Source organism: Gouania willdenowi, chromosome 5, assembly GCF_900634775.1.
Source record: "Gouania willdenowi chromosome 5, fGouWil2.1, whole genome shotgun sequence".
NCBI classification, from domain to species: Eukaryota; Metazoa; Chordata; class Actinopteri; order Blenniiformes; family Gobiesocidae; genus Gouania; species Gouania willdenowi.
The window spans coordinates 24613602-24901959 of NC_041048.1; the positions used below are offsets into that span (position 1 = coordinate 24613602).

Consider the following 288358-nt stretch of genomic DNA (forward strand, 5'->3'; position numbering starts at 1 on the left):
TTACAGACAACGTCCAAGATTGGTATGTTAAATTCTTAATGCTAAGTGACTGGAAAATGTAACTAGAGTTTGTGCGTCATGACTGTGATGCACAACATAGTGCAAAGTGTCATGTAAAGCTGTGCTTTGATGTTCAAACTGACAATAAACCAGAGAGAACAACAGCAATGTTTCCTGTGCCCATTTAAACAGTGCATTCCAAGCTAAGTATTAACTTAAACACTTTACCACCACGCAGCAAAAAGCTTTGTGTGATAACAGGAAAAAGCATCAATTAAGTTCTTCAAAGTCCTAAGGTTACCAAGCAGCAGATGCATGTGCACAAGCCAAAATTACTAGCAGGTCATAAATGTCCCATTGTTTCAGATAATAACTTGGATCAAAAGATTTACGGCTTACCCCATGAACACATTTCCTCCTAGATCAACTGTCATTTGATATTTACCTCAGGGTTTTATTTATATATATATATTTTTTATTTCAAAGGGACAAATGCATTAGATGATAAACGCACCCAAAGAGCACAAACCTCTGTCAAATATCCTCTTTTCTAGATAATGGCAATTATCTGATCAGCGATCTTGATCATGGTTCCTTGATCATTCACAAGAAGAAATGTCCATCCCCATAGACTAAAGGCATGGGCACCTCCATCTTTTCAAAAATTGCAATGAAATGCACACGTACTGTAACTACTAATCTGGATGAACCTGAGTGGGGTCATTGGGGAACAAAGCCAACATGACTTGTTCAAATTTCATAAAAATTAGGAAACTGCAATATTCATTTTTTTGAAATTCAGCCGATCATGAGAGAGGGATTTTTTTCATTTTTGTGACTGATAAAGGATGAATATATTGATCCAGAACCCCTTTAAAATGATATGGAATCTTTCATTGCGAACAAACAAATAAATATACTCTCGTGAAATTATTATATTGCCTTATTGGCAGAAGTAATAAATTCAAAACAGATGTGTTAAAGTTATTTTGATACCCCAAATTAGCCTTTAGGAAAGGTACAAAAGAGATTAAACTCAAAGCGTGTCAGAAAGAGGAAATATACAACCTCATTTTTTTTAAAGATGGAAATGAACAGATTTTGTCGATTTTGGAATGACACTTTTCAGCATTACTGCTTGTTCCACCGAGAACCAAGTTCTGATTCCACTGGAGCCAAGTTGTTGACATATTTGAAGATAGTTTTATGAGCTACTACTTTTGCCTTACCAAGAACAAATATTCAAAAATTTGACTTTTGCCCGCTCTGATATTGATGCAACATTTGTAAGAAGTAAAAGGGCTCTGATCAGTTTGAGTGCCCATTTGTAAATGACCAAATGAACGCAATTTTTTTTGTTTGAATTGACTCCAAACAGTTATGCAGCGTGAGAGAGAACGCTATGGTGTGCACAAAATTCTGTCCTGCCTTAAGAGGTGTAAAAACTATTTATATTTCAAACACAATCTTCAGGATACAGTGCAACAATGAACGTATTTGGATGATTTTCCTCAAACTGAATTGTGTTTGTCACCCTTTTTCAAAAATGTTTACCTGTATGGAGCACGCAGAGTTGAAATTAGCGTAACATAAAGGTTAGATTCCTGAGTGATGTCTGTGTTTCCAGGAGCATGAAAGTGAGGGCCTGAAGTAGCAGCGGATGTGAGGAAGGACAGTAAAAAGCTCAGAGCTTGATATAAAGGCTGAAAGGGACAAGCTGACACTCACAACCGTGGAGCTCTCCTCACCTCAAAGCACACTTCTCCTAAGCAACCGACTCAGACGTTCGCGACACGTGAGTAACATTTGGCTGTTAGGACTGTGTTAGGCATTTCCTCGTACCCTGTTTCTTCAGTCTCCTCTTCTTCACACCTCGTCGTCTTCACTAACACTTGCGCTTCTGGCTCCTGAACTTTATGGGCTTATGTCTTTTATCTGTGAAGCACTTTATAGTTCTGCCCCACTGAACCCTTCTCACATGCACACACTAGTTCCTGCCTGTCATCCTACCTTTTACATAAGCATTACATCTGTTGTGCCTTTCTTTCTGCACTCGTGTAAAGTGCTGACATATTTCTACTGTTGCTACGTTCCATTGCTGATTGGTGACTTATCAACATCTGATAGAAGTCCTGGCCAGTGGCCTTTGTATACAAGCTGTTTGTACAAGTGTGCAGGATATGTGTATGTGTTTGCAGAATGAGCATGCGCGGAGCAGTAAGTGGCTGTGTGGTGCTGATGTGCCTGGTGGCGCTGCTGGTGGAGAAGACGGATGGACACATCACGTTCTTCAGCCCAAAGGAGATGATGGAGATGAAGGTATGCTGCTTGTAGGCGCTAACTGTATTTGAATGAAAAAATAACTGATGAATCCTGGAATAAAGCATGATTCAGCAATATGCATATTAGTTTTTATCTAAATTTATGAAAATACGTCATATTCATGCTGAAAGAAGCAACCCAAAACAGAAAAAATGTTAACCTGTTCACAACTAGAAAGTCTATCTGCACAATAAAAAAATCCCCCTTAAACACTTTTTATTAGTCATGTGACGTTTCCAGCCACGGGACTGCTAGAATTCATCTCTCGTTTATTAGTCAAATCAAATAAGAATAGATTACAATACATTTTCCTGGCTCAAAAATATTGATTTTTTTCTTCTTACAATAGTCCCAACATGAGATTATATATTCAAATAAAAAGATACAACAGAGAATTTGATCTCTTATGTTGCAGTGAACTCATCTTGAGGTTTGAACAGTGTTACGTAAGGTCGTCTTGTGGTTAAAATGGGTAGAACATAAACTGTAAACAGTTTGTTTCTCAGTTTGCCGTCACAGCTGTATTCACTGTTTCAGGAGCGAGAAGGAAAAAAAGACATGGAGCCTCGATCAGAGGATGGCCACTTTGAAGAAGTCACTGTTCAGGAGCTGCCTGAGGCCGAGCATGGTAGAAATAATGTGAGTACACACGCAGAGACATTACTTGAGTTTTCAGTCAACATCGTAAAGCATCTGTATTTCTTAAGTAAAAGGGATCAATGCGTTTTTTTTTGTGTAAATGTGTTTTCAGGAGAAAACAGTGGAGATTGCCATTCGTTTGACTCCCACACAGCTTGATCATGTGACCCCTGTGCTTGAGGAGATCATTCACGAAATAGTAGAGGGGCATCAAAAAGGTATTTGATTGGGTGCAAAATGTCATTTAATCATCAGAAAATTTGAAATGTTCTTCATGTTATTCACATAAACCTTCCTACTTTGCCTAATCCTATGCTTATCTTTTCTCCATAGCCAAATAACAACTTTGATGACACTGGATGAGAAATGCTGTATAAATCTTAATTGCTCCAAAGTTTTATTGATTTGAAATAATCTCTGAATAAAGGGAAGTGATTGCGCCACTCATTGCAGCTCCTTGTCTATTCTTTTCAAGCATGTTAGTTTTGTGATGTCAACATCTTTCAAGGAGAGTGTTTTCATTGTTCTCATTTACACACATTCACTGTTGTCTCTGGGAAAAATTAAATGTTTATTTCTTGACAAAGACAGCATTTACTGATGGAATTAAAAATGATCCATGTCAATAGTTGATCTATAAAAGGATAAAACACCCCACCCGTCTGCAAATGAAACCTGTCAATTCTAAGTGTAATGCAATCGTGAAATTTAAATAAAAATATTTAAAAAAAATCAACTATTTATTTATTTAAGGTTCATTGTTAGGGACATATACAACATACATAGGCAGCTAAAAATAGGCAGCCCATGCAAGTATCATAGAGTTTATAGCAAATGATAGTTTGCAACACCCGTCCCTAGAAGGGCTTTTGTAAGAATAAGACTAAAACAGTTGATTAAAAAAGGAAACGAGTGAAATGGGTGTAACCAGGACAATAATGCTCTTTGGTCTCCTTTTATATATGGGGGAGGAGCAAGTTTGTTTAAACATTTAAACACAAACTTTACATTATGGACATTAATAAAATTACCAAAGCTTATAATCTTGCATTTGTTGAAAACATGGCAGTGATAGTGTCTAATTTCTTTTTTTTAATCCAGGTTTAGCCTAGTAATAAAGACACTCTAAGGATTTAACCACTGACTGGTTTGTTCGAGACCAGACCTGTTAAACCATAAGAGAAGTGTAAAAGTAACTAGTAAAGTTATCTAGTTCACAAAAATAAAAGCACAAGCATTGTCTTATCATCCTAAAACAAAAGAGATTAGCTCTAATTGTTTGGAAAATCTTTTTAACATTTAGCTGAGAGTAAAAAAATAATCCCCAGATACGTCACCTCTGTTCTTTGATTTCAACTTTCATTCTGTGTCACGTAACTTTTTGATAGAAAAACAGATATTTTTCATTTTAAAGTCAAGATTTATGGCATATGTCTCAAACTGCAAGAATCAAAAGCTTCTTGGCTTCATGAAGAGAATTATCAAAATGTAATACAGTGAGGAAAAACCGTTTTCAGCTGCACATCATTAGCCTTGCAGAGTGCAGTAAACTGAGGTTTTTGACATTTTTATTTCCTGTTATCAGCTTCTCCTTAGAGTCATTTCAAAGCTTTGATGTCAGTCTCTCACAGATCTCAAAATCCTTGACTGCCAGGGCAGAATCTCGAGCTAACGGAGCAGGAAGAGTAAGGGAACAGTCACTGTCAAAATATTTTCCAGTTATTCCCTCCAGTTCTTCTGCCACTGCACAATAGATGGAGCTGACCGCACCTTCGTCTGGAGTCTGAGAATGAGACCAACACAGAACATGTAAATGTTTATATTTTGATATTTCTACATGCTGTATTCTGGGCTTGTACTGTGAAAGTGAACTATCTCTTATCGCACTAACTTATGGAATTTATTCTACGTGTGCTGTACTACGAAGCTGGTTAACTTCTTACCGGGGAAAATCACCATGGTAACTTATGCTGAATGGCCAACATGGTCAGGACCAGGTTATGTGCTAGGATAAGATCTTAGCGAGTGTAAAAGCCCCGCCTCCTGACCAATCAGTTCTCTTGGAAAACGACCTGCCCAGTAATGGGCGGGTCATTCTCTGTACACGTTGCTGCGTGGATCAGATCTGACAGCTGACAGGAGAGAAACAATAGATTGATGCAATCCTTTCATTTACCTGATGACATCCTATAGGGGAGGTATAGATTTTTATCTGATGGACTGACCAACATTTGTCAGCTGATGAAGCCTGCTTGTGTCGGGCACTCTCTGACCAATGCATTGAAATAGTGTCCACCTTATGATGTAGGCTGAGCTGTATGAATACAGCATCAACAGGTCTGTGTGTCTGAATAGAGTTAAACCAATCAGAGTGCGTGTATTCTCAGATGATTTTATATTGTACAATCTCTGGAATTATCGCATTGACACATTTACAGTCATCAATTATCTGCCTGCATTCCTTCCTTTTATCTTTTGCTGCGGCAAGTGTTGTTTCTGGACTGAATTTGATTTTTTTAAAAGAATTATTCCTCAATTGTGACATACGTTGCTCTGCACGGTTTCTCCATGTTTTTGACTGAACAAAGGCAGCGATCTCGTCCAAGTGCCAAATATCATCTTTGCCAGATATTCACAGTTATCTGATCAGTGATCTTGATTGGTGCCATGATCATTCATACTTTAAAGCAGAGGTGACCAACATGGTAGCCTGTATGAACCATGAACCTCTGGCCTGTTCTAACAGCAGCAGTAGTCACCAATGAGCTCCGTCAAAAATTAGATTTACTTGCCAGGCTTCAAACTTCTAAAAAAAAAAAAACAGATGAAAGATGTAGTCCAGAGTCTTAGTAAGGTTGCTTCTTGCTGCATTAAATACGTTGTTGTAATAAACTAACCATCTCTTAATGGTAATTGTCACTTTGTGACTTTCACTCGTCTCCTACTGATCATATTACCACAATCCATTAAAATTATGAAACAATATTTTTTGTCAAACCAAGAGTGGTACTATATGATCAGCAGGAGACAAGAAGGCTGCAGTGATAAGCCTTTTCACACTCTCAGAAATCTTGCTCTCGTTCAGTTCTCGCGCAGGAGGTCAAAGGTTACGAGAGATAAATTCACCTTGGCTGACATGGAGTCTGACAAAGATTTTGATTATTTTTCCGTTGTAGCGTTGATTACTTGAAATATTTTTTTGCAGAAACGTGGTATCGGTTTCCGCGGCAGAAATGCCGAGTTAGCTGCTAGAGCTAATACTGCACACGAGCTGAACATTTTAAAACAGCGATCAATCAGCTGATCAGTGCGGTTTTACTTGTCGGCCTGTCCGTCTCGTGCACGTCCTTCAAATTTGGAAATTGGATTAAAATAATAGTTTAATAAAGATAATCATGGAATTGGTTAGTGAATGGTTTACCTCGTAAATTTACCTTTTCAAAGTGAGAACTCATACTGTCCTTTTCACACTCGGAAATCTTGCTTGTCCCATCAATAATAATAATCTATTATATTTATAAGCGCTTTTCAAAAACTCGAAGACACTTTACAGTTGTTAAAACAACTACACATGTCAAAAAAAGGAAACTAACAATAATAAAGGTAAATATAGAAAATGCATAACAATCACAAGTTTAAAAGCTTGAGAGAGGAGTGTGGAAGCAAGCAGAGTAGGTCTGTCGCTTTGATACTGTTTTCTTCCATCAGTTTTACAAAAGTGCTCAGATACAGTATGTGCAGCATCATTCCCGGGTAGAATAGTAGTAATATAAACACTAATAAAATGCGAAAGATCTCCGTTAGGTTGGAAATATCAACAGAGCGAACGTGCTTGTTGACGTTTATATCCCTTTCGACCTATGACCCCGCAGGTCACGTGACACTGCAGTAAATACGGTGACATTATATATTCTTCTAGCTTGTTTCAGTAAATGAATTCATCTTCATTAAAGACTTCAACACTGCCCCCTAGTGGAGGGGTGGTCCTTTCCACACATACGTACTGTATGGATCAAGACCTTTGTGTGTGTGAATCTGAGCGTAGCTACGTTATACGTTTGTCTCAAAAATAAATTCACACGCCGGCCGATCCAGAAACGCACTTTACACAATCCACAAGCACAGCTGAAGATTAACACATGATAATTCATGATAAATACACACACACAAATGATAAAACACGTGAAAATTGTGGACAAGTTGTGGATCTGAAAAACATGTGAAAATCTGAAAAAAACACTTGTAAATCTGAAAAGTACATGTAAAAATTGTGGATCTATTTGTGAAATTTTTTAGACACATTTCTCTCCATACTCTTGAGAATGCTTAACAATTTGGAATTTGGAAAATTATGGTTTAAAGTTTGTTAACCTTAAGAAGGAGCATTATTTAATGATCAAATTGTAATCCTGTATGGAGGTATATTAATGTCTTTATTATTCAATTAAATGGACTAAATGGTAAATGGACTTGATTTTATATAGCGCTTTATCACCACACTGAAGCAGTCTCAAAGCGCTTTACATATCAGCTCATTCACCCAATCACTCTCACATTCACACACCAGTGGGACAGAACTGCCATGCAAGGCGCTAGTCAACCACTGGGAGCAACTTAGGGTTCAGTGTCTTGTCCAAGGACACTTCGACACATAGTCAGGTACTGGGATAGAACCCCCAACCTCTCGATCAGAAGACGACCCACTACTACTTTTTATAAAATTAAATAAAAAGTCAATCAAAAAAAAGTTTACTTCATTCAAAAATAAATATTTTCAATCAAACAAAAAAGTGTTCAAATGCAAAGAAATATTTCAGACCCAAATAATTGCATCTGAACACTTTTTTTTCTTTGATTGAAAATATTTATTTTTGATTGAAGTAAACTTTTTTATTTAAAAGGTTTTTTTTTTATTGAAGTCATAATTTTTTGTATTTGGGCCATATTATTATGTGCTATATAAATAAAGTTGACAATGACATTGACATATTATGGGTAGTAGATTTGTGTCTTTATTATTCATTCAAAAAAAATAAATCACATATAAGGAAAAATATTTTCAATCAAAGAAAAAAAGAGATTGAATGCAAAACCTTTTGAGCCCCAAAAAATTGCATTTGAAAGCTTCTTTTCTTTGATTGCAAATTCGTATGTTTTTCAGATTTTTACCTTGTAGATCCTGGTTAAGCTTTGCGAGCCACAAGTGCCTCCTTTCCTCTGATCATTTTTAACATTGTTCTCTCTGATTTGTTCTAAACTTTTGGAAGTCTATAAAACTCCAAATGTTTTTCACGGTTGGACCGATTGGCAGAGCAAAAAACACGGCAATATTTCATTATTTCCTCAAAATTCGAGATTTGCTTGTGTGCGTGTGCTTTGTTCACCTGTTGAGTATCTCTAATATGGTGACTTCCGGGTTGATGACGCGCCGTGAAAACCCTCTATTGAATCATTTTGACACAAACGTTCCACGGTGGGCGGAGTGACAAGCTTCTTCGCCAGTGGCATTAGACATAATATTCTCTCTCTACAACAAGCAACACCCAAAGCGGAGTCCGCGCAGACTCCTTGCGGAGTCCGAGAAAATGCAAAGCTCAGATTTTACTGCCGCGCTGACTTCTCCGCGTAGTTGGTGTCACACAAAACACTGCTCGGCTTTGGATCGACCTGCATTAAATGTAACAGCGACCTGCATTTCACCCTCCTGGTGGAAACAGAGCAGGAGAAAAGAACACCAGCTTAGAGGAGAGACTGGCAGACGAGCTACGACAGTAGCAACACCTTTAAAACACATCCCAGGAGTACAAGGACTACAGAGAAGCGCTAAGAATCATGGGACATGTTGAATTTTAAAGGAAACTACTACGCAGTGGTGCACCCAAGTATGTAAGCTCTGAGGAGAGCGGACAGTCCGTGCTGAGTCAGCTGTGAGCGGGGTCCGCCCGAGTTTGTTTGAGCCTTTAACCACTATTCCTCCATCGCAGAGTTGATCAACAGTGGATTATTTTCTGATATGAAGCTGTACGGACACAAATGACCCAAAAAAATAATACATTCTTTAATTTCATTCTTAATTTCCAGTAACGCATTACTTTTTAGTGTAAGTAATTAAAAAAGTAACTGAGTTACTTTGTGAATGAAGTACCTAGTACCGGTAACTAGTTAGCTTTTTTCAGTAACTAGCACAACATTGTAAATGAGGCTCCTGGTCAGTTTGACACTGACTGTGTCCCATTTTGATAGCTCAGTTGAGTCAGTTCCCATGTCTATCTTCTTAGAAGGCTCCTGTATTATCCATTCTTACGTGAGATGTTTATCTGTTTACATTCCATGTTGTGTGGACACTGTAACAAAATAAAACCTTAAAGACAAACCTGTTTTGACTCAAGTCTTGAGTCAAGACCTTTGTTTTCTACAATGCTGAGCATTTTTTCAGCCACAGCCGTCACATATGTAGAGATCGGCTCTCTGAGCTATGTGCGTTATATGCTTTACAGCTGAAGTAATCCGCTACATAGCGTGTAGCGGCACATGAAGCTACTTGTCATGTTTATAGTAGTATGTTGAATGAGTGGCTAGTAAATAAAGCTGAGTTATTAAAGGGCCTATGTTAAGCTAAATCAACTTTTCTGTGCTTTAAACATCATAAAGTGCTATATGGGCTTCATACACATACCCAAAGTGTTTTTTTCATTGATTCCCTCAGTCGTTAGTTAGAGGGTGATTTGCTCCTTTCTTACTGCAGGGTGAGCCCAAACACCTCGCTCCAATTTGATGATGCGTTCCCATTTTGATGACGAATTTGACGCGGCACTGAGCTGGAGAAGCCACACCTCCAGGAAGCTCTCTGTATGAGCATGAACTCGGCTACGGAGTGGGCGGGTGGAGGGCGGGCCGTCCTCTGGCCCTACGTTACCGTGCGGGGAGGAGGAAGTCAGTGTCCAGTCTATAGACACGCCCACTCATGAATATGCATAAGTAGGCTGCAAATCAGCCTGTTTGTGTAGAGTTGCTCAGAAAGTGACTTTTCAGAGGCTAAAACTCTGGAAAACAGGCGAGTTTGGGAAGCTAAACCTCAAATACTATGTTTTTGGGGTTCTTAGAACAAATGGAGATGGGTGACATGGGACATTTAAAGAAACGTGCCTTGAATAATTGTACATGTGCACACTGCGCACGGATTTGAATAGTGTCAGGATCGGCTTTATTCGGGTTCGGGGCTGGGTCGGTTTGTAGGACCAATTGAAGCTCTAGTCACTTGTGTTCAGAGGAAGTATCTCTGCGCATTATTTTTGTTCATTGCAAAATCATACCAGCATCTATTAGCCCGGCATGTATACTACATAGATTTTTATGTTTCCCTCAGTCCTATGTAAACAAAGATAGTTTTGATTACATTGCTGTGTGAATGCAGAACTTTTTGGAAACAAAAACAGAAACAGAATCAAAACATTAAACAGTGAACTATGGAAACTACATCAAATCCATTAAGTTTTGTTTGCTGGAGAGCTCGTGAAATTTAGTGCAAGCAGCTGGGAAATGTGGTTTTACTTCAGTGTACTTTCCTTCATGAAAGGTCAGTGAATGGCAGCCATGATTCATTGTTAATGTGATCAAAGCTTTGGATCAGTGGTTAAACTCTCAGCTCTTCAACTGTGTGCTTTTGAGTTGAGCAATATTGTTGGTTTTCCTCCTAAATAGCGTACTGTGTACAGAAGAAGACTACAGGACATCCCTTTATGAGGTTACATTCTTTTAATACTGCGTATTGCTTATGAAGTAGTTCTGACCTTCCTGAATTTTGCCTCTTTTGCCTCAAAGGAATACTGCTTTTGTCTCACGCTCGGATATGTAATAGAATGAAATGTAACCAAAATGAATGCGTACAGATTTGCTTACACCAATTCCTAGGTTTACAGGACAATAGTGCAATGAGGAGGATTTTTACAGAACACAGTAACTTTTACTTCATGAAAATAAAGACAATGCATTAATAGGATTCTGTATTTACCTTGAAGAAGAAAAATCCAATGCTGTTAAAAATACAACGCAGCCAAAGCGGATAATATCTCAGCACTTCTGTCATGACAACACCAGGGTGGACAGAGTTTGCAGTGACACCTGGATTTACATAAAATAGAAACACACATAAAAAATAAACAAGATGATTCCTTAACAGACCAAATTGACATTTAGACCATGCATGCTTAAGAATTTGCAGTCAGAGGTGACAGTAACAAACAGTAACATCTCTTCGCCCTGTATTTTCATTGGTTTCAATTAGTGAAGTGCAAAGCGGTTTTTAGCAATTAAAGGGCCTTAAGTCAACATGTTTGGCCCACATTGTGCCCTGCTTCGAATTATGATGTTGCACGATACATGTGAACAACCGTTTGTATTGTACACGTTTCCCGCTGAAAGTCCTGATCCTGAAAAACATCAGCTGTGAACGAAAATAGTAATTACATATACAACATGTTATTATAGATAAATGCAAGTCGGTTTGATGTTGAACAATCTACAGATATTTAACTAGCAATGCTCAATTTTTCAAACCAGTTTAGGGTTGGCTTGGCAGTGGGATTTAACATTTAAAAAAATTATATGAACCACTTTTATAAAAAATAAAAAATAGGGTAACTACTGAGCATTTTTAACCAAATCTATCAAATATCCTGTAGCTACCGTCAGAGATTCTCTCATAAAACGCAATTCATAGTTTTCATACTCAGTTAAAAGATAATAATGCATTTCATATTTACACGTTAATATTTCAGATAGATATTCAACGAATAAATCAGTAATAATTCAGCTAATTCATGTGGATGTGATTCATTTATTTGGTTAAAGTTACAGAGACACACAAGGGGATAACTTGTTATTGCGTTGATGGGGTGAATAATTAGCTGTAGCACTCCAGAGCAGCACAAGGTGATGGAGAGCTTACCTGGTGTTCAAGAGAAGCTGATAAAAGGACATTTAAAGTTGTCATTTACAGACCTCAGCTTTATTCCCTTGGAGTTAATGCGGCCGATGACGTATTTTATTTGTGAAACGTGTAATGTGTGTGTCTTTTCGAGAGTTAATTGAAGTTTTGAATTTTATTTTCATAGTTCTGACAGCATATAATTTGACATAAAGGCATGTTAATAAATGGCTGTTTAATACCAAAGAACAAAGTTGAGCCTTGAGTGAACTTGGAGGGAGTAACAAACCCAATATCAAACAAACTCTACATGGGTTTGGTTTCCGTATCGGTACATTCCTTTCAGATAAACGCCATTCTGTGTTAATATATACTGAACAAAAATACAAACGCAATACTTTTGTTTTTGCTCCCATTTTTCATAAGCTGAACTCAAAGATCTAAAACATTTTCTATTTACACAAAAGACCAGATTTCACAAATCTGTTTAAATCAGTGTTAGTGAGCACTTCTCCTTGGCAGAGATAATCCATCCCACCTGAGGCACACCTGTGCAATATTCCTGCTGTCACAATAAAAGGCCACCCTGAAATGTTTTGCTTTATTGGGGGTCAGAAAACCAGTCAGTATCTGGTGTGACCACCATTGGCCTCACATAGTGCAACACATCTCCTTCACATAGAGTTGATCAGGATGTTGATTGTGGCCTGTGGAATGTTGGTCCACTCCTCTTCAATGGTTGTGCCAAGTTGCTGGATATTGGCAGGAAGTGGAACATGCTGTCTTATACGCAGAACCAGAGCATCCCAAACATGCTCAATGAGTGACATGTCCGGTGAGTATGCTGGCCTTTTAAGAACTGGGATGTTTTCAGCTTCCAGGAATTGTGTACAGATCCTTGCAACATGGGGCCATGCATTCTTATGCTGCAACATGAGGTGATGGTCACAGATGAATGGCTCAACGATGGGCCTCAGAATTTCATCATGGTATCCCTGTGCATTCAAAATACCATCAATAAAATGCACCTGTGTTCATTGTCAATAACATATGCCTGCCCATACCATAACCCCATCGCCACCATGGGCCACTCGATCCACGGCAATGACATCAGCAAACAGATCACCCACATGACGACACACGCTGTCTGCCATCTGCCCTAAACAGTGAAAACTGGGATTCATCCATGAAGAGAACACCTCTCCTGCCAGAAGCCATCGAATGTGAGCATTTGCCCCCTCAAGTCATTTACGATGACGAACTGCAGTTAGGTCGAGACCCCAGTGAGTAAGTAAGTAAGTAGTAAGTAATATTTATTTTTATAGCATCTTTTACAGACAAATAGCGACAAAGTGCTTCACAACACAGTTTAAAAGCAAAAAAGTATAAACACAGTATTAAAGGCCAAGACAACATAAAATCATAGCAGCCCAAGAGTAGCTAATTAAAAGCTTGAACAAATAAATAGGTCTTAAGTTGGCTTTTGAAGGTGTCGACAGAGTCAATAGAATGCACAGAGAGCGGAAGCTTGTTCCAAAGACTAGGAGCAACAGCCTGGAAGGATCTGTTTCCGAAAACGAGTGCAAGAAACCATCAGCAGATTCTGATCCACAGACCTCAGAGCTTGAGCAGGGGTGTAAGGCTGGATCAGATCACTGATGTAAGAGGGAGCCTGACCCTGCAAGGCTCTGAAGACTAGAACCAGAATTTTTAAATTTGTCCTAAAAGATACTGGCAGTTCATGGAGTTCTTTTAGAATTGGGGATATGTGAGTCCTCCTATCTGTACGGGTCAGAAGTCTTGCTGCAGAGTTTTGCACTAGTTGCAGTCGAGACAGCTCCTTCTTGTTCAGACAAGAAAACAAACTATTACAACAGTCTATACGTGAAGACACAAAAGCATGTATGATGAGCCCCAAATCATTCTGATACCATTTTCCTGAGTTTAGATATTTTCCATAGTTGTAAGAAGCAGTTCCTCATCAGCTACTTACAGTGCTGCACAAATAACATGTCTTTGTCAAAGATAACGCCCAAGTTTCTCAGGCTTGACTTTGCAGACTAGTTTAAGTCACCCAAGTACTGTTTAATCACTGGAATTGAGTCATTAGGGGCAACAATCAGTGTTTCTGTTTTGTCTCCATTGAGCAGCAGAGTAATGGCTTAGCTATTTTATTCTTACTTAACAATGGAGTAGGGAGTTAAGCTTCTGCACCTCAGATGGCTTAAAAGAGCAGTAAAGCTGGATATCATCAGCGAATAGGTGGAAAGAAACATCCCTGAACCTTCGGACAATCTGTACCAAGGGGGTTAAATATAACAAAAATAAGACAAGACCCAAAACGGAGCCTTGAGGGACGTTATTTGGTTACCTGTCACACTAAAGCTAGGTCCAGATAAATAAGAGGAGAACCACTGTAGAACTGACCGTGACAGTCCTACTTGGTCCCTCAATCTTCTGTGTCGAAAGCTGAGGACAGATCTGGGAGAAAAAGAACAGTGCAGTTTCCAGAATCAGCAGGCATCATGATGTCACTGGACACTTTCAGTAAGGTCGTTTCCGTAGAGTGTTTTTTACGGAAACCGGACTGAAATGAGGACCACATGCTGGAGACAGGCTCAAAGACAGCGGAGGAACCACATGGAAGGGGCAGGATTTTATCGTTAATCACCTAAATTTTATCAGTAAAAGATCTCACAAAGGCAATGCTGTCAGCTTCACAAAAGACAGGGGTAACTGGAGCAGTAGGACATGCAAGAGAATAGATTGTGTCAAACAATACTTTGGGATTTTTCTTGTTCAGTGTTACCAGTTGACGATTATAGACAGATCTGGCATTCCCAATCATTTCATTGTATGATGACACAAGATCCCTGAGATAAAGCCTATGCACCTCAAGGTTTGTGGATTTCCACAGGTATTCAGTCTTTCGACACAGTCTTTAAAGATGTCTTAATGTGTCTAAGGGCATGCTTTTTTCTGTGTAGACAAGTTGGATTTAACAGGAGCCACCTGATTCAAAACAGTTACACAATGATTGTTAAAACAGTGAACAATGAAATCATGCACATCAAAACAGTACATGAACAAAAGAGGGTCAAACATATCAGATAACCTCTCTGTTGTGTTAGCAGCGAAAACACACCTCTGAGACCTGACTTCTGAAGGTTTGGGCTCAGGACTAAAGTGCAGATCACACAAAATAAGACTATGCTCACTCAAATGGACATTATTTACAGACATGTTTAAAATGTCTAGGCCAAGCGTAAAAATTAAGTCTAAAATATGTCCTTTTTGGTGAGTGGGCTCAGAAACATGTTGTTCAAAATTAAAAGCTTCCGTCAATGTTAAAAGTTCCATTGAGAAGCAAGATGAGCTGTCGCCACCTTGAAGGTTAAAATCCCCAAGGATTTAAACAGAATCCAACTTTATCATATCCCAGAAGTCACTAAAATCCTTTAAAAAGACAGCATCAGGGCCAGGAGGACGGTAGATCAACACGCAGTAGAAAGGAGTTGAAGAACCCACCATGACCATCTGTGATTCAAAAGAAGCAAAGTCTTGGAACTGGATCACTTTGCATGCGTAGTCGTCCCTGTGCGCAATAGCCAAACCACCACCACGGCGGCAGAGCAGCCAGCTGGGCAGATTTCATTTCAAGTGAATAAACTCTTCCTCTCTCTACCAAGTCTCAAAAAGGCACATATTATCCAGCTCTTCTCTTAGGAAAAGGTCATTCAAAGAAAGAGTTATTCACTACTGAACAAGCATTCAACAAGCCAATGAGGATTGTGGATGACGTCACGGAGGCAGTGTTCGTGGTGCGCAGTGGGATTAGTCAAAGGCAGATCCAGTGGTCATGTAGGCTTCAACTGTTCGTTGCATGTAAAGCTGGTGTAAACACAAAAGCGGAAGACGGCAACGAAGGTCCGTGACCACCACTCCAGCGCTGTGAAGGTTCCAGGACACCCGTTGTAGTTCGAGCAGGCAGCAGCATGGACACGCTGTCGCACGTGACTCTCTGATGCTAAACAGAGAGTCTCGATCTTAAGTCCGTAAAGCCAAGACACATCGATTTGTTATTCGGGCTGATATGATCACATATGATGAAACAATGACCATTAAAAATCTACACAGCAGGAGATGAGCCGTGGCACTCCCAGTCACAGGCAAGGCAAGGCAAGGCAAGGCAAATTTATTTGTATAGCGCATTTCATACTCAAGGCAACTCAATGTGCTTTACATGATAAAACATTCAATTGTTTAAAATCAATAAGAACATTTAAAATCATCAGTAAAATCAATTAAAATCATCAGTAAAATCAATTAAAATCATCAGTAAAATCAATTAAAATCATCAGTAAAATCATCATTACATCAACAACATGACAAAAAATCTCTCTCTCAATCATATGCAGTAGAGAAAAAAAGTTCCTTTAACTTTGATTTAAAAATGTTCACATTGGATGCTGACTTCAGCTCTGCTGGCAGTTTGTTCCACTTCTTTGCAGCATAACAACTAAAAGCAGCATCACCATGTTTACTGTGAGCTCTGGGCTCCACTATCTGACCTGTGTCCATAGATCTGAGAGACCTGCTGGGTTCATACCTGACTAACATGTCACTGATGTATTCTGGACCAAACCCATTCACAGATTTATACACCAGCAGCAGAACTTTAAAGTCTATTCTGAGGCTGACTGGGAGCCAGTGTAAAGACTTTAAAACTGGAGTAATGTGCTCTGACCTCTTTGTTCTGGTTAAGACCCGAGCTGCAGCGTTCTGAACCAGCTGTAGCTGTTTGATGCTCTTTTGGGGGATTCCTGTCAGAAGACCATTACAATAGTCCAGTCTGCTGGATATAAAAGCATGGACCAGTTTCTCCTGATCTTTCTGAGTCATTAAACCTTTCACTCTGGAGATGTTCTTTAGGTGGTAGAAGGCTATTTTTGTGATAGATTTGATCTGACTGCTGAATGTAAGATCTGAGTCAATCAGAACACCAAGGTTTTTGACTTGGTCTTTAGCTTTTAAAGATCGAGACTCAAGATAATTGCTGACAGCAGTCCTCTTTTCCTTGTTACCAAAGACAATCACCTCCATCTTGTCATGGTTTAGTTGAAGGAAGTTTTCACTCATCCAGCAGTTTACTTTTTCTAAACAGTCACACAACACCTCAATGGGACCATGGTCATCTGGGTTCAGTGATAGATATAGTTGTGTGTCATCTGCGTAGCTCTGATAATCAACCTTACAGTTCTGTAAAATTTGTCCTAAAGGAAGCATATAAAGGCTAAACAGAAGAGGTCCAAGAACAGATCCCTGAGGAACACCACAGGACATTGGTAATCTGTCAGATTCAAAGTTTCCAATGCTTACAAAATAGCTTCGCTCCTCCAAGTATGACTTAAACCATTGCATTACTTTTCCATTTAGTCCAACCCATGTTTGCAATCTGTGCAACAAAATTGTATGATCTACAGTGTCAAATGCAGCACTTAGATCCAACAGAATCAGAACAGATACTTTTCCTGAATCAGTGTTCAACCTTATGTCATTGATCACTTTGATAAGAGCAGTTTCAGTGCTGTGATGAGAACGAAAACCTGACTGAAATTTATCAAATATTTTGTTGAATGTTAAGAATTGACTCAGTTGGTTGAAGACCACCTTCTCAATGATCTTGACCATGAATGGAAGGTTGCTGATTGGTCTATAGTTAGCCAGTATAGAGGCATCCAGTGTTCTCTTTTTAACAGAGGTTTCACAGCAGCTACTTTCAGGGATTTTGGTACGGTACCTGATTGGAATGAGCAGTTAATTATCTGACACAAATCAGTGACAATTGACTTTACAACAGTTTTAAAGAAGTTTGAGGCTATTGTGTCAAGGCAACACGTTGATGGATTCAGCTGCTGAACAGTTTTCTCTATTGTTTTTGGGTTCACTGTAATAAACTCTAACATTGTAGTTAACTCATCCCTCAGTGGTTGAAGCTGTTCAAGCTTTTTGTGATTTTGCTGGTTTGTTCTGATGTTTGACCTTATTGATTGTATTTTTTCATTGAAATATACAGCAAATTCATTGCATTTTCCAGCTGACAGTAATTCAGGGTCTATCTGATCTGGGGGGGTTGTGAGCTTTTCAATTACAGAAAACAACGTGCGAGAGTTGTTGACATTTTTGGCAATAATTTCAGAAAAGTATTGCTGCCTTGCTTTGAACAAGCCATCATTGAATTTTCGCAGACTTATTTTGCACAGTTCTTGATGAATTTGGAGTTTTGTTGATCTCCATTTACGCTCAGCTCTTCTACAGTCAGATTTCAAATTCTGCATTATCTCAGTCCTCCTCCAAGGTGTTTTCTGTGTCTTTGGTTTTCTCTTAGTTTTGATTGGAGCCACCACATCTATGACATTACAGACTTTTCTATTATACTCATCCAGAAAATCATCAACTGTCTCAGCACTCAATGTTGGTGTCATTGCTATGGCTTCCATAAACTGTGCACTTGTGTTCTCATTTATGTACCTTTTCTTTAAACACACATAACTAGGGGGAACAGATGTTACAGTCTCTAGGTCAAAAAAGACACAGAAATGATCAGATAGAGCTCAGTCTCTTACATCAACAGCAGAGATATCTACACCTTTAGAGATAACCAGATCCAAAGTGTGACCTTGAGTGTGTGTCGGACCAGTCACATGTTGTGTAAGACCAAAAGTATCCATTAAAGCATACAGTTCTTTGGCAGTATTGTCCATGTTATTGTCTACATGAATATTTAAGTCACCTGTTATTATTAAAAAGTTGCATTCAGTTCTCCAGAATATTTTGGGGGTCTATAAATGACTAAAAACAGAACTCTTGAATCACCCTTCAGTAAGAATGACATATATTCAAAGGAGATAAAATCCCCAAATATTATTTCTTTGCACTGAAATATTGATTTAAAAATGGCAGCAACTCCACCACCTTTCCTGCAAGTACGACACTTATTTAAATAAATAAAGTCTTGTGGTGCACTTTCATTGAGAATAGTATTACTGATACCATCATTCAACCACGTTTCATTAAGAAATAAAAAGTCCAAGTGATGTGTCAAAATAATATCATTAATTATTAGTGACTTGTTAACAAGAGATCGAACATTAAGAAGAGCTAATTTTAAAAACTTTACTGGAGACACTGGTGGACTTTTTGGATGACATGTTATAGGAGTCAAATTTTTATCTCTATAAAGCTTTTTGCTTTTCTTTAATTTCACAATTTTACCTGTGTTACCTGTCACCACAGGAATTAAAGAAGCTGCATTAACTCCATAAGGCCCTGACTTTTTCTGGTTGTTCCTAAAAATAGAGCTATTGCAATCTGGACCCAGCACATATCAGACCTGTGTCGCTCTAAGATGAACACAGCTGGCCTGAGGAGAAGAGTGATCCTGGGCCTGGTATCGTCGAGGAGGGATGGGTGGTGCAGATTGGTTCTTTAGAGGAGATAAGACGGGACCATGGTGGGGTAAAGGGTGGGGTGTCAGTCTTGTGCCAGCCAGAACCAGCTCGTTCATCTGGGCAGTTAAATCCAAGAAGGAAAGGGTAGGAAAGAAGCTGGATGAGGTGGAAGTAGGTGAATTTTGAGGTGAAGCAGGTGGGTCCTGAGATGTGGGGGTTGGGTTGACCTCTTCATTTTGGCGATTTTTATTTCTTGCTGGAAGCTCATGGACTCCATGTTCTTTCCTTGTTGTTTTGTTCTCCGATGGTACATGTTGTCCTCTGTCTTTATCAGAACTGATAGCAGTGTGACTGGTGAAGTAAAACAAGTTGGATGTGAAGAGTTTTACTCCAGCCTTGTTTAGACACAGTCCATCTGCTCTAAAAAGATGACGACGTTCCCAAAAAATAGGAACATTTTCTCTAAAATTTAGTGAAAGGGCAGCACAAGCCGAAGACAGAAATGTATTCAAAGAGTAAATCCTTGAGAATTTCAGATCTCCTTTGCGGACTGGAGGTATCGGGCCACTGATAAACACTTTAGGCTGTAAACAGCTCACAGTTTTTAGCAGATGGGTGAAATCCTGCTTTAACACCTCAGACTCCTCCTTGGCTAAATCATTTAACCCAAAATGAATCACAACATTTTTCAAATGTGGGTAATCTGCAACGATATGCAAGATTTTGTCAGCTAGGTCTGATACTGTGTCATTAGGTAAGCAGATCACTTTCACGTTGCTGCTAAACATCTTCTGAGCATCTTTAACAGAAACGTCTCCCACTATCAGTGTGTGAGGTTGTTGCTTTGGCCTACCATGTCGCTTTTGTTTTCCTGAAGCACTTTCAGTCTTCGCAGTTCCAGAAGGTTGTGTGTTGACCTCATTAGAGCCAGATCCTAGGTCATTCAGCAGTGGGGCGAATCGATTACCCAGTTCTACATGAAACTGGGTTTGTGACTTGGTGATACTCCTGCCTTTAGCAGATGTCCACTTTTGTGCCTGGGCAGACAAGGGAGTTGATGTTGAGGCTGCAGTCTGCGAAGGCAGTGCAGGCCAGTCCGTCTCATTATTGATATCAGGGCGCTTTGCTCGGCCCGTTAGCCTTTGAAGTGGATATGACTTTTTCTTAGGCTTAGCTCCCAGGGTATTTCAAGGAGGACTCGCACCTGTTGGCTTATCAACGGGAACAGGATCCTCCCTAGGCCTGATAGCTTTGTTAGCACGGGCTGGTAGCGAGTTAGCTTTATCCACTCCGCTATTTTGAAACAGCGGCACAGTCGTATCATTATCATATCCACAGTGCCCATTAACCTCAATGTTTACTTGTATTCCTCGCACTGTAGTCTCCAGTTCAGTAATCTTTTGGAGAAGACTGCTGTATTCTGTTGTGGAAAGAGCCATTTTTCTGCTAGTTAGCTTGCTACTTGTAGCTAGCTAGCTTGCTACTTAGCTTTCCAGTTGAGCCAGCAAATAAAAAAGCAGTAGATGATTACCTCAGAGCCAGAGTCAGATGGTAAATGATAAGAGTTTGATGTTGAGGTATCGTATCATTTCTCAGAAGAAAAAGTTCATGTTTAGTAAATAAATTCCTCTGTGAGCTCTGCTCTGCTCTTTTTCTGCTGTCAGCTCAGCTGCCGGAAGTCCGGAGCTCCATCTTGCCCAAACTGACTTACGTCACGATGAGAATGACGAGCATGCATATGAGCTTCCCTGAGACGGTTTGTGCAGAAATATGTTGGTTATGCAAACCGATTGTTGCAGCAGCTGTTCGGGTGGCTGGATGGATGTAAACATGCTGGATGTGGAGGTCCTGGGCTGGTGTGGTTACATGTGGTTTGCGGTTGTGAGGCCAGTTCGATGTACTGGCAAATTCTCTGAAACGCCTTTGGAGACAGCTTATGGTCGAGAAATTAACAATCATTTCATGGGCAACAGCTCTGGTGGACATTCCTGCAGTCAGCATGCCAATTGCATGCTCCCTCAGAACTTATGACATCTGTGGCATTGTGCTGTGTAATGAACCTGAACATTTTTAGAGTGGCCTTTTATGGTGGTCAGCCTATAGCACACCTGTGCAATAATCATGTTGTCTAATCAGCATCTTGCTATGCCACAACTGTGAGGTGGATTATCTCTGCAAAGGAGAAGTGCAAACCAACACAGATTTAGACAAATTTGTGAACAATATTTGTGAAAAATAGGTATTTTGAGTTTATAGAAGATGTTTTAGATCTTTGAGTTGGGGTCTTGTTCATGAGTGAGGGACGAATGGAGTGAGAGATTGACAGGCGGATTGGTGCGGCATCTCCAGTGCTGCGGAGTCTGCGATGCTTCAGAGTCTGCACCGATCTGTCGTGGTAAAGAGGGAGCTGAGCCGAAAGCCCAAGTTCTCGATTTATCGGTCGATCTACATTCCTTCCCTCGCCTATGGTCATGAGCTAAATGCTAACACAGGGTACAAAAGCAGACGATACCGCACTGACATGCTTATGTATCTCCTCTTTCAACAACTCCACAAACCCCCCGTCTTGTAGATGTCAAACAGTTGCTCCAGCTGCTACAAGATTGACTGACAAGGTATGACAGTTAATCAGCTGTTCCATGTGAGCAGGTGTTTTAAATCTAGTTTTATATGGAGTGCGTGAAAAATGTGTGGCAAATTTTAGTAGGCAAGACAACAGTAATTAGATGTATTTTTTAACATAATGCATATGTGTTTGTTTCCATGCAGGTTGGTAATCATTGTACCATGTGCATCTGGTGACCAGGTAATAACGACAGGGAATATACTTTGCCCTTCAAGAATGTGTTAAGAAATATGCCTGACAAAAAATTAATTTTGCTTGCAGTGCATTTGCTAGTTTGATGATGTGGGCATGCAGAAGATTTTGTAACCATAATATGGCAAATGATTGATTTGTTGGGGGTCTTTTTGTGTTTTTTGATTCGTACCTGTCTCCTTTAGTCTGCGTGCCAACTCGTTGGTGCAGATGATATTATGCAGTTTGGTGTGGTTGTAGACCCGATCCATGCGGTGAACAAGGTTCTCACCATGAAAGTGAGAAAAGTCCACCTTACCATTTTTGTGGTTTGCTGAGCTCACAGTGACAATACGTGCTGGAGCTGATTGCTTGATCAGGTCTGGAAAGAAACATGGAGGAGAAAAGAAAAAGAGAAAAATAAAGAAAAAGACAAATGTTTATGATTAATTGCTGATTATTATTTGACGTGAATAAACACCTGCTGTACAAAACACAGGGAGGCATACCAAGCAGCAAGTTAGTGAGCAGAAAAGGTCCCAGATGGTTGGTAACAAAAGAAATCTCAAGGCCCTCGTTGGTGATCTTTTTGGGTAAACCTGAGAATAGAATTTATAAAATTGATTGTCAACTGTTTCATTTTAAAAAAAAATGTGGACATTTTACCCTTATCTCCTCTAACATTTAAATGAAATGAAACATTATCACAAGAATCCACTCCACAGTTGATGTCCTAATCTATTCCATTGAAGAAAATCCAACTATATTTTTCAAATGTTTCAGTTTCAACATCTGATATATTGTCTTTCCTCTTTCTAATAATAATTTTGAATATTTGTAAATCTTTCTGTTTTAGGGACAATTTCCAATAACAATCCAACAAAAAACAACAACAACAAAACAAAGAAAAAAACAAAAGCTGAGTGAAGTGTAGTCAGAGTTTAAAGTCTACAAAACAAATATTTGCACAAGTCGGCCACAGCCGAAAAAAAGTAAATATGTAAAAACTTGCCCTATATACTACTTTTATCTAACTATGATTAGATGAAAGATTCATTTTCTTAAGGTGAAATTCTGTTTTAAGACTATTGTTCTTATTGGTTGGTGTTTTTAAAGTGCAACCCCTAAACATGTAAATCAATATTTGTCTTTTTTTTTTTCTCAAAATATTTTCCAAAATTGTAAGCATAGTGTACCTGATACAGCTGCATTGTTGACAAGGATATGAATTGCTTTCTCCTCTTCAATAATCTTTTTAGCAAAGGCTCTGACAGAGTCCAGAGAGGAAAGGTCGACGAGACGCAGGTGGACATCAGAGTTCCCCGTTTCTTTCTTGATTTCATCCACCGCTGCTGCTCCTCTGGACTCACTTCTGCAAGCCAAGATAACACGGGCCCCACGACGAGCAAAGTCCAAGGCGATTTGTTTTCCTATCCCTGGTTGAGCACAAGTCAGTTACTTAATGACCAAATGAACATCATTGTGCTGGCTCTGTAAACTTCAATATCATCAGCCAAAAGAAGACTATTGTCAAATGTCTACATAGTTAAAACAGGCATTTGCATTCCACAGTTTACAACAAAATATATTTACAATACAATTTACACTGGTTTGTTGAGTGGGAAGGTTGAGATTTAACTCCTTCAGAATCAGAATCAGAATCATTTTTATTAGCCAGGTACAGTTTAGAACATTACAAGGAATTTGACTTGGTAGTTGCAGCAAAAGAACACACATCAACACACCGGAGCACCCTCATACTTTTTATTAAGTATAACCAAATTTTCCAATGAAACATTGACAATACAACCAAGCGGCCATCTAGCATTTTCACTGGCATTCAACAAGCAAAATATCTATCGTCTGCAGAATCACAAGTGAAACTAATAAATTAACTATTTCCTAAGGTGCATGCCGTACAAATATCATAAATTCTCTGAAATGTTCAACATGTTCTAATGGATTTTGTATGGAAAATTAGGCTGGAGTATGGTTGACCATACATAATTTATCGCTACATGCCTGACAACATGATTTCCTCACTATTTTCATGCTGCTAGGACAGGAGCAAATTTTTTTTCCTGCTGCTTGGAAGGAATTTTAAACTGCATGATGTATTCAATTTCAAGTTTTATTTCTCCAACTCCCTATACGCTTACCATTTCCCCAGCTCTAATCCTAAACAAGGTCCTAATATAACCTATATCACATCATTTCATGACTTGAGTTGTCAAGGCCTCCAGCTTTTACAGGGGCAGCAGGGGTTTGATTCCTGCTCAGTTTTTTTCCCATATGAAGGATACATTTTTGTTGCAAACAGCATGAAAAACAGTTGCACATTAGTAGCTATTTATGTACACAACTAATAAAAAAGCAAGCATAGACCTGAGAAAATAAGGTATTCTGATGGAAATACTTTCTAGCAGAGTTTTATTTGTCCAAAACATAAAATAAATGAAGTGTAAAAAATAAATAAAAGAGACAGTTCAGAAATGTCAATAGAAATTCTAGTGGTTGATCCAGCAAGACTTCAAATGAATCAAAAACAATTTGGCCATGACTTTTATGGAACTGTTGAAAATTTTCAGCCACAGCTAGCTAAGTCAATCACTGTGAAAAATAATCAATGCTGTCTTTGAAAAAATATGAATCAAAGTTTTTGAAAGGACTGGCAATACAATCAAAGTATCCAAGTTACATAAAGCCTAAATTTAAGGGTCCTTAAAAATCCGCGCTTCGTTGTAACTAACAGTTAGGTAAAGTTAGAAAGATATTCACAGATTCAGCTTTCCTGGACCAATAACTCATCAACGGAACATTGCTTTTACAAAACCGATATCTCGTTGCAATCACAGCAAGGTGGACTGCAAGCTACAAGCAGACTTTCCTCAATTTTCCTCAAAACGAGCCGTCCTCCGCGCTTGGGAATTTGTATTGGCCTCTAATGAAAAAAAATCACAAAGATTTTATAAAAGCACATTTATTAAAACTAAGTGTTGTAGTATAATGATGAAGAGTTAATCGATGTGTGCTGTGAGTTTGATGACACTACAACAGGTTATAGTACAGTTATTGCATATTTTAGTACTTATTTAATGAAAAAAAATCACAAAAATGTTATTAAAGCACATTTATTAAAACTAAGTGTTGTAGTATAATGATGAAGAGTTAATCTATGTGTGTTGTGAGTTTGATGACACTACAACAGGTTATAGTACAGTTATTGCATATTTTAGTACTTATTTAATGAAAAAAAAATCACAAAAATTTTATAAAAGCACATTTATTAAAACTAAGTGTTGTAGTATAATGATGGAGAGTTAATCTATCTGTGCTGTGAGTTTGATGACACTACCACTTTCCTATAGGAAGTTATTGGTTTTTATTTTTTGTATCTTTTTCCGGTGTTGCAATTTGCAGACGGTCCCTGCGCATTCCAGCCACAGTCGGCTCCGCGTAGAGGCCAATAGCGCGGAGGAGCGCTCGTTTTGAGGAAAATTGAGGAAAGTCTGCTTGTAGCTTGCAGTCCAACTTGCTGTGATTGCAACTAGATATCGGTTTTGTAAAAGCAATGTTGCGTTGATGAGTTATTGGTCCGGGAAAGATGAATCTGTGAATATCTTTCTAACCTTACCTCACTGTAACTACCACACTGACGTACACGTGGAAACCGCTGTCTTATCTATAAATGTAAAGATATTCTTGATCAACAGAGAAACCATATTTTATACTTGCCATTGAGTATACTTTTGCTTTTTAATTTGCCTTATGTGGATATTAAACAGCACTATTTAGGCTTTCACTTTATGATGACATACTTTGGAAATGGGTCAATACATTTTGAATTTGTTACAAATGAAAAGCCAACAGAGAACAAAGTGCAAATACTGTGCCACTGTCCTGAATACAATGCATCATATATTATACAGTATGTGATCCTACCTGTATTTGCTCCTGTCACAATGGCAACCTTCCCAGTCAGGCGCAAGTCCCAGGTTCGTGGATCCCAGCGAGCTCTCCGTTGTAAGCGCACCACCACAGCCAGCAGGACGGTGGAAACAGCCCATATTGGGTGAGAAAGTAAATCCAAGAGCTCCATTTCACTAACACAGCTCTGAAAGTCTCAAATGTGACTGACAGAGGCTCTGGAGGGACGCAATGATACAGACAGGAGCTACTGAGCAGTCACCGTGCGCCACCGTGCGCACTTTGAGCTCTTCACGTTATCTTCCCCTGGGTTTTGCTTGACTGTGGAGGGAAAATGAAAATACCTTATAAACTTTAATGTATCATATTCTTGTGAACATCACTGTTTGAGACATGTTTTGGAAACCAATCCAAATGTTTTCAAGATCACATTGTACTTGTTTTTCTTCTGGTGTAATGATTAGCGAGTTTCAAGCTGTGAGTGTTTTTTTCTATTTATTTTCTATGGAAGCCCGTTTCAGCCACTAAAAAAAAAATAAAATAAAAATCACCAAGGAAAGTCATAATTATGAGTTAGTGAAGTCATAATTATGAGATAGAAAGTCAGAATTATGAGAAAGAAAGTCATAATTATGAGTTAGTGAAGTCATAATTATGAGATAGAAAGTCATAATTATGAGAAAGAAAGTCAGAATTATGAGTTAGTGAAGTCAGAATTATGAGAAAGAAAGTCATAATTATGAGTTAGTGAAGTCAGAATTATGAGATAGAAAGTCATAATTATGAGATAGAAAGTCATAATTATGAGAAAGAAAGTCATAATTATGAGTTAGTGAAGTCAGAATTATGAGAAAGAAAGTCATAATTATGAGTTAGTGAAGTCAGAATTATGAGATAGAAAGTCATAATTATGAGTTAGTAAAGTCATAATTATGAGACACTTAAACACATTTACAGCAGCTTGTTCATATAGTGAGTAGCTGACACTGAGAGATGCTGATAAGACTATCAAAGACTACTTTAGACGGGGTTTTACAAATGATGAAATATTTTTGCTTGAATTTGCTTGCAAATTCACATAGAAATATGCTGAGTAAGCGCACCCTTGAAAAGATACTAAGCAAAAAGAGGCTCTGGTGTCCAAAGGATAAAACTGATGTGGCTGAAGTAGCGCGGTTTATTGAAAAAACAAATGGAGATTTCTGGTCAGTGCCATGGGTACAGATGGATGTACCAAAAATGTTTCTCATAATTATGACTTTACTAACTCATAATTATTACTTTCTTTCTCATAATTATGACTTTTTAACTCATAATTATGACTTTCCTTGGTGATTTTTTATTTTTTTTTAGTGGCGGTAACGGGCTTCCATACATATATATCACTTTGGACTCTTGGTTAAAAGTTAAAATTCAGGCAGGTCCGTTTTTGCAGGTGTGGCATGGTAAAGAGGACTTGTGGGCTACAGGGTGACCAATTCAACTATAAAACCAATGACTCACTATGATCTTGAAACCTCCTCAATCCTCCCTGAAATGATTACACAAGCCTGACAATGTATCAGGAAAAAGAGTTGTGCATTGATAGGTAAATATACTGTTCACCATGACTCATATTAGGCCCAACATCACTAGAAATACTTGTTTACCACAAGGTAATCATGGTAAAAAACAAACTATTATTTAAAATTGTTTAGGTTACCACTAAATATGAGTTTTTGCTGGATAATATTTAACCCTCTTATTGTCCTTGGGGTCAATTTGACCCCATTTAATGTTTATCATTCAAAAATAGTTGAATTTCATTTCTTTGCTTGATATTTAATGAATTTTCCTAATTTGATGGGTAAAATTGATTACGCATTAAAACTATCATGATAGTATTTGTTCAATGTGCTGAACATGCATATATATATGTAGAATTGGTGTTCCTCTTGGGTCAATTTGTTTCAGCTGTGTAAAACTTGTCTGTCTGTATGTGACCCATGTGTGACCTTACATCCCCATTGACCTGAAGGAAAGGTCATGTCATCACCACAACCAATAGGGCTCATGCTCTTGTGGTCATTAATGTTGTCAGTAAATTTGATAAGATTTGGATAAAAAACTATTCAAGATAAATTAATTGTAATTTAAAAGTTTGGCCTGGTGGTGACGCTAGAGAACAGGTCAAGGTTTCTTTATTAAGGGGTATGTATTCAACAAATCAACAAAGTGCCGAACACAAAAAGTTGGTCAACAATTATCTGTAAATCATTTTCAGGAGGCAAATATCTCTGGGGCCAGACTGACCCCATAGGGTAAAATGTGTTATTTGAGGACAATAGGTTAAATAATTCAATCCCAGATAGACATAATAGACCTACAACACGTTAGGTTTCATTTATATGTGCGGCGTCCCCAAATAAGTAGGCTATTGCGTAACTACATGAACGTTAAGGGACAGTTTTCTAGCTGACACATTTTAGATGGAGTGACACAACTTTTCATTTATTTATTTGAATGACTCAGAATTTAGAAGTTTTCATTTCTTTATGCTGCAGTTTTATTGTGTCACGGCAAATTTGCGGTTGACCTCATTTGGAGACATGATTTATTGCTCTGGTTGAATGATGGAGTCCAGTCGAAGCATGATGATTTTATAAAAAAGATTTATTATAAAATTAAATAAAAAAGGAGTAAAAAAAGAAGCTTCCATCCTGTAGAATGAAAAGCAGGCCCCAACAAGGATGGTCAAAAGGCTCCTGGCAGAGCAAAAAGCAAGACCCACTCTAACTAACAGTTTCACAGCTTAAGCTTTTATACAGATAACAGAAAAAGTTCCACCCTGAGGTGAGGAGAAGGAGGGAGTCAGATGCCCAACAGTGGAAACGTTTGAGGATGATGAAGACGTGTATATTATGAGGAAGATTTGGCGCCGCTCTTGTCTGTCCTTGATAGTGTGTGTGCGTGTATGTGTGCATGTGAGTTTGAGTTTGGCCTTCAGCAGAGACTCTGTGTTGCACTGAGTACAATACGATCTGTACTGTTTAATCTAACATGACTCAGCTGTTCAAAAGTGCAAAGAGTAATGCAGTCATCATGTATTAAAACATGACAAATTGTACACATGAACACACATTAGACGATATGATGATGAATATAATAATTGCCATAACAATTGCATTATTAAATAGAGTGAGGAAACAAAAGCGTGGTGTGGGGAGGGCCGCAGAGTCTCTGACGGGGCTAGTTTGGGCCTCCTTGGGGTTTTGGGAAAGCCCTAAGTGGGACATAACATAGATATGTTGGATTGCAACAAATTGCTCGACAATACGTGTAAGCACTCCTTCTTTTCACAATCACCATCTTTGTTGAGCAGTGAGAAGTTTCACTCTCTTTAGTCTCGCTACATATGTCACTACACTGGAACAGTAGATTACTCTACAATAGAAACATTATAGAGTGAAGCCACAGTCAAAATGCCTTCACTCTAATCCTTCCTTTTAACAACTAAGTAAAAAAAAACAAATGCATTATTTTATTTTTGCAAGAATAAAACATGCAGAACTTTGTCAAAAACGTTGCACTATATGTAATGTTAACCTCTGATAATATAAGCAGACAAAAGAAAAATGTTCGTGAGGCCATGTCTTTGGACGGAGCACTGATAGGAGGGAGTGAAGCTTCGAGGAGGTGCAACTCTCCCATATTGCAGACTATACTCTGTAGTAATGCGATTTAATTAATTTGGCCTGGATAGAATCTGCATCCTCATCCATCACTCCACATCACACCCTCACATTTGTCTCTCAAATTAATTAAGACTTAATAGATGGCTCTGGTAGAAATGTGCCCAAATATATGGCAGCTGTGATGGATGAAAGATCTCTATATAATATTGCATATGTCAATAATTTTATGAATTATGGATATAATAGTATAAAACATCATTTTCCATCACGATTTGTTCATTTTAAACTCTGGAGCATTTTAATATATCACATTGCGAACAGAAAATATTCCCTCCTGAGTAAAACAATTTTCAAAGTCATCATCAACAGTATAAGCTGAGTCAGTTTACCAGTAATATGTATTCATTGTCATTACGTAACATTGGTATACTTAAATTAATAAAATAAGTTGCATTCAATACAGCTATTGTTATTACCATAGTAATATAAAAGGTATGAATGATATCCTAGTATTTAAATGTCAGTGTTTACTTTAAATACAAGAACACAACTAACAAAAAACAAGGAAATTTAATATTAACCAACCTCCTAATTATAAGCAGTCTTACTTCAGTATTCCAGTGGTCATACTGGTCATTGTGATATCGCTTATTGATTACTTTTTTTGGAGGAGGGGCAACCCACATGTCGCAATTACACAATTTTTATTGGTCTCCATGTGATACATTCAGAAGAAATCAACCATAAACAGAAACTAAATACTATATCAACACAAATGGGAAAGAAAGTGAGGGGAAAATTACAGTATACATAATTTTACCATTCAAGCATTTTAAAAATGCTGTACTGGGTATTATTGCCATGCCATTTTACTTAAAGAGGAGGTATGATGAAATAATCACTTTATAATGGTTTTGGTAGAGTGATATACATCCATTTAGCTTCATTCAGAGAGCCAAAGTTGAAAATGTTTTGTTTCCTTCCTCCCTTGTTATTCCACATTTTGCAAAAAGTCTGCTCCAAAAGTGCGAGTTGGATTTTCCCCGTATTTGATGTCACCTACAGGAAATTCCTCCTCCTGACAATCCTCTCTACTCCTACCATGGACATAGTACACGCCTACCCTACCCTATCAGAATGTGAGCTCCTCCCTCTCAAACTATATTATAACTAAAACAAACACTGCGGTTTAATATATAATGTTTATTATACTATTATATTATCCAGGAGGCGAGCCTGCTGATGTTTACGGAGTCATATCTTGCAGCGCTAACACCGGACTCGGTTGTGGAATTGGACGGCTTCCAACTTTTACGCGGCGACGAGAGCGGTAAGCAGAAAGGAGGGGGTCTGGCTGTGTTTGTGAATGTTACAAGGTGTAATACGGGGCACATCACTATCAAGGTTTTACTGTAATGTGCAGTTTTTTGGCCGAAAACAATAACATGTGTGTGCATAGCAAAAGAAAATCGCTAGTGATCAACTGTTGGGTAGAGCGTCAGCATCTACAGACACGCCTACTCATGAATATGCAAAACTAGGCCCAAATCCTCCCGTTTTTAGAATTGCTCAGAAAGTCAGTTTTCAAAGGCCTAAAACTCCAGAAAACAGGTGAGTTTGGGAAAATAAACCTGAAATACTATGTTGTTGGGGTTCTTAGAACAAATGGAGATGGGTGAAAAATAGCATAATATTGGACCTTTAATGAAAATAGTATTCGATTCAAGCTGGCATTTGGGTGTGTGTTGCTCATTCAGAGTGTATATTAGTTAATCTGTGTAATTTACATAGAATACTATTAACTACTGAAAGTACTTAACAAGGGATGAAACTAGTTTGAGAACAGCAAGGGCCAACCTGTCCTGTGGCATCAGAGAAGCCAAGCAAAGGTACACGAAAAAGATAACAGGCCACTTAAAAGACACCAGAGACACACAGAATCTGTGGCAGGGCATCAAGACCATTACAGACTACAAACCTTTGCCACAGACCTGCAACAGTGATGTCCCCCTGCTCAATGACCGCAAGGCTGTGGGCCCAGACAACATCCCTGGTCGTGTGTTAAAGGATTGTGCAGAAGAGCTCAAAAATGTCTTTACTGACATCTTCAAAACTTCTCTCAAACAGGCTGTTGTTCCTGTGTGTTTCAAGACCACCAACATCATACCCGTGCCAAAGAAGTCCTCTCCATCCTGGTTCAATGACTGTCGACCTGTTTCATTAACCCCCATCCTCATGAAATGCTTTGAAAGGCTAGTCATGCCACACATTAAGTCCATCCTTCCCACATAACTAGACCCGTTCCAGTTTGCATACCGAGCCAACCACTCCACTGGGGATGGAATCTGTTCTGCTCTCCACCTGGCTCTTACCCACCCAGACACCAAGAACTCTTATGTCAGAATGCAGTTCATAAACTTTAGCTCAGCATTCAATACCATCGTACCACAACAGCTGATCAAGAAACTGGACCAACTGGTCCTCAACTCATCCCTCTGTAATTGGTCTCTCATTGAGAGACCACAAGCAGTACCGGTCAGCAACAACATCTCGAGGACCATCACACTAAGCACAGAGGCCCCCCCCCCCCCCCCCCCCCCAAGGATGTGTGCTCAGGCTCCGGCTCTTTACCCTTCTGACCCATGACTGCACACCAACATTCAGCATCAATCACACTGCAAAGTTTGCGGACGATACAACTGTTATGGGTTTCATTTCTAACAATGATGAGTCAAACTACAGAAAGGAAGCCAGCCATCTAACCACGTGGTGCCGTGACAACAATCTCCTTCTAAACGTGGGCCAGACCAAGGAGATTGTTGTTGACTCCCGGAGAGGCCACACACAGCACCCACCACTCACCATCAACAACTCTGCTGTGAAGAGAGTGAGCAGCACTACATTTCTGGGGGTGCACATTAGCGAGGACCTCTCCTGGTCAAAAAACACTGCAGCATTGGCCAAGAAAGGACAGAAGCGACTCTACTTCCTCTGCAAGCTGAAGAAGGCGAGAGCCCCCCACCCATCATGTACACCTTCTACAGGGGCACCATCGAGAGTGTCCTGACCAGCTACATCACTATGTGGTGCGGGAACTGCATCGCTCACAACTGGTAGACCCTTGCAATGTATAGTGAACACAGCAGGGAAAATCATTGGCATCTCACCCCCCTCCCTCATGGACATCTACAATACACGCCTCACCCGCAAAGCATCCAGCATTGTGTGTGACCTCACTCACCCATCACACGGACTCTTCAGCCTCCTGCCTTCTGGGAGACGGTACCAGAGCCTCCACGAGACTAACAAACAGTTCCATCCCCCAGGCCATCAGGAATCTGAACTCCTCTCTCTCTCTCTCCCCCTGGCCACCCCAGCTCTGGACATTGAACCTCACCACCCATCCTGGACACTTTTACAGGAATGCCACTTTATAAAGCAAAACCAATTCATAAAACAAAAAACAAAAATACTCTTAAAATAGAAAACAAATAATTTCTATTTCACTAGCTAAGTTAGTGCCTTATATTCATTTACCTGTGGTTAATACAAGGGTTACCCCGCACCCCCCATATTCAAACTTAACTAATTTAACCCCCTCAATGTTTTTCTCCAAACATAAATTACAAAACATGTAATTTTATTTTTTTTATTTTACTTTGTATTTTACAACCATTTAATGATAAAATACGTAACACATTTATATGACGTACCCCTTTCCAGCTGCACACTTGGTAGCTTCCATCCCCACACCATACCCGTCAAGTAACTTGTTTTATTCCGGGAAACTCCCGTTTTTCTTTACCCGTCTTTCCCGCCATCATCCTGTATGAGTATTTTCCCATAAATATCCTCTATTTTAATGTAATAATAATAATTAAAAAAAAAATATTCCTCTGCCTCTCCAAACTGAACGCTGTCACTAGCCTCGCGAGAACTGCCGCCTGAAGTGGCCTGGCTGGCAGTTCTTGCGAGATTAGTGCTGACAGCAGGAACAAACCCAGAAACAACTCAGAAGAGAGATAGATGGAATGTAGGAAGACATTCCGAGTCGAGTTTTCTTTTTTGGTGATATACAAAACTACAATATCACATATAGCGATACATATATTTTATAGCTTATTTTGTATCAAAATACTCTATTTTAGGAGTCGCTGCTTTTACTTCTCAGAACAGCACATAAAACTCAGTTAGATGGATTGCTGAGCGCATTCTAACCCAGACCTTCCCCATAACAAGTCACACTACAGAACTCACTCACACGTGCTGTCCCTTACAGGTGAAAAAGCCAAAAGTGGCACATATTGTGGAGCTGTTTGTTAATAAATGTGCAACAAACATTGACTTAATGTTAATAAGTTTACATCGACTAATGTAAATAAGTTCTTTGCTCTACATCCTATATCAATGTTTTGACTATAAATTGGTCTATTTTAATCCACTGTTCAAGGTAGTGACAGTGCTCCACTATGGTGAGTTAAGTGCTTCAACAGCTGTTCTTTAATAAAGGTGGACTTTACCAGTTACCTTCATGAAACCGTCTGAAAATACAGCTAAGGCTTCATATTACAGACCTCTGAAGATTGGAAGAGTACAGTCAATGTACAGGCCAAGAAAGCTGTTGCTCTAGGAGGTTTGAAGAACTCCAATTTGTCAACTGAAAATAATAAATTTGTAAATTTGAAACTATTTTTTGTTGGGTTTAAGAGCATAAAAGACTCATGCTTTTCAGGTCTGAGAGTTCTACTTAGAGATGGGAGACAAAATTCCATTGAAATCTAATCTCTCTAGTTTATTATCTAAACTCTTGTCATTGGGCAATTACTCCAATACATAAGTAAAGGGGATCTGAGTTGTGTCGCTGAGTGAGTGTGTCAGGGATTCAGCATACTAGGGAAGAGGGGGAGTCAAAAGGCTGCAAAAACAGTGGACAAATGCCTATTTGGGCTCGTGTGTGTGGGTGTGCGTGTGTGTGGGTGTGTGTGTGTGTGTGTGAGAGAGAGAGAGAGAGAGAGAGAGAGAGAGAGAGAGAGGGAGAGGGGGGCAGAGGAACAGAAAGTGAGAGAGTCAACAGAATGCTAGTTTGTGGAACACTACACATTGTATGAGTTCACAAGTGAAGCTTAGTTTTGATTGAAACTATTTATTTTTTTTCTAAGAGGATTTGAGACAAGGGTAAGAGATAATAAGATAGAAATGAAGGACTCGATGAAACCAGTACAACAGGGGGTTTCAGAGCGGAGGGGAGTCCATGTGACTCGAACCAAAAATTGGCTGAAGAATCAACTTGTTCGAGTTGGACTGGCAGAAACTCTTTGTACTTATGTCATGATGGTAAGAATACCTCCACATACAGCATGAAGATACTTTTGCAATGCTGTGTTTCTACTTAAAACTGTTGTTGTTTTGAAGGCTTTTGCTGGCCTATCTGTGACAACTATTAATCATTAATGCCATGCTCTTCACCCAGATAACCTTGCTTCTCTTTCTTATACACATAAACAGACAAAAGAAAAAGCTCTGCACACAGTCACATGGTGGGGTCGGTGGCTCGGGATTGGTGTTTTGTAGAGGGTGAACCAGGAAATCTAGGGTTACTGGAGGAATGGTCAGGCAGAGAGCCACATGGAGTGGGTGACCAAAGTCACATGTTGTCTATCAGCTGTTACAATAAACTGACACTGACATTCCTGGAACAAGCACATATACATGTCTGTAAACTCATGGTTGAGGATAAATGAAAACGTTTTATATAATAGTGATATACTAATACCACATTGATTTAAATTTGCTTTGCTCCTCATGAGTTAGAAGAGTAAATGGCACAATGGTGTTAATAGAGGCAGAAGATCTGGGTGTGCAAAGGGGCAGGTCAATAGAAAAAAGTCAAAGAATTATAAATGAATAAGTTTGTGATTGACTTTATAGGAAAGACATATAATATTATTTATTTAATGGAACTAGTAATAATGATGAGTGAAAAAAGCAGAAGCATGGGAGGGTTTTCTTGGGGAGTGTGATGCTAATAGCTGTAGTAGATCGCATAGATCAAGTAGGATAGGAATGGTTAGTTAGCTGTAGTTTCCTAAAAAAATCAAGTTTGATTGAAAGATTTGATTGATGTTGGAAAGATAGGCATTGCGCTGATGAGTGACTTTTTTGTGTGCAACTTTTTAGAGATAATGAAGGTTAGTGATGTTTTTGTTTGCATTTCATTCAGGTCAACACCTTCATGCAGATTAGTGTCAGTAGTGTGTGAAAAGTGGATTACATGCATAATAGGAGCCAAATATATTACAGTGGCTTTAACAATAACTGTTGGGAGTGGGTTTGATTGAGAAGATGATGTTTTAGTTAGATCCGGGTGATATGAACACTGAAGGGAGTGGCTGGAAAAGCTAACGTTAACAGCTGCTGGATATTTGCAATTTAACTTGGACAAAGAATGTTGCAGAAAGCAGCGCAATACATGTGTTAAAAAGTAAGTTTTTTTAATAGGTGCACAAAACTTTCTCTGTGCTCATATTCAAGCATAGATATGACTGTCTTTAATTGTTGCGTTTCCATCTATCTGTTTTCAGGCATTTGGTCTTGGCTCTGTAGCCCAAGTAGTGACTGGACAGGGTGTGTTTGGGCAGTACCTCAGCATCAACATTGGTTTTGCACTTGGCGTTGCTATGGGAGTTCATGTTGGAGGAAATGTGTCAGGTACAAGCACACATTACCATCAAAAATCCTTCGAGAAGCTCAATAATAGTTGGATAGGTGACATGGTCTCTTGTTTTCTAATTGTTTTTCAATAAGGGGCCCACATGAATGGAGCAGTTTCTGTAGCTATGTGTGTGTTTGGCCGCCTTGCCTGGAGGATGCTGCCCTTGTACATCTTTGCACAGTTCATAGGGTCATTTCTTGCAGCTGGCACAATTTATGGCATCTATTACGGTAAGAATATAATTTGGCACATTCAGTCTTACATGAGTAAATGTGTCATTGTTAATTTTGATTTATTTAATCTGCAGAGGCTATTCATGACTACTGTGGGGGAAACCTGACTGTAAGTGGTGCAAGAGCCACAGCTGGCATCTTTGCCACGTATCCTGCACCGTACCTTTCCTTGATGGCTGGATTTGCCGATCAGGTATCAAAGAAACCAGATTGAAGACCTACAGATAATAAATCACTGATCATTTCACTGCATTTGTATGCATTAGGTGTTTGGCACCGCAATGCTGCTGCTCTGTCTGATGGCTCTTTCCGATCAGAGGAACAAACCAGCCCCCGTGGGCAATGAGCCAGTCTTAGTGGGTCTCCTGGTTTTACTCATTGGCATCTCTTTTGGAAGTAATAGTGGCTATGCCATCAATCCCACTAGAGACATTGGACCCAGAGTGTTTACTGCTGTAGCAGGCTGGGGTCTGGATGTGTTCAGGTATGTTAGACAAATGCATTGACAATATCAGTTTAACAACAGTGCATAAGTAACTTTCTGCATTTTTAGGGCTGGAAACGGATGGTGGTGGGTACCACTAATCGCTCCGACCCTAGGAGGAGTTCTAGGAGCTGGAGTGTACAAATTCTTTGTGGAGATGCACCACCCATCTGACAATGAACAAGGCAAGAGTCTGGTGGGGGAGGAGTCTGTACCACTGGAGAAAAAGCAAAATGTATGCGTTTGATATGCCCAACATGAAAACTGAAGCATACAAAGGGTTAAAAGGTTCAGATGACCAAAAAAGATATACATCGATCAAGGTCTGAACTTGTCTTTAGAACATGCACCTTAATTGTACTCTACATTCATCCACTAATTGAAGGAGACCAAAGACTGAACTGCAAAAACTGTTCAGTTCATATGAAGAAAAAAAAATATGGGGTGGCTAATGCAAGACCAGACCAAGAACTTAAACCAGAATGTTGTAAAGAAAGAGTGGAAGATCTCAACATCACAAAAACAAAATTTAATGACTGAAAAGGGCACCAAGACAGGGGACCTGTCAACATAGTACACCATTATTACAATCAATCAAAACTCATATGTATGCACCCTTTAAAAGTTCATGAAAGCACAAGGGAATGTATAGTCAGGTACAGAAGTCTTACAAGAATCATTCAGAGGTAATACTAAACTCAGAAAAATCATTTTCTTCACATTCTGAAAGGGTCCCTGAGCAATGAAAACCAATGGACTCATTTGATTTTTCAGAGCAGACCTAAACCTTTTAAACCTTAGTATGACATCCTCTTGGATACACATATTGAATACATCAACTGTGTTACATAAAAACAAAAAAAACAATTACCAGTATTAAAGGTATTGTGGAAGATGTTTTTTTGGGTTCCAATTCCGGGTGGATTATCTAGACTGTTGGTCCTCCTAAATGTCAATCATTCTGACGTAAGGCCGTCGTACGTGCTTGTTCCCGGCTAGTTTTTGCTTGCTGCGCATGTGCACGCAACTGGAGTGAGTGAAGTGACTAGATTACATTCAAATTAATATAAATGACGTGACCTCAAGTTATCTCCCCTCAAGCGACATGACTTGCGTTATATGAGTGACTAATCAAGCACGACCTCCCACCTGCTACAGTGAGATGGCTGCAGCGGAGGTCTGCAGCCAGGACTTCTTAAATTTACTGATGCAAAATTAAAACGGTTAACTTCTTGAATAAGCCTACATTCTGCGTGAACTAATTTTTTAGTCAGCCCTTAAGTTGATCATATAAATCGTAAAAGCGGTGCTGTCTATGATACGGCCGGAGAAGAAGTGATCAACCCTCTCTCTCCCCTGTCAGCGGCAGACACACATACACGCACACATTGTTCCCTGGTCATCACGTCACCGAAGTGATGGAGTGACCAAAAAGCGCCACTATGTTCAAGAGTCTCATCACGGGCGATTGAAGTGACTGCAGTCGCGTTCGGTGTGAACGCACCTTTACGAGTGTTTGTGTCTCGTGAGCTACGGTTTCAGCCATTTATTGAAGCTTGCCATTTTCACCGGGTAAGTAAGCTTGTATGAGCGCTGCCAACACCAACTTGTAAACAGAGCTGTGCACGAGCCCAGTTTTCCTCGCACTTGTTTAATAGGCGTTCCCTCTTGGGAGCAAGTGTTGCACATGTGCATTTTTTCAAAAAGTGGAGAGGGCGTTTCTTTTCTAAACTTCGGGAAAATCCTCCCCTATAGCTTTAAGTTAAATTGACTTATTTGTAGATATACAGGTTGTTTTTTTTTTTTTTTTTTTAATTATAGTTCACTGTGGTTTATAAATGTATCCAGCTGTATGGTAAATAAATGAGAAGCCTTTATTGCTACTCATTAGATGTACAGCACATGGTGAGTTAAAAAAAAAAAAAATCACACGTACAGTACATTAGGTAACTCAAAATTGTTGACATCCTTGAATGCTTTTGATAACGTAACATCTATATAAGCAAATGAGGGCCATTTGTTACTATACAAACGCAAGATTTGCACATTTAGGGCTCTACTCTCCCATGTGCTCAAGTCCAAAAAGCCTTTGGCTGTGTGCTATTCTCCCCCTGTATTTAAGTCAGTCGCTGCACGTCTTCATCCCAGTTACGCACTGTGGGTGGAGCAGCCCTAAAATGTGGGTGTTCCCATTCAAATCTGCCCTTGCGCACATTCTCTGGTGTGCGTAAGTCCTTTTCCTCTTGGAGTAACCCTGGAATAAGTGCATTGCCCCGATAAGGTGAAATATTACATTGCACTATAAATATGGACAGTTACATTTAAAGCCACACAGACTCGGGCGTCACGCAGCAGCAGCTGTAATCACTCAGCCGCTGCTGTGCGATTAATTAAAACCTTGACAGACGCAGAATTCTGTCCATGTTGGTCAATGTGATTCAACTATTTTCATACTATGTCCAACGTAAAGTCAGTTTGATCCACTACAGAGTGAAACATGCTGTCATATGCAGATGAGGATGGACCACAAACTGTTCCAACACATATTTTAATGACTCAGCTCAGATCCCTTTAAACAATTTATATTTAAAACTGCGTATTATGGAAGCCAATAGTTCTGTTTCACTGCAAACATCCCTCTGTATTAAAGCAGGATGCTCTGTGACCAGGTTATTTCCTCATATCTCCAGCACATCTAACTCAGTCACGCTTTACAGCGATGATGATGAAGGTGATGATCAAGGAAAGAGATTTTAACTGACTCAGTCACACTGCAATAATCTGATCAATGATTAAATTAAACTCGGCTTTGAGCCTTTATTCATCATGTATATATGTTGTTACACATATATATTAAAAATTGTCTTCTGCAATTTAACCCATCCCCTGGGGGGCAGTCGGCAGCCATTTTGCAGCGCCTGGGGAGCTGATCAAATCAACCTGTTATATTGTTTATCAATGAAGGAGTTTCAAATCAAAAGTGAACTTTATCATTTTAACGTATTTCAATGACATTTACAAGCGTTGGAAAAACTCCAGGTTCTGCGATTTTTAGACATCCCAAAACAATGACATCACAGCCTCCTTTTCTTCAGCCCGCCTTCATTCACACACGCGCTTTTGGTCTACATTGCGCACGGTGTCAGCAGCCTGGACCGGAGAATACACATAGGAGAGAAGCGGGTAACTGCAGGCGTGCAAAAAAGTGCTTAAGTCCAGATGGGAGAATAGACTCCATAATGATTTTGTTTTAGTTTCAAACATATATCCAAACTTTGATTTGAAATGAATTGGAATCTAAAGATTTAACTTTTTGTTTCATGTTTTACATTCACTTCCAAGACAATATAACAAAAAGCGGTGGGAAAACTGCAGCAAATCATCAACTGCTGTTTTTGTTCACAATTAAAATCAGTATTATTTGTAGAATAAGTCTTTGCTATGAATTGTTTTTACCTGTATTAAATGGTTTCTTTTGTTACTGTAGCTCTTGCTATTGATGCACATTTTTGTTGTTTCTTTAGAAATGTAGTGCTCAACACATGATGAAAAGCAGTAATCATCAAACAGTGCATCCAATGAACAGGCAGTGGACAGACATGGACAAATCCATGCTATTCTGACATTATGAAAAAATGTCCACTTGGATTTCAATGTTTGACCCCACTGTATCTTGTTGTGCTGCTCGGACCCTTGACCACCCCTCCTGTGCTGCACTGGGGTAACTGCTTCTTCTTGGGTGCTGGTATTTTGGCTTTTCCTTTGAAGGCCTTGGTAGGATCCAACTTGTTTACATGGGAATCTCCAGCAGGATCTGCCATGCTGAGGTCACAGCTCAAGGTCAGGGGCTGGTAGAGGAATGCCCACTGCTGCAGAATAAAACAGTTAATACATTCATTTGTCATGTATTTGGCTTCATTTATTTAAAAGACTTGGGAATCATCCTTATTTTCTCTGCGAGTAAAAAGACCGTACCGGCACATGCCTGACAGCTCCAATGCAACGATGTTGGGTCCTTAGGCATCCAAAGCTCACAGTCTTCTAATATTCAGTTTTAAGGTTAAAAGATGCTTCCCACTACATAATATCACATTTATGTCAAGGTATTGTATCATTAAATTACATTATCAGCTTAATTAAAACTAACAAATAGGAATTAATGTTAACTTTCAAAGACCACTTGTCAAAAATGGCAAGCAAGGCATCTAATCTACTGGCAAGTTATGTACTAGTATACGTGACTGTAAATACTCAGGAAATGGCTGACCATTCAGTTATAAGGAAGTATACTGTAAAGCAGAGGTGCCTAATTTTTGTCATTGAAGGGCCAAAAATGAATTGCAGTGGAGGGCCGCGGGCCAAAACTACAGTAAACATTCATGTTCCAGTGCATGAAATTAAATATGCAAATAACATCACTGTGCAAAATAAACACCTAAAGTAGTTTTTAAATTGAAGAACACTTCTTTATTGTGTTTCATGGCTGAAAATTATCAAATGTTTAAATGTCTTCAAAGACATTTAGTGCAATACAAATTCATCAAAATGGGACACAACATACTGTACCCCCCCCCCCCCCCCCCCCCATGCAATCAAAACCCTACATTTCCCCTGCCTTGAAAAATCCTTTTAAACTCGAGAAAAATAATGTAATTAGACCTCAGCTTTAATAATAATAATAATAATAATAATAATAACAATAATCACTATAAAGTTTTATATAGCACTTTAAAAAAAAAACTTAGACACTTAATAGGAAGCTTTAGATTTTTTCTTATAAACCACTGTACAGTATTACATCATTTTGTATATTTTAACAAATATCAAAAAACAAAAAATACTATTTCAAATATGGGCAGAGGGCCCAAACTAATCGCTTGCAGGCCAACTTTTGCCCGCGGCCCCAAATTGGATAGCCATGCTGTAAAGCATGTACATGTATACAGCACTCATGCCTTGAAATCAAGAAGATGCTGGTATGCAAAGTATGTTATATGTTTGTTTTATTCAGTTTATATGTTCAGTTCCACTCCTTCCTGTGTCCACAGCAACTAAGAATTTATTCAATTTATTAGAGTTTTCCTGGCATTTTGACTTCGGATGTAAAGATGATTGAACGTTTACTTACAAGTTCTTGTGTTCCCATAAGCCTTATTTTAAAAAAGATTACATAAGAATGAGGAAAGTTGACTTATTAATTAGAAATTGATTGATAATAGAACCAAATAACACAATAATATAATCTATTTACTATTTTTGGTCCTGACATGTTGGCCAATAATGTAACTGTATGTCGACAGAGAAAATATTTACTTGTTATTAAATATGATTCATAAATATATTCAAGAACCCCTGAGTGGGAATCGCTGCTTTACATCAATGTTTATGTTGTTAAAGTATCCTCTCTTTAAAATAGCTTTTGTTGATTATTTTTATTGTACAGATCTTTGGTCAACAATTGTTGTTTTTAATGTGCTCTATAACTGACTTGACCTCACACCGTCTGACCCTTTGGTCCGGAGCAGCGTGACTCTACCAACCAGCGGTTACCTTCTGAAGGACTTCCAACCCAGGTGAAAAAGCCACACGAGCCAGTGGTCTCGGTTAGTGAACCAAACTAGTCCCACGTGGACTTGCTGGAGAAAATGTTAACTTACAACACTAACATTTTAACTTGAAAGTGATGTTTTGTTTATTTATTGCTTGGTGATTGTCCTTGTAAACTGTGAACTCGGGATGTCCCGATACAACTTTTTCATTTCCGATATGATACCAATATTGCAGCCTTGCATATCGGCCGATACCAATATTGATCCGATATCAGCATGAATCATACATGCTTTTTTTTTTCTCTCCTTCTCATCTTTAATAAAAAAAAAAACAATATTTACTTATTTTGTAGTGTGGAATGTTAGAAAAGCCTTGATCAAGTGAAGTTATTCAAACAGAGAACAATAGTCAGCAACAGCAGCAACATATCTACGATATTCTACAAATGAATAATTTTTTATTTTATTTATTTTTTTTTTATTTTTTTTTAAATCGGAAAATCCGGAAATTTTAATCCAATATCCGATATTCGTTCAGGCTACTATCGGACCGATATTGGATCAGGACACCCTTATTGTGAACTGTGCATAATGTGCCTGCCTTTAACCATCCCAAAATACTTTTAAAACATCTTGCTAGTGGTACTTTACAAACAGTTGCTAGATAGTCACATGTTTGGTACCTTAGCCTGTGGGCTTGGGCCATATGGTGTGAAGACATACTGCCACTCGGGTAGACCCAAGTTGGTTATCATCAGCCTGTAGTAGGAGGTGAAGGTTTCAGTCAGAAAATGCCAGCACAGTGAACGATCTAAGAACCAGATTTCACTCTGCTGGGCAACCACACCTAAAGAACACCAACAATGAAAATGTAAATGATGCATCAAATAAAACCATAGATTATGTGTAATGTTAATATAAGTTGAGCCAGTTAGCTATTGACAGAAGACCTGGAGTGCATTTTTTGTAGACCAGGCATACTTTTCCATTCCCACCACAGGAATCAAGCTCAAAGATGCGGCTCCGGGAATCAAAGTGGGGTGCAGGATGCAAATTCTGACCTGACAGATAGCAACAATACACAGTTACTAATAATGTTTTTGAAGAAGAAAGACAATTGAAATTGATGAGGTGGCATTCTTTTTGGGCTAAGCTTGCCAAAGGATCTGACTGTATGGTTTTGTGGTAATAAGTTACCCTTTTCTGTGCTGTCCTCCTCCCAGTCCAGGTCAGCCAGAGAGGGAGCATTAGGGAGGGAGAAGAGGGACACTGGTTGGAGCAGTGGGCACAGCGTTGCCACGCTGTGTATCACCATACAGCCGAGGGGAACACACTCACCTGGAACACAGCAGATTTACAGCCATGTGGCAGTCTCTGAAAAGGTTTTGACATCACTTAAATATCAAAAGTGAATATTTTAGTTAGACATACTGTCTAGTTTAACACTCCAGGTCAGTGTAAACCCATCAGTTGTCAGGTAGAAATCTCGCAGGTCCTCAGGTAAAATACATGTATTTTTCTGGGGAAACAAAATAAAGAGCTTAAACAATATAGTTTCGATGAGGGTGTATACAGCTTATTCACAATTTCTAAAACATCTCAACATTGGCGTTAAATGTCAGCCTTCGGTTGTACCCGGACCGCAGACAAACTGGACTTTAATTCCGGCACTTCCTGTTTACATGTGCAGTAAGCACTACCAGTACCCTGGTAAATAGGGTTAAGGTTAAGGTTAGGGCTAAAATAAAACTGACGGAACTAAAGCTAGGAGGATACGGGTCCGGCAGTGACGGAACTACCGGCATTCGGCCTACTGCGCACACGCACAGGAAGTGCTGGTGTAATGTAGAATAACCCTACCGTGAAAGTTTCCTACGGTAGACAATGGGCATGCGCACCCGGCGAACTGCAGATGTGCGTCCGTCATGTTGAAAAAAGGTATGAATCTTTCCTTTAATGTTTAGTGTTAGAATTAGGGTTTATCATAGTAGGGAAATTTAAGGTTGCAAAATATTGTAAGTATACGTGTAAATATTTACTACGCTATTAGCGGGCATGCGCCTGTAGGAAGCTTTCACGTGGAGGATTAGTTTTCACTACACCGGAGGCGGAACAATAGTCAGGTTTGTTTGGGGTCCAGGTCCGGTTTTATGGGGAACCAAACCTGCCAAAAGTATAAATAAATAAATGTAGAAATAAGTAAATAAATGTGGAAACAAAAAATGTAGAAATAAATAAATGTATGCATAAATAAATGTGTAAATAAGTAAATGTGTAAATAAGTAAATGTGTAAATAAATAAATAAATGTGTAAATAAGTAAATGTAGAAATAAATATAAGACATTTAATTATTTATGTCCCATTTATTTACCAGTTTTTATCAATTTCTTTACGCATTTGTTTGTCTGTTTAATTATTTATTTATTTATACTTTTGGCAGGTTTGGTCCTCCATAGGGTTTGACCCGCGGACCATAAGTTTAATACCACCGCTCCACTATCTTCGTACCTGTTCCCATGACAGCAGGCTCCTCTTTTCTGCAGGTTCCCTCTCTGCGAAACGCACGTCAACCACACCAGGCATGTTCTCTGGACCAACATAAAACAAATGACATCCACTCATACATTCGGAATATAAGATGACTATGTGTTTACAATGCTAGCTAAATTAAACTACTCGAAAAATAACTCACCCAGTATCTTGATTATACTGAGTGTCAGCCTTTCGGCAACACCTCTGAAAGCTGCGCTGTCTTCTGACTGTTCCATCGGTAATGTTTGTGTTTACTAATATGAAAAACACTGCTGCATTGCAGAAGCATTCATGTACACATCAGCTGAGCTCAAACGTGCACAGGAAGCTACAGTTCACGAAAAATGACACACATTTGGGCCAATGGGAGGCAGTCTTTCCACGTCGCTGACCAATCGATTGTCGAGCTGTGTGAGTAGGCGGGGCTACATGTCCTTAGCAACGCTTGGCTCCAAGGGAGTGGCGGGTGATTCAACATGGCGGCAGCAGCGGAGGGAAGTGGACACTCCGGGATTGTTTGGATGAAAAACGGTACGCCTGGTTTCACAGAAACACAACATCTTAACTGGACAGTTTACATCAACGTACATTATTTAATGAAATTGAAACATTTCTATTATAATCTCTGATTATCGCTTATATCACGCTTGAGGAAGTGAAAGTGCTTTGTTTTCATCTGTTTGTAAAGTTAAATTGTAATTTAGCATCCGATGTCTCAACGTTGGTTATTAACAACACGTTTAAAACAAAAGTGACAATAGCTTGTTTTAGGTCTAATGTTCATGGTCTACCATGAAATTCCCTAAGGTTTTAACAACAACACAGAAGTGCAAAATATTGTCATTGTTGTGACCTCATATGTATTACACTGTTTAAAATCATTTTGCCTTATGAATTTAGGTTCTAGCGTCTTTTTTTTGTGTTAATCGTGTCAAATCAGGACCACGTTCCCCTGTTAATATGAACAATTTTGTCATAACTTGAACTGTTTTTTTCAAATGATGTTCTGAAGCTAAAATGTACTGGTGTTTTATGTGTGTTTCTAATCTGGGACAGGAGTGGATCGAGGAGGGAAGATCCAAACTCCTTTCATTTCAGGGCGAGCCTGCTCCAGCTCATCTAACAGAAGAGACACCAAAAAGCCTATAAAGCCTGTGTGTAGGAGCAGGAATCTATCCAAGCCAACGACCATTGGCGAGGACCATGCGTCCCTTCACAGTGACCGCTCTGAGGTTTTTACACAGAAAGAATCTGCACCTCTAGATAACGATGGCATGATCCTTCAGCCTCGGAACGCTTTTGTACCTTTGTCTCAGGTAAGTCACCTTTGTTCCTTTGTAATATTTTTTTTAAATTGTAGAACACACAGGCCACTTCACTTCATAATATAAAAACTGCTAGCCTTATTTTCCTCATCCAAAAACAAAAGTTGAATCATACACTTTATACAAATTGCTACACATAATTGTGCACTACATTGCATGTAGTGTTAACCTATGGCAATTTGGCAACATATATAAACATGGTTTAAAAAAAGTTTCTGTGAGTAAATATTGATTTTTCAAATCGTCGTCAAAAAAATCGTGATACATCATGAATCAGTATTTTTTCCCCATCTCTAATATTCAGCATAATGTAGATATGAGGAGCTTTCATCTACAACTAATTTAGCCATTGGTCTCTGAACTTAGGCATTAAAAAGGCTATGTACTTTGAGGATTGTAGTAGAGATTTTTACTTTCACCAGCCTTTCTTTGTAAACCCTAGATATGTTTGTGGGTGAAAAAGCCTATCAGATCATTAAAGCAGAACTAAGTAACTTTTTCACCTTAATAAATCCTTCTCATAGTCCCTATGAGGGTAATACAAGTGTTTATAGGGTGATTGGGGGGTCTTTCATCTACCCCTGCTTTCTCTGGCCAGAAAATAGCACTTGGAACTTTCCCTGTCTCCGACCCGGTGGCAAGATGTACTGCTTTACTGCAGCCCAATACAAACTAATGCTAGATTATGCACACGGTTGTCTACAAATTCACTTTTCTCAAACTTATGTCATGGCGGAGCCAGCAAAATAAAGGCAGAGAAGACCTTTGTCTGAGGAACGGAGCAACTCAATGCAGTGACAGCTCAGCAGCAACACACAGCAATCACAAACACTGTCGTCATGACAACAGGCACGCAAGCACACTCGCAACCCAGCGCTCCATCAGGCAGCACACACACAAATATCCATCCATCCATCCACCCATTTTCAGACTCACACTTTTCCACACTCCCTTCCGTATTACTCCCACATCATTCATTTATTTTACTTGTCTCTCTTCCTCATACTGTTCACATGGTCACACGGGACTATATGTGTGAAAGCACCCTTAGTGTCACTGTTGTATTAGGATTTTTCAGTGATCGGTTGCTACCGTCTTGGGAGAGCAAAGGTGCCGTTGTTGCTGTGGGGTGAGGCAGGTGGTGGGGGTTCAGAGTGTTTATGACAGTGACATAACCAAATGGGACCTTTAGGGTTACTTAGTTCTGCTTTAATTTCTAAAATCATACAACCAGGCTTTGTGGCACTAATAATCAGTGAATGTATTCTCTGTGTTTTAGAGTTTGCTGCATTCTAATATATGACATTTGTAATGGTTGTTTGCACAGGTCATGTCAAGGAATTCCAAAATGCAACAAGATGTCTCATTAAAGGACCTCTGTTCTGAAGATAAGCGCCGCATTGCAAACCTTGTTGAAGAACTAGCCAGGTAGCTCACAATGTGGGATATTTAATAATTTTTTTTTTTGTTGTGTGTGTTGAAATTTAGTTTTTTTGGTGCAGAGTGAGCGAGGAGAAAGAAGAATTTTTTCAGCGTTTGAAGGATGAACAAGGGAATTTTGAACGCCAGATGAAGCAGCTAGAACAACAGAACCTGGTTATTGCACATGAGAGAGAGAGTATCCTTTACATAATTAACGTGTTTTGGCTAAGAATTGACTTTTCTTTTTAAGCCACGTCATTTTGTCCCTGTGTGCTTTTAACAGCTATAACTAATTATTTAAAAACAGAATTTCTGAAAACTCTGTCTGAAAAAAATACTCACAGTGGTACTTGTTTTTTTTTATTTAAAAATGTTATGTTATCTTTTAGAGAGAAATTGTAATTTTTTTTTTTACTTTTAACATTTTATGGCATGGTGCAGTATATTAGAATGGTTAATAATGCCACTTTGTCCTTAAATAAATGCGCATAAAATCTTCTGGAGGCCATATAACCTGAAAATCTAACACCAGAAATTATCTGTTATTATCTCTTCATTTTTTATTTATTTATTTTAATTTCTGTATTTATTTTGGGGAAGATGTATTTTTTTTAATCAATATAGGAACCAAACGTGCTGAATAAAATACTAAAAGCTAAACTGAAATCCTACTGTAGACATTCCACAATTCATTTTAAAGCAACTACCCTCAGTAAAGTAGTTCATTTTTGTGTTTATGCTGACAATAATCCAGCAGGGGGCAGTGTTGTCTTGGCTAAAATTTTATTTCGGCCTGTGGCCTAGACATTTATTCTGATAGAAACTGCATCAAAATTGCCTTTGATTTTGTTTCCATTGTTGTATACAGAATCAATTTTATTGTATAAACCACCGTTTTCATTCGTTGATTTCATCCTCAAATGCATTTTGATATTTGTTGATAAATCTACAATAATGGCACCTGACACCCCCCCCCCCCCCCCCCACACACACACACACACACACACACACACACGCCAACCGTCATTTGCTTAAATTTTTGTAAATGTTTGTTTTAAAAAAGCTTTTTAAACCTTTCACAGTCCTATTATTAATTCTGCTCAGATCAAGCCAGCCAATGGCCAGCAGTCAATTTATGTTAAAAACTTTGCAAAAATATTAAGCGTAATTGACCTGGCTAGTAAATTGCACAATTGGCAACGGTAGTGGAGAAAATTATGAAAGCACAAGTCAATTAAAAACACTTTGGCTTGGAGACTTGGCATTTACACCAAACTTCTAAACTCTATTAAAAAGGTATTTGAGGGGAAAAAGTGTTGGGATCCGAGCACCTCAGGGGGCGGATAACGCAGTCTTTTAAAGTTTGTTCAAAAGTCACGGAGGCTCTTCTCAGGCAGAAGTAACCAGCACTTCCCCGAAAGGTTAAGGAGACACCAAAGGCAAATATATTGAATGAGAGTCTCGTCAAATCTAATTCCATTAGTTTCAGCTTATCTTATCTAACCAAGATTGAGGGTTGTCAGCAATGTAAAGACAGTACAGCTATACTTTAGCCCCAAGCCACCCAGGATAAGAGGAAGAAGCACTCTTGATATTTTGGGTGTTCAGCTGACATTTGGAACCGACGGACACAAGGCTGAATTGGTATTGCAGATAAAAAGGAGACCTTTTGTGCTTTAAAGCATGTTGGAAGGGGTAACAGGCAAGGTGGCGTTACTAACACAATGCAATTGATCTATTCAGCAAATGGCACAGTGGGTGATTCACCTAATAACATTTATTGAGTTGAAACGATATGAAGCCCATAGACGGACATGATCACAGAGACAAAACAGCCATTTTTACACCCCAGTAGAGTGCTTAGCTTACGTGGTTAAGGAATGACGGAGTTTAATTTGTTTTCACAGATTTGAACATTAGACATTTTCATTTCAGAAATCTGTCAGTGTCAAGTATACTATATACAATAAGCACACAGTAACAAAAACCCCTAAGTTAAACCATATAATCTGTTTTATGTGATGAAATCACAACACAGAACACATCGGCGTCTTAGTCTTTTTTGTTATTGTTTGCGGCAATTATTTTATAGTGAAGGTCTGACTATTTATTCGTCAAAATTTTGTTCAGATATGGTAGACAAGTTACACTTTTTTTTTTTTTTTTTTTTTTAATAAAGATGTGTGTTAGTGTATATGATCAAATGTGTCCTACATTTACTTTTGGATCAACTGAGAAGTTCTTTTTTTTATCGTAGCTTTTTGTACTTTCTAATAATTAAAATACATTTGTGTCAGCATTAATGTTTCCTGACATTTTTTTTAGTTCTCTGACATTCAGTCCTTATCTCTTCCCACCATTTTTGTTGAAATTGCTTTGAAAGTATTTCTATTCACTCCGCACCATGCTTTCTTCTTTGGACTCGTTGATACTATCATAGCCATGTGTTCACATAGTAGTTTAATCTCTCATACACTTACATTCTTACTTCACCTCAATACGTTTGGCACATTCTACCAAACAGGTGCTTTAAAATATTCTGCCCTCCTCCTGTGCCAATTTGTTCCACCTTGAAGTGGATTTTGTTATTTGATTAGAAGCTCAGCTTGACAGGGAAGGAAATCGTTTTGATGGGGCCCGTCAAAATCCTCCTCAGCACTTGATTTGAAGTGGTTTGTAACAAGTCTTTGTTGGCACTTTTCAGCCTTGATGCAAACTGGGGGCATGCCTGATGCTTGGCCCCTATTGGTTGAAATCCACGGTTGAGGTGGGAGTGTGTATCATGTGTAGACCCACTTAAAGGTGGATTCTTATCAATGTTGCTCCTCTGGATTCAGATAACTTGGTAGGTTTCTGGGGACTGTGTCAACCTGTCAGCACATATCCAGACCTTTAACATCCTCAAGGGATACTACAGATAAACTGTGTGGTCTACTACTATATCCAATTACTGCTGGAACCTCATAGCTATGCTGTTCTGTACACACGTACTTATCCTTTGTTTTAGGCGTGAGAAGCCATAAATCAGTGTTCTCTATTTGAGGTAAGCTGCAGCAGTGTGAGGATATTCTGAATGATCTTAAAAGCTGCATAAACAGACCTCCCACATTATGTTTACGTGATGTGATGTCCTTGTAATGTCCTCATGTTTTGAATGTAGATCTTCTTCAGTAAACATCAGTGGACAATATAGGGAACTTGTTAAAGGACGGGTTGAATGAAGCTGCTTCCTGACAACCTTGTTGTGTTTATAGCAGCTGGTGCTCTCTGGTCATCGATTCAAAGTCGTCCTCATTCACTTCACTTTCAGCGTTTCATTTTCCCAGCTTGATTGAAGTCTTCTCGGCAGCCAAATTGTTTTCTTATGGAGTCATCTACCAACTATTCTCTCAATAAGATGGTACTTTGAACTTTGATTTTCTCTTAAAACGGGAGCCTTTTTTCAAAATGAATGCTAAAAAACTCATCAGCCGTGGAAGCGGAGCCACCATCATAAAAAGATATGGTCTGAAGGAACACGCTTTATGGTCGACTTGGGCGGGAGTGTGTACTACTTGTTTTATTGAAGTGCTTGCATGTGGGCACAGTGCAGGTGGGGGAATTTAGACTCTAATGTCTTGCTGTTTTGTGTGCATTCGAAAGTTAGACTGAGGTTGATTATTTGTACAACTGAGTTTGTGCGCACTTGCTCTATTCACATACTCATTATCTTTGTGTGTGCTGCTGTGGTGTGGTGTGGTGCTGCCACTGTCATTAGTGGGCTCCTGAGGCACAGCGTTAGCCCGGCTCCAGATTAGTTTTCTTGCAGCTGCCAGGTCTCCATTTGGCAGATCGCCTGGCGTGGCACTGCCGGCTCGGCTCTACACAGCTTGGCCCAACCCAGATGGTGAAAGCTCGGTGCTATGTTTTTCCTGGACTATTCTGCCTTTCTGTTTGTACTCTTCATTCTGGTCCAGTATGTAACTAATTATAGAATCTAGCTTTTCATAATGATGCTTCCCAAATGTGGTTATAATTTTTTCCATTCATAATGACAAACCTTTCCTTTCCAAAATTGCCGTGAATTAACTAATTTACTTCTTTTTTTTTTTTTTAACAGATCACACATTAGGACCTTCCTTATTCAGACTGTATCTTGTTTCCTCAGATAAAATGTTCCATCTGCCTGTGTTATTTACCCTTGTTTCCTTTCGGACCAACATAGTTTAGTGGTACCTACAGCTTGTTGTTTCCCAGCTGAATTTCAGAAGGAAGTTAACTAGTTTTTGTGTTGTCATTTTAGCAGTTAAATTGCTACTTAACTACGAATTCTCCAGGCCTGCGACAGCAGTACAGAGAATGCCAGGAGCTGCTCGGTCTCTATCAGCAGTACCTTTCTCAGCAACAGGCCCAGCTCAACCAGTCCATCGCTCAGCTCAGCCATCCAGGAACTCACAGTATGGTAAGACATGGGATGGAGTTGGATATGTCATTGTTTGAAAAATCGCACCAGGATTAATCTGTCAGAAGTGCTAAATATATCAGCATTATCTGTGTTGTGTTCTTTGTACTGTAGTTTTGTGTGTTTAAGGAGTAGTTGGGGTGTTATGTATTTTACTGTTGTATAACTTCCAACCACGCGCTATTTTTTAGAATGAAAAAATATTTTTTTGTTAATCTACATACCCCATATGATTATCTGCTGTTTATCTGTATTGTACACAATAGAAAAACTATAGTAAAAAGGGAAACTTTTCCTTTGTAAAAGCTAGAAAATGTGTATATTGTAAGAGAAGTCCTCGTGCTCAAAAACAGCCAGGGATAGTGATGAAACAGATTATGGTCACATGACTTATCAGGTCACACTAACTAATGAGGCTACCACTGTAAACTACTTCCATCAGGTTTGTTTAACTTTTACACAGTGAATACTCTTTCTCAAGGTGACATTTAAGGAATAAAAATGACTCTTTGACTTCCATCTTTAAGAATGGATGCTTCTGCTAACCTCATTGTCCCACAGTGGCTCTGAATAATGTGTGTTTGCCTGCCATTTGACCCCTCAGTAAATTAGTCACAGCCTCATCCCCCGGCTAACCATGGGACAGGCTTCCTCCGTATGTTTATCTCATTATGTTCCTGACCTTGGCTTACCTGGCGCTGAAGTTCAGTTGAATATTGTCCTCTTCATCCTGAGGCTAGTGTGTGGTTTACAGTTTAGGACCTGCTGCTCTAACAGCATGCTTGAACTAGCTTCATGTTGGAAGCTTCACATTATCATAGTGGTAGCAGCAGTTTTACTCCTGCATCATTGTCTACACTGGAGGCAGTCATGCAGCCAGATGCTACTGTTTATAACTTTATGTACTATGGAATCAGTCTGGAAGCTTAGCACAAAATCACTGTAGTTTATGTAAACAAAATGGACGAAGCGAGCTTGTCACCGGAGGGTCATCGGTTCAAATCCAGCGCGGGCCATCATCACTGTGGAACCTTGACCAAGTCCCTTAAATGCTTCCAGGTCGTTATTGCAAATGTTCTCAATAACTGACCTGGTGAAATAGATAAAACAATAAATGATTTCCTGTGTATATATTAATACATACACATAACACATGATAAGGTATAACACTTTAGTAGTCTTACTCCTTCGTAAATATGTTATCAAACAGAAGTAGTCATTAATAACACTCCAGTGTGTATACCCAGCTGTTAATAAAAGTTTCATCGCAGACTCCAATTTTTTTGATGAAAATTAAATGAGCTTTTTCTAATTTTCCTGGAATGACTGAAATGTACGAGCCCCAGACATGACATGGTAAAAAAAATACTAATTCATGCGCACAAAATACTAAATTGTGGCCACCAAATAAGTATAACTTGCACACGAAATACTGATTCATGGCCACGAAGTAGTAATTTGTTGCCACAAAATAATACCGCGGCTGTTGTAAACAGGAAGTTACGTGTTTTTGCCTGTTGTCAACCCTGTTTTTATTGTATCTTAAACATTTCTACAACCACCCATTGAATGAGTGGTTAATGTAGTGGCTGTTGCTTCATTTTCTTTCTCAATCGCCGAGGATGGATTGGTACCGTGTCCCGACCAGGTTAAACAGACAGTGTAGGACCCAGACACAGGAACTCAGGCAGATACAGAAGGTTTGATGCAGGTTTTATTCAAACAATAGGTTGACTGGTATGAAGAGGGTTCCCAGATAAAGCTTCCCTAGCGCACTAACATGGGATACGACCCGCCCGTATAAGCTGGAGGAAGAACTCCTGCTCCTGCTCCTCTTCTGGACACAGCAACGAACAAACACATTGTGTAGGTTTCTAACTGCGGTCCGACCAACAATAGACTGACTGAACCCACTGTAGTGAAGTTCACCCATACTTAATATTTAACCCCCAAATTAAATCGTACAAGGAAGCGGTGCACACAACAGAAACTGCCCTCCGTCCTGGTCCCCCAGGAAAACGAGCTCTCCTCCCGCCACACCAAGAGGTCCTCCCTTTTCTACTGGTGATGGACTAAAACATCCATACAACGCACGATCACTCTCTGATCTACCAATCACTCACACCCATATGACCCATAAAGAACACGAGACGCACACAGACCAGCAGGTTGGAGACAGACTAAACACCTTAGTACAACTGTCACACAAGCACTAACACTAAACTACATAAAGGGGCTGAGACACTGTCAACTAGCTGGTGGAGGGTAGCACCCTGTCGCCCTGTTGAAGCTATTAAAAGTGTTTTTTATAAGACATATTGTACACGTGTTCATTGTTTCATCAAATTATAGTACAGATTGTAAATTATAAAATATGAACAAGCAACACAAACTTGCAAAAACACGTAATTTCGTGTTTACAACAGCCGCGGTGAGTTTGTCGTTGCTACAGCAACATGTCACCAACCACCAGGAACTTAGTATTTCGTGGCCACGAATTAGTATTTTGTGTGCACGAATTAGCATTTATTTTTACCATGTCATGTCTGGGGCTCCGTAGAAATGCATTGTGGCTGTTTTTTGTGTTTCCAGGATTTGTGTAGTGAAGAAGCCCCCAGCAGGGCAGTGGCAGGCCAAGCTAATGGCTCGCTGTTTGACGGCTCATACCTTAGCCTTCCTGCTTGTGGGGGACAACAAACTCTGGTGCACAAAAATGGTGATGGACAAAGAGAAGCAGTACAAACTGATAGAAATCCCTCAGTTTCTTCTTGTGTTTTTGAGCCAAGTCCATTTGATGGGGTGATCAAACAACACAAGTGTGAGAAAAAAGTGTGCAGAGAGTGCCACAGATGTGAGCAAATTCAAGACGGTGTGGAAAACACTAAGGTGCACATGTGTTACGGAGGACAGCAAAGGAAAAGCGAGATTCTGAGTCTTCCACTGAACGACCAAGAAGAGTGTAAAAGGTAACGCTGCATTCAAACACTTATTCCACATAGGCTACTTCATCTTAACAGTTGATGAGGGCACAAACATGACTTATTTTATGTATCAATGCACAGGAGAGGAAACACCCGGCGCTCAGAAGCTAAGGAAGCCCTTGCCTGTCCTATGCTGGGACAGGTGGACTGGGAGGAAAAAAAGCACCATCTTCTACTGCAGAAGACGCAGTTGGAGATGGAGAGAGAGCGGCTACAGGCACGGCTGGCTGAGCAGGAGGAGAGAATCAGCAGACAGAATGAGCAGCTTCAACAGTCACGCCTCCATCACAGCAGGTATGTACAGATGCTGTGGAGAAATGTACCAAATCTGGTGACATTTATGAGTTACATTTGGGTGATTGATAACTACTTCTACAAAAAAAAAAAAAGAAAAAACCAACACAGCCCAAAGGAAAACTGTTTTTATTTATTTATTTATTGATCTAGCTTGTGACTTTGCAGAGTAAACAAACTTAGCTCCTCTGTTTTAACTTTCTACTTTCTACTAATTTCTGTTTTGTTGGCTCCAGTGCTCCTTTCGAAACCGAGATCAAAAGTTCAAAAACAAGAATTGAAGCTTCAGAACAAGACACTCCATCACAAGAAGATTTACATTCCAGGTAGACCAAACAGGACTTTTTAACATTATGGCAGCACTCGCTCACATCTTTATTTCTTTACCATTTCTTTGGATTGCAGTCGGTATGGAGAGGCAGCAGTTCATGTTGCAGGACATGGCAAGTGTGAAAACTATACTCAAACTGGACCTGCTACTCCAAACGACACCAATGGTAAGGTTGCTTAGGACATTTTAGTTTTCATGTGAACTTAAAACGCTGTTCTCACTACAAGAATAATGTTTAACTGTTAAATTTCTTAAACAGTTTACCCAAAATTGTCCAAAAGGGATTTTGCCACATCTCAAGCAAAGCCTTCTGACAGCCAGAGTAAACCTACTTCACTTTCTGTACCTCAGAAGACTTCAGAGCCCAGGTAAAACATTCTCAGTGATCATCAGCAAAACACATAAAATACCTGAAACATTTTGTTTTCATGACACTTTAGAGTCCCATTTAAGCTCTGCAGAACTCATTATGGCAGATAAATGGCAAACATAGGCACCTTTATTCTTTTAAGCTATTCTGTCCCAAACGCAGCTCGTGAGAGGAAGTGTGTCCATCCATTTCCCTCTTTGGGTTGCCGAGTGCCTGAGCTTATCCCACCTGTTTCACGGCACGAGGCCGCCTACTGTAAAATACATCACCAATAAAAATGGAACCTGTTTATATTTTAGATTTCTGTGCTTGCAGCTGCTCCTGAATTAGTGGCCGAATGATAGCTTTTCTTTGCCTAACTAACTTTTCGAGCTGCACAAAGCTAAATTAAGCTTTTTAACGGACTAGCTGGTGCTTTGGCCAGCCTGTCAGGAGACACGCTGCGTTCCATTAGTCGGCCTAGCAGGGATTCTGCAGCAGGTGTAATTGAACAGACTTCTGGATGCGCATGCTGCCCTCCATTCTCACACTCTCTGCCTCAGCACAGAGACCGAAAGCAAGCGTGAGGCTGCAATCCACAAAAAAGTTTTTGTGCACAAGTTTAAGTAAAATAAAAAATTTTTAAAAAGTGATCTTCTAGCATGCACTGATGATAAATGTTATACATACATGCACTTTCTAGTACTGTGAGACATTATTTTGAATGCCTCAAGGTAAGAGATTGTTGGTTCAAATCCCAAGACCATCAGGAGATTTGGGTGTGATCTGTGAAGAGACCCACACCCACCCACTGTGTATAAACTCCACATGCTTCTTATGGCTCCTCAGGAGCTTAATGCAGAGAAAGAAAGGATCATGATATATGTGACATGGGTGGTTTGCAACTGAAGTCACATATCCCATGATCCTCTCCGATTCGCCATCTCTGATGTATACAGCTGCATAACAACACATCTTCAATGGCGGATTCATGTGATTTTTTTTTTCCCCAAATTTATCAAGGATTAAATATCCCAGATAAAGCTAGGTATCACGGTATGATAGAGGAGTGCGGTGGGGTTGACCCCTACAGCAATTTGTTAAAATTTGAGGACGATGCAGGAATGTGGCAGAGTGTAAATTACACAGACATTGTGAACTACTTGGTACTCACTACAAGTTTTTTAACAGGGAGACAGATGCAGGCCTACAAAAGCCTCTCCTACAACTTTTTTGCGTCGGGATGGGTGAGGAATATTGTTGTAAAAAAACAATGCAAAGGCAGAAACAAATGTACACACACACATACATGCAGACATGCCTGGTAGTATAAGGTGGAAGATTCTGTTGTTTTAGAAACACATAAGTCAGGGTAGTAATGGATAAAATACTTCACAAAATGCTCGTCTCATACTCGTGTGTATTTGTAGCTTATTAGGTTTGATGATCTGTGCAGATTTGTGAGCCACTGTCTTTGACGTCTGCGAGTTAATCCTTCGATTTCTGGCCCGTCACGCTGTTTAACAGTAGGTGAACTAAAAAAACCAAACATTGTTGCGACCAGAATTGTTGGAAAGCCCGACAACTGCGCACCTAACTCCCATTTTGCACTTTTCTCAACGGTTTCCGCCGTGTTGTAAATAAAAGTTGTCATAAAACATGGTGGAAACTAGTGAATCAGAGAGGATCATGGGGAATTTGTGACATCAGTGTAAAAGATCCATTGAATAAGCTTTTGTCTCTTAATGATGATGCACATTGATTTTATGTGCATGTCAAGTAACTGCTGAACTTCTTTATGGTTAACGGAAAAGTGAAAATCTAAAATAATTGCACATTGATGATTACTTTGTAGACGTTTTCATTAACAGGGACACATGAGCTGTGTGAAAACATCCCATATTTGTAATATTTAAATCTTAAACATAATGTGTATCACATGGTAAGCCAACCTCTGGCAGATGTTTCCATATTTCAGCAGGAGACCAAAAGCTCAGATCTTATTACCAATTTTCACCTTCAAAGTCCATGAAATAAATGGACCCCGGTCCCCAGAACACAGTAGAGTTAATCTGCCTGTGATCAGGAGGTTTGTTCATGTGCACCACTTCAGTTGTTTTTGATGTGTTGGTATACTGCATTCATTTTTAATTGGCCAATGGTTCTGTGCTTTCCAGTCCATTAGATTCCCCATGGCCCTTTAATGTTAAACCACAGTATGAGAACCAATTGAAAAGCTCACTTGAGAAAACCATTCCATTCTTCTGCAGGGCTTTGTCCGTTACCTTTTCCACTTGGTAACAGCTCGTCCCTCGTGGTTTTCCAATCTTAACCAATTCAATCTTGATGTGCAAATAGCAAAAACCAGGCAGGGGTTAACGTCAGTCGACCTTCTTAATCCTTTCATGAATCCAGTGCTAGTTAGTAATGAGACAGTTCCAGTGCTGCCCGCCCATCTCATCTCCATCCCTCCCTGCTTCTTCTCGCCTGCTATCGATTGGTTGGAGAATTGACATACGGGATATAGGCAGTGGCTATTATAGGTTTTTCATCTTACGGTTTGGAATGCAAATAAAGCAGTGCTGGGGTGAGATGGCTATCTTTAATGAAACGGAGGAACGAAGCCCAAGAAGCAGGGAAAAGGTATGATTGTGTGATGATTGGTAGGTTGTGCACAGGAGTTGAGTTGCCTTTGTTTTTCGTAAACTTATTGAGCCCCACAATGCTTTGTAACCACAGTGAATGAATCCCAACACTCAAAGCATACTATATATATATGCTTAAATGTAGTGCAACATTTTCTTAGGGGATAGTGCTAATGCTAACTGGGACAGTGATAGTTTATTGCTTAATGTTGGGGAAACAACGTTTGTGTAAACGCCGTCTCAACATGACGTGTTTCTAAAATCATCCCTCATCCATCAGGTGCTTCCTTCTGTTATATAAATAAGATTCTATTTTATAATTATACATATTCTAGTATTAGTCCTCCTGCCTTTGTTTGCATTTAGTCTCGTTGTGAGGAAATGAGAAGCATGACAAAAAGTATTATTGTTCCAATTTTTGTTACAAAACTTTTTTAAATTCATGCTTTTTGCCATTATTCAATCCTTTTTTTTCAAATCACACATTTAAAGGAACAATTAATTCATAATTAAAAATATTAGATTGCTGCGCACTAATTATCTCCCTATCCTCTGGACAGACGTGTTGATCCCAGTGCAGCAGATTATTGGTCTGTTGCCTACATGGTGCTGTCCAACCTGACCTGCCGTTTAAGGACCAGATATTTTAGAAGCACATTGCTGTCAATGTATCATCGCTGCATAAATATAGTGGTGAAATAGATTAGCCTGGTTTCCCTGAGGAGATATTAATATCTCACAGCAAATTGACAATTTTAACTTTATGCAAACCAGATGAATAAAAATGAAGTTCTTTGTCCCACTGTGTAACACTGACGCTCTATTTGCATTCCTCACTCTAACCTCTCATTGCTCTCTCTGTGCCACCCCCCCATCCCTGCCCAAACTGTACCCCAACCCCCCCTCCCCCACTGCACCACCACACTACCCTTGATGTAGATTGTGACCGCCAGTAAGGGATGCATTATTCATCACCAACATGTCGTTTGTTGATGGATGGCTGTTTGAGAGCCCTGTCTGTTAAATAAATCAACAAATAAAAATGCAAATTCTCACATTTCGAGTGAAGCCGCCCAGCTGAAGTCCCTCCCCCTCATTTCTCCTGCCTCTCTGTCTGTCTACACAGCAGCACTCCTTTCCAGTCTCTCCCTCTCGCTGCTGTTGATGGACAGGACACCAAATGAGGAACCTAGATATACTTTCCAAAGCTCGATTTGCTTATTTTTTTTTAATCCATTATCATCTCTCGGTTGACTTAACCTTTCCCCACTTTATCTCTGTATGTATTAATTCAGCCAAAGTCCTTCAAAGCATTCCCACTCCTGCCATGCGCTGCATCCAACTTATTTTGAATCATGAGATACCAAGGTTCACAGCTACTGTACGTGTGGAGCAGTGCAAAGAAATCCTGATTGGAGGATCCACTGTATGTTTGCAGACCACACGCATGAATATCAACAAGTTCATGCTAAAGATGGCCCTTACCTGAGGGGTGGCGGCATGCAAATCGATACAGCTTTAAACGAGCTGAGAATTATGTTAGCACATCAGTGGAGCACGCTTTAAAGAATTCATGTTTTGTATCTGGATTGGCCGTCGTTCGACTGTGTATACACTGAATAATTTATCAAGCCCGCCAGACTGAGGGATTGAATCTCTATTAGCTTAATCTTCCTTTTTTGGTTTATTTATTTAACTACACACATTCCCTCATTTCTATTCTAGGGGTGAGCACTCGGCCGTCTCCTCTACCTCCCTTTCACCCCCACACCTGCAGAGGACTGTGTCTTTCTGTGGGGGTGCCCCAGCGGTGTGCAGTTGTTAGAGCTGCTTGTTAGGGTTCAGTATTCACTCCACCAACAAACGTTTATTTCTAACAGTTGGAGCAGAGTTTTGTTTCACATCCTCTGTGTTAACAAATATTCCCGAGTTGAAACTTTAGCTTTGTGTAAGTCGGGACACAGTCCTTTGGCTTTTACCCTCCATGTTTTACTTTAAGCATAAGAATGCTTATTCACAGCTGAGCTTCTCTTGATTGTAAGTGTGGCGAGTGTTTAAAACCAGATGTAAACCTGATTTATAAATGACATTGTCTTTTTTATTTCAGCGTGAATTATTCTATGGTTGAATTACTGGATATCATCAGTCCCGTCTCTGCAGCCAATCGAAGGCCCCAAACATCACAGCTTAAACCCGCCCTCGCCGCCCCCACATCAGTGAGCCGAGGCCTGCTGACTCCTGGTGGGCGTTTTCCCCCAAGCACTCAGCAGGACCTGGAAGAAAGCCAAATCCTTGAGGATATTTTCTTCATATGCTGATTTAGAAAGAAATCCAGAAACATCAATGCACTACAATCCAATCACTTAATATTCCTTGCTATGACATTTTTAGGTCAATTTACTTTTGACATTTTGAAATGTTTCTAATTTTTTTTAATGTTTTTAAGGATTGTTATTTGAAATAAAATATCACTTATAAGAATGATTATCTCATGATTTGCTTTGTACTGTTGAATATGTTAAACTACAAATCTGTGACGTTTTAAAGCCCCCAGCATCACCTCTATGGTGGACTAATGACGCGTTCACACCAAACAGCAGGTTTACATTCACAATACATGGACGTGCTTCTAGGCAGCGTCGGAGGCACGATTTTGAAGTCCGAAACGCGTTTGGTGTGAACGCGTACCCTAATGGTACGCGTTCACACCAAACGCGTTTCTGGATTCACCAGAGCTGCGCTCGGACGAGAGTCACTTTCAACGCTACTTCCGTCTCTCCCATGGCCAGTTTGACGACTTGCTGACCCGCATCGGCGCTCGCATCTCCTACCATGACTCCAACAACAGGTGCTCTATGCCTGTCCACCTTGTCTCCGCCTCCGGTTAGTGTTTTTTTCTTCTTCTCATTATTCTGAATACGTCGTGATATCTCCCAAAAATTCAACAATCCCGACTCCAGCGTTGGCCGCACGTCAAAAGCAGCCACCGCACAAAAAGCTTCAAAAACGCAACGCACAGGATGCGCAGGTCGCACAGCGGGACCTCTGACGCTCCCCAGAAGCACGTCCACCATATTTTGTTAATGTAAACCTGCTGCTTTTGTTGTGAACGCGCCATTAGTTAACAGGCAAATGCATGGATGTTTAGGGAGAACATGCAAACTGAGACTCAAGTAACTGCTAGTTGATCCATGGCTTTCTGGGTGGAACCTTGCACCCACAAATACCCTTTTTTTTAATTAATAAATTCAGTTTCAGGCTTAACTTTTGAATATGAAAGACAAACCATTGTGATGCTAATCAGACACGACACAGGATGTGTTATTCTAGACTGTGCTTTATTATTGGGCTAAGCTGAGACGCATCATTCATTTAATATTACAAAAGAAGAGTCCAGGGGACCAGAGAATGATGCAGTCTGAAGAGATGGGGGTGGGAGCTTAAAAGCGGACTGCCCAATCAGAAGCTTAGCTCAACCTGGCAAAGCTAAATATGCAACATTCATTTCCCCTTCCTCCACGTGTGCTGAAATTGAGAAATGGGTTTTCAGAATACTTTGAAAACCGCCTGAAGGTAAATGTGAGTCTTGCAACACTACAGAGCATTAGGGAAAACAAATGGTACTAATAATGGCAGTAGTAATTATAGATAAAAACAAATAAATTTCTGTTTCAGGAAATAGTGCAGATTTCATGTAACTGGTTCAATGCTCCGGTTGAACAAGATCAGAGCTCGCACAAAGCAGTGTGGAAAAACAGGAGGATTGCAATCATTTAAACACCAAACTGGTTTTATGCCGGCAATTAATCAGAGATAAACAATACCTCTGACATCAGCAATGTATAGTGACCTCAAGGCATGTACTCTGCTGTGAACATTAAAAACAGTGTGTAGAGAATTAAACGTTAAGGTTCCAAATGGAGTCTCGTCTACTACCCATTCTGCATGTTGCAGTCAAACAACACTGTGTTAAAAACCTAGTTTTGTTGAGCGAGGTATGAATCATTACAAATATACATAAGGCTTTAGGTTTGCACTGCATTGTTGTGAATATTTTGCCAGCCACAGGAAAAATGTCTTGAAATTCAATTTTCCAATGCTTCAACTGGAGATGATGCAAAGCAGCACTCAGAGCCAGACAGATGAGCGGCAATAACAGAGCTCAGATCTCGAATCAAATGGCAAAAATAAATAAATATACAACAATAAATAAATGAATACATAAAAGTTTAAATTCTGTCTTTGACATCACTTGGTCAACAGGAGCTTTTTTTTCCCCATCATCAAAGAAGTGCTAAAAAGGCAGAAGTCCAGCAGATCAGGAAACCACAGCAGTGGTCCATGCATGTCAATATAAAAACTATTTGGTCACATACCAACTGATAGAAAAATAATGCCATGAAAGCATGCATAACATCTCAGACATGACCTGAAAATAAATATCTAACAATGAAATAAGAATGAATAAAACCCAGTACAGAGTGTCATTTTTTAATTGTTATAAAACGGATGGATGTGTGTCTACGCTCTAACTGAGGTCAATGCTCTCCCTGACTGTTCTGGATAAATACCTTGGTCAGGTCCTACACTTTGTACCGTTTCCTAGCAACTATTTTTGTACCTGGTTTTAATGAGCATTATCATGTTTTCATTCATATATATATATTTTTTTAAAGTATTTAAAGTACTTTATTCAGTCCTTGTAGATAGAAGTAAAAGTCCTATAAAATATGCAAACCTATTTACAGAGGAAAACAGAGCAAAAAAGAACCAATTTACAGTATATTCATCGCTTTATGTATATATTTATATGTATTTATATATTTATACTCAAACTTCTGCCGTTACTTATTTTTGAACCACTCGCTTTGCTTTTCTTTTCTCGTGTAAACTTGTAGCTTAAAGTTGAAGCAAATAAGAATGAGGAGCATCTATATTAAAGGCTTTGCAGTGTTTGCTGTTGTTTAACGCCACATAGAAACGTGTGGAAGCTACTGCCCAGACGCAGCATTAGAAAACTGCAGGACACGTTTTAAATTCCTCAGAGCAAAAAGCAGATCTGGATTATCGCACAGTTTGGTGATATGAAATGATCATTTAGCTGAAAATGTCTGACATTAGAGCTGTTTCTCGCTGTATTGCAAGTTTTTTTTTTGTTCCTTTTGAACGACAACATAACTATACGTGATGCTGGTTTCTTGTGTTCTCTTTCGATGGGATAGCTATTGTTAGTTTCTGCCTAACACAAAAGTGAAGGTGGATATAAGGAGATTTGTAAACAGGATAAAGAATCTCTTCGGTCATCTTTACACTGTTCCTCAAGCTGTGGAGGGTGTGTCAACAGAGGGCATCCTGGGATGTGTAGTGCTCCCTTTTTACCTTGGCTGATTTGGAAGGTAAATGTTAAATTATTCAAGCTTTTACAAAGGTTAGACGGAGATACTGAGGGAAATTAAATAACGGTAGTTTTATGGGAAAACTAGTAACAGCACCCAACAGGAAGCGTAGTCTTTCAAATTTTATATAGCCTAATAAATATTCAAATAAATATTCATTATGTAATCCCCACCAGTTGAATGCGATAAACCCAAGTGTGTTGACCTTTTGCAGGTGTTACAGACAATGTTCCGACTATATTTGTAGACTATTAGAATCAGTGGACCAAGGAAATAAAAAAGTAATGGGTAAATGGCTTTTCGCACTTATTTCCACATTTTACTGTTTCATTATAATTTTATATTAATATTTAATTGCACAAGTACGTATACCATAAGACAATATTGCATCTTTGAGAGAATCTGCTCCATGTCAAGTATTACCAGCAGAGAGCGGCACATTAACTGGTAAAAGGGAACAAACCTTTCTCCCCTGCGAGCTCTTTTAATTTATACATCAATATTACTTTACCTCTCCAACCATTAAATTATGAAGCTGCATCCTGGAAACTCACTCACATCATATCAAGCCACTCTGTGCCACTGGAAACACTTATCTCCCCCCCCCCACCCCCCCCGCACAACCTTTTTTTTTTTTTTTTTTTTTTAAACTCTAACCAGTGGAACAAAGTCACAGGTGTGCGCTCACGGCTTGGATAATTACTACATGTGTTTTTTTTTTAAGGCCTGTGTTTGTTTGGTGTGTAATCGCATGAGTTTGTATTGCCCCAAGTGCTTTTTCTGCTTAAAGAGCTCATGATGTACCAACTACAGCTGAACAATTCCACATGCATTGAAGCTCTATAAAGAATGATATGGATCTGAATATAGTTTGACATCATATTAGGACATCGGCTGCTTGCAGAAGTGTGTGTTAATCTGCTTTTTTTTTTTTCCTTCTCCTCCTTTGTTTTCTGAGACCACAGTGCTTGATGGCAATTTCTGCAGACAACAAGGCACACCTTGAGGTGGTGACGGCCTGTAAGCTACATGCACTATACTGAATGCAAAGGAGTGGACAATGTATGAGACATCTCCATTTTGGTTCAAGTTTCAAAGAGAAGTTTGTGTGTCTGTGTACGTGTAGGCTGAAAAGATGTTTGGAATAGAGTCGAAGATAACTTTCCATCTTCTCTAAAGCCATTCAGCCTGATTTTCTAAACGCCTGCTACTAAGAGGTGGCTTTTTGCATTTTCGGACACTATTTACACTGTTTTTTTTTCACTTGTATATCTTTTCCTCATGAATTCAGTGTGTCAGCATACATGTAACCACAGTTAGGAATGCCTGCAGTTTAAGGAGCTGCCAGATTTACTATTCTTCCCAAGCAGAGCGATGCTTCAAACTCCAGCTAAAATCTACAAAAACAAGAATTACAGCTCATTGTCCTCAGTAGCCGTTCTATTTACAGACGCACATATATAAAAAAGAAATGTGCATATAAATACATATATTTGTGATTAATATCTATTTATCCATATATACTGTATATATGAATACATTTGTTTGAATGCTTGTTACACATATGTTTGTACTGCAAATATAAACAAGATCCTATATTTCAAACGTTTCCGATGTTCTTCTATGAGGTTAGGATGTCAAGTTAAAAAAGATAAGGCTGAGATACGGAGCAGCCCCTTCCATGCACTCACCATCCTTTGGAAAAAATTAGAAGAGGGGGAAAAAAAAATAAACATTTTGAGTAATTGTAAACTAGCGAAGTGAGAGACCCCATTTGGTCATCTGAAATACTTTTGCTTGTATTCAAAAAGCATATCAGCAATATATTTGTATATATACATGTGTTGTTGATATTGGAAATGTACACTTATTTTAAGTGCGACTCCCCAACTAGTCAATGCTGGCTGCAGGAGATGCAGTGCTCCAAGTATATTAGAGCTACAAGTCCTCTGCAATAAAAACGTTTGGTCTTTTTGGTCCCTAAAACAACTAAGGAATGACAGATAAGACTCCTTGGAGACTGAAGCTATGGCTCTCCTCTGCATCGGTGTCCCCTGGAAATGGACAGGCACTCCAAGCTAAAGACAGCAATCCCAAATCGAAGCCAATTCGTGTCCTGAAAATACCACATTCCCTACGCCAGTATTTGTCCGTTCTTGTTCATGTCATAGAAATTGGTCCTTAACTCAAACCATCCTAAAGAAAGATCTTCTACAGCAGTCCAATGTTCAGGATTTAAAAAGTTTTTGTTCTTGTTGGACTTATTAAATCAATAGTCCCTTCAACATTTGAGAGGAGTTGTCATTGTGAGTGGATTTAGTTCTCTCTACTTATTTGTCCTCATTGTTCAAGTTGTTGTGGTCCAGAAAGGGAAGCTGTCATTCAAGCAGGACTTTGTTGGAGAAGAGGTGTGTATATGTGTGCGGAAGAAAAAATATGCCCTAGGGCTAACTAGGCAGGTGCAGGTTCTCTCTGAGCTCCAAAGTTTGAGTACATCCAAAACGGGTGTCCTTGACTCCATCATCACTTTCTCTTGTTCTCTCCTTGGTTTCAGAAGCAGCCTCAGTGGTCCAGATATTGAGTTTGCACTCAGTAGTGGGCAGCAAGTAGTCAGCATATGATTCATCTCATCTACACCTAAGACACACAGGACACAGGATATAATATACAATAAAATAAGAAAAGAAGAACTATTCTTCTTCAAATCTCATAAAAATAACATCGTTTTCTATTTGCTCAAGGTTCAGCAAAGCCCCCACCCCCCCAAAAAAAACAAAACTAATTTTGAGCAATTGAAAATTTAGTTTGCACACCATTTATGAAGCAACACAACATTAAACGCTCAATCATTTTTGTGCAAAGTTATTCTAAGGGTGTGTGGATCGTCACTGTATGCCAACACAAAAGTTTCCCAATAACTTTCATTTTCTGTCAGGTCAAGTATGTGCACATATTCAAATCTGTATCTGGTCTTACAACTTAGTTTGTCTAAAAAGGAGAAAGAATGGTAGGCGTGAATAAATCACGTTAAAACGTGTAACCCAAATATTTAGAAGGAACTGCTATTCAACTGTCATATTTTGCCAGTGTGTGTGGTTGGTTCAACATGTCTTTTGTGCTTTATGGGTTTTCGCTCATGCTTGGCGATGTGTGGATTGCGGGCCAACACCTTATAAACCCTGCTGTGCACATGGGTTAATTCACTACAGCAGTGTTTGAGTTCTAACCAAGCCATCACAGTTTGACTCTTGTCAATCTGTTCAAGAAACACCTTTTTCCTGCCTCGAATATATTAAAGGGCCCATGTTAAGCTAAATCAACTTTTCTGAGCTTTAAACATCATAAAAGTGTTATTTGGGCTATGTGTGTATTTTCTACAGTCTGTGTATGTATCGGTGAACGCCCCGCCCCCACGCTCTGTCTCGTGTTTATAAAGCAGCATGAGCTCGGCTACGAAGTGGGTGGGAGGAAGTCAGTGTCCCGTCTATAGACACGCCCACTCATGAATATGCATAAGTAGGCCACAAATCAGCCCGTTTGTGGTAGAGTTGCTCAGAAGAGACTAAAACTCTGGAAAACAGGCAAGTTTGGGAAAATAAACCTCAAATACTATGTTTTTGGGGTTCTTAGAACAAATGGAGATGACCATTTTTCAGCTCATTATAAAATATATGCCTAAACTACGAGGTAGCACTATAAATAGGTAATCTAGAGTCTTATTCTCATCTACCACATACTGTATCTCTTTGGTGACCTGAATGAGTTTCTGCTTCTGCTGTATCAAAGATTCGCACAAGAGAAAAAAGAGACAACAAAAAGTCAGCCCCAGCGTCTGACCTGTCTTTCCCTGTGTTCGAAGACTGCCCCAACCACCAGCGTGGTGCCGGCTGGCCGGGGCGGGGCTAGTAGGGGCGGTTAGCGTCCTTCGGCCTCTTCAGCTGCACTTTAAGTCTTTTCATGCCGATCTGGAAGCCGTTCATCGACTGGATGGCAGCTTGGGCACTACCTGGGTTGTCGAAGCTCACAAATCCTGGGGGAGAGGCCCATATAAGGAGAGGAGAGATGGAGGGGGGGGGGTGTTAGATAAAAGTGAGGAAAGTGTGTGGTGATTGAAAAACAAAACAAAGATGAGGTCAGGACGATGACGTAGTCGAATATCACTGAAAAAAGTCTTTGAACCACGTAATTCACACATAAAAATGTATTATAAGTACACAAGCACAACTCTGAGCACAAACAAATAAAGGGCTTTGGAAACATCCATACTCTTGTACTACACTGTCTGGACAAATGAAGACCTTTAAACAGCATAACGAATAAAACATGATTGTTGTGATAAATTCGTGAAGAAAGGCTAATTCACAAATGAATTACACACAATTGGCTCTTCATCAAAACACTTTATACAATCCTTGAATTTGATTGGTTTGATATTTATAAGTGTTGTCAGCTCTCTGTCTCTTTTTAACGGTTGCTTCTTGGCTTTATTCTTATCATGCATCGTTTTTGCTTACAGTAAGTAATAGACAGGGGTAAAGAAGCAGAGTCAGCATCTATTATACAGTATGTTATGAGAAGAAGAGTAGCTGCTAACAATAAAGCAGATAAAATTCTCCAATATGACAAAATAATAACTAGTGTTTTAAAACTGAGGCTCCAGCTTTCCTCTGAATAATAATGTGTTACACAGCTGCAAAGACATTTGTTAAAAAGGAGAGATGTGAGGTTAGTAGGGAGTAGGGAAAAAGAGGTGTTGACTGCGGTACAACAGGAGATTCAAAAAATACAAAGATTCAGAATAAATAACCAATAGCTTTTTGGTTTTGTTTGTTTTTACCCACCAAAGCATTTACTTTGGTTTGTCGCCCGATCCACAAACACTTTGGAGGAGATGACATTACCGAAAGGCAGGAACATCTGCATCAGCTCTCCATCTCCAAACTCCTGAGGGAGGTGGTAGATGAACAGGTTGCAGCCTTCTGGTCCTGCACCACAACAAGCAGAGGGGAGGAGAGAAGAGAAGAGAGAGGAGGCACACAAAGGAGAGAGAGAGGGTGTCAAAGAAGGAAAAAGTCACTCTAATGCACCAATTAGTAGCATGTTGGTTTTTTCTCACTGGAGTGATTTAGTATTTCCCAAATGGGGGGTGTGGGAGTGGGTAGGCCTGGGGCTGGCACACCCTTATTATATTCACATTTATTTTCAAGTGAAAACCTGAGACTATGAAGAGGAACAGCGCTGACTTTGATGTAGATGGTCACGGAAGCAGAAAACCACATCAGGTTCCACTCTGGTAAACTGAACACTGAAGGCCGCACATGCTCACCAACATCACAATATGTGCTTATCTCAAGAGTCTCAGTTTATGCTGCCACATCATAATACTTGATTATTGATCATCATTGATTCATTGTCCCACAGAATTGGCATAAAACTGGGAATTATGGAAAGTACTCATCAACACAAAATAGAAAAATATATCCTAAGATGAATCAAACAGGGTAGATGAATTGTTTATTAGCTAGGCAAGCTCTGTAAAGTGTACAGGTCTCTCAGATGCTCCATTTGCAATAATCCTTGACCACATAAATGTTATAATAGGCATCGCTAATTTTTTCAGTAGAGGCAGGACAGACCCCAACAGGGGTGTATCAACAAGGGGCCTTATTGCTTTACTGTCTGGGCTGCTGAAAAGTTTCAGGTGGAATGGATAACTTTCTCCTTCCAAACAGCTGCTAAATGCTTCATCTGTAACCATTGGGTTGTCGGAGCATTTAAAATAGTTTGTACAGGTTTGTTTATCTCCCACAAGAGGGCAGTAAGGACCAGGATATGTGTCCCAAGCCTTGGGTCATGAAGTTCATAAGTGGCTTTGAAGTTAAGTTACAAACACTGAGTTGCATCCATCGTCTGTATTTGATTCATTTTGAAGCACGAATCTCTTCTCTTCACAAAAGATGAAGAATTGTTAACGTGTTTCAGTCTAAAGCATCTTTGTGTGGTTTACTTTGGATCACTTCTGCTTTAAAATGCTAAAGTCACTCCCACCAAAACAAAAAGAAGAAAAAGAGACTATAATCACTTTGAGTGATGGCTGTTTGTTCCTGGATGGGACAAAGTCAATGTTTGTGACTATATTTGAATGGATAGAGTGTGTCGTGACTGGTAAGGTGTGGAATTGTTACCTTCCCGTTGCTGCTGAGGAATGATGGGTGGAGGGTGGGGGAAGGCTTGGCTGATCTGACCATATGCAGCGGGGTAGGCTGCTGAGACACACACACACACACACACACACAAGCGCACACACAAACACACACACACACACTGAGGATCAGATAACGACCATGAAGAGAGCACAATCGCTCAGATACATACAAACAATGTGATGTATGCAGGGACACAGCGAGCAATTGATCAGATAACAGACAATGGAGTCGGCATGCTGCACCTCAAACACGCACGCACGCGCACACACACACGCACACACACAGAGTGACGGACAGACCTGCATATTGCTGGACTCCTGTGTAAGCCTGCTGGAGAGGATCAGCTGCAGTGGGACTTTGAGCTGCTTCATCGGAGATACAGAGAGGAGGAGGACGTGATGGCAGAAGAAAGCACAGATGAATGGTTGGGGTGGGGGGGGCAGAAACACAGAGTGAGAATGTAGATGAATGTACACGGAGATGAGGAATGGTGAGAGTAATATATAACACGGGTGAGAGGAGAGGAGAGCAGAAAGGTTAGAGAGCCACAAAATCCAAAACCAGGAGCAACGGTTACAACAAGACACCACTTCAAAATCACCTCAATAAGTAAAAAAAAAAACAGACACAACCCTCGACACACCTGTTGCTATCGCTAACATCTGCATTCTCCATTTGAACAAACTTGTAACTACAACAGATGCTGCACGCTGCACTTTATAGCTGGCCATCTGTACGTATAGCCCATGTAACATAAGTGCATCACGAAAAACACATTTACACACACACACAGGCCCTTATAGGCATAATGGCAGACAGGAGGCTTTGTACACTATGAACACACAGTAAGCAGGTAAACCCTGGACCTGAAGCCAGGAAAGTCATATTCAGAAGTAATTTGAAATACAGTGGCTGCATCTTTCATGGTAAGCCTATGATGACATTTTATGCCAGAGGAAGTTTTAGAATGTACAACCAGGGGCGAAGGTTTATCCCAGTAACCCTTCTTGGATTTACATTTGCTGGTTTACTACAAAAAGAATCTTTTCATGAGCATATGACTAGACATTAAAATACCACCGGAATAACAATGTGCTATTTCTCTATCCTGAAGTTATCTATTCCTACATTTACTGTATGTCAGTTTTTGTAGTCTGTATAATGGTAAAAGTCAGTGTTTCATCTGCAAATATGCAACATTTTTCTCAGCAAATACTAATTTTCTGTCACATTCTGAAAAGTGGGTTTGAATTATTATCAAAATACACTTTTTTGAAAAAGAAGAATCAGATCTTTTGTTGCTTTTATGCTCATGGGTAAACAGTGCGAGTGTGTGTGTGTGTGTGTGCGTGTGTGTGTGTGTGTGTGTGTGTGTGTGTGTGTGTGTGTGTGGCGGAAAAAAAGCTACCTTCAGAGAGTGAGGAGAGGAAGCAGCCGCCTTGAACCCCAAAACAACTTCTTGGAGCCACACCCAAGCTGTTTTTCTCAGAGTCCTCCCTAAAAACCACCTCCTGCAACACTGCAGAGACAGAATGGGAAAAAAAACATACACATTTCTCTTCCAGCCTTTCATAAACAGGACCAATGAGGTGCTCGCTATGGCTCACAACACCAGCGCAAACAGGAGCTCCATCAGCACATACGCACCTTTGGCAAACCCTCATCTGCTTGAGGGGCTTCCCATAAGAGGCAATGCATAAGTACGCTTTTCTTCTGAAAGATACTTCCCCATTAGATTCTCAAACTCACCGGGGTAATGGTGTATCCCATTGGTGAAGACAGCTTCAGCAGGGGGCTGCCCATTGGCCTGTGGGGGCGGCATTCCAGTAAAACCATTGACACTAATGGGAGATGGGATGCTGGTCACAGTGGGGGCGTTGATGCCTGGGGGAGTGCTCCCTCCTGCAGCCAGCAGGCAGACGAGTAAAAACAGAGAGAAACAGTCAGCAGACCCCCGAGACATTCAGGAGAAGTTTTACTCCGACTGGACACATTGTAGCTCAGGAAAATGTCAGAGGTGCTGGTCTGGTGAAGACACTAAATGTCAGGACTGATTTCTTGTCCCACTTAAGTCCTTATTCTGATGCCACAGCTATTAGATTCACATCTCAGACATATTGTTTCAGAAGAATGAGCACTGACTACAGCCATATCCCCAAACACAATCCACTCTCTTTTTACAGTGAACACAGAGAGATATACTGATGTTTATATTAAAATCTTATAATTGCTATATAATTAATTTTTTAAAATTTATTATCTCAGTTCAAGGACGTTGGTAGGTTTGATTTTGACATTGGTGGGGACACAGCCCCCCCCACCCCCATCACTACCACGCACAGCTGCCCAGGGGAGAAAAACTGTATACGTTGTTAAGCGGTGTAATGACAATAATTTAATAGTGCAAACCACTGCATTAAACTTTGCATTATACATAGCATTCACATTGATAACAAAACACAAGAATGTAGATTGCTATTATACAGAAACATATTGTCTGTCTGCTCAAATTTCACAGATCTACCAATTAATTAATTGTTTATGATTTCTTTCTGCTTTGTGTACATCAATCCAAATATACACTCCTGTCCACTGCTATCACACCTTCAATCCAAATGGCCCAACATCTACTGCTTTTCTCTTATGCAGGCAGGCAACATCACATTTATAAAATGCATAATTATGATCATTACACATTTTGTAACATGATGCCAGCCAGCCTGACATGAACTTTTCACTATGCATTACCTACTGTACAAAAGCAGTCAGACATATGCAGCAAAACATTTAGTATAGCACCATGTCAAGTATACCTGTAGCCCTGAAAATGCTCTAGATGAGCTACAACCTGTTACCTGATAAATAAAATATTGATGCTATGAGCAGTGACACTGCAAAACTCAAGTAGTATTCACTAGGCCTACTTTTATTTAATATTACAACTAGCTAACACTTAAAATGTTATTCTTGGTTATTTGTGTGTTGCAACCAACTTGAATAGGTGCATATCACCAGCTACTGTACATGTTTTATTTCATTACTTTCAAGCTCTTCTTGTTGCAGCACTTTTATGTGCTCTTAAAATGAAATTAACCACCATGTCCTTATTTAAGTTCACCTGGTGCTGACCCTACCACTCCACCACTGTCTGATAATGAGGACGGCTGTGCCTGTGTTGCTTTTTCTCTCACAAAGTAACAAATCAATTGCCATTAAGAAAAAGAGAAAATGGTTGGAAACAATGCTTTGCATTCATTGGCGGTAGCCTATGATGGAGAATATTTTCCTGAGAAGACTTACACTTTCTTTCATGAAAAATCTTCTGACATCTTCTTTCACCTTTCTTTTCTTGCCCGACCGACAATCAGACGTGTGTCGCACCTCACAATACTAACACCTCTATCATGTTACTTAGCTTCCTAAATTACACGAGGGCGATCGAGCATAGGCCGGGCACAGAAACTGAAATCGAGGGCGTAAAAACAGCACATCGCGCGTAATAAACAGTATCGTGGCTGGCTTTTGAAACTGCTCTGCACACGCGTCGAACAATATTTCTCCACGCTCTCAGATTTGATCTGAGCGCTCAATCGTATTTCTAAGCACGCATTGTGTTTTCTCAGAGGCAGATACGTCATGGACAGGCTTCTTTCCCCGTCAACCTTAATAGTGATGGGGACATTTCAGCCATCATTTGAGATTGGTATGAACATGTTCATACGGTCCATACACAACTCTATGCTTATGTCTCAGTTCAATGCTTAACTGAAGTTGTGTTGTTTAATATCTTCATTTGACAAATCAACACACATGCTATACTTTAAACAGAATGATTAGTAATGCAAACTTCAAATAAGTACAATTTGCATGTTTTGTCATGGAGGTATTTCATACAACCCAGCTCAGGGTTATTTCCAGGTTTAACCTGAGAGACCGGCTCAGTTAAGCCGGGATCTACCTGGAAAGGCCGTTTAATCAAAGAAAATACACTTACGTTGCCATGGAAACACAGTTTGTAGTGCAAACCTACTTCCGACCAAGTTTACCTGCTTAGGCTATAAATGCACTCATATAAAACGAGGTCATCATTTTGAAAGATTTGTGATGCTTTAAAACACTGTAAATAATAATAATAAATAAAACAATAATAATACCCTATTGTTAAAGTTGTTTGAGGTCAGTTATGTCTTTTTACAGGTCACATTGTACAGCTAGCACATTGGTTGCCTGCATTTTGTTTGCAAAACAAGTGGGTTAACTGCAATACATCCCATTTGAGGGAGGAAAACCTTCAACAGATCCCAAATGTGTCATTTTCCCAAAAAGCTAGAACCACCCACCTGATGTTGGAGTAAGCGGCGCTCCTGGGAGGCCATTTATGGTTGCCATGTGCTGCATCTGTGCAGCAGCAAAAGCAGCCATTGGACTGAGGTAGCCTCCCTGGCCTACAGATGCCATCAATGCTGCCTGTTGCTGCACCTGCAGTTGGATTAGAGGCACATTGAAAAAGAAATTCAAAGAGATGTAAAAAAAAACAGTACATGATGAGGTAATGTGGGAAACTCCTTCAGCTTCATAAAAGCTGTAGACAGCACATCACTGACACACTGCTGCCACTGTATTGTGTGCAGGGTACATTGTCTTACAGATGTGTTAGGGCGAGGGTAACAAAGGCACAATGACTGTTCTACACTTCAGGCGGTCCATGAATGTTTTTATCTGCTACTCATTTTTATTATGATATACTAACTATTAACTAAACTTTACTTTGGCTTTTGATGAATTAGATTAAATACAACTAAATAAGTCAGCTGACTCAAAAATGTTTACCGCTACAATTAAGTACTACTCACAAAGAACACTAATTTCAACTTCTTCTTCTTTTAATTTGGATATACAGTGGGGCAAAAAAGTATTTAGTCAGCCACCAATTGTGCAAGTTCTCCCACTTAAAAAGATGAGCGAGGCATACCTTAACTATGAGAGACAAAACGAGAAAAAAAAATCCAGAAAATCACATTTTTAATGAATTTATTTCCAAATTATTGTCGAAAATAAGTATTTGGTCAATAACAAAAGTTAATCTCAATACTTTGTAATGTACCTTTTGTTGGCAATGACAGAGGTCAAACGTTTCCTGTAAGTCTTCACAAGGTTTTCACGCACTGTTGCTGGTATTTTGGCCCATTCCTTCATGCAGATCTAATCTAGAGCAGTGATGTTTTGAGGCTGTCGCTGGGCAACACGGACTTTCAACTCCCTCCAAAGATTTTCTATGGGGATTGAGATCTGGAGACTGGCAAGGCCACTCCAGGACCTTGAAATGCTTCTTACAAAGCCACTCCTTTGTTGCCAGGGAGGTGTGTTTGGGATTATTGTTGTGCTGAAACATCCCGCCACGTTTCATCTTCAATGCCCTTGCTGATGGAAGGAGGTTTTCACTCAAAATCTCATGATACATGGCCCCATTCATTCCTCCCTTTACACGTATCAGTTGTCCTGGTCCCTTTGCAGAGAAACAGCCCTAAAACATGATGTTACCACCCCCATGCTTTACAGTTAGGTATGGTGTTCTTTCTTCTCCAAACACGACGAGTAGAGTTTTTACCAAAAAGTTCTATTTTGGTTTCATCTGACCATATGACATTCGCCCACTCCTCTTCTGCAGGATTTAAGTCCCTGGCGGCGTAGTGTGTTACTGATGGTAGCTTTGTTACTTTGATCCCAGCTCTCTGCAGGTCATTGACTAGGTCCCCCGTGTGGTTCTGGGATTTTTGCTCACTGGTCTTGTGATCATTTTGACCCCATGGAGTGAGATCTTGCGTGGAGCCCGAGATCGAGGGAGATAATCAGTGGTCTTGTATGTCTTCCATTTTCTAATAATTGCTCCCACAGTTGATTTATTCACACCAAGCTGCTTACCTATTGCAGAGTCTGGTGCAGGTCTACAATTTTGTTTCTGGTGTCCTTTGACGGCTCTTTGGTCTTGGCCATAGTGGAGTTTGGAGTGTGACTGTTTGAGGTTGTGGACTGGTGACTTTTGTTCAAACAGGTGCCATTAATAAAGGTAACGAGTGGAGGACAGAGGAGCCATTTAAAGAAGAAGTTACAGGTCTGTGAGAGCCAGACATCTTGCTTGTTTGTAGGTGACCAAATACTTATTTTACTGAGGGATTTATCAAATAATTCATAAAAAAATCCTCCAATGTGATTTTCTGGAATTTTTTTTCTCATTTTGTCTCTCATAGAATGCGCCGCACAGGAGACGTGGGACACGCAGCAGGACCTCTGACGCTCTCTAGAAGCGCGTCCATATATTGTGAATGTACACCTGCCGCTTTTTACGCTTTAGACGCGTTTGGTGTGAACGCGCTATTGTGTGCTTCATTCCCTGATTAGCCTCCTCAGAATCTAGCCTGGACACTGTGGGCCTGTACTATGAAGCTGGATAAATATATCCGGGATATCACTCCGTTAGCGGGCTTAACCCAACCCAACATTAGCAGTCACAGAACAGCTGGACTACGAGGCAGGTTATGAACATGTTAACTTAAGGAAGATGATTCCAACCTGGCCGTGTGTGCGCTCGCATAAAAAGGGGTGGAGATAGTAGCATCTGACCAATCAAAAATGCGGAGAAATAGTGTAGAGCAACTTATAGTGTGTCATAATGAGGAACAATTCTTAAGCATATAAAGAATTAAAATCCATAATTCAAATAAAAAATTACACTATAGCTGCAGTTAAATCAGGAAATAATTAATGCTGGCAGGAGCATTGCAGGCTGTTAATGCGTAAAATATTATACAATAATAATTAATTGGAGAATTCTTATTCTCCAATGAACAAAATGAAACACTGATCAGTTTCATTTTATTATGGCACAGATGTGTTTCTATTCACGTTTCAGCATAATTTTAGGTGCAGTCTGTGGCTTTGACGCTGCATTCAGTATCGAGCTGAGTAAGCCTACATCATAACGTGTAGATTATTTATAATATTATACAGCCTGGCTGTATCATCTAACAGGACTGAGGCTTTCAGTATTGCAAACCATGCAAATGAATAAATGAGGCTCCATCAGCTGACAAAAGTCAGTAAATAGAAAGGATTTATCCATAGTCTTTCTCTCTTGTCACCTGTCAGATCAAATCCACGGAGCAATGTGTGCAGAGAATGACCTGCCAATTCTTGGCCATGTCATTTTCCAAGAGAACTGATAGGTCAGGCAGTGGTACTTTTATACGAGCTGATCTGTTAGCCTGAACAAAACCTACTCCTACTCCTAAACTACTACTGTTACCATGGTGATTTACCCCAGTAAGAAGTTACAAAGCGCACACGGAATAAATCCCAGAAGTTAGCGAATAAGAGGAAATCCAGCTTTTTAGTACAGGCCCTGTGAGCTTGCCTTTGTCCACTTATTCTCCCGCCCTCTGGTGTCTTTCCTCGTCAAGTTCAGTTTCTCTTGAATGGTCCTCAATTGCTCTTTGCTTCTTTGAGTTTTTGAAACATAAATGAACAGGTACTTCAAATGTTTTGCCTGCCTGCTGCCTCACTCTGCATCTGGGTCCTTGAACACTTCAACAATATGTGACCATCCTGTATACTTTAAACATGTAACCAGTGATATCATTGGTTACATGCCCTGTTGCAGGGCTGGAAAGTAACATATTACATTTACTCTCATTACTGTAATTGCGTAGCTTTTTTGTGTACTTCTTTTTTTTGAGTACTTTCTAAAATCTGTCATTTTGCCTTTACTTAAGTAAATTTTGTTCCAAGTAATGGTACTTCGCTGCATTAGAAATAGATTTCGTTGCAGAGTAAAATAAATCCCGCACATTACAATATTTAATCTCAAGTAAAACTATATTTTTCATCAGTCCCAGGGTGTTTACTGATGAGTGCAGGCCGGGGGCTCCGCACCACCTCATCCTCCCTCCCACCGCAGCCTCTTCCGTCCCCCCGCAGCACTGCGTCCTCCTGGGACGATCCTGTCTATAGGTGTTGCTGGTCTCTGTGGATCCTCTCCCTCTAGAGTCCCTCGTGCACCTTGTCCTCCAGCAGTGCCTGATAAGCCACTGTGCGTCTTTACGCATTGTGAGTGCGTTCCTTTTCATATCAGCTACGGGTGTTGCGGCCAATTGATCGGCAGTTTTGCGCAATGATCATATGATTTTAATAACTTATTATAATCAATATAAAACTGTATTTGTAGGCGTGCACACATCACACATAATTATTTCTTTCTTTGTTTTTGCAAATACATTCTTCATATATGATATGTGTTGTGAAATGTGCAATGTTTGATTATTTCACACAAATGTATCAATTTCAGAGCTGTCTTTAATTTCATCCTTCTCCTGTTGGAGGCGGAGTTTCCCGTTTCTCATGATTTTGTGCGTACGGCAGGGTCAGAGCTGCCATGGAGGTGCACACATTGTCTCGCCAGAGACAAGTCCCAAACGGTGCTTATAAGTGACGTATAGCTTTCTTTTGCATATACGCATCGTTTATAAATGAGGATCCTGAAGAATGGTTCTGTTACTTGAAAATGTCTGCACTGACACAAGCACTATTACCTCTCATAATTTCATAAAGCATTTTTTGAAGGTTTTGTTTGATGTTTATGCACAATTTATGCAGACTCAATGTAATCTGTTCATTAGACAGTTTGTTTTAAATGCATAGATGAATACAAAGTTTTTGACATTCCACCTAGAATGTTTTATAGACTTTATAAAACATACTGTATGCATTTCTTACTTTCAGAGACTGAAAAGGCTTGATATACTGTGTGATTTAAAAATGAAAAGAAATGAGAATAATCACTCTCCAAACTATTTCAGAAAAAAATGCTTCAATGCTCTACTGAATCAGTGGCTATCAAGATGGGTCTCTGACAAAAAATAACATTATGTGTGGTGTCTTGCCTGAGCGTAGGCTCCATAGGCTCCAAACTGCAGGGCCATAGGGTTGAAGATGCCCATCTGACCAGCCATCTGCTGCATGCGGCGAATGGTGCGCTCCTTATCTGTGTCGGCGAACTTTACCACCAGGCTGGATGAGGCCCCCTGTGTAACACACACATGCACGCAAATAAACACACGCACACACACACACTGTTCAGGAGTCACTCGGTATAAGCTTGCATGCGTCTCCATACAAGTAGAACTTGCTCCCACAGCCTTGAAAAGTCTGAGCGAGTCACACTGGGATTAATAAAGTGTCGCTTAACTTAACCTTAAGAAGATAATTAGGCGCTATTTCACTCATTCCTCAGTTTGACTTTCATATACATACACACACTTCCATGCTTGCACACAATTACTCACAGGCATTGTCTGGCTGCCGTGTAGTGCACTGATGGCTGCCTGAGCTTCAGCATGAGAGGAGTATTTTACGAATGCACAACCTAAGAAGGAGAGAGGGAATGAGGTGATCAAACAGTTATGAAAACAAAGGAGAGAGACGTTCTGTAATGTCCGTCACAAAGCGTTACAGTGTAACAGTAACCTAGAGAAAATACAAGGAGTGGCTTTTTGAGGGGCAGGTTTCCCATAGGATTACAGAAACAAACATTTAACTTTTCATTAACGCTTAATAAGCAGGCCACTCTGACACCATTACCAACTTTGGGATCCTGATGGGGCTTAAAATGCTGCAGTGTTCTGGTGCTGTCTAATATTGACAAGTGCCTTTGATTAGTTTGAATGATCAAGTTCCCAGTAATTATTGAGCAAAAGCCCACTTAGCCGAGTGAGCTGGCTGATGAAGCCCTGTTAATGAAGCTTCGTCGAGAGGACTGCAGATGATCAGGCCCACTGTAATCATCAGGCTTAGTTATCATCAGACGTCATTGATTAGCTGCTAAGCCTACTGATGAACTTTGTAAAGTTGTATCGTGCTCTGACATTTTTGAAAGACATGAAGCACGATGGCTAATAAGGAGGTTGACGTATTTTCTTGCATCTTCATCAGAGATGCGAAGGTTCACTAAAAGGGTTAATTGGGTTCATCTGTAAAGAGCTGGTCGTTTCTATCGTTCATCCTCCGATGAAAAGCTCAGAATGTATGAAGTCTATTCTTCTGTAAAGACCCGTCTGATGATTGTGAAACATTGCACTTTGACATATCTCAGCGTGGAGTGTTTAAGGAGGACTTTGCAAAGTCACCATCTTCTAAAGTGCAACTCATGCCTGCAGAGCAGCCCGTCTCGCTTTTCTTCAAAAACAGACTTGAACTCACCTTTGCTATTTCCGTCAGGGCCTCTGAGGATGGTGCACTCCTCGATGCTGCCAAAGGACTCAAAAAGGCGCCGCACATCGTCTTCTGATTGTTGCTTGTTGAGCATGCCCACAAAGAGCTTTCTGTCTTCTAAAAAGAAAGAGAAATAGGTCACTATCGCAGGATCAGGGATGCCTTTTGATCTGCTTCATTTACACACTCTTTGGACTGCGTCAAAAGCCTTTTAGCTCATCCAATGATATGCATGCAAAGACTACAAGAGAGAAGTCTTCTGATGCCATTAAAAGCATCAGTTTCCCAATACTGAAGGTGATGCACAACAATTTACTAAACTTATCGGCCCATTTGCTGACTGTGACAGAGACAATTTCTGCAGTCATTGAGGTGTAAAAGCTTTTGGCTCGAAGCTATAAAATGTTCATAGATGATCGAGCCTGTTTGACAAACACAAACTATGCACCCACAGATGATTGAATCCCAAAGGCTCATAGAATCCCATGGGCAGATGTTGATCATTTAACAAAATTAAGCCACGATGTGTAGAGTTCCCCTGGTAGTAAAAATGCAGGCACTGAACAATGGGAGCTGTTTATAGACACACACACACACAGGACGTTACACAGAGAAAAAAGAGAAAAAATTGCACTTTAACTTTAGCCATACTCTGGGCTAGGGAAGCGTACACCAAGTTAGGCAATTGTGAGAAACACACAAGAGTGTAGAAAGATTAAAAAATAGGTGACATTCTAATGTGAATAAGTAACATTTCGGATGAATCAAAAATCTGTGTAGACAGTGTAGGACATTCTGAAGACGTGCTGTAGAAAGTTTCGAGTCAATTGAGCAAAAATTGTGGGAGGGGAGAGGTTTAATAAGTTTTACAGTTCTTGAAGAACAAAATAGGTATGGACTTCCTCATTTTTAATAGTATGTAGAATCTATGAGAGTGGAATGGAAAACAACCATTCTCACCCCTCCCCTCTCTGTTTCGAATCCAATCGTCGTTCACTGGTATCCGTGTGAACGTGCACGACTGTGGAGCTATTTTGATGTCGGACACTTACAGGTATAGGAATATACATGACCTGTCTTTCATAGACAAAATGAACTTGTGCATAGATTGTTAATCATTGTAGTAGTAGTAGTTTTCCTGGGAGCTTCACCCCCCCTATTATTGTATACATGCTGACCAATACGTCATTATACTGTAAGCAAATATCTATTCTATAGAGTTATCATTCCACTTTCTCTACTGATACAACAGGGACGCGCATCAACTTTTGTTGAGCAGCTAACGTTTTTGGTTTTTTTTACCACTAGTGTTGTGGCTGTAGGATGTATGTATTGTGTTTGAAGGTGGGACGTCAGGGACATTTAGGTTTGTTGTGAAATGTGTAGAGTGATAGCTACTATGTTTTCATGTATTTAAAGGAATAAATTGGGAAAAAGCAACCCACCAGCATGAAGTTATGCCTGGAGAAACACTTTGAGACACTCACGTGTACATGGGAGCTTTAATTCCTCTTTAATTCAGAATAAAAGTGAAATCCTCTTTAAAATGATCTTGTAAACACTTAATTCCTAATGCAAACACACACACGCACACACACACACTCCTTGATTTATTTTTGTGACACCTATGCATGTTTTGTTCTTGCAAAAAAATTAAGTAGTAATAATTTCATTATTATGATCAATTTTGACTGTCACCAGCCCTCCATAGGAAAGGGTAAACCAGACTTTATTCAGAGGAAAACATATAAAAAGACAAGACAGTGTTACACCCGAGTGAAGGGAGTAATTATTTATAGTATTAAAGTATTATTTGGTTGCACCGTTGCTATAGAGTGCTAATAGTGGAAACTACTGTGCCAGTGTAGTACATTTTGGTAGATTACCATTTTGGTGAAAGTTACAAATTTGTAGTACTTATATATAATTGGAAGTACAGTAGTTAATGTGCATCTAGACCCATCTGTTTAATCTCTATGTAACAAAAAATGTGTAATTTTAAGCCTATAACAAAGCTCACAATCTGTCTTTACTTTAGATAAAAAGCCTCATCACATGGTAGTGTGTTTTTCAACCTTTTTGGAGTTAAGGAACATATTTTTATTGAAAGAAATCCCAGGCACACAACCAATAGAAAATGTTAAAAAATGATTAAACTTTCTAGCCTATATTAACAATATACAGTCATTCTGGTTTGGTTTGGTTTATTGGTCAATCAGAGCATACACAGTCTACACTCTGGTCAGACCAAGGGGAAAGGGGAAGAAGCCCCCCTCCCCCATTCTAATCAAAGTGTCTTGGATACAAATTACACAAAAAAAAAAACATTCATATTTTGCAAACTTGATAAAAGTACGTTTACCATTACAATACAATTTTTTCTGTTAAATATTATTTTGTTTTATGTAATATATTTTTTTACAACAATAATAATAATAATAATAATAATAATAATAATAATAATAATAATAATAATAATAATAATAATAATCATCATCATCATCTACCTATAAAAGCAAGGGAGGTCTGTGTGGATGTGTGTGTGTGGAGCAAATATCTCACTGATATCCCAGTTCGACCTGAAACTCGGTCGATGGGTTCCAAATACCCCGAGTGTGTGTATCTGTTATTTTGGAGTAATTTGGTCATTTCCAAATGTTTATTTTAATTTTATTTAACTTCTGAACGGCCCAGAAATGAAACCTATTCAACTTTTGACCTCAGGGTGTGAGGGTGCGCTAGCGCACCATCTTCACTGCACAACTCAAGACTAAGAGCAAGAGTCACGTGTGCGGCCAGAGCCAATCGCTGCGCACACAGCTAAGCAGCTGTAAACACACGAGCGATAAAGAAGAAGATAGTTTAGACCGAGACACGGAGCTCTCTGAACAGATTGTTTGAAACCCTCAGCCACTGGTGAGTCTTTTAGAGACACGTTTCCCAACCCGTTCAATTCTCCATCTGGAAAACTGCAGATTCTCTGTGGTGCCGTGCATGGAAGCTAAGCTCTGACCACTCGGTTCAAAGGTAAAAAATGATTTTTGTTTTTTTTTAAAAAGACAGCTGAGTTGTAGATAATAATTTAATTTACTTACTCACTCATGCAGTTTCAAAAACACACACAATTACTCCAAAATACATACATTACAGAAAAATACACCAAACAACAAAAAACATATGAAAATTACTCAAAATACACAAAACTAAACACTAAACAATATTTATACAAAAAGTACACAAATGACAACAGAAATGCATTAAAATATACAAAAAAGCTCCAAAAACACACAAAATGACTCCAAAAAACACACATTACAGAAAAATACACCAAACGACAAAAAACATATGAAAATGACTCAAAATACACAAAACTAAATAATTATACAAAATAACAACAGAAATGCACGAAACTACACAAAAAGAGATACAAAAATACACCAAAATATTCCAGAATCACTCTGCAATGCCAACAAAAAACAATAATTATACAAAAAAATGCACAAAAAGACAACAGAAAGATACAAAAATACACATAATGACTCCAAAAACATACATTACAGAAAAATTCAACAAACAAAAAGAATATAAAAATGAGTAACAAAAACAATGATTATACAAAAAATGCACAAAAACACAAAAGAAAGATACAAAAATACGCAATTATACCCCTTATGCTCCCATATGAATGCAGACAGGTACTGTACTAGTAATAATACATTTTATGATTCAATTTTGTTCTGTATTGTTAAATGTCATGAGTGTCAGAGTTGAGCCAAAGGTTGTTATTGGGGGATGTGATGTTGAAGAATGACCCGAATCTACTTCTTTATTAACATGAGCAATGAGAACTGAGTGGCAGTTGTGTGCCATTCTTTTTAATTATTTACTTTTTATTTTTTATCACAATGGCATATTTGTAGACAATAAAAATGTGTTTTTGAAAATATTTTTTATAACAATTAGGTGAAATTTAATAATTTCCCACGGCACACCTGGCAATCTCTCACATCCCGTTTAATGTGCCGCGGCACAGTGGTTGAAAAACCCTGGTCTAATCTACTTTAGTGTAAGATGAATAATTCTTGTGCTTCCTGAGTTATTTCAGGACCTCATCTGCTTTTTTTTCTCTAACTTAAAACTGCTTTGCCACGACTAAAACCGCCAGTGCCAAAACCCCCTTTTTAATCTGAGGTCCCAATTTATTGTTGTATATCACCAAATCACTGTTTGTGACAAATTCTCGACAAAGACCAGAAATTGAAATGAGACTTGGGTTTTCAATTCAATTCAACTTTATATGTATAGCGCAATTTACAACAAAGTCATCTCAATGTGCTTATCAAAATATAAAATTTATAATAAGAAAAAAACCCAACAAGATCCACATGAACAAGCATTTAGAGACAGTGGAAAGAAACAACTCCCTTTTAACAGGAAGAAATCTCCAGCAGAACCAGGTTCAGCGGTGGCAGCCATCTGCCTCGACTGGTTGGGGTTAGTGGACAGAAGGACCAACAGAACAGGATAAAGAGACTAGTTGAGCCGTGAACCACAGATCAGGAACTGCCATCATCAGCTTCATGACACCTGAAACAGAGCAGAGAGAGAAGGGCGCGGAGAAGGCACTGACTGCAGAAAAACATGATACAGTAATATCAAGTCAGTCTGCCTTGGCCTTGGGCCTCACTCCCAGTGGCCTAGTCAACACTTATAATAAAGGTGACGAGTCTCTTCCCGTCTGTAAATGCGGCCGTTCACAGATGAGCCCATGTCAGCTCTAGCAGTTAGGTTATGTTATGATTCAGTCACGTTTATGCGGACTGTAAATCATAATTAGCTACATCAGAATTTGAATCTCTTCCTGTTTATTGAACCAGTGAATGCGACCGTTCACATATGAGCCCATGTCCGCTTTAGCGTTTAAGTTATGTTATGATTCAGTCCTGTTTATGCAGGTTTCTGCTCATTTATTCATGGTCAGCAGACGCAGCTAATATTTCACCACACTAATAGTAGTTTCGTCTCCTTTGGAAGGTGATGGGATGCCATAAAAGATGTGATCGCACTTATGAGTTATATCATCAAGTCAAAATTTTGTAAAATAAGATATATTCTCTATTGTGCCCCTGGGGGATGGAGAAAATGGGTGTTACAGCAGCTAAAGGCAGTATAAATAAAACCACATGGACTGGTAGAAGGACTTGAGGAGTCTGTTGTACACACCAAAAGACATCAGTCTCTTTTGAAAGAACATCCTGCTCTAGCTCTTCTTGTAGAGAGCATCAGTGTTGTGATTCTAGTCCAATTTACAGTTAATATGGGCCCAAAGGTACTTGTAAGAATTCTCAATCTCCACCTCTCACCAGGGAGTCTGTCTCCATTTCCTCCTGTAGTCCACCACCACCTCCTTACACCAGATTTCCACTGTATGTAACGGTTGTGGGACAGCTCCGCTGCGGAGCATCTCCGTGCTCCGTTGTCCGTCAATACCCACCGGATGCCTCTGAAATGGACATGGTTGCGGCTCCGCGGGACAGAGGAACTAACGAAGACTAAGGAGATCTCCCATATAAACAGTTCCTCGTGTCCTTCAAGAGGAGAGGAAGGAAATCAACTCAGTCCTGCCCTGTAGATATTCAGCTTTTGTGGAGATTATTGTGATTCAACCATGGGTATTTTTATGTAAAATATGATCCACTGCCGCCCTGTTCAGGGTGTATGCCAGGCACCCGAAGAAAGCTGGAGATAGGCACTAGAAGAAAACCGGGATCCGGAAAAGTAGCAAGCAGGTTGGAAAATGGAAAATATGATCCACATTTTATTTAACAAATACAATGGATGTTTTCATTTGGTATCTGTGCATGACGTGTCCCAGACAAGCTGATCTTTGCTGAATTTATGCGCCATGCTCCTGTGTCCGGCAAACGTATCAGTTCCACCGCCATGCCGTCGAAGAACTGCAGCTGTTTCGCATCCAGTGTAAATTGTGGGTAAGTCTTACTGGTGTTGCGATTTAGTTCATTGTGACTGCTCTAATGCTCCACGCAACAAAGTTCTCCATCAGCCCTCGGTAACCCTTCTTGTCATCATTGCTGATGCATCCGTGACAATAGAGGAAACAGTGGAAAACTTTTGGACGTGGCAGCCTCCAGAATTGGACCAGAAGTCTGGCGTAAATAGTATGAAAAGGAAGGGAGATAAAACAGTACCTTGGTGCACTCTAATGCTGTTTGACAATTTGTCAGATATATAGCCTGCCACACTGATGTACTTGCGAGGTAATCCGAGATCCAGGCATCGATTTACCGGTGTAGCTGCATATCCAACAGCTTGTCAGTCAGGAGGCTGGGTTGAATGTTGTAGAAAGCGGTGGAAAAGTAAAAGAAAATGTCCCTCGCAGTGCTTCCTGCACTCTCCAGTTGTGAGACAAATGATGGCATCTTTCACACCAAAGTGCTGGCAGGACACAAACTGCAGGGGGTCCAATAAACAACAGTGTCCACAGGTGATGAACAATTAGCATCTCAAAGCACTTCATAACATGTGACTGGTGCCACTGACTTGCAGTCCTTGAGGGAGTTTAGCAATCTTTTCTTTAGTACCGGGACAAGGAAGGAAGTCTTCCACAGGTCCACCTACTTCAATCTCAGGTACCCATTTTCCACCATGAGCACAGAGTTTTTGCTTGGAGCTATTGTTGGAGCTGGAGCTAAGTTAGAGCTACTCTGGTTTAGCTGAAGAACCGGTTTGTTATCATTTTCCACAACAAAAGCAACAAGTTGGAGCCATCTCCTCACGTCACTGTAAAACATCAGTACATCACAGATTACGTAGCAATTACCCATAAGGACTTGCGCCATAATGAAGTTTTGATGTCTTGTTGACATATTATGAATACTAGTCTATCCTACATAAATATTCAGCCAAACAACTCTACCCATCTTCATCAGAGTCACAGGAATCTCCAACAACGTTTGGGAACACAGGTAATTATCAAAGACGTTTTATTTCTTAACAATGACATTGTTAGGGTTAGCCTTTGCTAAGCTACTTAGCTTTGACTACGCTTGCACAAGCACAGCAGATAAAGGCAATAGGTTGATTTCATAATGTTAGCATTATAAATGCTCTTAAAGCTGACTGTCTGTGCACGTCCGTGATGGCGCATGTTGGTGGGACAGCTGCACAGCCCTCTCTTAAATGAACAAATTTAATTTGTTGCATAATTGGGACCATCACCAGCCCTCCTTAAGGAAGGGTAAGATGAACTTCACTATAGGGAGGATATAAAAAGAGAGGGCAGTGTTACACCTAGGTGATGGGGAAGGGAACAGGGAAGAGGGAGTCAGGGTAGGAAATGTAGCGCACCCCACCACTGACCCCAACCACAAGCCCACTCACCAACCCCCCATTCACAACCCCAAGGGGAGGGCCCAGAGAGCCCCCCGCCCGAGACCCCGGCGGATGAGCAAAGACCCACGTCCAGGAGACGGCCAGAACCGCGCCAGACGGGCGGCCAGTGGCCGCCTGCCGGCAGGCCCAGGAGCAACAGGGATTAGACCCCAGGCCAGTAGGGGCCAGGAACAGAAGCAGCACCAGCAGCTGCCCGCCTAAGGACAACGGCTGCACCCCTAGCCGCCAGAGTGCCAAGGGGAACGCTGCAAGTCACCCCACCGGCCCATAAGCGCACTGGCCGAGCCCCTCAGATCACCCCCCTCCGATGTTGCCAGCGCGATGAGCCTTAGTTATTGTCAAAGTCAGGTTCCCCCCAAGGGCCCCCGCAAGACCATCATACAGGTATGTGGCGCGCACAGCCCCGAGGTGGTAGAATCGCAGAAAACACACACCACGTCGCACCCGCAGGCATGCAAGGGCACGTCCCACGCCGCGTGCCCCAGAAAACCCTCGCCAAGAGCAACCTAGCCAGCAGGCCAAGCTCGCCAGATCTCAAGGGCGCCCCCCCATGGCCAATGTGTTCTTCTACAAACAAGCTCACATGGTGTTTAAGTGATTATCAGTGTTATCACCAGCTGTAAATCCATCAGGTACAGGATTTGTTTAAATTTGGAATCACTGTGGGAGTGTTTGTGGGAAAACGTAAACAGACAATGAAAGTGTGTAAAGGCCCAAAAGCAGCAGATGTGTCAGTTTTCACAGCACTCGTCTTCTCTTACTTCACAAAGAAATTCAGGCTTTGTGGGGAGTGCATGTGTACGTTTCAAAATTAATGAGCCTCAGCGCAATTGTCTCAGGATGTGCTCTGCAAATTAATGTTTGAGTGTGCGCGTGAGTGCTTGAGCTTGTATGCATGCTTAGGGTCTGCTCCCCCGCTGCTTGTGCATAACAGGGTGTCCTTGCCAAGTCAACAAGACGAATCTGTGCTCCGGCCTTGCACGGGCAGTGTGTTGGGTAGAATGGGGTGCAGTGTCAAGTGTTTACAAGAGTGTAACGTACATCAGAGTTGGAGGCCATGCACACACACACACACACACACACACACACGAACATGCACAAATATTAGGATTTGTACACGCACAGGTAGTCTCTTACAGACACATACACTCAGAGAAAACACATCCACACTTTACTAAAGGCCAAAGCCCACCAAAAACCAACACTAAATATTATATTTTATTGTGAAACCGCTATAACTCATTTTAAAATTTTTACTCTTACTTCTATTTGGTGAGAGTTACACTGAAGTGCATAAAGAATTTCTCGTTTTAGTATGGATTTCTGTTGCAGGCTTTTCATCTCACCATAGGATTAATGTTTACAAATCCCTTGAGTCACTGATACTTTTCAGTAAGTGCTGATGAACAAAACACTCATTTACTCAAGTAATCTTCTTTTCAGCTGCTTTTTTAAACTTAGGCTCATCTGAGGGATAAAACAAGACACCTTCAGCATAATGGAAACACATCATGCACCGTACTTTTAACTTCTAAAATGCAGGAGCTGCAGAAGTGCAATCCAAACACACTTTTTCTTGCCTACGTAAAGGCCATTCCTTTTGAAAAAGAAAAAGGAGAAAGGACACACCTGACAAAAAAGGGTAAAATTTTTCTCATGGGCTCTGCTGTGAGTCTTTGGACTGTAACACAACAAAGCTGTTAACGACATTTGGACAGTATATTCGTACCAAAATTCCATGAAAGTCTTTAAATATCTAATGTGTATATTACGTAAAGCGATACACAACCCCTCACATCAATGCACTTTAGATGATATCGCTAAAGCTGAATAATAAAACTTTGTTACTAATTCATGTAATAAAAGTCTTTGGAGTCATTTATTTGTTAAAGGGGACATATTATGCTATTTTTTTTATCTATCTCCATTTGTTCCAAGAACCTCAGCAACATAGTATTTGAGGTTTACTTTCCCAAACTCGCCTGTTTTCCAGAGTTTTAGCCCTTTGAAAAGTGACTTTCTGAGCAGTTTCGGGCTGTTTAGGAGCCTACTTAGGCATATTCATGAGTGGGCCTGTCTATAGACGCAGACTTATTGCCTCGCTCTTTTACTAGGGGGATCAGTGATCACCAAAGCATTTTTATTTTGCTATCACACACTGTTGTTATTGTTTTCAGCCAAAAAACTGTACATTACAGTAAAACACATGGCTATTTAAGCGGCTATTGTTATTGTGAGTCCTTCTCAGCGCTTCAGGGTCCATGTTTACCTCTAAGTCTCTTTCTTCTCCTCCATTGCTCTTCTAACTACAGGAATAGTGCATTTAAGGTGATAATCATTTCTTTTCTCCAACCACATTGTGTCACAAACACATTGGATCAGCAATACAAGGCGATATAACAGGTACTAAAAATGTGTCTGCTCCTTGGTGATACACTGTTTCTGCCCACTGTTCCTCAGGGAGGGATTAAATGCAGACAACACATTTTGTGAATGTAGTTTTACATATATGACAATAAAGTATAAAATATATTCCTTTTTACTAGAATGGCAGGTTACACAGAAGTGCCTGAACACATATCACTGCGCCAATGCACCAAACCACAAGATGCGTTGGAAACCACAAGAGCGGAGTACCCCTCCGCATGAACAAATAGTGCATACACTACAATGTATGTTCATTGTGGAGGCGCGGTACCAGCAGCAGGCAAGTTCTGCATTTAGTTTTACGGGTAGCCATCACTCCTTCGCTAGAAAGAAAAACAATGGCAGACATTCACAAAAGTTTTCATCAGGTTGGAGGTGGAGTCCATGTGTGGAGTTACCAGCAGAGGGGAGGGTATTTTCTTTCACGATTGCGCTTGTGATGTCACAAACTTAGAAAATTTGAAACGGAGCAATTTTTTCTGTGTTGTAAAACTTATACAGTCCACAGACAAAGGACTGGATGGATTTATTTCACATTTTGTGTGCCGGTGGACACTCAAGTTACCTCATATGTGATCAAAAAGACTGCAAAAGTGCAATATGTCCCCTTTAAGTGGAGTATTATTGCTTTATTTATAGGCATCGCCATTTTAGTATCATGTCAAGACCTCTCTTCGTATTTCCGGTCTCATAGAGCAGTGGTGGATGGGTACCTGGTCCATAGTCCAAAAGAAAAAAAATAATTTGATCTGCCACTTGCAGCCATCCACACATGCCTTCCATGCAGTTAAAAAGATGTGCTAAAGGTATATAGTCTGCATTCCTGTTCAGAAACACTTATTGTTATACTGGGTTTTGGTCCAGCAGGGGAACGGGTATTGAAATTTTTTTTTAGTCTTTGTCACTCACAAAAGACTGGATGTAGTTTAAGTTTTGTTTAGTTTTGTTTTAGTTCAAATTTAGTTGGTGGAAATCAGTTTTAGTTTTAGTCCCACTTTTAATATTTGTTAAAACATTTGACAGTTTTATTTTACTGTAATATATTTTGCAAAACGATGCTTTCCATTAGAGTAAAAACTACATTGTAAGCATACCTTTAACTGTGTTTTGTCATTTGACCTAAGAATGGGCCATGCAACTCTTACAGCTTGCAAGAATAAAGCCCATCTGAAATAAGGTTACAACCATTAACTTTAATAGTTTTGCTGGGGAAGCTGAAATATTTTAGCAGATGCCAAAAGTAAAGTAAACAAATAAAAATCTGGTAGGCTACAATGTAATAAATACACGTATGAAACCATCCAGCCATCAATCCAACAACTAAACTTACTTTCCACACTCTCTCTTCTACCTCTTCTTCACCCCTCATGCTCCTTCTGCTTATCAACCTATAACTCTACACACTTCTAAACACACCTTCAGCCCTTAATGAGAAGAAACAGTATACATTTTTACATTCTTAACGGTGATTTATTTTTTAGTCATAAACTGCAAAAAGTGTTGTATATGACACTCTGCTCCCAAAGTATATCTCTTTCATAATAAAAGCTTTTGTTTTACAAACTAATGTCTAGTAACCACTGTAAACATCTCACCTTGGAATGTCTACCTTACTTAGGGTAACAGCCCATGAGTTGAAAAAAATGGTTTCGATTTTACGGTGGCTAAAAAAATGCTCTGGTACCAATCCTACTGACGACTGTAAAGTTGAAACACTTCAGAAGAATGGTCAAACTCTATCAATCTTCCTCAGACCATTCCATTGATTGATGTCAGGAGCAGGTCACAATATGTCTAGACACTGAAAATGTGATTTTAGCTGCACAGTGAGGGCAAATTATAAGCTGAGGCATCCATGCTCTTCTATGAGGTACTTAAATTTACCTCTAAAGTTAGTAGGGCTGGGACGATACCGTTTTGTCCCGATTTGATTGAATGAATCCCTATTCTTGGGTGTCGATTCGATTTAAATTGCCAAAAGTGCCAAAAACAACGCACATCACATCACATTCAGTCATTCACTGATTTATCATTATTCAGTGATTTATAATTATTTAGACTGAAATAAACAACAAAATAAAACCTCCATCAGAAAGGAGGTAAACACACACAAAATATAAAATTTGTACAGGACCTTTTGAAGTTAGTCAACTGAAACTTTTAATGTTCATCAAGCTAGTGCTTCGGAGTGTATAGGTTTTTGTGTAGAAACAGGAGCTAGTCAACATGCTGGGTAGTAAGGCTGCCCCAAAAGAGAAGTCACAATGTAGTGCAGTGTGAAGATCGGCCTCATTTTTCTGTCCGAGCCACAGTTAAAATCTCTCTTTTTTCCCATTATACTAACGACAGATTAACGTTTGTTTGTGTGGAAAGCCTGATTTTATTAACTTTTTACATTCAGATATGATCAGCGCACATTAGTCGTCATCATCATCATCATCATCATCGTCATCATCTGTCATCAATGTTTCACTTGTTGTTTACTCTGTAGTGGACTGTGGCTTTAGGTTGACACAGTGTTAAAATAGTTGACCAGCGTGGACAGATCTCTGTAACAAGCTGCAGCTGACGTGCTCACCTCAGGTGCACACACACACACAGCTGATCAGCTCCACGACGCAGCACACACCGCCCTCCCAGGAAAAGGAGTGGAAAGCAAGGATAAAATATAATTAAATGTAACAGATTTTGTCCCATCTAAAACTGGTGAATTGGAACTTATTAGAAATGCTGAAGGTCAATCTTTTGGCGTGCTTGTGTAGCTTGGAGTAGGTGTGCATGTAGCAGCAGGGATGAGATGGCCTACTACTCTCTTTCTGGCCGCCTTCTACTCTTTTTTAATATATACTGTATATATATATATATATATATATATATATATATATATATATATTTAATTTTTTTTCCTCTCGCCTTCTACTCTTGAACATTATTCCGTAACCCTTTCGCACCAAAAGAATTGATAAAATCCATGAAAGCCTTAAGTTTTCCACACTTTGAGCAACTTATGCAACGCTGAAGTCTCGTGAGAGTTAACTCACTCAGTGCCATTGACAAGATAACTCGTCATTTGCGTTTTTTCACGGAGATTACTAGAAAACACCCTGGCGGATGTCCCTCATCAATATCCAAGCTGTAATGTGATGTAGTAACCAACTGGTGCTCTGAAGGTGGCAGAAGTGCACCTTTAGATGCGAGGTTAGCCACCGATGAGTGAGATTATGGCGCTACGGAGTGATATTATAAAGTATCCAGCAGCTCACAGCACCACATACTAACACAGAATATGTATGGACCTGAGTGGATTATTCATAATATTGCGATCGTGAGATGAAACCATCAACTAACCGAGCCAAAACAGTCATCGCTGCGTGTCGAGAGGAAGAGGAAGTAACGTCTGTGTGATCGACACGGGGAGGGTGGGCCTCAACTGTGAGCCAGATAGCAAAATAATAGGTGACATGTAGGTGGTAGCAGCGCACCTTTGGATGCAGAGCTCAGAGGGAGAGGAAAGGAGTTTACGAGACAGAAAATGGCGCGAGATGATGTCGATGTTCCCACCAGCGCACAGCAGCTCACAGCCAACCAGAGCATGTGTGGAACTTCAGCAGATTATTGGAGTGTGCCAATAGTGAGATAAAATGATAAACGGGGCAAGCAGTGAGAAGTTGCGTGTGTGCAGACTGACGGGAGAGAAACTAGGAGGAACGCCAAAATACAGTAAGAAATCCATTCAACTCTGACCTAGATAGCAAAATAATAACTTTCTCATCAAAAGCCCTGTCTCAGTGTTCTGTTTCTTTTGTTTTATATAAGGAAACAATGTTCAGATATTAGAGTTGTCACTAAAGCAAAAAATAGCTTTAAAGTCACTGACAGGGTTTTTTTTAAGAAAAAGGCTGTTTTCTCAGCTTTTTGCTCTGAAACTGAAGATTTGTGTCAAACTTGCTCTATTGAACGGCTGATTACAAAAGAACAAAATGAACCAGTGTAGAATAGTCCAGCCAAAGTGTCAAGGTCGGTGATAGGGAAACAACATCAGAAGTCCTCTTTCCCTTTTTAGTGCTTTTATTTACAGTGTTTCTTTAAAAGCAACACATGTTCTCCAAACTGACATGTCAAAGCACAATCATCTTTCCTTGGCAGACACATGTTTGTAGCATCAAGGCCTCCCCTCTGCCTTCATCCAAACTCTCCTGGCTTTTAAAGCATGCCTCATTAGATGAGTAGCTGCACCTATTAGTGGATCACCTCAACTCAAGGGACAAACCCACACTTCCTTTAACTACAAAACAAAGGAACCAAACTCTGAAATTTACATTAAATCATTTACACAACTAAATGACTTAAATAAAAAAATTATGTCAATATACTTGATAAATAATCCTTACAAGTTACCAAAGAAAATAACAATCAAAGAAGAAAAATCCCCTCAGTTGGTATGGCCCAGAGATGTCTCTGGTGACATCACCAACTCTGACCATGCAGGGAATGATGATCCTGCTCACTAAACACAAAAACACATTTGGTTATACATGAAAAAACAAACGAATAGTTAATAAACAAAGACTAAATAAAGATGTTTAAATAAACTGTGTGTTGCTTTGAATTACTATGCTTTGATGTAAACTATAACTAAATGCTGACACAAACAAACCCGGGATAGTAAGTGTTTGCAAATGTTATAAAACCAAAAGTAAGTTACAGCTAAATTAATAAAAATACAAAATAATATACTGTATGAGAATAACTGACAATGGTGTGAATCCCTTCATCCACTTTGTCACAACCAGAAACAATTTTTCTGATGAAAGTAGAGGCATCAATCTTTTAGAATCTGGTGTCAGATTTCAGATTGTCACCAAGCAGTATCAAAACAAACATGGCGGCAGACACGGAGAAGGCGTTCGAAACTGCGCTCTGGTCTGTTTTACAAGACCTGGATATATTGGTGAAACCACAACACGAAGAGGCTTATTCATATGTTAAATGCTGTTGTTGCATCTGTTTTTTAAATGAATGAAATAAACAATAAAATAAAATGATTCCAGGCTATCAAGCAGCGGCTTTACATGCCTCTCCCATCAGCCCGCATTAGCATAAACCCAACCCTGCTGCTGAAGCACACCAAACTTCCGCAGCCTCCAGCTTGCGCAATTCAGCCCTGAGCCAAAAACAAACCACATATTTGGACTCGGGGGAATAAAACGCGTCCGTTGGTGCTACATTTTCCATGAAATGAGCACTTTTTTGGCACCGTGATTGTGTGTTTCGCCTCTACCAGTCACAGTTCTGACTCTACCCGGGAGAGATACACATATTCGGACTTGGGAAAAGCAGACCTTTCCACTGACACCTCAAACTCATAACACAAATTTATTTCTGCATTACATGGACTTTAAACATCCATGATCAACCTTTGTGCTTCATTAAAATATGCTTGTGTTAGATATATTAATATGAATATTAATGTGCTTGTCTTAGATATATTATGAATATTAATGTGCATTAATACAACTAAATATATTACCAAAACCAACTACAAGCAAACCACACAAAATTTATGTTAATCATGCAGATATGTTACAGTGCCAGACAGCATTCTACAGAGGACTAATAAGAGACAAAGTGCCTTTCAACTGGAAAGAGATAAACTGATAATGATGCTCAATTCTTTGTCATCATGGATACCAGATTTCAACTTGTAAATGCATCATACAAACAAAAACTAGGTGATAAAATTCATCATGCTAAGAAAATTGCTAAAAAAACAGACAGAAGAAAAGCCACAATTACAGAAATATAACGCACCAAAAGGCACCATATAGCATAATTTTAGCAACATTTTCCAGGGGGTGGGGGGGTGGGGTGGGTGGCCACTGGCTTTCTAATTTTTTTTTTTAACCTACTACTTTTTTTTTTTGGGACATCACTGAGCGGAGCTATGATGGACAGGGTTGGATCCGCCTCATCTGACATAATGCACGTAGCCACCTTGACTGGCTTTATTACCTGGATAATTGTATTCAACATCCCATTCCCCATCCAGGGTCCAGTGTTGGTCTGCTGCTGGGTGTCTTATCTTGCTTACTTTAGCTTCATGTCCAAATTGTGACAAACAAGACGAGCAGTAATGCTTGTTGTGTTACACAATACGCTACTTGTCCGGAGCAGAGTTTAATACAGCTTTGGTCATGTCTAAATCCGTTCGCCATGGAATCGATCAAAAATATATAGATCTATATTCTTGATTGAAATTGTACAAGTGCACGTTTAATCACGGTTGTTAGTTTGTCCGCCAAAGGGAAATCCCAGCTGCTGCCAGTATTTCTCGTGTTTGCACTCACTTGTTATTACATTACCGCCACCCAGTGGTCGCCCACAAAAATGTGAAAAATACAATAAAAAAAAAAAATTTGATACTGGGAAGCAGAATAGATTGTTAAAATTGGAACCCAAAAAATCGCAATAAATTGTAAAATCAATTTTTTTTCCCACCCTTAAAAAAATACAAACCTTTAACATTAGTACCAAGCTGTTTACTTTGTTGCAAGTGAGCTCTAAAAGGTGTTTGTGAAAGGCAGTGACCTGTTTTTGCCTGCAGCGTGACAAGACACGCCTGTTTTGGTGTAAAGTGCGTGTCTGCACATGCATCAGTGCATATGATGAAACTCCAAGAAAGAAGCTGGAGGCTGTGCTGCCTAGGAAGATTGCTGTTTACATAATGTTCTGAATAGTGGACAGTCCGTCCAGGCCGGGCTGTCAGCCTGTGTTGAGGTGCAGGCTGTTGTCTAATAGGACATATGATGGTGAGGCTGATACGCATGGGCAGCATGTTTGTAGGAGATGAAACAAAGAGAGGAAGGGAATGGGGCAGTGGATAGGGGAGAAAAAGCAACAAAGCAGGGCATACAGTACCTCCTCGACTCTCACTGTCTGCTGGCTTCACCTGGATTGGTCTGTTCATCTGCGACAGAGGACGAGAAGCAGAGGAAGGACAAAAGAAAGAGAGAAAGTAGAAAAGCAGACCAGTTAGCTTCATGTAATGACACATGCTTTTACAATCCTCCTCCTCCTCTAAAAAACTTTTAGAATCACTCAGCCAAATTGCAAACAAAGTGTATTGAAACTCTCCAAAGCTGTAGCACTTATAGCCATTGGGGAAATAGATGGTTGGGAATATGAGTTGGAAGTATTTGATCTGAGATGAAAGGATAGAGCAGGCAGAGAGAAGAGTGGGGGATGAAGGAAGCGATAGAATAAGGGATGGTAGAGAGGTAATGTGACGATAGAGCTGCTATGACAGGGCACCATCTATTTGTCTGCTCCTAGTTGTTTGTGCTCCCTCAGTATGTGGACTTTTGTCCACACCAGCGTGCACCGCTTCTACACAAACACACACTCAGGTTTCTCTCTCTGCCACTAAGACCTTTTCACACTGTCTGCTGGGGCCCTTCTTTCATTTCACTCCTGCCTGTCAAAATTTCCCTCACCGCCTCAGCACCCTGCTAAACGCTTGCCGCCAATCAATTTTTAATAATGCCAATCGCCACACTGCCAGGAGGAACAGGAGAGAAGATGAAGGAGAAGAGGAGCGAGGAGTAGAGAGATGAGGAAAATGAAAGGGAATATGGAAAGGTCAAGGTTTTGTGTGATACAGAATCAGTGTTTGGCAAAATGTCATCAAACCTTTTATTTTGAAATTGCTAATAGCTACAGTCGACATCTTTATGAATCTGCAAAACGTTTGTACGGTTCACTAAAGGCAAGAAGCTTTGAAAACCAGGACACGGGGAGGCAATTCAAACAAATTACTGCTCCGTTATTCACCCCTCTCCGCTTCACGTTTTTCTGCTGCTAATAATAAATCACATCCTTCTCCACAACAATTATTAAAAATGGAGTTACCCGTTCCTTCCTCTGCCTTGTCTCCTCCCTCTCTTTGACAGCCAAGAGAACCCTACTAATGTTTTTAATGTGATGTGATGCATTATTTATTAGACTTTCTGTTGGTATATTCAAAAAAGTATGAGAAAAAAAATTAAGAAATTATAAATGGAACAAGGGGAGGGAAAATGAGTTAAAAGAGCATAAAAATTTGAATCTCGAGGTGAGTAAAACTAAATAGGGGGAGACTTAAAAACTTTAGAACATTTTCGTAAAGTAAGGAGGCTCAAGGAAAAAGAGGCGGGGTTGAGAAGAGATATGAGAGACAGCATGAGGAGAAGAGGGGAGATGAGGACATAGATCAGAGTATGGGACAAGGTCAGCCCAGTGCTCCCAGTGGGGCTCCAAGCCTGCATACATATTAGGACTTTTACCATGACCTATACAAATGGTCTGGTCTCCCTCTGACCTAATTGCGTCCGATCTCCACGGGTTAGGTGACACTGACCTAATAAAGTTTTCTGATTTTAGGGCTACTCTCCACCTAAATTTTAGTGACTGTACAGATTCTGAGGCGAGTTTTCTCTGCAGTTAAGTGACATGGGGGTCTATTTTCATGACCAAGGGTCCAATTGGAAAAGTGCAATGCATAGACTTTACGCTTTTTATGATGTTAAGCAAGCACTGCACAAAGAAATGCAACCTGACCACATTATCCTTTTGCTGCTCACCCTATGAGTTTTCTCATTTGATAGATCATAAGATCAAAAAGTAGTTTTGCTGTTAAAAAGTGCCCCTAGAGAATAGATGTAGATGTCCAGAGTGAACAAAGTACTCTTCAACATTGCTTTTACTCTGTACTTAGTAAAATATAGCAATGTCAAATCTATTGCAAATTTGTTAGTAATTAAACATTAGCATGTTTAACTTGTAAATCTCTGTTTTTGTAAATTAACAGTTAAGATTATGAATTATAAACAAAAACAGTTGATCAGCTCTAAGGTAGCTCCAATGTACAGGTACGTTAATCTAACGAATGATGACTAATGATCTAATGATCTAATGATCTGATCTATATTGCTGATAGTTTTTTATGCAACAAGCCTTGGTAGTATCAACATGTCCTACTAATTGAAAGCACATACACAGTGGCATTGCTGAATTCAGTGACTGAAACCAACAAAATCCTGTGCTACGATAATTTATTTTTGCCACTGAGAACTGAGTGCACGTTCAATGGCTTTCTAATGACAATTTCTATTATTACAGGCCCATAAACTGCTTCAAGGTCAGTTTTATCATTCTGCTCATAATAGGGCGAGTAAGCACAAGCCCACTAGACAACTGATCCCAAACCAATAGTTAAAACCCGACACTGACTCACACAGATAGCTCCCATGGGAGGTCTGTAGTCACAGCCAGATGGCAGCATTGAGCAGGATACGATCCTGCCAGAGTGGGGCAGTGCTATCTGTACAAATGGCTCTGACACACATACACAAATACATACATACATGCATGCACACATTCACAAGCACATGTGGACTCGTGAACAAGCACAAGTGGATAAGCTTATATCTGACATGCATGCTTATAAACATGAGTTTGGCTCATGTGCAGAGCATGCAACGACACAAAGAAGCCTAAGCATTCAAGCGTGCATGGGAGACCACATTTGGATACAAATAGATGCACACAATAGATATGTAAATGTTGCTTTGTGAAGTATCTAAATTGGCTGATCTCACAGAAACTAATACTTCTCTCACACCAGGCTTTGTCGTTCTTCAGCCTTGTTAATGCAACCAACTATTGACCCAAGCATGTGCCATGAAAGCGATTCACACACACACACACACACACACACACACACACACACACACACACACACACACACACACACACACACACACACACACACACACACACACACACACACACACACACAGCTAAGCTCCATTGTTGCTGAAAGTCCACCTCAGCAGCAGTGCGTACGAGTGGCCTTGGTGCACCACATGATCGACAGCCCTAGAACTGTGGCTACACGAATGCACGGGAGCATGCACGTTCTCTTGCACACACTCCTGCTACACTTGATTACGTAACTCAGTGACAGCTCCCTGACTCAGTGCTGCCATAGATTCCCTGTTAACTAGAAGCTGAGGGAATACAGGGTCTGCAGGCAGTCATGCTGGACCACGCTAGTCACTCTTCTGAATCAGTCCTGGTGCAGCCTGGATGTCTAGCGAGCCCATCAGATTAGCCCCAAACAGTGTGGGACTTCAGTTTGCATTATTGGATTGTAACTCGAAATGCTCCAAAACCAAAGTCCTTGATCTGAGTTTGACTTCGTACAGTATTGATTTCCCTCTGTGCAAACTGCAAAAACAAAGTTAGAAAAAACAACTCTATGGGATTTCTATTCATTGATGTTCTGTGTGTTGCCTGGTTATGTCAAATGTTCTTCAAATACAGTTTATTACGAGTTGTTTAAGGCAGTACCAGCATATACAGGCTAAACGCACACACTCAATAAGACACGTGCCCTCTGCTGAAGTGATACACCACGCTGACGAGGATACAAAAGTCCACAGTCCTTCACGCTACCTTCATTTTCTGTGAGGAAGAATATTGAAAGTATGCTTTACGAAAACTCGGGAGAGGAGGTAGGATTTTCTCATTTTCATCCTCGTCTAGCAGATGTGTTTTTGACGGAGAGTGGAGCAGTGCAGGCCAGGTCATTTCATTATCACAGTGAGAAAGCACTCCATAAAATTCTCCCGGGGAAGCAAGAAGGGCGGCTCATAATATTCATCCTCCACTATTGTCAAAACCTGCTCTCTTTTACATTCTACAGCTGAGAACCTTCAGCTTTTAGATTCCAGAATCTCTAATTCAACCTCATTCTCATTTGATATTTGACATGATTCCTTCTCTGCTGTCTGTTTACATGCTTTACTCTTCTTTTGTTGCACTGTGAGTGAATGGAAACTTACAAAGAAAAGAGCAGCTCTAACTTTGTATTGAGCGTCCAGGTGTAGCCTAACACTCGTATTCATTTCAGAGAAACTACTGACACTCAAGTTAAGCCCTTTTCCAAAGTATGTCACTATCCTGGGATGGAAAATCACCAGTAGAAATATTAGCTGAACAAATATGAATAAAAGCCTAAAATGTTTTTTAAATTTCTGCTCTTTTTGGGATGGAAATCAAAATCCCTTAGTCATAGTAGACGCTAAAAACGTATTTACCAGGTACGTACCGGTAATGGTTTTGCACTAGTGGTCACAAAAATGACAAATAATTAATTGATTGATTCATTGATTAACAGTTTTTTTTTTTACAGTTTGTTGTAAACCCATTAAAAACGGTACCAAAGCTCATACAGTACAGGAGAAATGTCCATTTATTGACTTTTGAAAACACTTGAGTTACATAAGAATTCCACAACATTAGTGGAAAAAGAGCTGCTTACAGTGTCTCCCAACAACATTACAAAGAGAACTTGGAGGACAGGTTTTTTTTTAAACTTTCTGTTATTAGGCAAAATGTGTTATTTTGGAGCAAAATGCAATCCTATGATGCTTACTGAATGTGGTAATATAGAGACTAAAACACTGAAAAGCCAATAACAGTCAGCAGATTATGCTGCATTTGCAATTTCTAGTGCATACTATGTGATTAGGGTAGAGAAAGCACTAAATTCCTTCACTATGAACAAAATGCTAGCACATATGAGCTAGCAAGCGCCTCATGTCCTATTCAGTGGTGCTGAATAGGACATGAAGTGCAGATACAGACGTGTTTTGGTAGCTGTGCTTCCCAATGAATATTTTTCTTCTTAAATCTATGGGAACTAAACTCTTCTGGTGAGGTGAAACAGGCTTTTTTCTGTGTCTTTTGAAAACTATGCAGGGATGAGTCTCAAAAGCAGGATAAAAAGCAGATTAGGGAAGTTAATAAGTTCCGTCTGACAAAGACTGTATTATAGAAGTTTGATTGTAATGCACTCTATCAGAGCTAAAGGCAGAAAAGTCATTTTGCATACATTTTTAAAACACAGCAGTAAGTCAGGCATGAATAAAAATAAAGTGCTTCCTTCTTTGTAAAATACAAATAAAGAGTTTGATTGGGTGTCACACTGACTCACAGTTAATTTCACATGTTCTATTTCAGCATTGGTGGGTTTTTTCCAGTTATTCTGGTTTCCAATCCAGTCCAAAATAGAACTAATGTGTACTTCCCTGAAATAATATCAGTCTGTGCTCAAGCTTGACTCCTGTGCCCAGATCCTTTGGTGCTGTCTTCAGACTAGCCTGCGCTCACATTAGTTAAAGATTGAGTTTGCCATCCTGTTAAAAAATGCTTTTAGTTATACTGGGAGAAATGGTCCTTCCATTCTTAGTGTAGTGTAGAGTCAGACCTCTGTAAAAACTCTGGCCAATCCCTGGCATTCGGCTTGAATGCCAAGTACCAATCAAAAGCCTTCATATCTCATCTTGTCCATGCCCACCTCTGTCTCTCCCTTCCCCTGCACGCCTACTCATCATGTGACACCATTCCTGTAAATATCAAGCACAAATGAGGAATCTGAAGGGCACAAAAAGTGATGCAAAAGTTGTCATCTTTCTGTTGGACAGCTCATTATTTGTTTTACTTCGGGGGGATTTGTTAGTTTTATATCAGAGGCGCATTTAAGTTTGTGGGGGTGTGGCTTTGGTTGGAGTCCCAACAGGAACCTATGGGAGAGGGAGGGAGGGGGTGGAGCTTAGAGGAGGTCTTGTTAGCTCAAATCATGCTGGCTTTCCAGCATTAAAGAGTGCACCTTTAAAGAAAAACCTCGGTGGGAGGACATTACTTTTGCTGCAGTTACTGTGACAGTTGTAAAGTATTTAGAATATAATAAAGAGTAATTAAATCCCAAACCGATATTTTCCTGATGAATACCGATGTATTTGGGTATTAAGGAGTGCTGTTTTTTAATCCTAGTCCCACTCTTCACATTTTAGTAATATTATTTTAATTTTGCGTATTTAGTTGTAAAATGTCAGAGTTACTGCCCTCTAAGGGTTGAAGGCTGGCTATTACAATTGAATTTTGCTATTGGCTGAAACGGATTCTTTAAATTCCCCTGCGTCATCCCTTTCACTGTTGGCCCCACCCCTCCTATAAAAGCTGAGAGGAGGGAGGAGGGTTTCCTCCAATCACAGCCCTCAGTGAGCCTTGATTGACAGCGGTGATGTTTTTGCCTCTGTGCTTCTATAAGAACATATACTCCGAGGGTTCATCAAGCTATGTGTGCTATGCTCATACCTATATCCCGTTTTGGCTGGGAAACTCCTGTGTTGTCCCGTGTTTTACCCCTTTTTCCCACCATCGTCCCGTATTAGTATTTTCCCGCAAATATCCCGTATTTTAATGTAATAATAATTAAAAGATAAATAAATAAAAAACATTCCTCTGCCTTACTAAACTGAATGCTGTCACTGGCCTCGTAAGAACTCCCACCTGAAATGGCCTGAGTGGCAGTTCTCGCGAGACTAGCGCCAACAGCGGCAACAAACCTGGAAACAACTCAGAAGAGAGATACAGTAGACGAATGTAAGAAGACATTCCGGCTGCCTGAGTGGGAGTGTCTTACTGCTACAGCAGTAACACCCATAATCATGCAATTTTTTTGAATTTCTCTCCTGGTGGTAGGTCAGCAGAAAGCAGGGGTTTAGTTACTCTTTAAACAAAATAAGCAGTATGACACAGAATACACATGGATATTTTTGGGCCATTATTAAAAATGTACATGCTGTTTTTCCTCCGTAATAGGGGGGTTATGCATAGCAGAGACCAAAATGTGAAATCTTGTGAAAAAATTTACAGCGAAATCTCACGACACAAAACTAAACATAACAGCCATCTAACGAAACAGCAGTGTGAACTGTGTGAGGTTTAATGAAAAATGAAATAGCCAGCGCTATTTCTTTCTGTTAGTCAAGTGCTTTCAGTTTTCTTAGGCTACGTGCACTTGCAGCCGTGTGCTTTTCTTTTCCTGCTCCCTCTCCACTTCCCACTCAAAATCCAAAGTAATAAAGCATGCAAGAACTGTTGCATACTTTAATTGTAAACTGAGTAAATCATCCCGTAAGTGCCGCCAATTGCGCCAAAAGCATAAATTGCTGTAGAAACGTCTGTATGCCACCTCTGGAGAACACGTGAGGCACCCTACATTTCAAAGCTAATTTCAATCTTGATACATCTGAACTCTACGTGTTTATAGAGATGGATGGATGGATCCAAGCAGCCATTACTCTTTAAATACATTATAATCAAATCTCTGTACTAATGTTGTTATCTTCCCCATCCAACGACTGCCACTCTGTGCTACCAGCTTCCAAAATACCCAGAATGCAGTGCGGTTTTATGTTGTCCTAACATCAATTTGACAAGCACGTTCAGTTTAGTTTATAGCGGTGTTGATAAGAGCTTATAAATTGATGAGTGGATAAATCTTACTCAGAACCCAGTCAAGTTTGATCCCCGCTAATGTGCAGACATGTCACAGAGTATTTTCCCTCCTTCATTCTCCTATAGTTCTTCATCCTGACATATGGCCAAACATTAAACCTCTCTTTTGAAGTGAAACATATTGCAGGGAGATCAGTGTTGGTGGGTGAGGGTAAAGTGGGTTGTAAAGCAAAACATTCTTTTTGTTGCCTTTTTTTCTTTTATCCCTTCACATCTTTACAGACAGACTGAGACGGACAATCGGATTTGTGTCAGATCAGGGATGAGGAGTATTTTCAGAGTAGGAATTGGTTTGGCCCAGTTGTTTGTTGCTGGGATTGAGTAACATGCTGCATTCTGCCTGAGCGCACAGGAACAAAATAAATACAAAGGAGAAAAAAAGTTATTCAAATGAATTATGAATTGGCACAGACTGTGCTCTCCTTCACCGTTACGCTGCAGCACCAGGGTGGCGAGCGGAACAGCCATGTGCCGTAAGTGTGCATTATAGCAAACGAGGCACTGCCCCTCATTTATCAACATTTCATAATATTCAAAATGATGCAAGATGATGAAGCACTGCACCAAACTTTCTTTTAAGATTAACGTGCATGCAGAGAGTTTTTAACGACTTGTTACACTTTCATTTGCTGAGTTAATGGCTGTGATGTTTGGCCTGGAAAGCTTTAAGTGTATCAGCTACAAAACTGACTAATCTCGAAGTTGCACGATTGCCTCAAGGGCTGCCTCTCTCTAAATCAGAGTTTCTAAAAGTTCTCTGGACCACTTTTTGTTCAGGAGGTAACATGGAAACCATGAAAGTCAACAGTACAAGAAGTGCAATCTTTTTAAAGACAGCAATGCGTGTTTTGTTATTGCAATTAAATAAATGAATTTATTTTATTGCATAATTGTGACCATAATGTCACAATAAGTTCTAATTACAGCAGGGTTGAAGTATTAGGATATTCAGCATTTAGTGGTCTGTTAGTGTTGGTTTAATAGATTAAGTGGTCCCCAGGCTTAAAAAGTTTGAGCAACACACCTCTACTTCAATGCACCACTACTTCTACCCTAACCATGAACTCCTTACCTCAAAAATGACATATACCTGTAAATAAGAAATGCATTCGCCATCTTTTCTATATGCTGCTGCCTTCTTGGTGCTGCTGTCCCAGTAGTGTCTACTGAGATTACTCTCGTCTCTACAAAGGCAGATGAAAGGGAAACAAACAGAGATCACAAAGGGAGGAAAGCCTCTCAGTCCGACCCTCTGATCATTCCTGATTCCCTCATCAACATGGCTTTTTGCTAGCGAAAGCTGAACATGAAAGAGGAGGATAGACACACACTCGCCTGACAAACCCACACATTCTTGAGCATTAAACATCATTTTTTACTTGGCATGAGAATGAGCAGTGCAATATTCCCCCCAAGCAGTCACTGTATTTTTTTTGTGACCAATTCACCTGGTGTTTCTACTCGATACGTCTCCGCTGCGTTACGGCTCCGATACGTTTTTTTCTGAGTGCGCTTCGGTGAAGTCTGGTGTCGGGTGCTGAGTTCACATCGTACTGAAATTGTATATGTGCATAATAATGCACATGCGTGCACTTGGGCACTACCGAAAAATTAATTTTTGCTAAAAAAATAATTCATTTTTGTTTATTTTTGCTTTCAAAGTGAACGGACACATGTTTTATTTGTTTATTGGATTATGTTAGGGTTAGGGTTATAATCTCAGTATGGAGGTAAACAAAATCGCACGAGAATGCAGTATTATAAACGCAACAACAAACAGATAAACAGGTCACTGTTCCTAACGAAGGAGTACAAGAAGAATTATGACGTTTTGGTGATGTAGTTACTTGAAATATGAAATAGAAGTCCTGCGTATCTCTGTCGGCGGGAAGGAGCAGATACGCAGCGCAGCAGACCAGGTGGAAATTAACACACAGACTGAAGTGAAACCTATCAGCTCCGCTGGTGTGGCGGAGACGTAACGCAGCGAACCCGTATCCAGTGGAAATTGGGGGTTACTTATCTTCCAGAGGACTTGTTGTCGAGTTACAAAGTGGTTAAAGAACACAATAGTTATCACACACCTCCGCTCTTCCCCATGCTCGCATCCATTGTTTGATTTATTTCACTCCAGCCCACCTCTTTTTTCATCTCCTCCTGTTTTTCCTTCACTGAGAAAAAGTCTAAATGCTGGCAGTAGTAAAGTAGTTTTTGAATGAGAGGTCAAAATGAAAATATAGTGCGCTCTCTGTTTTACTTCCATTCTGTTTGACGCATCGCATTAGTGTGCTTTTTCATTCTCGACTATATAGGATAAAATAACGAGTGTGTTTGTTTTATGGCACAAAACTGTGTTCCTTTCGTGTCCTCTGTCTTTTTAGAGCACTGCCTTGATAAGAATTGATTGTAGGATCAGAGGCGACAGGGTTTACGCTTCCTGTGAACACGTTAATAGGAATCGACAGTTTAGAAATCTGTTGTCACAGTGAGACTGCTGAGAAAAAGAACATCATCCACACCCTCAAATGATTTTTACCCTGTCACAACCTGTTATAGCTCTCTACTCAGACAAAACGTGTACCTTTACTGACAGCTGCACTCCATAGTAAAAAAGTTGTCCACACACATGCTTGGATGATAAAAAATGCACCGTGGTACATGTTAACATTACATTTTAACAATGGACAAATGCTTTATTTGCTTTTTCACAAAAAGATAACGACTTGCTATGAATAGCAGGTCATGCTATAGCTTGTTCCATCACAAAAAGAAGCCCGGCTAATTGAAGACTGCGCCTAGCTGAGAAACAAATAGGCCGCGGAGCCCCCATAGATACACACGCAGATATATTTTGCGATAGTTACATAATTAGACACACAGCACCTTGGCAATCAACATCTCTGATGTTGCCATAGGGACTTATAGCTTTGACTATAAAAAGAAAAGATCCTTATGTGGAGGCGGTTGAGGGCGGAGGTGCAGAGCGAGGCGGTGAGAGAAAGGAAAGAGAAGGCAGAGAGAAGGAGAAGGTGTGAGAAAATTGGTGCGAGAGAAGTGAGGGTGTTGCTGAGGGGCTGTGTGTGTGTGTGTGTGTGTGTGTGTGCGTGTGCATGTGTGTGTGTGTGCATGGTGCACCTGCCTGTGTCTGATTAGAGGTGTTCAAACATTACTTGGGCCCCTAAAGCACGTGAGTATGTAGAAAAAAGACAAGGACAAAATGTGATAGAGTTGGTTAGTAGAGTAAGTCAGAGAAAGAAGAAAGAAACAAGCAAAGTAGAGAAAGTGGAGAGGACCATTTTCAGCCTGTCTCTCCCTCTCACTGTAAGCTCACTGCAATGCCCGAGCTTTGCAGCCCATAGTGGAGATTAGGCCAGATGAGAAAGCCATAAATTCCACTTTTCTCTTTCCAGAGGTGAACATAAATCATGGCTGGTGCCGGCATGCCATCACTGGGATTTTGCTTTTCACTTATCTAATGAATAAAAAAAGAAAAACAGGCGTATATAAGCTGTCAGATTCTGAACCGAGCGCACTGCGTTCACTTGCATCCCGCGCAACTTTTGTCCTCTTCCTCAGCCATCATCACCGAATAACAGAAACGATCAGCAGGTTTTCTGAAAGGACTGCATCGGCACTTATGAGCCACATACTCCTGGACTATGTGTATCATTGCGTGTGCGCGTTAATGTGTGTTAGTGTTAAGGAGAGAGCGAGAGATGAATTGAAAGGCCCGTTTCTGCGAAAAATTCCTTCCAGCATATGCAAATGTAAATATAAATACAAATGGCAGTGGCATGGGCAAACACACCGCGGAGGCACACAGAGAGGAAACACGCAGACACAAACACACTGTCAAGGCTGTCTCATGAGGTTAGGGGGTTAGGAGATGGTGTTGTAATGAGCTGTCACTCACAATAGCCGGCTCTTTTGTTTTGGAAAGAGCCACAGGGGAGGCAGACAAAAATAAAGAGTTACATAAAAGAAAGAGAAACAAATGTGTAATTGAGAAACTCGACACCACATTTAAGTGAAAACAAAAGAGATGTCCACATACTTTCACACATAAAAATACTTTCAAACCAAATAATCGAAGTTAAAGAAATTCTTTTAATGATCTTAAAATGCTGAGTCAGACTTCGACAAAGCAATTCATTTATTGTTATTATATAGTGGAAACATGGTTTCTTTTTTTAACATATTATAATTAAATGTCAGATAGCTCCTTTTTACTCATAATAAAATATATTCAGGTCAACTTTCTCAAAGACTATTTTTTGGAACAAAAAGTTTTAGAACATCTGATTTTAACTTAATCTAAATCTAACAATAACACAAGCAATGAGACAAATCAGATATACATAACTGGGACACAGTGTAAGTGAGCAAAATGCACAAAATCTAAGTTGGTAACAAATAATAGGAATGCGCAATATTTTATTGTTTATGATTTATAGCCAAAAACATTCTCACCAGTAAGAATATGTCATCCCACGATATAAACAATAAATTCCATTGATTAAAACCAGAAAACCATCCAACAAAGTGAACCAATCCAAGTTCCTCCGTCATGTCCTCCCAAAGTTCCACAAACACGGGGACAGAGATGAACCTGTAGCAACGATTATGAACTGGAAACTCAACTAAAGCTAACTATGCTAAGCTAACCCACCGACACACAGACTGGGCTAAGAGCTAATGCTAACCTCTCTATATAAGGAATAATAGACCAAGTAAAAAGAACACGTCTTACTGTTATAAAGCCACAGAGAGCCATGGATGTGTTTATGTTCAGATTTAACACTAATATGAAAGATAAAAGCTAAACATGTCACACGTTGTGTGAAATAAATGTTAGCATAAATAATATTGTCACTATTCATCCATCCAAACTTGTGAAACACAATTTTTTTAAATTATATTTCACATGTTCACAAAACAAGGCTAAAGTTATTTGTGCTTTTTTTTTTTTTTAGAAAATAATTTCATTTCAAGTGAGGAAAGAAATAAATGAATTACATACAATAACACTAATAGAGTGACCCACATGCACTAATATATTCCATAAAATATCAGCTCATGAACTCTTTGAGTCAGCAGCTATTGTAGCCTTTTTTCAATGTGTCTCGTGTTGATGTATTCACATATATTTGTGTTTGTAAGGAACCTGTTTACACTAACTTGTGAATTTCTTTATTATTATTTTTTTATTTATAGTTTTTATATGTCGGGATTTTTATCGTTATCATGATAATACCAAAAATTATAGTGATCATTTTTTTAGTCAATATCACCCATCCCTAGCAAATAAGAATAATTCTATTTTAAATGCTAAACTTAATACACATAAAACGCATTGGATTTTATATAGTGCTTTATCAAAGACACTCAAAGCGCATAAAACAACTCATATACATATACCTAATACGTCAAATAAAGCAGACACAATAGACCCCAAATAATAAATAATAATAATGAATAAATCAATAATCTTGAACATCATTTGTATTGATTTACATCAGCTACAATAAAAACTGATTGTTTGATTTGTAAATGTAAAACATCTTCTAATTAAAATAATACTGTTAGATATAAACCTTTGAAAAGTGTGCTTTGACCTATATAATTTGTGTATGTCAATCATAAATGTTGTACGTAACATAACAAAAGAACACACATGCTACAGCCATGTGCAGCCAAGAGAGGAGAAACACTAACAAATAGAATAAAAATGCTGAGAAAACTACGTTCGAGGCCCAGGACTGAGTCCACCCTGAGGCCCACAGCTGTGTTTTAGCTGAGTGTTTGTAATATCCTATTGACTTGATATTGCTGTTGATTCATTTTCTGTTCATCTGTAATAAATTCATTGATTGATTCAGCAAAGCAAAACCTCTGACTGTCTGTGTATGCAATCTCAGGTACTGAATACGAGAGGATCTCAAAACTCTAACAATAGCTGCATGTGCTTCAGTGTCTTTCCCCTACACCATCCATCCATCCATCCATCCATCCATCCATCCATCCATCCATCCATCCAGTGTGTTAATACAAGGCATAATGTTGTCATCAGTTCTGAATGGATCTGCAGTATACAATCAAATTATTTTTCATAATCTTTAAAACAAATGATCTGAGATTTGTAAATCAACCAAATTGACTTATAGAAAGCTGCTGTTAAATGAGTGGTGAGGATGAAAAGAGGACAATTAGAATCCAGCAGCCGTGCTATGAAGACTCTACCAGAGGGACATGGACAGAAACACTTTAGAGTTAGAGTAGTGAGAGTCTCGCCCTAACAATGCTTTTTAAACTCTGTGAGGGGTCAGCCGGCTCCACACTTCTGCAGCAACAGTTGATGAGGGAACATAAACAGTGTTACCAAGTTAACACATTAGCACACTAAGATGTGCTTTAACTGTATTTATGACAGTTTCCTCTTTAATAGTGTGTGTATTACTGAAACACTTCCTTAACAAGCAGCGAACACAGCTGAATGTATGCCAGCCAGTAGTCTCTTAATAGAAAACCTCCCCTGTCGGCTGTGTGTGCGGGCAGGGGCGTAGCACCACATGTTGGGCCCTGGGTACAAACCATTTTGTTGGGCCCCTACTGTAAGTATTTTATAAATCTGTTCAACTATATTTTAGTGGTTTATTGAATATTGTGTTTGTGACATATTTTTGCTACAAATTAGGGGCAGCTATTTTGGAGGGGGAGGGGGGTATGACTAACACACACACAAAGCAAATGTGTACAAAGGTTAATAAAAAGGTAAAGATAGAATGATTAGAATCATGGGGATACTCTGGCCACATACTTAATAATTGGTGGCAGCAACATTTACTCTTCAAAATAATAATATATTTATATAATATATATCTATATATATATATATACTGTATATATCAATATTATATATTAATAAATGTATTTCCAATTAAGATTTGACATGCAAAAGGAATGTTCCAGCATTTAAATACGCAACAGTGCAATTCAAACAAAAATACTATATTGCCTAAAACAAGATGTGAGTTTTTAAGCTCACCTCTGAAAAATTGAGTAAGCAGCAGATTTCCCTGATTTCAACTTCTCTCCCTCTCCTTTCTTTCTTTCTTTCTTTCTTTCTTTTTTTTTTTGCGTTTTTGACCTGACTTTTCTCTTTTGAGGAAAACCATGCTGCTGTCTATCTGTGCATCTCCCGCTCCTCGTCACATCCACAGCTCAGCAGCAGCACATGTGGGTCGTACTATTTGCACTTAAAGGGGGTGGTAGTTAAGGCCAGATGCAGCATGAATAATTGTTTTAGTGCAAAACTGTGCTTAACAACCAGCTTATTTTCTCACAGGGCCATTTTCATTCCAATACAAATAATCTAATAATGTTTAAAATATATTTTCGTACATATATATGAAATAGACTCCCCCCCCTTGCCTTCGGCTCTGGGTACTCTGTGCCTTTTACCCCCCCCCCAGTCTGTGGACAGGGTTGTGTAAAGGTTTTTGGGGAAGGGTGATGGGGTTGTGATTAATAGGTGGCTTTTACATTCTTTATAAGTATTGGATTACTACCAGATTTGGGGAAGCAAATAAAGCCCAAAAATTGAATATACAGTAAGTCACATATCATCACTAATTCCATGCCCTGTGGCTGATTGGTTATAGAAAATCCAGTGAGACTTAAAGAAAGGAAGAGGATGAACTGATAAAGTCTTACTTGCTCGTTCTACTCAGCCAAAGAAACAACAGGGACTTTGTCAGTAATACAGCTCTGTGGGCTTCTTGCTAAGCCGAGGTGGGTAATGTGAACGTTTTCTCAATCCTACATACTAAAAAGTCCAAAATATGCACCGGACATGACACACTGTATGGGACAGATATTTAGGTTTGCATTTACTTATAGATTGTTGGCAAACACATGTAGAAAAAAAATCTGTAATGTTATTTTTGTGTCTATATTTGCCTTCATTTAAATCCTTCTGCCCTGGTTTCATTTATAGCTCAAAATAAGCAGGGTTTCCATTGAGGTTGAGGGGAGAGAGAAAGAAAGACAGAAAGTTTGTTGAGAAACTGAGCTTATAAGAGAGTTCTAAGAAGCAGAGATAGAGCAACACAAAATTCACTGCAGAAGTCAAGGAGAAAGAGGGGAGCATATGCAGTTTCAATATTATTATAAGAAAAACTCCTTTAAATTGAAACTGTAAAAACTGTTTCTCCCCCTACCTCAACTAAAAATCACTCATCTGCAAGTGAGGAACAAAAACAAAGCTGAAACTCTTGCCTTCCTCCAACCTTCCATTTATTCGTATTCATTATCTGGGGCAACAGGGCTCAGGTAATGAAGGGGTTGTCATCTGATCAAGGGATTAGGGGTTCAACCCCAGTGAAATATTTTGAAGTGTCCTTGGGCAAATCACTGAACCCAGTGTGGCTCACAATTGAGGATTAGCACTTTGCATGGCAGCCCTGTCGCTATTACTGTGCGGGTGTGAATGGATGAATATGGCTGACTAGGTAAAGCGCTTTAGGATTACTTAAGTGATGATGAAAGTCAAGTCGATTTAACCTTTTATGAAACACTGATGAAATGCATACATTTTTTTTGGGTCTATTTTTGAATTCTGTTGCCAGTTAATTTTAGGACTAACTCCCAATAACATTTTAGGACCCATACTAATCTACATTGAATGTGTTTAACATTCAGCTTCAAGGAGAAACAAGTAAAGAACATGTATTTAGGCTGTTAACATCTTGCTTCTGGTGTCAATGATACATCAGTACTGTAGTCTAACTATCTCCTTTATTGTTTTACAAAACAATTTGGGAACAAAAACAAATCTAATATTGTCTACAATGAAAGCAAACAAAACTAAACAGGCTAATTTTAAAAAGAAAAGAAACTATTTTTTTTTTATGTGTCTGCTTCTCGCTATTAACTAAATATTAGCTCACCTTATGTAAGTATTAATTGTATTTGTTAGCATAAGCTAGTATCATATAGATTTAGAGCCCATAAAAATGTTCATATATTATTTCAGACATTAAAACGCACAATTTAGCACTCTATGAGAAACAACTTTGGAAATGTATCACTGCATCGGGAGAGAACAGAACAGTTTAGGGCACATCACTGAGATGCATTTGAATGAAATGTAGAAGAATGCATTACCAAAACCACAATGGAGTAGCCTTTGCATTCTGTGGTTATGCTAAAATAAAGATTTTTAACTGAAAGGAGGTTGGATGAGGACCTCCAAATTCAAAAATGAAATGTTTTTTGTATTTAACCAATCCCTGAGTAGCAGTGGGTAGCTATAGTTAAGCACCAAGGGAACAGTTGGGGTTAAGGCCCTTGCTCATGGGCCTACAGTGATGACCCACAGCCGATCTTAACCAGCGACTCTCTGCTTCTGCACACCACCGCCGCCATATGTCAGCCATAATATTTTATGTTGTATGGGAAAAAGTTAAGGCTGTTATGCAACTCTGCAGTGGAGAAGTCTTTATTTTCATTACCTGTCAGAATTGGTATTATGTCATTCTTATGACAGCCCTAGCCAATATGTCAGCCTCTTTAGGCTGAGTGCATCCATCTGGGTTACTATATATCTGACTCTAATATCTTTCTGGCTATTGGCCAACTGAATCTTGCTCTGCCAAAACTGCTACTGTATCTCACAGTATCTCTTCTGCTCTCTCCTCTTCTCTCACTCCCCTCCCATGGACTAGAAATATTGGATAATGTGATAGGAAAGCAAATACTCCTGCAAACTTTATACATGCTCAAAAATCTATAAAGAGAGCAGATTGTTTGTACACCTCAAAGTCTTTCCGTGAGGACCGGGATTTAAATTCATGATTAATTGTCCAAATTTGTACTTCCAGTGGTTACAAAGACACATAGCAAGAATGAAAATCTATACATAATCTAGTTAATACTCCAATGAAACACTGCTTGGGAATGCCGAGGCAGGATGATGGATTTCATGCGATAGTTCCTCCCCTGCAGAGTTAAGAGGGTCCACTTGCCCTTGGGAACAGCCTGTCACAACTGGAGAAACTCCTGCTGGGGCCACTCTGTTGAGGTTTTCAGCTGTTTCCCAGGGGGTCCCCACCACCACTTACCCGCTGAAATAAAAATCAATAGCTTAATGATCCAGAACAGAAAATAGAAGGAGAAGAAGGAGAAAGTCCCGAAAACAACAAAATGTCTCTTGGCAAAGGACATTTTGTCCAGGGCCTTCATTTGTTTGTTTGTGTTGGAAGAAATTTTCCGGCATGGTAAGTGAGTGTATATGTGTGTCAGTGCACATGCACGTTCAGCTTTGAGAGAGAGTGAGCTTACCCAAGCTTAGTGGCGCTAAACATATTGATTTATTGAATGCCCATTTCACCCCTCTGCCATCCCTCCCTCTCCTCTCTCTCTCTCTGACTCTTTTTCTCCTTCTCTTTTCAGACTACAGACTGAGGAGACTTGGCACAGTACTGAGGATTAAAAAAGGGACACAAGGCGGTGATATAAGAGAAAGACAATGGAAGTCAGCTAGGGATGTCCCTTCTGAGAGTTGATCCAGCAAGCCTTTTAACCAAGGCCTCTACGTCATTCAGATTTATGAACAGAGGTCATGGCCAAATCAAAACCTTGACCTATCTGTGAGGATGCCGATTTATAAGCATCTTGTAGTAGAGAGGGGTGGGGACTTGGCAGGAGCTAGGTTTCTCCTTGGCCCAGCTTTCCTCTGAAGGCAGCTGGATTAGGACCGGAAAAGAGGCAGTAATTTGTGATTAGTAGAAGTTAAGTCGAAACGAATTCCTTATACTGAAAGCCTTGTCATCATCCTAAATCAGACTTAGTTGGAGGTCTAACCTTAACCCCAACCCTGTGCAGTCAGGCTGCTTCGAGTTAACTGCTAACTCACACTGGCTGTGGAGTGCAGTCACGTCAAACACGTCTACTACTACGTAATTGGCTGAAGACACAAAAACAAAGGAAGACAGAGAACATGTGTCAGGGTTGATTTGTACTGTACCCCTAATATGTGAGAGTAATACAAAACAAAAAGAACAAAAACAAAACAGCAATTGAAAACACTTAAAACAATTGAAACAATATCACTACTTATCTGCTGTTTATCAACACATAAAAGGGTCGTTGTTTGCAGCGTTTAACCAATCGCAAACATGGAGAAAGTCGTCAGAGCTTCTCACGTTACATTCTATGGAGGAATAGACAATTATTCAGTAACACTTTACTTGAAGTTTTATACATAAGACTGACATTAGGCTGTCATTAATATTAAATGACACCTGTCATTAGCATGAATAATGTGTCCTGACCCTAACCCAGGGGTCTGCAACCCGCGGCTCTGGAGCCTTTGACTCTTTTGCAATGAAATAAATATATATTTTATATATATATATATATATATATATATATATATATATATATATATATATATATATATATATATATATATACTGTATATAGAGGCTATTAATGATTAATGACAAATAAAATCAAGATGTTGACCTAAAATAAATCACGTTGTGCAATGACTCAGCACCTTCCTACTTCACCTCCTGCAACATCTACAGACCATCAACTTTCCTGCACCTGTGACTAACCTTAAATTTTAAATCCCTGGTAAGATAACTAAACCAACAAAAACACTATTCTGGAAGAAAATAGAGATTTTAATTGTGTGGGAACAGATTCATTTAACCACCAATGTGCAGGTTAAATATGCATGTTTTATGTGTGGCAAGAAATGAGCAATTAGCATGTGTTGATCACATGATCATGTGTTATGAAATTCAAGTTTCTTTTTGTAGCCTTTCAAATACATTAACTAAAAAAAAAAATTCTTTATGTAACAGTGTGTTCATGTAAAGTGAGATGCGTAAGAATTTTAAGATACTGTTTTTTTGTTATTTCTTGATGTTAATTTATTTAACTTAATTTTAAATAGTTATAGTTTCCATTTACATGAACAATAAAAATCAAAACAAATTAAATCAAACAATTTTCTATGTAATTTTAACCGTATAGAATGTAATACACTGTATTGTCTTCATTGAGAAGGTATTTTTTCGGCTCCGGACGGACTTTAATCCAGGTGAGATGAAGCAAAATGGCTCCTATGAGAGTAAAGGATGCAGACCCCTGTCCTAAGCCTACCTAACACAACTATCACATTACTATAGCAAAGACATGTTTCTATTCGCATAGTCCGCCTCAATTTCCTACTTACTCCCACAGATGGGGATGAGGGTGCAAAGATTGCTCTGATGGCTTTAATGAACCATTATTTTTATTTTATATAGCCTATATAATGTCACAGCACACACTTTGTGTATAGCAGCACACATGCTGCATGTTCTAGTGTGCATGAATGAATGAATGAATTCATTGGTCTCTGGATACAAAGAGTGCCTGACACAGGTTTCATCAGCTGACAGTAGGTCAGTCCATCAGATGAACATCTATATCTTTCCTATATGATGTCATTGGGTAAATGGAGAGTATTGCTTCTATCCATTCTTTCATTGCTAAGCGTAGCTGTTATAACTGTGCACCAACCGTCTAACCATCTTACAATGGACAGGTCATTTTCCTGTGTATTACTGATTCCTAAACATGGTTAGCAAGCATCGGTGCATGTGCAAACAATAAAAAATAAAACAAAATGGATAAATAATAAATGTGTAATACCATTAGTGTTCATCATACCCTTCTTCTTAACTGCACCTCGTGAACCCCATATGGTTGTACCGCTGTTTGAACTTGTTCATGTTTGAACATTGCTTCTGCACCCCATCAGTCTGTTCCACAGTTTTACACCACATATAAAAACATAAAAAGTTTTTAAATTCTGCGAGCACAAAAATCTTTTAAACCTTTTTCTCTCTAAAATTAAATCCCCCTCTCTTTGAAAAAATAATATTTCCTGGGAGTAAATTGTTCCTCTGTAAATGATTTGTGCTGTTTTAAAATGACCCAGATCAGTGAATATCAGTGTTTTTGATTTTAAGAATTTATGAAATAATGTGTGTGCTCTCTGTAGCCAGTGATATAAATTATCCTTATTGCTCTTTTCTGCAGTATAGCCAGTGGTTGTAATGTGCATCAAATCTCTGCACAGTCATTTAAATATGGTAGTACCATTGAACTGTAAAGGATGTGTCGTGCTTAGTAGTCCAGAAGGTGTTTTAGTGTTGAGATGCTTTCCATGTCTTATATGAGATTTCCTAACATAATAAAACTCATTTAAGGAATGAAAACAAAGGCAAAGAAATCAAACATGAGTCAGAATAAAACACAAAGAAAAGAATCAAACAAATATGCAACAGTTAAAGTGGTGGCAGTATTACTATTTAAGGTCTTTCTATTTTCTCCTAAGCACTTGCCTCAAGGTTGTCATGACAGCATCTTACCCTAGGGCTGGTACTGGTCTGCTTCCAAAGCCCCAGGAGGATGCAGGGAAATAATATAGGGGAGGGCCATGGAGACAGAGGCTGTTATATTCTTAAATACACAGCATCAGGCAAATGTAATTATAAACCTGAGGAGGGCCAAAGTATAATCTGATAAAGGCGGCCCATGTGGTGAAAGCCTGCCACTTGCACAGGATGACACAGCCAGACTCAGACCTCTGTAGGCCCCCTGCGGCATATGCTGACACCCTGCTATGAGAAGTGCTGGAAGAGAGTCGAGGCTGTTGCTGAGCACACACTGAGAACACTTGTGTTATCTTGAATTTCAAGGCCACTGGCATGATTCTGTCAGGTTTTGTAGATTAAATGAAAAGTTATGGATCAACTGGGAAGTGACACAATGTAGTGACGCACTAGATAAAACACTGCTCCAGTGCCTTAAATGGACAAAGAAATACCCTATACGTTTAGTCAGTGCGTTTCAGAGACACAAAAGCATTTTAGTCGCCTCTAAAATGTCAAGATACGTTCTTTTCTGTGTTGTTTTGCTCCTGCCATCACACAGGTACCCTATTTTATTGTGTACGAGTGCGTGTGTTGTGTGTGTGTGACTCAAAATACTTCTGCCTACTTAAAGGGGTTAAAGAGACCAATCAGATCTTGGACAGCATCAGCTCCTCAACTCGGGCCAACAATCTCAAATTACATTTGAGATGATCTAATGGTGTTGACCGCAGCCAAATTCTTCTAATCAAAATCACAATGGTTGAAAAAACACTGCGATTTCGGCCGGACTCAGATGAGGAACGCCCACTTTGGCTTCAACAACACCAAACCTGAGAGCTCAACTGTGTTGCATGCACTGATAGTTCTGCATATAATACTATCATTGTTATACATTTCACAGAGAGCAGTTTTTCCAAATATTCATATTATGTATGAAATTTTTGCGCACAAAAACAAACAAAAACACCAAAGCCTCAAAAACCACATAAAAGCACATAGTTGATGTAAACAGTAACCAACTATACATAATGAATAAGCCAGTAGTTTTTTTTTGAAAAAACAATAATTCTGAGATGTAAATAGCTTTCAAAGCACATGCCAAAGTGCATCCTCCTAGAATTACTATTCAGTGGATTTCGACCATCGTTTTATGTAATCCAAGCTGACTTCATGATGCTATGACAGGGCTTTAGGCCTGAGGACCGGTGAGTAACATCTAATTCAAGAGTTATCTATCTTCAGCTTAACATTCCAAAAAGATGAAGAGCACTATGCTCACAGTGTACCTCATTGGGCAGACAAAGATGCATTTTTTTCAACAAAGTAATGTTTTGCACTTCAACATTTATATATTGTAAAAGCACCTTCCTGAATAGTGCTAATACTTTCGTCCAAGAGAAAACAAAAAACACTTTTGGTGGGTTCAAAAAAGACCTTAAAAACTGTATGTCCCAATCTTTCTCTCTCACATGCTGTGTTTACAGAGGAAGAGGGCTGGCAGTCTCAAGATTGCAGAAAATAAACAGATCAGCCAAAGTTTTTGGATAAACTTACATAGGAACGTCTATTTACGGCCACATTCAACTTGTTTGTCCATCCCATCACATTCCACAGATGCTTGATTAAGTTAAGAAGAATTTGGAAGCAAAGTCAGCCCTTCAAGACTGTTGTTGTGTTCCTTGAATGATTTCTGAAACTTTAGGGGCCATTACCCCACTGAAAGGGCTCCACTGCCATCAGAGAAAGCGTCTACCTTCTCTGCACTAAAGAGAGAGGTTTAAGTTTTTTTTGTGGAATCTCAATAGTGTGCTGTTTTCATTGCATTTCAAATTTCCACTCTAATACAAAAAGTCACATATTTTGCCTGTCACAGCAGCCAAGCTTTAAATACGAGTGCATGTTTTGATTAAGGGAAACAATGGTAGTGGGATCAGATGAGAGCGAAAAACAAATCAGCAGCATGTAAGTGGGAGTTTTTTTCCAAAGATAGGAGAGCGATGGGACAGGAGTCCAAATATACCTCCATGTCGCCCCCTACTCATTACTATACACAGACAGCACTTTTGGAAATGTTCTGACCTACCAATGGTTGTCTTGCCATCACAATTTGAGCCTTGTCAATATGAACCAGCTTCCTATGCCTACCCATTTCTCTGCCAATAATACATACTTTTTGAGTTCAATATGTTTACTTTATTTTTTCCAACTATCAACTATCACAACAAAGAAAATATTGTGGCCAATTATGTAATTAATTGTTGATTTGTAGTTTTATGCTTGTTTCTGAATTTAATGCAGTCAACATGCATCTGATGCATTTAGCACTGACTGCTAACCAGTACAAATATAGGCAGGATTGTTGCAGTATTTTTTTTAAATTTGTTACTTCTGCCTAGGTGGTAATATTTTCACCAGTGTTTGTCTCTCCATCATCCATCCATCTGTCTGTTAATCAGAATCAGAAATCAGAAATGTTTTTAATGGCCATGTACAGTTTAAGGACAGTACAAGGAATTTGTCTTGGTAGTTGGTGCACAAAACAAACAACAAAAAAAACAAAGAATTATATTCAGTTCATTTCCGACATGGTCGCATTCACAGAAATTCATTTGACATTCAGAGCAAAATCACATCATTGTTTTTTTGGTTTTTTTTGTCCTTTTTTTGTCCTTTTTCATGCCGGAAAGGGCGACGGAAAAAAGCATTATGCTTATCCAGATGCTTATCCAGATCCGTCCCATAACACGCACGCACGCACGCACACACACACACACACACACACACACACACACACACACACACACACACACACACACACACACACACACACACACACATACAAACCTGGTCATCCCGTCACAGGAGCGATGAAGTGATGAAGTGACCAAAAAGCACCACTATGTTCAAGCGACTCATCACGGGCGATTAAAGTGACTGCAGTCAATACAGATGCATTCGGTGTGAAAGCACCATCACTCCTTCGCTAGCAAGAAAAACAATGGCAGACTTTTGCAAAAGTTTTCATCAGGTTGGGGGTGGAGTCCATGAGCGGAGTTATCCGCGGAGGGGAGGGGATTTTCTTTCCCGATTCAACTTGTGACATCACAAACTTTTAAACGGTTTTTCATTTTGTGTGCCGGTTGACACTGAAGTTATCTCAAAAGACAGCAAAAGGGGATTTTTCACAATATTTTTAAACAACAGCCTCCAATTTAACTTCTTCAAATGTCATTTTGTGCTTCTCTGCACTCACCTCTCCACGTTGAACGAGCAAAATGTTCGTTTAACTTTATTTCAGATCTTAGTGAATTTGCCCCTCTGAGTGATTTTGTTTCATAAATTATTCCTTTATTCTTCATGGATAGCATTTAAGCTATAGTTTTGTTGACCGGATCACCTGCGTAACAGTGTCTGATGTTAATGATTTGATGCCTAAATGTTCTTTTTGATAATCACACTCCACACAATGCATCTGATTTGATCGTTTTCTGTATTATTTCTCCCTAAACATGATCAAAACACGAAGTTTACATAAAAAGACTGAGGATATTTTACTGCAGTAACACACTCATTTGAGAACCACTGCCCTGGAGCAATACAAAGTATACAGGCCCACTCAGATGGCTGTACTCTCTGTATTGGTATTCAATAAAGATCAGTTTTGTTTCTGACTATGTGCTCATAGATCGAACTTGTGTCACAAGTGAACCGTTTTATTGCATCAACTGCAGTTACATTGGTATACTTGTCCAATCACACATTTTGAGTTTCTGAAAACACAAAATGATTACGTCAGCAATTCTTTGCTTTTTTGGCCGTTTTAACAACTGGACATTACGAGTTTAAGGAGTGAGTCACAGTAGAGTAACTTCTGGCAATGAGACAGAAAAAATATTGTTGTTTTATAAGATAAAAATGTCTTTGAAAGCAAACCAGCTCCTTGAAGCACTGCTTCACATCAAAGAGTTCGACTAAAGTGTAGCTTACAGGAGAAAAAGTATTCAGCACAACTGGAGGAATAAAATCCAATCTGTTTTGCCTCTGCAGAGAATTGAAAACTGACAAGAGCTGAGAGTTATTTTACTTGCCATTATTATGAGACTCATTTTATCCAGAGTGCTTTAATAAAGGCTGCACATGACAAAAACGGCATCGAGTAGAACAAGGAGGTAGTTGGAAAGTGGCGTTAAGGACTCAGAAGAAAAAGTAGATAGCAGAGAGAGGTGTGGCGGACAGGAGGTGATCCATGTATGGCACTAAATGAAAAATCAAAAGAAAAAGGGTAGAGAGAAGAAAAGGGGAACAGAGATCTTCCACCAGATAAACGAAAGGCACATGAAAAAACTGAGTGAGGCTATCTTCAGCTCCATTTGAAAAGGAGTTGATGTTGGAGTTAGAATTGAACTTTTTTACCTGTCACAGTTCATGAATGACACAACAGAGAAAACTGATCTGTAAGAGTCTGAATGACGAGAAACTCCTGGATCTTCTCTTAGCCAAAGAGCTCTCAACACATTGGCCAAGTGAACCTGCTCTCTTGGAGCTTTGCCTGGACAAACAGGAGAGTGGCCATGTAAGGTCTATGCATCACACAGCAGACATCAGGCAGGGTTGCTCTGTAGCACAATGTAGATTTTGGCAATGCCCTTAAATAATGAGAAAGGTGACCACTTCCTCCAAAGCTAAGATTCAAACCTGTGTTTTTAAACCTTTTGTGAGCCATGTCACACAATGCTTTGGAAAAAGGACAGTGGCACGTGGTCAAACAAATCAAAATTCAAACATTGCCGATATAATTTGAAATCTACTGCCACCAACAGGCACAAAGGAAAATCTAATTTTCAGGCACTAAAGGTCTTGAGGTCAAAGAGTAGTGGTCACAATGACACATGTACTGTATGTAAGTTGATGCAATTGAAAAGGACAGCATTAAACATATGTTTATAACGTACTTTCAGTCACAACATTTATTAAATCTTAATGTAAACTCAGTTACATTTTGTATGGTCCTGCTGGAATATATATCAGCTAAAAATAGTGCAAGTAGGACTGAAGCTAACGCTGTTTGTGCACTGTAGGAGGAGGTCTGAACAGAGAAAACATGCAAACTCCACACAGTGAAATACAGAAATTCAAATACAGTAAAGATCAAAACGTTATCAGTGGACCATCATGCTCTTACACAGTGAAACAAAATGCTTTCTCCCTCAGGGTGTATTCACACTGACCGATCCTAGAGAGGTTAAAACACTTTAGGATTCATTTGCCCAGATAGTCCACCACGTTTTGGCGGTGTGAACACGCAAACGAAGTCTATAGCGGATCAAAGATGCAAATTCTAAAGCAATACTTTCTGCCTGTCTCAGAGCATTTCCAATCAAAGCTTAGACCGATTACGTGCGCTGAGAACACAAGTGCGCTCGGAGCGGACTAAAAATAGGAAGTATGGGAGATGATGTGAAGCGCACGGCATTGTGGGTGATCAACTTGTAGCTCCTCCATTGTTGAATGTTTTAAAAGAACTCGATCAAGCCTCTTCTTTGGGTTTCTGTTTTTCTGCCTAGAGAGAAGTCTCAATTTCCATTAACTTCAAGTGGTTAGCTTGAGGGCACCAGAGACTACTTGGTGCAGATCAGAAATTGTGCTCTGAAAGCAAACCGAGCCAAACCAGGGCGATAAAATGATCAGCTGCCCGGAACTAAATCAGTGTGAAAGCACCCTGAGTTTTATAATTTTTTGTTCCAGTGGGATGAACAGATATTTTAAGGGCCCATGATTGGTCCTCTGGCCGTTTGTTTGTAGCCATGGTTACCATTCCGACACACACCTGTGTGTGAGTGCACACCTCTCAAATATCTCAAACTTTAACTTTAGAGGAGCTTTAAGTGGTTCAACATGTGCACAGAAACACATTGCTGAATGTTTATGCAATACGTGATGTGACAGTGCATTGAAAGCTTCCTATCATGCAAAATGAGTCAAGAAGACACTGTGTTATTTAACTTCTGTGATATTCTGATTTCAAGATTTTCTACATGCAAAACCCAGAAGTACCACCTAAGGTGTTGTACCTGCCTTCTCACCTGTCCTCCCCTGCTCCTTAGCTTCCCTACTGGCAGCCCCTCTCTCCCAACCTCTTCCCTTTGCTAATGAGCAGGGTAATTATGGCTGGCCCGGGCCAAAGGGAGAGGAGGAGGAGACAAAAAAAGGAGAGGAGGAGATGAGGAGACTCTGCTTAGTCTAGCCCTGTACTCTTGATAGCAATAGTCTCTCCCTCTTTCTCTGACACATAGCCCTACGCTTAATTAAACATGCCTCAGAGGAACATGGAGAGAGGGAGAGAGAGAGAGAGAGAGAGAGAGAGAGAGAGCAGGAGTTTAGAGCATAAGGAGTGAGAGTGCTCATTGGCAACGAGTTAGAGGAGGCAGCAAAAGTGAGGGTGAAAAAAATGCAGCGAGAGATGATAATAAAACTGAGGGGGGAGGAAGGGATGCTCGGGTAAAGGTGGGGAGATATGGAAAAGAAGGGAGATAGATGTAGACAGGGAACGGAGCAGGAGGGGGTTCGAAGTGAAATAAGAGATCTGACAAGAAGATGAGAACATTTTCAGCAGACAAAAACAAGTGAAGACTGAGACAAAAAAGAATTAAAGACTGCTGAAGAGCACGGGGAATGGGAATACTATAATGTAGGGAAATACTGAAGCAATGGTTCCCATGGTACAGTGGTGTGCCAGCTGCTGAAAAACTAGTGGTGAAAATGTTGGCAGGAAAAAATGGATCTGGATGGAGGAGGACCGGGGTAACGCACAAACATTGGGGCCGTTAAACAATAAAAATTTGCTTTTGTGCGATATCGTTTTCATTCAATTACAAATCATGAATCTGTTCCTCCATTAACATGGAGGAACTGATTGATTACTCAAAATCACAAACACACTCTAACATGAAATTGTGAAAAAAAACCACAAAGTATTCTTCAAATTAACTCTGATGTCAGAGTACTTAGGGTCTCAAATGTTCAGTTCACATTCTGTACTGTTGTAACTGAGGCTGAGGCAAAGGAGAATCAGTTTCATCTTTCTACAGCATGCTTTCAAACATAAGACCTGGGGATCAAATACATTTTTTGTAAATAACGCAACAAATGTATTCTCATCGGTTATCATCAAAACCCAATGAAGTTTTTATACAAAAATCAAGAAGAATAAATTAAATAAAAGCAAGGCTAAAGAACATGAAAAAATACCTTAACAAAAGAAGAATGACCTTCACGGTGCATCTTATAATGGTCATGCTTCAAAAAGCTTTTTTTCATTTAAAAATTTCAACCATTACAGAGAACCCTAAAACCAAAGAAATGCCACAAAGACCACATAAAAAAAAAATAAAGCTAAGCTGCAACTTTAATTGTGAAAAATACTACATGTATGCTGTGGACCAACATAATGCCAATTGATGGGCTTTACTATTGTGAATATTACTAGTCTAATAACAGGAACATTATGAGTGTGTAATCACATTAAGGGGACATGGAGACTGGAGTTGGCTGGTAATGATGACATGCAATTAGAGCGCAACTGTTATCTCCAGGATCCCATCAATAATTCATCACCATACACATTTTGTGTTGTACAAAGATGACATCTAATGATTTACAACTAGATACGTGTCTGTCTGCTCCCCAAACACTGGCAGTTGATTCCATATAATTGGACGGAAGAAGAATCAGAAGGAGAAAATTAATAAATATATAAAATCATATAGGTCAAACGCTTTTGGAAATTAATTAGATGAGCATTGGTTGACAAGCATTTGTTAATACTAATTAAGACTTGCACATTCTTGTGACAGTTATGACCTATGGGCCCAACAAAAAGGGAAAGAGCACAACGTGGAAATAATTAAAATTGAGAACTCGGAGTAGGTTTTCAGAAAAGTGTGTCATTGTTTCTAATTTCTTGCAAAAACAATGATTGTGCTGTAAGTTATGAGGAACCTAAAAGAGCAGAGGACACTGAAACAACACTAGGGTAGTGACTGCACAAAGCCAGCCACTCTGTCAGCCTCCTTTTACAGAGATTTATTTGCAATCGTTTTGCTCCGAGCGCCGCGTTGTGTAAGGCTGCCTTTAAAACACAACCCTGTTGATGAGTCAGGTTATGTCGTTCCAGTGGTGAAAGGGGATTTTCTATTTCACAAACCTTAGCAAAACAATCAAGATAACCCTTTTTCCACTCACATGCAGAACAAACAATGCCAGTTCAGGTTATGCAGAAGAGAAGGAAAACAACTCTACCAAAGTTTAATCAAAGAACAAAGCAGCGTTTCTGTCGAGACTCAAGTGCCAGTATCAACATCTGGACTTCCATCAGCGTCAGCGTCTTTTCCTTTACGCTGCTACACAGGAAAATTTAAAGGCATAAAGGAGTGAAGTCAGCGAGGACAGAGTGAGCCCCCAGACAAAGAAACAAGGTCTGGGCTATTCACAGCAAGTAACTTTGGATTGCACTGTACTGTTAAACTTTAATGAATGCAGCCCTAAGTCATGATGTAATGAGATCAAGGGAAGAAAAATTACATAGAAATCCCAAAGAGGGAGAGAGGGGGAGATGGTTTGGGGGAGCACAAGAAGGAAAAGAAATGCTGTGTCATTATTGTTGACTCAGCAGTCATTGAGTAAACACACCAGACTCCTACTGTATTCACACAGTCCAGTGTGTGCATATATCCTGCCTATAACTCCCTGTTAAATTGCTATTGATTCACCAGCGCCACTGCCTGTGCCTGGCTCACAACAAAAGAAATTGTATATCGCTGTCCTGGAAACCCTAAAGACAATTATGGACACGAACAAACCATGAAAAGCACGAGGCGGAGTAGTGCTCAGCCGTCCATCTACTAGAGGTGAGGGATTATGGGGAATAAGGAGTGGAGAATCAATTAGGAAAACATTTAGCCATTATTATTTGTCTCCCTTTTTGCTTATGGGGTGCATTTGGGCAGATACAGCTATAGAAAAAAAATCTGTTAACAATCTATGTTATATGTCTCTTTGTCCCAGTAGCTCATAATCAGGGTGTGTTAAGTACACTGGGAAGTTGAAAACCCACAAGACAGCCTTGAGAATGAAGTCGTATCCCTAAACGATGACATAAATACAGCCACCTTTGTGCAGAAACAGTCACTCAAGCTGTGAAGGTTAGCATTTGATCGGAGCATTGGTTAGCTAGTAAATTGTCAGGTAAAAAGTTTTTTCCATGGGTTAAAACTCCAGAGTGAGCACTACTTTCTTCATGGCGCTAAATTAGGTGATATCGATATTTATGTCCAAACCCAGAGTGAGTCTAATTATACTCTCTCTATGTTCTTTTTAGCTCACACATTGATTTCATGCGCTAGTCTCTGTTTTCTTTTTTAATAGGTCCCTATTTTGGGCAGCGCAGTATAGCACACTATACTGCAGAGTTATCTAATTATTCAAGGTGTGGACATAAGGGGTGTTCTCTCAAAAAGAGAGGCAGGGCACTTTTGCACTCAGGACTGCGGCCACTTCCTTCAGCTGGATCAAACTCATTATTTAGGGCCGTGGCTTATTAACTCACTCAGTGCCATTGACGAGATAACTCGTCATTTCAAATCCAAACGCTCAGTGCCATTGACAAGATAACTCGTCATTTGCATTTTTTCACAGGGATTATTAGAAAACACCCTGGCGGAGGTCCCTCATCAATATCTAAGCTGTGGAGTGTTGTAGTGACCAACTGTGCCCTGAAGATGGCAGCAGTACACCTTCAGATGAGAGATTAGCCACTGATGCTACTCAGCAAAGGAGGAAGAAACAGGAATGAGTGAGATTATGGCCCTATGAAGTGATATTGTGACATATCCAGCAGTTCACAGCACCACATACTAACACAGAACATGTGTGGACATGAGTAGATTATTGATAATGTTGCGATGGTGAGATGAAACCATCAACTAACAGGGCCAAACGGGTCATCGCAGCATGTCGGGAGGATGGGGGGGTGGTCCAAAATACCCCCAGCCTGTGAGCCAGATAGCAAAATAATAGGTGACATGAAAGAGGGAGCAGCACCTTTTAATGAGAGATCATCCGTGCTCAGCAGAGCTAAGAGGGAGAGGAGGAAAGGCGTTTACAAGACAGAAAATGGCGCTACGCACGAGAGTTGACGTTCCCAGCAGCATACTCGACCAGAGCATGTGCGGAACTCATGGAGAGTGTGGCAATGGTGAGATAAAACGATATAAAAAAAACTTGGAGGAACGCCAAAATACCGTAAGAAATCCATTCAGCTCTGACCTAGATAGCAAAATAACAATAATTTTGCCATCAAAACCCTGGTCTCAGTGTATTTTTTTTTGTTTTGTTTTATATAAGGAAACAATATTCAGAAGTTAGAGTTGTCACTAAAGCAAAAAAAAAAAAATAGCTTTAAAGTCACTGACAGGGTTTTTTAGAAAAAGGCTGTTTTCTCAGCTTTTTGCTCCGAAACTGAAGATTTGTGATTTGTGTAAAACTTTCTCTACTCAACGGCTGATTACAAAAGAACGAAACGATGAAAGTAGAGGCTTAAATCTTTCAGAATCTGGTGTCAGATTTCTGATAGTCATAGTAGAAAATATTCTGTGGGTCTTTAAAATCAGTCAAATAGCTCAAAAACGGCTGGCACTGAGGGGGGTAGAAAATCTGAAAATGGCTGGTACTGATGAGTTAAGATGAACCTGCATGTCTGACGGGAGAGGTGAATGGTAACTGGCTATGATCCACAGTAACAGTGTTTTAAGCCATCTCGTATTTTCACCACTGTAATTCATGAGGAAAAACAAAAATCATTCCTTTTATTAGTTTCTATATTTGGAAACATGTAAATACTGAAAATAATAATTAAAGAGTAACTAAACCCCTGCTTTCTGCTGACCTACCACAAAGGAGGAAATTCAAAAAAATGCCTTAATTAGGGGCGTTTCTCCTGGAGCAGTAAGACACCCAGTCAGGCTGCTGGTCAGAGGTGCACAGTGAGTTCACAGCTGAGATGTATCACAGGCCCACACAATCACGACGTGAAGCTCACACACAGCTTTACAGACACTATAGAACTCAGCGGCTGTTTACCCCTGAGTTCTATAGTGTATATAGCACACACATAAACCAAAAAGATACACTCAGCGACAAAAAGTACATGCACTTTGACGCACACACAGAGACAGATGGGGATACACACATGGCTTGATGAACCCTCTGATTGGCACATAATCTGCTCTTTATAGAAGCACAGAGTCAAAAACATCACCGCTGCGGAGCACAGCTGAACAACGGAGAAAGGAGTTCCGCATTGGGGCTGTGAATCAACGCTCACAGAGGTCTGTGATTGGAGGAAACCCTCCTCCCTTCTCCCAGCTTTTATAGGAGGGCCGTGGCCAACCGTGAAAGTTAGTGACACACGATGGTAACAATAATCTGTCACAGCCAAAAGTTAAATTCAATTCTAATAGCCGGCATTCAACCCTTAGAGGGCAGTCACTCTGACATTTTACAACTAAATATGTAAATTTAATATACTTTTACTGAAATGTGAAGAGTGGGACTAGGATCAATCAAATACAAATGTATTCAGCAGGTTTGGGGTTTAGTTACACTTTAATAACTATTGTGACTTACAATTACTTAAATAATTCAGTGTTTATTAGGTATCTTTAAAATCCTATGTCACCATTTTTCACATCTTATGATTATAACACCATTTCAGTCTAATGCTGCGTTCACACCACACATAATTTTTTGTGAAGCGTCCGCGCGAAACCTTACGCTGGATCAAAAAAAGTTTTCCGTGGGCCAATCAGACCCAGCAGGTTGTGTAGTTGGGCACTGGTCATCCGCAGGTACTGCTGAAAGCGGTCATCATCCAGGCGCGGCTCCTGAAGCAGGCAGTGAAACTAACCGAGTTGGATGTGTCGCTGGTTAACTTGGTGAATTCAGGAACGCCAGCGTCAAACGTTTTGACGGCTCTTCCCCTTCCAAAGAAGGTAAACAGCATACATTTTACTGGGGTCCTCCATAGTTGATGGTGAAAAGAAAGGGAGTCTGGTGGGCGGCGGTCTTATATTTGCTTCAGACGCGCATAGGAAGTGAATATGGAGAAATTTTTTTTAGATCCTAAGGAAGGTTTTGCACACCGGTGTAAACGCAGCATAAGAAAAAAAATCCTGCTGCTATCCGGTAATGAAATTGCCAAATGTTATTAGTTTGTCAGGTAATCAGTGATTCTTGCTAATCTATAATTCTTTCACATAGCATGCAGTTTTGGGTTTGCTGATATCCCAGCACTATGTCTGTGATGCCAGTGGTGGTTGTCGCTCTCTCGGCGTGTTTCAGCTCAAAAGCCACATGACCGACATAAAAGTTTGATTCCTGGAAAAGTGGTTACACTTTGAAAATGTTTATCTTTTATACTCGGATGCAAGTGAATCCAAGCATGTATTGCAGATAGACATTCTGCATTAAAGGAGTCATTCAGCCTTATCAATATGTACCCTATGTGAGTGATGAGAAAGTAGTCAGCCTGCTGTCAATGCAGCAAATCAAGCTGTGCTCACACTGTAGAAAAAAAAATGAAAAACACTGAAGAGTAGAATTATAGTTTATATTAAAGCTCAATAGTTTAAAAAAGTCAAAACAAACTTATGCTTTGTTACAGACAACTCAGAAGACAGGACTTGGCTCCAATTTGTTAAAGTCAAGATTAAATAAGTACCCCAACTTCTTTGAGAATCAGTTGCCTGAAGTCACACAACAATGATGACACCCATGCAGAACCATGTCAGTGGCAAACCATTGATTAAAAGCATTTTTAAATCCAACATTGGCAAATAGTATACATTATTCACTGCAATTACAGTTAACTTATTACTATTGTGGAACACAGTAGTGAAGACTGTATTTTTATTATTATTATTATTATTATCAATATTGTTTATTTTGTGCCCTGTGTCATGTTTGAAGGCCTTACAAGATTCCCTTTGAATGCCTTGTTGCTGAAATGCGCTACATAATGTTGCCTTTTTTGGGCTAATAGAAACATTTTATTATGAATAATCACAGTTTTAATCACACAAACAATATTGCCTTTATTGTAAATACTATTCCAGTCAGTCAGCCATGTTTTTGAGTTATATTTTAACTTGCTGCTTCTGGAATGCTTTGAATTTGGAGATTGGAATTTTGAATGTGGAAATGTAGTTTCGAGTTGACTGGAATGCAGAATTAGGTCACTGGAGTCATCATTTCGTCATCATTTTGTCAGGCCACAGAATTTGTCACAATAACTGTTCATAACTACCATCATAAATAGGTGTTCTTACGAATTCTGTCATTACAGTCTCCCTGAACGTGCAACCGAAGCCCTTTCAAAATCGCTCAAATGCCCATTAAACAAAGTACCTAAAACAAAGATCATCATCCCATGCTCTGTTACTACAATGATGTTAATCATCATTTTGAAAATTGCCTCTTTTAATTGCTTGGGTAAAATCTATGCATGTTTTTTCAGTTTTAGTTGATCGAGCACCATATGAATTTGGTTTTAATTGTAACTGTAGCAGTTCTGCAACATAACAGATCACTTTAATAAATGTTTCCACCGTCACTTTTACTTTCACTTTCTCACGGTTGGAGCCAACTTTGGACCCACTTTATAGATCTAGTTTAGCACCTCATGTTTAGGTCAGACCATCTGCTGAAACTCCAAACACTAGTTTGCTATTTTCAAAGGAAATGCTGGAAATACTGTTTAAATGCATGTTATTATTGCAAGTGTCTATGCGTTTAAAGACAAGAATGATTGTAACTTGAAATGTTCTAAGGTAAAGAAGCAGACAGGCTAATTTTTACTATGCGTGATGAAAACTATTCATGGAGGTTGTTAGGGAGTAAGAAGTGTATGTGAAATAGCCACCAAAGTGATCCTGCAGAGCTCTGTCAAACTAAGTACTTTACTATGTAGGAAGATGTGGTGCATTATTGGCTAGCCTGGATCTTTGCCAAAGACAATCTTTCAGAAGAACTGGATTATTAATTAGGTTTAAGATGTGATTAAGGGCTAACAAATGTGCACAAGTACCACCTCTCTAACATGCAAGCCATTATTACACAGTTACTATAGCCTTATATTTGCTTTTTTTTTTTTACAATCTCAGCAGGCCCAGACCTCTAACTACATTAAAATGTGCTGCCCTTTGGCATTTACATCAGTAATACATGCACTGGTTTAGCCATATTTCATGCTATGCTAATATTCTATTTTGCAGCCAGTAGGGAATTCATTTGTCTGTTTAATTTCACAGGTGCCCTTAACGCTCCGATCAACAACAGCACAACTGGTTGTGAACAGGCAGCACCATCTGTGTTTGGGGAACGCTAAGGGCCCTGAAGTATTCGCTCTTTGCCACAAAGCACTAAGACTCCATTAAAGATCCTGGGTCCATGCATCTTTGGCCATCATTTATTTGGCAAAGGCAATTAAAAAGCTCCCCCATGCAAAGACAGCATGCGTGGAAGAAGCCACGTCTCCTCTTTTAATCACTGGTAGTAATTAGTTCCTGCAAGCGGTATCATTAGATATCACCGCCGGCTCAGTTGTCGCAGCCAGTGCACGTCTGGGATGACAAAAAGAGATTGAAGAAAAAAGAAAATTACCAACCAATGTAACAGAGAATCTGGGTGAGCAAGTCTCCTGTCCTAAAGCATTACAAGGTTGTCCCAAGAGGGGCATAATCCATCAAAGTGATTTTTCTTTTCTTTCTATCTCCCACCCTCGCCTGTTCAGCCCATCTTCTTTGCAATGTAATCATTTTCCTCTCAGAGAGTGACATTCATAAAGGATGCTGGTGCAGGTGCAAAGTCTTGCCAAAGTTCGGGATGAGTTTTGAGACGTCCTTACAACGTGGGGATTGCTTCTTGGCAGACATGGCTCTTATTGTCCTTTTTGCTCAGATGCTCTTTCACTGTACTTTTTTGTAGTCATTCTAATTTTGTTCAATCTTTAAAATAGTTGTCAGTACACAAGAACTTTTAAAAGCTCTACTTTTCTACCCTTCTACTGCAGTTATATTATCATTTAAGGAATTTTTGTGCATCAAAAAATAATTCATATTTATTAAGGCAGCAATGATTTGTCGACAATAATTGATGGCAAAGTTCATCGGCGACAAATTTGATTGTGGACAATTGTTGTGTTTTCACCGTCCATGTGGTGAAGTTGCCGTGTTGTGGAGTAGATTTGCTGAGGAGTGAGCCATCTTGCAACGTTACTTTTATCTCTGCTTTTAGCTGCACATGAAAGCCAGATTATGACCTGAAAGCGTTAGTAAACAGCTGCAGCAACAGCATGGCTACACTGCAACAATTTTTGATGTAGGTGAAATTAACAAACTATTGGTTTGTATGATAAAATTCAGTTATGAATAAATTAATCACTGTATTTATCAATCGCTAAGCCCTCATTAGCGTCTTTGAAATAGGTTTCTGGGTGTAGTACTCAGTGTTGGGCAAGTTACTTACAAAATGTAATACATTACATATTAGTAGTAGTTACTGTCATTTAAAAGTAATTAGTTACATTACAATATTACTGTCTCTGAATTGTAATGAGTTACTTTCACCAAAATAACCGCAGAAGTATGACTAGCATTCTAAAATACTAAAATATAGTTTATTGCAGCTGATTATATATCCAGTGGAGGGTGATGTGGTATAACATAATGACTGTGTAGGCTACTAACAACTTAATATAATAGGCACAGTGATGGCTCATGGCATAATAAGTAACAAAGACTGTCAGAATCACAAAAGCAAGCAAAGTTCAAATCTGATCAGTTATGATAAAGATATCGTAAATATTTAAACATATTTAAAGTCTCGGCCTATTCATATGAAACACAATAGTGCTAGAAACAATGACATGACAAGACGCACAATCTTTCTTTTTGTTTCTATTCTTTCATTCTCTTTTTTTAGTGTGCTGCTTTTTACTGCTGCTGACATGACGACCAGTAAAATTGTGACGCTATCTTATATGAGCGCTCAATACAAACCAGTCACGAGATAACATGACCACCAGTCAAAGTAATGGCGGTGGCTTCGGTCAGCTCTGCTGTTGTTTTTAGCTGCAAGCTAGCTGCATTTCTACTGTGAATGTCTCTACAAGAATCACTTCTAAACCAAAAACTTCTACACCGCACATTTAAGAGCAGGAATCTGATCTGTATGAGCCTCAGTCTCAGCCATACGCCCTGCGCAGCTCACCAGGTGCGCATGCCAATTGTCGACCGTAGGAAACTTTCACGGTATGGTTATTTTACACTACACCAGCGATTCCACTGTTGACAGAGGCTGCATATCCTCCACCACATATTCTGCCAGCAGTCTCCTCATTATTTTTGGTTCAAGTAGCACGGCAGACCGAGAGAAACTTAATTTCTGCTGCTTCATCTGACTCTTTCCCGCACCGGACGCGTCCTCCGCGGCACACGCAAACCAGATTACATGCAAAGTCAATGGGATGAGATGCACTTGGAGGCAAATCCTTACCCTGTTGGGCGGGGCAGTCTGATCCGTGCGTTAGCATGGCGCTGGTTCAGGTGTTTCTTCAAGTTACTGGTGCTGTTTTTCACATCTCAGGTAAAATGCAGTATAACACACGTTACTGATATTTGTAACGGGTATAATACTACCGAAATGTTTTAAGTAATGCATTAAATTACTGCGTTACAGCAAAAAATAATACATTACTGTAATTGCGTTACTTTTGTAACGTGGTACTTCCAACACTGGTAGTACTTGACCACAATATATCATGAAAGATATCCTGAACTAAAGAGCACTGTGTGCTTTTTAAATTCCTTTTTTGGAAAGGAAAGATGGATTTGTCAATTTTGTCAAAATTTTAGTTAAAACAACGTTGTGTTGAAACTATATTGCATTTATTTTTTGGGGGGTGAATATGTGGACAAAATAAGATGAAAATCTCTTGTTAGAAAGTAGAAACAAGTATGATTATTTCTTTGTTGTTTGGAATTGCTGATACATGACTTCATTCATATGTGATATTCTGGGTGCATGGTGGTGTAGTAGTTAGTACATCTGCCTCACAGCAAGAAGGTTCTGGATTCAATCCTTGGGATGGACACGAGTCCTTTCTCTGTGGTTTTATGCTTGCGTGGGTTGTGTCCAGTTTCCTCCCAAAAACAACGATGCCTGTAGGAGCGAATGGGAATGTGAGTGGTTTTTTGTGTGGATGTTGCTTTGCAATGGATTGGCGCCTTATCCATGGTGTACCTCCGTCTGGCACCTGATAACAGCCGGGATAGGCTGAAAAGGGGGATGGAGGATGAATTTTAAAACCGAATGCCTCAAATTACAAAGATGTAAATAAAAATATCAAAGAAACACTTTCACAATCGTCGTCAGTTGTTTGGTTATTTTTAATTGTTAGACTAAATAATGGAATCCAACCACTTTTCAACATATTAATTTGAAATAAAATGGTTAATGGACTTGATTTCCACCAAATCAGTCACAAACCACTTTTCAATATCGGCTCATTTATCCAAACCAATGTGACAGAGCTGCCATACAAGGCGCTGGTCAACCTTTGAGAGCAACTTGGGATTTGGGGACTTGCCCAAGGACACTTTGAACACTTTGAACCCCCAACCTTTTGGTCACCCCAATAAAGTGAATAGTGTGTGTGTGTGTGTGTGTGTGTGTGTGTGTGTGTGTGTGTGTGTGTGTGTGTGTGTTGGACAATCGGGTGAACTGTCAGAGAGAATACAAGTCAAATTCATGAAAATGTGGGAGCAGCTGCTACAGCTTAGTGTGAGGTGGGGGGTAGAGATGTTTGATGTCTGGGAGTGTGCTGGCAGTGCAGTGCAGGTAACACCTTAAGTAAGTGATGGCCAAACAAAGTTTTGGATCCTGTGTGCAATTTGAAAACTTTATCTTAATAACAAGTCTAATCTGTTTTTTAGAGAGTATAATCTCACATACCATTATTTTTATTAGCAGGCATATATTATCCTCAGGGAAATAAATCCAGATTGCTTTATTTTCTTGGGTAGAAAGGTTGTTATTTCTGCCAGGACTGCAGCTGTTCATTGCCTTAAACCTCTTTGTAGTTCAGCAAAAGACTCTTTATGTAAAGTTTTGAAAAACCTCAGTGGAGAAATTGTTTACTTTAGTCCTCACAAACATGCCAACAAGCCATCTGAATAAACAAACCTTATTACAAGAAAAACCTTTTCACTCAATCTGGTTTTAGTTTAACATTTACCATGATGTGAAATCCCCCCTGCCCTCTACGGATTCTTATTTCATTAATGACGCAGCAAATTTCCCGTCTGTTGATGTGCAAGTGCAGTGCTTGTCACTGCACTTTGTCAAATATGTAGACAGCATTAAAACACACATACAGGATAAAAAAGAGGCAGTGGAAGCAGCGAGGAAAACAAACATCATCTGACAAGTTTGTGGCACATTTGGTGCAGACAGTGTGATTCCCACTGGATCTGAGAGTGGTAGAAAAGAGAGGGAGGGTGGGACAACAAGGCAAAGAAAGAGAAAGAGAAAGAACTCTGAACAATTGCTCTTTCATGTGGAAAGGTGACAAAAGAAAAGTGCGAAGGGGCTCGCAAGAAGGACAATATTATTGAAGAGAAAGATAGAGGGAGAGGGGGAGGAAAAGAAAAAGGTACCAAGGAGATGTGGGAGAGGATGTCAATAGAAGGATGTGAACATTTTTGTAGTGGGTTAGCTGGAAGTTTAAGGTAGGGCTGGGTAAATGTAATTAATACACATTACTAAACAGATTTCTTATAATGCTCCTGATTCAAATATAACATGTTTTGTCAAAATTGATATTGTGCTTCTCTGAATAAACAAAGTATAAAAACAAGTTAAAAAAAAAACTTCAAAGCTATTGGCAGGAATTTTTGAGCAACAAATATAAATTGTCCCAGATTAGCATTCATTTTCTTTTTGTATCTGTTAAACTCAACTTCTGTCCCTATTTTTATCAAATCAATTAGGGCCCAAAGATAATTTAAACAAGTTCAGTTCAAATTTGATCTTTTAAAATTGAATTTTGCTATTGGCTGAAATGGATTCTTTAGATTCTCCTGCATCATTAACTTTTACTGTTGGCCCCACCCCACCTATAAAAGCTGAGAGGAGGGAGGAGGGTTTCCTCCAATCAAGGCTCTCAGTGAGCATCAGTTGACAGTTTAATGAGTTTAATGTTCCATGTGAAACAGCCCCCAGTTGTGGTGATGTTTTTGTCTCTGTGCTTCTATAAAGGTCAGATTCTGGTCTAATCAGAAGGTTCATCAAGGTATGTGTGTATTTACAGACACATCTATGCTATGTGTGTATTCCCATCTGTCTCTGCATGGGTGCAGATGTGAGTGTACTTCTCATCGCTGTGTGCGTGAGGTGGTGGGAGAGCAGGACTGTTTGCCCCTGAGTGGTGTCTGTAAGGCTGTGTGAGCTTTATGTCGTGATTGTGTGTGCCTGTGGTTGTAGTGACAAATCTCAGCTTATGAACTCGCTATTTGTGTGTGTGTCTACAGACACATCATTGTGTGTATTACCGTCTGTCTGCACACAGCGCAGTACTGCCTGAGTGGCAGGCAAGGCATTTTTTAAATTCCCTTCCTAGTGGCAGGTCAGCAGAAAGCAGGGGTTTAGTTACTCTTTAAAATAAGGTACACAAAGACTTTAACGTAAAGGTTTACAAAATTGCTGTGTCAATATATGAGAACTGCAGAATAGATTTGGACCTTAAACACTAAAATCTGTTCAGAAAATGATTCAGCCAGCTGAATGTAAGTTGCTGAAACACAGCAGTTTGTCCACATTATTGAAGGAGAAAGTAGCTCTCTTTTTCTGAACAATTACTCTTATTATTATCAAGTACAAAATTGTAAAAATATTCATGTTATCAATCACAGTCTGGAAGTGTTGCACACAGGCTTCTGCATCACGACTATTGACCCAAGAGTGCGGTCAATAGTAGAACCTCAGATTGAAGGGGAATAATTGCAAGGGTGCTGGAGGGGGCACAGGACTTTGCCCAACCAGCCTCAATGTGTTTTGTGGATTTGGAAAAGACTTACAACTATGTCCCCCGAGGCATTCAGTCAGAGGTAGAGGGTCAGTTAATAAGGGCTGTTCAGTCCCTGAACCAAAAGAGTGGGAGTCAAGTCCACATAGCCTGTTGTAAGTCAAGCCTTTTCCCAGTGAGGGTTAGACTCTGCCAAGACTGGCCTTTGTCACAGATTTTGTTCATAACTTTAATGGACAGAATATCTTGAGGCAGCTGGGAGTGGAGGAGATAAAGTTTGGGGGTTAGAGAATTGCACCTCTGCTGTTTGGAAATTATGTTATTCTATTGGCTTAGTCAAACAATGACCTCCAGCTCTTGCTGGGACAGTTTGAAGCACAGTGTGAAGTGGCTGGGATGAAGATCAGCACCTAGGCCATTGTTCTTAGTATAGGAAAAAAAGTGAATTGCGAGCTCCAGCTCAAGGGAGAGGTCTTATGCCAAGTGGAGGACTTAAACGATTTCAGGAACTTGTGCATGAGTGAGGGGAGGATGAAGCAAGAGATTGAGCGGCGGATCTGTGCGGCATCTGGAGTGATGCAGATGCTCAACTGGTCAGCTGTGGTGAAGAGAGAGCTAAGCCAGAAGGTGAAGCTTTGTGTTTATCGGTCGACAAACATTCCAACCGCCACCTACATTCATAAGCTATAGGTAATAACAGAAAGAACCAGATCACGAGTGCAAGTAGCAAATTAGTTTTCTGGTCTGGGCTCAGCGTTAGAAATAGGATGGGGAGCTCGTTTAATCCAGGAGAGTCAGAGTACAGCCCCTGCTCTTCCATGTCAAAAAGAGCACGTTGAGATAGTTCAGGTATCTATCAAGGATCCCTGCCCGGGGAGATGTGCTGTGCTTGGCCAGCTGGCAGGCGAACTCCGGCGATGTCCTAGGAGATGCTAGAGGGATTATATCTCTCGGTTGGCCTGGGAACACCCTGGTATCCCCAAAGAAGAGCTGGTGGAAGTAGCTGGGGAGCTGACCATCTGGGTTTCTTTGCAAAAGATCTTGCTACCGCGATCCGGACTCAGATAAGCAGGGGACTACAGAACTGAACCGAGCTGAGTCATGCAAAACCTCTGTAGATATCAGCTATAAAAAGTTCCTTTCTTATATACAGTATTGCATAAAAATATGCAGAATACTGTGGAAACCTCGCTATTGCTCACGCACACACGTAAGCACGCGCGCACACACATACACTAGTCTAAACATACAACATGTTGTGTTTGCTGGTTGAAGTTGAAGCTCTCAATAGTGACATATCAGGTTTTAATAAAAGGTTATTGACCTTATTCTGACACTGCACAGACAAACTCTCTGTTTCTCCTCTTATTCATTCACAAACATTGAACTACAAACACATATGAAGAAACTCCTAAGTGGGTGAGTCAGGCCAGCGCTTTTCCTGCACGTCACACACATAAACACTTGCCCAGCAGTAGAAAGACGTGCAGCAGAGCCCCTGCCCGCTTATATGGAGGGACAGAATGTTCTGAGTTACTGCACAGTGCAGCCACTCTCCACAGCAGCACCATACAGAGTCCATAAAGCATGATGGATGGCCTATCATCATTTACCTCTTTGGTGACTTCTCAATGCTGTCACACAACGGCAAGCACATGCACAAGAGGTGAGCCACACCAACATGGACAGGCAAGGAAAGCCACCACATAACGGGTGAAATACGAAAAGATGGCAATGCGGACAAAATAATGTTAAAATAAAGACAATGACAAAGGAGGGGAGGGTCAGAGATATATGAGGGGGCATCTTTGATGCTTGTGAGAATTAATGCATACTTATTTAAACATTTAAACATAAACAGCTGCACACATACACGCAAACCCCACGGTATTACAAAAAAAGTAAACCATCCTTGGTCTCTGCTTTCCTTTGATGACAGCACCCCACACACGTAGAGGCTGTATTTAGAGCATGCAAAATCTACTGTCTCCTCCACTCCACTCCGCTCCACCTCCCTGTGCCAAAGCAGGGGGACCAGGGGGAGGAAAAAGACAAGGGGGAGGGAGAAAAAACACTAAAGAATCAACACAAGATGTAGTGAAATGACAAAGTGATAGTTTACATGTCAAAGTAGGTGAGACATCAACAACGGGAGTAAGAGAGAATGAAAAAAAGTCAGAAACAGTAAATAACTGCCATGAGACTGATGGCAGCTAAAGAGCCAAAAGGGCTCAGAGCCTTCAATAAAGTGGCAAGTAAAGCACTCTGCGACTTGTGCATTGGGATAATGCTTTATTGTGCTATTTTAACTTTAGAAACCTGAGGCTCTTTGTTTTTTTTTCATTTATGTTTTAGCCATCCAAGTCATGTTTCTTTTTTTGTGGGCAGTTTAGACAAGTTAAAGAACGTCCATGAAACAAACCAAAACACAAACAAACTAATGAAACTGTAATTGCATAGGGCAATAATGATGTCAGTACTATAGTAAAAAAAACAACTTTCAATTTCAAGCTAGTTTAAGATGTGTGCCACTGCTATTTGCTAAGTTTTAGTATAGAGTGTTTATCACTTTTATCACACCTAAGGGACACAATTCAAGCTATTTTGCAGCCTTATCACGCTACTTACTGCCACCTACTGGCATGGAGGGGTATTTCATTATTCTGCATTTAAAAGTCCTGATGTCATTCAATAGAGTGACAGATTCAATAGCACAACAGTCTAGATTTGGGCAGTTTTACAGGACATACCTGTAAATCTAACAGGGGTGGAATTGCTTGGTACAAAACGATACACGGTTCACAATATTTTGGAAAATCACAAAACGATACATTGCAATATGTATCGCTAACTTTTAAGGCCATTCACCACATTGCCCCCCCTTACCTGACTGATCTCATTCACGTCCACACTCCATCTTGCTCCCTCAAATCATCTTCCTCCATTCGTCTGTCTACTCCCCCAGACCGCCTTACCACCATGGCTCTGGAACTCACTAGCTCTGGATCTCCGGAACATGAACTCATTCTCACGATTCAAAGTCGGACTCAAAACCCACTTGACCAAAACATGCAGGTACAACACAGTCAACAAAGTCAAAGTTTAGTACAAATTAGTAGTCAAACAAACCAGAAGGGTCTTCTGCTTTGTATAACTGAATAAATTGTTCTGTCCTTCCTAAACCCTTTACCCTTTTATTTCCCTACTCACCTTTTTCCAGAAAAACATGCATAGTTGTTGCAAAAAGATTGCACTACATGTAGTGCAGACATGAGACAAAAATGTAAAGTATGTATTAAGCCCATGATATATTATTGTCAAAAAAGAAAAGAAAAGCAAAAAGATGACTTGGATAAAAGGCCATAGTGGGGAACATTACGTGCCAAGACTGTTCAGGATAAACACACTTATTGTAATTGAGCACAAACATAATGCTAAAATGTTCTAATCATATTTATTACTACCAACTAGGGCTGCACAATTATAGAATAAATGATAATCACGATTATTTTAGTCATAATTGAAATCACGATTATTCAAACAATTATTTGTCAACCAAAAAGTTATTTATTTTATGGCCAAAAATGCATTAAATATATTCTTTAAAAAAAACTAATAGAAGAGAATTTGACTTGCCACTTGTTTACCAAGTGTTTTGTTGCGTTTCTCCTGCCATGTTTCAAGACCACTAGCAACAACTTTCCTCTTGTTGGCCTGCAGGCTAGCTTTGGCAATGAGAGGGGCGGGGCAAAGGGGAGGAGCTTGCATGTGTGTGAATTAAACAACTCATAGTTAGTATTAATAACATGTGTGTGCCAAGCTTTATTATTTGTAGATGTCCAAAATAGTGGGTTTGTTTTATTTAGCGAATAAAACATATGTAAAAAAAAAAAAAAAATTAAATTAAAAAAACATTTATATATATATATATATATATATATATATATATATATATATATATATATATATATATATATATATATATTTTTTTTTTTTTTCAATAATAATTTTTCTCGATTATGTTACTTCTGTATTTGTTGGGTGTAATAATCAAATTTTGAATATTTAAGCAGCCCTACTACCAACATGTATTTTCAAGTGCCAAAAATGTTACAGGAATATACAGGAGTATAACAACTGGAAAATAATAATGTTCAGTTTAGTGTCTTTCATCTTTTACCTGACAATGTAAACATGTATTTCAACAAGAATAAAAACAATCATTTTGAGTTTAGTGTCTTTCAAATTGTAATCCAATGTCGTCCCCGTCTAGAGAGTCTATGTCACGTGCACTGTCTTACTTCATCACTTAGTAGGGCTGGAGCGACTACCTGTTGCTCCAGGTTGCACTCAAGTATATCGTGCGAGCTATTCCCTGTCAATTATCCGTTTGTGTACAGGAAAGTTTGACATTTGCTGCTTTACACCCAGCACTGCTGTGGCAGTTGAGTATGAATGGGTAATCAAGGGGCTTCTTATATTACTTGTAGCCCCTGACTTGCAGACGATAGCGGTCTGGCACTGTCTGCGCACAGATCTTTGCATGTCTGTCATGTTTTCTTGTCAATCGTGTTTGTTCACCGCAAAACCAAGAGGCATCCACATTTCTGATTTAAACTTTGCAAAATGTACCACTAATCTATTGAGAGATGTAGTTTGCTATTCACTAAGCACCAGAAAAAAAACTTACATTGGCAGGAGTACTCTGAGTTCTCGTTTCTTATCGTCACATGTCACAGCATTATTGCGAGAATTTTTAAACTGAGATACCGCAGTATTTACAAAACTGTTACATCCTTAGTAAATAGAGTATATTATGGGTGGGACGATAGGCTGAGTTCACGATATGATAAAATAGATGATAATGGGTTCACAATAACGATATGACAGGATATTTTGGAAAGGGAAAAAAAGACAATAAAACTGTAGTTGAAACATCTTGCTCTGGATATGATCTTTCAAACTCAATAGGAATATTATTTAAATAATTATTAAATATATTGTTATTAAATATCATTTGAAACAGAAAATGGTCAAACCGCCTGTCATTGCCGGATCTCGTTAGATCTGTGAAGCTAAGCAGGTCTGCGCCTGGTTAGTAGTTGGATGGGAGACCACTGAGAATTCCAAGTGCCACCACAAAGTGTAGAGTGATAAAATAATGCCATGTAAAGCGCTTTGAGTCACCAAAATAAGGCGCTATATAAATCCAATGCACTATTATTAAGGGTGTAACAATACATGTATTTGTATTGAACCGTTTCGGTACAGGACGTCCGGTTCGGGTACAGGGTTGTGCACGGGTGAGTTTCCGGAAAGGAACGGAAATTGCGTGTGTTTACTTCCGCCTGCAGCCCGTGTACGTCATGGCTCACGCTAGCAAGAAACCAGAGCTGGAGGACCCTCCCCTGTCGCTAAAGTCTCCTGCTTGGTTAGCGGCTTCCAGGTGAAATACTGTAATGGAGAAAAACGATACGATAAAACGAAGGCAGTGCGTCGACAATGTTCAGCTGAGATCGGGTATGTTTCCGGGAACACGACGAACATGCTAACTCAGTTGAAACGACACCACCCGAGTGCGAATATCAGCCTAAGCTATAACAACTGCCATCAGAGTCTTTATAGCAGCGGATAAAAGCTATTAAGCTGTGAGGAGCTTATTTTTAAAAAATAATATTTTATGTATCTTTTGTTTGTGAATATTATTATTACCAGGCAGCACTTTACAACAGTATATTATTGTTTTTAAAATTGATTTTGATATTCTGTATAATGTTAAATACATTGTTGGTTTACTAAAGTTACATTTAGTATAAAGCACATTTATGTTTTGCATTGGATTGATGATTTTGACCAGTTAATGGAATAGTCTGATAGTTTAGAGAAGCTGTTTATTAGTTTAAATAATTCTTATGTTTTGCATTTGTAACTGCCACAGATCTGCACTTACTGCAGACAATGTGGACAAGTACATTTTTCTGAAGGTCTAAACCAAGGGCTACATGCTGGAACTGTGCTCTACTTTTTGTTTGTTAAAAGCTGTTAGGCTGTGAGCTTATTTCTATAATATTTCACGTATTTTTTGTTTGAGAATATTATTACCAGGCAGCACTTTGAAAGTATCGTATTTTTTAACTTTATTTTCATATTCTGTATGATGTTAAATACATTGTTGGTTTACTAAAGTTTCGAATAAACAAGCATTTTGTTCCATACTGTACCGAAAATTAACCGAACCGTGACCTCAAAACCAAGGTACGTATTGAACCGTGATTTATGTGTATCGTTACACCCCTAATTATTATTATTATTATTATTATTATCAATAATAATAATCAAATCAGAGGTTCTACATATAGTAAAATTTCTCAACATGTTTGGACAAATAAGCCAATTGGAAAAACAAATACATACCATTAGATATTAAGGCCAAACACTGGCCACTGAAGTAACAAAAGCCTGCTCATTCTGTTGATTAATTTCTGCTGCAGCACTCCTCAGCTAAAGGTAAAATAAATATATTGTTTTAGTTTAAATTCACCTGTATTGTGCACTATAAAACATGGTGCTGCCTACGACACTGACAAAAAAATAATAATCTTCAAGCAGAAACAGTGCCTTTACAGTCAGAAAACATCAGAGAGGGCGGAGGAGTGCATTGTTGGAGTGGCCGCTCTGGACAGTGCCTATCGATTGCCACCCGGCACACATCACCGCAACTTTCACAAATTGCTATTGAGAAGTGACCTGTAATGCAATTACTGGCCAATCCGGAGCCTTGGCTGCCATCAATTATTAAAAGCTGCCTGAGCTGTGGCCCGCTATCCAGCCTTAGCTAGTATGTTGAGTCATTATCGCATCTGTAGGCCACCAGCTCACCAGCGGCCTCGGCAGAGTTGGGAATAAGGTTTCCGAATGTTACTTCTCACTCTATCGAACACTTTAGATGATTTGGCACGAACGACACTGAAATTGTTGTATTTTACATTTGTGCTGCTCCACAGACAGTGAGGTGGTTAAGGTCAGCGAATAAAATACAGTTTTTCTTTTTCTTTGCAATACCACTAGGAATGCGAATGGTATTTACAGAGGACAAAAACTTTCTTTGTATAAACTGTGTTTGTTTGTGATTTATCAGAACATCTATGAGCAGAAAAACAATATTAATATTGCAGCACGGCTCACCGCTGGGTCTCACATTTAAAAATACTCAGTATTATAGTAAATGCCAGAAACAAATCAATATCTACTTTTTCTACACTAAACTAGCTTCATCTGTTCATCTATTCCCACTTCTCTGTGTTGTTAACTCCTCTGTACACACTGCATGTATTGGTCACTTTGGTAAGTACACCTTTTGAACTGCTTGTTAGAGCAATAAGCTAATCAAATGACAGTAACTCAATTTATACTCCCTCCATTGCTCCAAAGATGTTTTTCTGTGGGGGCAATTAAAGCTATTTAAAAGTTATACTATATTGGAGCCATTACAATGCAAAATAAATCTCATGTAAGGCAAGGCATATTTATTTGTATAGCGCATTTCATACACAAGGCAACTCAATGTGCTTTACATGACAAAACATTCAACGGCTTAAAATCAATAAGAATATTTAAAATCATAAGGAAAATCCCTCTCAATCATACGCAGTCGAGAAAAAGATTTCCATTAAAGGGGACATACAGTATCATGGTTTTAAATCCTTCCTTTTTACATATAAATCATACAGTTATGGTCTATATAAAGCGAAATTGCAATGCTTGGCTCTGAATTCCTCATTATTATAGCTCCACAGGCCCCTTTTCTACCCCTTTTCTGATGTGCTTCTGAGAGCAACTCGTTTTGGTGCGGTCTCTTTAAATGCAAATGAGACACTTCATACCCCGCCCCCTCTTCAGGTGACACTTGGTTCAACTCCACCCTGCTCGGCCATTTTTGTAGTTTGATAGAAGAGATACGGCTATGTAGCAGTGCATAAACTTTTTATTCAGAGGTTATTTACAAAATGTCAACAACAGAAGACTTGTCCATCCAGCCTTACATGTTCGAGCCAGAGTCTGACCCAGCGGAGCGAGATGAAAATGAAGATGATGAACCTGCAGAACCCTAACAAGTGAGCTAACACAAGCACCGAGCTAACGCTAGCGCCTAGCTAACGTCACAAAATGCATTTTAATACAGTCTTTTCAAAGACAAAAACGGCAAAATGAAATGACTAATGAAAACTTTAAACTTAAATTAAATCACGTAGGCCATATCATCAAGGATCTAAAACGAGCACACAGCGCTAACATATAAAGACGGTGCAACTGCTAATGCTAACAAAACAATGACAGGGACGTCTTATCATCACACTTTTTAGCGTTATTTACAGCTTACCGAAGTGCTCTGTTCGTCGTCTCCAATGATAGAAGGAATTGAACCCTCAATCAGACAAAGTCTTTCTTCAAATCCTTCTTTATACTGGCGGAGGTTGCTGAAGCAGTCATCCTTGAAGTGCTTCGCGCACACAAAAATGACCTTACCCACAGATGTGGGTACATTTTCGTGAAAAATAAAACTCAACCAGGCACTTCGAAAAGGTTCTGATGCTGGGAGACGTTGTAATGAAGCGTGTGGGTTACTACATCCAACAACCGAACATTTTGACTTACCCTCTCATAACTTCGGCATCCTTGAGCTTGGACTACAAAATAAAAGCGAGAAATAAAAATGGCGGATTGCTCGAAGTGTTGGACCTGGAGTTGATGTACTAATTTGGCAGTTCAGCTGCTAATACTGTGATGTAATAGTTCAAAAAACGTAATAGAGAATAGAAAAATTGAAACAGATTGAAAAATATGAGCAAAACAGAATATAAAGATATCAACGGAGCACCTGAAGAGACTAATTTGATTTTCTCTGTACTTCTAAGCACTCTAAATATACAAAAAAATGCATTTAAGGGCTAAAAAAGTGGATTTAGCATGATATGTCCCCTTTAACTTTGATATTCAGTATTCGGTATTCACTATTCTTAAAAAGTTACATAGTGCAATGTATTTGTGTATGTTTAATACACTTGCATTATTAAAAAGCAATACATATATTAATCTGCAAATATTGTCATAATATAAATAAATAAAACAATGACTTGAGATGTAAATAATTACAATGCTGCTCTGAACATGTAAACACGGTCTGGATTATCTACTAGTGTTTAAACCAAGCATCATAGTGGATAAGCATGGTAATTAGTACCAGAAGAGATTTCTAAAGCGTATGACAGAAACAAAGGTAAATAACCAGGTAGTAGCAGCTTTCTTTCCAGCAATGTATTGTTAATAATAAGGCTTAAAGGAGAATCACCACAATGATTTTCCATTAAATAAAGCCAAGAATAACTGTATTCTATTGCACATAAGGTATGCAGAAATGCTTCTTGATAGAAAACCATTCTGAACCTTTAAGCAAATGAATCAAGCTACAAAATATCAAAAATGCTTCATTTCAAGTGAGCTAAAAGAAGATATAATTTGCTTAGGCTCCAAAACCCTTGCTTGTTTTGATTTATCTTGATTTCCATTAGGGATGCACCGAAATGAAAATTTGTGGGCGAAGCCGAATAAAATGTAAACGCTTGGCCGAATACCAAAAATCGTTTTTCACTATTTTTTTAATAGTGCATAAATAGCCTTGAATACATTTTTAGACATGTTTTTTAAATAAAGTAAATTTTTACTGAATATTCTGACATTTTTTAAATATTCCAGTAGCCTTTGCATTTCAAAAAAAGCACAACAAAGTTTTTTTTAATTTATATTAGGCCTTCAAATAAAACAAAACATGCATTCCAAAAAAAAAAAACTAAAGTACATTAAAGGGGAGGTATGATGAAAAAATCACTTTATAATTGTTTTGCTACAATGATATACATCCCTTTAGCCTCATTCAGAGGGAAAAAGTTGAAAAAGTTCTGTTTCCTCCCGAGGTTGTTATTCCACATTTTGTAAAAAGTCAGCTTTAAACGGGTGTGTTGGATTTTGCCCACATTGGCAGGTGACGTCACCTAACACGCCTCCTAGAATGTGAACTCCTCCCTCTCCAACTATTTAACAGCTAAAACAACACCACTGTTTAATATAGAATATATATTATACTTATTGTCATATATGTAAATGCAAACTGCACTACTGGCTGCCCAAACTGCACTACTTTTTCTGCTGCCGATTGTGTTGGGAGTCACTGCTTGGAGCGACGGCCATTGTTCACACATCAGCTGTTAGCCCTCCGTGCTAATGCTACACCAGCCTATGCAGCGAGACCTGGTGTAGTGTAAGAAGGAAACGATAGTATGTTAATGGATTCGTGGCTCACAGCGCTAACAACGGACTCTGTTTTGGAATTGGACAGCTTCCAACTCTTACGCAGTGACGGACGACAGAGAGCGGTAAGCGGAAAGGAGAGAGTCTGGCTGTGTTTGTGTGTGGAAAGGAAGAGTTGCTGCTGCTGGTTCTATTTGGCCTTCCTTTTAACTCACTAAACCGAAGGCCGAATGTGGCTTTTTTTTGCAATATTTGGCCCAATATATTTGGCCACCAAATATTCGGTGCATCCCAAATTTCCATTGGAATATTCCAGTTATAGAACTTTAGTGCATTAGTACAAAAAACAATAAAAAATGCCCTACCTATCAGAGCGTTTTAACTGTCCATGTCATCCCTGGTTGATCACACAGTAAAATAAAGATTCCTGCCACCAACTCAAACCAGTTTACATGTTTTTACCATTATAAAAAAATAAATCTTAGTAGTGCCGTTATAAGTAGCAGCGTTACTAGAGTCGCTCTTTTCAACATCAAACAGCTTTACAGTGGTTAAGCTACTTTCCTGGCAAAATAACACCAAAGCGTCCACAGAAGTTACATTTTCTGAGGCATCTCACCATAAATGCATCTCTCCAATGTAACGTCACATATAAATCTCTCCTGCTGATGTCCACCTTAAACTGCAGCCAGAATGGAAAGCAGCTAGAGGCGACAGCATAGGAGTGGGCAGAGTTAGAAATTCATTGTTCACCTTGTAAGACTCCATGGCCATATAGCTCAAGACCTCACAGAACAGTTACACATTCCAATGTTTACAGTGCAACCCCAAAAGGAAGGCCCTTTCACTGTCCAAGACACTGAGCACAAATTTAAGGACACATTTTCCAGCACACACATTTTCAAGGTCACATTTTCCTGCAATTAATAAAATTAATAATTCAGTAGACAATTTGAATGATTTGTGTAAAGGTTATAAAAGACAACCTGAAAAGAATACTTGAAATGGACGTGCCATGGTTTATCGGGCATGATTGGGGGATTTAGAGAAGTGTATGCTACCTGTATTCAAAAAATATTGCTGATCTGTTCAGAGAGAATCAGCAGGTAGGTACTGCTTCCCCAAAAATATACTTAATGACTGATGCCATGATTTGAAACCCTTGTTGGCGCAAAAGACTAAACACATTTAAGCCCTCCCAGTGCACTTCCAGCTCCCGTCTAGCCTGGGATTTTTGGCCACCGAGCAATTTCAGCCTGAGATTGGAGACATGCGGCATTTTACAGCCGGCATGAAGCAGAATCACGCAGTGTTAGATGAAATTATTTCTCTGGCCCCAACTTACATCCAGCTCCCATACAGTCATCACCAACAAGCTAAAATTAAACAATGATTTCAAGCTATTGCTGGGTTCCAAAATTGGAGCAATAGATTGTACCTAAATGAAAGCATCATCACACAATGAAATCATCTATGTGAACAAAAAAGAATTTCATTTTCTGGGATTTGTACAGTTTATTATAAGATCTCTATAGACGATCTGGGATATACCCCTGTAGAAATCCAGAGGACCCTCCAACCGGGCCCAAGCGTCATTTAATGCACAAAAGACTGATGGCTGTCCAGGACAGGCAGGGCACTTCATTCAGTATGAGCCTGAAAAAGTGTGCCACATCATCTTGGCTTGTTTTACAAACTAACCATCAGACACAATGTCTAATGCAAGCCTGTCCCACTCAAGTCAGGGGATCATCCAGTGATTTTAGGCAAGTCTGCCTGTTAGCTATCTTATAAAATTGAGACAATTCAGACTTAATTATTAAACATTTTTGATGCGCATGTAGTAATCTGTGCCAGTGATCATTGATTTGCAAAGTTTGTCAGTTGATCCTTTATTTTGTTTATGGATTTTGCACTGCCACCGTCAGCACTCCTCGCCCCACCCTTGGATGCACCAAAAGGGTTTCGGAAGGCCTCAGAGTTTTTGAAAGAACATCACATTATAGTCACGTTTATTTTGATTTTCAGAAATTAAACTGTCTAAATAAATGTATTTAAAACACCTTGGCCAAGCTTTTTATTTTACCTACAGTGAGACTTGTTGATGGTACAGTTGGTTCTGTTTGCAAGTGTCTGTGTCTCAGAAATAATCCCACGTACTGCTGTGTTTCCTATATGATTGTGACAATACTGGTATCCATAAGTAAAAGCTGCACCATTGCTTGTCCTCAAGTAGTTACAATTTGTGTCCATGCATGTGTGACATTTTTATGCACAGGCTTTGACGTCAAACCATTTTTTTTTTCTTTCTTTTAATTTCTGAGACTGCTTTTTCCTCTGATCCAACACAATTACCTGCAGTCATTACTTTCTCCCAAGCCATTTTTTTTCTTTTGTTGGTCACACCTGCATTTAGTGTTCCAGACAGTATTTTCTGGTTTCTTTGTACTTCTCGTACAAGTACCTTAATCTTGGTGTGAAACTCCTTTTCTTTGCCCTGATTTTGGATAAGGAATAGTCCATTCACGCTTTCCTAAACTGATTTCTTCAACCATATATGGTCAATTGGGGACATTTCTCATTGCAAATAAACCCTAACATGCATGAGCATTAAAGTTGTACATTTTTGCCCAAACCCGGTAGAACCAGGTCTTAATTTTTATCATTTTACACATAGGCTTGGTGCGCACTCCGTCATTCTTGAAGCAGGTCGCTGAGTTGTGTGTGTTACAGCAATGTTACAACATGCTTTATAGCAGAAGTAAACCGGTATAAACGGTGTAATAGTAATTAAAGCTTGTAAGCTGTAAGTAGAACAAGTAGCTACTGTATAAATAAAGCTGAGAAACTTGCCTCGGATGATTTCACATGTGCAACGTGCGTCCACTGATTTTTATAGTTGTGGGTTGTAACGGGTTCGAGCTTAAAGTGAGATCGGCTTCCATTGGGTTCGGACCGTATTCTGTTGGGCTCGGGCCACGTCAGGCCTAATGTTTTCGGCCCAATTACAGCTCTAATGAACATGGTATTTTAGAACAGTTGGTATTTATTAACACAAGATTACTTACTGGTGTGCGTACAATTGGTGTCTGGACATTTCGAGAAACATTTTTTTGTTTCAGTACTACATAGGGCTGGGCAACAAATCGATTTAATCGATTAATCGAATTTGTAGATAAAAAAGATTTTTATTTTGCAAATTCGAGTTTAATTATTATTATTATTATTATTTTTTTTTTTTTCGCACCACAGTTTTTTCGGACTTTTTCACGTTCCAATGTGAGCCAGCCACCTCTTTGTTTATGTTTGTTAACCCTTTGAATAGGCTATATGTGTGCCACAGGCATGTTTAATTTTTTATTCACACTATGCTGAGACGCTAAGGGAAGAGTTTATTATTTTTTCTTATTGTAATGTTATATGTTATAACATATGTAGTTATCTGATTTCTTAATCAGAAAATTTAAGCTACTGTGTAGTTGCTGTTGCACTTTTGCTTAAACCTGGTTTAAAGCTTGAAGTTGTTGAATGACAGAGCCTCATTTACTTTTTATTTTGGGATTGTTCTATGAATTTTTACTCTTGAGGGCAATCACAGTAATAAAGTTGCTCTTTTGACAATATATCTGATGTCTGCAGTCATTTTTAGATGCATAAAAAAAAAGAAAAATCGAAAATCAAATCGAAACTCGAATTTTTCGCCCAGCCCTAGTACTACAGAAGATTTTAGCATCTCTTCTACATGCAGGTTGATAAATGAGGCCTATGGTCTATGGAACTGACTGACACATACTGTAACTATGCGCTAAAGCGAAGGACTGAAATGCTATTTCACCGTAGACTTTCTATTGGCGATGAGTATAGCGGAGATGCGTATGACTGACGTATCGCTAATGCTAATCTTCAAAATGGCCGTATATATAGAAAATCAGGGGCCCCTATTAAGAAAAAAGCAATGGTTAGTTTCTTGCTTTTCATGTTTCTTAACGGTCTTGGAATCACAATAGAGAGACAGCTGTAGTTGTACAAACATTCACATATGTAAGCGAATTTTATTATTGCGCACCCTTCTACCTTTAGCAGCTTGAAACTTACACAAATGAAATACATTATCATACAGATGGTGCAACACATGTAATACTTTCTTCTCTTGTTGCAAAATCCCCTAAGAAAGTAAGACAATAAGATATAGCTATCTTCTGAAATAAATCATTGTAATTGTGAAATCCTGTAGTAGGAGGTAGAATTACGACAGTTGTAGAATTACTACCACAACCAGAGGAATAGAGGAATGCAATTTAAAGCTCACACAACCAAGTCCACACCACACACATTATGCTCTTTAGCTGTTTTCTTTTCCTTTTTTTTTATAGCTTCAACTGTATCAGAGAAGGTTTCAATCTTCTCTCCAGTGAACGTCATACCTACTGCCAGTTAGGACGTTCAGTGCTTTCTCTAGTTATGCAGGAACTTAATGGCTGAAGTCATGATGAAATATTTCTCAAGCTTTCCTTTTGTAAAACCAAAAGTATACTTACATTGACCTTTTTCACTTGAATGATATATTTTTCAACACTTAAGTGTTTTGAGTGCAAGACACCTTTCCAACCTGCCAGAGGTTACATTACTAATTTTAAATGCTCAATGGAGCAGTCTGTTAAAGATGAGGACTGGTGAGGTCTAGCACTTTGCTATTTCCAATCAATACAGACGCAGGCAGAAGGCAAGTTGACTTCAGACTATGTGCCAATACCTTCAACAGGCAGTAGAGTAAAATGCTGATAAAAGCTATGGCACCTTTGAAATTTCTAAAGTGAGAACAGGCTTTTAGTGCACATAATGAAAACATTGGATCGCCCAGTATTGGCACTTTGCAGGGGTGTTTTGCATTGTTCCGACAGCTCAATCTATTACTTCAGAGCATATCACACTGAGCCTGAGAATGTGCCTTTCTCAACATTTCAACAAATAGGCCTATTTCTCTTTTTGAGGTAGTTATACTATACTTGTAATTTTAATGATAAAGATACTGTCCTTAACTTTGATTTTGAATTAGTTACAACTGGATCTGTCACCGAGGACCCAACCTTTGCATTTTAATTGAGAAAACCATATAAATAGCGTAACTGCTAAAACACTGTGGACACTGCAGTGTGACTCGGTCGTAAAAAGATGGGTAATTTCACATATGGATCTATCAATTCCTTGACCCAGCGGGTAACATGCACCACTCCTGAAATTAGTCTGCTGATTGGACGATGGTGAACTACTGCCTTGAGAGAAATTAATTCTGATCCTTTCTACAATCTGCTCAAACTTCACTCAGCAATGGGATGTTGCAACATCAGGCCTAGAGCTCAACGACAATGGGAACATTTTTATGACAAAAGATGGTGTGTAGCTTTGTAATGATCTCTGTTAAAGTTGGAGCACCAGTCATGTTTTACTCCTTATAAGTTGTTTAGCTAAATAAGTAACAGCTAACCATTGCTAAATGGCTAGGTTTGAACATACTAATATTGGGAAATGTTTAGCAATGCCATTCCTATGTTAGACATTTTGGACTCAAGCGCTTTTTTTTGTGCACTTGCAGTTACGCACTTCTCTTCTACGAGTATTCTCCGGTCCAGGCTGCTGACACACCCAATGCGCATAAGGAACCAAAAAGCGCGTATGTGTGAATGAAGGCGGGCTGAAGGTGATGGAATTTTTTTTGGTTGGCTAAAATTCACGGAACATGGAGTTTTCCCAATGCTTGTAAATGTCATTGAAATCTGTGAAAATGATAAAGTACACTTTTAATTTGAAACGCCTTCATTGATAAACAATATAACAGGTTGATTTGATCAGATCATTGATCAGATTATTGCAGTGTGTCTGAGGATCGGCCGCATTCTGTCCGAGTCACAGTTAAAATCTCTCTCCTTGATCATCGTCATCATTATTGCTGTAAAGCGTGACTTAGTTAGTTGCTGGAGATATGAGGAAATAACCTGGTCGCAGAGCGTCCTGCTTTAATACAGAGGGATGTTTGCAGTGAAACAGAACTATTAGCTTCCATAATACGCAGTTTTAAATATAAATTGTTTAAACCGACCTGAGCTGAGCCTCATTAAAATGTGTGTGGGAACAGTTTGTGGTCCATCCGCATCTGCATATGACAGCTTGTTTCACTCTGTAGTGGATCAAACTGTGACTTTACATTGGACATAGTATGAAAATAGTTGAGTCACTGTGACCAACATGGACAGAAGTCTGCATCTGTCAGAGTTTTAATTAATCGAGGCAGCAGCAGCTGAGTGATCACAGCTCCTGCTGCATGACGCATGAGTCCGTGTGGCTTCAAATGTAACTAAGTCCATATTTCTAGTGCAATATAATGTTTTACCTTATCGGGGCGTTTCACTTATTCCAGGGTTAGAAGCGCGTAAGAGGAAAAGGATTTACGCACACCGGAGAATACGCGCAAGGGCAGATTTGAATGGGAACACCCACATTTCAGGGCTGCTTCACCCACAGTGCATAACTGGGATGAAGACGCACAGTGACTAACTTAAATACAGGGGGAGAATAGCACACAGCCAAAAACAGCACCGCTGTGCAGCTTTTTGGACTTACGCACATGGGAGAATAGAGCCCTTTATTTTCTTCAGTTGGTCAAAAGCTAAAGTTCATGATGTAGTTCTATAAGTTTTAATGTTTTCATCCAATGGCAAATTATATTGATTTACGGTATATAGTGCTTTGATGCTGATTTACATCTATTTTACTCGTTTAGTATGTAATTGTAAATGGCGCTAAATCTTTCAAAAAGATATTTTGCCTGGCTTTCTCTTGTGCCAATTACCAGTGTGGGGAATCTTATAATATACAGTACATTCCTTTATATGCATATGAGTCTGATCACATCCCATTTTTAATGTAGGCTCACCCTTTGAAGCTCAAACCTTTTAAAGGAGGCTTTTAGAAGTGTGTTCACAAATACTGGAATTTAGATCACAAAGCAATTAAATAATCAATTGGAAAAAAATGTGTGTTCTGATTTGAGGCTATCAAATTTAGGGTTGTATTTGATTTGCTTCTTGTTTCACTGTCCCATGTAGTCTGTGCTGTTGAGGTTTTTGCTCTCTATGTTTTTCTTTACCAGTCTTCATTTGAGCCAAGCCTTCTCCATGTAGCTCCCTTTTCATATCACATTATAGTTTTTTCTAGAAAGGTTGTTGCTTATTTTTTTGCTCATTCCACTTGCCTCAACTTTGAAACAGATAATAAACTCAAGGAACCAGCTAACCGAGTTAAAAGCATGGACAATCTACTGCATTAGATACGTATACTAAATCACAACCACTTATTCAGTAAAAAATAATAAAAAGACGTAAACTCAGATGCTTTGTACATAATTTATTTAACTCTCTTTAATCATTAGAATAATTATTTGAATTGTTATTCCTGAATTAATTATTATTAATTAAAATTTGGACCTCTGATATGCTGAACAATATTGCTTTCCTTGAGAGATGTCAAAAGTTTTGGCTTTTTTAGTTATTTATTTATTTTATTAATCAATTCATGTAAAACATCAAAGGTGTAAAGATGCATTACTTTGACAGGAAAAAATGTGTAGACTATGTGAAGCATGAATGCTTATTGATTGTGTGCAAGGAGTAGTTTTACCTCAAACCTGCTTCTGTATTACTCCAACATTTTGTAGAAGACTGTGAATTCATTAAGTGATGTGTGTTATGTGGCGAGTGGTTTTCTTTTTGGATAAGGGTGATTAGGGATGGTTGATGAGGTGATGGCAAGGAAAGAAAGATGGGATGTTTTAGCTTCAGGGTCTGTAGCATTATTCATGAAGACTAGCAGTTTTTCCAGCTATACCACTAATTCAAATCTACAAGTGGGAGTGAATGACTTTTCTTCTGCACACTTTGGAGACAAAGAAATCATAACTAAGCAGCATCCACACCCCTCACAAGCTATCCTCCTCTTACTCCTCTTCCAAACACCTCTTCACACTCTTCACCTGGGGAGCCTGGCAGTTATCGACCAGTGAGGGGCGACTTATTGAGAAAAAGCTGCCATGAAACTGGGTCGCAGGAGCCAATCAATGCCATGGATTTTTTGCCTTGGCATTATCTCAACCAAGAGGGGAGAAAAAAGAAACAGGCACACATCAGTCAGTATGGAGGCACCTCGGCTCCTCTCTTCCCACTCCTTCAATCTACCAACTCTCGTCAACTTGATTTCCTCCTCTCCTTCCTCCTGCTTTTCTTTTCATTTGCTTTCCTGCTTTTCCTTGTTTTTGTTTTTTTGTTGGTTGTCCCTCATGTGCCTGTGTGTGTGTGCCTGTGTGTGTGTAAAAGCAGCCTGAAATGATGCATTGATTCAGTGTTCTATATTTTCTCCTCTTGCTTACTATTACAGTCAGAGTACAACGACGCTGCATTTCTCTCTCTCTTTTACTCTCTACCCTTTTCACTCCCTCATTTTCAGTATTAGAGTATCATATTGTTCAGTTGAAGTGTTTACGAGGAGTGTTCTATTGCAGTTACAAGTGTAGGATTTGGAGTATCAGTGCATGTGCTGAGGGTGTCATATCAGTGCTTTGTAACCATTTGTGTGTATTGGTTTGCATTATTTTGTAATTTGAAATACATTGAACTGATCAATGTATTTGAAGCCAGTTACTGGTAATACTAATCTTACAATATCAGCTATAATATAAGGACCACCTGATAAACAAATGGTGCCAGATTTGTTAGCAACAGGAGCGTGTTGAACAGGTTAAGCCGTTGCTACCTTTTGACCTTTGCTTTGCTTTCTTTGGACAATATTTGGCTGATGACATCAACCGATATCACGAACAAGTCGCAATTTTCAATTACTATAATCAGATTATTAAACCATCAATAAACCATAGGGTTAACATGTGCTATGCTGAAGAGACAATCTATGTTAATTAATAAAGTCATACTATTATGGCTGGTTGTGTATGAGTGCAAAAAGACTTTTCTGGAGGGAGATTTAGAATGTAATGTCTGTGCAACTGCTGCACAACCTCTAACTCTGCAACTCAACCCAGAGACCCAAGCGTAAAACACAAAACCAAATAAATGTGCGTACACAACACCGCACATCTTCCCATTTGTAAGGACATGTTCCAGAATCAATAACTGAGCTTTTTAATGCCTCTTGCAGTACATAGTATGAATCTAAAACCGGAGATCAGGATCACAAGTTAGGTCACAGCAATTAGGAGAAGCTTGAGTTTAGGCTTGTCCCACAACAGTGACTTTGGAAGAAACCACAACAAAATAGTACAGAATGGATACATACATCAATACAATAATAATAATAATAATAATAATAATATCTGTTTTTTGCATTTTATTTCCAGACTAGCACAGTGTCCGTCGGATGTATGTATTCATATAGTGGGGGCTTAAGTAGAGTTGTCAATTATGGCCAAATGAGTATGTGTTACTATTTGAAACTTCCGAGAACTCTTCCGTGTGTCGCAACTCTCTCTCTAAACGGCTCTGTGTGCGTTCAGCATCTACAACTAAGGTGTGCATTTGGTTATATAGCACGTGGTGAAAATATCAGCGTTTTTAATGCTGTATCCACAGAAAAATGTGCGTTTTTTGATGTTCGCTTTCAACACAGCCTCGGCTATTGGCCGCTAAAAACTTCCGGGTCCCGTCATAACTTCCAAGTCCCGTTCGTCCGGTCTAAATAGCGAGCTGTCAAACAAACATGAAAATAATTGTTTTGAAATCACCAAATAAGTCCAAAATGACGCATGCACACACTTGGGTTATGTGCAAGCTGTTCATAAAGTTTCAGTGCCTGTCGGAAGTATGTAACCATGTGGGATCTTAAGTAGAGTTGTCAATTATGACCAAATGAGTATGTGTTTCAAGGTTGGATGTACAAAAAAGGTGTACATACTCTGTACTCTGCAGTGTTTTAAAGGGGTATACAGTATGTGCTGGTGCAAAGTAAAATATGCGATTTCCCTGGTTTAATTCTATGGGACATGCACATGATAAATTGTTAGTTTGCACCAATGCCGCAGTTTAGTTACAATCTGATGAAAGACATAAATTCATACAAACAAAATTATTTGCAATTTCAGCACCAGGCTGATCCAATCACAGTGCTCTACTGTGGAGATCAAACTGCATAATGCATCACTGTAACCACACAGCTTGATTGTTGTAAATATGTCATGTCATATTTGTATACAAATTTGTACATTTGTATTATTATTATTATCATTATTATTATTATTATTATTATTATTATTATTATTATTATTATTATTATTATTATCTATCTTACTTTATTTTTTACTACTGTACTGTGTGTGTATCTAATCCTTATTTTCAACAGTCTTTTACTTAATTATACACGTATTTAACATTTATTCTTTCTTTCTTTAACGTTTATTCTTTTATTTGTGATATTTTCTTGAGCGGCTGTAACAAAAGCAATTTTCCCTTGGGATAAATAAAGGAGACAATAATTCTGATTAGTTATTTAGCATTTAACATTTCTTAGTGCAGGGGTGCTTATCATCCAAGGTTAGTAATTAATATACAAACAGATGTAACTTAGCGAGCAGACTGACAATAGCTTATCTATAAATCATGTGTGTGGCTCACACTTCCAGAGGAAACATGGTGTGTGTATGTGTGCGTGTCTGCAACTTGCTATTCCTCCGTGGCTCGCACACACGGCAAGTGCTTCAGCCGCGCACATTCACCACATCAGTGAGTCACATCAGGCACAATAAGTGAGACTTGAGAGCTTTGCTAGTATATCAGTGTGAGCGCGGCTGCTCAGACGGCCCTCCCCCTCTCTGGTCTAACCCACATTGATTTCAAAATAAAACAAAAATAAACGTAATCACCAAATAAGGAACAGTCAAAAAGTATGATTCCTCAAAAGAGAAATCCACAGGAGCTCAAAACTTGTGAAAGAGCCTTAAACTATCTTCCTCTCTCTCACTCGTGTGCCTGTAGTACGTGGCTGCTTGGCTGTGTGTGCAGCAATTGGCTCTGGCCGCACATGTGACTCTAGCTTGCCACTGTGAACACGCACTGGAGCTGAGCTGTGCATTGAAATAGATATAGATGGTGCGGTAGCGCCCCCTCACACAGCTGAATTGGTTTCACTTCTTGGCAAACATAAAATAGTGCCGTCCAGGGAAATAAAATTAAAATAAACATTTTTGAAATCACCAAATAAGTCCAAAATAAGAGAAGTACACACTTGGGGTATGTGAAAGCCGTTGACAAAGTTTCAGGTCGAACACATACCGTGTCGGGGAGATATTAGCTCCACAAACACGCACACGCAAGCGCACACGCATACAGAACTTTCTTCATTTATTATTAGATAAAGGATAGAAATTATGCATGACATCTACTTTGTATATCTATCTATAAAGCAAATAAGGTCTGCGTGCGTGTGTGTGTGTGGAGCGAATATCTCCCTGACGCTCTAACACGAGTTAGACCTGAAACTTTGTCAAAGGCTTCCAAATAAGTGTGTGCATCTGTTATTTTGGAGTAATTTGGTCATTTCCAAATGTTTATTTTAATTTTATTTCGGGTTGACAGCACATTCAAGTTCACCCAGAAGTAAAACCTATTCAGCTTTCGACCTCAGTGTGTGAGCGGGCACTAGCGCACCATCTATATCTATTTCACTAAACAGGCTCCAAAAATATACAAAATTACTCTAGAATCAAACTACAATAGCAACAAAAAAACATTAATTATACAAAAAATGCACAAAAAGACATCAGAAAGATACAAAAATACACATAATGACTCCAAAAAACGTACTCATTTGGCCATAATTGACAACTCTACTTAAGCCCCCACTATATGAATACATACTTCCGACGGGCACTGTACTGGTCTTATGAAGCAAAGTAACATGCATTTGTCCCTGTCAAATAAACAAATATATAAATGAAATAAATTAAGCGAGTTTATTAAAGTAGTAACCAAATTATGACAGAAAATCATCTGTACTGTTTACCTGTGTATCGGAATCAAACTGGTGGTAGCTCCTGTGCTTTAAAGCAAACTTGAAGATTAAAGGTTACCCAAAGGAGACACTGATGCACTGGAATACTTCTTAAGGATCTTTGCTCCCACCATACGCAGCATCCTATCAATAAGAGTGCAATATAAATCCAATCTGTAAAATTCACTACTATCATACATAGGCCTACACCAGAAAACCACTATCTTACAATAAACTTAAACAAATGTTGCCTTTTGATTAGTTTTTTACTAAATAATTATTCAATCAACATACATCTTACAAGAGTTCAGATCCATACAAACAAGTAGATTTGTATGTGGGAGTTTGCCGACAATAGATTAACAGGAATGTTAATTTAAAAAACAAAAGTATTAAGGTAAACTTTTTACATTCTCGGCAAAATAGATTGGGACCGCCTTGGGAACAGTTAATGGTATAAGAGAGTTTGGTTTTAAGATTCATCATTTCACAGGCATTGTATTTTTAGCCTTGGCATTGCAGTAGACCTTTTAATTGGGACCATGCTGCTTAAAGGCACAGCTGCAAACAAGGTAACGTCATAAGCTAGTCATTGACCATGGATCCTTTGTAAAGTGGTAACATACTTGACTGCATGGGATCGGCAGAGACTTACAGGATGATTGCCCAAGTCAATATTTAGTCCATCTGGCTTCCAGATCAAGGGATCCTAGCAGTACGCTCCACCCAGAGTGCATAACTGGGATCAAGGCGCGCAGTGACTGAATTAGGTGCAGGGGAAGAATAGCGCGTGGCCAAAAACAGCGCAACTGCCCGGCTTTTCTGACTTACACGTGTGGGAGAATATGGCCATGTAAGGTACAATGCCACGATGGAAGACCTGAGGTACCAGAACCACATTTTACCTGCATGTACAATTGTAGTGTAAAAAGTAAAAGACTGTGCTTTTGTGTCACAAAAAAACAAGCTATAGATTGGGAAAATTAGAAATCTAAAAAAATAATAACAGGGTAAATATTTGGTGTTGTTTTTTTAAGTGTTTGGTAGTGAAAACAATGTCACATCACAAAAACTGAGCAATATGTAGGCATCACATGTCAATATTCATCAACATAAACCTGAGTATCTGCTGCGTTATTGTTTTGTTATTGTTTTGTGACACTTTGTCATCTATCATAGGAAACTCAGTGTTAGTGTCACGTACACATCAACGGTTCATCTTAAAAGTTGTTTACCCGAGTCTCCCCTGACATTACTCCTACTCACACATACCTATGCGTACACATTTGTACACACATTCACGCAAGGCGGCCCTCAGTACTATTTCTGAGCTACACCAACAGCCTAAAGCAATGCTTAAAGGGCGTTTTCACTTGGAAGCCAAATCCCACTTCTTCATGTTCACCTGGAAGTGAAAAAAAAAGACAGGAAAAAAGTTTTGCAATGAAAAGGTTGGGACAACTTTGATGATTAAGTTTCATCAAGACAAAGGGTTGGGGGGAGATGCTTTAACAAGGACTTGATGTCAAGGTTTTGGTTGTTGTGGATGGCAAAAGAGGAGTTTAATGAGCAAAACAAAAATAGAGGTAAAATAGAGCAACAGTCTGAATGAGCACCATATAATTCATTTATTAGTTAATTTGACAGGAGCCATGCAAAAAACAACAACCTGTCAAGCCAGAGTTAGCTATAGAAGAGAAAAGAATAGACCTTTATTGATCCCCATAGGGGAATTTCACATGTTGCAGCAAAACAATATAATAGCACACAGTAAGAACAAAATTAAATACAATCATAGGATAATAGTGCAAATATTACTGTGGGATGAATATGAATTAGAAAATAGAAAATACATTTAAATTAAATTTAAAACAAAAACATAACAACAACGGCATAAAAAAACAACAGTCTGATGGCAGTGGGAACAAAGGAAAGCCTGAAACTTTTATAAAGCTTTAAAGTACCTGTGCCAACATCAGGATTGAGTCCTCAGTTTGTTTCTAATGAACTAGTTTATTCAGGTCTGCTGGATTTTCCCTCATCAGCAACAATAGATAGTCCTGCTTCGCCTCACTGACTGCACTGCTTCAGGGTTTGTTGAGCTTCTAGGTCTGTCTTGTGTCTTTACCTTTGTTTATACAGCTATTGCCATTGATCATATATAAGCCTGCAGGCTGTCCAATGCTGCTAAAGGTAATGTAAATTAATGTCTCCTTCAATAATAACTTTGATTGCAAGTGACTGATTCACTATCTTTGCTAATGATGCATTGCTATTTCATCAAAAGCTATTAAATCTATATTGCTGCTGGAAGATCATCTCAGCTAATAGAGGTGCACTACTGGTTATGACCTCTTGTTCTCAGAACAGGCACACAATTATTTATTCTATTTACTTTTTACAAAAGACACTTCTCGTGTCTGTGAACTCTGAGGTTGCATTTTTAACCTTAGTGGCTGAAAGTGCCCCATTAATGCTTTTCCTCTAACAAGGAGTATATTTCCCAAAGATGCACATTTCTTCCATGTTAAACAAAGGCAAAACCGTCAATCGGCAGCACACTCTGTGCAGACATAAAACTATATTATGTTTTAGGTCAAATATTTAATACTTCCCCTCCCCCTTCTCTCTCTCTCTCTATCTACGTTTTCCTTTCACTCACTATTTTTTTCCTTTCTGTATAATATGCCATTGGGACGGGAGGAAAAAAGTGAGAGCATGGATCCCCACTCCTCCGCTCTTCTCGACTGCACGTCTGTGATGTCATAATCACTCACATCAAAGGCTGTGCGCTCAACACGGCGACTGTCAGCTTCCCTGGAGGCGTCATTAAAAACGAACGGAGCAAACTGAGCCAGGCCTGACAAAAATGCATCAAAACTTCCTCACACACGCCACCACATACATGGATGTGCGGAAGAGACACGTGCACCATGCCTGCGTGCACGCTTATACACAGTCATCCAGGTAAATGCTGCCACAAATCCAAGTGTATTAGAGTCAAACCAAAAAAAGCATGCACTGAAGACAGTTTTGTGTATCATTTCAGCTGAGTGCCTCACTTCTATGTGACAGCGTCAAAACTCCATGTGTCCATCATGAGAGTGCTGAGCATTCAAACAAGCAGGCATCCAGCTGCATTGTACATGTGAGCAGCAGTAATCCCAGGATGTGAACATCTGTCTCAAAGATGTCTTGTTGTGATATACATTCAAGATGCATGCTTGTGTTGCAGCTGTGTGAAAGTGTGTACACAAATGAAGAAAAAAAAAACAAACAAAAAAAACAGCCTACATCCATCTTCCCACCCGCTTCTCATCCCTCTGTCTATATCTCACACACTTGACCACACACATGGCTGCATGCACAGGCACACACTCATTTACACAAACTGGAGGAAAGACTATAAATAGTATGCGTATGATGTGATGCTGTGTGGTTTCTCCCTATGGGTTTGTGTATGTGTGACTGTCAAAGTGAAGAGAGCAAGAGGCAGTGAGATGCGGTGGGGGTGGGCTGCAAAAGAAAAGGATTCTTCAAGAGAAAGAATGTCTAGTGTTTATAGTGGTTGATCAATAGCAAATGACAAGCATAGTGAAAATGGAAAGTCCTGTTTGATTGGAAATGAACAAAAAATCTAATTTGAATCTGTATGTGCTTGTGTGTGTGTGTGTGTGTGTTGTGTTTATGTAAGATTTAGCTTGTGGGTCAGCACAGTACTTCTTATAGGACTTACTCCTGGCAGGGTCTTCTGTTCGTGCAATGCATTCTGGGCTTTCAGGGCTGACTCTCTGGCACAGTAGGTGAGGAAGGCACAGCCTGAAATACAGCAGGAGGGGCAGACAGAGAGAGAGAGAGAAGAAATTGCGTTATGTGGTCGTGGGACAGAGAGAGAAAGAAAGCTTTCAGAGGGTGTCACTGCTATCATTAGCAAATAGCCAAAAACAACACTCACACAAGCACACCGTATAGTTCTATGACCATTTGAGATTCTTGATCCATTTCATTTTTGAGTGTATTATTGTAACCCCTACCCTTAACATCATAGTTTATATTGCTTGACTTTTTTTGAGTCCTCATTATACGCATCTGTAATCCAAATTAATCGACAGATTTAGCTCGTGACTCTCAGCTTGGCAGTCTGAAATAGCAGTTATCCATTCTCCAATCGTGCTCTCCTCGCTGCTGTGACGGGGATGGACAGTCTGACAGCTTCTCTCTTTCACTTCGAGCCACTCCCCCCTCTACACCCTCCACCTTTAGATTCTCCATTTCCCTGCTCCATATGTTCCAAGATTACCCACAATCCTCTGTTTTGTTAGCACCTGGGCTGACATGTGTGGGTGTAAAGAAGACGGAGAAGCGGAAGGCAGGGAAGAAGAGGCCGTGGGGAACGTGTAAGCCTTTCCCTTCCACTTCTTGAGGTACACACCACTGTCAGAGACCTGACAAACTGTCAATCTGTGGATCAAGGCTAATGATTCATACACTTGACAATTTCATAAAACTTAAAGACAATTGCGTAACGCAGCCGTAAAACAGTTTGAGCGAATGCTGCACAAGTTGCTTTCCAAAGCATTGCTTTAAGAATTCAGCGATAAGATCACAAAATCAAATGACTCAAAACCAAATAAATAAAATGTCAAAAAAGGAAAAACAGTTGCCGAGAGACAATAACTCTAGAGGCATTCTATAAGAGAGGTAGCAAACAGGATATCAGACCCCAGAAAACAAATATCACATCTCAAAGTTTTAAAGTTTGTAAGTAAATGCTATATTTCTGAGTGGATCATACTACGTGCACGTTGACACCTGTCTAAAATGCATTAAAACTTAATAGTGTATTGAAAATGATTCTTGTGTATTTGGTAGCTCGCAGCTCTATAGAGCAATTTTCAGGGTTGCTGCCAAATAACCCAAAGAGTCCATATTTAAGCAACCTGGTTTTTTGTAGTTCTTTCTCAAACAAGCACGAGCATGAAAACAATAATAAAGTGCTAAATATAAATGCAAAGCTTATCCAGTTCAGACAAAAATAAAAATTGGCAGGTGAACTCTTTTTAAGCACCAGTTTGCTTTGAGAGCTGTTATTATAGACCCCTGTTTTACTGCTTAATAAACCCTACATATAGCTCTCATCATTGGTAGTTCTCTAGGAATTCTGGGGGCTATTTATTGTTCAGGGCAGCACTGTGTTCTGAACATGAAAGCAGCATGCCTCCTTCCATGATGCTCTATGTCTTTAACCCTAGGTCGTCGTGGTAGTGGGACACTGGGGAGCTTTGCCTGTTGGTGTTTTTAATTAACGGTCCTCTCTCTCATTAGGTGGAATGGGAGTTTTCCGTTGACAGCTTGGCTACCTCCCTGTACTCTTCGGGCCTGTCGTTTTAACTCTACACGCTGACGCCTTCCCATAGGAAAGACTGATTCATGCGCCTAATACTTACTTATATGATTAGAGCACAGGCACACAATTTCTATATGTTATGCTCACTGAGAACACTGAATTACAGAAAGTCTTCATGTTTTTAGTTTTATGCAAAAACACAACACCCCTGTGTACATATATTGTACTGTATATAAATATTTAGAAAACCATTTTCAATGAATACTAGCGGGTTTCAGTTTTCTGCAGAACAGTAACATCAAAGGTTTACTAGACCAAATTACAAAGACAGCTCAACTGAAATACCATTATATGTAAAATGTAGTAGTTAGAATGAGGGGCAATATAGAAGCTGCATATGCAATAATAAGCACTTTACATGCTCGGGAAGGATGACATGTTTGACAAACTGTGACATAGTGAATACTAAAGGAAGTGCAACTTTTATTAACACTGAACTGGATATATGAGGTTAGAGACACAATATCATTCCAATCATATGAAGTTTGTTTGTAAAGAATGCCGTGCTGCTAAAACTTACACAAACTGAGGGGCTCACTCGTATCGATAAGGCCGTCGCTGCTCCCCCTAACTCAGATTCCTCCGAGACAAGAGAGCGCCAGCAAAACTGGTGAGAAAAGTATCAGGAACTACTTTGTCCAAGGCGGGACTCTGGTAGCACTCTCTATCTGTGATAAAGACATAACTGACCTTTTTTCAAAAGTGTATTTTATTCAATTCTTTGTCTTATGGACGTTGAATATGACTCAGTGAAGGTCTGTTTACAGCATCTGTGACTAGTGACAGATAATAGTTTTCAACTGTCGTTGCACAAGCAGTTGTGAAAGACCTAATAGTGAAAGGTTATTATTATTTGTATTATTCATATTAGAATTGTTAATGCTTTCTGCTTCTCACTACTGTATTAGTCTAATACCTGCTGAAGAGTTCATATTAGTATGTGTGTGGCAGACAGGAATATGGACATTGTACTATTGAAAGTGTTACTTTAAGTCACTCATTGAGAGTGATGTTGTCTTAATGTTTACTGTTTTAAGTTCTGACAATATGATAAATAGGTTCCAAATGTGAGGAACCCATTTCTGTTCCTTATGGTAAATCTGGTTCCAAATCCCAACGCTACTTGTGATAAGACCTGTTTTTCTGTTGTGCTTTTTGAGAGGCCGAAGATCCATCCATCCATCCACAATTTGCACTTTTTTGTTAAATTGGAATGCAAAAAATCCTCTGCCTCTAGTAACAAACTGAATTGCAGCTCTTATTTCCTATTTACATTTTTTTGGTATATTTTCTTTGCACCATTTTGAATTGCATCGTATCACACTGTGTAGGATTGAATGGCCATCAAATCAAATCAGACTGTGAACAGGGGTGAATCGTATCGTCAGGGGCTTCGATGTACCGCTAATGTACCGTATCACTGGTAGTGTATCCAGGTGCACATCAAATCGTTGTCAGTGATGAAGATTCATGGGCGATTCTGAGATTCTGGGCGACCGTGGCTCAGGTGGTAGTGGGTCGTCTTCTGATCGAGAGGTTGGGTGTCCGATCCCAGTACCTGACTATGTGTCGAAGTGTCCTTGGGCAAGACATTGAACCCTAAGTTGCTCCCAGTGGTCGACTAGCGCCTTGCATGGCAGTCCTGTCCCACTGGTGTGTGAATGTGAGAGTGATTGGGTGAATGAGCTGATATGTAAAGCGCTTTGAGACTGCTTCAGTGTGGTGATAAAGCGCTATATAAATCAAGTCCATTGAGTCCATTTTTCATGTTTACGCCAGAGGAAACCATAATGTAGTAAGATTTTGGGTGCCGTTTCCCATTCTAAGGTGTCTTTTTTTATAACTGGAAGGCATGCTTGGATCTGTAGTAAGATGGCTGATAGTAGCATCCAAATGTTTTCATCACCTGCACGTAACTATGCGCTAAACTGTCAGGTTGAAATGTTATATCAACATTGAGTAATATGGGGCCGGGAAACATGAAGAGTTAGCCTGACGTGACAGCAACATGATATGCAAACTCTGATTTGCTGAAATCTTCAAAATGGTGATGCCCACATATAAAATGATATTATGTGTACTTTAAGGCTAAAGGTTGATGTAAATCACTACAAAGAGATTTTTTGACAATAATTGGTAACAAAGTTTTATTATTCAGTTTTAGGCCTATCATCTAAACTGCATTTATGTGATGGGTTGTGCATAGCTTTAAATTTTATTAAGTTTTGCATTGACAATGTAAAACTTTGTTTACCCTGTAGCCACATACTGCTTAAGTTGATCTTCAAATCAAACATATTAACATAATTGTATCATTGTTTTTAAAGAAAATGAACATATTTTTAAAATTTCTAGATGATGAATTTTTTGAAAGATTTACATGTAAATGTCAGTGATGCTCGTAATAACTAGTGTATCTACCGAGGCATCATGTTGTAAAGAATCACTGTATAAATAAAAATGTACTTCACTTACACTGAATAATGTTGTTTAAGAAATTTTAACAAAGTAATTCCATTGAACCAAATTGACTTTGCTTGATAATCATAAGTACTTTAGTATATTTGTGTGAGCTCTCACTTATACTACTGCTCTGAGCAGCAGTCCGATCCTGCAACCGGAGCTCTTCTTCTCTTCTTAATATTGTCTACGAAACAACAGAGTTGGAGCTGTCGCCCCCCTGCAGTCACAGATTTTTTTGGCTCACAGATTTTATCAAATTTCGGTAAACAAAAAAGGTTTATATCAACTTTTTTTTTTTTACTTTTACTGATCTTTAGAGCAACCCAAAGCAGCACAAGTTGTCATTTTGACTGAGAAAGCTGCTAAATGATCCTGAATGCTTCACTGCTATAGAACCCAATGGACTAAAAGGGGCGATTGGCGTCACCAGTGACGTCATTTCAACATGGCGGTGCACAGACTCAAAAATGTTAAAATAGTCCCACTTTAAAAAGTTAATAAAACAAATATGGTGCAAAAAATGCATTTTATTAGGCATAACTCTTCTAATGAGCATATTTCAATGGTTTTAGGCCACATTTTTAAAAACAGTGGAGGATCCCTTTAAAGAAGGTAAATCATCACGGAATGCTGAAAAAGATGTTGTTCACAGTCAGCTGTGTCTAAAATCTGGAACAAGTACAAACAACATGGGAAGGTTGTAAAAGGCAAGCATACAAGTAGATCAAGGAAGACATTAAAGCGTTAAGACAGAAAACTTAAAGCAATATGTCTTGAAAACAGAAAATGCACAGCAAAACAAATGGATGGAAACTGGCTTCAACGTCTGTGCCCGTACTGTAAGAACCCGCCTAAAGGGAATGGGATTCACATACAGAAAAGCTAAACAAAAGCCATCATTAACACCTAAACAGAAATAAACAATGTTACAATGGGCTAAGGAAAAGCAATGTTGGACTGTGGATGACTGGATGAAAGTCATATTCAGTGATGAATCGCAAATTTGCATTGGGCAAGGTGATGCTGCAGGAATTTTTGTTTGGTGCCGTTCCAATGAGATTTATGAAGATGACTGCACAAAGAAAACATGTCAATTTCCACATTCATTGATGATATGGGGCTGCATGTCAAGTAAAGGCACTGGGGAGATGGCAGTCATTACATCTTCAATAAATGCACAAATTTGTTGACATTTTGGACACTTTTCTTATTCCCTCAATTGAAAGGATGTTTGGAGATGATGACAGAATTTATCAAGATGATAATGCATTTTGCCATAAAGCAAAAACTGTGAAAACTTTACTTGAAGAAAGACACATAGGGTCAGTCATGGCCTGCAAATAGTCCGGATCTCAATCCAACTGAAAATCTGTGGTGGAAATTGAAGAAAATGGTCCATGACAAGGCTCCATCCTGCAAAGCTGATCTGGCAACAGCAATCAGAGAAAGTTGAAGCCGGATTGATGAAGAGTACTGTTTGTCACTTGTTAGGTCCATGCCTCAGAGACTGCAAGCTGTTATAAAAGCCAGAGGTGGTACAACAAAGTACTAGTGGTGCGTTGAAACCAATGTGTTGTCATAAAGCTCTGCAGAAGCATGATAACGAGCCATTTATTTAATTCAGGTGTGTTGGAGCAGCGACACATCTAAAAGTCTCGGGAATCCGGCCCTCGAGGACTGGAGATGCCCACCCCTGGTCTAGGGCATTGTACTCTCTGTAAATATGTTAATACATCTCCTTGCCCTGCCTCTAAATATGTATATATCTTTATCCTTTATATATTCTTTTTTCTATTTCTGTTTCTATTTATATATAGCCTATTACTGTATTGTTTATTTTATTTTATCTTTATTGCACTATTTTTTGGGTGTCTTTCGGGTTTTTCTGTGTGTTGCTATCTGTTGTCTTTTTTATTGCACTTTTTTATTGAGCTGTCATGACAGTAAATTACCCCACTGTGGGAAGAATAAAGAATACTGTACTCTACTCTAAAATTGTAGAATAGAGTTATCAGTGTTATAGAAAGGGTTATTATTTTTACGATCAATTCATGATACTACTTTTTAATGAAGTATCGGTTCTATTAACAAGTTTAATACAAGGTGCTCAAAATTCAATTTCAAACGTATAAATTTCAAGTAGTTTAGTTACTCCACAGACTCAATTTGCTTTAAAAAATAAATTGCACGCACAATGCTGAAAATATTCATTGACACTCTTTTCCATATAAGTTTCCATACTTGCGAAAAATAACGTGTGATGTGTAAAGGTAATACAAGAGAATATGTGATTATGCTGGTATAAAAAGTAGCATCAACAAGAAATTATTAAATTTCTTGGCTTACTGTGTCCACAGACATATGGCTGAAGTTTATATGCTTAAACATATCCACTAAAAGTGGCAGTCAACGAATGCTCAATTTATCATCATTGTCACAAGTCAGATGCTGGCAGTGGCTCTAGTATCTGACTAGGGCCCATACTGGGCCACGAGAGAGAGATAAGCTGTTTGTTTCTGCTGTCAATGCTGCCAATTTGGTTTGCCATCACTTCAAATTCAAATCAACAGCAGCGCAGAGGGGATCTGAGAGAATGTGCATGAGAGAAGAGAGGGGAGAGCGAGAGGGAAGAGAGAAAGAAGGGCAAGGGCACAAAAAGAAAGAAGGGGCGGGGGGCAGCAAAAAGGAAAAGCAAAACAGTATGAGATGCTCGGAAAGAGAGGGAGAGGGAGTAGATAAGATCACCTAGCTTCTGTGAACACCATCCCCCTGTGTCCTACACTGGCTTCTTATCTCAACTGCAGCAGACACCCTAAAGGGACACACACCCACGGAGAGAAAAAGAAGGAAATGGGAAGTGATAGAGAGAGAGAGAGAGAGAGAGAGAGAGAGAGAGAGAGAGAGAGAAACCACAGAAGTAGAAAAAGCCTGCGAATAGCAAAGACTAAATTAATTCTAGAGGGAGAGTATTTTTGTATTTATTTGTTACTGTCCACTGTCTTCTCTCACTAATCGATGGACAGCTATGGACAACAACATACATTTATAAAATCCATCTCTGAATCACTTTATTGACGAATGTTGTATTTAATAATTTTCAACTTTGAAGCTACGAGGTTTTTGACAAAATATGACATTCTGATCAGCTGTAACCTGTGGGTTTATGCTTATGTAGATTATTATGATCAAAACCAACATATTTCTTATTGGATTCAAACCAGATTTAGTATTTTTAAATGAATTAGATCAGAATTAAGAAGAAAATCCGCTTTGGAAAAGGAACAGTGTTTTGTGACTATAGAGAGATCTTTATTCATAACCCTGCAGGCTAGCAGACTTTGCCTTTAGCCGTAAACATAACTTTATGCTTTAGTTGACTGCTTTGTACCACTTCTTGGCACAGTGGAACGTTTTGAAATATAATAGCAACTACTTGGTTTTGGATGTTTTCCAGCTCTGGATCACATTTAAAGAAATTGGGACCCTAAGAGTGTTGGGTTAAACGTAAAAATAAGAAATAAGGGCCCCAGATTGGCAGTTCTTTCTCTTAAAATCTTCATGACAGCCAAAATACCTTCATCACTGTTGATGCAGATTCTCCTCTAAAGTAACACATTCTAAATTGAATTTACTATGCATGATCTATTTTGCAGAGCTATGCACATTTGACTAACACACATTCTTTTTGACCAGCATGCAACACTGACACCACCCAAGATAAGAAAACTTTAGGGACAATGTTATTGCTTAGTATTCTTTAATTGTCTTGTGCCTATTAATTCAATGATTGCAAAAGGCTGACATAAAAATTTCCTCACTTTCCCTTCCTGCTCTCTCACTCCCTCTCGCTCCACTTTTATTCCCTGCCACAGATGGAGAGAAACTCCCAGTGATCATTTGAATATTTCAGAACATCTTGGTAAGAGCCTAAATGAGTCAATAGTGTTAAAAAGCTTTATCCACAGCTCAGCTGAAACTCAGCTCTGGATATGTGCCTCGAAAAACTTTGTCATGAAACTTTGTTTGAGGCTGCCCAATTTCACTCAGTCAATAGAAATCTTCACATCTCTCCCTACCTCAGTTTTGTTAGCACTTATCTCCGATGGAGAGGCTTGACCAAGGACAGCCTTACTCAATAAACAGGGGAAGGTTTTTTCTCTCCTTTTTAAGAGATTGACCTTAGAAGAAGAATGTTGTGACTGGATTTTTGTGATTGCTAAAGCTTAGATAACATTCTTCAATTCACTTTTCAAATGGGTCGGATGAGAGAGAGAGAAAAAAAAAATTCAGTTATTCTGTTCAAAGAAATAATGTCCAAAGCCTGGGTTGTTTAGTCGTATGGAGAGAAAAAAAACAGTACCACTGAGTGCAAAGGAAAAACTACAAAAACAGGAGGATCTGCTTCTGATTCCCAAATGATACTTCTGTCCTTGTGCTGCTATAACTGGGTTAATGTAATAGTACTGCTGCAATTAAAAGCTGATCTGATTCTTGATACCAAACAATTAAAAAAAAAAAAAGATAGAAGAACACAAATTCAACTTTCCTTAAGAGATCAAGTTAGTGATGCTGCTGGTTCTAAACTAGAAAATTCTAGTCAAGATCTGGTGCTTTGTGCGTTGTAGTAAAAATGGAAAATATCATTGTATAGACCTCGATTCTTTTGTGTCTAATCAATCTCATGAATAACTCTCCCCAAAGTTCTAGTGGTTGGAGATATTGAAACTTTTTTCTCGGCCAAATTTAAAGAGTACCTTTAGTAAATTCTAATGTTAAGCTCAAGTAAAGAACATATATGAAGTCATGGTTTAGTCCGGAAACGTTCTTCAAAATTCGTTGTAGAGCAGACAGGAGGGGAAAACAATCGTGCTTGTTAGGGAAACACAGTTAGAAATACTTAACCTTCCTCAGATGCTCACAGTGACCTCATGGCATTGTTTTGTCATATATGAATAATGCTGTTGCTCCGATGAACAACAATAGCTAGCAATAACAGATTCGTACACGTCAAAAGTAGTTTAGATGTTTTTGTTTTTTTTAATAAATGTGAATATTTTCCATTATTGGTAATATATAAAACACATTTGATGCTGTAAACATATCTAGCAGAGACAACCTTTAAATGTGCCTTCGTATATCTGTTATCAAACATGCACACGCACGCGCACACACACTACGGGGGTGGATCCATTCTGAATTAATGCGCAACAGTCTATCACGTGTGTACCTACCTGCCTAACTTGCACTAAACTTACCTAATTAAAGTAGTCAAGTGTAGTGGCAGGTGTGGCGTGAGTGAAGCTACAGTGGTCGAGCGCACTTCACTATCGAGCACCGTCTGCGTGACATGTAAAAAAAATTGCTAGGCGCTTAGGAGTACAGGAATGTACGTGCGTGCATGTCCGTAAGCTTGTGTGAGTGTTATGGGGGGCTGGACTCAACGCTCACACGCCATGCACGCATAGCATTTTTTTGTGCTTACATGTCACGCAGACGGTGCTCGATAGTGAAGCGCACCCGACCACTGTAGCTTCACTCACGCTACACCTGCTTCTACGTGTGACTAATATATTTATTTTGTTAGGTGTCATCCAGGTGTGGCGTATGTGTGCATACACTTTAAAGTGTGGTGTAGGTGTGGTGTCTGCAAACGTGTTAACGCGTTAACTAGTTAAAGGTTGGGATACGCTGTGCGATTTTTTCAATCGTTACACTCAGCTCCAGCTCAAACTGTGCGACTCAGACACAGAGCCCAAATGTGCGCAGCTCACGATGCATATTCTCACACTATACGGACCGACACTGACACGATCTGACTGCTCACATTGTACGTTCATACACGACACGTCGGAGTCTTGTTTCTGGAAATGCAACGTACAAATTAGAAGAAGAAGAAGAACACTGAAGCGTCGCCATTAAAACAGACGAAGAAGAAAAACCCGAAAGTGGAGAGACGCTCGCAGATCTCAGCAAAAAGAGCTTTAAAAGAGAAAATACGGCGATGTGATGGACCAGGAGCTGGCTGGACAGACGTGGGCACGACAGTCTGTCAATTTTCCAGCGGTCCTACGGTGTTCACGCACGCGCAGTGTGAGCGTTTACGGTAAGCTGGTCCGTGGCACTGCTTCAACTGTGAGATACCCTCAGAGGAGCGACTGGATTTCAAACATGTTTGAAATCCTTACGACCTATGATTGCTGTTTGGGAGCTGGTCGTGAGGTGTTAATCGCTTCTCATGACCCCATGTATACTACACAATGCACGACACGCAATCTAGCAGAGACTCGCACGATCCCACAAAATAGTCACACGAGTCAAAAGTCGGCTCAAAATGGGCCAAAAATTGCACAGTGTATGCCAGCCTTAAGGTATTGGGGACGGATCCAATCGAACGCATCCCTGCGCCTGCACGTCTGACACTACATCTACATTTTCACAATTCACATCTGCATGTGTGTTTGATGTGCCTTAACACGTTCACGCGTCAACATGTTTGCAGAAGCCACACCTACGCCATTCTATTCTATGGATCCACTTCCCATACTCAACACTCACACAAGCTAACTGACCTGCACGCATGTACACGCCGAGAAATTTTTTCGAACTGTTTACATATCATGCAGACGGTGCTCGATAGTGAAGCGCGCCTGACCACTGTAGCTTCACTCACACCACACCTGCCGCTACACCTAACTACTTTAATTAGGTAAGTTTAGTGCAAGTTAGGCAGGCAGGTACTTGTGCGATGGACTGCTGCACATGAGTTTAGAATGGATCCACCCCCCATATTAAGGCACATCAAACACACATGCAGGCATGACATGCATTGTGCCCGTGTACCCATTCTGCGTCTATGGAAAATGTAGATGTAGTGTCAGATGTTGGTTAGATCACGGAGGTCTTTGCAGGCACAGGGTACGCGTTTGAGTGACTGGTGTGCCTTGAATTTAGAATGGATCCACCCAGTCCTCCTACATGTACACTTCACCTCACTCCCAGCTGGTCTGGCCCATTCACAATATGCACCACACACCCATACCCAACCCTTGGGGGGCTGGATGGTGGGACTGGGGGTGGAGGGGGCCGCCACCTGTGTCACTATGTAGTGGCGTGGGGGCGGCACTCCCACCTCTAGTTACCCTACTAATCCCTCCAATTTTAATCACACCTCAACATGCCACCCCCCGGAGGGTGTACCCTCACTTACACCCTCCGGCCTATTACACCACATACACGTATATCCACAGAGGTAGGATGGGGAGCACCGCTCCCCTCCATCCCCCTTCTTTTAATTACACCCCATACATTCACTGAACACACACACTCACACAGGGGATAGGGAAGTGCCTCTCCATTGGGGAATGGAGAGGCACCATAACAGGGTGGTGGGTTGGCTCACATATTTGGGCCTCTCCGGTGGGGGCCTGGCCCCTCTGTTGGTGGCTGGGCCACTACATAGAGTGAAAATACATCAGGATGGTGTGGTCGGGCGTGGCGGTGGGTCTCGGGGGGGCTTTGCTGGGGTCTCTCCTTGCGGGGTCTTTCCGGGCGGTGTCGGCCTGGTGGAGCGCGGGGACGCTTCCTCCCCTTGGGTGAGGCTTGGTGCTTGTTTCGTCGGCTGGTGGCCTTGGGGGCGGGCCCCGCGGTGTGCGGGCCTGGGGCGGCCTGCCTCGCCGGTTTGGGGGGTGGGTGTGCTGGGGGTGTGCTGGTGTCCTCACCGGGGTTGGGGCGGGGTTGCTAGGTGCCTCGGAGCGATGCTGTTTACTGGGGGGCGGCGCTAGCTGTTCCGGTGGTGGAGGTTGCTGTCGGCCGCCTGGTGGGTCTGTCCTGCCATCTGCGGACTGGTGGGTGGGTCCGGGGCATCTTTGGCTCGGGGCTGCGGTTCCGCACTTGATGTGTGCCTTTGGGGTGCCTCCGTCCCCGCGGTGGGGATCGCCGGTTGCTCGCGGGCCGGTGGGTGGCGCTGCTCCGTGGCTGGCGCTGCCCGGGGGGCGGCGGGCCCTGGGCTGCTGGCCTTGGGCTGTCCGGGGCTGTGCGGTCCTGCTGGGCTGTGGCCGGGTCCTGGGCGGGGGTGGGGGGTGCGTCCCGGGGGGCTTGGCCCGGGGACTTGCCCTTGGGGGGTCCTGGTCCCGGGGGGTGCTCCTGGGGCCCGGGGTGATTGGCTGGCTGGCCGGGCCGGTCCTGGCGGGGGTCTTTCGGGGCGGGTGCCGCGTGCCGCGCCCTTGCATACCTAATGGTACGGCCCCTGCTTGGGCAGTGCCCCGTGAGGCAGGGTGCTGGGGATGCACAAGGCGGTCTGGCTTGGCCCTTGGAGGGGGCCCTGGCTTTTAAAAAAAAAATAAAAAATAAAAAAACTAAAGCCCGTGGCGCGGGCGACATCAACAATAGGTGATTTGGGGCGCCATGGGGGGCTAGGTTGGGGTGCCTGGGGGCCGGCGGGGAGACTCCCGGCGGCCCCCTGGTGCCTTATGCGGCTTGGGGTGTGGTCGTCCTCCCTGGGCGGGCTGCTCCTGGTGCTGCGTTCATTCCGGGTCCCTCTGGCCTGGGGTCGGGTCCCTGCTGGCTCTGGGCCCGGCGGCGGGTGCCCGCCGGCTGCCCGTTCGGCGTGGCTCTGGTCGTCTGCTGGGCGTGGGCTTCGGCTCCTCCGCTGGGGTCTCGGGCGGGGAGCTCTCTGGGCCCTCCCCTCGGGGGTTTGGGCGCGGGGGTGTGGGGGGGGTGGGGGGGGGGTGGGGTGGGGGGTCTGGGGGTTGGGGGTTGGATTGGTGGCGTGGTGCGCTGGGTCCTTGGCTCCTTGGGGCTTTCTCGGGTGTGTATGGGGGGGGCGATGGTTGCCTCTCGGTTTGGGATCTTGGGGGCGTTCGGGGGGCTGCCTGGCCGTGTGGTGGTCGCCGGGGGCCCCCGGGTTGCCCGCTCTTGCTGCTGGCCTGGCTGCTTCCGGGGCCCGGGGGCGGCTCGTGGGTTTTGCAGTGGCGGTTCTTGGAAATACATTTGTCATGGATGCACTGGCCTTGGGCTGTGGGATAACACTCATACTGGGCTCAACCACAGACACGTTGTTCCCAAATACCTGTTTTATGGAATTTCCACTCACTTCTTCCTCTGCTCACAGCCACCACCATTATTCCTAAACCACACACTGGTCACCAAACTGGCTTGATAACTCAACAATAAGCACAATATACACAACCACAATTTCACATCGCATCACTTGAAATCTATCGACTACTCCCCACCCATTCCATTTCCTATCTTGTATTCCTCTTCCCTGTTAACTTCCCCACCCCTCTCCAACCCCTCACCTTGGTGTAACACTGCCCTCTCTTTTTTTACATCCTCCCTTTAATAAAGTATTTCTTACCCTTCCCTAGGGAGGGCTGGTGATGGTCACAATTATGCAATGAAATAAATAAATTTATTTAATTGCAATAACAAAATATGCATTGCTGTTAAAAGATTGCACTTCTTGTAGTGTTAACCTTCGACAGAATGTGCAGACAAGAGAAAAAAAAAAAAAAAAAAAAAAAAAAGAATGGATCCACCCACCCACGCACGCACACACACACACTTCATAGTCTGTGAGTGATCAATGTAAGAACCCCCCTCATCTTTAGTGTGGCAAGGTTTAGCAACACTGCCTCACAGCTAAGAGGTCATAACTTTGTGGGTCTCAAGAAGGAGCATACACTCCCTCTGACGATTGAAAAATATGCATTAGGTAGAAGTATTTCAGTTTATAAATCAAATTCAGAGAATATTTACAGGCCTGTAATTATATATGTATTATTTTTTCTCTGTGCGCTGCCATGCAATGCACTGAAAACCTGTCCAGGTTATATTCTGCAGTGTGTCCAAGGTTAACGGTGATGGGCTTCACTGCCCTCCAACCTTGATCAAGATAAGTCGACGCAGAAGATGAATGGATAGACTTGAAAACTTTTCGAGCTGATTTAGGGACTGCTCCTACTGGTGATATTGAGTGCAATACCAATTCAGTAGAGAGTGAAAAAACTAGAAGGCATTGCTTTAAAGGGGAGAGGAAAAAGACTGTGATGATACTAACTGATATAGTTCTTATATAGGGGATTAGATGCTCTTCTTATGAGGAGGAACAAAATATTTTTCTGAACACACACAATGCATGCACTATGATCATTTAGTTTTCGACAGTAGAAATTTGAATACAAATGACCAGGTAACAGGTAAAAAACACTGCTGTTAAGTACAGAATGTGGTCATTATAAAACAATAAAGGCACATCAGAAAAAAATAATAGATTACTTTCAAGGGGAGAGGAAATGAAAACTATGCTTTGTATTAAATTGTATTTTAGTTCAACACAGTGATCTGATTGACTAGACTAGCATAGACAAAAACTGCCAGAAAGCATTTAATGACGAATGAAAACATTGCGAAATGCACAATTTTGTGCAGGAAAATAGTGATAAAAATATGACTTGATTTCTGATAACAAGAAACCTCTGCATTGAATCTAGGTGTCACATGTGATTACGTTGAAGATTCTTAAATCAACACAAAGTGGTTAAAAAAAAGGAAAATAATATATTTGTGCATTTCAGTTTTCCTCTAAAGAACTAAAACAACACCACTCTCGCATAGAGTCACATGCATATATTTATGGCATTTGAGCAGCTCTTTGCGTGCGGCCAAATGTGTATGAGAAGTTCCTAATGATAACCAGTGTTGGGAACGTTACTTTAAAAAAGTAAATGGTAAATGGACTAATTAATTTTGAGTTGCTCACATACACGTTCTTGCCTTTGACCACAATTAATTTAAAGTAGTGTTTGTATCGTCACCTTAAAAATGTCAACTTTTCATCAGACTGCTCCATGCTCACCATCTCTGCTGCTTCATCCAATCTGCTCTGTGTGTGTGTGTGTGTGTGTGTGTCGCGTGTGCTGGCACGTCGCCTTAGCCAATCGTAATCGCTGACCTTGTTTTTAACCCGCCTCCTCTTGCTGGCACATGTGTAAAAACACTGGCTCTGATTGGCTACCATGAAACATGACGCCGCCTAAGCCAATCATAATCGCTCACCTTGTTTTTAACCCACCTCCTCACAACAGTTGAGTCAGAAGCCAGGGATGCTTTCGGATAACATTTTATTCAATCAATGCATGTAACGCACCGCATTTAACGTTCAGTAACGGTAACGGCGTTGTAACGGCGTAAAAAGTAATCAGTTAGATTACCCCGTTACTGAAAAACAAACGCCGTTATTTTAAACGCCGTTATTCCAAACACTGACGATAACGACTCCAATCTCTGGCCTTCTTTTCCTCTGTGGCCATCTCTCAGCTAGGCTAATCGATTGGTGGCAAAGGAAAAAGGCCTCGCTTTAATGTGTTGCATGTGAAGGATTTACTAGATAGAAAAGCCACTGAATCAATGGGGTAGAAAATGCATGATTAGAGCAGTGTGACACCCCCACAACTAAACTACCTCCCAACAGCAGTGCTTTTCGAGTCTGGGGTAATCACATACAAAATTTGCTACATTTGTGTACATCTTTACATGCGGGGCTCACATGCAATGCTTGAGCTGAGACAGTTACCCTTTTGGATGGCTGTCATATTTGTGTCAAACATGCCTCAACTTGCTCAAATCTGATGGAAAAGTATCTCAATCTGTTATTAGTTATCAACCCACCTCAGCCACTCAGTCGTGATTCATTTGGGAGACTCAGATTCAGCCCTCCTTCATATTCATTATTAAAAGTGGAATGACTCCAAAGTCTGCACCATTCTGTACCAGGCTGGTCACACTGGGAGACCTATTGATGCTGACTGATAGCAATATAAAAATGACAGATGGGCCATTTTCTGTTCGAATGACAACAGTTTGCCATATCATTAGGGAAAAGAAAGTTGGCAGGGTAAAGCCGAAGCTCTAAAATATTGTTTAGAATATCACAAGACACTAAAATATCCCATGAAAAGCAAACCACTCAACATTCAGGACTCGAGAATCTCCAGAGCCATTCATGTTGATCTTCTTTATATCTGGAGTTCACATGATTGTTCTAATTCACTCACATTTGATTCTGGAATAATACATGTTAAGAATCAGTTCAAACATTTAAATAGAATTCAAAATGTGGTGTTCATTCTAAAAAGCTAAAATATATTTCTGTTGTCCTAAATTTCCATTAAATATCTGCAAATTTGTCAATCACCAATTGCCCTTGTGACGCTTTCTGCCGAGTTGCTTAACAACACATTGGTTAGACATTCTGGATTGAGAATCTTCAGGGCCAAAAAATGAACTTGCCATACAAAGATAGATTTATTTATGTCAATGTACTATATTATAAGCCATATTACACCATCATACATTATGGTATTGTGGGCTTCAAATTCTGGGTGGATCATCAAGACTATTGGTCCACCTAATTGTCAATCATTGTGACGTAATGCCGTCGTACATGCTTGTCCCTAGCCAGTTTTTGCTTTCTGCGCATGCAGAGTGCAAGTGTTTAAAAGAGGGCGAATCACTAACTGGAAACTCAGAAGAGGATCGTAGTGGTATGCTTTTGATTCAGATTTGACAATAATCAACCTAGTAGTTATTAGCAGAGAAGTTTATCCTAAAGTAAGCTATGAGTAGCGATGCGAGCCCTGGCACAAGTCACGCACCGGGCTTGTGCACACGTTTAACTCATTGAGTGCCATTCATGTCTATAGACATGAATTGTGTTTTTCAGCTGGGGTTGCTAAGAAACAGTGTGACAAAGCTCTCCTGTGAATATCTAACTTGTACAATGATGTAGTGAGCAAATGGTGACATGTAGGTGGTAGCAGCACACCTTTGAATGAGAGATCACCCGTGATGGGCAGAGCTCAGAGGGAGAGGAAAAGAGTTTATGAAACAGAAAATGGCACTACGAGAGTTGATGCTAAAGTTCCCAGCAGCTCACAGCAGCACACACTGTGTGGAACTAAGTGGACTATTAAGAGTGTCGCAATGGTGAAAGAACACGATCAAAAAACGGGAAAAGCGGTGAGACTCGGCATGTCCGAGATGAGGAGGAAGTTGCGTGTGTGGAGAACGACGGGGGAGAGACTTGGAGGATGGCCAATATACAGTAAGAAATCCATTCAACTCTATAATGTTGCCATCAAAAGCCCAGTCTCAGTGTTGCTTTTGTAGTTTTATAGTAGTAAACCAATGTTGAGGTGTCCCTAAAGCAAAAAATAAATAAATAAAAAATATATAGCTTCAAAGTCATTAATAGGTTTTTTAGAAAAAAATGTTTTTCTCAGCTTTTTGTCACAAACTGGCGATTTGTGTGAAACTTGCCTCTATTCAACTGTTGATTATGGAAGAACGAAACAAGCTAGAAACAAAATTATTTTTTCTGATGAAAGTAGAAAGTCTAATCTTTCAGATGTCAGATTGTCATAGTACACAATATTCTGTGGGTCTTTAAAAATCAGTCAAAATTCTCCAAAGCGGCTGGCACTGAGTGGGTAGAAATTTTGAAAATGTCTGGCATTGAATGACTTAATAGGCATTCCCTCTTGGGAGCAGGTAAAGTGTTGCACATGTGCATTTAAAAAAAAAAAATGGAGAGGGTGTTTCCTTTCTAAACGTTGGGAAAATCCTGCTCTATACCTTTAAGTGGGCTTCAAAATAGTAAATATCGAAACCCTGTAATAAATTTACATCTGTTTGTCCAATTTTTCTCACATTCTGGGACAAACAGTGGAGTTTATACACTTTCCACTGGTGACACGAGGTAGATTTCATTTTCTGACCTCAGGATTTTTAGAGAGCTTGTGATAAGTTTTTTTTTCCCTATTGCGACAGTGTTGAAACTGACAATAAGCTGGTTCTCTGCAATTACTTCTAATTTATTCAAATGCCAAAATGTAACAACTATGGTTGGCTGGAAAATCCTGTATTCAAGAAAATACGCATACAGATGACCTGTGCATCAAGAAGACAAAGAGCTTTAATTCTGACATGGAAGAGCTCCCATGTCTCACCCCCTGGTAAAACACTTACAGGGTAAATGTTTCTATTAATATTCTTCTGAGCTCCTCTCTTCCAGTCTCTACTTTATTCCTCTCTCTTCTCCTTTCCTCTCCCTGTCCTAATATCCTGCCTCGGCGGACATCCTGTCCTGTCCCGTCTGCATTGCCAACCTGCAAGATAGAGAGATGAGCGGACTATCCAAATGCAAAAGGGAGAACATGAATCATTGCACTTCCTGTTGTTGCACACAATCCCTGGAAGGAAAAGAGAGGACGTACCCAGGGCTTCGATTGATTCCGGAGACTTAATTGGGTTTATTAGCCAAGATGTTGGGCCCTGTGAGGAGGTTCCCAAAGGCCACAGATCCCCCCCACCCCCATTCCACACTCTGAAGGAGAAAGCCTGCGTAATTGTTTTTCCTCCATCTTCTGTGTCATTGTCAGATGGGGCCTGCGGGATTATTAGCAACCCCAGGTCCCTCAATAATTCATCCAGAGCTATTTATACACAGATGGAGAGTCCTCTATAGTCTCCCCCAGTGAGATTATCTGACGCTTAAGACAGACAGACAGACAGACAGACAGACAGACAGACAGACAGACAGACAGAGCGATGAAGGGAAACAGAGCTTCAAAGCAAGCATCACCAAAGAGGGAAACCAAGGGAAAATGAAAAAGTGCAGCCAGAGTACCAAAGAGGGAGGAGAAAAACACAAAATGAAAAGCATAGACAAGCAAAGAAAGTTTGACAGAATGTACAGAAAATAAGAAAACAGGACACAAGACTTTATTGGTAGACACAATGACATTGTAAATGTGTGTTGAGTTTCAAGGTGAAACTCCTCTGCTTTGCCATTGTGAACAAAAGCACTGTCACGGGAATTACATACGCTCACCAACACACATTTAAGGCATTTTAATCTGCCTCTCCATTTAACACTATTAGGATGTTTGCAAAGCAAACATGGAGCGGTAGTTGCCATAGGAAGGACAGATGAAAGACTTTCAGGCATTTCTCTATGCAAAGTAAACATTGTTATCCTTCCTTTCTAACGTATCAAGGCGTAAAACCAACAACATAGCAGTAAGCCATTTCTCAAACCGCTTTATTAATTTGCTAACATAACATTATTAGCACATTACATAGTTTCTAATCCAAAACAGTGATTGGCTGTGCTACACAATATGTAATGCTTTTAATAGCTTGTACTGATAACTTTCCTCAACAACTTGCAAGGATATTAAAGAAGCCTTATATATAATATTTATTTTTCGAATATGTATCATGACATTAAAAGATGTAAAAGAAATACAAATGTAATTATTTTAGATATTTTTCTCTAACTCATTTAAGAGTGCACACATACACACACACCATCTCTATCTACTAACCCAGTGGTTTCCAACCTTTCTTGTCTTGTGTACCCCTTGAGCCTTTTTGTCATACCATGAGTACCCCCTCACTCATACGTGTTCATGATTCTCCTAAAGTAGAACATGACACAACTGAATATTCATTGCAAGTAATATTATTTCATCTTCATAAATTGAACAATTAATATTCAGGCGTTATCTTCTTATTTCACTCAAATTAAACATAAAATTATGTTGCCTTCAAGGCAATAAAAATGATAAATATAAGAAATAATATTGTAATAAACGTTTGTATTATTAATACTAATATATTATGATTATATTTAGGCATGTAACAACTCACTCAACTCCCGATACGATTCGATTGACGATACTGGGTTCACGATACGATTCTCTCATAATTAATTTTACAAAATGAGACTGTAGACAAATGATGATTGAAAAATATTCCTTTATTTTTTTGGGGAAAGAAACTAGAAAATACTGTACTATTTTCCTTTTATTTTTCATTGTCAAAAGAATCCCTTGATAAACTATTCAAAACAATGCAATTTAACTAAAAATAAATCTTGAATGAAATAAATTAAGGAATAATGCAAATGAAGAAGAAACCTATTCATTTAAATTCTGGTTCTATAGTAAACAATGCACAACTGCATAATAGTTATTTTTATTTTTAAAAGTGCAACTAAAAATGTATTTTGTGCCTTAACAATTAGACTTTAAGAAAAAAAAAAAAAGTCATTGCATTGCATTTACGTCAGATATTTGTTTGGACCAGCAGAGGGTGCTGGTAACCCAGTGGTCGGTTGGCGTGCAGATATTCTGTGCAGTGAATAAGAGAAGCTATGCTAGCAGACAGAGGTAATAGAAAAACTTTTACAGATATTCATGCAATATTACAGATTTTCTTTCGGTGCTAAAGGGGTAAGGAATCATTTATGAACATATTTAAGATTAGAAGGTGGCCAGAAAGAAAGTAGTGGCAGATTCCGCCCGCTGTCTCAGCATTTGGACAAGAGAAGGATAAATATTAAAAAAGTACTGCGATTCAATTTTCAGAAAATCGATATCAACCGTGATACCTATGAATCGATTTTTAACTGCCTTACGATTAATCGTTACATCCCTAATTATAATGTTATTAAAGAAAAATAATAGTTGAAATTAGAAAAAAATAAGAATAAATAAAAATTATAAGTAATATAAATAAATAAGGACAAAACAAATAATTAACCTGCCAGTGTTATAATATATAACTTTTATGACATTTACCACAAAAGGAGCTTCTTTGAATATGTCCCATTTAAACAGGCATTTACATTTTTAAAACAAGTCATAGCACACACGTACCATTTTATTGACGGACTTATGAAATGACTGAGAATAATTTTTTATTATCTTGCAAATAAATTCTTAATCTTTCCACGTACCCCCTGCAATGTGCTTACGTACCCCTAGTTGGGAAAGACCGTACGAACCCACTAAAATAATTCCATACTTGAAGCAGAGTATGTGTAGGTTTGTCCATGATTCCCATCTCCTGCTCAGTGATTAAAGGACCAAACTAATAGGCTCTTACTCTTTGGGAACCTGTGCAGGGCTGAGAGAGTCCTCTGAAGCCATTAAATTGTAAATCTGTAATAATTTGCTGAGGGTTTTCTGTCCAAATCCGTCCCAGCGCTATTTTGCACGTGGATTTAGTTATCTGAAAAGCTACGTATATAGTGAGTCCACCAGTCATTTAAAAAATAATGTCTTCACAACACTTGAAACTCACTGAGATACAGTTAAACTCACTACCCCTTAATTAAACTCACTATTTATCCTTCTGATGGAAAAAAAATCCATAAAGTAATAGTAAAAAGAAACAGAATCAGTTTTCCTGGAAGCACCACAAATCAGTTTGATTAATTCTGCATTAAATTTCCTTTCAGTCTTGCTCAAAGAATATCCTACACGACCAGTTGAGTATAAAATGAAAATGTGACCTTCTAAGCTACAAAATGAAAAAAAAATATTAGGATACATTTTCTATTCATTTTAGGTAGCTGTAAGTTACCAGGTTGGAGGTAGAATAGTAGTTTACTCTGGCTAAACTAAATTTTAAATTTTGCAGATGTTTAGACACTCCAAAAACTCATATGCTGACAAAAAGAACAGATGCTTTAATGAGATAAAAGATGAGTTGCTATTTTCTACAGTAATCCCACAATAACGTTAAAAACATGGTAATAATACATTTGTTAATAAAGTACTTTGCCTAATATTAAGACCTTTCACTGCCATTCTATAGATATTTTTGCAAAGAGCAAACAAATAACACATGATTCTAACATTAACACAAGGACATACTGTGCTGAGAGCTGTCTAATAAAGCTTAGACGCAGGTGACAAGTATATAAGTTTACATGGCTTTAATTTCCCTTTAATTCAGAATAAAATTTAAATCCTCATAATTCCGAATGCAAATGTTATTACGATATAAACTTAAATCCAAATTAGGTGGCTTTTTATTCCAATTTCAATTCCACCTTAAATAATTCCTCTTTCTTGTAAACGTTTTATACAGCTTTAAGTTCATTCTGGTCATTCCGTGCATGCTCAGCATGATATAATGAAAAGAGTGGATGCACAGAAGCATAAACATAAGGACATTCACACAGACTTATTACACACACATGGACATCGGCAAACGGGTGATACTAAAACCCGGAGACGGAGTTCTGCATTCACAGGGTGTAATAACACCAAGTTTATCATTGTAGCGCTTGTTAGAGCTACTATCTTTACCAGGGAGCCAATATTTATCGTTGGATATGGTTTTCCGGAGTTTTACTGGTCTTTATTTACCGGTAGGGATGTAACAATTCACTCAACTCCCGATACGATTCGATTCACGATACTGGGTTCACGATACGATTCTCTCACGATTTTTTCATTTACAAAATGGGACTGTAGACAAATACTGTATTATTTTCCTTTTATTTTTCATTGTCAAAAGAATTCCTTGATAAACTATTCAAAACAATGCAATTTAACTAAAAATAAATCTTGAATTAAATAAATAAAGGAATAATACAAATGAAAATGAAGCCTATTAATTGAAATTCTGGTTCTATAATAAACAATGCAAAACTGCATAATAGTTCTTTTTCTTTTAAAAGTGCAACTGAAAATGTATTTTGTGCCTTAACAATTGGACTTTAAAAAAAACAAAAAAAAACCGTGATTGCACTGATTTACGTCATATTTGTTTGGACCAACAGAGGGCGCTGGTAACACAGTGGTCGGTTGGCATGCAGATATCTTGCAGTGAAGAAGAGAAGCTATGCTAGCAGACAGAGCTAATAGAAAAACGTGACTTTTACAGATTTTCAAGTAATATTACAGATATTCTTTCGGTGCTAAAGGGGTAAGGAATCATTTATTAACATATTTAAGAGTAGAAGGCGGCCAGAAAGAAAGTATTAGCAGACTCCGCCCGCCGCCAACACTTCCGGATAAAAAAAGTACTGCGATTCAATTGTCAGAAAATCGATATCAACCGTGATACCTATGAATCGATTTTTAACTGCCTTACGATTAATCGTTACATCCCTATTTACCGGCAATTAGTTCCTATCTCCTTCTCCTTCCCAGGTGACTAAAGTGAAACAGCGTGTTATTGTTGAGCGGCTGCCTTAAAACTACAATCAAAATAAAAGTGAAAACAGTTCTCATGTGGTGTTCTATGTTGTTGCCGACAATAAAAGGTTTGTTGTGCGTTTTTACTCGATAGACGTGATATGTCCCCTGTCCAATCATGACCCTTTCCAACCCCCAGACCTAAAGCGGAATTGAATAAAGCCGAATAAACCTGTTTTCCATGTAAACCTCCATTCGGAATTACTATTTTCATGTAATCACGAAGCAGAACACTTTAATTCTGAAAAATGAAATTCAGAATAACTAATTCCGAATTAAAAAACATCATGTAACCATGACCAGTAACATGTTGTTACAGATCATGGTATTAAAAAGAGTAGTTTCTGGTTTTGCCCCTAAGGCAGTGAGGGGGTCTACATTCAGCACCTTTCTTAAGAAGGTCATTCTTCCTTCTCGCGCCATGATGGCCACAGAGTAGTACTCAAACCTGGTAAAACGGAGCCTATAAATTACAGCAGAGGACAGAGGGGTCAGAGCCTGGCATGGAACTGGGCCAGAAGCTATCAATCTGCTGGGGTCAGAAAGGGTGACAACTGTCTCTGGGACTCCCTCACTCTTTCTACTTCTACCTATGTGTTTCCTTTCAAGCTTTCTTTTCAGCTCCTTCCATCATCCCTTGGTCCCTTTTTGTTCAATGTTTGGATGTCGTTGAACAATCTTTTAGTGCTTCTTTTTTTAGTCTGTGCCTCACTTTCCTGTCTCTGCTCACTTTCTTTTATGCCACTCTGCCTCTTGATATTCTCTCTCAATGTGCAGCCCCCACCCAAACCCCCCTTTACGGATCTCTTTTGCCTCTTTTCATGCTTTCCCTTACATCATCCCTGTTTCAACATCTCTGTAAGTCTCCTTCCCTCTCCTCTGCTTTGCTTTCTTTCTCTGTCTTGCGCTCAATGTCTTTTTACGCGCTCTTGCACCATCTCCCTCTGCAGTGATGTGTTTTGGTCTGCTCTCCAACCAGCAGGACTGGGCAATGCCTTGATCTATTTCCTCTCAATATAATGCCAATGTGATTTGAAAGGTATAGCAAAAACATGTTAAATCTGTGAAGTTTTATAGCAGTGGTTCGTAAGGCTTCCTCAAATCTGGATTGTCATTGCTTTGTGCCACATCATTTTCTCAGCAGGGTATACATGTTTTCTTGTACAAAAATATGGTAGGGTTCAAACACTGTATTATATGCAGTGATGGCAGTAATGCGTAATTCGATTACTTTTCCCAAGAAACGAGTATAGTAAGGGATTATAATTGAAGAAATAGTGATTAGATCAGGGGTTCTCAACCAGTTTCACCCTGGGATCCACATTTTTCCACAGCCATTAAATCGCGACCCACATTTTTCAAAAATTGCTGTTGAAAACAAACATTCTCTTTTTTTAAAACATAAATCTATATATTTTCCTGTGCAACATGCACTTCACAGCATGACTGTCAAAAGAAAAGTTTCTTTCAAAATAAAAGACAAGTCCAACAAGAGAGACTTTAAATATTTATTTATTTTTGACCAGCTGTTCGCAGCCCACTCAGTACAGGTCCGCGACCCACTTTTGGGTCCCGACCCACCAGTTGAGAATCACTGGATTAGATCTAAGGCTGATCGTAATTCCATCCATTGATCGAGGTTACCCCTGGTAGAAGAAAACATCAACCTTCCGGGGCCTCCAGCAGGCCCATTTCGAACTCTATCCAGAAACCGAGCACATATTCGGATTCAGGCTAATAAAACCTGTCCACGTTTTCCTCGTTTGGCATTTATCCATGGTTGAATCACATATATATTGAGCAATTACACAGGAATTAGCGGTATCTTCTGAGTCCTTGCTGTATCAGGTACGCAACAAAACCAGAGGCGGTGGGGATTACCGGACTGCAGATTGCGTTGCAGTTACACAACGGAGCAGTTTCAGAGCAGATACGTATCCAGTGGAAATCCAGTGTTAGGACCCCGCACCCACACACACACACACTGACAACACAACATTACTTTGAGTTTGACTCCGTAAAAGACGATAAAATCATGAGCGTCCGCTGTGCACTCTGTGTGGGAAGGACACTTGTATCTACATCAAAGAACTCCACCTTAAATCTACATAAGTACTTAGCAAGCTGGCACAGGCATGTAAAAGTCATTGAGAAAGCCCATTGCTGCTACAACATCGACTTACACCGAGCCAAACTCTGAGGGTCCATCTCCTGCTAAACAGGTGAAAATAGTTTTAGGAGCGACAGTATTTGGTGCTGCTGAACTGTCGAAGCTCATCTCTGGCTATACTACCGAGCACGCGTTGCCAATTTCCACCGTAGACTCTGAATCCTTCCGACGCAACATAGAAAAAATACAAATTCAAAACGGCGTCAAGCTGCCATAGAAAAAGTCAGAAATATAAGTTAAGAGACGAAGAGTCTTTTTATTTGATGAAAATTTGGTGGAATGTGCACTAAATAAATTTACATGTTCAACAATTTTCTTCAAGTCAGAAACTGTTGCTTTCAATTTCATTTTTGCTTGATGCAATGTGCATAGAGTTAACAAATTTAATAAAACAAGATTTAAAGAGGGAGGAACATGTGGAACATGCCAAAAGAATAGGCTGAAAGGTCTACTGTTTAATATTTTGTGCATCGCATTTTGAAAAGTAAGTTAATTCACTAAATGACAGTAATTAAAGTACGTTGTTACTTTTGAAAATAAGTAATCAGCAAAGTAATCACTAATCACTAACTATTACTATTTCCAAGTAACTTGACCAACACTGATTATATGTTAGATATTTTACACATTTTCTGGTGTCTTGTTACGTCTGTGATGTAGTAGGAGTACAATTTATATACTGGGAGAGCTCCCAGTTGAGAGCCTTTGTTTTCTTTTAAGGATTCGAATGCGCACATTTGCACAATAAAAAAAGATATACAAAAACTTCTCTGGGTCAAAATGGTAACAAAGAATGTATATCACTCGTCAGATGAAAAGAGAGAGTGGTTGAAATTAATGATGCTAACTCCTAGAATCATAAGGCGTAAAGGATCATCTCGAAAAAAAGGGGGGGAAAAAAAACAGGCTTCTTTGTTGCTGCTTAAGCAAGCTTGTTTTAAACAGCTTGCATTAAATTTACCAAACCTTCCAAAACTTCCCCATGACTTATTAATCGTCCTCCATTTTCTAAATCAAACTTGGTATTAAATAATTGAGAGGGATCTTTGAAAAGCCCTAACCTCCATTCCCACCTTCCTTTTTACAAGTCAACGTGGTGCATTTTTAAATAGGAAACATGAAATAGGCATGAAGGGAGATGGGGGCTGAAAGTGAATGGAATCAGGGACACTCAAACAGACACTGCACAGAATGGAGAAGGTTGTATTCATCCATACAGAGAGGGCCAACTATGTGTCTGGCCTGATGAGTCACACGTGTTCACATGCTTGCTGCCTGAGACACATATTACATGATTCAACTCATCCAGGCCGACCTTGATGCACTGTACTCAGTTCAGCAACTTGGTTCAAAAATAAACATTGGTCTGAACGGTTTGTTTGGTGTATATGAACCTATTTTTGTGGTTTGAAAAGGTAGGATATTCTTTGACTTTAACTTTGGAGATACATATGGTACATACTCTGGGTATGAGGTTTTCAACTCAATAGGAATATTATTAAATAAATAAATAAACAAGACAAATTTTTCTATTTAAAGGTAGGGTAGGCGATTTTCAAAAGCTAGCATGATTTTAAATGTAGCCTCCCTGATGGCTCCGCCTTTACCCCCCTCGCCCCTCCCCTCTGTGCTCCGTCTCACTTACATGCATGCGCACAGCTGCTACAGAAGAGGAGCTCAGATCATCGCTTGTATTGTGTAGAAACTTTGTTGTCTCATGTATCATTCAGCAATAAGTAAACAATAAACTTTACCATTATATATGTTAAAAAATGTGACCAAAAACTCTGTTTTAACTCTGTCTCGTGCATGCGAGGGGTCGAGAAAGAGCAGGGAGATGTGATTGGTTAAAAAAAAGGTTTGTTTTTTTCCATTGGTCAAAGTTATTACAGGTTTACAGCTGCTACAGATTTTCTTTGTTCCTTTTTCAGAGCACATAAGATCTTAATTTCTGTCAGGACATAAAGACAATTTCAACCAAAAACAGTGTATCTGGAGGTAATCACATACCCAAGCTTTAAAGTACAAAAAAGTGCCACTCTGCCGACAATTACATTCAAATTGTCATATTCCTATGAGTGTATGAACTTTGCATAACAAGTTCTTGAAAACATCAAACTAGAACGGTGTACACAGTCCAGATTTAAGATCGGGACGTGTTCGTTTTCAAAAATATCAGCATGTCTACATTTTCTGGCAGCAATTGTCTCCTGCAGTTGAAAAGGAACAGGTCTATAGTTCAAGTTTACGCACACACAGAGCCAAGATTTGAAGCCAATGTACGGCCAAGAGGAGAACAATGTTTTAAAGAGAGAAAATACTAAAATACTATAACAAAAACATATCTAATATTTTCAATACCCACACATGCATATAAAAGTTTCTTTTGGTTTTAGACCTGAATGTTTACTAATAGTAAATTGACTAAAGGTGAATACTGTGCAACTTATTTAGCTAATACAAACCAGTGCATCAGGAACCTGGATTAAAAAGTCCTTCACAACATTTTACCTAAAAGGCTTCCTTGCTAACCTCTGTGCATGTAATGGGCTCATTTTGTATTTCACCACAATAATATCAATAATTCATTTTCAAGAGAGATGTCATTTTTTAGATTATTAAATGTATATATAACTAGATTAGATGACTAGAATGGAGACAAAACCTTTTAATAAGAAAATAAAAAAATAAAAAGCGAGCAAAAAAATATGTAAAGACATAAGGCTTTTCACAATTTTAGATATATTGCACTTCCTTCCAAACACAAAGCACAATAACACTTAGCTGATGCAAGAACACTTGAAAAGAGAAAATATTTACCTCTCTATGGAGTATGAATCTTTCTCTTTTTTAGTTGTACGACGGAGCAGTCGGCACAGCAGGGAAGTTAGATTAAAAAACAAACAATCAATAAGAATACAAAAACAAATAAGAAATAATAATGCAATATGAGTGTCTTTTAATAAAAAAGCAGACACTAATGAAATATTCAGGGATCATTAAACAAGCTTAGGGATTTTTTCTTAGGATATGTGTCTTAAGAGTGTTTTTACTTACAGTTATGTCCTTTGGCTTTTATAAGAGGTTTTAGGAATCTGGTGATGGATCACTTTTGTTTTTTATACATTTACTGTTCAGTTTTTAATCATTTTTAAAACATCTGCATTAAATATTCTTGCAGAATATTTAAGTAAAAACAATGAAAGCTGTTAAATCAACAATGTCTCTGACCTGGAATACATCTTTTACTTTGTTCAGCACTGTTAAATCACGACTGCGCCATGTGATGCTGATGAGCTGCTCTCAAGTCTTATTTGAAACCATTTTTCTCACAAATCGCACATTTCTTCACCGATGTACAAAGCTGAATAACAGTTCTTATCCCAGATATACATCAGGTAGTTGGTATGAGTCGATCTTTAAGTAGTGAAATGAGATGAACTGGCAGGTACAGTCGTGCCTTTACATTGACTCACTGCATGTATGGAAAGGTCAGTGATTTTAATGAGAAGGATGTTGAGGTCAGAGTAAGCAGGGCTCCACCTCTTTGACAGGCTTCCTAACTCTGAAGCCACTGTTAGCATGCTAATCCTTTCAGGGCTTCCTTGAACGCTCCCTACTCTGGCTTGGTCAGATCATCTCTCACTGTGACTAACTGGCTCCCAGCTCGGCTATCAGCCAGCCTCCATCTGACAGTCCCATCCAATAATAATGGGCAACAGAGGCACAACTGCCTTGACAATGGTGCTCCTGACAAATTAGGCTGTACACTCCACTTTGGCTCCGCCTTTTGTTTTCCTTTTGTTGCTTGGCAGGTCTGGATTTGAACAGGACGGGTGGTGGGTGCGGCACAGCACTGGTGGTTGAGTGGGCTCTGGTACGTTGCAACCTCTTTTATGTTGTGTGTTTCCTTTCTCTCTGACAAAAGGCTCAAAATCGATCGAAGAGCGTGTTCATGGAAGCAGACGCAATACAGGCTAGGGTGTGCACAGCTGAGGGGAGCATTGGGGGCCATCACACTAAGGCTGCACAATTGATCATATTTAATCGTGATCACGATTTTGGCTTACATGATTAAATTAACCTGATTGTAGTCGATTTTTACATTTAAAATGCCGGCTATGCTGCATATTAGGGATGTAATGATTAAAAATCGATTCATAGGTATCACGATTGACATTGATACTTTGAAAATTGAATCGCAGTACTTTTTATATATATATATATATATATATATATATATATATATATATATATATATTATCCCTTCTCTTGTCCTGCAGTGTACACAGCGGGCGGAATCTGCCACTACTTTGTTTCTGGCTGCCATCTACCCTTAAATATGTTCATAAATGATTCCTTGCCCCTTTAGCACCGAAGAATATCTGAAATATTACGTGAATATCTGTAAAAGTCACGTTTTTCTATTAGCTCTGTCTGCTAGCATAGCATCTCTTCTTCACTGCAAGAATTTCTGCATGCCAACCTACCACTGGGTTACCTGCGCCCTCTGCTGGTCCAAACAAATATCTGACGTAAATCAGTGCAATGACTTTTTTTTTTAAGTCCAATTGTTAAGGCACAAAATACATTTTCAGTTGCACTTTTAAAAAGAAAAATAATTATTATGCAGTTTTGCATTGTTTACTATAGAACCAGAATTTAAATGAATAGGTTTCTTCTTCATTTGTATTATTCCTTTATTTATTTCATTAAAGATTTATTTTTTAGTTAAATTGCATTGTTTTGAATAGTTTATCAAGGGATTCTTTTGACAATGAAAAATAAAAGGAAAATAATACAATATTTTCTATTTTTTTTCTCCCAAAAAAATAAAGAAATATTTTTCAGTCTTCATTTGACTACAGTCCCATTTTGTAGAATAAAGTGTGAGAGAATTGTATCGTGAACCCAGCATCCTGAATCGAATCGTATCGGGAGTTGAGTGAATCACTACATCCCTACTGCATATCAAACCAGGCACTTTCTCAACTCCAGTTGTCAGTCAACCACTAGGGGGCGAACACATGATTATGGCTTCATTAAGATACCTTAATAACAAGCTTGCAACGCTTCAGCAGCTCTGCAGCTTCGGGTCACTGTGACTGTAGGGCTTCTTATTATTATTTTTTTTGACTAGTTTTTATTCAACAAGTTGACATGCTCGGCGGTCAGCCTGGTGAGTTAACCCAAAGCCCCACTCCTCTGCTTCAGCTGTGGGCTGGGATAAAGTCAGGTAGAAATAAAACGTGAATTCATCATCTATCCCTCTCCCTCTTTGGTTGTCCTCTGACACTCTCACACAGGATGTATGTCGTACCAGACCGAGCTCAACAGAACCAGATGGGCCTAGCGGGGTTACACATACTGTATCAGCTGGGCGCACGTTTGTTATTCTGCGTGTGTCGGCACACAAAACCTATATGACACTTAGCAACAAGTTGATGTGATGATACTTCGTTATCTCAACATGAGCGGCAGTCAAGGAAACTCAAGAGTTTTAGGGTTTTTTAAGGGGGGCAGTCATGTTTTGCAGCTGTTGACACAAGTACTAGAGGTTGACCGATATATGGACTTTTTTCAAGATCGGCCATCGGCCAAAAAAAAAAAAAATCTTTTTTTGACAATAACCAGCCCTCTCTAAAAAAGGGTAAGAAACTCTTTATTATATGGAGGATATAAAAAGAGAGGGCAGTGTTACACCTAAGTGAGGGGGAAGGGAACAGGGAGGAGAGACTCAAGGTAGGAAATGGAAAGGGTGGGGAAGAGTTGATTATTTTACAGTGAGAGTGAGACGTGATGTTGTAGTTGTGCATATGGTGACAAGTATGAAACTTAGGTATAATGGTGGTGGCTGTGAACAAAGGGAAGGAGTGAGTGGTTATACCTAAAACAGGTATTTAGTTTAAACACATTGCACATTGTATATTGTTGTCGTGCTCCTTCTTACCTGTCCTTTACTTTTTGTTTTACTTGGTTGTGTACGGGTATATTTAAAGTTAAATACATGTTAAAAGTTCTATTGGTGTATTTAATTTAATTTCTAATATATACATTTATATCATGTGAGTGTTTCAATTGTTTAAAAAAAAAAAAGTATATCGGCCTCAAATATTGGCTTCCAAAATCGGCTTTAGATATTGGCCATCGGCTGAATTTAAAAAAAAAAAATCGGTATCTGTATCGGCCTTTGAAAATCCCATTTTCTCTAGTACCTCTAGTACCTAATTAGTTAGTATTAATTAATTAATTAATCCAGTGATCACTTAAGACAGAAAATGTTGCCGTTTTGAGAAAGAAACACACTAATGTTCTTAGTCTGTAACAGTATATTTATAGTTAGCCCATAGTACATTTAACCTTTTTTGAGTACATTTCATAGTATTTATGATTATTCTTGTTTAGAGCTTTTCTTTTGCACTTTAAACCGTATATTGTTTGTTGAAAACCAGTTAAATTAAAACAGATGCTTTTTCCGAACAGGAGGAATAATCACCGTTAATAATCGTGATTGAAATATTGATCCAAATATCCGTGATTATCGATTTGGCCATAATCGTGCATCCCTACATCACACACACACACACACACTAACAAAGTCACCCCAAACCAAACGTGAGTGGAAGAGAGAGAATGAGCTCACAGAGAGGATGATGCAATGGGAGTGAAATTTTTCGGCCTAAAAGCATACTGCGTTAGCTCAGACCTACAGGACGAGGGGGGTGGGGGGTGGTGGGAGGTACCTTCTGTTCTATCCTTTGTTTAAAGCCACATTCATTTGAATCTTGTGTTTTAGTTTGTGACAACCTGTGTCACCAAATTGCCTGTAATAAAACACTGCACAAGTTGTTTACGAGTTGGCATCATGAATGCACCAAAAACAGAACAAGCCCAATGATCTGATCTGTTCTGGTTAGCTTCTTTAACGTATTTAGGTAAAAAATAAATAAATAAAAAAATAAAAAGGCATTCAGAGGAAACCATAGGTCTCTTTATGACCCACAAGTATTATAGTTCCCATATGTATAATAGGCCATCTGCAGTAAGGATGCTTTTAAGGAAGATTGCAACTGATCATTATGTTGTAACTCCAAGTGTTTTATTTCAATCATATTGAGTCTTTAAAGATTATCCAACAGCTTTTCAAGTATTATTTTTAAATGATAAAACAGTATGATGGCTATTGCAGTTCGTTTCTCACAGTGGGTCAGTGGTGTCCTATCTTTGTGAGAAAGAGCTTAAAAAAGATTGATCTCAGGGAAAGTCCAGTGGTGGTTCGTTTATTTCACTCGGCAGGTCAAAATGGGCTATTCAGCCGTGCTCTAAATGAAGTTTTAAGCACCTGCTTTGACTTTGAGCAACTCTCTAGCTTTGTAACTACTTTAACTGACTGAGCCTATGGCGAGAGCTCTTGCTAATGTGTTTAGTTTGACCAAGGACAAATATATTATCCACATTTAATGACCACCTAGTGAAACAACCCACAATAAAAGAAAGACGGCAAAATAACTGTGTTGGAAAAAAGATTATAGATCATAAATATTTGATGGGGAATACAATATCTGCTTTAAGATGTGACAGCAGTAAACAAAGGATAACACCTTATGTTATTAAAAGTCCTTCCACTATTGCTTTAGTGATTATGACATGAAATTAGGTTGATCGATAGCGTGAAGAATTTTTTTTATCTATATTCCTTTTAAATTGATCCTCACCACCAATGCAACATTGCTAGAGAACAAAAAAAACTCCCTCTTAGCTCAGTAATGCTAGGTAGCAGAAGCAGCAGCCAGTGACCATTATAAATGGCCTCTATTAGCATGACACGGTCGCAGAGGGGCGAGAAATAAAATCATTGAGAGAATGTAGGCCTGCGCTGCTATCCCCTGTGTCCGCTACCAAGCTTTGCTGACCCCTGTCCCAACATTTCCTCTCTGCTCTCTCTAACTCCGCATTCCAAGGGGACACAATCCTAAAGACTAGATTACTAGTGATACATGGCATCATTATGGGCAGGGTTATGGCAATAGTATCACAGGCATAGCTGACAATGTCTATAATAGGAGGCTCTTTCTTCAGAGGTCGCATTAACACAACAAAGGCTATTAATGCACAGCAGAAAAAAAAAAAAACCATTGATGGTATTTTATTACCGGAAGTAGCAGCAAACATTTTGTATTATCTCACTAAAACCATTGCTTGCTTCGTTTCTAAAGACCCATGACTTAGGTGGAATAAATAGGCACGTCAGAAATGCTTATAAGTTAATACAACGTTAACAATGAATTATCTTTATTATAATCCATTATTTCTAAGGCTTGTCAAACCTTTAGAAAACAAGTACTCCAAGAAATATATTAATTCATTATGCTCCCTACAATATTAGCTGGAGCTGTACATCTGGGGCAGCGTGAGCAATTAAAAGTTGTTTTAAAATGATTTACATGAGACGTTAGACTAACATCCATTCGTTTTCCAACCCAGTTGCTACTTTTCAGGGTCGCGGGGTAGACTAACGTTCGTCTAATTAATTCAAAGCTAATGTATGAAGAAAGTTTTTAACTTTCAATGTTAATTTTACTAGAGCAGTAGTTACAGTTTTTGGACTTAGAAAAAAACAAAAAAAAAAAAACACTCCGTGGCCCACGGACATGCAATCCTTAAACCCAAAATTTGGAACCACCGATCTATAGTCAAACTAAATCTCACGTAATGACAGAAACATAGGATTAGTGAAGTAAAAAGGAGAGCGAGCACAGTGTATTGATGAAGGCAGAGTTAATTAAAAAAAAAAGACTGAAGAGATGGATTGTGGCTGGCTCCACTGGATCATTTCACACCTCAAAGGGTCATCACACCCCTGATCTGACTGTCCGCTATACCGAAGGACTTATGAAAGGTGAGAAGCATAGCCAAATTTCATGCCGACAACAGAGCATACGGTTTGAAATGGAGTATACGGCGGCCCAAATAAAGATTTTGGATGTTGTTACCAGAATCATAAGCATTGTATTAAATTGGCTCTCATTTTTAAAGGAGAGAAGAAAAAAAATAGATGAGAATTCATTACTTGTCTCGTGCACAGTTGTATAGTATTTACTCTTAGTGTATTTACTCTTGTCTCAAAGTCTTGCTGTGATAGCTTACTCTACCTGATTCATGGTATGCTGTGCAGTCTTCCATAAAAACCAGTATGACGGCGTCTTGCACAGTCAGTCACTTTGTCTGTTATTTGTGAGACGTGCAGTCTTTTACTGCTAATTTGGGAATCTTATTGAAACCTCGGGAAGATGTTAGGAAGCTGCGGAGGTAACATGGCCTTCAGACAGCTTGCTGTGAGCCACTGAGCTGGTGAGCCAGGGAAAGCCTGGGCTTCCAGCTACTTAAAATATGAGCACGGCGGGGGCTCGCTAATGAAAGCGGGGGCCCGGCCCAGGAAGCGAGGCCGTATATTGCAATGAGGAGACAGTTCTTACAATCAGCTGGCGAGCTGTGCCTTTAGTTCTGGGGCCACTGGTGATTAAGCGTCCAACAGGGAGTTACTTCGACAGCTGGACAATTAATAATAGACCTACTTTTACTATATATTTCCTACTTTCACCTCTTGGTTTCCTTCATAGTTGTAGACAGTCTCCGCTCTCTGGAAATATTTGAGTATCCTAATAATTTCCTAACACATGGCGTGGATGTCACACATTGTTTACATTGGAGCAGAGTCGGCTGATGGGGGTGGGGGTGAAAAGTGATAGCCTATCCTTAATGGACTTTGCTCTCCTGAGAGATGTCTTGTAGGTATAAAAGATCAATTAGTGACCTCTCATTAGAGGGTGATTTGCAGAAGATGTCCCATCCCTGGAGAGAAGAAAATAAAATAGATGTGTAAAGCTGTAAATCCCCCTTTGCATCATTTCCAGTATTTCCTACAGTTCCACAAAAGGGTTTGCAGGGCTTTTAACAGACATGCTAATATTGATGTAAGGTGTGTTTAAAAATCTTAAACTGTTAATAATTCCAAACTGGATGTGTTGACTTTGTATTAGAGGAGATTTACCTTAGATTGCAACCAATGAACTTGAGATCCAGTGGCTGCTCTTTGCACTGCTGTAAGCATGAACATGCAACCGAGAAACACACTCCTCGCCAAGTGTGTGTGGTGTAGTGCGGGGATTGAAACCGCCTCCTTGCAACGTGAAAGCGTGAGGAGGTTAATGGCCTGAATCGAGCATTGTGAATGAATGCACGTTTACAACTGCCTGGGCTGGATGTGTGAACAACACTGCCCCGGCGGGAGAAACCGAGCTCTTCTTGAGTGTCCTAACACAGAATCCTGCTGTCGTGAGTGACTCAATTCATGGCACTCTCATCTGTGGTTATCTGATGAGAGTGAAAAACGAGCAATGGATATTACAGTGAAATTTTAAATTTTAAAGGTTTCTAAATGCATTGGACAGGTCAGCAACGCTCAAGTCAAATCTTGCAAGACGTAGCCTACATTATTATTACAGGGTTTTATATTTTATTCTGGTGTTTTTGGGGGGAAACAGACAAATACCAGCTTTCTGCAAGTAGATTGATCCAACGCCATCATATTTATCATAATATGTGTTATTGTGATTTTACAACACTGAAGTGGAATTTTTTTTTTTTTTTTTGATCAGAAGAGTATAATATTACTTTTCCATCATCTTAGATCTATTCAACTTCACCTTTTACAGGTATAGGAATGTGCAATTCAATTTTATGTATATACACAAGAACAACCATATGACCCTGCAAGTCTCAAGCTGTTTGTCTGCTCGTATATGACCACATGAGCTTCTACAGGTGCACTTGGTTCAACACTCATCCACAAAATACAACCATTGTAAACACATTTCTCCTGCATTTAAAACTGGGAGAAAACATGATATCTGTTAAGATCAGCTGGAAAATACAGATGAAACATTTAAAAAAAAAAAAATGAAAATCATTTGATGTCACGATGTGGAAACCTATTCTATTTAAATGCCAGTGATGCTCCAGCACTGTGTTGCACCATTTGTTTAAATTATTTATTTTCTGCCTATCAAACCCTGCAGGATCGAAAGCCATGAGTGACAGATTTTACGCGGGCAGGTGTTTGGTTAGGATTACAGACACAACCCACCTTTGTGCATGCCTGTGAAGCGGTCTTTGAGCACGGTGAGCTCGTAGATCTTGCCGAACTCCTCGAAGAGGGGCCGAAGGTCCTTCTCATCCAGGTTTCGGGGGATCTGACCGATGAAGAGTTTGATGGCATCGTGGTCCTTCATGGGGATGGTGGTTTGGCATCCCGCCGGGATGTGGCTGTGATTTAATCCGTTCAACAGCCCGTTCGTACTGGCTGAGACCACGCTGACGCCGTGCACCGTCCCGTCCACCTGCCCGTTGGTTAAAGTTGCCATCTTCGCACCGGCCAGTTAGTTGGGATGTGGAACAAACAGCAGCAGATTGGTGACGGTGGTGAGCTGGTTAAAGTCAAAATGTGGGTCCGACACCAAGCCTCGGCAGAGATGCTTCCTCTCTCGTCCTATTTACAAGCGTCTGGAAACACATGTAGCGTTTGGCGAAAACGCATATCAAAAGTGCGCGGTGCCGTTTGGCGAGGCTTTGATTCCTTATTTTGTAAAGTCAACAACTCATAAAAGAGAAAAAAGAGAGCGATAGAGGTGAATGGAAGAAAAAAGAGAGAGACCTGGCCAGGAGCGCTCACTATCTATTTACACCCACGTCCCTCCGTCCCAGCTGCTTGGAACCCTTTTATTTATTTTTTTGCATTGAGTAGTCGGTATGGGTGTCTTCTCGGTTTAAACGGACAGGATGACTCAACCTCCCCCAGAACAGCAGGGAGGTTTAAATACTGAGGCCCTGATTTAAACACGCCACATATAAACCCATCATGTTCCACCCCCCGTTTTTCAACATAAAAGAAAAGTGGTACATTCCATCAGGGGGAGAGGGTCTATAAATAGAGAGATATTGGGAAAACAGTCCTTTGTGCTGCTCCTGTGAGCTAACAACCGTAGACACACAGCTCGTATTTACTGTAACAGCCGTCTCAACAAAGACTTGTGTCTGTCATCAAAGTTAAAATAATAATAATAACAATAAACATTTAAAAAAGCATCCAGCGCTAACAGACTGGTGTTTGAAAGGCGGATGATGTTGATGGTGGTTTACATTGCTGTCTGTCTCCTCAGAGGCAGCAGCAGCAGCAGCACCAGTGGCTTTTCTGCCTTGTCGTCATCCTCCCTCCGATCGCTGGACAGCTCCGTGGTTCTGAAAGCTGAGACACAGCGATGGAGGATTCGTGTGACCGTGGAACGACGTTAATATCAGCCTCCTCTGTTGTTTCTAAAGCCGTGTGAGGGAACCATTGGTTGGTTTTCAGAAAAGGCGGAAAGTCTGTGAGCTCCGCCGAGTGGCGTACAGAGGCACAACGTGGCAACAGACATGAAAAACACCACGATCAGGATTTCACCATGTCAACAAATATGTAAATATTCCAAAACTCTGACTGAGCATTAATACAATGTGAAAAAAAAGTAATTTCAGGTGCTCCAATCACCTCCTGTGCATCATCTCTCCATTTCATTCCAGAGGATGCTACTAGATTTATAATTATAGATGCCTTTTCCTGTGTGATAACACACGTAGCAGTCAGTGAGTAGGCAATCAATAATAATGTGAACTGTTTTGAGTTGTAGAATGAAGTTATTGTAGTAAACAGAAGTGGAAGTTATGAGTTAATCACAGGTGCATTGGCTGCATCTTTGACTTTTGCTGTGGAATGATTGGTGTGTATGTGCAGTGAATCAAAGAATCAAGCCTTTTTTTAATTATTTTTTTGGTTCAGCATCAACTCTTTAAAAAAAAGATCCTATGCATTTACCTTTTTATTACTGTAAATAGGGAGCTTTTCTTTTAATATATTGGCATATTGGGAAAAGGTGCACGGCATTAGGACTGCCATTAAAACCTATGTGAGACGTTGGTCATTCTCAGAGTTCTGAGGAGATCAGATAATTCATTCAAGGTACCATAGGTTGTTCGTTCCACCTCTGTGTTCTTTTTTTTTTTTTTTTTATCAAAGATGAAGCAACACTTTTTTAGGCCATGGACATTCCAAGGATCAGCTCTGCAGATGCTAAGGGATAAATAGATTCAAACTTAGAATAGCCGGACTTCAACCTTAGAGAAAACTGCCAAAAAGCAAAGCAGATCCCATCATCCAATTTCAGTGCTTGAATTCACAAACTTATTCTTGAAGGAATGATGCAAATGTAATTCAGTATATATTATACATTCAAAATGTGGTATCCTTATATCTAGATGTTTCTAAACATCTGTGAATATAGTGCATAGAACAAAACGCCCCTTTAATGTGAGTAAAAATCAACACTGCAAATATGTATCTAGTCTTTAAAAGATAAAAATAGTTTTATTTGAATTATCCAATTCATAGAAGAAGTACATCATTGGCAATTCTCGTTTATTGCCCTGAGATCCAGTTCATGTTGTTTATCTCTATTCCCAAAGGAGAGCAGCAGTACCCGGGATTGTGGTCATGTATAAATGATTGCAAGGGCTGATAATCTTGTCTGATGAATGCCAGTGTAAGGGCCAGCAATGCAGATTGCGTGCAAAGAATTCCTATCAGTGAAATAATGATCCTTTTTGTGCTGTTGGGTCATAAGGTGAACAGGTTTTTTAACAAGCCGGATTGAGCTGTGAATACAAGGACCAAATATTGGATAGCTCGTCTATGTGCATAGATAAGTGCAAAGTAAGGCAGTAATGTGGCTATATTTTAGTTTAGGAATTGCTAGACTCAATCTAAGTTGGTTTCATTTGAGATGATGGGGTGAACGTACTATTACAGAGACATTAGGTAAGCATTAGGTAACCAATAACCTCTCTCATAGTGATGCCTGTCTCACTTCTTTCAGCTCTTCGGTCAGCTAATCGATCTGGTATGTCATCCAATTCTCACTGCATGACCGAGCGGTGGGGGAGTGAGTTGGGGTGGGATGTATGTTAAGGAATGCAGGACTGTTTTTAGTGTGTCAGTGGCTCCACTCTCGGAGCTTCCCCCAGGGCTACACTCCATTCAGCGCGGCAGCATGGTCCGCGCTCACGGCTGACTTACCTCTAGAAATATTTTTTAGTACGTGGGTGAAATGGGAGGGCACAAATCACGATAAATATGTTCAGTCCGTACTGCAGGCATGGTTATGTAAGGTGCAGAGCCATTGTCTGGTTTTGTCACACAGCCCACCTGTGAAGCAGTTGTAGAGGCTTAGAATGACTGAGCCTGTCTGAATGATCATAATAACCAGTAAGATAAAAAAAAAAAACAGTTTTGTGTTCCCAAGAGAAGTATTTGTGCATATTAAAATACAAATGTGCAGTTTTTGCTATTCATTTGTGCCTACTGCGGCCAGGCTGAGAGCAATACTCTGTCAAACAATTGTCGTATTTATTATCTACTTTCAATCAAATCGTATACTGCCCCATCCCTGTGATGCAATCAAATGATTTAATTTCAGCAAATATAGATAATAATGGTGTTTTCAGAGGCCTTTTGTAAAATACATCAAGGCTGGTCTTGGGTTGCTAATAGTCTAGAGCCTCATTGAAAACAGATCACAATTTCTAAACCGCACCAACAAAAGGCTTTTAAAACAGAGGAGTGCAAGCAGGGATGAGCCACTGTCCATGGTGCTGAACCTGGTGCAGGCCGAAGGAAACGAGTGTGTGCAATGTGCATGTGTATGTGCTGCTGAGTTTAATACAGTGCAGCAATGACAAGTGTGGCTCTTTTATAAGACAAGAAGCCTCGATAAATTCTCAATTGTGAAAGCGTAAGCCCTTTAAAAAAACTCAATGAGCAAAGTGTATGTGACCATATGTTGACAATCTATTTTCCTCAAATACTCCCCTGAGCTCATCAAAAAGAGGTCAATTTACCCCTCCCTTCATGAACCTTTGCAATCATACAGCAGAAGACGCCCTATTTCCCTTGTAATATTGCTCTGTTGCTCCTCATGGCTTCAATTTTCAGTTTCAGCACTGTAAACGGTTGCAGCAAGGCAAATAAATGAAAAGGGAAATGAAATTCTGGGTAGCCAAGTTACACAAATAGATTGATAATCTGCATGGGCCACCATCAAGTGCTCTGGCGTTTTCAGTATTACCTACTCTGCATAGTAATGTCTTTTTTCTCCTTTCCTTCATATGGGACAAAGTTCTAAATTTCATTTTAGCCTTGGGACACCCGGGCTGTATATCACCTTCTGGTAATTTAGGAGGAAGAGTACAAAGGAATGAGGAAATGGCAGGTGCATGACTAAATGGCCAGAAAGTTTAGAGGGACAAGAAGGGCAGTAAAGTCCTTTTTAACTTGATTAGCTCCAATTTGTCAGAGATTGTGCCAAGAAGTATTTTTTTCCCCTCATAATCCAAAACGTGTGTATGTTGTCCTTTAAAATAGTTATGCTGCACTTGACATGAACTGTCTTAAAGGATGAAGACATGCTGTATCCATCATAGGCATGCATTTCCATCGAGTTTGCATAAAAATACTATATAAGAAATAAAACACACATACTTATTTATTTTTAACAATCTGGTATTTGGTAGACAGTGAACTACTTCATTTCCACAGGAGAAACTGTGTATTTTTACTGATATGTGTGGAATAAATAGACATACTGTGGAACTTTGTTGAGACAGGGATAAGAAGCAGAAAATCTCCCTCTGGATGAAAAAAACAGAGCCACAAATGCTTTCAACTTCTAGGTGAAGCTAAAATGTGTCTTGGTGTTTGGGAATGTGTGGATTTAAATGTATGTATGAACATTTTAACCCTGAACATTTTACTCATCTTGACTGACTGACTGACTGACTGACTGACTGACTGACTGACTGAATGAATGAATATTAAAATAATGTCTGAACACACCATGCTAGCTAATATATAAGGACTTTATCAACCTTAGGTCTGTAGATTGTTGTCCTGAGAATCTCATTCTGCAAAGCAATGAGATGTGTCACTCCCCAGCCCCAGCAGTGATATTAGGCCTGCATAGGAAAGAGATTGATTTTATGGCATCTGACACAGGTAGGCGTCCCCACCTGTGCTGAGTGTAGACTGACAGCTCCCCTCCTTGCTTGAGTGACTCCCTGAAATCAAAGGCCTCTTACCAAAGATTAGCATGTTGTCATTACACACATCTTCTCCTATAAATCCAGATATACACACGTGCTGTTTCAAACTATATATAACATAAAATTAACCTGAATATTGTATGCTTTCTCTTTTACTATAAAATAGCATTGTTCTGATGTCAATCACTCAAGACGGAAAGTGACTTTAGTGTCTGGCTGCTGTCTCAATCATACAGTTTCAAAATTCCATTTCCGCTACAACAGATCAAATCCAAAGAGAGGTCACAAGCTGAGATGAACCTTAACCGCTGGCTTTGTTGGGGCACACTGATGATACTATGAGGGCTTGACCTGGTTGTCGGGGGGATGCGACCCCTCCATTTAAGATGGGCAGCCATTTTGGGCCACAATCTCTGACTCGAGTATGTCATTAATTGCTCTAGGAAGGAAGTGAGGTCTTACAGGGGAGTGTGAAAACACCTGGTTCTCTGTATCCCCCAGGGCATGAAGATGCCTGGTGTCATGTATATGTCATTCCATGTGTGTATAACTGTGCAAACAGTCCTGGTTCATGTGTTCCGTAATACATGTGTGGCTTTAGCAATTTAACTATGAATTTGTAATGCTTCCTAACAAACATAAAAGACACTCATGCATGCAGAAAAATGAGAAAACATTCTCCCTGTGCATGTGTTTACTCTACTAACTCTGGTTTTTAAATGCTTGTCGTTATGGTTGTCATTGTTTCTGTGTGGTAGTTATTTTCACACTGCAAACATCTCACAATGTGTAATTCTGCTGCCACTACTTAGTTTTCCTTACCGTTCGGTATGTCTCAGATCAAATCAGTTCTTCAGTGGAAATAAAGAAGATTAAATTATGAATGGCTTTTCTTGATCACCGGATCTGTGACATTTGGTGAAGATGGTTGAACTTTATTCTTCGATCAATTTTGTTTGTTCAACCTGCATTGGTTATCGCAATTTCGCCTGGTATTAGAATCAGAAAGTGCAGTTACAACATACGTTTTATGTTTTGGGCAATACTTACACTTTTTTTTACATCTCCTCCATGGGCCAATTAACAACTGACGGCAGGCCATATTAGGCCCGTGGGCTGTAGATTGGGTACCACTGATGTAAATAAAACAGATACAGATATCCTGGCAGTCTTAGGGGTTGTCGCTGTCATGGGTTGGCCTGGGAGGGCCTGTCTGACTGTAATGGAGGTAGACGCTGTGGGGGGTCTTTAGTGTCCTCGTTGGGGTTGGCGTGGTCATGGGGTGAGGCTCCCTGTCATGGCGGGTGGGTGCGCTGTCGGCTGTATTGCTGGAGGCAGGGTGATCGGTGGGTGTGCCTGGGTGCCCCTGGTTGAGGGCTGAGGCTCTGCACTGGTGTTGGCGTCTCTGGTGGTTGTTCCCCCAAAATGCACAAGGATGGCTGAGACTCTCGGGGGCCTCTGGTGATGCATTCCTGGTGGCTGGTGGGCTCGGCTGGTTTGGCGTGGACTGTATCCTCACATGCCCACCTGGTGCAGCTGTGGGTTGACCCTCAAACTCCATCCACTTTTGAATCTTTATTCAACAAGTATTTTCTAGGCATTTATTGATGTTTACAATATCTTCTAATTTTTCTTTCTGCCCTTTTAAAGCAGTCCCCCTTTCCCAATAACGTTGTTAAAGCTAATAGGACTTTTAGGTACTCTTCAATGCATATAAAGGGCAGTGTATAGTACTTATAATTGCGTTATGTATATTATCTTTAGTTTTGCATGATGCACTTAAACCAATATCATGGTTACTTTGGTTAAATGTTTTATGCTATCTTTGTGAATTTAGCATTTATTGTTTTCTTAGAAACGTTGGCCACCAATCTCTAAATATTACTCCACATAAAGTGACATGGGAATGACTCAATTGCTAGGAGTCCTAGCTTTGAATCTCATCACATTAGATTTTTTTGTGAGCAAATTCAGGGAATAACTGTACAAGATGTTTGATTAAACATTTGTTGGGCTTTCTCAACCTCTTCCAAGATATTTTACCATATCACTTGTCAGCGAGAACTTAAACTCCTTGAGCTTGCATTTTATGATTTTGAAAAGCACTGAGTCACTGAACCTGAGTGAGTCACAAGGTCTGGGAAATCAGCAGCACCATGCACGGTTTGATGATCGAAAAACAAGCCTTTGATGTTTTTTCTGAATGTCATTTCCTTAAAGAAGTCTCGAGAATATTTATTAGCTGAAAGGAGTCCAATCAGTCTACTGATTTTCCTCAAAGGCTTTTTATACTTTGGGATTTCAGAGAAGATTCCAGTCAAAAGAAGAAGTAAGATTTTGGTTTGTAGATTTTCTTCTCAAAAGGTTGAGCTCCTGAGCAAACAACCACAGGCACTATGATCCATTTGGATATACGATTCCTAACATTGAGATGGGAATATTGATGCTTGATATTGAAGTTCAGATCTGAATTTGGTTAACTTCAAAGTGAAGCGCCGGTTAAGGTTAAACCAAGCCTGCAAACACTAAATTATTTTATAAAATTGAAAATTTGCCAGGGCTTTAAATTGACACCGGCCGTGGGTAAAAATTTACTTTGGCGGGTAACATTGTAGCTACAGCCATTTTGGCTGGTGAAGAATTAAACAAATACCACTGCTGCGTCTGTTTGAATTGGCAGGCTGCAGAAACGAAGTTATTGTTGCCAGATTGGGCTGTTTTCCACCAAGAAATTTGAGGGTTTTTGTGTGTGTTTAGACTTTAAAACGTAATGTGAATTTGGCAACACTGCTTGTTGTACTAATCTTCCATTTCCCATGAACACTATGTTGTGACGTGTCTTACAACAATTGGCTACGTGCTTACATTAGCGTGATTGTGGTTTGTATCGGAGCGGCGTAAAACAAACAACAGGAGCTGAAATTAAGTTGTAAAATGGGTTAGGAAAAAAACATTTTACCGGGTGTTGAAAAACCTGAACTGCAAAAAAAGGAAGGCTGCTGCTGACACAGAGGAAAATGAAGACGAAAGAGGATCTGAACAGAAGAAGACATTTTAATACTAAATGGATGTGTGTGTGAGTGGCTGGTATTCAACCATTTCTTCACATTTAAAATGTGCACGATACAGTTTCTGAGGAGTGGGATTTGTTAACAGTTGAAGAGCATGCGTGTTCGTAAAACATTTTTCATTTTTTCTCTACAGTACATGTAATTCTTAGTACTGATTACCTCTATTATTTCTAACTTTATTTCTAAAATCATTTCAAACAGTGTTCCAGCAGGGATCCAATTTTCATCTGAGTTAAGTTTGTTTATTAAGTTATGAGAATATAGTTCCATATTGCACCTTTTTGGCATAGTTACAATTTTTTTTTTTTTTTATTAAATGTTTATATTTTTACCATTTTAATGTATTTCTGCAATCAACTAACAATAAAATGTAACTATTTAAAGAAACATGAATGAATGCTTTAATCTATTCTGTGGCACTCATAATGTAGTTTGTTTTTGCTGGTGGAAAGTCTGGTTGGCTGGTAACTTTAGGAATCTACTAGCCATGCTGGTTGGTGATCTAACAAGTTCATTTAAAGCCCTGGTTGTAGCATGTTGTATGTATAACTATGTGTCACCGTTTGCCTTTCTTTACTGTTGGGGATCGGGTCTGCAAATTAGCCTTTGGCTAGATGGCCCATGGACATCATGACATGGGTTGTTATATTTCAAATGTAACAATGTTCTGTCCCTCCTTAATATAATAATAATAATAATAATAATAATAATAATAATAATAATAATAATAATAATAATAATAATAATAATAATAATTGAAACTATTAACTAAATGCCAACTCGCATTGTAAAAGAATAGCAGAGAGATTGACTGGAATAGCATAGGAGCACAAGGAGGGGAGAGCAGGGGTAAAAGAGATGAGACGCAGCGGGAAGAAGAAGTACTCAACAAATCACTAGTACCTAAACTCAAAACAGTTGAGAGCGCGCAGAAATGACCGCCAACTCCATGGACTTGCTGTGAGGAAAACCGATAACGCTGACAACACAAGACAAACAAAAGAGTTGATGCATCCTCAATCACATGTGTAAAAGTTCAAACATTAAAGCCAATGTATTGAACAGAAATAGCTGAAATATTGAGCGGATTTCACAAGAAGGCAAAAGGAAAGAGCCTAACCCAACCTGAAATGAATGAATATTGGTTTCTGTAACACGCTTTGAGACTATATACGTAAATCCAAGCCATTATTATTATTATTATTATTATTATTATTATTATTATTATTATTATTATTATTATTATTATTATTATTATTATTATTATTATTATTAATATCACAATTTAAGTGGCGTTTCTGTGACTGCCAGAGTCAGATTTTCTCTGACTGCCAGAGAAAATCAGAAACCAGCCAACATCTGTAGCAGAGACAAATATACAGGGAGAGAGAAATAGAGACTCTAATCTGTCATAATCAAGTTGTTGTTAACAGCAACATTTGCCAACAGTTAGAGCTACCACTGAATATCAAAAGTGTTCCTGCTATTTGTAGACCTTAATGACTACAATATTCTATCTTTGTTGAGGTATAACCTTTACTATCTCTGCACTGATGCTATTAATTACAGTTCATTCAGAAAAGTTGAATAGAAAAAAATGGTTGACATTAATATCAATATTACATTTTTTACGTGTCATAGAGTGAAAGCAAAGTGTATTTATCACCCACCTTTTATTTGTGAAGAAGTGAGAGCACTGTCTTTTTTTTATAAATGCTTAGTCAACAAAGAACTTCAACGCATGTAATCGAATAGTGGTGTAAGTTAACAATTTATTTTAGCAACGATTTGATTCGAATCACTATTGTTGTCGATTTGACTCAAGGATGATATTGGTTAATTTAGAACGATTCGATCCAAAATGATTCACTGGCTTGAAATTTATACAACAACTCTTTAGCCAAAATAAAAATTCAACTTGTGACTGAAATGAATACCTGGATACTGGACAGTGCAGGTGGGCTTTCCAAGATTTTATAAAATGTATTGTTGACATAAGCAAATAACTATACAACATTTAATAGCAAATGTACTCACATTTTATTTAAATAAAGTCCAACCAACACTTTAGTTTAGCTGATATCTAGAGTTTCTGAGAAATCTATGTTTATGATTCTTTTGAAATGTGAAAAAATACCTAACTCGTCTTTTACTATGGTCTACTGCTAGTAGTCATTCATATACAATAATGTATATAAGTCCCTCCTTCGTCCTATAGACCCCTGTACAAATGGAAACAATCGCCGAGTGCACCCAGCCAATAGGCTTCGACTTCCTGTTTTTGAGACTGTCAATCAAAGTGAATGTGGAACTGTGCACGAAAACAAGGCCGCACGTCACAATAGCAAACAAGTAAATATTATTTTGTCTTTTACCTGACCCATATACCTATGAATGCAACCCGATGCAACCTTGTTATGTTCCGTGATGCACATGTGGAAAAGTAGAGGCGTGGCTTCTGGTAGATTGGCAGAGACAGTGAGAGGAAGTGAGGCTGTTTAGGGCGGGACATCGAGAGATTTCTCAGAAACTCCGGATATCAGCTTTAAATGAACAGGATGTTTACCTTTTCTGCTCTCATTTTCAATACTCAATACTTTTTCAATAAAAATACATGATAGGTTTACCTGGCCTCCTCCTGCCTTACAGCGAAGTGAGACTGTGCAGCGTCTCTGCTGTACCAGGAAATACAAATGTTAAGTCATTTGGGCTATGAAAAGCACAAAATGCTGACACTTTCAAACTTATAGGTACTGCAGGCTATCGGAAAAAAAAACAATTTATAATTATATTATAGATTAAAACAAATAATCAAAATATCAATTCACCCTAGGGTAGGCATTGCCTACCTTGCCTACCCTGACTGCACGTCACTGATTTAAAACAATATAAACATCAAAAATGAAGTGCAACAGAGATTTGTTCAGGTTGAAAGAGCAGTGGTTAAACCTGCTACAGGAGGAGGCTTCTGCAGAGCTAACGCCACCATGCCAACACAGTAAGTGACTCCTTCAGAATATCTCTGATTGTGCAAAAACCAAAGTGTTTCCACACACTGGGATGAAAGGGTGAATTGATCAATTTTTCATTCGCTGGCTTCTCGACCATGCTATGTTTTGTTGTCTGCTGGCGCATGACAATGATGTCAGACAGCCAGCAGAGTCGGCCGTAATGTCTTTATTATTTAAAGTGCTTTAAAAAACACATCCATACAAAGTCAGCCTTGCTTAAATCCATTGTGTTATTTCCTTGTGTCGATACAATCGATCGACTACCTTTTAAAATAATTTTAGATTGATATGTGTCTTCTGGAAAGCGAACTTGCCGAGCACAGATTGATGTAGTTGGATCGTAGGAATATAAATCGAATAATCAATCCAATGGATGAATAGTTACACCCTTAGTATCAAACCACCATGACTATTCTAAATGTGCCAAAGCATGGCAAACCTCCTAGATAATTTCTTTCGTCAATACACATTCTAATTATGGCTCCTTATAGTAGAAAAGATAACACATTTGATAGCACACTGAATTCCCTGGCAGAGATTACACTGATAGTGGTGTAATTATTTGACATTTGGTTTGACAAAGAAGGAGTCTGAGGAACGAATTTCAAGCATCAGACAGAAAAAAAATGACAACAAAAGAATGTTATAATTGAGGTGAATCCTTACTATGTTTTTCACTGTGATTCCCGTGGTTTGCTCCTGAGTGATGTGTGCTGCCTTATCGGCCAAGGATAGAAGGTACATGTTACATTTTTGTCTGATATTGATGGATGGATGAAGGCCAACAGACAAAAGAAAGGCAGGTTGATAGAACGTGTTGCTAGATAAACAGACAGGTAAAGCGATAGATGGATCAGTTTTACTGCAGTGTCTGCCAGTGAAGTTTCAATGAGTATGTCACTGAGCAGGAATGATTGTCAGAGTTTAGGCACTGTGAAGAGTGAGAACTGTGAGCTGAGATACAAGGTGATGAATACAACCTGAGTGAGGGAAACTGAACATTTTCCTGTCATGTGGAGACCAAAAACATTATTACTTCAACCTAAATCTTATTATCTTAGCATATGATGATGTCACTCTGAATTTTTGATGCGTACAATAAGTGGCACTTATTGTATTGTATTATATACTTAAACAAATGTAGACGTTGTTGCTATTATATTGTCATCACAGTAGTTTAAAACTCATTAGTGAGCTGAAACCTTGTCTTGGATCTTTTAATCACATCAATCACCTGGGACAGCAACTCGGGTTTCCAATCATGGTGGCTAGTGCTGCCCAGGCCACAACTAGCTCCACCCCTGCTAATGATGTTGACACTTCCAAACTCAACTCGTTGACACGTTTCAGACATTAAGCAGTGTTTGTGTGGGAGCCACATTCACAGAGGATAGCCCTGAGATTCAACACTGTTATGTACCACAGCGACCTGTGTATGTGTGTATGTCACGACAGTGTGACGTATGACTGTCGTAAAGTGTTACTGCTGTTGGTAAACGGGAGCCGGGGCTCCCGAGGCATTCTGGGTAATGCAAAAGAAAAATAAAGCTGTTCTCATGAGGCACACAGTCGCCGTTTTCCCGATTTATATACAATGAACACGTCTGAACATAGTCATACGGTGTGATCCTATCTACTTGCACACACACACATAAAGGTGCTTCTTGGCATCAGCTTTGCTTAACTATGGAAAGGTCATTAATAATGTATATTAAATCAGAATTAGAAAATGGTTACAGTTTTCTTGTGTTCTTCTTCTCCCATAGCATTTATTATAGTTCAGTCAGGACCATGTTAGTCATGATAAATTATTTATTTACAATAAATGAGCATTAGGATTTGTATCGCGCCTTTGAGTGCTTTACATGGATATGCATGCAATCGTATATTTGGTGCTATGGGTCTGTTCCGGGACCTCCTTGCCCTTTCCACAAGCTTACTTGGAAAGCCGGAGGTAGGGAGAGCCCTCCTCCCTGACCTTCCCTGAGCCCTAGCTAAAGGCTAAAGCAAGGAGAGTGGTTAGAAGAAACCCCTGGAACAGATCAGAGCATATGTTAATGACAAAAAATGACACCCAGTTAGTTAGATACATACTGACCTGGAGGAGTTGGGGCGGAGGTGGGTTGCGAGATGCTTGTTGAGGTAGTAAGAGGCAGCTGTTGTGGTTTAAGTAGTGCTTCCTGTATGCTCTGACCAATAGAGAGCCAATCTGGGCCGTCGGTTGATTGAAGGTGTGGCTGGCTTGACGCCCGCGGCCTGCCTGAACTAACAATATGCTCAATTTTTTTCACTTTTTCTTCACTGTTACCTCTTTTGTTAGGGAAAAAATGGGCTCTGGCTTTGTTTGAGCTCTATATGGGATGAAAGAGTGATAAAAGGAAAAGGGCACCACCACATATGAGGGTGTGAAGGTTTTCAGAGTGATCTTGGATATTTGTTTTTCAGGTGTCTCAGTCAGGAGGTACATCTGCAAATTCTACATAATACAGTAATGGAGAATACCCTCAATGTCAATAATAAAATGCAACTCAGTGATGTACAAATATGTATACCATGCTGTGCATGTAAAACACTTCTCTCACACACACATGCATGCTCAGCTCACACGCACGCACACAAACACATCTAGCAAAGAGAAGTAGATACTGAGCTCGCTTTGTGTTATCGAACAAAGTGAGCTATGGAGACGTAAGCGCTGTTAAAAAAGACTTGCTTTTGAACAGAGGGAAGGAAAACCTTTAAAAGAGGGAGCTTTCAAAAGGCAGACAGCAGCATAATGCTCCCTCCTCCCGTCATTTTACCTTGTGGCACCACTGCATCATGCACATAATCTAAAACATGACATGTTTTGCCAGTGTGCATAAATGTATTGCTAATCTTCAAAAACATCAGCCAGTTTACACTCTAAGTCCCACTCTGTCATGCTCACAGCTTCATATGATCTTTGTGGAGGACTCCTGGAGGACACAAGGGTGTCACACTCTGGCCACATATGTTTGCAACACATGGTTTCCCTGAGGGGACCGTCTGATTGGATATGGGTTCTGGAGCTTGTCGTCTATCTGTGAACTCCCCCTTAATCTGGATATAGTAAGCCCAAAGGGAAAGACACATCACAAGGACCAAGTTCAATGCTGCCTTCACTGTCTATCTTTTCAACCTACTCATGTGAGTCACAAATTTGCTCTGCTGTGATAAGAATTCTACCATTTATACACAGACTTAGTTAAATAATAGAGAGAAATGTGCCCTGAAAAGTGTTTTCACTTGTACATTATTTGTACCTACAAAGTATGCAAAGTGTGTAATCTATATGAATATATAATAATATTACCTTACTAAACTAAAAGAAAGAGAGGGAAAGTCTGAATTTACCATTCATACGTGGCCAGCTGCTCAAAGAGAGCGAAAACGTTTGGTGGTTTGTTGTTAATTGCCCACTGAGACCTCAATACTGAGGAGTTGAATCACTAGTTGGTAGGGGAGTTCAATAGGGTGGTGTTGGCAGGAGAAGTTCTATGCAACTTCCCTTGTGGAATCTGACTTTAGTAAGAATTACAGTGAAATTTCCAACTTCATTAGCAAGAAATAATTTTAAATAACATTTAGTTTCATTTAGGGGCAAGAAAGTGGTGGCACAATTCTAATTGTTTTCAAGCTAAGTCTGTCTGTGGCGCATGACCACAAAGTACAACATTATACATTTTAAGATTTATATACACGCTAACTGTCCTTTGTTTACAGACTGGATTTTTCTGAATGCTATCTATATTTGGTGGAACGTATAATGTAATAGCTGGACATTCGGACATATCTGAAATCCATTTGACACTGAGAATGTCATTCTGGTAATATCTCACCATTACTAAGGACCACCAGTTTTTCGAGGTCATCGGTGCAGTCTGAGTTAGTTATGCTGTTGATATAATTAATCTGATCCATCTCTGTCCCAGGCCTAACGAGCAGTGTTGAGAACCTTACTTTAAAAAAGTAATTAGTTATAGTTACTCACTATGATCCAAAAAGGAACTGAGTTAGTAATTGAATTACTCTATAATAAAATTAAGTCATTACTAAGGAAAGTAAATATTTGCGTTGCTGTTAAAAAAAAAAAAAGTTGCTATATGTCAAAGAATTCAGATTTTTTAGCTGCATGTGTCATTGTGAGGTACTTCATTAAATTGGAGTTGTTTACAACGGATGTCGACAAAGTCTTCTCTCCTGGATATAATGAACACTTCACATGCACGTTCTTACCTTTGACCACAATTAATTTAAAGTAGTGTTTTTATCGGCACCTTAAAAATGCCAACTTTTCATTGGACTGCTCCACGCTCGCCATCTCTGCTGCTTCATCAAATCTTCATGTGCTGGCACATGTGTAAAAACACTGTCTCTGATTGGCTACCATGAAACATGACGCCGCCTTAGCCAATCATAATCGCTCACCTTGTTTTTAACCCACCTCCTCACTACAGCTGCGTATGAAGCCAGGGGTGCTTTCGAATAACAGTTTATTCATATTCATTCAACGTTCAGTAACGTTAACGACGTTGTAACGGCGTAAAAAGTAATTCGTTAGATTACCCCGTTACTGGAAAAAAAAAACGCTGTTACCTGACGCCTTTATTTTAAACGCCATTATTCCAAACACTGCTAACGAGCTATCAGACGTGTAGTGTTACATATCTTTCCAGTGACATTGTTGGTTATTTTCATTTTTTCTTCTAAATGTTGGCAGCCGTATTTAGCCTTGGTTATGTTCTCCTATACAGGTGCTTAATGGACACAGCTGTGTGGGATTGACTCCACCTGGGTGACCTTTCTCTTTGTGTTAGCACCTTGTGTCATGCAGAGGTAGAGATGACACTTCCCAGTGTGGATCAATCCCCTTTACAGCAGAGCACTCTGCACCTCTGTCTCTAACACGCAGCAACACACCTGACCATAAGTGTAGATCTATCAAACAGCCTGCACAAAACAAGATGTGCACCTCACACATTCACTCCATTCATTTATTTATAGAAAAACAAAGAGCATGTATAGAAATATTCAGAAGTAAATGTACTTTGAAAACAGCGATGATGTGAAATGTGCTCGCATTTGGAAAAATACTTTAAACTCTTTATTTTTTTTTGGAAGCAGCTTAGGAAGGGCATTCATTAAAAAAATATATTTTGCGTTTTTTTCCTCTTATAGCTCAAGCATAATTGTTCTTGTTAGAGCTCAAGTATAATCTCATTTAAAAAAACACTTGAGTGCATGTAAACAACAGCAATATAAATAGCCATTGTTTTAAACACCCATCACTCTTGTGAGCTACCCACTTTACAGGTTTTTGCTGTGCAATGCAAATCTCTGGAAGCTTTCTGGCATTAAAAAAAAAAAAAAAAAGGATGCAGATATACTTTATTTGGTGTCTCATTTGCATCATTAAAAAGCATTTGGAACAAGGATTTAAAAAGCGTCTTTGCATAAAATTGCCCTCAAAGGTTCATACATTTTCATTTCACAATATTAGATTAATAGTGCCTATGTGTGTGTATTGACCCCGAATGACTGTTAGGTTGGTAACATGCAATACATTTAATCGCATGACAAATATCTTATTAGTAATTTATTTAAATTTTTAGCCTTCAATTACATGTAATATCCCTTTAATTAACAGACGCATATCATGGTTTACTGTTTAATGTGCGATCTGATAGAAAGTTCATGGCAAAATAGCATTTCAAGCTAAGGTTTTAGTGTTTAATTATGTGGAATCTAGCCCCTAAGAAAACCAGGAATTGCACTTACCAGGAAACAAAAAATTGATCCTTGAAAATTGTGGCCTGCGCAGCATTCGGATGTCACTATCAGCTATCTTACTACAGATCCTTCTATAGCTGAACAAGGAAGACACCCTAAAAAAGGCATGTCTACACTACGATCGAAAGGACTGGATGCCTTCGACCTTGTAAATCCAGTTTGAGTCACGTTTAGAAAAGAAACGCCTTCTCCACTTTTTGAAAAAATGCATATGCCTACCTGCTCCCAAGAGAGAACGCCTATTAAACGTGTGCGAGAGAACGTGCACGAGCCCAGTTTTCCTCATGCGCAGCCCTGTTTACAAGTAGGTGTCGGCATCGCTCATACAAGCTTACTTTCCAGAAGAAATGCGCAACAAGCGAAAACTAGCTAAGAACGAACACGTGCGACGGCCTTATGTACACATATGACTAGAATGATTGACAATTAGGAGTACCAATAGTTTTGATGATCCACCCGGAAATTGAAGCTAAAATAACATCCTCCGCCTTGAAAATGTCTCATATATAACAAGTTCATTCTGCTGGTTAAGCAGCACTGATGTGTCCATGTTTACAGAGAAGTTGATTATACTAGCTCTGAAATGAGTATTTTCTGCATTCACTTCATTTTTAATGATTTCAAGTTAATTTGCACACACATCATTAACTATTTTGGTGAAACATTATTTTGTATCAGTCAGCCCTTAAAGACTTAAACATAACACAATGACATGTGACTAGTTGTGGTCAGTGTGTGTAAAGCAGAGCCACTGTGCAGTATAAACTGTTTTACTTGGCTGTCATTCATGTGAAATTGATTGACAATGTTTTGTAATTCCTGTGAAATGGATTCAGTGCAGTAGATAAATTCTGAATTTCTTCAGTGACACAGATATCGTCATGTATCTTGGATGAAATGTTCGCAGAATTGCTGTAATATCGTTAACGTGGTCAAAAATATCACCATACATTGTATCGAGAGGTACCTGACGATACCCAGCCCTATGTGGGAGTGAAATAAAGAATGTTTTTCACACCAAAAAGCTGGATGTTTTTTTATTAGCCTCTCCACAAATTCTGCATAATCACCACAATCAACACCTTTGAATTTTCCTGTACAAGTAGAGAAGCATAAAGTCACAATCAACCCAAGATAATTAGCTGTCAAATGGAATATTTACATCAATCTCAATTATCCGTGGTAACTGAGCGGAAACTAGGCAAACAAGGGTTTTATGGATCATTATTTTTATTGGAGAACAGGAATGACCTCCATCAAGGATAGGTAAACAGACCAAAAATAGCCATGAAAAGACCATCACAAGGGTACCATAGTGATACAGTATTTCCTTCAGCTTCACTTCAATGTTTCCTTCATACAAGCCCACAATGCTTCCGCTTGGAAATCTGTGGAGGATTAAATTAAACACACACACACACACACACACACACACACACACACACACACACACACACACACACACACACACACACACACACACACACACACACACACACACACACACACACACACACACACAACAGCATCACCATCAAGATAATGATGGGTTAAAATTTGAATGGTACCGATGTTATTATTTGAGTCCATTTCAGAGACCATGAATACTCAGTAAAGCTGTGCCTAATCATGCAATCATTTTATAAAAAATGAAAAGGTATTCTTTCAGTTTTTGTAATGAACAAGTAATGGTGTAGAATACACACACTGTGTAGGGTCACATGTCATCATGTCTTTTAACTTAACTAATGCTTCCAAACCAACTATTAATGTAGGCCAAAATTTAAAACCAAATAATGATTTCATCCTCATGACATTCTTCAGAGAAATATTTCTTATATGTGCATGGACTTTGCATAACAAGATTTTAAAAACATCAAACTAGAACAGCCTACACAGCCCAGATTTAAGATATGGCCGGAAATGAACGATGTCTAAGATATATATGATATGGAAGATATGGTTCTTTTGAAAAAATATTTGCATGTCTACATTTTCTCATAGTAATTACAGAAATGCCTTTGGGCATTTAATGTATCCTGCAGTTGAAAAGACACGCTCACTTATGTATGCTACACAAGTGTAGGCGTGTGTTAATCTACTGCTGGTAAAGTAGATATATCGTACATTCTACAAGTAAACAGACACATCAGAAGAAAGACGAGCGTACTGACATGCAGAAAAACAGTGTGAAAATAGACATACAACGCATAAAGGGAAGAAAACAAATAGACAGTGATATGACTGGTTGACGACAGATAAACAAGCAGGGCTGTGGACAGAAAAGAGACTGAGAGACAGAAAGACAGAAAGACAACCAAGCATATGCAGTACATTGACAGGTGGAAAAACATACAGCATGACACCAGAGCAGATGGATGGAGATAGAGGAACATACACATTTGGGTAGACAAGCATAGAGGCATGAAGACATACAGGCGGGGAGTCAAGACAGACACATTAGAAAAAGCTGGCTCTCCTGTTGGAATGAATTCAGAGAGCAGTGTGTGACCAGGTCCGTAATCCAGAAGCAAGATGTCATGGAGAATTTTAGCCATGAGTATAGAGAAAAATGAAAGAGCTCAGCCCAGCCAAAGGAGAGAAGAAAAAGACCTGCAGAGAAATGAAGAAAGATTGTTCCTTAAAAACAAGACACAATCACAGCCCCACACATGCCACACACACATGCACATTCACAAAAATGAGCCTGCGCCGAAGATAAGATTCCTGGGTGGCTTCGCTATGGGCACAGGCCTGTGGAGCAAGGCAGCCCAGGGTAGGGGGTGGAGTGCTGTGAGGTGGTGGCTAGGACAGTGTTATCAAGCAAGTGCAGAGGCTGGTTTGGGTGAATGGGCAGTCTGGGAATCCCATTTCCACATCCCTGCTCCGCCTCCAGCAGCTGGTATGGGATAATGGGAATGAGAAGGGAAAACAAAATTGACTATGGAAGAATGGAAACTGAAATCATATAATCTCCAAAAAAGATGTTTAGTTGTGAATACATTGACATTTATGTATCTAAGAGTAATTTACGTTTATTGCTTGGTAACTTTGATTCTACAAAATATAGGTTTTGAATAATCTGCAGCTTTGTAAATAATGTTTTATTTAATTTATATATTTTCATCCATTTCTTTTGCTAGCCATTCTCTGTGCTTTGGTGCCACAATCCCACACATGCAGATCTTCCAAAAGCTTGCTAATGAGCTTCCCAGTACAGGAAAAACCTGCAATGTTTGCAGCCCTTTAGGACAGACTTTTGATAAGCCCTTTAGCATGGGGTCACAGTGTCTTGGCAGGGTCCATCCCCGGGATTCATGGCAGAATACATTATATGATACCAAATCATTTTTGACATTTATAGCACAGATATTTTGAACAGCTATTGTGAATCAACCTGCACTGCCTAAAAAGGCTCACATAGGAAGAGAACAATTAGGGCTCCAACTTTTACCTTTGCTTATGATGTTATTTTCAGCACTCCAATAAGCAACAGGGATGACATACTTCTATAATGATATTTAGTAATTTAATTTTACTCTAACTCATCTACATACAGGTACATACTTGAAATGTGTTCTCTGCATTTGACATTTACCTGAGGAGCAGTGGGCAGCCATGGTGCAGCGCTCGGGGAGCAGTTGGGGGTTAAGGGACTTGCTCAAGATCTCACAGTGTTGGCCTGGGAGAGACTTCAGCCGGCCACCCTCCGATTACAAGCTCAGTTTCCTTAACCACTAGGACAGCATGTATTTCACGAGTGTAAACTCAACACAAAACAGAATGAATATAGCATACAAATAGGTATTTTTACTATCTGTACATATGAAACATCCTGCAATAAAGCCAGTATTCTTCCTTATTCATCTGCTTTCCCCCATGTCTCAATCATATGTAAAGTGGAGCCTCATCCTCCAGACACATGGCCAATTACAAATTAGCCAGTTTGTGGGTGGGTGGAGATGGGGGTGGGGGGAATAGTAATCAGCCTTCAAGAGGTGGAGGCCCTTCAAGATTAATTGGAAATGGGCCCCCAGTAAATGTCAATGGCAATCAAGGGTTCGTACCGCACTGATTGACTTTATACACAGGACCCTCTACCCAGGATAAGCTTTCCTCAGCCGTGACATTGCTGGCACCTCCCCCGTACCATCTCCATCTCTTCTGAAAGGAAGAGCAACAAGCACAAAAGGCTACAGAAAATGAAAGTTTAGGAGACAGCAATGGAACACCAAAGGATGAGACAAAGAGACAGGATAAGAGCTTATACATCTCTTAAAGATACAATTACCCTTTATCAATCAGATATGGGGATGGCATTAATGTTCGTAAATACACACTGACAAATTTGATGTGATCAAAGCATAAGACCACATGAGTTCTGAATGAATTCAGACAAATTCAAACAAAAAACGTGATATAAATTTTTAGTAAACAACTATAACGCTTTGTGCATGTGTTTATTTGAGGACAAAAACAGTTGGCTGTCAACCAAACCCCTAAAATACCTGTTTCAAATGAGAGACTTGGTCATGAGAGAGTTTTGTGCTACTCTCCAAGAATCTAAATTGTAATGTTACAACAATAATACAACATTTCACTTATTTGTTTAACTTTTGCCCATTACAGATTTGCTGTGTAACCTTAGATTTTTTTACTTTCTTATCCTGAGAACGTTGGCCACGTTTACATGGGAGCTTTAATTCCTCTTTAATGGAATTAAAGAGGAATTAAAGTAAACCAGTTACTTAATTTGAATACCAAATTAAGTAACTGGTTTATTCTGTTTTTAATTTCGAATTAGATAATTCCTTTTTCTTGTTAACACTTAACTTGGTTAAAGCCACTTTAAGTTAATTTGGATCGTTTTGCGTTTGCGCGACTTGCGGCGATGAAGCAATGGTGACGACATAATCCAAGATGGCGGCGGCCCAGACTCCAGCCCAGACTATTTAATTAGAACCTTAAATAACACGGATATAATGAAAAGAGTAGATGGACGGAAGCATAAACATGCAGACTTTCACACGGACACACGCAGACTCATTAAACACACACAGACCTTGGTAAACGGAACAGCCTTCATCGGAGGGCTGGCATCCCGTACTGCATGTACGGGCTGTAATATCACCAGCTTATCATTTTACCTGTTGTTAGAGCTACTATCTTCACCAGGGAGCAACTGTTTAGTCCTGGTGATTGTTTTCCGGAGTTTTACTGGACTTTTTACCGGTTATTAGTTCATATCTCCTTCCACTCCGTGGTCCAAACTGAAACCGTGTGTTATTGTCGAGCTGCTGCTTCAAAACTACAATCAAAATAAAGGTGAAAACAGTTCTTATGTGTGAACTTCTGTGTTACAGCCGACAAATAAAGGTTTGTTGTGTGTTTCTCAAGATAGACGTGATACGTCATGTTCTACCCCTGTCCAATCAGAGCCTTCCCAACCCCCAGACCTAAAGCAGAATTATCTAAAGCCGAATAAACTGGTTTTCCATGTAAATCTCAGTTCGGGAATTATTATTTCCATGTAAACACGAAGCAGAACACTCTAATTCTGAATGATTTATATCGGAATAACTTTGAATTAAAAAAAAAACATCATGGCCACTGATTCCCTCTCAGCTGCGAACAACAGATTATAAATTATTGGTTCATAAATGTAAACACTGATAGATGAGTAGAAATGAAACAACCAAATCTTTCAAGGAGAGATTGTCAAATAATCAAAGTCAATTCTAAGACATGACTTTTTCTGAGAGGCACCTTAATCAGTGATGTGAAGAGAAGATATTTTGTAATACACATCAGGAGCTTTTGTTTTGAGCAAGAAGAATGATCACAAATGTTAAGGTACCCCAAACATTTTGGACTAAATATACAAGAAGTAAACGTGTTTGTTTGATTTATAGAGCGATTTTATTAATGTGAAGCGTATAACAGACTGTAGCTGCTAATACGATATCTTATTCTACCTGAGGTCCACAGTGTCAGTCAACGTGATTTCAATCACAATGTTTGTAGGTTAATAAAGACCTTTTTTTAGTCTGCACTTAATCCCTTCTTAAATCCTCCTGTATTTGGTAAACCACCAACCTAGCCACTAAACAATTGTTGCTGCTCACAGTGAGTTTGACAGTAAAAAGTCCCATTTTTAAAAAAAAAAAAACCTGATAATGTACTTCAACCATCTACTTTAACCAAGACCTACAAAAAAGAAGTCAGTCCTCTACATATTTTATATTTAATGGAAAATGTAGGATGAAGATAATCTCTAGCACAAAATAAAAACAATGTTTGACATGATTGTTTATTTTTAAAAGTATATATATATATATATATTATATATATACTGTATCATATGGGGCAGGACAGTGGTGTACTAGCATGTCTCCATCACAACACCAGGGTGGTCACGTGGCTCTTTCCTTGTGGAGTTTGCAGGTTCTTTGTCCAGTGTGTGCCCGCACCTAGTGCCTGTTGAGAGCAGGAGATAAACACCAGCAGACCCTGATGACTATGAACACAGCGTTGTAAACGACTCATTGCAAGTTTTTGCAAACACTTGATTGCACACAGGGCAATGTAGCTTTGGATTTTTTTCTTCTTCATTAATAAAACCTTTAATTTAAAAAAAATGCATTTTGTGTTTACTTTTGTTATCTTTGACTCATGTTTAAATTTGTTTGATCTGAAACATTTAGGTGAGGAAAACATGCAAAGAAGTAAGAAATCAGGAAGAAGCCAAACACGTTTTTTTTACACCACTGTATGTTACTTGTGATATGAAACATGTTACTTGTTCCCTGTTAATTCATTTCATATGTGCAATGAATTTCCTTTTTTGTTTTCTTGAGCTTTTTGGCAAAGAATGCAAACAATGTTTTGTTATTATTTGTATTTTTGACAACTGCACTTTTAAATGTGTTTTTATGCAGATGAATCAATTAATTTAGTTTTTGATTAATTGTGAAATAGGATTTTACTTGTTCCCTGTTTGTTCAATACATTTGAAAATGTGTTATTTGTCAGGGTTTGAGAACCATTGCTTTAGGGAAAGTTTGAATGACAGATTTCTTGACTTTCCTACTATGTGGGTTTGGTAATAAATAAATAAAAAACACTCAGCTGTAGCTCTGCAATGATTAATGCTAATTGTTTACAGGTATTGTTAAGGGGGGGGATCGTGTTTTTTTCAGGCACAATATTTTATTTTCAGTTTTTAAAGATTACTCAAACATACATGAATGAGCCAAGGCAACACTTCAGACATGTTTTAATGAGGGAATGACATAGTAACATGATATAAGTTTTGAAAAAAGTCGATTTTACATAATAAACCCCTCTTTAAGGTTTAAACATATTCCCAGAGTCTTGTTCTTTATTAATGATTGAAAGCTTTTATCAAACTCAACACAAGGTAATCCTATATATTTGCTTTCTACGTGCCCAAATAAGTTGAATGTTTTACAGCTTGTAACTCCTGTGGAGTATATGATGTTGTTAAAAGTGTCCTCACTGTCAGAAGCTTGTCTTTAATGCTCACCTGCAGTGAGTCGGTTTGACAGTGAATCGAAGCCTGACAGGTCAACCAGGGTTGACATCTCACGACTCCCAGCAAAGCCGCACTGTACCGACAAATGCTGCCAATACATTGACTGAATGTCAAAAAGTCGTAAAAGGTTTCTAAAGCAGCCCAGACTTGTCACACACTATCCCCCACACAGTAAATATCTTTCCTCTGCTTTCTTCTATTTCCTCAAATCCTGGCAATTTTTTGGATCTGGGGCAGAAAACACCCACTTAATCGATTGGATTTCCCCACTGACACTGTAAGCAAAGCCAACTGAGCAACAAGGCAAGATGAGTAATGAGGAGGGAGTTACAGAGGAGGAGGCTAAGAGTTAAATCAATTACTAGCTGATCATCAAGCCTATTAAACATCAGTTGAATACAATTAAAAATGAATTTAAGGGCTTTGTGACGATCAACATCAAGAACAATACAGTGAACTTTCCACTGTTCAAAAACGTGAGTTAATTACAGTCTCTGAATTCTATGTCCTATTTGTACCAAGAGGTTTTGGGCCATTTTCGCAATTTTACTTGTACATTTTTTTGATGGGAAACCTGCAGGGTTATCCGACAACACTACAGTGCACTCACATGCTTTCTGGTCAATGTTGCAAGAAGTACAATAAATGATTCAAATGTTAACTGTTGAAATACTAGCAAATATGACACTATGTATAAATTGATTGGTAGTAAATAAGAGTGGGATGATATATCATATGGCAAGATAGTCACAATTTGTGTCATCGGGTGTACGAATGCATTGTGGGATGTGGGCGGGAGGGGGTGGATGTCAGATAAAAAAATCTCCACAATCTGCTACAAACCTGTTATGGTTGTTTTTTTATTTTTTTTAATATGCTTATTTAGTTGAAAAAGTCATACTCAGAAGTATATCCAGAATTAAAGCTATATAAAAGCATAGTTGTTTTTTTGGTCCTTTTTCCTCACCAAAATATCGATACATGTATTGTCTATCATATCGTATCGTGAACTCAGTGTATCGTCCCAGCCCCAGTAGTTCACTTTTGAAACTGCTCAAATCCCAACTGTTTGTAACTCCTGATCTGACAATAATGACATGCGTACTTTTTCACAAAGTAACATTCATTGAATTCCTGCCACATTGACAGTGCACTCTGGTATTTAGTCAATAGTCTAACAGTCACACCATAATTATGACTTCCAAACACTACAGGCCGTTTTGTAGGTGGTACCAGGGGTGTAGCACCACATTTGGAGCCCTGGGTACAAACCATCTTGTTGGGCCCCTACTGTAAGTTATGTTTCACCTGAAAACTATACTAGTATTCTTGCATTATTATATAAGCTTTCTTAATTCTTCACAATAACCCAGATGTTCCAAACATTTTTCGGGTTGTGACTCGTCACCCCCATTTTAATATCGCAAATGTCTTGTGTTTGCTGTTTTAAATTTTATTAAAGTGTGTTACAAATACATGATTAGTGCACAAATTGACAAGTGCGCCACCTTAGATATTTTTATACTGCATTTTATATGAACTAGATTTATATTTGAGAAAATACAGGATACAGTTATTTGATATGTATTGTGTGTGATGTGTGTAATGTTTTTACCTAAGTTTTGTTTTACTACAACTCCATACCCAATGCTTGTATTTTTAAAATCTGTTCTATTATATTTTAGTGGTTTATTGAATATAGTGGCGGTTGCTTTCCCTCATTTGACCTTCTCTCTTCTTCTTTCTTTTCTTGTGATTTTGGGAAACCTGGTTTTCCTTTCTTGAGGAAAGACATGCTGCTGTCTATCTCCCACTCCTTGTTACAGCCACAGTTCAGACTACCCGTCATAGCGCAGCAGCAGAAGCAAATGGAGTTTGTACCATTTGCACCCAAAAATAATTTTTAAAATTGATTTTTGGGTTGCAATTTCCCATTGTAGTGTTTTTTTTTTTTTAAATGTGAGAATAAATGTTATAAAGTATATTTTTGGAAATCACACCATGGTTTATTGAGCCATTTCTGTTTGGTCCCTCACAGATGGGTACAAAGTGATGTGAGAGAATCACTGTGGAAACGAAAAGGATGAGGCATCAATGGTTCATAGTTGGATGATACTGAGATACATTGGCATAAAGTGGTTCAGTGAGTAATGAGAATACTATTTGTTTTAAGGTGAAAACATAATTGAATACAAATAATTGGGAAATTTACACACAAGAATCATCCAAAACATGATTCATGTAATAGTGACACAGAGGTGGATTTTTCCTTTGCATTTGGAGGTTGGTGAGGGCAGAGGAGTTTGAAGATGATACTGATTTGCTGTGTCAATGAAAGTAAAGCCATATGCTCTCCTGTCAAGGTTCCATAGTGTTTTATTTTCAGCATTGAATTTTTTTGATAGGACTCCATAAAATAGGTCTGGTCATGATTGCGGAGAAAACAAAATGGTTTGATCTAATCAAGTTGATTTGATCAGGACATGGTCCAAAAACAGATAGTAAACAATACTTTTCAAACTGTGTTTTCTTAGATATTCTAGTCAGAGTCTTGCCATCTCATTTGTGGCAGCGACAACTGCATTTTAGAAGTGCTGCCAGATATATTACAAGAGGGAACTGGAGCAGAACAGCGCTCTGGCAATGCACCATGGACATTATGCAAATACCATAAGAGAACATATTAGCCAGTCTATCAGTTCCCCTCGGAGATGCTTCCACCAAATTGTCTCAGAAGTTACAGTGAGCTCACACTGAGGAGAGGAATGGCTGAATTTCAATCAGGATGACCAGGCAGTTTTCTGGACACATTAGTGCTTTGCCTACTTTTCACACATATATGTTCCACACAATGTACCTACACACATATGTATCTGTGTTTAATACAGTGTTTCTTTTTTACAAGCGTGCTCACACTTCATCATCACAGCTATGACTTAATGAATGTGTTTTTATTTTACTCCCTCCCCTATCCCCCGCATTCCTGAAGTCCATTAAAATACATTTGGTATAATCTCACAACACTTGACTTGCACATTTTCAACAAAGCATATGAGCACAACTCTGAATGGTTGGATCAACAGCGCCGACAATGGCATATAAATTCAGTAATAGCCTTGATGTTTGTTTCTAAAGAGGCTGTGGCACTGCATGCCATTATAGGGCTAATGATGTACGATTGTCATCTTGCGCATTGCAGAGTTAATTGGGCCTCTGTGATCATGCCTAATGGCTTTACCAGGGAATTATTGACACAATGATGTGGGCCGACGTGCTACAGGTTGGTGAATAAATAAATAAGCAAGCCCCCCCTTACACCCACCCCTTAGTCCTCAGACACGAGGCTCGTCAATCTTTGCAACTGCCTCTGGAGCAGCCCAGTCAGTTAACATTTTAGAAGATGGCTGCCCATTAATAATAAAGGCATATTAACATAAGTGAATTCTGCTGTGGTTTGGGATTCAGTGAAACAGTTATTAAAGTCCAATTTGGCCCCATTAATAATGCATCCACCTTTGACTTCTTGATATCCAGATTATGTGGTATTACTGTGCTTATACATTATTTATTAACCACTTTCAATTGGGGACCTTGATGACTTCTAATTGTTAGGAGGTGGTGCCATTAAGTTATCCCTTATGAGGGTTGTCAATCAAGATGCATTTACAGACACACACACACACGCACACACACACACAACCTGTAACAGCAGAAAAGGGAACTGAGCTGCAGACGTCAGAGTCCTGTCTGTCACAGCTATGTGATGATGAGTAGCAGAGAGGAAGATGACAGCATGGGGTCTGCTTTTATAGAGACAAAAGAAATGTTTCCTCTTCACTGAACGACCTTCAAAGGGTGCGAGATTATCATGACTCCTTCATCTCGGGGCTTTTTGACTGTCAACCAATCCATGGACAGACAGCAGCACATGTATAGTGATGATAAGCGCAGTGTGTGTGTTCTGTATGGTCAATATGCAAAAGAGAGGACATAAGCTCACATAAATAAACAGGAAAAAAAAAAAAAAAAACATTCTGCATGTATGCTTTCTCATTGTGGTGCGGATAGAACAACACTGGGAGATTCCTCCCCGGCTGCATGTAACTTTTCTGATTAGACACATTATCTCTACAAGTAGAAGCACAATAATACATCTTCCTTAACTTATAAGTATCGTGCTGAATGACATGTCATTCTGACTGACATGTTGTGTTTATTTTGCATGGTAGATGAGTTCAAACTAATTTGAAATGTGATGGCAATCACACGCTGGAAAACATTCTTGTTGGAGAGAAAGGGCTGAGTAACATTTTGTGCATGAAAAAAGAAAAGTAAAAAAACACAAAGGGAAATGGAAAACCAAGAGTGAATGGATTTTTCTCTCTGGAGTGCAGGTAAGAAATAGATTTGAGATTATAAAAATAAATAAATAAATAAAAACTAAGGAGTTAGATATCCCGTTCAATATACTGGAAAAGGGTACACACAGCAATACCTACACAAAGAACTCCTACCCACACCTTCCACACAGACACAATCACACAATTGCACAGGTATCATAATTCACAATTTGTGAATTCCACTCAGAGCCAGCTGAGCTCAAACTAGTGCCCCCCTCAAATGCTAAAACTTACAAAAGATGCAGACTTTTACACAACCACACACATTCTCCAGGCCATACCTGCATGTGATTAATTGATATTTAATCAGTGCTGTACTGGGAAGACTTTCTAGCAAATTAAAGGGACCTCATGTTGAATCTGGCAAGCACTACATCCCAAGAGCTGCAGTAGCACCAGCTGTATGTGACTCAGGGATTTTCAGCAGTTCTGTTAACAAGGACAAATCTGGTGTTAGGTGTTGTGCAGGGTTCTCACCAGGAGTTTTTCACAGCATAGGGGGCACGGTGCACGAGTCAGCGTTGTTGGAGCGGAAATGTTTTTAAATGTATAACTCTTTGAGGGCCAAAATTAGTGAAGTAAAGCTAAAGTGTTTTTTGTTTTTGTTACTGCCTTACTTTTACAGGTGTGCCATCTCAGGGACCTCACGATTTGTTTTTGATTCAGGGTGCTACAATTAGATTATTCAACGATTATCATGATCTTAACGGTTATCACAAATTTTTATGCATCTTTTTTCTTTTCCTCACTTTGTGGCTGTTTCATACTTTTAAACACGGTATATGTGTCGGTATCTATTCATTAAAGCAACCAAACAAATGTATCACTATTATCTTTATTTATATCAAATCACCAAATCCAACAGTAATCATATTACAAAAGAAATAAATATACATAAAATAACTAAAATATTAGCTTGCTCAGCTAATTTATTCTGATCTAACACAAAATCTTATTCAGTAAAAATAAAGACTTCCAAACAAAACTTAAATGAGCAGCATAAATCCCACAAGAAACTAAACATTTTGCTGTGCGCAATCAAAGCAGCTTTAAAAACATAAAACCTATAATATCAGCTCTCATAACACTTGTGGAATTTGGGTTTTTAAATAAAAGGTGGATGGATAAAAGAACACAATGAATTATTCGTGCCAGGGACTGTAAGTGCTGAGACAAATGTGCAGCTACTCATCATCATTGCTGTCTTCACTTTCAAATTATTGCGTAAGAAAAGGAGCTGATCAACAAGCTTTGCTGTGCAGTTACACAGCGGTCTGTGGGTGGCCGACATCACCACCGACCCCTTGCGCCAACTGTCGTGATCCGGTCCCCGTGTTGAGACGCACTGAGGACAGTCCGTGCCGGCGGAGAGGGTTCAGTGAGGTAACCATATCCATGGCCCCGGTAAGCGGCGAGTTGGGCTCGGGGCGGTGCCTTCGCCGCAGGGCCCTTCCATGCTGCGGTACGTTTGAGCTTCCACGCACATCGGGGTCCGGACTATCCGCACTCCTTGGAGCCTAAACACATGGATAGTTATTACGGTTACATGAGCAGAGGATGCACACAGGCAGCATCGTGGGCAGCTAAAGGGCTGCAAGGGTCCTCAGGTAAAGACAAGATCGTCCGAGCCAAGTGGCTGTATTAAAAAGATGGTGCGGCTGATGAATGTGTTTCTCGGTTATTCAGACTTAAAAAAGTGTTAAAACAACCCGTGCACATCTGGGAGTCCCTTTCGTGTCCAAGTGTGCAACAATTTTTATGACGGTACTGACTAAAAAAAGGAAACAAAACAACAGAAAATCCCCCTACGTTGCTGAAAACAGAACGTAGGGGGCACCATTGCTCCGTAGGGGAGCAAAATGACAATGTCGGGGGCCCCTATACGCTCAACAGCGCAGGCGAGAACCCTGAGTGCTGACAGTACTTTATCAGACCCTAATTAGCTTATGACCTCTTACAGTATGATTATCTGTTACAGAGAAGATTGAGATCTGTTTATAGTGTAGAGAGAGAAAAGATTCTTGGTAAGAATTTCATGATAAAGCCTGGAAAAATCGACTGTCTTTGATAAACTTATCCCCAAGTTTGTTGAACGAAAGCCAAGTTTATCCAGGACAAGAAACCATGGTGATTTAGCCTCTACAGCTAACCTGTAACCTGTAACCATGGTGATTTAGCCTCTACAGCTAACCTGTAACCTGTAACCATGGTGATTTAGCCTCTACAGCTAACCTGTAACCTGTAACCATGGTGATTTAGCCTCTACAGCTAACCTGTAACCTGTAACCATGGTGATTTAGCCTTCTACAGCTAACCTGTTACCTGTAACCATGGTGATTTAGCCTCTACAGCTAACCTGTAACCTGTAACCATGGTGATTTAGTCTCTACAGGATAAAGTTATCCCTGCTGTGGCTCTGCTGTCAGTGTTGTGAGAAATGAGTGTTTTACACAATGTCCATGGTTTTTATACATGTTTCTTCACCTAAATAATATAAATAGTCATTTAATTTGTCCGTTGAATTTTGGTTTTAATATTTCTATTATCATAGTTTATTTATAAATACAAAAATAACATATAAAAAGACTATATTTGAGCAATGAAAGTTAGAAGGCAGATGGTTTATTAGGAATATTTTCCTTATTAATAAAACACCAACACTGAAAAGTAAAAATAAGAAAATGGATACCGTACTATTGGATCTGATGGGTTTCACATTATTCTGACATGCTTTTTTCATGTTTATCATAGAATAGAATAGAATAAAATAAACCTTTATTGATCTCCCAGAGGGAAAATTCACCAAAAAAAAAAAAAGTTTAGAAAATTTAATTAACCGGGATTAGAACTTGGTTCCCCCGCAGGGAGGCAAGAAATCTACCACTGAGCTAAAACACTTCTTTCTAACACGCACAGCCAGCTTCACTAAGTCTCGTCTCTTTATCCTGCCTCAGCAAACGTGCAACCAATTTATCCAAAATAGCAGCGACCAGACTTTGTTTAACCACGCATTCTCCTTTATCCTGGATGTATTTATCTGACGTTTTTGCAGTACCCCCATCCCAAGCAGTTAAGCGACGAGCAGTAGCATGAGCATGTCTATGGTGTGGGAACGTGAGGGCAGTGAAGGCAGAGTGAGGGCACGTTGTGGATCATGCCCCAGGTAGATCTAAATTATTAATTATTTTGTTTTATTTATTATTATTTTTGGCCACACAGACGGACTTTCACACACACAATGTGACTGAGGCCTGGGTGGGATCCTGAGACCCAAGGTTGATTGCTGACACACACACACACACACGCACATATACACACACACACACACACACGTGCACACACAGACGCACGCGCACACACACGCACACACGCACACACACACACTTACAAAAAAGAAACAAAAAAATACTTTGAGCATCAAGGGACTAAGGGTGTGTGTGTTTGCGTGTGAACTTTTGAGCACCGAGGGACGGATGTGACAGCGGGCTGCCTGCTGCTCTCTGTCCTCCCTCCGAGGCTCCAGAGGCGGCTTGTCACAATCGCTTTTTGGTGAAACGCAATTATTTTAGGTGGTGTAACGGATCTGTTCGTGCTAATTGGTGACAAATTTCCGTTTTTCACTCAATTTACTGATTTCAGCCTCGTTTCTCTTTTCAGAAATCTTTTTCTTTTTTTTTTAATTTCTTTTTACAAATTTTGACTTAAGCCAAAAGTAGAAACATAAATGTGTTATTGTAAATAGTTAATTGGAAAACAAAAATATGTGCATTTAAATACATTTTCATAGGACATAGGAAATAACTCTGAAGATGAGCTGTTTTTGAAAAAGATTGAAGTAAAAGAAAATGAATTTTACACATTTTATTTACATTATTCTTTTAATTTATTTTTTTAAGTTATATTTTTAAAAGTAGGTTTACACCAAATGCTCTGATTTTTTATTATTGATTAAAGATGTAGAGTTAGCATTAATGCTACTGGTTTTTAATATTTTTAGATTTTTATACACTTCAATGTATATACAGGTAAAGTTTAGGATGCACTTTTTATTGGTTTATTTCACAGTTAAATAATTTGTTTTTAGTTTCTCTCTCACATCTAAGAAAATTGACTTTCAACCTTTTAAAATAATAGATGTGTAATAATAAATGTGTGTATTTTTTGTAGGCTTTATCTGCTATATCAAATTGGCAGATATTTTGGATTTTATGTAATTAATGTGATGGGCCATAATGTCTTAATTTGCCGATCAAATCGTTGACGTCATAGTCGTGATGAAACTTTCTGTAGATGCTCCCATTGCATTGTTTTATCATCTAATTTACACTGAAGAGTTGTTTGCTTTGTGTGACACAGCTTTATTTCACTCACATTTGTGCACAAAGGTACAAACCTATGAGCAAACGGCAAAAATGTCTCTCTGTTGGGGCGAAGCAACTGAGCGCCGGATTTCTCTCCCAGTCTTCCGGCTCTGAAAGCAGGGGTAGCGTCTGCTGTTAGCGCCTGTGTGTGTTTGTATTAGTGTGCATGCTTGTTTAGTTTATTTAGCCTGAGCATGTTAAAGGTGAGAGTCCTAGAACGGGGCGATGTGCTCCCATTTACTTTCGGCAGTGGCTATCTGTATGGTTGCCGTATCAATATACCGACATTCTATCTGTACGCAGCGCCCTTATTTGGCCAGTTTAGGTCACGTGACTAAGAATAAACCTTACCCTAAACCTAACACTAACTGTAACACTACAAATTGTTGCGATATTGGGTTATAACCTAACCATAATCTTAAACCTAATCCTAATCCTAAAACGCTACGTACGTTTACTTTGGTAACCATACCAATAGCACGGGGGGTTGTCTGCACGGTAACCGTACAAATAGACACTTTCGTTTTTTTTTTTCGCTTACATACCAGAGACTTCTGTCCGTTTCAGGGCGGTGGTGGACACGCGCGTGTGTGCGTCCCACCTCCACTGTGCACCTGTGAATACGGACTATAAGCAACAACAGGTTTTGCGATTGCCACAGTCAGGAAGTATGTGTTTGCTCCTAATGCTAATGCTGATGGATGCCTCACGTAGTTCCAGTGTTGTGTTCACAGCAGTCATTGAGTATGACATGGGATTCCGGTTTAATTCAACAGCTGCAACGTTTATTTTGCCAATCAATCAAAAACGGCATACAGCTTATAATTGATCTGCTCCAGTCACACACTCCCTCACTCAGGACATTAGTCAAGCGAGCAGTGCATTCATTCGCACCTACAGACACACTCTAACAACTAATCCACTCCATTCAGAGTCACAAAGCTGTGTTTAGGTCCCAAAAAATGGTATTGTTATATTTTGTATCAGGAATAACTGAAAGAAATTGGTTGACTCGAATCCCTGTATCATTTGTTTTTCATTATGTAACAAAAACATGAAAAAAAAACAAAAAAAAAACACACTAATTATTTGATATTTGTTTCCAAAACCAAAATGAAAAAACAGAAAACGTCTTGTTTTTCATATTCAAGCTATTTTACTTCCGTACAGAAAACTAAAAACGGAAAACAAACGGCCCTGGTGAATGAAAACACAGACTACCTGGTGAACTAGCGGGTGAATTAGGACTCTACCCGGGAATGATGCACGTAACCTAGCACTTTTATAAAATCGATGGGAGAAGCAGTATTAAAGCGACAGACCTCCTCTGCTTCCACACTCACCTCCCAAGCTTTCAACTTTTTATTGTTATGTATTTACTTTATTGTTGTCGTCTTTTTCTGACTTGTGTAGTTGTTTTAACAACTGTAAAGTGTTTAAGAGTTTTTGAAAAGCGCTTATAAATAAAATGTATTAATATTATTTTTATTATTGATGAGACAAGCGAGATTTCCGAGTGTGAAAAGGACAGTATGAGTTTTCACTTTGAAAAGGTACATTTACGAGGTACACCATTCACTAAGCAGGTCCATGATTATTTTTATTGAGCTATTATTTTTATTAAATTTAAAAACTTGAAGGAAGTGCACAAGATGGACAGGTCGATAAGAGAACTGGAGTAACGCCATCAGCTGGAACAGTTTGAAAAGTCAGGAAAAAAACAGAATTTTTAGCTTGTGTGCAGCATTAGCTTTAGCAGCATTAGCTTTAGCAGCTAACTCGGTCTTTCTGCCTCAGAGACCCATACTACGTTTATGCAAAAACTTTCAAGGAATCAAAGCTACAATGGAAAAAATAATCTACATCTCTGTCAGACTCGCTTCCTACACCGTCAGCCATGGCGAGTTTATCCCTCTTGACCTTTGACCTAATGCGGAAGAACTGAACCAGTGCGAGAGTGTGAAAAGGCTTATTCTGCTGCACTGCCGTTAGCTTAGCCGTTAGCGTCGGATGAGAATGCACTTCTGGGTCACGTACTTTGGCCAATCGGTAATGGAGAAAACAAATAAAGGTGTTCGTTTTTCATTTTCTGTACGGAAACAAAATTTGAACAACAAGGCATTTTCTGTTTTTTCATTTTGGTTTTGGAAACAAATATCAAATAATGAGTTTTTTTATTTTAAATTTTTCACGTTTTTGTTACATAACGAAAAACGAATGAACAAATGATACACAGATTGACTCGTTACCTAAAAATGAATCTGAATTCATATGATCGGATTGGTGATCAGTGATTGTTTTCTTAAACTCACAGATCGGCGATTGACCCAAAAATGCTCTATATCTGCTGGGAAAGGCTCTAGCGTCCCCTGTGACCCTGTACAGGAAAAAGCAGGTTCAGAAAACAAGGTGAGATGAGTACTGACTGCATATCAATCAGTACAAATAACAAGAGATGCAACCATTACATTTAGCATTTAATGCTGAAAGTAGCATTACAGTTGTATTTATAAAAAATAAAACCAATTCTATTTTGTTAACTGAATACATGCAGACAGGCTACTTCTTTGTAATACATCGATTAGCACATTATCGATGCATGAGCTTTAGTGAGCTTTTGTTAAGCCATAGTGAAGGCCTCGTATACTTAGGGTCATTAAACGCAACAAGCACACGTGTGCAGCCTGTTGAATATAAATATAAAAAGTAGAAAAATAAAAAAAAAAACACTCAAGGGTTGAGTAGTAGCCATTTACTCCTAGCGTGTGTACGTGGCACAACCACAAGTCCAGTGCCTTAGCCACTTCTTGATTAATCCCCAAAGTGGAGCATGAGATCACAATATGTGTTGTTTTCAAGTGCAACCTGAGGCAATAAAAAAACTAGTAAAAAAGAGGTTTGTCAAAAGTGAAGATGCCGCGATTGCCGCAGCATCTGCCAACATTGGCCACGGCTACATTATGTTTTTAAATTCAGAATTAAAGTGTTCTGCTTTGTGTTTACATGGAAATAGTCATTTCAAATTGAGGTTTACAGGGAAAACAGGTTGATTTGGCATTATTCAATTCCGCTTTCGGTCTGGGGTTGGGGAGGTTTCTGATTGGACGGGGGCGTACATGACGTATCACGTCTATTGGGAAAAAACACACAACAAACCTTTTCTTTTGGGCTACAACATAGAAGACCACATAATAAGAACTGTTTTCACTTTTATTTTGATTGTAGTTTTTAAGCAGCATCTCAACAATAACATACGGTTTTACTTTCTTCCGCGGAGAAGAATATAGAAGACCGTACGTTGATCAATCAAAGCCAGCAGTTAATGCAACAACTTCTCTATCTCCACTCTACAGGACTTCAAGTGAAAAAATTACTTTATAATGATCCGCACGTTATCAGGGCATGAAGCACCGGAGCTTCATGCCCCGATGAGGCCGGTTCCATTCGCAGATGTGTGAGTAAAGTCTTTGTCTCTGTGTGAATGTCCGCATGTTTATGCTTCTGTCCATCCACTCTTTTCATTATATCCACGTCTTTTAAGGCTCTGATTAAAAAAGTTGTCTCTGCTCTAGTGCGGGTGGCCATGTTGTACTATGTCGTCACCAGCGTGTCATGCATGCAAGTCGCGCATGCGCAGAACCACAGGAATTGCTGTAACTTAAAAGCGGAATACATTTTTACAAGTTCAAGGAATTATTCAATTCGGAAATAAATGCAAAATTAACCAGCCCCCTAATTCGATTTAAGTTTAATTATGAATTACATTTGTATTAGGAATTAAGGGTTTACAAGGTCAGTTCAAAGAGGATTTAACTTTTAAAGAGGAATTAAAGCTCCCATGTAAGCGTGGCCATTGTCATGTGATCTTCATGCAAAATAACTCTTGTCCACCCACAGCCAGGTTCACTCAGACTGTCTGACCACCAACATCACCACTGTTTGACTGGCCTCCTTACCCGCCTGATATGAACGCCATTGAACATCTTTATGATGTTCTGGATGGAGGAGTTGTGTCAGTGGAAATCACCACCCACAACCCACCATGGACCAAATTCCACAGAGACCACAGAGAAAGACATTGATTGGGTCAAGTCAATCCCACGACCGGTACAGGCAACTTCTGGTGGCAAACGAGAGACACACACGCTACTGAGGAACACACAATTTATTTCCTTGTCTGAAATGTCCGTTCTTGAATTATATATATTGTTTTATTGATATAGTTGAAAAATAATCATATGGCATTAGTTTAGATCAATAAATAGAGAATCATTTGCTCAAAAATAAATGCATAAAAGGTTAAAAATTGACGCTTAAAAGTTTGTTTTTATCTACGCTGTAAAACACTCTTTTTGACATTGTAGTAAAGTTTCAAACAGGTTTACGCTAAAGATTAAATTTGATTTCTTGTGTTTTTCCAAAAACACTTGCCAAAAATGGACTTTCTCACCACATTTCTTGTGTTTCACAAACTGAAAGCTGCGGCAAAACAATGGCATATGTTTATTTTGGGACAAAAATTCAATCGCTCACGGAATGAGGTGATATTACAGAGAACAAACTAAAACAAAAGAGGGTGTCAAGTGAATCTGTGTCCTCCTTGTCTGGTGAGGAAACATTGTTTATTTAGTGCGGTCCCCCACCAGGAAGAAGCGTGCAGAAGTTGGTGTCTTGCCAAGGTTTAAATGCAGCACTGAGATTAACTAACCAATAGGAAGCATGGAACATGATCAGTTGAATGACTGACTGAATTAGGGGATTGATGCTGTCAGTTATCAGCTACTGACAGATGAAGGGGCTGAGCGAGCTTGATTTCCATGCCTGCTTGAACTAACGCAATGCTCAGTTTGTGTGCAAACCCATTTTAGCGCTCCTTATTTCAGTTGTTCGTAATTAATTAAGATTAAGATTAAATTGCCACCTATACAGCATAAAAAAAACATGTCACATGATTAAGGTTTTCTTTCGATGATGTTATGGGTGTTTGATAGAAAAGCATCTATTGTTTAGTAATGTAAACCTTTAAGATCCTATTTTGACATTACTTTTGTAATATTTGTAGATTCATTGTTTAATAAGTGACATATTTAATAAGCTACTACTAGCTAAATAGTTTGTTAAGGTCTTGTTAGAGACATCATAATAAAATGTTGGCATTAATATTCATGTCTAACTGATATATGCATGGCCATCCTTGCCCATCAGTATGCCTACTAGGCAACCGTGGAAGGCCAACACTTATAATTGGCAATCTTTTCCTGGTGGTTGACAGTACGGAAGAGCCATTTCCTTGCATTTAGAGTTGCACAAAGCTGGCTTGTCAACTTTCCACTTCATTACAGGTCAAGCAATAGACTCATTTCTCTCGGGCGCTTCACTCCTATAATTGTTTTCCACCTCTTCCTCTGTAGCCAATTTACATGTATTCCTTGCCAGATGTAATAGAGACAAAGAAAAGTAAGAGGAAAAGGCCCCGCTTTTCACTTCCACTCACCATCCATTAACAGCGAGACACATGGAAAGCAAGAAGTAATATGAATTTTTTCTTTCAGTAGAACTTGTTTTGAGGCTTATAATGCAGAACATTGAATCCAACTTTGAGAGGAAAGCAAGACTGGAAAATGGATGAAAGCTAGCTGAAGGAAAACTATAGGCTGTATTTACCAGACAAATATAGCTGGCTGTGAGATTACAGTACTCTGTGTTCTTTTTCTTTTAATTAGGAGCTTATTACAATGTGCGCACACACACACACACACACACACACACACACACACACACACACACACACACACACACACACACACACCACACACACACACACACACACACACACACAGAATTGGATGGAGAATGATGTAAGCATACTTTACTTTTGTACAGCCAGCCATTCCATTGCACAGTAAGGTACATAAAGAACACACAAAAATAACACATATACCAGTTAATTAAAACTTTAAAAGTGCATGATTCAAAACTTTGAAGCGTATGTTTTTTAAAGTGCATTTAGCTTTCTGTGTTTAAAATGAGGAAGCTGTATTGAGCAGCTGAACAGTACAAAGGTTGTCTTCCTTCTCTAAGTGTTTTTGTTGACTCCTGAACACAGACCATACCTGTCAAGTTTTGAATTTGGAAATGAGGAATATTTTCTGGCACCCACTACGAGCCATCGCACGGACCCAACCAAGCTCCAGTATCGCTTATATTCTAAGATAGATGTACAAGAAATCTAAAATACCCACTTATCAACCACTTACTAAATACAATTATGTGATTAGAATCTGGTAGGTCGACCTTTATTAACAGTGAAATGCTGTGAACATTCCTACTAGGGCTGGGCTATATGAACCAAAACTCATATCTTAATATCTTTTGTCAAAATTGTGATATACAATATAAATCTACATAATTTTATCAAATAAAGTCTGGCCAGAAAGACAATTCTGTGTTAAATTTGCTGATGAAAAATGCCACACGGGGACATTTATTAACAAACAGCTGCACAATATGTGAAAAAATGAAATCCATCTAATTGAGCTTTACATACCGTTCTGAGAAGTAAAAGCAGTGACTCTTAAAACTAGTATTTTGATACATATAGATGTATGAAATATTATAGTTTTCTATCATAAAACAGCCTAAGCAATAACATAAATGGGTGTAGAAGATGTGTTTATTTAATATACTTACAGTTGCATATTTACTGTTAATTTCACTTTTCTTGTCTTAAGTTAGACATTAACATTTTATTTTCATTAAATATTTTCTTATAATTTCTCATGCTCACTCATGTGGTTCTCTGGTATTCACTAATGACTTATTTATTACAGACTTTACATCATTTATCAATTTTTAAAGCAGAGTATATTTATGGAGCTTTGGATTGGCTGATGTTTCTGACTTACTTGTTCCTTCCATTGTGGGAGACGTTAAAATCTCAGTTACTAATCTTACAGAAAGTGTAACTGTGTCACATCCTGATGCTCTTTAGGAAGGTAAACTCTCTGTCACATTTCACAATGTATTCACACCATTTATTAGTTTTTTTTCACTGGAACGTCTTCATTCATCATCTCTTCTCTGAGTTGTTTCCGGGTTTGTTGCCGCTGTCGGCACTAATCTCGCGAGAACTGCCACTCAGGCCATTTCAGGTGGCAGTTCTCTGCATCTTTTAATTATTATTACATTAAAATACAGGATATTTACGGGAAAATACTAATACGGGAAGATGGCGGGAAAGAGGGGTAAAATAAGGAGTTTCCGGCTATAACGGGATTACTTGACAAGTATGTCACAGACGACAGTGAGAGTATGAACACGCTGCTCAATGATTTGATGAGTTCAACTGGCAGTCGCTGAGCTGCAATGTGATAGAACAAAATCAACATGTAAAGGATAGCATAATAATAACATAACAGCATAATGGAATATTCCCATAATAGAATGTATATATGAAAGAACAAAGGTTTTTGTGCATTTTGTTAATTCTGCAGTTTATGTATGTTTTGATATTTGTCTTTTTTTTTTTTTTTTTTTATCCTTGCTGGGTTATTTTTGTGTTTTTAGATGAATTTTATTTTGGGGACTGCACAGTAGTATACTGATGGCAGTATGTGGTCCCCAAACTGCCAGCTGTCTGATCTAGGGTATAAAAATCCCACAGTTGATGGCCCCAATCCTATATTCACTTTTCTTTTTGCTCAGCAGACAGTGCCATATTTCTCAAAGGTTTCTGACTTTGTAGCTTTTAAACTGTTAATTTGGCCCAATGACCTCTTGAGTAAGGTAAAAAAATATATACTGTATAAAAATATATACTGTATTTTATCATCTCTGCTGTAGAAAACAAACAGTAAATTAACTGCAATGAGATGTGCACCTGCTGAGGTTTAATAAATGGCAAATAGAAACAAAAACACATTATTCAAAGGCAAATGAAAGGAGCCCCATGTGCTGCGATTTTATTAGGGTATTATTGGGCTATTAAAGATGACCTATTAAGCTCATTCCCAGTTTTTTTTATTCTACTGAGGGACCCCGCCAGAGTAGCTAAGCATGAGCCTCCGATGAAAAAATATATCTATGTATTATCTCTTATTAGCGTTTTGCAGCTCCTTGGATCCCTTAGCGTAACAGAGACACTGACTGACTGTTTTAGGGGCAATTGAAGACGACAACATTTTGTTTTGTTTATGTTAAAGTAATCGACATCATTCCATAACATAAAGTGAACATTGATAAATTTCCAACACTTGACGGTACTTTTCCATTTTGGCCTTCTAGATAAAGTAAGGGTCTTGCTTTTTCGATGCATTGCGATTATTCTTGTAAAAAAATCACCCACCTTTCAAAAATAAGTCATAGGCTATTCTGGATAAAGATAATCTGCAGATTCTTGTCCACAGAACACCACAGGAAATCATTCCTGCCTGTGGCGATCAAACTGTATAATTCATCACTGTAACCTCAGAGCTTGATTGTTGTAAATATCTGTATCATATTTGTATACAGTAGTCCCTCATTGATCGCGGAGGTTACGTTCAAAAAATAACCCGCTATAGGCAAAATCCGCGAAGTAGTCAGATTTATTTTTTTACAATTATTAAACATGTTTTAATCCTGGTAAAACCCCTCACCACACACTTTATACACTTTTCTCAGACAGGAATGAACATTTCTCACATTTATCTCTTGTTTAAACACTCTCAAAGTTCAATCCTTTGTAGATTCCTATTTTCAAACATACAGCACTTCAGAGTCACACTGCTAGCGATCAGACATTGATGCCGAACGCATTCAGAGTCTTTACTGACGATGATGTCAGGCTGTCAACAGGGACACCGGTCTGTTCACACATTCAACCATGGAGTAGAAAACTGTGTGTGACCACCTGGAGCTGTATAACGCAGCCTTTATAACCGGGACCGTACCTAAGAAGGATTAGGCGTGAAGGAGAATCAGCGAGTCGGCACTGAGCTAGGATAGCATTAGCCGCTACTCACATCGGCTTTTTTCACTGTGGTTTACATTTATGGGAGGAGAAAAAAGAGTGCAGCTCCTCGCTTCAGCAGGCAGTGAAACATCCAAGTTGGATGTGTCGCTGGGGGTGAATGAAGCATTAGCCAATCAGGACGCAAACCACAATACGCGTTCATACGCTGTAAAAAAAATGCATGCAAAATTGCACTGTAAAAAAAAATCTGCAAAACACCGAGGTTGCGAAAGATGAACTGAAATATAGTGAGGGATAACTGTTAGTATTGTGGTAGTCGAGGACCGGTCTCGAGACCAAATTTGAAAGGTCTCGGTCTCGTCTCGGACTCTGAAGCATTCTGACTCGGTCTTGTCTCGGACTCCGGCCTGTGTTGACACACTCATATGTGTGTGTCTGGCTACGCTGTCAGTTTGGACGGCGGAGCGCAAGGGAGATATGAACTAATCACCGGTAAAAATCCCAGTAAAACTCCAGAAAACAATCACCATGAATAAATATTATCTCCCTGGTAAAGACAGTAGCTCTAACAACTGGTAAAATGATAAACTGGTGATATTACAGCCTGTGAAGGCTGGATAGGGGACGCACTTACTCTGCTTCTGGGTCTTAGTGCCAGCCGAGCGGTGAAGCCTGTTCCGTTTACCGTGTTTACTGAGGTCCGTGTGTGTTTAATAAGTCCGTGTGTGTCCGTGGGAAAGTCTGCATGTTTATGCCTCTGTCCATCCACTCTTTTCATTATATCCATGTCTTTTAAGGCTTTATTACATAATGTCGGCTGTAGTCCGGGACGCCGCCATCTTGGTTTATGTCGTCACCAGCGCATCATCGCCGCAGAGTTGCACTAGATCAGAATGAGTCAAATAACTGTAAAGAGGTCTTATATTAGTCTATTTTCTTTTTAAAGTGGTGTTTTTTTTGTGGCTTTAGACTCCAATTACATTTATGTATATAATATGTTCCCCACAATGTAAACAGGTTCACAATATAACTATTTTTTATAGTTTCTGTTTCCACTGTATCCAGAATAATATAATAATTCTCAGCAAGAACTATGATTGATTTGTCACATGACTGTTCCAGGGTTTGAGTTTGTTTTATTTAGTTTCACATCTACCTGTAGCTCTATGTTTTTACACTGCTGCAACTTGTTTGTAGTTTTAGTTCAGAAAGTTTCACTTTTACAGTTACAGCTGGAAACCTTTGTTAATTGAAATACTAGTTATATTACAGCAACCAAATTAAACTATATAAACTAAGTGAATTCATAAAAATGGCCCTGTGGTAAAGGCATTTTTGAACTAAAAAAGTATCTTGTGAAATCTGTGACCTGTTGACCTGCCAAACTCAAAGAATCAGAATCGAGAATCATTATTTCTTGGCATAAATACTTTGAAACACTTGCTGTACATTCGGCTGACATAAAAATTTTGTTTTCAAATATGTAGAATAATTGTGAATTTATCAGTAGCAGTAGTATTTTAATATTTAGTTAATTTTTTGCAGGCACATTTTTTGTCCGTCAAATGCATTTAAAATAAACTAAATTAAAGAGAGATTGTTATTTAACTGTCGAACCTTGTCATAGTTTTATTTATTTATAAAAAAATTTAAATTGAAAAAAAAAATGTTTATTGGTCCTCGTCTTGGTCTCGGTCTCGGCTTGTCTCGGTCTTGGTGCATTCTGGTCTCGGGCAAGTCTTGGTCTCAGATAGTGTGGTCTTGACACAACACTACACTGTATTTGTATTATTATTGTTGTAAAATCTGTATCATATTTGTATTATTATTTTACTACTGTAATGTGTGTGTATCAAATCCTTATTTTTACCAGTCTTTTACTTAATTATACACGTATTTAACGTTTATTCTTTCTTTTGTCTTTGTTTAACATTTATTCTTTTATTTGTGATACTTTCTGAGTGGCTGTAACAAAAGCAATTCCCCCCTGGGAATAATAAAGGAATTCTGATTCTGAAGCTAGCATCACCCTTTGTAGATCCCATACTGGGAACAGACTATTAGAGGAATAAGACACTATTTTTAGCTTCACTATAGTACACTGCCCCTGTACAAAATGATAACGATGGCTACTTGAACATGTATGACAGGCATTAGGAACAGTCTTTGATTAAATCAATGTCAACGCTGCAGTAATGGTACCCTCTTACCCCGTGGCTGTCTGCGTTTACTCTGTGAAGGCATCCCACAAACAGTCAATTTATAGCAATATTATAGACACAAAAAACACTTGGTTGCATTTGAAGTCTGAAATCATTTCAAAACTTTGCGTCACCTATGCAACAATCTAATGTATTTACTGCAATGTACTAATAAACTACCGCACATTTCAGACAAAAATTCATCTGCATTTTCATTAGCGTTGTGTAGTGGCAATGATTATAGAGCATCCTTTTATCTTTCCATTAAGCCTCATGCCTGCATTGCTCTTTATAAACCACCCTTTTTCTGAAGTCATGCCTGAGCTACAATCATGCACCCTCCCCTCTGGAAATCTCTCTCATCCTCCATCCCTCCCACACTCCTCTGTATCACAAAATTCCATTCCGTGACGCCAACTGGCAGCAGCAGGCGAGGGAGAGTTTTCTCTTATGTCACTCAGCACACAATCTGTATCATCATGCTAAATCATCAAAAATATTTGTACATACTATAAATGTTTAAAATACTCCCCAATACTCTTCTTTACAAAATTGCAGTTAACAACAAACAACACCAAACCTCAGACCATTTGCAAAGGTAACTTTAATGTTTTGGCATCTTACTGTATTTGCACCTTAAGACTTCTTAAACCAGAAGGTATAAAGCTAGAATACACCTTTCTTCTTTAAAATGTGGTTTCACTTTCTTGCTATAAATGCTTGTTCTCCTTTGAAAAATCCAGATCAGTGCACGTCTCTTTAAAGTGGAATGGATTTAAGCTCGGGTGGTGTGCATTTTATCATTGACACGTATGTGGTGAGTCTGCTTTCTTGCACATGCCTGCTGCTTTTTTTTGTGAACTTGTGACAAACTGTTATCAAACAACCGATGGAAGCTTTTCATTTTCCATTTCACTCGACCACGAGACGCTTTTCAGACGGCACTGCAGAGAGACCTTCACAAGACAGAGTTTTAATTGCTTCTTTGCAGGGGGGCTCGTCTCGACTTTGCCTCGCACACTTTCTTCCATAGAAAAAAAAAGAGAGAGAAAAATCTTGGAAACAGCAGCAAAAGGATTTCTGCCTACGCTTGATCTCCCCCATGGAGTTTGTCAAACAAAAGAAGATCCTTTAATTTGGTCACAACAGGGGCCTTCCAGCAGGCTCTGCAAGCAGAAATCCTGCCAAAGAAAGTCAGTGCTGTTCGCTAATGTCCCAGAAGAGTTGTCTGACCCCACAAAGTTTGTGTGGTGATGAAATCATAAGTCCCTTTTGTTGAGTATGATTTCTATTTTTTATGTTTAACCTGTGTGATTTCTGCTATGTTTGTACAATGATGTGTGTCCTGCGGCAGGCTTAGTAAACCATTATTGAGGCATTTACCTTCTTCTTTCCTGCTTTCCTCCACACTCACACCTGCACTGTGGTATTTCCAAGTCTCCATGGGAACCGGCACAGGGGAAATTGGTTATTACAACCAGAGCAAAATATGATGGGCTTAAGAAAAAAAACATGCCTGAAAATAGCGCTGGTTGACACACCAGCGACTGATACATCCTGTGTCATTTCAGTGACATGAGAGCACGTGTCATGAATGTGTTCATTTTTAGCTTCAGGTAAATGACTTGTTTATGTACTCACATGGCTCTGCTCCATCTGCTGCAACAGCGCAGTATTACCGAGTGAAACTGAAAAAAAATGCTAGCAGAATCTTTCAAGTAGGTATTTGAAGTGTACCTGTAAACACTAATGAACGTGTCACATGTACAAGACTGTTGTCATGATGCACCCAATGCCCACACATTACCTGTTGTTTGTTCATCCTGTATTGCTGAAACACGCTAAAAGGTACATGTATATTTGGGAGATGTACAGTAATGCATGTTCACTGGGGGTTTTGTGACTTTGAATAAAAAGGGATGTCATTGTTGATGTGACGTGAGAATCAAGTCATTCCCTCAAAAAGAATCATTTCAGAATTAGAATTTAAAGAATACGAACAAGTCAAAAGTGTTCATGTTGGTGATGGTCATTTATATATACTTTGAAATAAATTCAAACAATACATTGTTCTATGTTGGAACCTGGTCAGTAAAGCCGTATAGAACACCTTCACTGGGCAAAGTTTAAACTTTATTAGAGTGACCTGACCATACGACAGCTTTTATGTGGACATTTCCACTTCAATGTCCTTTCCAGGTTGTTCCGGAAAACTGCCATCAGGAAACTGTGAAAAAATTACAGTTTTTTAAATTTTGAATCATTAAAGTAATTTAACTCATACGTGACAAAATGTATTAGAGGCCGATCAGACACGGAGCACAGAGAAAAAAGATAGGATGAGTAAATGTTGTTTTTTTTTCATGCTAGTCTTTCCTTTGTGAACATGAATTTATGTTTCAATGAATGCTTGTCAAGTGTGATCTGGTCTTTAGAACAGTGTGTTACGGTAAATCTGTTCGTTTAAACTGTGTTTTGGAGTTTTGTGAGTAAATGTGCACACATGCACTTTAACAGCAGAATATGGCTCATGTTTAAGGTTACTTTCTTTGAAAGAGTATAACATTACCAAGCCTTGTTGGTATGTATTTGAGCAGTGTATTGTATTTCAAGCACCATACTTTAAATATGTACTCAGTGAGTGTGTGAGAGACTACCTGGAGATGGGCATGTCCCTCTCTGGACTCACAAACTATGAGATGACCCTCCACAGTTGTCCATCATCTAAATGACACCTCAGCGTCTCCATGTCTCCACAGGCATCAAAGAAAAATAAAGCCAGAAAGCCAGCATGGGACAGAGTCACAATTATTTATTGATGTATAGATATTGATGATAATTTACTGTTCCATGCACTGCAAAAAGAGCCGTACTGGAAATAAGCAAAGTAATCCAAAATTCAATCAATTTATCTTGCATCAAGTAGAAAAGTCTGCAAATGGGTAAGCTTTTTTACTTGACAAGAAACTTAAAACAAGCACACATTTCTTCACCATTAAAGCCTAAAATTGGCTTGAAACTTGTAACATTCTGAAGATAAATGGGTGATACATCACCTTTAGTGTCATATACTGTAGGTACTGGTACATTGACAAAATCTGGTCTCTGCTTTTAAATCATCCCTGAGGAGCAGTTAGGGTTTAGGTATTGTTGTTGCTTAACCTCCTACAGTGATGACCCGCAGTAGAGTTGAACCAGCAACCTTCCAGTTACAAGCCCACCTCCTGAACCATTAGGGCACGCTGAGCGACAACAGGGCAGAACAAATCTCTCCATTGAGTTAATTAAAGCACACCTTAAAGCTGCTATCCGGAGTTTGAGAGAATGTCTCGATGTCCCGCCCTCAACAGCTCTACTTCCTCCCCCGACTCTGCCAATCTACCAGAAGCTACGTCTCTAGGTTTGTGCACGCGCATTGCCAAACATAACAAAGTCGCATGACTACAAAAACTACACATTTATTGTTAGAGTGCCATAACTTTTGGTTAAAACATGTTTATTACCTGTCCATGAGAAATGTCGCCAAATCCTGGTCCGTTTGGAATCCTTTTAAAAGCAGCAAGTCTCTCCACCGTTGAAAAGCAGCTCCGAGATGAATTCTGTCACGAAGACGTTTATCCACAAGTTTTGTTTTAGTTGAAGCTTTATACGTGAATGGGCAACTGGAGTTTCAGAGCGCTCCTCCCTGACACTGCACAGAGTGATACTTGTTTGCTGCTGTGACGGTGCACACGCATTCACTTTGATTGACAGTGGCCCGCTCCAGGAAGTCAAAGCCTATTGGCTGGACTCCCGATATCAGCTTTAATTTGGGATTATTCATGAGCACAAAAGTAGTTAAAATAAGACAAACATTTCTTCAAACAGAATGATGCTGTGTCTTGTGACTCAAGACACAAAATCCAATACAAAGTGCTGAAGTCAGCATAGATAAAGTGGAACACTTCTACATTTGAGAAAGTTTCACCAACAAATTGAAAAGCGAATTTTGACATGAATAGAAAACAAAAAAAAGTCGTTCCTAAGAAACAGTTAGTGTAATAATTAGTCATTGTTATACACTTTAAAGATAGCATATCAGCATTTAAACTGTTTCCCTAAACCACACCCTATGACTATGAGAGTTGCCCTAATCTGTAAACATAATGTGAAGTTGTTTGCATGATTATTAGCCATCACTCATCTGGTGAGCAAGCTTGCATTTTGGCATTAATTGTCTTCATAGAGTTACTCAGGTAATTACACCTGTAGGTAGGTACTATAGGTGATTCTCAGATCCAACGATTGAAGCATTGTGATACAATATGCTACCAAAAAACTCAATCAAATCAAATCATGCTTTTACAAATTTAGAGTATTACCAATACTTAAGTACTAATGGCATAAAGGTTTTAGTAATATTTAATTTGGGCGGTGGTGACGTAATAGTTAAGCAAGCAGGCTCGTAAGTGGAGGGTTACCGGTTCAAATCTAACCTGGTCCATAAGCAAGTCTCTTAACCCTAACTGCTTATGTTGTACTGAATGTTGCTTTGTATAAAATAATCTGCTAAATGCAAATGTAAGCTTAATTCAATTCAATAAAACAGTATCACTTAAACATAAACAAATGTTCTCAGGCTTGATTCATAATTTCTTTAATTCTACAACTTAAGCTTTAAACAACCATTACTGACATTGCAGGGTCAGGTGTAAGTTGTTACATTATGTGTTTAACATTAACTGTGTAGTTTTCTTTTCTCACTCCACAACCAAAAAGTTAGATCAAAAAGTATTTTTATTTTGTTCAACATGATCCGTTGCTCTGTTGGAAATCTATGAGCTGCAGTTTGTCATGCACCATGTGTGGTATCATGCACTACAGGCTATGTCTGTTGAATAGATATTGTAGTGTGAAAACAACAGATAAATTGTGAATCTAAAGCTAAAACAGAAGTGTTAATCATAATAAAAGATGCATTTAAAGACTTTGTATTTGTCTTTGTATTAAATACACCAGATATAATCCATTTGAGACAGAAATGTAAAATGGTCTTGCCGGCTGACTCTTAGAGGCTGCTGGGGGAATTTCGATCTTCAAGTATGTGGACAGTGTACAGAGTAAAACATTCTTGTGCTGTCCTCGCTGTGGTTAACAGTTTGTGTAGTTTTTGAGATGAACAAGCCATTGATGGCTAAAAGTTGGTTCTCCTAGGCTGTGGAAAGACAGCCTACTCATCATGTCATCCCTGCCAGTGAACAAGAGTGTCGGACTTGTCTTCTATGACCAGTATATCCACACAAATCCCTTCTCATTCTCGTGGCTGTCTGCTCTCAGCTGTCAATTCCCTACTTATATTTCCTTCCATGCTTCTTTCTCTTCATCTGAGAATATGATTTGTCTTCATGTCTGAGAGAGGAGATAGAAAAAAAAGGTTTACCTTACCTACCTCAAAAAGTCTGTAACAATTTGTAATGTATTCTTTTAAAGAATTGATGCAGTGGCATGGAAAAAGATTAATTTATCACGCCATCAAGCACATGAACAGCTGCAGAGAAGGACGGGCATAAATTGCAAGTCATTGACAATGCCTGTGTTACAGATGGATTATTCTTTCGGTGTCTGATATTAAAATGTGATGTGTACAGGCGGAAGGGGAGGATGGGAAGAAGGAAGGGGTTTGCAGAAAAAAAACCCCACAATTCTCAAAGCTTTCATCCAAACGTTGTGTCTGGGGTAATTGTGATCCTTTAGCTTTCAGCTGCTCGCTTTAACCAATTTTCCATCACTCATATCTAAAAAAACACTCCAGGGAAAAGTATCTTCTGTCCTAATGGAATTTTTTTCAATGCAAAAAAGTGATGGATACATATCTGCTGGAAGCTCCCCTCCCCATTGTGTTGTTTAAGTCAGTGTGAAATTGTTTGCTAGTGTGGGAATCGTTAGCAGAATATCAGTATGCTTATTCCTTAACTGCATTTTAAAGTTTCATGACAATAGGAGAAGTTTGAAGGATTTCTCCAGTAAAATAGACAAGAGGGGAAGAACAGGGATTGTGATTTGACAAAACTGGCAGGATCAAAGGGAGAAAGTGGAGAGGGGAGAAAAGGCTGGAAAGGTACCTTCAAAATCGCATCAATGGCTGAGTGAGCGTGGCAGCATTGAAAGTGCAATTTGTAATGTCTTTGTCCCTCAGCCCACATAAATGAAAATAGAGGCAGAGGCAGCACAGATTCACCAAACAAATATTTAAGAAACACATTTTTATGGTTCTCTTTTGATTACCATGTCTCTGCTCGGCCCAGGGGAACTCGTCACGCAAAAATCCCATAATGCGGATATTATGAACATAAAATGTAAACTTCTTGCAGTTTGAAACAATTTAAATATAATAAATGTTATTTTGTAGGGTCGACAATACCTTTTCATAGAGTTTTCAGTTTAGAGTTGAATCAGGGGCTGCTCAGTGGTACTATGGTTAGCTATGCTATATTACTTGAATCTCCTGGACAGTAGGTGCTCTTCTTCTGGCTAATCAAGTGCAATCAAGTGAAGGAGATGTGAGTGCAAAAACAGATGTGGCATAAACATGAAATAATTATCCTTTTTAAAAATGGTATTATTTCTTTGTGCCTCACCAGCATTGACTCAAAGAAGAAAAATCTGACACAAGCAATAAAGTGTTCTTCAACCGACAAGGCACACTTTATTACTACTGTATATTATATAACACACACGTCTCTTCTGGTGCAAGAAGAAGGAGAAGGAAACAAAGAAAAGAAAACTCTGCGTCTCACAGTGGCAAACGCAATACACTGCACAACACAACACAAAAACAAAACAAACTGAGTACACCCAAATACATGAGTCTCTTAACATAGCCCTTTGCCAACTGGGTTGTTATTTGGGACCACTGGCTTAACAACTGAAAAAAATAGGTTTGTATGATTTCAACTCCAGAACTTTTTGCTGCTTTTAATGTAAAAGTGGTTCACAATCTTCTAAAAGCATCCTATTTAAAGATTGCTGCATTTGATCTAGCTTTACCTTAATATTTCTCACTCCTACTCAGATTGACTACAGTATGTGTTTTGCCACTCATCTCAGAAAAGCCCTGAAACACTGAAAAGGATTAAAAGGGTTCAAAAAACAAATAACGGAGAGGCCAAACACTTGAGACCATTAACCATTCAAAGAGCTTGCTAACGCCACATCTGTTTGAGTTGACAACTACTAGTCGTGAGGTGAACAGTTGAACACCTCTGCTGATCTCTGCTCCTTCTGTTCATCCTCCCTATGGAAACTTCTCCATCAGCCTCAGAGTCCAGAGCACCGATCGATCTCGAACAAACGGTGATTTAATAACTTAACAGTATGCTGTTTATTCTTCTATTACAAACCGGCTGACTTTTACTTCATCCACGCTGTTGTGGTGGGCGCTCTCCCCCCCCCCCCCCCCCCCTCTCTCTCTCTGACAACATTTCTCCGTGTCGTTGCCATGATGAGGCAATGTGCATCATGACAAAATCACTGATCAAAATGATCAGTGGGAGCACAAACAATGTAATGTTAACAGTTTCATTGGTCCACCTGGTCTTATGTGACAAAGCTCAATTTAGTGGCGGCATGAAGCTTGAAAACCAGGAAAGATCCACAAATTAGCTGCGTCATTGTTAAGGCCGCAGGGTTCAAAGTGTAAGAAAAACATAGAGGCCTATACTCTAGAAATTACGGTAGTGATTTTCATTAGACTCAATAAATTTTAGGATTTTTGTCATGGAGCTTTTAAAATGTTAAAAATAAAACACATTTTTCTTCCAACTTAAAAAATATGATTTCATACATAGTTTAATTTTTTTCTGCTTTTTGATCGTGAAATAGGTGACAGACCTAAATTATTCTTTACTAAGTAAAAAAATATAGATTATTAATATAATTGAGTAGAAGGGGAAAAAAGTGTAAAATTCACTAAGTTCTTGGTATCTCATCATTCCCATTAGAAAAAGGGTAGGTTCTAAAATTGAAAGTGACGTGGAGTCTTTAGGAGGCAGCCTGTGATACCCAAATTATCATATTTTCCGAGTCAATAATAAAAAGCTTATGATAGTGCTAGCTATGCTGACAGGCTTTAATAAGATAGAGCTGCTGGAGCGCGGCAGGCCGAGGGCCGAGCAGTGGTGTGTTTGAGTACCTTTTCATACGCACACTCATCTGTGTGTGTGTGTGTGTGTTTGTATGTGTGTGTTTGTGTGTGTGTATCAATAAGAGAAGAGAGAGAGAGCTATGCACGAAGGAGTGAGTTTGTATGAATGTGTATCTCTGTCCAGCAGAGTGTTATGTGTGCATTGGCAATTTACTATGTGTGTGCATCATTACGCACTAATGTGAGTCTTGTTGGTCACTTTACCCATTGAAGGAGGGGAAAACTATGAACGTTACCTGTGCAAATATCTGCAATGTTAAACCCAGTGACAATATTTGGACTGCTTTGATGCAATAAACCCGGAAATGCTTTCATTTATTTATATTTATTTATTTTTTAAGATGTTTTTTTTTTATGTAAAACTCACAAGAATCCATAACCACAACAGAGTTTGAATGAGCTAGGTTAGAAAGCATCACAATTTAAGAGGTTATTCTAGCAGAGCTCATTGGAACAAATGAAACACTCACAAACCATAAAACAATGATATTATTTTGTACTTGCTCTTAAAATGTGTAAGAATTTTATTGACTGAGATCATAGTTATTTTAAATGTAATATAGCCCACACAGCTTGTAGCAACTTGTTTAGCTTGATTGCTAATGAAAGTAACCCTGCTGCTTGATGTGTAATGTGATGTATGAGCTAGAACCTCAAACACAATAAAAGTTTTCACGCTCTGCATGGCCTGAGAACAGCATGCCTGCTCCCATCATTGCCTGACAATGTGCACTCATAAACAAGCACTACATACTGTATGATGCATGAGCCACAGTATCTGGGAACCTCATTGATACCATATTAGGAGAAAAGATAAAAACGAACAGGTCCATTGGGCACAAGTGTAGATGTTTCATTAGGGCGCTGCTCATAGATTTCCCTGTTGGTAATCTCACACTGATGAAGTGAGTGGGTACAAATGTGTGGCCCAATGATTACCTTGACCCCATCCTACCCACAGTCATTAAGGAGTGGGTGGTGGAGGCTGTTGGGAAATGGATAATTGTCTCAGGGGAGGTTCAAGTGGAAAGGTCGTGATGGAATCCTAAGGATGTGCGTGTTTCACGGTGTGTGTGTCATGGCTTTTGGGTTGTAGACAGGACTAAAAAAATCCAATCAACTCTTGAAAGAACCCTGCATGTAACCAGTTTGGCATCAACAAACCACCAACATTGATATAACTTCAGTTTTATCGCAGCTCATGTGGGAAACAAGAGTCATCACACATGAGCAGAAGATCATTAGTTCCACCCTGAGGCTGTGTTGAACCCTTAGGGTCACTTGCTTTTATCAGGAAAAAACAGAAAGAAGCCTTTGCTAAAGATCAAGTTCAACCACTTTAAATCATGTCCTTAGATAAAGCAACACTAACACTTTTACTTTGGAAGGCTTCACCCCCTGCAGGTGTGTGTATATTTCTGACATTATTTCCTGATAATGACACATTTTGCTTGATCATATGAACAAAACAAATAGATAATAATACAAACACTTCCTGACATCAGTTTTCAGCAGTATTACATTTGTATAGATGTGAGCGGCTCATTAGAATGGCCCTGCCACTTCAGTGACAGCCACAGGAAGCTGTTATGAAAAGCAGCCATTGGCCTTTCCTTTGCAATAACCTTTCTACGAAAGGAAGAAGACAAAACAGGTATAGAAAAGACAAAGACAGCTGGGGAAGAAGAGAGGGACCGGTTATGGTAACGGTTGGTGGCATTATCGCCTAGATGGCTGACAGGGAGGTCTGAGACTAAAGCCCTCTCTCATTAGATATGCAAGCGCATTAGCGCGGACGGCTGTCTCGCTAAAGGTCAGGGTTGGAGGATGCTGGGAAGACGACGAAGTGCGAAGCAATGAGCATCCAACCTTCGGGCTCACCTCTTTGAACTTCAATCATTTGGCCTGGGCTTAATAAGTCCCTGGGGAGGATGAGTTGCAGAAAAGGAAAGGGGAGGGGAGGGGAGCTGTAATGGGACATCACGCAACCTTGACATTTTAATTAAGACTTTCAGCTATTAGCATGCCAGAAGTTGGACTGTTAGAGTGGAACCTATGTAAAGCAAATGACAGGATGTCATTATTTCTTTAGTTTGTGCATCTAACATAAGAACAAAATGATGGTGATATAAGAACTGGAAGACTTGCTAAGAAATGATGAAACAGCAATCTAAAGGCAACTCAGTAAACATGAATTCACACATTATACAACAAAAAGGTGGTAGATTATCCACTGATATACATTTATGGTAAAATCTAACATGTTAAAAAGTCCTTATTGTTGCATTCCTGGATGCTGTTTCCCCTTCATTTTTTCAACATTAAACAGCGCTCAATCCATACATTTTTGATGCACCATTCTCCCCAATAACTTTGCAAAAACCAAGGATGGTAAGACAAAAGTTTCCAGACACAAATATTGCTAAAGTTTGGTTTTAATGTTGGAAAGTGTGACTCTAAGCATGAGTGCATTTTTTTTATTGGGTTCAATGGATCCCCAGACGTTTGAGAATCAATGCACTAAATAGATGCGTATGATGTTGCTACAAATTAGGAATGTTGAAGAAAAACAAAACCTCATGCAAACATATTTACATGATCTTACCCAATATAATATACCCAATAAAAAGGACATTCAATTCATTAGAACAGTGGCTCTCAACCTTATTGGAGGGACTGAACTCTGCATGCTTCATCAGTGCATTCACATAGTTGGAAAAATTAAATATGATTTCATTAACAGAAATCAAGCTTTCAATTCAATTTCTATAAATTCATCCATACATCCATCCATCCATTTTCAAACCCACTTGCTCCTGTCTCACAGGGTTGCCGGGGTTTGCCGGTGCCAATCTCCGGCTCTCATTGGGCGCTGGGCGGGGGTACACCCTGGACAGGGTGCCAGTCCATTGCAGGGCATCTATATATTCATATTCAAAATTCAAGTTTAACTTTTATATTGTAATGTCTTGACTCACTGCCCAGGACTCTTTCTCAGCTCTTGAGCTTCATTATGACCTATTATTAAAAATCATGTAATTTATAACCATACATATTAAATCTACGATGGCCCAATCTTCTGTAAAGCCTTGTAATTCAGTGTATATTTTTCCATTTTCAATTCATTGTTCAGTACAGAGCTTAACAATGTACATTTATTTCAACATGAGTGCACATCTCCAACGATAGTCTTAACACACGTCCTTCAACAATACCAGAATCTACACTTATCGATGATAAAATATTTGATTTGAAGTTATTTTATAATAGCATGCAGTCATTTTACAGTTATATGACAACTAGAAGGGATGAACACGGCATCTTTAATGTTAAAAAAACTTAACTTTGAAAAATCAAACATCAGTTCCTTTTTAATGCTGCTTGGAAAGAAACTTTCAGATGGAAAATGGTAACCATGGAATCGTACCACTGATTCCTATCTGAAAGACAGAAGACATGAGCTCTATACTAACTCCAGGTGTGAACATTTACCTGAATTTTTTGTAAGAGATATATCGAAGTCAGACAAATTAAGTTTAACTCTAAGAATATTTTTTTTTATTTTAAACATAACTGAGTTGGGACTTAAGGCTGATGGGGTGCAGGGGACAGATGGGAGTCTGCCACTGACCAAGTGCACAGATGTGTTATGTCAGGGTGCATGTACAAAAAAAGGAAAGAGTTGCCATGGGAGTCGGAGGCAGCCCACTGACAGCAGAAACAGCATACGTGATCAACCCAGCGCCATGACTGAACACCTGCCAGAAAAAAAGAAGGATATGGAATGTCCCGGTCCTCCGAATTAGCCACTCCGGACCTGACCCTGCTGAACCCCTGACTCTGAGTCACGGAACCCCTGGGGTTTCAATCAAACCTAGGTTAAGATCCATTGCATTAGAAGCAATGACAGGTGAAGTGAATAATGCTGATTACCTTATTATCATGGCTCCTGTTAGTGGATAGATTGAACAGTAAATGAACATTTTGTCCTCAAAGTTAGATGTAAAATGGGCAAATGTAAGCGAGCGAGTTTGATGACGGCCTAATCGTAATGACTGGACGAATGGATCAGGGCTCCTTGAAGTTTTCATGGAGCAAAGATTGACCCATGTGGTCCAATCCAAAAGACAAGCCAGTGCAGTTTATGCTGCAAGAGATTTTTATTCTGGTTTGAGTAAAATTAAGCAAAAATAGACAGAGAGGCGGGGGTGGAGGAGGAGCAGGAGGAGAAGAAGAATATGAAGAAGAAGAGACAAGCAGTTTATTTATAAAGCACTTTGCAAGTAAATCATTTGCAAAGTAAACCTTTATCGTAAATCTGGAGAGAACATAAGATACACAGTAAAACATATCTTCATACATTGACACATCTTCATCAAACCCTCACCAGATCAAAAGTCTGTCCAAACACAAGACTCAATGGTTCATGATATGGGACAGATCTCTTATTGTTGTTCATAATGCAGTACATTTCTTTTAAATCACTGTGAATAAAGCAGGAGACTAATTGGAGCAAGAAAAAGGTTTTGTTACCTTGGGGGTTAGAGCGGTTTTTGAAGCAACAGCGGGGACAGGTCTAGCTTTTCAAACAAAGACACTCTTCTGTGTAAGACATTGTTGGCCTTACGCTCATCAAGGATACATAGCATGAAGGCCCGGTGTTGAGAGTAAGAAAAGTAACGTCAAGGAGGATAAAAGGTAAACATAGATAAAAAAATTCAAATCCCATGAAATACTTTCATTACACAGACACACTGCAATCCTCCTGAATTACAGCACATTACTGCAAAAAACCTTATGTGCCTCTCTTTGGGTCAAATTTGTTTATGAGCGATGATGAAAGCAGATTATATTGATCTACAAGCCACCTAATTATTTCACAGCCTAAAGTTAGGTATTCAATGTTATTTTCTTCCTGAGTCCATAAAGTGAAGGGTTTTTTCCTTACTGTAAAAATGTGAATGATGATGGGTGTCAGGAGATGATAAGATATGTGACAAACTCTCTCTCTGAAAGCTTTATTGATAACATGGGTAGTCTCAGGGCTCTCTAACCAATGATTTACAGACTTTCACTTAGCTTCTGCACTGACCCAAGCACCCCACAGGGCCAAACCAGTGTCTCAACTTGCAGGTATGTGGACAGTTGAAAGGCTCATAGTGGTACTAAACAACTGTATCTTTGGTCTCCAAGATCGTGCTTCCTACATTTCAGCTCTGCTGCAAAACTACAGATGGTAGAACACGTGTTTATTGCATTTTGTTGCCACCATTTCATCCAAGGTCCTGTCCACTGAGAGGGTTCAGGTCTCTCAATGCTTTACAACAGACCAAGCAAACATGGCAATCTTTATAAGTGCAGAGGGAAGCCATTGTAAAGGCACTGACCCTGCTGTGAATGGGGCACTAATAGCAGTACCTCCTAAGCCAAATGTGTTGCAACTGGCAAGCCTCATCTCCACGAACTATCTGCCATGTGGTGTCGAGCAAAGCACAGAGGTCAAGTACTGTTTGTCCCATATTTATGTTTCATGTACTGCACCATATGGGTTCAAGAAGTACAGAAACTAGATTAGGTTGCCATGCAGAGTACATGGTGAATCATCACCCATTCAGACACTGGAAATAGGGAAACTGTATTGCAATGTGCTCAGTGGAGGGACTTGAGGTAGATTGTCTTTCAAAGGACATTTTGACAAATTTATCTGCTAACCTGCCATTAAAAAACAACCTGTTCAACTCTGGAAGCCACAGCTCTATGTAGATGTTTTTTCTTAGGGTGCACTCACACTCGGCTTGAACCATTCCAAGCTCACAGCAAGAGTCCCCTCCCATTTCTCTCCATTGGTGCTCTAGTTCCAACCATTTGCCGCGGACAAAAATGTCATCACATTCATTTGCGACACACGCATGGCAACATATCATCATTAAGCAACTCTAGGTTTGTTGCACACATGCGGTTGTATTCATATATTCTGTTGCATTTGAATCAGAGGCATGACAAACAACTGGAAAGGCTATGACTGCAATTCAACTGTTGTTTTTTTTTTAACCGATTTCCTGTTCACAGTTACTGAGTTTGTGTGGCGTCACGTCTGAATAAATTATATCACAGCAGTGAGCAGTATGATGTTACAAATGCACAACAGGACAAAAAAGATATGCAGGGCTACACTAATGTCATTATTTTGAGATGAGGTCATATTTATGATTAAAATTCGTGATTGTATTTTATTGTAAAGTTTATAATTATCAGATTTTAAAAAGTCTTAAGTGACAAGTGATATTTGATACAAATCCACAACTATTAGATATACATTCAGAGCAATGATACACCTTTCAGTCATTAAAAAGTCATGATTATGAGTTAAAGCCTTGATTATGCTTCGAATAACAAGTTAAAACTGGAAGCCTATTTCATTTAGGTCATTGGCTCATCTCCCTTGTTTTCTGTTCACACCATAATCTTATATTTCGATCCTAAAAAATGTGTTTATGGCAAATTTTACTGTTGACTATTACAACCCCTGCGCACACCTCAGATGCTTTGCATTTATATTTTGCAAATCTTTAATGGTGACCTAGAAAAACCTATAGTTATCTTTAAAATGTTTACTGATGCTGCATTAAAAATTGTGAAAGTCAGATATTCTTGCTCTTATACAATTCTATAATAATCTATCTATAAAAGCAAGGAACGTCTGCGTGTGTGTGTGTGTGTGTGTGTGGAGCAAATATCTCCCCGACGCAGTGCGAGTTTGACCTGAAACTTGGTCAATGTGTTCCAATACCCCAAGTGTGTGCATCTGTTATTTTGGAGTAATTGGTCATTTCCAAATGTTTATTTTAATTTTATTTCACTTCTGGATGAAATGAAACCTATTCAACTTTTGACCTCAGGATGTGAGGGGGCGCTAGCGCACCATCTATATCTATTTCACTGCACAGCTCCTCACCCGAGCAAGAGTCACGTGTGTGGCCAGAGCCAATTGCTGCGCACACAGCCAAGCAGACACGGACTGTAAACACACGAGTGAGAGAGCGGAAGATAGTTTAGACCGAGACACAGGAGCTCTCTGAATAGATCAATAAAAATCTCAATAAACTTTGAGACCAGGCTTTTGATGGCAAAATTGTTTTTTGCTATCTAGGTCAGAGTTTAATGGATTTCTTACTGTATTTCTCCCCCGTCAATCACACACACGTAACTTCCTCTTCCTACCAACATGCAGAGCTGACCCGTGGTTTTATCTCACGATCGCAACATTATCAATAATTCATTCAGGTCCACACATGTTCTGTGTTAGTATGTGGTGCTGTGAGCTGCTGGACACTTCACACTATCACTCCTTTGAGCCATAATCTCCCTCGTCCCTGCTTCTTCCTCTTTAGCTAATGGTAGCATCAGTGGCTAATCTCTCATCTAAAGGTGCGCTGCTGCCACCTTCATGGCACAGTTGTTCACTACATCACATTACACATTAGATATTGATGAGGGACCTCCACCAGGGTGTATTCAAGTAATCGTCGTGAAAAAATGTAAATGACGTGATAATACGTCAATGGCACTGAGCGTATGGATTTGAAATGACGTGATATTACATCAATGGCACTGAATGAGTTAAGAAAAAAAATAATGAAATACAAACCAAACAACACGCAAAAAAGAAAAAAGAAAACACAGGTAGAAATAGTGTGATTGAATTCTGAAATTAGAGTTGTTGTAAATGCTGATCATTGTGGAAGAGTGCAGAGGTTCAGCGGCGGATGGAGTCTGCCTCTGCAGAGAGGATGAAATGCTGCTGCAACATGTTAGTCTGTTTGCCTGTCCTACTGTCGGCTGAGCAAAGAGAAGTCGCGACGGTTGCGGTTGCCCTCCATGAATTCTCTGTGATGCCTTTCCATCTCCGACTTTTTCATCTGACCAACGAGCACCCTTCGACACCACCATTGCAAAATGTGTTTGTGCGTCATCACCTTTTGTTTACGTTGAGTTGTGTACATGTGCATGCGCGGCCAACCGGGTCTGCTTTCCGACCTCTCAAGGTATCCATCGAGCCCAACAAGCAGCTGACCCCCTCTGCACCGTGGCTCATCTCCAGCCAACTTCCCGTGGTGTCCTACATGCACAGACCTGGTTTGGAATGGTCGGAGACAGTGGAGTGCCCCTTACTCATTCTTCTCGCAGTGAGACTTAACTAACTAAAACTTTAACTACAGGAACTTCTCCAATAAGACCCTTGGGAAGACATATAATGCCACAATTTGTTAACAACTGATTTATTTCTCTATTCACTTCAGATAACTGGGAATCCAACAAAATTATTACACTTTGATACATGTTAGAAATTTGATTCATAAAAAACCTCATATCCAACTTGAAATCCTCTCTAATCACAGAAACTACATTAAAATAAATAAATATATCCATTATCTCTTCTTCTCCAGTACTAAAATGAACTGAACAGATATGCAGAAACCCTAAATTTATTAAAAATATAAGGAGGATGGCTGAAAACTATGGAAGCATATGTGTAGCATAATTCAATTTAAAATAAATTAACAGAAATGCTTTTTCATTTTCAGAATATAGCTGCATTTTTTTTTTAACTCATAAATACAATGAATTATAAAAAATCAAAACTGCATTTTCATTTTCTTCTTCAAGGTTGCTCATTTTGTACATTAACAAAAATGATAACGGAAATTACATTTAAGTTTATATTTTCAAAAGGTGGCCCAGCAAATAGGTGATAAAATTCAATTTGAAATGGAAAATTTGAAAATTAAAATGCATTATCAGAAATGTACCGATGCACACTGAATGAATCGATACACTTGCATCGCATACTTTTTATCTAGATAACGATTTGTATTGATTAATGTCCACATCTTTACTCTATACAGAAGGTAAGGATATTAATTGTGAATTGCATCAACATGGTTAAAAAAGCTACTGACAACCATTACTTGGGCATTGAGTTAATGCAAAGTATTGCAAAAGCACAGCCTTTGTTACTTCCCTCAGCTGACGGCTCCAAATGTGACAAATACTTCTGAATTTTTCAGGCCCCTTTTCTCCATTGTAGTTTGGAGACTACCAACATTCAAATGACCATAACGTATTCAAATATTGTTTGATTTCTATGTGTGTTATACCATTGAAAAGCTTAGAATATATATTTTCAGAAACTCAGAACGCCCCCTGGCAGACATGTTCCATGCTTTTCTCGTGGCACGTCACATAATATGATTCGATAAAACACAAATTTTCCCAAAAAGGAGGACAATTCGTTTCTGACAGGGCTGCCCTGAAAGACAAACAGGCCTTTAAAAGACCAGACAGTCTGACACATAGCTTTACATATACTGTATGGCCACCTTGTACTGAGAGGAGTCCCAGGGTAAGGCCCAATGGCTCATTCATAGGGAATGTGGGTTTGTTCACCAGTTTACTCATCCATCATGAATGATTTGTCTGATTTGTTAAATCCACTTTTTCATGGATATAGTTTGCAATTTTGTGTGCACGGTGCGAGGAATATGTTTGTATTCAAATGTTCAACATGACTTTTGGCTAGCATTAACACAGACTCTATTAGGCTAACACAAGTCATGGATTTGGGCAGTCAGCCGCTAGAGCAGTTAATTGTGTTGTATTATCCTAAACCAGAAGAGCAAAATACTAATGCACCACATTTACATGACTTCCAACTCCATTTCACTTTTTAAATAAACAACTCATATTAGGAGTAGACTGTATAATAACTGCCAGGAAAGTCTTACATGTGGTTGTGCTAGCTTGTGGGTAAAGCTTTATTTGAAAAAAAAAAGTTAGATGTTAAATAAATATATCATCTTAACGTTTCTTCAAAATTTAGGATATAGATTTAGTTTTAATAATGAAAGCAATTCGGTGAAGCAGTTCACCTACGGATACAGAATGGGACTTATAATCCCAAGCATCAGAGCTGAACGTTTCAACCAGTACAGGCTCTCTGAAAATGTGCTTAATCAAAAGCTTTACATCTGCCTGTGTCATAATTCCAATGGAAGGTCATTACTAGTTTGGGGAGCAGCTGAGCATTTTCCATTAAAAAAGAAGAAAAACTAATTAGTTTGCACAACAAAAAACCAAAAGGGCTAAAACATGGCGGCACTGCAGGCTATCTTGTAGATAACTCTCTTTGCTAGACACGTTTCGTAATTAGTTTTCCTCATCCACGGGATATTCAATAACCTGGAGTTGGGAGTGATGGAAATAGAGATAGAGATGCTTGTCTCAAATGTTTTCTGCCACAAAAAATAATCCTGTCATCAAAGGAGAGGATTATAAGAAGAAAGAGTGCTTACAATTTTGTATTTATTTTTTGCTGGTAAACACGTTTTGAGATGAAGGGACATTTTCTCCTGGGCTCTGCAGGAGAAACACATTATTTCTTCCGTTAGTTTTTCGTTTCCCTGCAGTCCCTCCCAACTTGTTTTGAACATAAACAAAATTGTATAAGACATATATATATAGTAAAACCAATATTTGAAAACCACTCAGAGGCTTAAGTAAGGCCAGGAACAAGCTTTTAGAGCACCCTTGTCTCTCACCTTTTAATGAGTCTCTAATCACAACAAACTCCACCACCAAGACCCAACTTTGTAAAAGCATTGCTCGATAGTAGTGTTATCACTACAGACCACATGGAGAAACTTACATGGGTTCGTATATGATTTTGCCTTTTTCCCCTCAATGTGGTTTATAGAGACAACAGCCCTGATCGGTGTCTGCCTTTCAGTGAGTCGATGGAAGAGTGGGGAGACAATGACCACTGGCTGCGAGCTCTGATGGACAGATATGGTTGTGCATTCACATGTCTACACTCTGGGAGATGTAATTACTTGTGACAGCTTGTTTGTTCTCATTCCACCTGGCTGGAGTCAACCCCTGAGCCTCGTCACAGGACAGAGCTGCAGCTGTAAGCAGTGAGACATACAGCTTCATGAAGCATTCTTGTGTACTCTGTCAGACAACGACTGCTCGAGACACTGCAGTACAACAAATCCCTCTCAACTCCAAAGGCCTACCATCAATCGTAACCATAATAAAAATCAAATTCTTGTAGTAATGCTATTGTTGCATCTTGTGGTGTGGAAGGTGGTGACAAAAAGGGTGGTGAAGAAGAAATCGTCGGGACAACTGAATTGCAAATATTATGACATTTATTGTACAATCAGGTCCAGACAGGGTGTCAAAACCTGCAAAGAGCAGCTGGCCAAATCTATGCAAACTCTGAGCTTTTCCCAGCAAGCTAGCGCCTATATACTTCTGACGAAAGTCATCTCTAGCATTAACTCATCCCCATATATGGAATCACCTTGCTCTAGAAATAGTTGGCGAAAAAGACAACCTACCAATCAGTGAAACAGGGAGCTTGTTGTTTGGGCCCCTCAGGTTTAAATATATACTAATAGTACATTTACTCAAAAATGAAGGCCTCTAAGCTCTTTACTGTGATGTATTAGAAACAGTTAAACCTTTGTTCTAAAGAGTACAAACATTTTAATATCAAGATGTTAAATACTTTGATGCACTTCATTATGATCAATGATAAAGTTAAAAGCATGACTAAGGTCACTTTTAATAGTGGGAGAATCTGGAGCACCAGGAGGAAACTCACACAAAGCACAGGGAGATCATAGGCCCACTGGTAACAGGTAACATATCTTGTCTACAACAGGAAAAGTCAACCAAAGGCCTTCTTGCTAAGAGGCAAAAGTGGTTATCACTACACTATTTACTGCCTTTAAAGATGCTTTCTCACTAACAAATGGAACAATTACAGCAGGGGTGCACAATACATCAATCGTGACCTACCAGTCGATCATGGAGGCATTTTGTGTCGATCACACATGTGGGCCGCAAGATCTCATAAATGAATGAGAACGGCATAGTCACATATACCAGAAATGAAACTTAATAACTCAGCTTTTGACCTCATCTTGAGGCGGCGCTAGCGCACCAATCTGTTCATTTACAACCTCTTATAATAAGTAGAAGAAGACCCTCCTCCAGCCCTAAAGCCGCATCCACACCTACTCACACTGACCCAACCAAGTACATTTATTATCAGCATCATCGGACAACAGACGTGTGTGGAAGCAATTGAAGTTCTTCTAAAGAACAAAGTGAGCTACAAATACTGAAACGCTCTGTGTGCTATACTGGCACCGCTAAATGTGCTTTTTATTGTGGGTTTTTGATTAAATGAGCAGCTGTGTTTGGTGCTTTGCCTTTTCAAAATATTTTTCGTCATTGTATTCTTTTAAATATATTTTAATGAAATTAAGTTTTTAAGTGTTACTGTTTCAGTATTATTTTTGTATTTTAATACAAGAAAGTGGAACAAACTCAGTCAGCTTTTGAAAACGTTTTAAAATCCAAGTAAAAGGCTCTCTTTTCTCTACTGTGCATGACTGAGAGGGAGGTTTTTTAAATGTCTTTACTGCTAATTTTAAATGTTTTTACTGCTGATTTAATGTTCTTATTTATTTCAAAACTGTTGAATGTTTTCTGATGCACCTTGTGTGTGAAAAGCGCTATACAAATATATTTGCCTTGCCTTAATATACAAATATTGAATGATACTTTAATACTTATAATAGTAAGAGTAATAACATTAATAGTGTAAATGTTACAATCTAATTATTCACAGTTATTACTCTCCCAACAGAGTAGATTACGAAGAGCTATCAGTGGTAAAAGGTGTGTTCACCCTTGAATTAGAGGAACGAGTGCAATGCCCATTGGAAGTATGTACTCGTATAGTGGGAGCTTCAGTACAGTTGTCATTTATGGCCAAATGAGTATGTGTTTGAAGGTTGGATGTACAAAGAGGTGTACATACTCTGTACTCTGTAGTGTTATAAAGAAGTATATTTGCGGGCCCAAAGTGGTTTAGTACTATGGGACATCCGCATGATAAATGTGTTTGTTTTTTTTTACTCATTTATATATATTTTTTTGTTTGGTGTATTTTTCTGTAATGTATGTTTTTTGGAGTCATGCTGTGTGTTTTTGGAGCCTTTTTTGTATATTTTTGTGCATTTCTGTTGTCTTTTTGTGTACTTTTTGTATAAATATTGTTTAGTTTTTTGTTTTATTTTACTCATTTAGTATGTTTTCATTATAAATACCGTGTGTGTGTGTGTGTGTGTGTGTGTGTGTGTGTGTGTGTGTGTGTGTGTGTGTGCGTGTGTGTGTGTGCTCCCGAGAAGTGTTTGTGACCTGATGACCAAACTCCATAGACATTGTAGCGCCAATCAGAAAAGTAACAAAACTGCGCAAAACAAAATGTAAAGCTCCAAACTACATGAGTGAGTAAGTAAAAAAGTATTATCTACAATTCGCCTGTTTGTTTTTTAAACAAAAATCATTTTTCTTGTTCTTTCATTCATGACCCAAAGCTCATGACCATAGGTGATGGTAGAAATGAAGATCTGAGCCAAAAGGCGAAGCTCTCCATTTACTGGTCGATCTTCAACACTATGGATTGGTGAAGACTCTGCTTCACTCCGCCTGTCGATCTCTTGCTCCCTCCTTCCCTCACTCGTGAACAAGACCCTGAGGAATCTGAACTCCTCTATTTGGGACAGGACCTCATCCACAACCCGGAGAAGGCACTCCACTCCAGGAAACATGGACTCGGAATTGGAGGGGCTGATTCTCATCCCAGCCGCTTCACACTCGGCTGCAAATTGATCCAGTGAGAGCTGAAGGTCACAACCTGATGGAGCCAACAGGACCACATCATCTGCAAAAAGCAGTGACTCAGTCCTGAGGCCATCAAACCAGACCCCGTTAATGCCCTTGCTGCGCCTAGAAATTCTGTCTGTAAAATGTATAAACCGAATCAGTGACAATCAGTGGCAGCCCTGGCGGAGTCTAACTCTCACTGGAAATGAGTTTGATGGCAATGCGGACCAAGCTCTGTCTTTGGTCGTACGGGGAACGGACAGCCGGTATCAGGGGTTCCGATACCCCAAACTCCCGGAGTTTGTTAATGGGTGAATGTGGCTGATAACGCAAAGCATTATTCAGTTATAACGACTGCAATATACGAGCCAAGTAAGGATGGATGGATGGACTGTGCGTCTTTGCATTTTAAATATAGGAATGATAAATTATTTGTTTTCATCTATCTTTTATCTCTACATGTTAATCTAACACACTCATAATGTTGGAAGTTGGGCGTAAGGTGCAGCTAATAAACAGTTATCCAACATTTTCTACTCAACCAACTCCAACTAAAAAACGTAGAAAGCTTGTATTTACTATCCGTTATGCATGGAATGACTTGTAAGAACACTTGAAAAGCAAATGACCACCAGAATTGGGCAGCTCTTAAGTAGGCAGGACATAAATCTTTTGGAAAATGTTACTACTTTCAAATGCAGCACTGGTTACTTTGAAAATTATTGGAGTGATTTTAAGAAATGGATAGGGTGCCTGCGTGCAGCCATGTGATTTTATAACGGTTATGTTTGCCTGAAGACTGATGCCTCTGCTTTATAATCAGGACTGCAATGCATCTCTACAAACGCCTGGCTGTTTACACTGACATCAAATCCAAATCAATAGGCTGTGAATGGACAGGTCGCTAAACACTCACTCTTTCATTAAGACAAGCAACTCATATTTTAGATGCACAGGCTGGCACACACCTATATTACAAATAGCAAACATCATGGTGGATAAAAGCAGCCAGGGAAAGAAGCATGAAGCCTCAGCCCTGTTTAGCATTCTTACTGGTAAGCCACATTATTGGTGGTCCTGAATAAAACACCAGCTGTTCATCTCCCCTCACACCTTTAGGCATGACAAATAGAACATCTTACTCAATACATGAATTAAAAGAAAGGCTGCACTGTTGTTGGCAGCCAGAAGCACGTGAATAATCATCCAGTGAGAAAGCTCAGTGAGCAACATGGAAACCTAAATAATACATTCCCTGGAGGTATATGAAGGACACATGTTTAGCTAACATTTATTATTATATTTTTCGAAGTTTGGATAGAGAAGTGTATTGTGAATTTAACAATGCAAAATTATGAGGATGATCATATGAGTAGCAGCTGAGCAAAACTTCTCCAAACAGGGAAGGCAGACTTTTGAAAGCGGGCCCCCTAAGTTGCAGGCCACTCACCATGCATGCGCATTCACAAAGCATATCATTAAACATAATAGGGTTTTTATCACCGACTGTCAAGGAATACCGCTGCATTTGCATTCAAATTTAATTTGCCATTCTGATGCTCATGCATCCAAGAAATTTTCCTGCATGCCCTCCTCCTTGTGTCACACACACATGCACACATACAGTATAGCTGCACATGCTCATGATTTTTAATACCATCGTAAAAAGAGGATGTGGCATTGAGGATCTATATTTTAGCTTGCAATTATGTGGTGTAGGGAGTTCCACCGCTGCTAATTTATGCAATAATGTGAACACATGCAACCCAGTGTAGTCACTTCATGCAGCGCATGGGTGTTGAATTGAATTTCTGTTGACATTTACACTGATAATAATTACTGCAAGCAATATTGTGGCTGCAGTGTATGAAAAAACAAAACCAAAAAACATGCCACATGCTTGAATTTGTTTCTACAACTATCAATCTTAAACGAATGCATTATTTTATGCTGGGGCTGAGCTCAAATGTGGCAACTCTGGAGTAGGAAGTATGGTTATTTTTCATTGGTATTTGTCATACTGCGATCTAAAATCTTTCACTTGTAGCAAGGTTACCAAAAAAACTGGTCTCATCGCTTCTTGAATCCAACAATAATAGGTGTTTCTTAGTATGTTAGAGATTAGTTTGTAATAATAAGTTTGTTTTTATCAAATTATAGAATAAGATTTGTGACAGAACATGAGAAAACCAGAAACATGTCAGTCAGGGAGGCGTTTTTGAGTTATTTACGGATTCTGAATGTGTGGATTCTAAGCTGGTGAGTATTGCTGCCTCTCAGTGCAGGGATCATGCGTTAAAGTCCTGTTGGTGACCTCCAACTTGACTCCATCAAGCCCTGCGATAGACTGGCGTTCTGTCCTGGGGAGTTTACACTGCTATGTCTGACAGGATAGGCTGCAGCATCCTTTCTAACCCTGTTCAGGAAAAAGCAGGTACAGAAAACAAGATGGGGGATTCTAAGCTTTCCAATAGTGTCACACACACAAAAAAACAAATAATATTTGAAGAATTTATGGCTGTTTCAATTTGCATTAACCCAAACCCTCAGCATGGTTGTGAATAACTGTTTCAATGTGATTTATCAACATTTAATATCTTTACATTCAATATATAAGTGAACCAAAGTGCAGTGCAAGTGTTCAGAAAGGAGTTTCAGTTTTAGGAGCGCTTTTATCACTTTTATTGGATGAGCTGATGTGTTCTCCTCTTGTTTGACTCAATGCAACGCAGCGTAGGAAAAACAAATAAAAACATATGGAATACCATCTTAAATTGATTATTCCTGTGGTCAAAGACGTGACAAGGGGAAGGAAGTAATGTGTCTGCAGCAAGTGGCGGCTGGTGTATTTTTCTCCGGGGGGGGGGCTACAACTCCAAAAAACACATACACCAAACACAGGATTTGTGTAGCTTTGAACAAATAAGTAAGGACAATTGCACTTAAAGAACTGCTTTCAAACAAACCACATTTATTTCCACAGAACCCATAAACAAGCAAGAACAAATGGAGTTCATACCAGTGGTTATCAACATTTTTTGACTCAAGTAGTATAGATGATAATGATGGAATGAATGAGTGATAACGCACATTTGAAATAATCTCATTTTGTAAATAGGTGGGAAGAAACTGTATTTATTGCCTCATGAATAAATTAATTCTATTAATTTGAGAAACTTTGGTATGTAGTGAGTGAGTGTGTGTCAGGGTTATTATACTTCTTGAAATGCAATTTGTTTTGTTTTTGTTTTTAACGAGTAATTAAAATAAAAACGGGGTGACAAAGGAAGTGGTAAATTAATATATATAACTTAAGACCTAGTTTGCAAAATATGGACATATTCAAGATTTGAAATAATCAAATTTAGTTTGTTCCTAGTTTGTTCATGTTTCTTTGCCTTCTCTGTAAAGTGCTTTAAATGGGTCCTACCTGTCCTTATCCATGCTGGGTCGGCAGGTAGGCATTGAACAGGAGTTACTGCACATGTACAACTTTGAGTGGACGGTAAAGATTAGTGCGCCTCAAGGAGGAAACACGCTACCAATCAGACAAAGATGAACAAAACAACTTTACACATCATCATTATTTATATAATATTTATTCTGATTATCTAAATACAGATATACTGTAACTTTGTTTTTTAGTAGTTTTAATCTATTATTACTTTTTATTATTTTTTATGTCTTGTTCAAACTAACGTGCTGAGTAGTAGGGCGGCGCCCTTGTGCTCTCTTTTGGCCAGCCCATACTGCTCTGCTGCTGCTGTGATAAACACACACTCCTGAAGCAGCCTTTGTCAGACTCATAATAAGAATAGAGATGATTAAGTATTCATGTGTTTTACTCCAACGTGTGGTTTATTGGCCGGAAACAACATCAAGAGTGTGTGGATACCCAGAGAAAGTTGGTAGGTACCAGGTTGAATAAACCAAACTTTTTCTTTATTACTTAATGGGTTACTGAACAGTTTCTGCCAGCTTACGGCTCATCCCTTCTATACAAGTTTGGTTCTGCTTCTGCTCTTATGTGTTAAAAATAGTACAGATTTATTGAGGAAAAAGACGATTTCTTAATGTTTCTTCTCACCCATAGAAAAAAAAAATCTGTGTAGGCTGTCAAAGTGTTTACCCACCGGCCTGAGTCTCTATCTAAAGCCTGACATCTAATATAGAAAACTGGCCAGCAGCACAGCCTCACTGCCTTCTCTTCTTAAGCGTCCATAACAGAAATAAGACAGAGGAGGAGAGGGGAATGGCGGATGAAGGTGTGGTATATTAATGTGATATATTCCATTATGATGACCATTTTCTTTTATTTATTTGTGGTGAACTTCACATTTATTTTTACAGTTCAGCTCCTTCGAAACTCAAGGCCTCCATGTGCACCCTGTCCTTTACAAGAAGCTATCTACAGTAGCATCTATCGATTGTTTGGCTCCCAAACAAGGACAGGAATGAGTTGGGGCGTAAACTGACATGTATAAAAAACTCTGTAATGGGCTGGTGTGACAAAGTGGCGTAGATTCTTACGCTGGGATTATTAGCACAACCTGGAGGCTACTACCAAGCGCACATTTAATCCCCAAGAGTAAAGGTCACAGAAATTCACCAGACACCATGGGCAAGAGATGAGAGATTGTTAAAGGTTTTATTTGTACAAAAATGGGTAAAATGTACAGCTCTTTATAAATATTAAAAGACACGAGTACGTCGTTCACAATAGCACTGACACAGGTACCAGGCTGGGGAGTGGAGACAGTTCGACAAATAGATGCAACAGAAAACTTAAAGAGTAACTTGACCCCAAACTGCTGAATGTATTAAGTAGTGCTATTTATTATTTCTAGTCCCACTCTTCACATTTTTGCAAAAGCATTTTAATTTTGCGTATTTAGTTGTAAAACGTCAGTCACTGCCCTCTAAGGGTTGAACGCTGGCTATTACAATTGAATTTTGCAATTGGCTGAAACTAATTCTTTAAGATTCCCCTGCATTATCAACTTTCACTGTTGGCACCGCACCTCCTATAAAAGCTGAAAGGAGGGAGGAGGGTTTCCTCCAATCACAGCCCTCAGAAAGCATAGATTGACAGGTCAAATGAAGAACTGCTCTCTTCAAAGGTGAAGTGTTTGATTTTGTGCTTCTAGAGCAGATTCTGCACTAATCACAGGGTTCATTAAGCTATCTGTGTATTTACAGACACATTATGTTTGTATTCCCGTCTGTCTCTCCGTGTGCGCGGACGTTTTTGTCACGTGTGTGTGTCTTCCTGTGTATGTGCAAGCAGCGTTCCAGCCTCTGCTGAGCCATGAACAGAGGCTGAAACGCAAGTGAGAGTGTGTGTAGTGTTGTGTGTGCTTGGGTGCAGTGGGGATTGAGTGTGTGTGATTGTAGTATTTGATCACAGATTTTACTGTGCGTTGTGAGTGAGCATGTCTTACTGTGTCATAATCAAGGCAGTTTTTTAATCCCCCCCCCCCCCAAGTGGCAGGTCAGCAGAAAGCAAGGATTTAGTTACTCTTTAAAGTAATACAAAATGTCATTAAAGCAGGCTTTAGGTGAAACCATGCAGGGTTAATTAAATAATCACTAACATACAAAACTGAAACCATGTAGGGTTAAATAAACACTAACATGCAGGTATCAAACATATAGACACACACACACGGAATCCGAAGGCACATACAGACAAAGCGAAACACAGATAAGGTTGCGGTAAATGGCTCCAAACAACACAGGGCCGACTGCCAGCAGGCATAAAACGACGTTGGGTCAAGCCGATACAAACACCGCCACTAGGACACAATGTACACAAAATCAAGTGAAACAAAACAGCAGCACCAGATTAGGAAAGGCTGGTTGGCCCTAGCTGAGCCGCGCTCGGTGGCGTATACATCGCTCGATTGAGCTGTTGTTTGTGGAGGCGAAAGCAGTATTGCTGGCCTATAACCACGTACAGTAAATGCAGCAGGTGCTAGAGAGTCACCAATGGAACCCCAGACGCTCACGAATCCTGAAGAGAAACATGAGATCTTGCTAGTTTCCTCACAACATGATAAGGCGAGATCAGCTCCATTAAGGCCTAACCTATCTTGTCGGACGGAAAAGCTGCAAGCAAGAGGGAACTGTGCTTGGGTTCGCAGAAGCAGTTCTTGAACAAACATTGGTCATTGATGCACTGGCATGTCTTGGGCTGTGGGATAAACTCGTACTGGGCTTAACCTTAGACACGTTGATCCCAAATACCTGTTTTAGGTATAACCACTCACTCCTTCCCTCTGTTCATGGCCACCACCATTATACCTAAGCTTCACACTTGCCACCAGACTGACTATAACATCCCATCTCACTCTCACTATAAAGCAGTTAACTGTTCCCCATCCTTTCCATTTCCTACATGACTCCCTCTTCCCTGTTCCCTTCCCCCTCACATAGGTGTAACACTGCCCTCTTTTTTATATCCTCCCTATAATAAAGTGTTTCTTACCCTTCCTTAGGGAGGACTGGTGATGGTCACAATTATGCAACAAATAAATACAATTATTATTGTTGTCTTTAAAAGTTTGCATTGCTTGTAGTGTTGACCTTTGACAGCATGTGCAGACAAAGTGAAAAAAAAAATAAAAAAAATCCTTGAAAATGGCATCACCTGCTACCACTCTTGGACACTTTCTGTTTCAGGTGTCTTTGCACAGCAGTTGGTGGTTCCTGATCGGTGGTTCGTGGCTCGAGCAGTTTGAGATTCTCTGATGTTCTTTCTCTTTATCCTGTTCTATTCTCCTCTTTCTGTCCAATAACCCCAACCAGTCCGACAGATGGCTGCCATCTTTGAGCCAGGCTCTGCTAGAGGTTTGTCCCTCTTAACAGTAGGTTTTACACCGAACTGATCAGCTATATCAGATCAGCCAATATTTAGCATTTTATGCAATTATTGTGATTGGCTGTAATGTCTTAATTCGCCGATCCGATCATTGCCGTCATTGTCATTATGAAACTTTCCGTAGATACTCTCATTGCATTGGTTTATCTGACTCTTACTCCGAAGACGTTCCGGCATGTTTGTTCTACTTGACACGGCTTTATAGTATTTCACTCGCATCTGTCGGTCGGAGCACTGGTCCCGGTCTGCTTCCTGAGTCTACCTGAAAGCGGTGTCAGCGTCTGTTGATAGCGTCTCTGTGTGTGCACATGTGCTGGAGCTAGTTTTATTTATTCAGCCAGTGCAGCCGCTAGGTGAAGGGAGAGTGTGATTAAAGAGGGGACAGCGTAGTCTGTTTCAGAGAGTTGGTAGACACAGGAGCGTGTTTGTGAGCCCGCGTGACCCACCACCGCTATGCACCTGTGAAGAGGGAAATTGCCTTCTCATCCACTCCCTCATAATCACAAGGATGCATCTAAACCAGGGGTGCCCAACCCTGATCTTCAAGCCTGAAATGACCAGGATTGTTATCAGGCTTTTGCAGAGCTTGATGATGTGTTAATCATTTGAATCAGGTGTGTTGGAAGAGGGAAACATCTAAAACATGCTGGATAGGGGCCGTTGAGCACCAGGGTTGGGTACCCCTGATCTAGACTATAGGTACCGAAACATGGTACCGTTTGTTTTTAGGTAAATCGGTACCAAGTAGTATGAAGAAATTCAGTCAGTATTTAAATACGTACCCAGATCCCTCCTCATATGATCGAATCGTTGATCATTTTAAAAAAAAGTAATTGATTGGTCAAAAATCCTGATTGTGTAAAGCCTAGCTAAAGCCTAGTGTGTTGTTCTTCCCCACTGTTGCTGGTCATGTGGAAACATTATTTTCTTCACACTATATTTTTGTGATAAGTGCTATGACATGAGTTGATGTTTTTATTAAGCCACTTGTAATTTGTTTTGAAAAACTCATTGTGATTAAATGTATATCCTTTAAAATCAAAGTGACTTTTTAGGTGAAACACAGTTTATTTTGAGATGTTTTAACAATTATATTTATTTATTGTACCCTGATAATGTGATGAGTATGTGAAGAGTATGAAGCATATGTTTTACCATCTACAGTATAAGCATGATGTTTCTATTAAATTGGAGCTGGAATTTGTGTGCCATTAAAGTTTTACTGTCATCTTTACCTTCATCACTAAGAGAGAAGGACCAAAACGCTGCATCTCATTTCTGCAGTCAAGAAAATCTGTCTGGGGCAGCTCTATGTGCTGCTGGTACTTATTTGCCTACACACACACACACACACGCACACACACACACACACACGCACACACACACACACACACACACACACACACACACACACACACACACACACACACACACACACACACACACACACACACACACACACACACACACACACATGCCACACACATCACTTGCACAATAGGGGACCTAAATCCAATTAGCTTGATTATTAATTAAAGTTTTCGCTCAGAGGAAAGCAGGGGGTGGTGGAGGCAGCCCAAAGGGGGCGTCTGCTGAGATGGCTCTGAACTTATTGTAGCAGTCGGTGATTATGCTGCATGGACACACACCTATTTAGACTTTATGCTAATACACACACAAGCAGAGACATGTGCATCACAAGTGTTCCCCCACTATTCAAGTCTTCATTGTCATTTTTCATGTTAAACTAAATTTAAGCCTTAAGGCTAGCAGCATCGTAGGAAAAAGGAATAAATAATACAAGTATAAACAATAAAAGTATATACAAATATAATACAAAATAGGATGGAGAATACAGTACAATACAACAGTAGAATAGCACACGCAGGATGCTGAGTAAGGATGTGTGGCAGCATGAGAGCTTCAGCGCACTATTGGTGTAGATCACATCCATGGGCTGCTACTCTTTTCATCACCCTCTGTTGAGGCTTCCAGTTTACAGGGGAGCAGTCGCCGTACCATAAGGTGATGGAGGAGGATCATTGTGGTGTGGAAGGCTCAGTCCCACCTGCTTTAGCCTCCTCAGAAAGTAGCGGCATCAATGGGCCTATTTGTCTTTTCCTTGTCCACTTTAAGTCACTGGAGATTTGTCCCGGACACTTAATGCTTTGGACCATCTCCACAGTTTTTCCTCTGCTGTACAGAGAAAAGAGGGAAATGGTGGTGTCCGATCTAGAAGTCCACAACCATCTTTTTTGCTTTCTCCACATTGAAGCAGAGATCATTATCTCTGCAAAGTCCACCAGATCCTCCACTTCTTGTCTGAAGGTTAACTCGTCAGTGTGTGATATATGTCCTGATATCCCACATCTGCGCAGAAAGCATTTAAATGTGCTAGTTTTCTTTCCCTATTTACTTAGGGTCCTATTCTTCCATTTGCGCTTAAACACACATGCAGTTGCGCGCATATTTCTCAAGCTTATTCTCCCATCCAGACTGCTGACACACCCACCGCACCCAATACACCCAGGCACTAGCGGAACAAATCAGAGCCGGGCCGGGGGCATGGCAATTGACTGGGCCCTTTAAACACAAGTAATAAAGATCAGGATAACATAATTTTACAACATACACATGTCTATAACAGCGGGGCTTACAAGCTTCGGCACCACGGAGAGCAACTGTCATTTTGAAGTCCATCAAATGGACATGAAGTATATAAAACAAGAGAACATCAAAAACATTAGGCTCCATGGTCACCAATAATAAAACAACGCAAATTCAAAGCAGTTCAGAGCCCTGGATAGTGACCGCATCATGTTGACACCATCACCTCAGCAGCGATTACGTTGACAAGATCGCTTCTGAACAAACGTAACGTGGTTATTTGGCAACTTTATGCTGTTTATTTCTATCATAAACCGGCTGATTTTTATCCAGAATGTTTTCAGTGCTCTCTCTCTCTCTGTGTGTGTTTGTCAGATACGTCAGCTGTCAGACTCTGTTAAGTCTCTTCCTTTCTTCTGAATAAGGTGCCCACCAGTCGGTATGTTGTAACATTTACAGTGTCCTTGATTGTTGGTACTCCTATTTGTGCAATCAACAATGCAACACGATGGCATTATGTTGTTTTTCTATAAATGTATTTGTTTAAATTAGCTGCTTGTGCATGCAGCCTTCTCCAGCTCCCCTGAGCCATGGTAGAGGCCCGGCTCCCTTAAGTCTTACCTCCTATCCGGGGGCGTACCACCCTCCTAGCCACCCCTGCAGCCAGGGCTCTATTCTCCAGTCAGAAAAGCTGCACAACTGAGCGGATTCTGGCTGTGTGCTATTCTCTCCTTCAACTTAAGTCTCTCACTGAGCGCCTTCTGCTCTTGGTGGAGCGCCCCTAAAATATCAACCCAGTCTCACAGCAAAATGTGTAATTGCAACATTTGTCCACAAGCATTATTGTAAGCATTTTACGTATGACGCTCGTAGAATGTATGATGCTTAGAGTTCGGTCCGCCCTGTCTTTTCAACGAGCTGACGTCAGGTCACGTGACTGCCGACTCAGCAGCCTGCCTCCCAATGAACCATGGCGGACATCTTCTATATTTTAGTGGCAAATCGCCTTATTTCAAGACAGATTGTGGCTTTAGAAGATTTCTAGTGACAAACCTACCCTTAACTTCCATGCTATGGAATCAGTTTATGTAAACGAACTGCAGTTTTTTTTCGTTACGACAGACATTTTTCTGTGGTTGCCATGACAACCTATGGATGCCAAAAAAGTAAAATCCAAAGCAAATAAATATCAATTCACAGACCTAGTGGATGTTGTTATTATTTTCTGGCTTTGTTTTTTTTTTTCTAATCATTTTTCTATCTATTACATAGTATTCATTCGGTTTATTTGTTTGTTTAAGTTTATAATATATATACCAGAAGTGACTTTTTTTTTTTTTAAACAGGAAGTGATGTTGAATTATGTGTTTACTTTTTTAAAACAATGGATTGTTTACGTTTTACTGGAACAATTAGAAAAACATTTTTTTTTCTTTAAAAAAAATGTGTTGTGCCTTCACTCTAAAACAATGACTATTTTTAGATTAATAAAGTAAGAAAAAAAATATTCGACAGGCACTAAACAAATATTGCATGAACATGATGGAATAATATCCCCAAGTTCCCCATTAAGCCCTTAAAAAATAAATAGAGTAAAGAATAATAGTATAAATGAATACAAAAATAGAAAAACACCATCCATCCAGGTGGGGTGTACAGGTCACCAGTCTAGAAAAACACCATGAATATAAAATTACAGGTGCTGGTTATATAATTAGAATATCATGAAAAAGTTTATTTATTTCAGTAATTCTATTCAAAAAGTGAAACTTGTATTTTATATTAATTTATTACACACAGACTGATATATTTAAAAAAAAAAATTCATTTAATTTTGATGATCATATCTGACAAGGAATGAAAATCACAACTTCAGTATCTCAGAAAATTAGAATATTACTTAAGACCGATACAAAAAAAAAAAATATATATATATATATATATGAACATGAAAAGTATGAACATGTACAGCACTCAATACTTAGTTGAGGCTCCTTTTGCCTGAATTACTGTAGCATTGCGACGTGGCATGGAGTCTATCAGTCTGTGGCACTGCTCAGGTGTTATGAGAGCCAAGGTTGCTCTGATAGTGGCCTCCAGCTCTTCTGCATTGTTGGGTCTGGCGTCTCGCATCTTCCTCTTCACAATACCACATAGATTTTCTAAGGGGTTAAGGTCAGGCGAGTTTACTGGTCAATCAAGAACAGGGATACAGTATCACGGTCCTTAAACCAGTAATGGTAGCTTTGGCACTGTGTGCAGGTGCCAAGTCCTTTTGGAAAATGGAATATGCATCTACATAAAGTTGGTCAGCAGCAGGAAGCATGAAATGTTCTAAAACTTTCTGGTAGACGGCTGCGTTGACCTTGGACCTAAGAAAACACAGTGGACCAACACCAGCACATGACATGGCGCCCAAACCATCACTGACTGTGGAAACTTTACACTCGACCTCAAGTAACATGGATTCTGTGCCTCTCCTCTCCTCCTCCAGACTCTAGGACCTTGATTTCCAAAGGACATGCAACATTTACTTTCATCAGAGAACATAACTTTAGACCACTCAGCAGCAGTGCAGTACTTTTTGTCTTTAGCCCAGGCGAGACGCTTCTGACGCTGTCTCTTGTTCAAGATTGGCTTGACACAAGGAATGTGACAGCTGAAACCCATGTCTTGCATACGTCGTGCAAGACATGGTAGTGGTTCTTGAAGCACTGACTCCAGCTGCGGTCCTCTTTGTGAATCTCCCCCCCCATTTTTGAATGGGTTTTGTTTCACAATCCTCTCCAGTGCGTGGTTATCCCTATTGCTTGTACACTTTTTTCTACCACATCTTTTCCTTCCCTTTGCCTCTCTATTAATGTGCTTGGACACAGAGCTCTGTGAACAGCCAGCCTCTTTAGTGACGACCTTTCGTGTCTTGCCCTCCTTGTGCAAAGTGTCAGTGGTCGGTCGTCTTTTGGACAACTGTCAGGTCAGCAGTCTTCCCCATGATTGTGTAGTCTACAGAACTAGACTGGAGACCATTTAAAAGGCCTTTGCATGTGCACCAGGTGTCTTCAATATTGAACCTGTCCACAATATTTTCATTTTCTGAGATACTCAATTTGGGGTTTTCATGAGTTGTCAGTTATAATCATCAACATTGAAATAAATGAACACTTGAAATATGTCAATCTGTGTGAAATGAGGGTATACATTATACAACTTTTACTTTTTAAATGGAATTACTGAAATATATTAACTTTTTCATGATATTCTAATTATATGACCAGCACCTGTATACACAAAAATAATACAAATATACAATAATATACAAAAATAATAGAACACCTACAGCAGCAGCATTAACAAATAATTGAAAAGAATCTTCAGATTATTTGGACAAGATATTTGTGTTTGCCAAGAGCTCCAAAGGTAAAAGAAAATAATTTCAAATGTTAAATAATATCTACCTGTGTGATGATTCCTCACATCAAATGTTTAATATTGATTTGAGTGAATGAACTGTTCATTTTGTGATAATACCTGTGAGACCATTTAGTCTTCTTCTTTTTTTACATGTAATAACAAAAATGTTTCAGATTTCATTACAAGATTGGGTTTTGGGTCAGGATTCTGTTTAGAGGTTAATAAATAAAAGTAAAGATTATGTGTATACCTCAATATTGATTTTGGCAAAGCTTTTATTCCATAAGTGCAAGGCTGGACTGGGACCAAAAAATGCCAAGCATTGCCCGGTATGCCAGATGGCCAGTCCATGCCTGCAGAAGTGCATACGTGCATACGGAAAGTATTCACAGCGCTTCGCTTTTCCCACATTTCATCATATTACAGCCTTATTCCAAAAGGGATTCAATTCATTTTTTTCCTCAAAATTCTACACACAATACCCCATAATGACAACATGAAAAACATTTTTTTTTTAAATGGTTGCAAATTCATTAGAAATAAAGAATGAAAACATAACATGTACATAAGTATTCACAGCCTTTGCTCAGTACTTTGTTGTGGCACCTTTGGCAGCAATTCGGCCTCAAGTCTTTTGGAATACGAAGTCACAAGCTTGGCACATCCATCTGTGGCCACTTTGGCCCATTCCTCTTTACAGAACCTCTCGAGCTCCATCAGGTTGGATTGGGAGCGTCGGTGCACAGCCATTTTCACATCCCTCCAGAGATGTTCAATGGGATTCAAGTCTGGGCTCTGGCTGGGCCACTCTAGAACATATATATATATATATATATATATATATATAACACCACAGATGTGACTCTTAGGGATGGCAGAACAACATACTAAAATTTTAACTTCCTAGGTTTAAAGGAAAACAAAAATGTGACCCTTGTGAAACTGAGAACACACGGGGTCTGTGACTTCAGCACTCATAAGATCTTTTGTGGCTTAAAAGTCAATCTTCAACTCTTCTACTCAGGCTACAGACACCAAATTGTACAGACATGATCTAGGACCCAAGAGTACCATGTGCTTAACTCATCTAGGAGCTAAGAGGCCATTGCATTGTCTAAGAGAACTTACTAACATAGGTGGAGCTTTTCCCTTCCAGGTTCTCTGGGACAGTGCAAAAGCCTCTTAGCTCCTGGATGAGTGAAATTTTTTTTGGCATCCCTAGGTTGTCATAGCAACCACAGAAAAATGTCTGTCATAACGAAAACACTACAGATTGTTTACATAAACTGATTCCATAGCATTGGAAGTTAAGGGTAGGTTTGTCACTAGAAATGTCATCAAAACAAATCTAAAGCCTTTTTCATCTTTTTCATTCGGAGGCAGGCTTCGGAGTGTGCAGTCACGTGACCCGACTTCAGCCCGTTGAAACAAACTGTAAGCATCTCACGTTCTACTTGCATCATACGTAAAATGCTTACAATATTGCTTGTGGACAAACGTTGCTATTACATATTTTGCTGTGAGACTGGGTTGAAAATATGGGTGTTCTCAGTCAAATGTGGCCTCTTGTGCCCTTATGCATATCCTCCCACTGCTTAAGTTCTTTTCCTCCCATGCACTTCTGAACCTAGAATAAGTGCAGCGCCCCGGGAAAGTGAAACATTATATTGCACTTGAAATTTGGACGCAGTTACAATTTACACAACATGTACTAATAATATTGTAGTGCTGAGGAGGTGTGAGGTAAAGGATTGCAGAAACTTACATCAGAAGTCAACTTTATTACCAGGATCAGAGCAGTAGCACAGCTGCACACAGTGCTGTCAAGCATTCACCTGTCAGAAACACTAATGAGACATCACATTCTTATTCCGCCAACCACGAACTAACGTGAGTAACGACCAGGCTTGGGGAGTAACAGATAACAAGTAACGGCGTTAAGTAATCTGGATACAAAAATAATGTAACTGTAATCTGTTACAGTATAAAACAAGTTAAAAACATGTAATCAGGTTACTGGTATTTTTCATAAAAATGAGGATTACTTTGTGGGATTACATTTTAAAAGCAAGCAGAATATACACCGTGCAGCAGATACACACGGTGCACGAGCACTTCACCATGAACAAGTGAAACCAACACCCAGCCTGCCTGGCTGTTTATCATCATGAACCCGGAGCTTTCACTGTATGGAAACTCCTGCGTCACTGTCGGCCATGACTACACCAAATAAAACACGAAGGTGTGAATTACGAGGATGAATCCAAAGTTAACTTCTGCGCTCCGACACAAACTCTCTACACACACTCAAACACCTCCGCTACACATCTTTGAGTTGCTTTCACTGACTGCCAAAGCTGTAGGAATTAGGAACATGTACAACGAACATGTCCAACAAGAGCTGTTACAATTACTCTAAACCTATTATGGTTGATTTTAATCATAGCGTGCAAAAACACAACTGGCTGTATATGTGTTTGCTCTGAATTATTTGATCTGCACTGTATCATAAGTTATAACCATCCAGTCTTTTAAAAGCTGTTCTTAGGTAGGTTTAAAGACAAAAACAAATCATGTTTTATTGAAATGTAAATATTTCTGCCAGAAGGCTGCAGGATGACGAATGAAAGACATGCTGACACCACTTATCAACTTTGGAGCATGTTAAAGCTGATATCTGGAGTTTCTGAGAAACATCTCGATGTCCCGCCCTAAACCGCTCCACTTCCTCCCCTGCTAATCTACAAAAGCCACGCCTCTACTTTTGTGCACGTGCATCGCGGACATAACAAGGTCGCATCGGGTCGCATTGATATAGGTCTATTTGTCAGGTAAGTGCCAAAACCATATTTACCTGTTTGCTGTTGTGACACGCTGCCCTGATCCCGTGCAGTTCCACATTCACAAAAATAGGAAGTCGAAGTCTATTGACTGGGTGATCACGGGGCTTGTTTCCATTTGTGTTGGGAGTCTATAGGATGAAGGCGGGACTTATATACATTGATGTATATGAAGGACCACCGGCAGTAGACCATAGTAAAAGACTAGTTAGGTATTTTTTCTAATTGTAAAAGAATGATACATAAACAGACATCCGAATATCAGTTTTTTTCTAATAGAAATGACAATTGTTACTATGGTGTGTATGTTACCTTTGTAGCTATAACTATAGAACTTGCTAAAACCTGACATATCACTTTCAGGTGATAATTTTTTATTTTACATATATTACAAAACTGCAACAATAACATTTATTATATACAATATAATAATCATTATTGTATGGTCTGTAGTCTAGGTCAATGATTCAACTGAATTTTTCATAATTAATGAGTAAATTCATTGATAATCTTATTTACTTTCTGGTTCTCCCAGTCTGTATTAAACTGAAACATTTCCTTTAATGTAGTGTGATTGTAAAAAGGTGATGTTTTGTTTGTCTAAAAAAATGCGATGAGTAGGTTACATGTATTCTATCTATCTGTTTGCATGTTTTGTATTGAAGTAATCCAAAAAGTAACTAAAAGTAATCAATTACATTTCTTTAATATAGTGATACTTGGAGTTGGTTACTGATTACATTTTTTAACAGGTAACGTGTAATTATACCGGATTTTTTTTTAAACCCTGGTGACGACACAGTTTACAACAACAGAAGCAACCAATACAAAACAAACATGCCATTAGCATCACAATATTGTAACAGAGACTCCCAGAGAGTATCTATTCAAACTGCCAATGACATCAAGTTTTTTTCATTTTCTCTTCTTTCTTTCGTTCTTTCGTTCTTTCTTTCTTTCTTTCTTTCATTCTTTCTTCCTTGCTTAACTTATGGCCAATGTTAAACACCGGCAACATTATCCTTCTCTTTCCATGGCACCATTGATTGATCTGAAATTAAGACGAATGGTTTAATGATGATTATCAATCAGCCAGTTATGTGATCGCTTCAATTGGAGACACCTGGAAACATTCATTGAGATGAGAACCTGTGGGGAGGGCATCACAAGTAGGCTCTATGCCAAAGGATTGTCCATTGGCATTTCTAATGTGTTGGGTGTGCTCCAGCTCGTTCAATGGAACAATGATGAGCCTCAGACTTCTGTTCACGCTGGTCAAGACTGTTGTCCAACTATTTTCATACTATGTACAATGTAAAGCCACAGTTTGATCACACTATTATCATAAGTACTTGTTATTTTAGCCTTGTTTTTTTCTTCTTTCACACCAACACACCAAGACAAATTCCTTGTATATGTAAATGTACTGGGCAATAAAAGCAGATTCCGATTCTGATAAATATAGGGTGATTATACACCTGGTTTTACCCGGACATGTCTTCTTTTCACGTTTTGTCTGGGCAGTCCGGGGATATTTTACAAATTAATGAAATTGTCCGGGTTTCCTCGGGACCTTGAATGCATCACATCAATGTAAAAGACCATAACTGCTAATATTTGCTCTATCTGAAAAACCTGTTTCTGAAATTAAGGAGTAGCTCTTTACAGCCAATGGTGTCATTACAGCAATTTTACTCACACGCGACGGAATCATTGAAGATGTTGCTTTGCTTTGACGAAATCGTCACACACGAGGAAAAGAGAAAGAGGAACAAAGTCCAAAAGATAGAGATTAAGGAGATGAAATAGCAGTGGATTTAATTGAAGAAAAAAAAAGACCCTCCTGGGTCTTAAATAATTAGTGAAAAAAGCAGTCATCTATGCAGAAGTTAGTAAAATGCACATTAGACTATGATGGTTTCGACACATATTTAGAAATGATGTTCGGCTTGAGTCACATCAGCTCCATAAGGCATTGAACATTTTAAATGTTAAACAACCTACTATGTAGCAAGGCAATGGGCCTGTTTCACTGGTTGCAAACAACATCTCAGTCTCCTCAGTAATAAAGCAGGATGTTCTGTGGGATCGCAGACACTGTCAAAGTCCACCTTGCATTATTTCCCTCAACCCTGCAGCGCTGCACACTCGAGTTTACAGGGTATTGATGACAGATGATGATGATGCGCTCATCATTTCTAAGTGTAGGAAGTTCCTATAGTAGCTTCATTTTATTTGGCTTTCCACACACATACAAACAAACGTAAACATGTCTTTAGTATGAGGGAAAAAAGAGATTTTAACTGTGGCTCGTGCAGAAAAATGCAACCGATCTGCACACTGTAATAATCTTATCAAATAAACCTGTTACATTGCTCTTTAACAAATAATGCCTTTCAAATTAAAAGTGTGCCTAATCATTTTCACGGATTTCAATGACATTTACAAGTGGGAGGAAAACTTCACGTTCCATGATTTCCAGAAATCTGACATCATGGCCCAGTCCTCCTCTTTATAAACAAAGCACATCAGATCTCCTTCATTTACTGCCTTACGCTATTCCTGGTTCAGGAGGAGGAAAAGCTGTTAAGCAGATGGGAGATTACGCAAAAGAACGCTTAAGGCCGGATTTGACTGGGAACTCCCACATTTCAGGGCTGCTCCACCCAAAACGCGTACCTCAGATAAAGGTGCGCCGTGACAGACTTAAGTGGAGGGGGAGAATAGCGCGCTGCCAGAATCCACGCTACTGACTGACACACATGGGAAAATAGGGCCTTTAGTTTTTAATCAAACCTTTCAAAAATGTCAATAAACAAACTCTGCATATATTTGTTTATTCTGCATCTGCAACCTGTCCAATAGTTTTCTCCACATTTAAAACTCCACAGTCAATATAAAGTTTAATTATGAATTAAAGTAAAGACTGACTGGGATATTTTTGCTGAAAAGTAAAATTACATATCAAAAAGGAAAATTCCTTTCCCGACCACAGTGAGGAAACTGGAAACCAAACTAATGAACAGCTTCAAGTAGTTGTTTGTGTGGATGAAGACAATTACGGTGCCAAAAAATCTGATTGTGGAGGATGTTGTAATTATTTATTTATTCAGATGATTTATTTTAAAAGCAAGAAACACTTCAATGATGAGGCGACTAATGCCAAAGTATGCTTTTGAGATTATTTCCAAGAGATTTAGTGTATATACTAAAAGAGGCACTGTTATTGTGTTCACAGACTTGCTCACATAGATGAGTGTTAGACAGCTGCAGTAAGGAGGTCTTTGGTTTTTGCTCAACATTTTATTCTGTAACAGTTAATTAGAGCTATTATATATATATATATATATATATATATATATATATATATATATATATATATATATATATATATATAGCACACTAAGGATTTCCTAGGAAACACTATGAGACTAATGCTGCTATTTTGACAGCACTGGGTCTGGATTTAACATGTAAGGCAGCTGCCATCTCTAGTTTACAGTTATATACTTCTCCGTTAGCACAAATAAGATACTGATTTTGACTCACTGTCTTCTGGGCATTTATTTTAAAAGAAAGGTAAGGATTTGTTTAATATAGTAGCGGAGTTAGTTAGTGGACCCAAAGCGGTTTGGGTGCAGATGTCATTTCTCCATTTTCTGTCCCTGCCACAAGATCTAAAAATTTGAAATAGTGTCCTAAATTGGGAGCATAGTCTGTCCGAAAGTGTCAGCAGGAGGCCTGAGTGTCTTCTCTCTCTGTTTCAGTGATGGAAAGAAAAACGAGAGAAGTGCATTTATCTTATAAATAAAAATGACAATTATAACTGCTGGGTAGCAATGGTCGGGACCAGGCATTTTTAGCCAAAATTAGGAAATTCGGAGCAACAGAGTGTAGGACAATATAAAAGGTGACATTCTTGTGCATTTCACGTAATTTGAGGCTGGAACGTACGATTTCTGATGCAAGAGACGATGCTCTATCTCAATGAGTTAATTAGTAAGAGACATTTATGTGGTAGACATATGTGACGTGCCATGGCAAACCCAACAACAAGTCAGACTCAGCATGAGAGAAACAGAAAAAGGACAAAAACCTTAATTTTCTGAGAAACATTCCAGTTGAAGTTGTGAAGAAACCACTCCATGTTTCAAATAACTGTATCAAAGAAGTTTTATAAAGCTAAATTTTGTCTTTGAAAATGGAATGTTTTACAGCAAGCACAGTCTGTGTTTGGGGGTGTGGAATTCCAACAGCTGAGCACCATACCTGCTTCCTTTGGTTATACAAATGCTTTTTTTATTGGTTTGGGCCAATAAACCACATGTTTAAGTAAAACAAGGCTACTTAAAACTGCAGTTTGTAAAACCCTCTCTCCGCTCAGTTTTGAAACAAAAACCCTATGTCTCAATAGAGACATAGGGACAAATATATAGATCTTGAGTTAGAGAGATTTTTTTCTGGTGTTTTAGAGATACATGTATCACTCTCTAGTAGTTGCTGCCCTGAACAGCAGCTGCTGCCATCAGCCCATTATACTTGTATACTAGATACAGTACAGATTACCATTACACTATTACTACGGTAAAAGTGTAATGGTAAAAGTGTACATGAACACGCCTGACTTCAGTCAAGCAGCCTACAGTAATGCCCAAAAGAGCCAATTGAGCACACATGTTTGTAGAAAGATTTCTGATTGGCTGACATTCAGCGTTGACTGCTATCGATTATGCAGACTTTGAGGCCCGGTAGTCTCAACAATCCCCTCTGATGTGGTGGAAAAGAGTTACAGTTACCCCATTATGTTTGGCTAATTTGTTCTAAAGCAAACCACAGGGCTGTGGACCAGTACCGGTCCCAGTGACGTGTAGTCAGAGTAGGCAGGATAGGCAGTGCCATTCCAAGGGTGAATTGATATTTTAATTATTTGTTTTAATTATAATATAATGGGAATTTATTTTTCAATTTCTGATAGCC

The 288358-nt window shown here is 39.3% G+C and overlaps 5 protein-coding genes across 13 annotated transcripts; 2 read left to right on the top strand and 3 right to left on the bottom strand.

The window, feature by feature from the left end:
• Positions 1 to 3688: 3688 nt before the first annotated feature.
• LOC114463949 (retinol dehydrogenase 11) lies at positions 3689 to 26352 on the bottom strand. The gene is made up of 6 exons (XM_028447852.1): positions 26078 to 26352; positions 23332 to 23571; positions 22645 to 22734; positions 22329 to 22517; positions 10973 to 11082; positions 3689 to 4744 (listed from the first exon to the last, which is right to left on the bottom strand). Exons 1-6 carry the CDS (start codon positions 26232 to 26234, stop codon positions 4565 to 4567), a joined length of 966 nt encoding a protein of 321 aa, XP_028303653.1. The 5' UTR covers positions 26235 to 26352; the 3' UTR covers positions 3689 to 4564.
• Positions 26353 to 34611: 8259 nt separating this feature from the next.
• aqp7 (aquaporin 7) lies at positions 34612 to 41062 on the top strand. Of its 2 annotated transcripts, XM_028445871.1 has the most exons (7): positions 34612 to 35070; positions 36318 to 36444; positions 36541 to 36678; positions 36756 to 36874; positions 36948 to 37165; positions 37235 to 37350; positions 40690 to 41062. In XM_028445871.1, the coding sequence occupies exons 1-7, from the start codon at positions 34933 to 34935 to the stop codon at positions 40695 to 40697; spliced, it is 864 nt and encodes a 287-aa protein (XP_028301672.1). In that variant the 5' UTR covers positions 34612 to 34932; the 3' UTR covers positions 40698 to 41062. The 2 variants fall into 2 exon arrangements, with proteins under 2 accessions (XP_028301672.1, XP_028301671.1); XM_028445870.1 differs by lacking the exon at positions 40690 to 41062 and having other exon boundaries at positions 37235 to 39722.
• Positions 39840 to 45579, bottom strand: tpgs2 (tubulin polyglutamylase complex subunit 2). Of its 2 annotated transcripts, XM_028445872.1 has the most exons (7): positions 45408 to 45579; positions 45224 to 45303; positions 44146 to 44233; positions 43912 to 44052; positions 43665 to 43775; positions 43398 to 43561; positions 39840 to 41034 (listed from the first exon to the last, which is right to left on the bottom strand). In XM_028445872.1, the coding sequence occupies exons 1-7, from the start codon at positions 45481 to 45483 to the stop codon at positions 40816 to 40818; spliced, it is 879 nt and encodes a 292-aa protein (XP_028301673.1). In that variant the 5' UTR covers positions 45484 to 45579; the 3' UTR covers positions 39840 to 40815. The 2 variants fall into 2 exon arrangements, with proteins under 2 accessions (XP_028301673.1, XP_028301674.1); XM_028445873.1 differs by lacking the exon at positions 39840 to 41034 and having other exon boundaries at positions 43404 to 43561; positions 43696 to 43775.
• Positions 45580 to 45667: 88 nt separating this feature from the next.
• Positions 45668 to 61516, top strand: kiaa1328 (KIAA1328 ortholog). Of its 2 annotated transcripts, XM_028445867.1 has the most exons (11): positions 45668 to 45778; positions 46304 to 46563; positions 47900 to 48000; positions 48075 to 48190; positions 52311 to 52435; positions 55028 to 55401; positions 55498 to 55710; positions 55947 to 56036; positions 56116 to 56207; positions 56301 to 56409; positions 61143 to 61516. In XM_028445867.1, the coding sequence occupies exons 1-11, from the start codon at positions 45724 to 45726 to the stop codon at positions 61351 to 61353; spliced, it is 1746 nt and encodes a 581-aa protein (XP_028301668.1). In that variant the 5' UTR covers positions 45668 to 45723; the 3' UTR covers positions 61354 to 61516. The 2 variants fall into 2 exon arrangements, with proteins under 2 accessions (XP_028301668.1, XP_028301670.1); XM_028445869.1 differs by lacking the exon at positions 47900 to 48000 and having other exon boundaries at positions 48061 to 48190.
• Positions 61517 to 65257: 3741 nt separating this feature from the next.
• celf4 (CUGBP, Elav-like family member 4) lies at positions 65258 to 201985 on the bottom strand. 6 transcript variants are annotated; one of them, XM_028446274.1, is made up of 14 exons: positions 201314 to 201985; positions 164806 to 164888; positions 97659 to 97707; positions 80889 to 81014; positions 79976 to 80055; positions 79574 to 79714; positions 74978 to 75116; positions 72387 to 72539; positions 72046 to 72156; positions 70937 to 71002; positions 70617 to 70697; positions 69273 to 69416; positions 68269 to 68461; positions 65258 to 67068 (listed from the first exon to the last, which is right to left on the bottom strand). In XM_028446274.1, exons 1-13 carry the CDS (start codon positions 201588 to 201590, stop codon positions 68334 to 68336), a joined length of 1578 nt encoding a protein of 525 aa, XP_028302075.1. In that variant the 5' UTR covers positions 201591 to 201985; the 3' UTR covers positions 65258 to 67068; positions 68269 to 68333. The 6 variants fall into 6 exon arrangements, with proteins under 6 accessions (XP_028302075.1, XP_028302076.1, XP_028302073.1 ...); XM_028446275.1 differs by having other exon boundaries at positions 70617 to 70694; positions 70937 to 70999; positions 80889 to 81017; XM_028446272.1 differs by having other exon boundaries at positions 70937 to 70999; positions 80889 to 81017.
• Positions 201986 to 288358: the final 86373 nt, after the last annotated feature.

Bases quoted from the DNA above. Each gene is read 5' to 3' on its own strand.
- celf4 (XM_028446271.1), bottom strand. From the start codon at position 201,590: ATGGCAACTTTAACCAACGGGCAGGTGGACGGGACGGTGCACGGCGTC. The intron at 72,157-72,386 runs GTGAGTTTGAGA...CTGTCTCTGCAG, and splicing joins TGGGATACACCATTACCCCG to TGTTGCAGGAGGTGGTTTTT. The intron at 69,417-70,616 runs GTAACAATTCCA...GTTGTGGTGCAG, and splicing joins TCCTCAGCAGCAACGGGAAG to GACCAGAAGGCTGCAACCTG.
- LOC114463949 (XM_028447852.1), bottom strand. From the start codon at position 26,234: ATGGAGCTCTTGGATTTACTTTCTCACCCAATATGGGCTGTTTCCACC. The intron at 23,572-26,077 runs GTAGGATCACAT...GTGCTCAACCAG, and splicing joins TGTGACAGGAGCAAATACAG to GGATAGGAAAACAAATCGCC. The intron at 4,745-10,972 runs GTAAATACAGAA...TCTCATTCTCAG, and splicing joins TTGGATTTTTCTTCTTCAAG to ACTCCAGACGAAGGTGCGGT.
- aqp7 (XM_028445870.1), top strand. From the start codon at position 34,933: ATGAAGGACTCGATGAAACCAGTACAACAGGGGGTTTCAGAGCGGAGG. The intron at 36,445-36,540 runs GTACAAGCACAC...TTTTTCAATAAG, and splicing joins TGTTGGAGGAAATGTGTCAG to GGGCCCACATGAATGGAGCA. The intron at 37,166-37,234 runs GTATGTTAGACA...CTGCATTTTTAG, and splicing joins TGGGGTCTGGATGTGTTCAG to GGCTGGAAACGGATGGTGGT.
- tpgs2 (XM_028445872.1), bottom strand. From the start codon at position 45,483: ATGGAACAGTCAGAAGACAGCGCAGCTTTCAGAGGTGTTGCCGAAAGG. The intron at 43,562-43,664 runs GTCTTCTGTCAA...GGTGTTCTTTAG, and splicing joins CTACAAAAAATGCACTCCAG to GTGTGGTTGCCCAGCAGAGT. The intron at 41,035-43,397 runs GTACCAAACATG...TTTATTCTGCAG, and splicing joins GCCCAAGCCCACAGGCTAAG to CAGTGGGCATTCCTCTACCA.
- kiaa1328 (XM_028445867.1), top strand. From the start codon at position 45,724: ATGGCGGCAGCAGCGGAGGGAAGTGGACACTCCGGGATTGTTTGGATG. The intron at 45,779-46,303 runs GTACGCCTGGTT...AATCTGGGACAG, and splicing joins GATTGTTTGGATGAAAAACG to GAGTGGATCGAGGAGGGAAG. The intron at 46,564-47,899 runs GTAAGTCACCTT...TTGTTTGCACAG, and splicing joins CTTTTGTACCTTTGTCTCAG to GTCATGTCAAGGAATTCCAA.